Genomic DNA, 255,698 nt, shown 5'->3' on the forward strand with positions numbered 1-255,698 from the left:
TGTCTTCTAGTCAGTGTCAAGGCTTATTGTCACTAGATTCCTAGTGATCTGCAGCTTAATGGAAGTGAGCCTGATCCTTACATAAGAAAAGAGGCAGAGATCTGGATGGGAGTAAGGAGTGGTAAGTAGCCCGGGCTGGGCCAGGAGCACTGTCAAAGAACGGCCAAGTATCTACGTGGGCTGGGATGGACCACGTGCCTTGGGTGAGCCACCAGTGGTCTGGGCTGCTGGAACGTATGGAAAAATTCAAGGTCTGGGTTGCCTTCAAAGACATAATCTTTTCCTTTAGGGGTCCAGGTCCCATCACCCCAATGTACATATGTACATAGATATGTATTGTTTACATATATAAACTCCCTTTCAGATTTTGTGTGTGTGTGTGAGGGTGTTTTTATGATGTTTCTATAAATAATGAAAACTTGTGAATTCTGATCAGAGCAATGACCAAGCACAACTCCTGACAATTCATGATGAAACATGCTGCCCACCTCCAGATAGAGAAGTGATGGACTCCAGGCAAATCGAGACTTTTTTTAAGAAGTTACAGGCATATGGAGGGTGGCAAGAGGGGACTAGATTGCCACATTCCATTCAGAAACAATGACAAAGTTTATTTGATCATGGTTCATCAGTTAATGATTCTTCTAGAACTAGAAGGGGAAAGGGAAGGTGAAAATAACAGAAGAGTAGGGAGTAAAGTGAAACACAGCTTTCCTAATATGTAGGTAGTCTAATCCTGATAACTGCTGCTGTTTGTCCTTCATTCTCAAAGAGGACCATCAGGGAAGTAATGTCATGACATGCAAGTAAATTGGATTTGAGTGAGGGAGGGCTGTGCAGAATCACCTGCCGCACTTTCACCTCCAGGGCCATCTGGATCCAGTGGCCAGATAGAGATCAAGACTACTGGAAATGGCCCAAGATGCAGTGGGAAACCTTGACCTTTTCAAGCTAAAGTCTTTTACAGGCTTCAGTTTGACTGATGTAATGCCTATTCAGTGATTAAGGCTTAATAAGAAATAAGGCAAAGAATGGCCTCTTTAAAAAAAAGAAAAAAAAAAGAGAGATCTGGAAGTAGAAGACCCCCATGATTTCTGGTCAAAATAGAAACAATTGCTATTTACTTTCATTCTGAGCCAATCAGGTCCCAAACAATGACAAAGTAGGACTTGGCTGGGACCTATTATTGTCCAATCAAGGAAAGCTGAAGTGATTTGGGGTTAAGGCTGGTCTTTAAGAGAAAAAAAACTTCTAGAGATTAAAAATTTTACATTTCCTTTGGGCATAGCACCAGCAGGTAAGGGTGCCATACCCAATGTGGAAAGGAAGGAAGGAAGGCTCTTTTCCAGCTCTCATCAGTGATGCCACGACATGCAAGTGAATTGGATTTGAGTGAGGGAGGGCTGTGCAAAGTCACCAGCCTCACTTTCCCTTCTAGGGCCATCTGGGTCCATTGACCATATAGCGATCAGGATAATTGGAGATGACCTAGGATGCAGTGAGAAACCTTGGCTTTTTCAAAGATGATAGGAATCCTTAGAATGAACTTCCCTCATCAAGAAATGCATGATCAGAGGTAGATAATATCTTGAGAATGTTACACAGGAGCACATGGGGTTATTTCTGAACCCATTCCTTCTAGTTAGAGGAGTTGGGTTTCTAGCAGTAGGCATAATATATCATACTTAGAGAATGGAAGGGAAAAGGCAAAAAGTGGCCCATAATCCTACTAGACAGGCCAGTACAAAGAGGTGGTGACTCCAACAAGAATCTTCCCAAGATTTTAAAACAACCATTTTACAGGAGATATCTCTTATCCTTTAAGATGGCAATGGAAAAGCTCACCTACTTTCCATGGGAAAACGTATGAATAATAAAAAGTAATTTTCAAAAATATCATAGAATGGAATTCCCTTTATCAATACACTTTACAGAAAGTTGAAAGTAGTCATTGGATACCTGTGTACAAATATGTTTTTTATCTGTGTTGAATTTGTCTCCAATTTAGATTCTAAACTCCTAACATACAGGAAGGTGGTACAGTGGATAATGTACTGGACCCAGAGTTTGGAAGACTCATTTTCCTGAGTTCAAATCTGGCCTCAGACATTAGCTAGCTGTGTGAGCTTGGCAAATCACTTACCCTGTTGGCCTTGGTTTCCTCATCTGTAAAATGAGCTGGAGAAGAAAATGCCAAACCATCTGAGTCTCTTTGCCAAGAAATCCCCAAATGGGATCATGAAGAGTTGGACACAACTGAAAAATGACCAAACATCAACATTGCCAGTACAATAAGATACACATAACAGGAAACCAGTATTTGTCTTCTAGTACATGGAACAAGACAATAAATGAAACAGATGACAAAAGATTTCATATGCAGATATCGAAGCTTTAATAGCTTAAAAGTATCAAGTTGAATTCAAAACATATGGACAGCTATTCTTAAGGAAACAAGCATTTATTAAGCACCTACTGTGTGTCAAACATGTAGTAAGTGCTTTAAAAATATTTCATTTGAGCTTCACAACAACCCTAAGAGGTAAATTATTATCCCCATTTTACAGTTAAGAAAACTGAGGCTGATGGAGAGTGACTTACCCCTGAGTCCCATTGCTAGTGTGTGAGATCCAGTTTGAACTCAGGTCTTCTCAATGCAGACTCATCACTATATCCATTTTACTACCTAGCTACCTTCACCATTAATTGGTAAAGACTAGGGATCACCCAGGTACTAGAGTATGAAATAATTCAAATAATTTTTGCGCTGGAAAGAACTTTGCAAATAATATTTCTAGGTCCTTCATTTTCCAGATGAGACAATTAGAGTTCAGGGAGGTTGAAGGTCATAAAATAGTAAAACCAGGACTAGAAACTCATATCTCCTGACTTTCCATCTTCTTTCCACTATGTTATGTACTATCTGTGTATTAAGTAAGTATCCTTTCTGAATATGAGATGAAAATTCCACATCTTGTACTATTATACCTGGATGATCTGGGATTTTTGTCAATTAAGGGTTAAGTAAACTAGCTGGTGAAATGGATATAGTGCTAAACCTGGAGTCAGGACAGATCTAAGTTTGAATCTGCTCTCAGACATTTCCACACAAACTTACCATCTCCCATAAGGGCCTGAGATGGATCTCTTCTCTTATCTCTATTTTGTGGTCATGTGTGTTCTTTATAATTTTACAATATTCACTTTTGTTCTGTGGTAGTTGTTCTTCCATTTTGTTTTAATCACTGTAGATTTTTTCTTGGTTCTGTTTATTTTATTCATTTCGTATAATTCTTCCCAAATATCTTTATATTCATCATGTTTGTCAGTTGTGGCCTTCCAAATGGAATATTGAAGTTTGGAGGAGAGGAAAGATGTGAGGAGTGTGGGCAAGACAAGTTTTGTTTTGGACCTGTTTGATTTGAGATGCCAATGGGACGTTCAACTGGAGATGTTCTGAAGGTAGTTGCTCATGTGGGTCTAGAATTCAGAAGAAAGATTTGGGCTACACCTAAAGATTTAGGGCTCATCCGAATAGAGATGTTCAATTACAAAATCCATGAAGCTGATAAAATCACTAAGGGAGGATACAGTAAGATAAAGAAAAAAAGAGCCCTGGCAGTTCACCCACAGTGTGACATGGATGTTGACACAGCAAAAGAGAATGAGAAAGGAACTGTCAGATAGATATGAGAGGAACCAGATGAGAGCAGGGTCAACATGGTTAAGGAAGAGATTTGTTCAGAAAGGGATTTGTCACAAGACAAATAGAGGTCAAGAAGGGAAGGTCATAATAAGGAATGATGAATATGAAGAATTTAAAATATAAAACTTGTTTAAAATTGAGCAACATGAATAATTCAGACCCAAAAGAACAATATACATAGCCACTACAGTCACTTAAATAAAGGCAAACTTAACTGGCAAACTTTAACCTTGGTACTGCCTTGTTCAAGTTAAAGCCCCATGATTCTAACAATGAGCAGGAAATGACAAAACTGTGAGGTTATATATACAGTTTTATTAGGGTAAACAGTCATGTCACTTTGTTTAACTTTGGGAGGTAGGTGTTTTTCCAGTGTCTGTTTATGTTGATCAGCTATTGTATCCATAAAGATGGGTTGTGTTTGACCATTATATCAAGATGATGATATGACTTGCAGTTGACTGATGAATGAGGGAGAGCTGTGCAAGGTCACCAACCTCACTTTCTTCTCCTGAGCCATCTGGGTTCAGTGACCTGATATTCATTAGGACAACTGGAAATGACCCAGGATGCAGTGTGAGACCCTTGCCATTTTAGGCTAAGGCCTTATCACATTCTCACTTTGAGAGAGATACACCCATTCAGTGAATAGGCTTCTTTAAGTAGTTACTCAAGGGATGGCCACTTTAATCAATTAAAAAAAAAATAAACTGGGAGGGGGAAACCCTCAGGGTTCCTGGGTAAAACAGAAACAGTTACTATTTAGTAATTACTAAAATACTAAAGACAAAAGAGGTAAATTCAAGGTAGGGGAGCAAGTGGGAGGATTTATCCGAAGAAGATGTGCAAAGATTCAAATATTTTTGGCTCAGAAGTACCTACTACCCTTGACTGTCAATGTGTTGAATGGGAAAACAATTGCGAGTTTTCATCAGTCATGACAGATATGTATTCCACCCATAGGACATTGACCATAGGACATGCAGTGCCTTACAGCAACATATAAATCAATAAAAACTGCTGAAATTGAGCCAGTTCTAAGACTAAAAACAGACTGCAAGACAAGAGGCTGAAGGCAGTATTATATACAATTGAAACAGCCTGGAAAATTTTGTGAATATGATTTCCTTTGCTGGAATTCAGCCCAGTTTATCAGAGTCAAAGATACCAAGCAAGTCAAAAAGGTCAGGACCCCAGGTTTGAATGTCAGCTTTACCCGAAATTGTTTCCCCAGGCAAAGCATACTATAGATGTCTAATTTCCCCACATAAAAGGTACAGGTTTTGATGCAAATGAAAATTTACTTCAGCTTTTGAGATTAATTACAAGCACACCCAATGCCTGGGGCCTTTGGGGCATGGATTCAAAAATATAAGTGCTGTACCGCAATTAAATTAAATGCAGCAGTTAGACGCTCCTATTAAAAAAAATTGGGAAAAGAAAAAGTCAAAATACTGTGCTTGCTTAGAAAGGCAGAGAAATATAATATTCTGCCCTGAAGGTCAATCCACTCAGACTCTTTTTGGACTGGAAGGGGGAACAAATCCCAGAGGGAAGAACCTTCGGTGGAAAATACTTTATTTCTATTTCAAGAAGATCAAATCAACAGAGTCTTTTTTTAGGAGCATTTCATCATTCTATGTCTAATAAAGTTCATTTGAACTATCTGAACTGCACTTGTGAGCAAACGGGAGTTTTTTGCAAAGTGCTGAGCAGCATCTTGGCAGTTATTTAAGATAATAGCTTTAGAGCTGGGTAAGATAGAGGGGCCATCTAATCCAAAGCCCTCATTTTGCAGACAAGGTTAAGTGACTTGCCATTTTCAGATTCAGTTCTTTTACCTATAAAATAATAGTGAACTAAATGGAACAACTAGCACTTAGGATATCTAACACATTAAGATAAACTCAAATTCTGTGATTCCTTAATTATTCATTTGTATATGTGATAATTCACCCATTCATTACTTGCATTTGTTCTATGTGATCAAGGTCAATCTAAGAATGATCAGTTACTCTGTGACCAGCACTGTAGGATCAGCAGATCATAAATTGAGAACTCCAAGGGACTTTAAAGGGCATCTAATTCCCCCATTTTAAAGATAATGAAACTGAGGCTTAAAATGATGAAACTGAGATTAAGAGACTCATCCAAAGTCACAGAGTTATTAAGTTACAAAGCTATGAAAGGTGCTATAGAAAATACTATAGAAAACTGCCATGGACCCATGTGGTTTCTATCGCTATCAGTCAAACTGAGCTTAAGGAAATAAGGGTAGGAGAAAAGAAGGAAGAAAGGAAGTATGAAGGGTGTTCTGGAGGTGTTTACAATCCAACTCCAAGATAGGGGAGACACCAAGACAGCAGCAGCAGCAGCAGCAACAATAGGATTCTACTTATTCTCAAGTTCTGATGAGACACACGATTACTTGGCTATTTTAATGGGGGCAGCTAGGTGGCACAGTGGATAATTGCTGGGCCTATGTAACAGTAAGCACCCTGACATGCACAGGGGGGCCTGCTATCACAGGTTCTTTGGTCTGCTTTTCTAAAAGGAAAGGCAACTTTTGAGGGGTTAACAATCTCCTTTAATCAAGCACATGTATCATTTACTTAGTTCAGGAAGTCATCTACAGATCCAACTGTCTGACCCGTAGTTGCCAGAAAGGAAAGCACCAACATCTGGGTTTTCAAGGTTGGAGGTGGGGGGGAGGGAGGCTCAGTTAGTAACTTCCCAGAGTCTTATCTGGCATACAAAGCTTCTTCCAAAAACTAAGCCCCAAAGTTAAATCTCAACTCAGAGTATTTATACCCTTTTATAGAGCCATAGGGCATCCCAACCCTTGAGAACCAATGCTTCATTAACAAAAGATGTGGGCTTTCCTATAGATCTTCTCTAATCAAACTCCTTTTAATGGGCAGGCCTATTAATGGGTGGGGAAGATCTTTAAATCACATTAACAAATATACTGTTTCTAGTTAAAGAAACTCTTGTTTCTGTACTTTATTCCTAATAAAGACTCTTGGTTGATAAAGGCAAGATTCAGTCAGAGGCACTTGATTATACTAAAACAAAAACAGCAAAAGATCCTACCTTGTTTGCCCTTATAGCCTCGAGTCAGGAAGATCCATCTTCTCCAGTTCAAATCTAGCCTCAGATCCTTACTAGCTGTGTGACCCTGGGCAAGTCACTCAACCCTGTTGGCCTCAGTTTCCTCATCTATAAGGTGTGTGTTCGTTCTGTGTTGCTGAAGAAGACCATGCCATCAGAGAAATAATGACATGACTTGAACTTGACTTTTGTTTTGAGTGAGGAAGGGCTATGCAGGTCACTAGCCTCACTTCTCCAGAGCCATCTGAATCCAGTGACCAGATATTCATCATGATGACTGGAGGTGACCCAGGATGAGGCAATTGGGGTTAAGTGACTTGCCCAAGGTCACACAGCTAGGGAGTATCAAGTATCTGAGGTGAGATTTGAACTCCAGTCCTCCTGACTCTTGCACTGGTACTCTATCCACTGCACCACCTAGCTGTTCCTCATCTATAAAATGAGCTAGAAAAGGAAATGGTAAACCTCTTCAGTATCTCTGCCAAGAAAATTACAAATGGGGTCACTGAAGGTCAAAACACAATTGAAAATGATTGAACAACCAACCAAAGCTCAATGATATTGACCCTCCCTCCAACAACTCAGTATTGTAAATTCTCCCTTGTGGAAAGTAAGAAAGTTCTGTTTTCCATATTCCTAAGTGATAAGTGTTGTGACCTAGCATGGACAAGTTAGAGGTTAGAAACTAATGCACGGACCCAAGGAGCTGTGTGACAAAGGGCCTATCAGAGAGGAGAACGTGGAGTCACATGACCAGGGGACAGTATAAGAAACCCTATCTTTCTGAATGTGTTATAGTCCTCCTGTAACCTTACTGGGGAGGCTACCCGTCCATTCAGGGGGAGTGGACGTAAAGATTAATAAAGGCTTTCCTGATTTCACAACAGGTATTGTCCTTTGTTTAAGGTGAGCATGTTTTTCACTGCTGGTGGCTTGTTAGGCTTATTGCCAGCAATTCTTGGGGGCTCATCCAGGATCTTTAGTATCAGAAAGGTTAGAATGGAATATTGTTTCTGGGGGATGGGAGCACACCCATTGATTTTTCAGTGGCCCAGACACCCACTGGCACGGTTTCCCTCTTCTGACTGCTAACTTCTCCGGGACTGTTTGGAATTGTTGTGAACTCAGGAATGCAGGTAAAATAGGGGATTGAATGACCTAGAGGCAGTGTAAGACAGGGACCTGAGCAAGGGCAGGAAAATTGGTGGCTAAGTACTGCTTTGTCCACCTGGGATCTTAGGCAAAACCAGTCCTTGGGGACCTTCCGAGCATAAGTCCTAAGATGGGAAGTGAGTGTTCTTAAGATAATGGTACCAGGGAGGTGATGGATAATCCTCTGGGTGTTCCTTCAGAACCCCTTCTGAAGGAAAGCTGGCTATATTCTTTCACTTGTTTGCTGTTCTGGAGAGGGAGAGCAGCAGAGAGAAAGAAGGGGAAGGGAGAATCTAAATTCTGGGAAGGATCCTTTTGAAATTGACTTGGAATCAGTCAGAGTAAAATGACATGAATAGTTGAAGACCAATCTAATATTAGTTTATTTCCTAAAAAGAGAGGAACTGTATTGCTCTATCCTGTGTATGCCTGTGTGTTTGTGAAGTGTTTTGTTAAATTGTAAATACAGACATCCAGAGTAGCAAGGGCTGGAACTAGACTTTCCCTTGGAATTCTGCTATCTCTTAATCTCCCCCTCACCTTTCCCTCCCTGATTACAGCAGCCTCAGAGGAGTAAGTGGGCTGGAGAGAAAAGATGTTTTATTGTTTGGCTTGATCTGTTGCATAAATGTTATTAATAGAGAGTTTGAAAACTTTGAAAATTGGTAAAAAAAAAAAAATCTTTCTTTCTGCATTCTAAACTCTGACCAGGTTATGAAAGTGAAAAGAAAGATTTTGCTCTTTGCAGAGTATTCAGCTTAAAAAAAATGTGGCTCTTTTGAAAGTTAAATTGTGAGACTCTTAGCCTCTAAGATTTCTTTTTAAGGAACAAGGAAGCTGGAAGAGGTGGTGAATATTTGATTCATTTGAAATATAAAAAGAAGGGGAGGATATGGGTAGGATGGTGGAGTATCCATGTGCTCAGACCTTGTATTCCCTTCTCCCTCCCCCATCCCACTTAAGAAAATGTTTAGCCTAATTGAGAAACCAATAGACAAAGTTATGGAAGGTTATTGGATTTAAAAATTATTTACTACGATTTGTAATTATTACTATTAGTTACTAAGCTCTCAAGCCTTTTGCTTGGAAGTCACACCTTGTCAGTATTATTTAGGCCTTTTGCCTGGGCAAGGAGGATCTTTAATTAATCTGATTCAAACTTTTTTTTAATCTGGGAAGGTCTTTCCCCCTCAGCTAGGGGAGTGGCAGACCATTCTCTACCTTACCTAAAGAAGGATCTCTTTTGTAATGGAAATTAGCAGAGTAAAAGACTGACAGTCTGGAGTGAAGCTGAGTTTTGATTTAATGAGATCTAAAAAGCTAAAGTATGTACTTTATGTTTAAGTAAATATATCTGATGCCAAACTGTGTGAGTAAAATTGCAAATTCACTTTAGAATTTCAGCTATTTCTTTTAGAAGCATTATCTGGCTCAGACTACATGGACAAGGGGAGGTTACCCCCTCCCAGTCTGAGTTATTTGGGAAAGCTCCTGGTCTGGTGGGCCTTGGAGGGGAGAGAGGAGCTGGAAGATGGCATTTCAGCTCTTTAAGGAAGTAGAGTAAAAAAGAGATTATGGGCAGTTATAAATGAAGTTTTCTTTTAAGTAGCAAGAGTATTTAAAAAAGAAGAGGGCTAAAATATTTATCATTAGTGATTATAAATCCAGATTTGATAAAGTTTCAAGTTAAAATCTGTCCTAAAGGAATAACAAAGCAGTGTCTGAGAATTCTCTTCCTATCAGAATTCAGCAGAAAAATATATTGTTATTCAGCATTTATGATTGTAAAGTGCTTAACACAAGGATGAATATAAGGATGGGTATATTTTAGATGCAACATTAATCTAATATAATTGTTACACAATTTTTAAATTTGGAGTTTGCTATATGTATAGATTGGGTTTTGAAAGGATGTGATAGAAATTTGGTAATTTGAAACTTTTTGGTTATAAATAAGCAGTGAAAATCCTGACGTTCACTATATAATGGTAGAGTTAACTTTTTTGCTTTGTTTAAACTAGAATGAGAATCCAGTGCAGACAGTTATGGTTAAGATGTGGAGGAACTGGATAATCTGAATAATGGGATCGAGAGATTTGGAAAGATGAATAAGGGTTTTGATTGAAGATATAAAAGTCAGATAAGAAGGTTTGAATAGTTCTGGATGGGTCAGTTTCAGATGGTTTCAGTAAATAGTGAGGGTGTGAGAAAATATTTTAAGAAAACAGAAAAATCATGTAACTTGATTTGATAATTAATAACTCAGAAAAATTTGAGCTGACTTTATCTGATCAGATGATAGAGTGTGCCCATGTGGTATTAAGGAGATGAATTACTGTGCAAGGTGATGTGGAAATGCATTCAGCTGAATGGGTTAATGGCTTATTTTAAGTTTTAAGTAAACTTATATAGTTTAAATTTTTATGTAAATCTAAATGTGGTTGTATTAGGAATTGCCTTGTTAAATTGATGAATTAGTTTAAAAAGCTATTATGAATTCTGTGTAGGAGTTTCTGTGTTGCAGAATTCCTCTTGAGAAAATGAGTATCCCTGGGGAAAAAAATACATATATTTTTATAGATGGGTGTGATTTTCAAGACTGTTCCATCTAAGGATGTATTAAATATGTTAAAAAAATTATTTGTGCTGTTAAGAGGGAAGTTTTAACTAAAATTGGTTTTGCTATGAATCAGGCACTTACAAAAGTATGTTTGTAAGAGGATGCTTATGGGCAAATGTGAAAAGGCCTTGGTTTTAGATCTTGTAATTTTTTTCAATTAGGTTCATGAGGATTTTGTGATAAATTGTAAATTGTTCTTAAAAGAGGAAGATATTTGTTGTATGAAATGTTTTGTAAAATCTTTTGTATGACTTTTGAAAGACCTACCAAATTTATATTTGTAAGATAATTTGTTATAATAACTTCAGGTTTTATGGGGGAGTTGGAAGATAAGGGACAAGATAAGAGAGACCAAGAATTTTATGGCTTCAGTAAGCTTTGTGATAATTTTAAGACAAAAAGCCTCCTGGCCCCATCCCCCTTTCCTTTTGAAGCCCAGTCATTACTGAAAGATTTCATAAAATCTCATCTGAACTGGAGATGCTCAGAGAAGAGATGTTAATTATTTCCTGTTGTCAAAGGAGAGGAGTGGCTTCAGCCCCACCCAGGGTCCCTTAAGACTTGAAGACTGTAAAATGATCATCCAAGTGATGTGGCCTCTTACTTTGTTAAAGTTGTAATCTCTTATGTAAAGTGTAAACTGTTTGTATCTGGAGTTCCTAAACTAAGAATTTGTTTAGGTGATAAATAATCTCTAGTGATTGACTTTTAGGACAAATATAAGATTTAAGATGTAAGTGCTGGTAAAATTTTTGATTAGTGAAACCTGCTATCTAATATAAAACCCTCTGGACTATTACTTATTGTCATACTACTCAGAGAGGAATGTGGCTGTTACAGGCAGCCTCAGGGGACAATCCTGTCTTCAGCCTGGGATGGAATCTTTCTGACTCAGTTTCCCCACTGTGTTCCTTTGAAAAGGAATGTTTTCCCACTTGACTGTTTCTGAGTCTGGTTATAAAGTGGAGATGATATCTAATTAAGTTCTTGCTTTTTATCTTCATGGCATGTTTCTATAATCAAAGCAGATAGTTTAAGATGTACTCACAATGCAAGTAATGGAATCTTGCTGTTTTCAATTATTTGGGTAAATGGGTACTCTGGTATGGTCTTGTGAAAGATAAAATCCCTGAAATAGAACATTTTTTTCTGAATTTTATGGCAATGATTAGGCAAAGAAAAGGAAACCAAAATATAGATGTGATGTTGTATCATTATTCCATAGAATAAGACTGGGATTTAAAATTGACTGTAATTGTATGGAATTGTTGAGGTTAGGGTTGCTTCATTTAAACAGAACCCAGCATGTTAACTATTTGGGGGGGGGGGGGCTTCTGAAGAAGCCAATTTTTCAGCTAAAGGTCAGAGTTTGTTATCTTATCTACAGAGGGACTAAGGAAGGAGTTCCTTGGGCATAGTGATAGGGAAAACCTCATGGGCCTCAGGACAGCCAGTTCACATGGGGAAAGCCAAGGAGTTTTCAAGGTGAGGTTTTCCAGGGCCCTTTTAGACAAATAGGACTAAAACTCCTTTGGGGTAAGAGACAAAGGTCCCAACTTGGAATAAAATCTTTACATGTTACAAAGACCAATTGGGTAAATACTGTTGACTGAATCAAGTTACTGAGACTAAATCAGAGACATCTTTAGTTTGGGGAAAAGAATTTTAGTGTCAGTTTCTTAGAGGCAGGTAACCTCTGGTAATATTTTGCATTGATATGAAAGTTAAATGTTTCTGTTTTGATTTGAATTCATTTCATGAACATAAGTTGAAGTTAGTGTTTGATGTTATCATATGTGTAGCTCATTCTTTTAGATTGAGCAGGGTTAGAAAGGTATAGAGAAGTTTGTGAAAGATATAAATCAGAGAAATAAATTAAAAATTTTAATGGTAAATTTGATTTTATGATTGTTATTTAATCAGGAACCTAGAACATGTATAGAAAGGCATGTAAGCTACTTAAGACTTGCTTCAAAAGCTGTTCCTTAGCCAATGTGAAGTTATAGTCATATCTGAAGCTGATTATTGGAGCTTGCTATTTTAAGATTTTATGGGATTATTAACTGACTGTTCTTCTGAGTCTAACTTTAGGTGTGGATAGCATGAAAGAATGTCTGAGCCATTGATTCATGATGCCAGTGAGCCTGTGAAATGCTGGTATGAACTGCAAAGAGGTGATCTTATGGGAAGGTTGGGAGAACAGCTATTCAGCCAGGGCTGAGGTAGGATTCTCCTGACTCAATTTCCCCACTGACACCTGGCAGATTTTAAGCCTGGCTGAATGCCAGTTGACAATCTACTCCTGCCTGGAATTGATATGAAGTTAGGAAGATGTTGTTTCCCTGAAATGTCCCTACTCTTAGTGGCAATTTCCTATAATCAAAAGTTTTGTAAGCATAATGCCAAATCTATTAAATAATAGATTGTTGGTAGGGGAACATCTGAGTTTAAGTCTAAAATTAAGCTATTAGGCTTAGGATTTTAGACCAACAACAATAAGTTAGGGTCCTTTAATTCTTAGTAATAGTATGGAAACAATCAGGTCAAAGACCTGTGAGGTTAGCACACATAGTTATGATTTTGTCTCTAATGATAAAAGAAAAATGATTTGTGGTCTGTATTGTAAATGCTTTAAAAGAAACATCACATGACCAGAAATTGGAATTGTTTTATGATGTGATATATACTGTTAAAAATGATCATTTATTGTATTTATGTAAGTACTGGGGCCTGTTATTGACTCCTTAGTGAAATCTCATCCTCCTGATATGGGAAATAGTGAATTAATGTAAAATGTAAAAATTGGGTTCTAATGTGAATTTCTTAAACATGACAATTGGCCAAAGTTCCAATTTTGATTTTGTAAGAATGATAAGTGTATAAAGCTTAAGAATGGTAATCTAAAAGTATTAAGGTCAGTTTTGTAGGAGAGTGGACATCTAGATTTCTACAAGAAGATAAAGTGAAGAAGATGGTGTGCTGAAGACAGCTTGAAGGGCCACCCAGACCAGAAAACTGCATCAGATGATGCTCCTCACCAGACTGCTGTATGAGATGGAACCTCTGAATGGACAATTCATTGATCTACCTTTGTATTTTGAATCTCTTTATTTGTACTTATGAAAGGACACTGCCCCATTGTAATTTGTCAATGTGTTGGTCAACTTTGCTCCCTTTCCATATTCATATAAAGGGGAGATAAATGAAGGGAAGAATTCATAGAATGTGAGGGGGTATTTATTGGATTTAGGTGTGGAAAGAGAAATTTTAGTAAAGAAAAAGGGGGGTTTCGTGGGAATTAAAAAGGTTCTGTTTTCTACATTCCTAGGTGATAAGGGTTGTGACCTAGCATAGACAGGTTAGAGGTAAGAAACTAAGGTGCTGGCCCAAGGAGCTGTGTGAGGAAAGGCCTATCAGAGAGGACAACATGGAATCATGTGGCCAGGGGACAGTATTGTGGGAGATCCACAGTTCAGAAAAATAAAAAACCCCATCTTTTTGAATGTGTTGTAACATCCCTCCACATCTCTTCCATCCTTCCCTTTCCCTCCACTCATAGAGCCACCATCCTACTTAAAGCCCTTCCCTCTCTTCGTAATTTGACTGACTTCAGTGTCTCCCCTTTACAATCCATCTTCTACACCTCTGCAAAATTGTCACACTGACCATGTCATCGTTCCTTTGCCCAAGAGACTTCATGGCTCCTTCTTGCATCTGGGATAAAATACAAACTCTTCTGTTTGCCATTTTAATGCCCTTTATAATCTGGCTCCAAGTAGTTTATCCAGGATGATTTCCTATTTCTCTCTCTACCTCCCCGTCTTCTGTCCTGCAATCTTTGTTCCAGCCACACCAGCCCACTTGCTGTTCCCACCTATCCCATTCCTGCTCCTAGCCCTTTGCCTTTGCCAGGCTCTCTTTCATGCCTGGGATGTTCTCCCTCCTTCCCTTCTTATCCTATAATCTTGACCTTCAAAGCAGAGCTCGCCTGTTTCAGTTTTTGATGGTCTTTTCTTTAATCAAATGTCATGGTATCTTTCTGAATCTTTTCATCATTCCTGGTTCTGAACATCTGGACATAGTCCTACTCCGGACATCCTAGTTTATCACTGTCTTAAAAAGATTGCCTCTAGGGTCAAATATAAATTATGTTGCTTGGTATTGAAAGACCTTTACAATCTTGGCTCTATCTTTTCACACTTATTTCACATGTACTCCCCTTAGCACACTGTAAACTGGTTCACCTACTGGGCTGTTTTCTATGCACAACATTCCATTTCTGTTCCTTTCTACAGGCTGTCCCCCACCCCCCCATACCTAGAATATACATTCTCCTTAATCTCAACTGCTTAGAATCCCTAATTTTCTTCAAGGCTTGAGAGCCACCTGCTCTATGAAACTTATTCTGATCTTCCCAAATGCTAGGAGTATCCCCTTTTTGTATTTGCTGATCCATGTATAATTTGTTCCCTCCCCCCACCCCCAAGTAGAATTAAAACTTCTTGAGGGTAGGGATTAATTTTTGGCTCTATCCCCAGCACTTAAAACACTTCCTAGCACACAGCAGGTGGCTAGGTGGCCTAGTGGATGGAGTGCTGGACCTGAATCTGGAATGGGAACGAAGTGAGATCAAATCCAGCTTCAGAGCCCAGCTGTGTGACTTTGGGCGGCCTCAGGAAAAGCACTCCAGCTTCAGGGAGGTAATCTTGCCCGCTTTCTTCCTCCTACTCAGTTCTGGCTAATCAAGAACACCAGACATGGGGGGACAAGACAGAAGACAGTCCCCAAACTACAGACGGGACAGAGCGGCCAGATGGGGAGAAGGCATAAAGCCCCGCTGAAAACAGCACATCTCTGCCGCGGCTCCCTCCGTGCGCGTCCACACACAGACACACATTTATACACGCTAGATTTTAATCTCAATCTGCATTAGGACCACGTTCCCCGTCAGCTTCTTCACTCTCTAGGCAGTCCGCTCCGCAGCAGACGGAGCCCCGATGTGTGCACGCCGTTTAGCCCGCCGGGGCCTCCGTTCTCCTCGGTAAGAGGAGGACTCCCGAAGGCCTCTGGGAGCTACGGGCTGGGGCCAGATGGGCCCAAATCGTGGTGAGCCCGAGCCCTCGGGCCGCTGTCACAGGTGCCGGAGACACCTGAGGGGCCCCGCCCCGCCCCGGCCAGGTGAGGACGAGGGCCGTGGCGGGGCTGGGCCGCCCTCCCGCCTCCCGCCTCCCAGCCCCCACCCCAGCACTCCTCCACAGGGGACGCTTCCCGAGGCGGCGGCTAGCCGCCCGGAACGGAAGTGCTTGAGCCTTTAGGACCCAGAGGGGAAACTTGGAGGAAGGACCAAGATGGAGGGGTCCAATCTGGCGCCGGCAGTTGCTGCTGGAGGCGAAAAGATTCGGGGTTCCGCGGTCCGCTCCGCAGAAGTGACCCCCCAGAAAATCCGGCAGTTGATAGACGAAGGAATCGCCCCCGAGGATGGAGGGTCGGACGCGTAAGTTTGTCCGGGCCGTGGGCAAGGGGTCAGGCTCCGGGGGTCCGGCCCGGGACGGAGGCCTGGATGAACGCAGGCCGGGAGGCCGCTTGTCGTCGTCGTCTTCCTCGGCCTTCGGCTGGTAGGGGGCGGGGCAGGGCGGGGGAGGAGGACCGCGATGTCTGCCCGGGAGAAGGAGGGTACGGGAGGCTGGGACCGCTCGGAGCCGTTAACGTTAGCGGAACGTGCCGGGCCCCCCACGGGCCGAGAGAGCGCGCGGGGCTGCGGCCTGGCGGGCCAGGAAAGCCGGGCGTCCGCCGCCTGGCCTGGGGGGGAGGGGAGCTGGGGAAAGTGTGTGTGTGTGTGCGTATGTACGTGTGCACGCACCTACACCCTTGTGGTCACCAAGCCCGAAGTGAAGCCTGGCCGGGCCTCCGGCCACTTAAGCAGGAAGGGTTGGGACTAGACTCAGAGCTGGGAAGGGCCTTAGAAACCTTTTACAGACGAGGAAACTGAGGCCCAGCGGGCCAAAGGGCTTGTCCGGAGCAGGATCTGAGGCCGAGATGGCAGTCCTAGGCCGGAGCATTGCCAAAAAATAACGAAAAAGCAAAGAAGGACCCGAGCATAACGACGTGCTTGCTGCGTGCCAGGCACAGCCATGCAGATGCTCTGATTTACCCTCAGGACAACCCTCGGAGGTGGGGGGAACGGGATGCCAAGAAAAGGGCTTCTCCAGCCTGCCGCAGAAAAGGCTCGGAGCCCCCCATTCAAAAGGAGGGCCTGGCTTTCCAGCCTTTGAGCTTGATGAGCCTTCCTGGGTGTTCCAGGATATTGAATTTCAGTTCCGTGCAGCCTGTGCTTATTCGGGGCTCTGCATAGGGCCTAACAATGCTAGGTTCCGGCCCTCAAGGAGCTTGGTGTGGGACTGTGGGAGTACAAGAGGTACGCAGGGCAGAAGAATTCACAGCACTCCAGAAAGAACGAGGGTGTCCGTGCTGCCCATCCCACCCCCACCCTCCCATTTTATGGGGGAGGAAATTGAGGCCCGGAGCCTGTGCCCTGCCCAGGTGCGCAGGAGGGGAGCATAGGCGGGACTGACCACCAGGTCTTGGAGTGCTCTGTCTACTGTGCACTCACACGATGCCTCCTGTTTCCTCCTCGGTAAAGTGGAGGTAATAGTGCCCTAGTTTCAGAGGCCCACAGTGGTAGTTAGAAGGAAACCAGAAAGAGCTGTATAACTGTGAGTTCTTTTTAGGCAGGGGCTTTTGGGAAGAGTGAGATATGAGTCCTTCTGGCCCCACTGCCATAGTTCTTACTGGACTGAGGTGTCTTTGTTTTGCTGTGATCCTATACTAAAAGAGTTTTCCTCAACTCCTAATCATCAGTGTAGGGACACCTGTCATCTCATTTCATTTTCAAGAGTGATATGGAAATACCCATGCCCTTGCACATCTTCTTAGACATTAGGGACTGGCTGTGATGTTTTCTCATTATTTTTCATGGAATCTCTTAAGGGTTTTTATTTTGTGATCATGAGTTTCTGGGGGAGATCAGTTACAATATAAAGTCTGTCATTGTGTGCCACAGCCTGGGTCAGTCTGCACTGCTGTAAGATTTTGTAGTCCTATTATTTGAAAACTTAGTTTTATATTTTTTATTACTGAACTGTAGAGTACTCACCTGAAGACTGGAGCACAAGATTCATTTATTCAGTGTATTTTACTAAGTATCTGCTGTGTGTGAAACATTGTAAAAACAAAGCATAAAATGTTTAATGAGGATATCTGAAAATAGATGTTGGGTTTCTGGACCATTGCTTAAAATCTGATAAGGATAAGCTCTTGGCCAAGGATGGAATGTACCTATTAAGGACTAGTAAAAATATATTTGCCTAGAATCTTGCAAGTCTAATCTAATAAGAACTTTAAATAGAAAAAGGAAGTGGAGAAGAAAACTTTATTTTTACCAAGCTAGTTACCATAGAAGCTATACTTTAGGAGTAATAGAAAGTCCATAAATACCCTGGAGATGAAAATCCCAGAGAGGACGTAGCAATAAAACCTGTAACCACAGATACACAACATGTACAAAGTATGGGCACTAAGCAAGAGACAGGGTGCCATCTAGGATAGGAAGAGGGTTAGAGATAGGAATATCTGGGTTCAGGTGTTGCCTCTATTCTAGATACGTGACTAGGACAAGTCATTTATCTTCTGGTTACCTCCAGGCAGCTCCCTAAGACTATAAGTTACAGACAAGTTGCTGGTCTTCCATAGTATAAAGAAGTTGCTTCCATTGATGAAATCAAAGCCTGGGCACTTTAAAAAAATAGGTGGGGAGTAATAAGCAAGGTAAACTAGAGATCCTAATACAAAGAGGCCGTTTGACCTCCTAAGTATCACTGAGACTTGGTGGGAAGGACTACTAAACTGGACTAGAGTGTGGGTCTGGAAACATTCTGGAAAGATACTGCATTCAAAAGAAACAAGACAGATTGGGGGGGGGGGGGGGGGTAGCAGACACTCAAGATGAGGAAATTCAAGAACCAGAGAGAGGGAGCACGTAGAGAAAGCTTGAGTGAAGAATAATAAGGGCAGGTACAAAATTATCGTGGACTTAGAGCTTGAAGAAACTAAGGGTCAGCTAAACTAAAACTAGTCAAAAGTTCATCATTTAAACGTTCTACAGATGAACTGAGATTTACAAGCCTGGTGAGCTTATATGAGGATATTATTATTATACGATATATTACTTGATGTAACGATAGAGGACTTCACTTGTCCATGTATAGGATCATAGATCCAAGGCTGGAAGTTGTTGGTCATTTAATCCAACCTCTTCATTTTATAAATAAAGAAACTAGGTCACCTAGAGCCAGAGCAGAGCAGCTAATGATTTCTTGACTTGCCTTAATGATAAATGTAACTTCATAAGGTGGAGAAAGCAATAAAGGGAATTGCTTTTCAGTATTTTATTCTTACCAGAAAGGAGAAACTGGTTGCTTGGAGAGAAATGATGGGAACCTTGGTGGGGCAGTGATGACTCCATCTCAGAATTTGTGATAGGGGAGAGGAAAGCCATGCATCATGTGATACCTCCCCTAAATAGCAAGCTTTACAGGATTCAGAAGAAAGATAGGTAGAATTTTGTGGCTCAGAATTGTATAGGGAAATGCATCCAAGAGAGATAGGAAGTTCTCAAGAATATAATTCTAAAAACATAGTGAAATAATTCCACTGCAGAAAAAAAGGGGAGTTGTCTGAAGAGAACAATATGAAATCACAAAGAACTTCCCTATCAACTTAGAGTTTTAAAAAGCTGTATGTAAGATGGAAGCCAAGGTAGATAGCAGAGAAGTGATGCTAAAATTCAGAATGAGCTGCATCTTGTTAGGTATACTAAAAAAAACCAAACTATAACGGAGGAACAAAGCACAGAAAAGACTACTGGGTAAGGTGGCTAGGACAGTAAAAATAGCTAATATTTTTATAGTACATGAACAGGTTACAATACAGATGTTACATCTGATCATCACAACCTCACAAGGTGGGTACTACAGATATTATTATCCCCTTTCTCTACTCCCTGTTGTATGGATAAGGAAACAGGTATTAGAGATAACTGAGTAATACTGAGTAACTTACTCAGGATCACACAGCTACTAAGTTACCAAGTATTGAAGCAGGCTTCAAATATAGGTGTCCTAACTCAAGGCTTCCCAGTCTTTCCACTCTGCTGTGCTGACAGGAATGCTAAACCACTGTGGTTTGATTTTGCTTCTGTTTTCTTTGTCAAGGACTAGAAAGGACAAAAAAAATTACTAACAGGGATTTGAAACCCAAAAGAAGGGGGGATATAGTAAAAGAGCACCTAACTGGTCATGCTTAGTTCATGTTACTTAAGACTGAATGCGCTGCATTCCAGGGTACTGCTGAGCTGTTGTCGATTGAACTTTGAAAAATCTTGGAGAGTAGGGGCAACCAGGTAGTACAGTGCAAAGGGCACTGGTCCTAAAATCAAGAGGACCTGAGTTCAAATCCAGCCTCAAGTCCCATAACTCCAATTGCCTCCAAAAAAGAAAAAAAAAATATGGAGAATGAAAACCATCATCATTGTCTTTGAGAAGGGCAAATGTCCCAATTTTCACAAAAGTTAGAATAGAGTCTGCAAGTAGTTGATCAGTAAGCTTGACATTTATTCCTGGCAGAATTCAAAAATGTCTTATTAAAAGGAGGGTTAGGGAATATCTAGGAAAAGAAGCAGTGATTTCAGATCTGATGTGGTTTCCTCAAGAGTAAGATATGTTAGCTTAAGCTGATTTTTTTTTTTTACAGTGTCAGTAAACTGGTAGATCAGGAGATTGCTGTAGATGTAGGCTACTTAAATTTTAGCAAAGCATTTGGCAGAGGAACTGTTTATCCCCTGGGTATCATATGTGTGCCTTTTCCCCTTTCCCCAGGGACAAAATCTCTCTTGCTATTCTTAAGGAAAAGAGGGGGAAATTTAGTGTTAGACCAGATAGTAATACAGGAAGGTAGATTGGTTGGAGGGCCAGATCCAAAAAGTAGTTATTAATAGTTCAATGTCATCTTGGAAGGAGGACACTGTGCTTAGTCATGTGCTGTTTAACATTTTATCAATATCTTGGATAAAACCTAGAAGGCTTGCTTGTCAGATTTACAGATGGTACATAGTTATTACATTCAACATGTGTTCATTTATTTTAAAAAATTTATGAACTTTAAAAATATCTTTATGAACTTAAGTGTAAGCATACAAAAAACAGAAAAGAATATTGTGTGTCAAGATGAACTTCTAATTTTAAACACTTTGAACAAACATTGATAAAGCACCTGCTTTATGCCAAGCATTATGTTAGATTCTAGAGATGAAAAGATGAAAATGAAACAGACCCCACTTTAAGGAGGCTGCATTCTTTTGGGGAGAAAACAACATGTACGTGTCTATTTAAATACATTCCAAACATCTTCCCACAGTGAAGATGGTTTGTTAACATGTTAAAACAGGGTTTCCAAAGAGCACAGCATAAAAATAGGGAAGAGTGGGATAAGGACATCAGAGACTGGTCCTTACAGGGATGGGTTTGAGGGAGAAGGAAATCAGCCAGTAAACATTTATTAAGTGCCTGCTATCTGTCAAGCATTATTCTAAGTGCTGGAGATACAAAGAAAGGCAGTCCCTCTTCTCTAGGCGCTCACAGTCTAGTGGGGGAGACAACATGCAAACAAGTGTGTACAAACAAGCTGTATATAGCATAAATTGAAAATAATTAACAGAGGAAAGACACTAGAATTAAAGGGAATCAGGAGAGACTTCCTGTTAAAGATAGGATTTTTGTGGGCTCTTAATGGAATCCAGGGCAATTAGGAGGTAGAAGTGAAGAGGATATGAGGGACAGTCAGCATAAAAAATGACCAGAGTCAGGAGATGGAGTGTCTTGTTCTAGGAACAGCCAGGAGGCCAGGGTCACTGGACTGAAGAGTACATAGAGTGGAGTAGAAGCTAGAACAAGGTTATCAAGTTTAGAAGGCCAAAGGATTTTATGTATGAACTGAGAGGTAATAAGTAATGACTGGAATTTGCTGTAACAGTAAGCACCCTGGCATACACAGGGGAGCCTGCTATCACAGGTTCTTTGGTCTGCTTTTCTAAAAGGAAAGGCAACTTTTGAGGGGTTAACAATCTCCTTTAATCAAGCACATATATCATTTACTTAGTTCAGGAAATCATCTATAGATCCAACTGTCTGACCATAGTTGCCAGAGAGGGAAGCACCAACATCTGGGTTTTCAAAGCTGGGGTGGGAGGGGGGGGGTGTTCCTTTAGCAGCTTCCCAGAGTCTCATCTGGCACGCAAATCTCCTTCCAAAAACTAAGCCCCAAAGTAAAACCTCACCTTCAGAGTATTTATACCTTCTTTAGAGCCACAGGGCATCCCAACCCTTGAGAACCAGTACCTCATTAACAAAAGGTGTGGGCCTTCCTACAGATCCTCCCTAATGAAACTTCCCTTAATGGGAGTGGAGTTGGCAAGACTTTATGTTATGCTAGTAGGTCAGATAACAGTGCTGGGGTCTTCTCCTGAGTCATCTGGGTCCAGTGGCTTGATATTCATCCGGATGATTAGAGATGGCCCAAGATGCAATGAGACCCTTGCCATTTTAGGCTAAGATCTTATCACATTCTCACTTTGAGTGAGTTATACCCATTCCATGAATAAGCCTCTTTAAGTAGTTAATCAAGGGATGGCCCCTTTAAAAAAAAAATCAAACTGGAATGGGAAGACCCTCAGGGTTCCTGGATAACATTCACTGTGTGCTAGATGAGCAGGGACCTGTTGTCCAATCTAAGAAATCTAGCCAGTAAACCCAAAGGAAAAAAGGCAGCTTTTGGCCATGGAAGTGTGCCTTCCCTTGGGTAGAGCACCCCAGGAGAGGAGAAGGGGAGGGGAGGGGAGGATACTCACTCACAGGTTGTATTTCACAGTTCTGGTTTAGAGACCTTAAGATACAATGGCAAGAAATGCAGTAAAACCTGGTAGTCTTGTGTCTCATCAGTATTAGAGTTGGTGACTCCTATCTCATCCAAGCAATGTGAGCAGTCAAGCAGTCTAGCTAAGTTCTGGGTGGTCTGGGATGGGGGATGGAGGTGCCCTTGGGGGTGGCAGCCATGTCCCTTAACCTCTTTGGACCTCAGTTTTCTCATCTGTAAAGTGAAGCTGGTAACTGTACTATCTTCCTCATTAGATTGTTGTGAGAAAGAACTCCAAACCATAAAATATATAAATATGAGTTATAAAAAATATGGCCTGGAGAGCTTTACTTTTTTTGTGCGTCTGAGGGATCCGTTTGACAGGCAGTCTGGTAAAGCCTTAAATGTGTAAACTAAAATATGTAGGATTACAAAGGAAATCAATTATGTTGAAATACAGTTATCAAAGAAAATTTTTTTAAGTTTTTAGATTCTAGGTTAAGACCCCCCCCATAGATAATAAGGAACACAAAGGTTTTTAATAGGAATGACATTATGAAAACTGTTTTTGGAAAATCACTCTGGTTTGGGGAGGGGGGTGTAGGATAGATTGAACATTAGAGAATTTAGAGATAGGAAGGAGGAATATTTTTACAGATATGTCCCTTTTTTTTTTTTTAGGAAGGATACATCTGTCTTGTCCCAGTCAGTTAATGGATCACCTCAAGCAGAACAAGCTCCTTTGGAATCTACAAGCAAAGAAGCCTTCTTTAACAGAGTAGAAACATTTACTATATCCTTTTAAGGATAGATATTCAGAGTGAGCTTTGGTGTTAAGAATTCTTCAGAAGCACCATATTCCTGTCCCCACCTCAATTTTATCTTTTTATGCTTAGAACAAAACCCACTGAAAATTGCCAAATATAGTCTTTTTTAGAAGTCTTATGTTTGTAATGTCAGTTCTACTTTACCTAGTCCAGAGACAGCCTTCTTCAGTAGCTTCTAGAGGTGCTTTAACAACACTTACCCACTCTAACACTCCTCTTCTTTGTGCCTAAGATTTGTGACATGGAATTTAAACCCATTTACTTTTTTCTCTTTCCTCAGTAGAAATGAAAAGTCCTTTGCCATCTGGGGGGTGGAATACCTTTGTATGATTTAAATCACTTTTAAGTCTCCATAGTTGTTTTCTTTTTTCTGGCTGAATAGTCTCAGTTTCTTTAAGCTTTATGTCTAAATTCTGTTTTCAAACCTTTTAGTCAGTTTTCCTGGTCTTATAATGCTTTTTGGTCTTCTTATATCCCTACTTGTTCTATTAAGAATTAACCACTTTTTCCCCTTTTGTTCTGATTCTTCTTTCACAACATGACTAATGTGGAAATATGTCTAACATGATTGTACATGTATAACCTATATCAGATTGTTTGCTATCTTGGGGAGAGGGGAGGGAAAGGAAGGAGTGAGAAAAATTTGGAACTCAAAATTTTACAAAAATAAATATTGAAAACTACATATGTAATTGGAAAAAATAAAATATTAAGGAAAAAAATAAAATAATACTGCTTACCATCAGGAAAAAAAGTTAGCCAGTGCCCTGGATAGTGGGAGGATTTATTCCCAGCATGTTTCAAGCCTATTATAGCATATATTAAAAGGGTCTCTGAGCAATTAATGGCTATAGGAATTCAGTGTTTATTGTTTTCATCTTTTTCTGAGTAATGGCATCTGTAGGTGTGTTATGGATTTTTGGAAGATTTATATGTATACATGTAATACATATGTATTATATATATGGAAGATGTATTATGTATTTTTTGGAAGATTTATGTACAGGGTGTCCCAAAAGTCTTAGTGCAGTTATAAGGTTAAATAGCTTTCATAAATTACACTAAAACTTTTGGGACACCCTGTATATCTTTTACTATTATTACCAGCATTACTATTATTTTTTATTAGTAATTATTAAAGCTTTAATAGCTTAAAATTACACTGTGACTTTTATGACACCCTGTATGTCTTTTTATGGCTCTACAGGTGCTGTTATTCAGATGGATACAAAAAAATGAATGTGGAGTCATTGTTGCTATTTATTGTTTTAGGATCTTTTTAATAAAAATTTATAGATTTTCCTAAGACACAGCAAAGAGAGTGTGGTGGCCAGAGGTTTGAAAACAGCATTCCTGTTTGTTATTTACCAGAAGCTCTTTTGAGACTTCCCAGTAGCAGATGCTGCTCGGTCAATTATAAGCTAAATATACGTGCCATTAATGTAACTGTCATTTTCCAGTACCTGTCCACCACCCACTTTGATTCTTCCTTAAAACAAAGAAGCCAAACCAACCAGTACACTGATCTTGTCTGACAGAGAGGGTCTCATTCTATGGTTATAACCTACCACTTTTCTCCAGAGAAAAGGAAGTCATCTTTCATCAGTCATCTGGAGTTAAGACTGCTCATTGTACTAATCTGAGTTCTCTTTTAGCAATGTGTACCTTTACAGAGTTGCGCTCGTTGTACATATTCTTCTGGTTCTGTTTACTTCCTTCTGCATAAGTTATGAAGCACAGTATCATTCCCCAACTGATGAGCCCCAACTTTGTTTACAGTTTTTTGTGTTCTTCAGTACATGAGACCTTTACTTTTGTCTTTGACCTCTTTGGGATATATGCCTGGTATTCATTGCTCTACCTACAATGTTGACTATTTCCGTCTTTTATCATCTTTATCAGTTTTAGATTTTTGGTAAACATTGGATTTATTTTTATTTCTTTTATTAGTAGTAATTTATAGCAGTCTTCCATATGGTTGTTGATAGGAAGGCTTTCTTCTGAAAACTATTCATATCCTTTGACCATTTATTTAGGGAATGATTGAGTCTTGGTCTTATCTATTTTTGTCACTTTCTTGTGTACCTTGGATGTCAGATTTTTACCAGAGATATTTGATATGAATTCCGCCCCCCCCCAATCAACAGTTCTCTTATTCTAGTTAAATTGATTTTGTTCATGTAAAAACTTTTTATATACTCAAAATGATCTTTTTTGGCCTTTCTTTGGTTATGAATTTTTATCCCAAGCCATGGATCCATTCTTTAGGCTTTTTTGAAAAATGTAATCTTTTATATTAAGACTGCTTTCTAGTTTTTTGATGATGCTTGTCAAATAGCAAGTCCTTATCCCAGTAGTTGGATTTTGTTTTTAATTTGGATTTTCTTGGATTTTGTTTTTAATTCTTTACCTTATTAATCTGTTTGTAGTACTTCCACTAAAGTCCTAATCCAGTGTCTTTTCATCTTTGATGATGGGAAGACTATGATAATGGAGCACAAACTCTGGCAGGGTCTTCCAAAGTGGAAAGACTTGGTGGCAAGTACAGACTTCGTGATGGACTGTTTATCTGTTATCTAAGAACAAGCCTAACAAAAGAATTGGAAATTGAGGGGATACCCATCAATTGGGGAATGACTGAACAAGTTGTGGTATATGAATGTAATGGAATACTTTTGTTCCATAAGAAAGGATGAGTAGGCAGATTTCAGAAAAACCTGGAAAGTCTTACATGAGCTGATGCAGAGTGAAGTGAGCCAGAATCAGGAGATCGTTGTACACATAAAAGTAGCAGTGTGTGATGACCAGGTTTGGCAGTCTTAGCTTTTCTCAGTAATACAATGATCCTAGACAATTTCAAAAGACTCATGTTGGCAAATGATACCCACATCCAGAGAAAAAAACTGATGGAATCTGAATGCAGATCAAAGGATACTATTTTCACTTTTTTTTGGTTTTTTTCCCATGGTTTTTTTCCCCTCCTTTTTTTTCTGTTCCTTCTTTTACAACATGACTAATGTGGAAATATGTTTTATATGATTGCATGTGTATAACCTATATCAGATTGTTTGCCATTTTGGGGAGGGAGGAAAGGAGGAAGAAAAATTTGGAACTCAAAATCTTTCAAAAAATAAATATTAGAAATTTTCTTACATGTAATTGGAAAAAATAAAATACTATTAAATTAAAAAAATAAAGAGTTGAATAAGCTATGAAAAAACTCAGCCTAGCTTAGTTTATAAAGGCTTATCACAAGATTGGATAAAGGGTGAATTTTTTTTAGCCACAACATAGGATACTTTCAAAGACTTTGCTGATCTGAATCAATGGAGGAAGTATAAACAATGATGAAATCACAGGTCATTAAAGTATTGATTGAAGGGTGAAATAATGTATTCACAGTGTTTTCCTTAACATAAAAACTCCTTGAAATGGGCAGGCAAACCCCATCAGCTATCTCCCCTGGTTTGTGCAAAGTATGGTTGGGTCACAGTTGAGTGTGACATGCTCAGGTGTTCGAGCTGTCAGGCTTTCCTGTGTGCCAGCCTGCAGCCAGCGTTTGACTTTGACAGATGTAAGTATAAAGTGAGCAAATGGCATTACTGTCTTCCATGTCTATTCACGTAGGGAGCTGATACTTCAATTCATATTCAATTCATCCAGTACTTCAATGATATTCTTCAAATAAACTCTTTTGAAGTGTTTGAAAACATCTGTTACTTCTCTTGGTTCATGACTGGATGCATTGATTATATGTAATTGTACTTAAGTCTGTAGATGTCACATTTTAATTTGTAACCACTATCCCTATTGGCCCGACTTTTTGGGGTATTTATATTAAAAGTAGTAGAGAATAGATAATATGTTTTTGCTTATGATTCTAAGGATTATTACTCTGGAGTGTTAATATGTTTTCTCTCCATGCCAGTGTATATCTTTAGCACTCTGATGATAATCTGACAAAGTCCTCATTTGTCTACCTATTTAGTAGGATCAGTGTATTCTGGAATATACTTGGGAGTATGTTATGAGTTTTTTCTTTCAGTTATTTGCAATTATTACTTGTGTGTATACTTTTAAGTACTCTTGAACATTAGATGCATATTTAAAGGTCTACAAGTATATTAAAATATTAATGAGGATTACACGTATCTTTGTATTGCTTTTGATTTTGATTTCAGATAATGAAAGATGTGCCGAGCTGAAGAAAGCTTTGTGTACTGCTCATGAGAAGTTCTGTTTTTGGCCAGATAGCCCTTGCCCAGGTACTTGTTCCTGAGATCACCACCTGCCATTTAGTTTGGGTCAGCATCTTCCTCATGTCATCACTTTTTCCTTCTAAAAGACTTATTTATTGAGTATTGCTTTAAATAGAAAGCATGGATGGAGACTCCTTCGATCCAGGCATCCTTGGAAGACTTCTGGCATGTCCAGGCAATTCTGCCTGCGCATTCCAGTCCCCCTACGTTGGGAGAAAAGAGGGTGTGGGGGTGACCAAAGAATTCTCTTTTGGGGGGAGGAAGTAGAAGTTCATTATCACACACACACACACACACACACACACACACACACACACAGCGAAAGGAAGAAGGGCAAAATGAAGAAAACAGCAGAGGTAACATGCTATAGGTAAAATACATGTAGTGTTAATTACTTTATTATAAAGATTTCTTCCTGCTGGTTTGACTGTTAAAGAAAATAGTTAATACAACAGAATTGTAGTAAAGTAAGCACTTGAATGTTTTTTTGTTCAGTGCCTTCAGTCTAATCTTTTGGTATTAATTTGGGGACTAAGTAAAGCTAACTAGTGCAGAAGGAACTCTTCTTTAAAAAATTAAGTGGTCAGTTAAGTGTGTAGTGTTTTTACATTCTCTCAACTTCCAGGTACGGGAAATATTCTATCAAGCCAGTTTCCACAGTCCAGCAAAATTTATTTCTGAAATGCAGAGCAGACGTTGTGGGGAGCTGTAACAGTATTCTTATCATCACTGGAATTGTATTTGTAACTTTCAGTGTCCCTGCTTGCCAAGAAAAAAAAAATCTCAGTGGGAACTGTCATTTTAACTCTTTTTTGATTATCTCTTCTTTCTGGAATCTTCAGATTCTGCATCCTCGTCCCCAAATGTGTTTTTATTTCTTGCTCTAATTGATACGGCAGTGTGGGTTCTATTCTGTTACTTCCTGGTTTTGCTGGCTCTTCAGAGGGGACAGACCATAGTAACCCACCAAGGCCTGTCAATATTTCTGCACATTTTGGGACATGAGTGCTTGTTTTAGGAATCAGTTTAAATGCCAGGATATCTGTAATGGGTAAGAAATAAATTTTCAAGCAACACATGATTTCTTTCCAAATTTATGAGTCATCTTACCAGTTTTTTGGGAGGTGGGGGATTTGTCTGGACCACTGATTTCATTTGTGAATGAAACTTCTGGTGAGCAAGTTTCCTTTACCAGTGCAGATAAAATCAGTGTCCTGCAATTTAGAGTCTTAAAGAGTTGCCTGACGCACTGAGAGGTTAAATGGCCAGCCCAAAGTTACACAGTCCGTGTCTATTAGGGGTGGAACTTGAACCCAGGTCTTCCTGACCCCAGGATCCACTGTTTATTGGGTAGCTCTGGCTCTTTTGTTTCTCACAATCAAGTAATATGTTTTTATTAAGTGCCTACTATATGCTAGGTTCTGAGAATATGAAGGAAAAAATGGACATTCTCTGCCCTTGAAGGAGTTTACATTTTAAGGAGGATAGGTGAGAGAGACAACATGAGTCTATGTCCAAAACACATAAAAAGCAAGTACAAGGTAACCCTGGTGGGTTGGAGGCTTTATAGCTGGGAAGACCAGGAAAAACCTGATACAGAAGGTGGTGCTTGATTTGAGTCCTGAAGGATAGTAGGGCTTTAAGAATGGGAGGGGAAAAAAATTGAGTAAACGCCAGGCATGGGAAGCAACTAAGTGTAAAGGGAGATGGAGAGTAAATAATAAGGCCAGTATGGCCAAACTACTACAGAGTTTGTGGAGAGGAGGAGGTGAAATATGTAATAAAGTTAGAAAGGTAAAATGGGGCCAGGATATGAAGAGTGCCATATGGAGGAGTTTAAATTCAGTCTTAGAGTGGATAGGGAGGTATGGTCAGACCTGGGCTTTAGGAAAATCTTGTTGTCTGTGTTTAGGATCGATTGGATTGGAGAGATATCATAATTAGTCCAGGGAAGAGATAATAAGGACTTAAAGTAGGGTGTTGGCTGTGTTTAAGTGGAGAGGAGGGTAGAAAAGCAAAATAGGTCACCTGATTAGCTATGTGGAATGAGGAGTTGAGGGTGATGTTATGAGGTTAAGTAACTGGAAGGATGGCAGAATAGGGAAGTTAGGAAAGGAGTGGATTTTACTGGGAACGATAATGAGTTATGTTTTGGACATGTGGAGTTTGAGGTGCTTATACAACTAATGCTTGTATATGAAATGTTGAATAGATGGTTGGTGATAGGGGGTGAATTCAGGAGAGAAAGGAGGTCTGGATATAGAGTTGTGGGAGTTACCCACTTAGAGATGAGTTCATCTAGGCCAATAAGATCACCAAATGAGACAGTGTAGGAAAAAAGGGTAAAGTGGGCCCAGGGCAGAGCCTTGGGGGAACACAGCCACAGCTAGGGGTTCTGACAAGAGTATGGGTTCAGTGTTGTGACAAGGTCAAAAGCCACACAGCAGAGGCTATTTTACCCTGTTTGGTTCCATCCCAAATTGTAGTCTATTTTACACTGTTTGTTAGTCTAGTTTCCCCACCAGGAACACGTCTCTACATAGCAGTTCAGTACACAGATATCTTTCACATATTGACCTGTGGATCATACTAACCCATTCACAATTTTAGTTAGTATTTTCATTTAGGCCCTCTAAATAATTTCCTTCCTTTCCTACCCCCTACCAGTCCAGTTATGTTCCAGATGTCATGTGAAAAAAAGTTCATGCTGAGCTCAAGAATGTGCTAGCTTTGAAAATTTGGTGTAAATTTTAGATGTCCTGGGAAACCTCATTTAGACACCAACTAACTGTAACAGCTGTTGATGAACTAAGTGATTTTAACAGCTCTTTTAGCCAGGCTTTCTTTACTGATTTTCCATTCCTTGAAATTGTAACCCATGGAGCCCACAAAATAGCCAGTGATATTAATGGGTGGAACTCCAAAGCTGTAACAGACACAGTTTGGGCTCACTCATTTTTAATTTGAGCACTACCTAGGAAGTGCTTTTAAGTGGCAGAATTGAAAAGATGCCTCTGCCCAAGAAAACAAAATCATCTCTAGCGGAGGTCTAAGCATGGTCAGCATTGTTGGTTGTGGAATCACACAACTAATAAGCAGCAAGGTGGTGCAGTGGTTAGTTTTGGGCCTGCAGCCAGAAGACCTGAGAACCAATCCAGCCTCAGATGCTTACTATTTGGGTGACCCTGAGCCAGTCGTTTAACCTGTTTCCCTCATTTCCTCAACTGTAAAATGAGAATAGTAATAGTACCTACCTGTTAGGGTTATTGAGAGGATCCAGTGAGATGATGGTTGTAAAGCACTTAACAAAGCGCCTCGCACGTAGTAGGTGCTATGTGAGTGATAGCTTTTATTATAACCCTTATCCGCTTATCAAACTTGTAAAGTGCAGCCCAACTTAATGAGAAGGGGCCAAAGGGGAATGGTTCCACTGATGGCCTTAGCCATAAAAAACAACCACACAGCCCTTGGGGACCGGGGGAAGAGTAAGAAGGAGGAAGCAGAAATACAATCAAAGCCAAATGGAACACTTCTAATCTTCACTCCCTCAGATCGCTTTGGAATTTTGTTATTGGATGAACCTGTTGCCCTTCTTAATGAGTTCTTAGATCGTTTTCAAAGCCTCTGTCACCTGGACCTCCAGCTGCCTTCCCTGAAACCTGATGACTTGAAAAATATGGTAAATTTTCCATTGTACCCACTTATTTCAGTCACTCATACCTAATACGTACTGCTTTGAGTTCTCTTTTTAATATAATGTATTTCAGCGAACAAATAACCAGTTTCTCTCCCCTTGCCACCATTTCTTTCCCTCCATTACTGGAAAAGAATAAGAAAAAACCCGTGTAATAGGTATACATAGTTTAGTCAAATATTCTTCCAGTGATCATGTACGAAAAGTGTGTCTCATTCTGAACCTGGGGCCATGGTCTCTTTCAGGAGGTGAATAGTGTGCTTCATCGTCAGTCCTCTTGAACTGAAGTTGGTCATTATATGGACCAGAGTTCTTTAAGTAAAGAGAGACATTTCATATTGTCAGCCAACCCACCTCTTTGTTGTCAGTCAAGACCTTTTTCAGTGGAATGTACCTGCAACAGGCTAGTCAGACATTTAATTAATTTTTCCCAACTTTGTACAATTGGGAAATATTTCATATTAAATAAAATAATTAAGTGATTTCTTGATTGCAAACTAAAACTACCTGGCACTAGTTAGCATCTTATTCTCTAGGACTATGATTTAGACCATGCTTTCCTTGTAGGCCCGTGAGGTAGATAGTGCAGAGTATTATTTTCTCCGTTTTATAGATGAAGAAACAGATTTAGAGACAAAATGACTTTCTAGTAATTGTCTGAACCAAGTCTTGAATCTCCAAGTCTTATAATTCGAAGTCCAGTGTGTTGTCCGCTGTACTACATTGCCTCTCTAGCTTACCTAACTTTAGAGTGAGCCATTTCCTACCTTTCTCCCTTAGATGCAAATCTAAAAGAGAGGTAAGAACCTCCTTCTTGAAAGGAAATCTTGAAATATTTTGACCCCTTTTAGTCCCTTTTGCCACTGTGTACTTCCTGTCCCTTCTGATCAACTCTTGTCATGCTATGTGAAGGTTAATTGCTGATCAGCCTCTCCACCAGATGCACCAAACTGTTAACCTCTGCAATTGGTATGGATTAGGGATATCCTTCTGTCCCTACCAGGGGAAGTGTTCTTTATCATTCATAGTAACAATTTAACATATGGCACAGTCTGTTCTTGTGGCAAAAACAGACCTGTTGCCCATTCCAGGACATGACTGGTTATTGATATTTGACAATGAAGTTTTATAGGTTTCAGAGAGAAGCCTATAATCAGTGATTTGAAAATTACTTAATATTGGAGAAAAAAGATATTGTCATTTTTTAATAATCTCATTTATATTGACATCTTTTTTTTAATAACTTTCCTCTTTAAATATTTCTCTACCCACAAACCATTCCTTGTAACAGATTTTTAAAAAGAGAGAAAAAAGCTCAGCAAAACCAATTACACATTAACTGTATCTGGCTTATATATACAGTATTCTACATCCATAGTCCCGCACCTCTGAAAAAAAGGGAATAGTGTCTTTTTCAGCTCTTCTGTGGGGCCAAGTTTGCTCAGTATAATTACGTTGTCATGTTTGTTAATCTACATTGCCACAAGCAACTTGGAAAACTGTCTCCTTGCTGATTGCCTCAGCCTCAGTTGTTTTGTTTGTTTTTTGCTTTGGTTCCTTTGCAGTGCCTGACTGAGGACAAAATCAGCCTTCTTTTACACCTGATTGAAGATGAACTTGAACACAGAAGTGATGGGGAAAAAGCTCCAGCCAAATTGGGTTCAGACATCCAAGTCCATGTCACTGCCTGTATTCTGGCTCTCTGTGGCTGGTCATGTAGGTTAGTGGGTAAACTTTAACTAGGATTATGAGGGGTAAAACACAAATACACATTCCTCATTTGGAGAATCAGTAATAGGGAAAAAGTGGTTTCTTACGAGAATCAAAGAGTACTGGAGTTGGAAGGGACCTGAGAGGTCATTTAATATAGCTGCCTTCCCAGTGAATACATACACCTATCTAAAATATCTCCATTAAGTGGCTGTCCTGCCTCTGCCTGACCATTTCAGTGGTAGGGAGCTCACTAACCCCATTAGGTGGTCTCTACTTTCTGCTCGCAATATTCCATAATTCTTAGACCATTGTTCTAAAATCTGATTCTGTGTAACATAAGAGGATAATTTATGATTACGAGCAAAGCCATGCAAACTGACCACAAGGTGATTTAGTTACATGTATGTTGAGTCATTAGTAGCAACACAGATATGAAAAAGACATGCCCCCTGTACTTAAGGAGCCATAGCCCAGTATGGAAGATGATGTGAACACGACTATCTGTAATGTAAAATGTGATCAGTGGAGCACAGAAGAGAGAGAACAGGGAAGATTTCAGTAAACACAAAGTAATCTATTACCACTTTTAGTAAATTGATCTGAGTTTTATGCTCTCAGGAAATGTTTTGCTGAAACAGTTATGAAACATAAATTGAGTGAATGCAGTATTTATTTGGGTTCATTCAGGTAGCACGAGGGGGAGATATCAGAACAAAGATGGAAAAGCAGGTTAGGGTCAAGTTGAATATGATTCAGCAAGTTGATCATGTTTTTCTTATATATAAGATAAGGATAATAGATGATATTTTAATAGCTCTTTAGGGTTTGCAAAATGCTTTAAAAACATTGTCTTATTTGATCCTCACTACAATCTTATGAGGTAGGTTCTCTTATTATCCCCATTTTATAGGTGAGAAACTGTGTCTGATAGAACTCAAGGGTTATATAGCTGGTAGCTGTGGCGGGTTTTGAACTTAGGTCTTCCTGACTGCAAGTTCAGTACTCTCTTATATTTTAGAGTGTGTACAGTGCCAAGCACTGTACTAGGGAACGTGGGCTTCATTCTGTAGTGATTCTGTAGTGTTTCTTGTGAACAAACTGAGAGAGAGGGTGCTGGCAATTAGTATAAAAACTGAAGCACAGAGAGCCTAAGTAGAAGAGCAGAATTCAGGAGCAAGGCCAGAGTGAGGACCCTAGAGTCCTGGCTCCTCCCATACTTTCATTTCGTTGCTTCTGTCTACTGCAGACAACACAGTAGCCAGCTGGCAATGTAACGTTCATCAGAGTCCCTTGTCTAATCTTAGTAAGGAACAAAATCAGTTTAATTGATAAAACGACCAAAGAAAATGCCAGCTGGAGTGCTCTGGGCTCCCGGGTTGCTGTTTCCATTGCAGCTGCTTAGCTGGCACAAACTCCCTTAGAGATGGGGAGATTGTCAGATCCAATCTTGACTTATTTAAAACATATTTTCTTTTGACTCCAAGGTTTTAAGGAAAGCTTTTACTTTGAAAGAAAATAGTTTTATGAGGGGCCAAAGAAGTAATATAAATTGCAAGACCTCCTTGAAAATAGACTACAGTAATGCTTCCCAAATTTTGTTTCAGAGACCCCTTGTGGTATCTGGCAAAAATCTGAGGCCCTCATTTCTGAATAGTTAACCTCTTTTATACTCAACATTCAGTGGAGTCCTTAGCCCCACAATAGCATCAACTCTCCTCTGCATTCTCTTGGAAAAGTCCTACACTCTTCTTTTCCTTCAGAATAGTCCTCTTGTTTTTCCTTCATTCTTTCGAATCATATATTCATCTATCTGTTTATATGTGTATGTATACATATATATATACACACATATATGTTTATATACGTGTATGTACATATATCCACAGATACATGTATAACATGTATACATACTTGCGTACACATATATGTATATAAATATATATACACCTACATACACACACAAATATATATATAAAATTTTAGGTTCTGGGGATCCTTATATCAGCTATAGTGATCCCTCAATTATCTTCTGGGTATTACTATTGAAAATATATGATCCTAATATAAAATTTAAGGTCTTAGCATTAGGGGTAGTTGGAATTATCCTTTTTGAGATCTCTGTGAGCTGAAGAAAGAGGAACTCAGTTCTCCACCATTCTAGAGATTTTTATTGGTTTTTAGCATAATTTAATAAAAATTTTGGATAGATACCCACTCCCCTCCAGATTAGTGGATTGTAAGTGTTATTCTTTCATACAATTTTCTTTTCTTCCATTTCCTATATTCAGTTCTTCCCTGGAGCCCGTGCAACTTTCTCTAATCACATGTTCACACTGTATGAGAAAGGTGGGACTTTGGGGCTTCCAGCAAATTGAGTCTGCCTTGGCTGATCTGGATGCTTCCTTTGGCCTGACAAGCACCCCTATTGCTGTGCCTGATGGGCGACCAGAGCGTTTTCCTTTGGCTTTAGTGTCTCCACGGAGAATGATGACACGTAGCCAGGATGCCACATTTTCCCCAGGCTCTGAGCAAGTATGAACTTTTATTGTTATGTTAACTCCTAGTCTTAAAGGATGGGTTAAAGAATTCAGTCATTTCAATATCAGAGATTTTCAGGGTGAGGGAGAAAACTTAAAGTCTCCTAAAATGGGTGGGCTTCATTCACCTCAGAATACCATATGGAATTCTTGTCTATCATTATTAAAAAGAAGCCAAATTTATAATTTTGTTTTGCACATCTTATGTTTCTTTGAAAAACTCAGTAGCTCTGACACACTGCTGAAAGAAATTCCACAAGATGAAAAAGAAGTAGTAATGAACTTGGTCCCATTTCTTTTGGAAAGATGAGCCATTCCCTATATCAGAGTCTTAATTTTTTTGTGTGTCATTCCTTTTCAGAATAATGTTTTTAAATGCATAAAATATAAAAGTCAAGGGATTATGAAGGAAACAATATTGAAATATAGTTAGCAGAATTTTTAAAAAATACAAGTTCATAGACCCTAAGGTAAGAACCCCTGCCGTAGATTAAGCCTGCTTTATCATTTTTGAAGATATTTTTTTTCTGTCCTCCCTTCAGCTGGAAAAGAGTCCAGGTCTCGTCATCTCTCGAACACGGAGCTGGGACTGCTCCAGTCCTATTGATCGCCTTGAGCCAGAGGCTGCCAGCCCCACCACCAGAAGTCGCCCAGTGACCCGAAGTATGGGACAAGGAGATAGCACTGGCTTGGAGGTGCCATCTAGCCCTCACCGAAGACCCAAGCGGGCACGCCTTTGTTCTTCTAGCAGTTCAGTAGGTCTATCAGAATTATTTGATGGTTGAAGTGTATACAGTGCTGAAGGATCTGTGCAGCCTTAGAATTAAACTTGCATCCATTCAGTATGCTTAGGGTCTGAACACAAGTAAGCTAGTAAGTGTACATTTTAGGATGGATTCTGCAGAAAGCTTCAAGGAAGGAACTAATTTGGAAGTTCAGTTGGAAGGGAGGGAGCAAATATTTCAGGCCATGTGTCAAGAAAGAAAGAATAGCTGTAGATTGAAAGGAGAGGAGAGAAAAGGACAATTGATAAGTAGAATTGGTTTATATCCAGCATAAAGAATGAGAGAGAATGGGGAAGATGAGGAAGGAGATATTGGAAAAATGTGAAGGAAGCAAAGGAGGAAACTACATTATGGCAGATAGGTGACTCAGGGTGTGAGTGCCAGCAACTGCCATCTTCTCTTGAAACTTTAATGCCTCTTTTCATTGATGTAGCATTCCCAGTCTCTGATACTATTTCTTTTTTTTTTTCCTCTCTTTCCCTAGGACACATCTACCAGAAGCATTTTTGACCCTGTTTCCCAGCACCGAGACTGGTGCCCATGGGTCAATAGCACACAGATGGAAGTAGCCAGAGAGGACAATGAGAACAAGTTAGATCTGTGCACACCAGCAGACCCAGGCTGGAAAGCTGTGCTGCACATCCTCTTGGCTCACAGACAGTCTAACGTGCCATCTGACACAGACTCACCGGTGAGAAACGTGGTTCTTGTCTATGTGTGCATGTGCATATATGGGTGCAGAATGGCAGACACGGTGCCTATAAATAGCCCTGGTGGGCCTCTAGCTTTCTTAAGCCGAGCTATGCCGTGTCTAGTTTCATCACGGGAAGAGAAGAAACTGATTGCATCTCTGTAATTTATGGAGTAGTCATCCATCAGGTTCCAGTTAATTCTCTATGTTCCCAACTGGAATTGCTAAGGGTTCAGAAAGAAGTACAGAAACAGATGAGCATCCAGCTGCTCAGGCCTCGTGTTGCAGAGCAGCTGCTCCTTCCATTATTTGCTGTCACTTGCAATTGAGACCCTGGTAGATTAGCTTAGTTGTTTAGAGCACTGTGCTATGATGTCAGGGTCATGAGTTCATTCCTCATATGGGACAGTTAACTTCTCCATGTTCCATGGTCACAGATTGCACCCTTATCCCCTGGAAACAAGTAGGAATAATTGAGCACAAATCCATTAGAAGCTGGAGGGGAAAAAACTCAAAATGCATACGATCTTTGTGTGTATATAGAAATTGAGAATTTTAGAATTTATAATAATAGCAGTTAAGAGACCTGGTTTCTCCTATTTCCAGCTCACTAACTAGTTTTCTACAAAGCAGATGATTATAAAGCCTGGAGTAAATGGTTTCTGACCTTTTCACAAAGGTCTCTGTAGAAAGGGCAAAATAATACTTTAACCAGCAGGTAGTATTTCCAGTAAGTGTTATAGGAAGACAAAACAATGCCATTAATACCCCAAACCAGAATTTATTGCAAGGTTATATGCATGTGGAGAGAGATGATGATACCGAAAGCTCAAGAATTTTAATAGTCCTTAATAAATCCATGAACAGTGTTCCTCTAGATTGAAATTGGATTATTGGAGTTTTCTCCAGAGATTTTTTTTTTTTTACAAAAATATTGCTATTTGTCTTTTTTGTCTATACTTGAATTGGAGGTCTTAAATATTTGTTCCAAATATTAAGTCATCTTAATGCCAAGCCATCTCAGCTTACTCTTGTCTGCTATCTTGTCCCCCAGAAAAATGGCCTACATTTTCAGTGAAGGGCTCTGTAGGAAATTTTTATTAAAACTATCCTTTTACTCTATATGAGAGAAAATGGTTTCATGGCTTTGCAACAAGTGGTAGTTACAGAAAGATAGATTCAAACTGTATGTACAGAAAATGTCCTGACAATGAGAGCTGTACAAGAGAGGAACAGATACTTTGGGGGTACTCTCACAAAAGGGCCTCCACAGAGGTTAGGAGGTCACTTGTCACCAGGATTGTGGGGGTTAGATGAAATAAATGGCCTCACTGAGGGCACTTCCTATTCTAAGATTCAGTTTCATTATTGGAAGACTATAGGATTTACAATTGAAAAGGCTATAGAAATATTCATTTTACAGAAGAGGAAAATGTAGCCCAGAGATGTTAGTGACATACCCAAGGTTACACAGGTGGCAAGTGGCAGAGCCAGGATTTGGGCACATATTCAGACTCTTAATTCCATTGTCCATTCCTCTACACCCCACTGCATTCCATTGTTTCAGTCTGTGTTCCTCCTTACTAAGCGCCTGGTTTCTACTGTGGTAACTGTCTTTCAGGCAAGCACTTAATGGACTGTTTGTTATGGGTAGCCTAAAGTCTTATTTTATAAATTGAATTCGGTTGACCTTAAGGGTCTGTAGCTTGTTAGATACTGCATATTGCTTATATTCTTCCTGAAGATCCCACAACATGTAATATAAGTGTTTTTCTCAATTTTCTGGATGACCATTTGTTGAGAATGTAGGGGACTCTTTTTCAGGTAGGGATTGCGCTAGATGACTTAAGGTCCTTTCTAAATCTGAAATTCTCAAGTACAGAAAAGGCCAAATATGAATCACTGACAGTGTTCTTTTAGTGGCATTGTTTTGTCTGCCTATGGAGCTGTTTCTGGACGTTTCAGACCATTTTGTTGGTGTGATCCAGGAACAATGGGATTCTTCTTGTTAGCTCTGTTGGCCTAAACATGATGCTCATAAAGATACAGCCACAGGTTTGACTCGGATCAATTCATTTTACTCCCTGGCCACAGATTATATAGCACTAACCTTGGTTAGCCATTTTGTGTAAGGCATGCCCTTATTCATGAGAAGGACTTGATCACTATATGTCTGTTCCTACTATTAGAAAAGAACAGCTCCCTAAGTATATGCCTAACCATGGCTGAGCACTGGTGTCATCTTTGTGGGTGCCTGAAAAGGCCCATGTAGAGTAGATGAGAGTGACTCACTGAGAAGGGAGATCGCTTCAGTGTCAGTGATGCTATAGGAGAGTTAAACATGCCCAGGCTTTCTGATTTCCCACCTGGCATTTTGTTTGCTCCCCTTGCTCCCTCCCAACCAAAAGTTGAGTCCTCGGCTTGGATACAGTATAACTTTTGTTTGTGAAAGGAATTCATTGGCTGTGTCACTCTTTGTCCCTATGGAAAGAACTAATCTCCATTATTCATCTTTTCATCCCATAGAGTCTCTCTGAGAAATCAAGGAAAGTATTCCGAATATTCCGGCAATGGGAGTCCATGTGCTCATCTTGAAAACATTCCATCCCCTTCATAAAGAGAAGCAGAAAGAGAAATATGGCCCCTGGACAAGAAAACCTGAACCTTTTTGGGGTCAGTGATGCTGACAGGGTTTTTTACAAGCTGGTTTAATCATAAGGGAAACCAACTGTTGTAAAAGGGAATAAATGTCACCCACATCCATCTGCCTGAACAGACCTCTATCCGAATGGTTGGAGAAGAGTAGGAGATGACAGTCTTAAAGGGGCCCTAGTTTGGTTAAAAAAAGGATTACCATCATAAGACTGTCCAGAACATCAAAGATATGCGTACTTCTTTAAGTGCCCAGTGTTGGGGAAGGGGGCCTGTGTTTAAATGGTTCTGAAATTCCAAAGGTTGTGAAAAAGTATTGGAAGTAATAAAGAATTTCGTTATGGTTTTTCTTACTTCTCTCTGCGTATCTTTTTCCTGGGTTGTGGCTTTTGTGTTAAGGAAATGTAGACTTGAGAGTTTGTCATCAGCTCCAGTTACAGTAACCATTGTGGTTTAGGTGTAGACTACATAGCCTGAAAACTACTGTTTTGTAGTTCCGTGAATAGAAAAAGATTTATAATCTGTTTTGGCCTTTTGGGAAATAGAGATCAGCTTGTAGACAAGATAACTGATCTTTGAGATGACACCAAGGGCTCTTGATATGTTATATTATCTGTGTGATTGTGTATAAGACACAATATCTTTCTGGGACTCATTTTTATCACCTGTAAAATGAGGGAATCAGACTAGAATGATATCTAGACCTCATTTCTGCTCTTCAAGCCTATTATCCTAGCTTCAGCCCTAAACCGTTACTTCAGTAAACTCCTTTTTTGATTCTATAAAAACTCTTGATTGGACTTTTCCAAGAGATAATATTGTAAAATTATGTTTTTACTGCTATTTTTTGTTTTTACATCACCTACATTCCCCAATGTTTTCTTCCCAGACAGCCATCTCTTATTATAAAGAATAAGAAAAGAGGAAAAAATTTCAAAACTAATAAATAGCATATTGAAAAAGTCTAACATATGCAGTGTTCCACTCCAAGAGCACCCATCTTTGCAAAGCAGGGGTCAATTTCACAGTTTTGCTAATACATTTCTTTTCAAAATTGAATACATTTTGGTTTGACACAACAGACACTAGCCAACAAACACCCAAACAACCCTGAAAAACTGTCCATTGCTTATTTTCAGAAGCTTTGTCTTTTAGTTTTGATAATATGGTACTAACATTGAAACCAAAGTTTTGTTGCTTCTCCATGCTGACTTTACTTACATTTTGTTTATTGTTCTTTTGGCTCTGCTTTCTTCACTCAGTATTATGCCAAGCCTCCCTGTGTTTCTCTGAATTTTTCATATTTATTGTTCCTTACAACACAGTACTACTGCCTTTATGTTTATACCTTAATTTGTTTAGGCATTCCCCAGTAGCAAAGCATAGATTTTTGTTTTTAGCCCTTTGTTACCATAAACAATGCTGCTTTTAGTATTTTTATACGTACACGTTCTTTTTCCCCACTGTCACTAACCCTGGATTATATTCCTAGCAGTAGATCTCTCCAAGAGTGTGAATATTCCATTAACTTCTTACACATTGTTTTCTAGAATATGAGCACTCCCTTTAGGTTTGTTCCTTGGAGAGTATAAATGCTAGTCTTTCTAAAAGGCCGCCTTTGCTATCCGCTCCCAAGAAACATGCTGTAGGAGCTGACATTCTCACGAATTCCTCCTTTTCATCGGTAGCAGCCAGTGTAGCATGTGTGGCAATCCCTCTCCCTGCTGCCTTCCTGTAAATTGATTTTCTGTTTCCTTTCCCTCTACATCCCAGGATGGCATCCTCTCAGAGAGTTTTAAAGCAGAAGGTCGTGGAATCCCTGCAGAACAAAGATGAGATTAGTAATATGGACTAACTAAAATGATAGTGCCATTGTATAGAGTCAAGGGGCTGAACAAACTATCATAGTAAAATCTGCTCAAAAAGCAGACCGGACACTATGCATAAGCATCCTGCAACCCCACAGGTGACAGTAATATCTAGAAAGGCTGCATTCACAGCCTCTTGTTCTGCTGGCTTTGCCCCCAGTAGATATGGACTTAGTTGATGCTACTTCCCTGTTAGGTAAGGGCCTCCGTTTAGTCAGCATACTTCTGGGGCTGCAGCCACAGAACCAGAACCAGCCTGATTAGGTGCCTTAGAGAGACAGCTTGTTTGCTTATTCCCTGACTTGTCCCGCCCCTTTCCATCTCAGCAAGGAAAAACAGCTGCTCCTGAAGCCACAACCAGCAAAAGATATATAAACACTTTCTTCACTTCATTTTTCCTTTCTATTTTTAGATTTCTTCATGCTCTGGGTTTTCCTTGGCTTGAGATCGCTGTTCTCTGGGTCACACAGCCCATGCATGCCTTTAGGAGTGTAGACTGTAATAGAAACTTTTTTGAAGAACTTTTATTCCATTTTTATCCCTTGACCCATTTTCTCCCCCTGTCTGTAGGTTGAAACTTTCATAACCAACTTAAAAAGACATTCAAAGTAAATAAATACAAAGTTAAAAACAAGATATTTTGGTGGGTAGGGCATTAGCAGTTGAGAGGGATCAGGAAAGGGTTTATGCAAAAGGTGATACTTGAGCTGCACCTTGAAGAAAGAGGACACTCTAAGGGGAGGTGAGGAAGGAGTGTATTCCAAGCCTATGGTCAATAACCAGTACAACGACATAGAAGATGTAGTGTTGTGGGAAGAACAGAGAGAAGGCTAGTTTGACTGGCTCACTGTGCAGGAGAGAAGGTAAGTTGGGGTAGGGTTATATTGGTTTTTAAAAGCTGGACAGTTGACATTTTATCCTTGAGCTAATAGGGAGCCACTGGAGATGACTGAGTAGGAGAGTCCCATAGGTCTGTGCTAAGGAAGATTAATGTGGTAACTGTAGGAATGAGTGGAGTATCGAAGGACTAGAGGTGGGGAGAACAATTAGGAAGCTATTGCAGTAATACAGCTAAGAGGTGATGAGGGCCTGAACCAAGTTGGTAGCTGTAGAAGTAGAGAAAAGGGTCAGATGAGAGACTGTGCAGGCAGAATAGCAAGATTTTGGAACTGATTCAGTCTATCATGTGGGATGAGAAGAGTGAGGGTTTGAGGATGCTATCAATAGCATGAATCTGGAATAGAATGATGATTATGCCTTTGACAGAAATAGGCAAGTTCAGAGGTGTCAGGAATTAGGGAAAAAGGTAGTAAGTTCAGTTTGGGCTGTGTTGAGTTAGAGATGTATCTACGACATCCATTTTGAAATACTTGGTAGGCAACTGGTAATGTGAGACTGAAGCTCAGGAGAGAGCCTGGGAGCTATAGATCTGAGTCATCTACATAGAGATGACATTTCAATGCTCTACATGTCCCTGCTGGTTGAGATAGCCATTTTTGCTGCTCAGTACATTTTTTTCCCACTTTGGTGGCCATAAGCCAAATGTCAAGAAGGTGAGGATCTGTCCAAGTCGCAGAAGCAAAACACTACACGGGAGAACTTGGCCTTTTATCTGTAGTACCAAAACACATATGATGTGGCGAAAAGAGCCCAGAACCTGGAAGTCCATAGGCAAGGCATATAATTGCTTTTACCTTCAATTTCCTAAACTATAAAATAGGAAGGGCAGCTAGGTGTTGCAGTGGATAGAGTGCCAGGCCTAGAGTTAAGAAAACCTGAATTCAAATCCAGCCTAGTTGTGTGACCCTGGGCAAGTCATTTAATCCTATTTGCCTCAGTTTCCTCATCTGTAAAATGAGTTGGAGAAGAAAATGCCAAAACCTCTCCAGTATCTTTGCCAAGAAAACCCCAGATGGAGTCACAGACTGAAAAATGACTGAAAAACAACTCTATTACCTAGCTCCCAGGGTTGTTGTGAGATTTGAGATAACATATGTAAAGCACTTTGCCAACTTTTAAGTGTCGTATAAATGCTAGCTGCAGAGGTAATAAGGGCCTGAATGAAGGCAATGGCCATGGGAGTTTCAACATGGAAAGAAGGGAATGGATGCTTTGGAGATGAAATCAACAGAATTGTCACTCTCTGCTTGGCACTATTCTAAGCACTAGAGATTCTGAGAAAGGCAGAATGGTCCCTACTCTCAAAGAGCTTGTGTTCTAAAGGGAGAGACAACCTGGAAATAGCTAGGTACTCTCAACATGCGTGCAGAATAGGTGGCAGATAAGGTCAGAGGTGAAGGCACTGTCATCTGGGGAAACTAGGAAGAGCCTTCTGAAGGGGGCTGCATTTAGGCTGAATCTTGAAGGAAGTCAGGAAAACAAGGAGATGGGGAGGAGGAAAGTTATTCTAGGCATAATGGACAACCTGTGCAGACCAGGAGATGGGAGATGGAGGCCAGTGTAGCTGGTTTTTAGAGTATAGTAAGGGAAGGAAAGTGGAAGGTAGGAAGGGACTGGATTGTGAAGGGCTTTAAATGCCCAACAAGGAGAAGAGGGGAAGGAAATGAGCATTCATATAAGCACCTACTATGTGCTAGGCAACATGCTAAGTCCTACAAACACTGACCCTCACAATATTGGGAGAGAAGTGCTGTTATTATCTCCATTTTTACAGTTAAATAAACTGAGGCAAACAGGTGAAGTGAGTGCCCCAGGGTCACATAGCTAGTGTTGGCGTTCAACTTCATGCCTCAAACAAGGGAGTTTATATTTGGTCCTGGAGCTAATAGCAGCCACTGGCATTGGTTGAGTAGGATGGCGTGTCAGATGTACACTTTAGGAAAACCACTTTGGCAGCCGAATGGATGATGGACTGCAGTGAGGAGAGACTTGAGGCAGGGAGACCAATTAAAGGACTATTGCAACCAACCATAATTCAAGAGGCCTGATGATGAAATGTATTACTCACCTCCTGATCGAGAGGTAATGGACTAAAGATTAAGAATAGGATCCATTACCATGTCTTAAGCCTCTCTCAGATAGTAAAGAATGAGCCCTAAAAAGACATTGCTTTGTGACGTATCCCCAAATTCAGCTTAATAAAATTTTCACTCATAAAACAAAAAAGAATAGGATCCATTTTCAGATACAACCATGGGGGAAATTGTTTTTTTCTTTTGACTATGCGTATTTGTTGCAAAGGATCTTTTTTTTTCTTCTTTTTTCCCTATTTGGAGGTTCAGATGGGTAAGATAGAGAAGGGGGAAGGGATAAGGTAGGTAGCCTGGAAAAAAAAAAAGGTTGTTGAAGCATTTTTTAAATGCACAGAAGAGAACAGAAGGCCAGAATCACAAATAAGCAGTACAACTTTAAAAGTTATATGTTGTATTTATTACATATTTACAAAGAAAAACAAACTAGATGTAATAGAGATCTCAGATCTCATTCACTTTCCCCTTTTTCTCTTCTACTATGCATATGGAAATGTTTGTTTTGTGTGGTATTGGTTAAATTGAGAATAAGAAATAAAACTAATTTTTCAAAAAGCTATTACCGTAGTTCAGGCAAAAGGTGATTAGGAATTGAGCTAGAGTGGTGGTTTTGTGAGTGGAAAAAAGGGTGTGCATATGTGTGTGTACATATATATATGTACACACACAGTTATATATGACATGAAGGTACAAATAAAATGTTTGGACACAGATTGGCTATGTGGAATAAGTGAGAGCAAGGAGTCAAGGATGATACTGAGGTCAGAGAGCCGATCACTTCTGTTTTAGATGTGCTTAATTTGAGATGTTGACGAGACAATCAAGCAGAGATTGCTAATAGGTAGTCAGGTCTATGGGCCTTGAATTTAGGAGAGGCATTAGGAATATATACATATTTATGTGTGTGCATGTGTATATGTGTACATATATGTATATACACATCTAGTTATGCATATATACTCATATGTAGGGAGATAATTGTGTTTGTATATATGTAGGAGTGAGGGAGAGATATATGTAGGGAGATACATGCATATATGTATATATTATGTATATGTATGTATATGTTAGATTATATAGATAGATCTATCTAATATTTATCCTACATATGCATATTATATATTATATCTATTTCCCTAATATCTCTCATAGGAGAAATATGGAACTATCTCCTCTATCTCACATACATGCATATACTATATGTCCCTAATATGTATGCATATACACAGATATGTATTTGTGTGTATATGTATGCATATATATGTAGAAGAGACAGGGAGAGAGATAGTAAGGAGATAAACATAGTATATATGTAGGAGAGACATTAGGGAAATAGACTATAGATGTAGAGAAATAGATAGATTTATATATCTATGTAGTTAGATACAGATCTATCTCCTTAATGTCTCTCTTACATATCTATGTGTGTGTGTATACACTATCTTCCTTACATGTATACATAAACACACATATGTGCGTATGTATATGTGTGTGTGTGTATGAATTGAACACATGGAAGCAGATTAAGATCTCCAGTGGAAGTTTTGAGATTAAAAAAGAAGACCCAGAACCTTGACCCTTGGGGGATAGACACCCCCACTTGGGGACAAGAGATGGATGTCAGTTAAGGTGAGAATGGCATCACTGAAGCCAACAGAAAGGAGAACATCCAGAAGGAAAGGCTGGTCCATAGTGGTGAAAGCTGAGGAGAGGTCAAGGAGAAGGTTTGGAAGGTCACTGTGGGAAGGTTTGTCATCGTAATGGAGAGAGCACAAGAGGGTTGGAATCAGAGGACCTGGGTTCAGATTCTACTTCTGCTACACAGTTGATCGCTGGGGGACCTTTGGAAAGATTTGCCTTTTTTTGATTTCCCAAGGCCATTTATACCTTAACAGCCCTATGATCCTGTCTCTTCCCTCACAGTGGTGGGGTGGGGGTAGGAGGATATTAGAAAAGAAAATTGTCTTGAGTTGTTTGATGCTGTCACTGTATCAGATGATTTTCATTTTCTTTGTCACATGGGAAGTTGCATGTGTGTGTGTGTGTGTGTGTATGTGTGTGTGTGTGTGTGTGTGTGTGTGTGTGTGTGTGTGTGTAGGGTTCTCTCCTCAGAAATGATTGTGATATTTGTCAATAAAAGGTACTCTTTAAAAAAAAAGTGAAAAAAATCCTATGATCTTACATATATGTAAGGATATATGAGGATGAAAAGTGACATTGGTATTGTGGGTCAATAAGAGAGTTGGAAAGGGGAGGGTAGTTGAATTACAGTGTTAGAGCTGGCAGAGACCTTGGAGATCAACTCAGCAGACATCCTCATCTTACAGAGAAGTGGAAACTGTGACCCAGAGAGAGATGAAATGACTTGCTGAAAGCACAAAGTCAGTCCCATCTCTCCTGGCTCCATGTGCAGAGCTCTTGTCCACACAGATCTGAACCAAGAGGGGAAAAGGGTAATCATGGCTTATGAATTTCCACAAATTCTCCTGTCCACCATTTGATTCTATGATCTTACTGTGCATGGTTGGTTGGAGTGATGCCTGGCGTTTGTCTTCTGAGTTGTATGGAAAGAAGGAGTAGGGGGAGGATTTGAAGGAACAGTACTGACTGGTTGGCTGGGTGGGTGCACCAACCCTTTGGACCATGATAATATAGCAAGAACTCTCATTTATACTCTGCCTCAAAGTGATAAGTGGGAAAAAGAAAGTGATAATGAGAGAGGGGGAGGAGGGGAAGACATTGACAAGAGTCTGCAATGGTATCTGGCATATGATGGACGGTCAATATATTTTTGACAAATGAAGGCTACGGTTCTGTTATAATGTTTGGTAAATAGTGATTAATGGACTGACAAAAGTTGCTTGAGCCCTTAACATCCCCATTTTCCATCCTCTAGACATTAAGTGTGTGTGTGTGTGTGTGTGCATGTGCGTGTGTGCGTGTGTGGCTGAGCACATGTTTCTTTCTGTCTTTCCTCTTTTTTCTCCTTATATGAGAGATGATCCGAGTCATTTTTACTGGTTGGATGAGAAAATATAGAGAACAGTGAGATTAAGAAATGGCAGTTAGAAAGTTGCCAAATAAAATCTGTGCTATCTCAATAAATGATATGTAATCACTTATTAGCCTATGATCTTTCTGACTTTCTTAGGTAGCAAGAATTAATTCTCTAATTTTTTTGATGGGCAGGGAAGTTTATTTGTCTGGATCACACAACAGTAATATATAACTAGTTATAGGTATATAATCCTAGGCATAGGACCCTATAACCTATCGTTCTCATACCTCAAACCTCCCCACTCCCACCATTTTAATTGAATTTCACCCCACAGTAGGACCTGGAATGTGAGCTAAGTCTTCTGGCGGTTAAGTGGAAATGGTCACTCCTACAGATACCAACCTTTTACATACTTTGATGCATCTATAGTTTCATGTTCTTGGGTACTCTTTCCACTGATGTAGACTTCAATTGCTCCATGTCTTAACCTACATGATTCTTATCCAAATGTTTCCATAAATCATTCATGGAGTTTCCATCCAAAGTGCTCAAGGTCTTCTGTTTTGTTGTTAAATATCTCAATGGTACCAAAAGGGGTGTTCCTTGTGTTTCATTCTTGCTATGTGAAATTCCAGTATTAACTATTCTCATTGTTTTTCATTTTTGCCAGTTGTTGGGTATGAGATAAAATCTCAGTTTTGATTTATATCTCTGTTATTAGTAACTTAGAGACATCTTTCATTTCATTGTTAATAGTTTGCAATTCTTTTGAGAACTGTTTGTTTATATATTTAGACCACTCAGCACTGTGTGAGACACTAGAGATACAAAAACAAAATGGAAATTGTTCCTCAAGAAGCTTACATTCTATTGGGGGAGACAGTTTGCATATGTATGTGTATGTGTGTGTGTGTTGATATGTGTGTATCCATTTATATCTATAAACTAGATACAAGGTGATTTTTGATGGGGAAGGTACTAGCAGTTTGCTCAAAAAATTTCTCACTAGACCCCACCATCCCTTCTAACTATTATCCTATGTCTTGCCTCTTTTTCAAATCAAAAACAAAAAGCTGTTTACATTTGCTTCCATTTCCTTTTCTCTTGCCAACTTCTCAGGCTTCTGCTGTCTGGCTTCCAACCTCATCTCTCAAATAAAATTACTCTCTGCAAAGTTACTGGTGATCTTTTAATTGCCAAATATGATAACCTTTTCTTAATCCTCATCCTTCTTGACTTCTTTTTAGCATTCAACCCTGTGAATCACCTGATCTCCCCGGATATTCTCACCCCTGGGTTTTTATAACATTGGTCTCTCTGATTTTCTCCTACTTGCATGGCTCATTCCTTCTGTCTTCTTTGCTGGCTCATCATCCATGTCATATTTTCTAACTGCAAGTGTAGTACAAGGCTTTGACAAAGGTGGTAGTCTTTCTACACTCTCTCACTTTGGGACCTTTGAGTTACCATGGGTTTAATGATCACATCTATGCAAAAGATTCCCAGATCTCCATATCCTCTCCTAGTCTTTTTTCTCAAATTCAGTCCTGGATCACCAACTGCATATTGAACATTTCAAACTAGATGACCCATCAGCATCTAAAACTCAACATGCTCAGAGTAAAATGGTTAGCTTTCTGCCCCCTCAACCCCTAATCTACTTCTGAATTTCCCTATTTGGTTTTTTTTAATGAAAAAGATATTGATATCTTTTGTTTCTATTTTACCTACATTTCACCATATATTCCTGGCCCTAGTCCTTCTAAACTCAGAGCCATTCCATAGAACAAAGGAAAAAAAAGAAAAACAGGCAAAACTAAAACTGTGGCATTATCTGCAGTCTTCCATGCCCATGTTGCTTGACCTCTGCAAACAGAGGGGCATGGAGGTGGTTCTCTGATCTTCCCAATTTCTTTCAAGGACACCATTACCTTTCTAATCACTCAGATCTGAAACTTAACTATTATCTGCTTCTCACCTTCACTCAATTCACATATCTAATTGGTCACCAAATCTTTGTCATTTTCAGTGAACAAAATGCTGGGTCTGAAGACAGGAAAACCTAAGTTCAACTCTAACCTGTCTGTGTGCCCCCTGGCATGTTACTTAACTTCTGCTTACCTCCATTTTCTTATCTGTAAAATGGGGATAATAACAGCGCCTAATCCGAGGGTTGTTGTGAAGATCAAATGAAAACATATTTGTAAAAGTGCCTAGTCCCTGGCCCATAGTAGGCACTTAATACACGTTTATTTCCTTCCTTTCTTCCTTCCTTTATACCTCTACAACATCTCTAATATCCATTCCCTTCTTTGTACTCACATATGTACCATATTCATTCAGTCCTTCATCTCTTCCCTCGCATCTTATAATAGCCACCTAATTGATCTCCTTGCCTCAAGTCTTTCACCACTTCAATCCATCCTTCTCACAGATTTAAGTGATTTTCTGTAACCTAAAGCAAAGATCTGATCATGTCAATCCCCTACTGAATAAACTTCAAAGACTCCTTTTAGGATCAAATTTACATTCTTCTCTTTGACTTTTAAAGCACTTTACAAATTTGCACTAATCGATCTTTTTTTTAATGAATTTAATTTTTCAATGAACAAAAACCTATTTTTCTCTCCCATCTCCCCTTCTGCCGCAATTAAAAAAAAATTAAGAAAGAAAAAGAAAATGCTTGTAAGAAATATGTATAGTCAAGCAAAACAAATTCCTGCATTGTCCAAAAAATATATGTCTCATTCTGCATTTTGAGTCCATCACCTTTCTGTCAAGAGGTGAGTACCATGTATCATTGGTGCCCTGGAACTGGGGCTGATTATTGCACTGATCATCTTTCGTGTTTGTCTTTACAGTGCTGTTGTGGTGGTGGTACTGGTATAAATCTTTCTGTTCACTTGACTCTGAGTCAGTTTATACAAGTCTTCTCAGGTTTCTCTGACATTTCCCTTTTCATTATTTCTTACATCACCATAATATTCCATTACATTCATGTACTGTAATTTGTTTAGTCATTCCCCAACTGATGGGCATTCCCTTGGTTTCCAGTTCTTTGCTCACTGGAAAAGAGTTGCTATGATTTCTTTGTACAAATGGGTCCATTTTCCCTTCCTTTGATCTTTTTGAGATATAATGATTTTTCTCTGTGAAAAGGTGGGCACAATTTAGGGACATTGTGGGCAGAGGTCCAAATTACTTTCCAGAATGTCTAGGCCAATTCCAAGTTCCACTCCTCACTCTGTTTTTCTAGCCTCGTTGTTTACATTGTTCCCCTTCCCACATCTTGCAATCCAGCCATATGGACCTTCTTGCTGCTCCTTACACACAATATGCCATCTCTCCTCCCCATGCCTTTGTACTGACTATCCCTCATGTTTGGAACACACTCACTCCATCCTCACCTTCATCTTTCAGAACACTGTGTTTCAATGGCTCATCTTTCTTGACTGGTCATTTTCCCAGTAACACAGTACATCTGGGCCCAGCTCCATTCATACTTCATTTTACTTTCCCCTGCTATGTCATCACCAGCCATCATGCCACCCAGACCAGTAACCATGTCCTGAAAGACTTAATCCTTTCCTTCCTAGAATTCCTAGTCTGGAGTCCCACTGTCTCCATTAATGGCTGCCTTAGTTGACCGTTATAAATAGGCTGTGTATCTCCTTGCCATTCATCATGGAATACCCTCTCAATGTGCCCCTTTAGTTCTGCTACTCTAATCAAATCAACTCTGCCATTGTTTCTGGAAAGGATGTGCCAATCTCCTATGGTCCCATTCACCATCCTTGTAACTTTACAAACCAAAATCTGACCATCCTTGCCCTTTATATGGTCTCCCATTTGTATAAAAGCTCTTTGAAAGCAGAAGCTGTTTTTAATTTTATATTTGTTCCTCAGGAGCTTAGCACAGTGTTTGGCACATAGTAAGCTTTTAATGCTTTTTTGTTCATTCACTCATTTAGAACTCAGCTCTGACACCATCTTTTACATTAAGCCTTTCTTGATCCCCTAAGTGCTAATGCCTTGACTCCAAAAATTACCTTTTGTACACACACACACATACACACACACACACACACAATATATATATATACATATATATATATACACACATACAATATAAATAAATATGTACATACATAGATATACATCAGCGTTTCAGAAGCCTGAGAATAAGTTGAGTCAAATCATTGTTCCCACTTTGAAAAAGGTAAAATTGTGAATTCAAGAAGGACCGTTCTGGAACTTTAGGGACCAGGTGCTAAATCCTGCACCACCCAGTCATACCATTAGAGGTCCTCTTTGTTCCATATACCTCTAGCCATCTGAGTATTTATTTGCCTGAATGCCCTGTGAGACTTCTGAAGTCTAAACCACTCCCCATCAACCTCCCCACCATCAACTGGCAACTCAAAGGCCAGCAAAGTGTCTCCATCAGCTCCAAGATCCGCTACATGCTTTTGTTCTCTAGTTGTTAAAGGCCTTGTTCCCGATTAAACTGAAAGTTCCTTGAAGGCAGGCCTGGGCCACATAAATGTTGGATGACGAAACTAGAAAGATGCTCCCAAACCTTAAAATTCAGGATATGGGTCTTGATCGCTCATCTATCAGCAAAATATTTTTTGAGCATGCATCCTCAACATATTTATATTTATTACATATTATGTTTATAGATTACATATATTAGATATTGTTTATAGATTATATACACGTAGCTTATAGATTTCTAGATTATATACATATTGTAACTAACATTATAGATTACATACATACTACTAGGAATTATGTATGCTATGAAACTCAGACAAAAATATAGATAAAAAAGATGAGTTAAAGTGAAATAATATTAACCCTAGAATCAATGAATAGGGAATCACTGCAATTTATTGATTAGAGAAATGTGACATGGGAGAAAGGAAGGAAATAAACATTTGTATAGCACCAACTGTGTTAAGTGCTATACAAATATCTTATTTGATCCTCACAACTGCTCTGGGAAATATATACTATTATTATCCGCATTTTACAGTTGAGAAAACTGAGGCAGACAGAGATTAAAGTGATTTGCCCAGAGTCACACAGTTACTGAGGTCATATTTAAATTCAGGTCTTCCTAACTCCAGGCCCAGCATTCTATTCACTGCACCAACTAGCTGCTATAGTCAGACCTGTGCTTTAAAAATATCATTTTGTGGAGGATGAATTAGCTAGGGGAGACCAATTAGGAGGTTATTCCAATAGTCTAGGGGAAAGGCAATGTGGCCTATGTGAGTGGTGGCTGTGTGATTAGGGGAGGAATGTGAAAAGTCATAATAGAAGCTGAAGTGACAAGATAATTAGATAACTGCTGAAAGAGAGGGGAGGCAAGGATAACACTATTGAGGTGATCCAAAGAACAGCCCAAACAAATTCTGGAGAAGGATGGATTTTTAGGGAAAGATCATAAGATTGACATCCATCTACGCCTGCTAATCCTGTGTGATTCATTGGGAAGGAAGGTGCGACTCTTACTTAGTCTCCACTGTCAGGGAGTACACAGTTCACTAAGAGAATCCTGCTATAGTCACAGAGTGATCTGTGGCTAAGCTGGGGGTTTTGAGGTAGAAATGTTGACTGCTGGTTCAATTCAGGGATGCCTGTTAGGTAATAAATTCCCTGAAGGGCCAAGACCAAGAACAGAATGAGAAAGGTGAAAAGCTCACACAGCCACAGACCATCAGAGGGAGGGAGGTAATGGATGGTGGTAATCGGTTGTAATATCTTGGGAAGGGTGAGATGCAGCCTATCTTCCCACTGTTCCATTGGTTATACGTTGGGGTCATGCTGTGACCTAATGGGGCTGCAGAGGTGACATTTTGGAAACCATTGTTGAGTATCAATGACTGATCTAGAAGATAATAGGAATAGATTGCCACCACTGCCAGATACTCCAGGCTGGGTCATCTTGGGGCCAAGCTACAAAACAGGACATTTTTAGCCCCACCTCTGAGGATGAGTATGTAGAAGGCTGAGACTTGGGTGGAGGCTAGTCTGGTAGTGACCCCTTTTCATTTGAGCATACCAAAGCCCTTGACTAATGCTAATTAACTGACTCAGAGCAGTTTTAGGAGGGAGAGGTCATTATATTCATTGAGTAGAATAGGGAAACTAAGGCACAGAGTGGAGAAGCAGCTTGGCCCCACTGAGTCAGTGGCATCAGGCCCTAAGATCTAATTGTTGTGTCCAAATCTTTATTAAGATCTTGCCCTCATTATCATCATAAGACTTTTTTTTTCTGACTCTGGAGACTGCCCAGTTAAGGAGGCATTTCCCAATTCCAGAAAGGCATTTGAAGGTTGGGATAAGGCAGTTGCTTGAAGGAAAGCAAGGCTAATTAGAAGCCCCCCAGGCTGCAATGTTCTACCCCTAACACACCATATGCCTATGGATAAATCTCTTCTCTGTGATCCTAAAGTTTTATGGCTTATAGAGTGTTTTAGATCTCTTGGGGAAAGGGGTTTCAGGCTACTAGATAAGCATTTATGTAGCACCTACTATATATTAGACATGATACTAAGAGGTTTTTTTGCAAATATTATCTCATTTGATAAGAAGGCACCTTAGTTTCTTTCTGCAACAAGCTTCAGGACAAATTTCTGAACTGACAGAAAGAGACAATCTCCACTTCCACCCCTAACATGCCCGATCCTTGGAAAGATACCAACTTTGCTTTTCTCATTCTTTTTTCTTTGAATCAGGATCTGGCTGAGCTTGCCTAGCCAGGGTTCTCACTTTGCCATTCCCCAAGGCCAAGAACCCATGTCTGTGGTGGTGTGCCTTATTAACCAATACTTAGCATTGCAATGAAGTTGATTCCTCTTTAACCTTGGCTTCAGAGACATCAGGAAACACCTTAGGCAACTGGACACAGACCAAGCTAACCACATTCCTGACAGTCTCCTTGGACAGTGGCCCCAATGAGCAAGGGCAGGGCCCACCCTTTGAGGTATGACAGTATCAGGACAGGAAAGCTAATTATAGTCATTATCCAGCTGAGGTGAGAAAACTGGCTTGTTTGTCCAGCATAGTTCTCCTGAATCACCCTAAACCCTCCAACCAGCTGGAGCTTGAGCTGGACAAGCAGGCTGAGAGTTGACAGCTGGGTATGTGGAATACATTCTGACTTCTGCACCTGGTTAGTCCCTACTCTGCCCAGTTGTTTTCTTGCCTGAAAAATGAATCAGCATAGCAGAGCCCTGAACTTGATATAGCTGGTCCAATATCAGGACAAGTAGACACAAGTGCCCTGAGGTAAACACTTTGGGGCAAGGAAATAAGGACAGCTGTGTTCTCTGAGTCTGAGGAGCACCAGATTAATAGACTATTAGAGCTCCAGCCAAGAAGCAGTGATTGGAATAAGGAACAGCACACATCACCACCCATCTTTCCTTTTTCTTCCTCCACCATTTTTTTTTCATTCTTTATCAGGATCCCACATTTCTGAAGTCATTGGGAAGTCTAGATTCTAATCCCACTGACTTACAACTGTTTTTCTTTTTGCAAAATGGAAAGAAAATCCTTGCTCTTTCTCTGATATATTGGAGTAAGAGGGAAACAAGTATAGACAAAGGCTAAAGAGCCACAGGAAAAGATAAAAAGAGTTGAAATGAATTGAGGGGGAAGGAACTGTAGAGACATTGAGGGTCTCCAAAAAGAAACTAAGAGAAAATACTTGGAGATGAAGTGGGTGTTCATCAGTTGGGAAATGAATGGAAAAAAATCAACAGCAAACTATGATGCCTGAATATGATAGAATATTATTGTGTAGTAAGAATGATGACTATGAGGAAATTCATAGTCATAGAGAAACAATTGTGAAAGAGAAGCATGGGAAGATTTGTATGAACGGATGAAGCTTGAAATAAGCAGGACCAAAAGAACAACATACATGATGACCACTATAATGATAACAAGAAGGAAACAAAATTCTGAATAAATGAAAAATTAGTGGTGACCCTGGAGAAGAGATGATGCAGCATGCCTTCCTCCCCCATGACAGAGAGGTGGGGGCTCCTTAGGGAAGAATATTACCTACGTTGTCAGGTGTGGTCACCGTTTTTCTTTGTTACAAGGGAGGATTCAATCTGGAATATGAGGAGGGTTTGTTTTCTCCCAGAGATGAATATGACATAACAACAGAAGATTTCAATTTTTTTTTTAAAGAGACATTAGAGCTCAAGATAGCCTGCCTACCAGATCCCTAACTAGGAAATTTTTTTGGGGGGAGACAATCCATGTTAAATGACTTTCTCCAAGTTACACAGTAAGTGTCTGAAGCCAGATCTGAACTCAGGTCCTCCTGACTTCAGGGCAGTGTTCTATCCATTGTACCAACTGGCTGTCCCATAACTAGAAATTTTTGAGCATAGGACAAGCACTAGAAACCTTGACTGGGGTGAGCTCTGTGAAAAATGCCTTTAGTTATACGGGGACAGAAGGTAAGAGGGGAGGAGCCAGACTACCAACCTCTTGCGCAAAACCAGAACTCTAAGTCATAAGGTGGAGAAGCTGCCACTGAGTGAGAGGAGAAGGGTGAGGAAAGGAGGAAAAACTCCCCCTACTACTGAAAAACTACAGGAGCTCCAACTGAGAATTACTACTGATGAAATTTGCTTTTTAGAGCTGACTCTCACAACAGGGATCTGGAAATTTGTCTAAGATATAACTAATATAGAGAAAAAGAAACATAAATGGCAAGGCCCAGAGCCAGGACATTAAATATGATGAGATACAGGGGTAAAAGTTTAAAAAAAAAATTAAGAGATGACAAACTTCCTGTCTAGGGTCCCAAGGGGTTAAGTGTATGGCTTCTTCCTGAAAGGAAGTGGAAAGAAGGAAAGAAAAAAAAGCATAATATCAACTGTTGTTCAAGAAGTTTAATTTCCAGTGGGCGTAGGAGGGACATAAAGGGAATTACATTTGACTGCGTCTGCTGCTGTACCATCCCAGTCTCCCTGTGGCAGGGCAAGGACACAAGTCAACTTCCTCAGATAATTAGAGGTGGTGGCCGTGGCAACCTCCAACACACCATAAGTGCCCCAATAAAAGCGTTGGCACACCTGCTGCCACCCACTGTCCCACAGGCACTCTCTCAGTTTGGCAGCAATGTGGTATGGAGGATGGAACAGCCCTGAAGGTGTGGGAGAAGAAATGGGTGAGGAGGAAAACTTTGTGGTAGCAGTGATCATTAGCACATTAGCTTAGCCTCATGATGTGTAGCTTTCCAATTAGTCTGTCATGTTAGCAGGGAAGAACCATTGGCTTCATGGACCTTGACTGGGACCAACCCCAATTAATACATCATTACACAATCTTAACCCCACCCTATGATTTCAAATGTCTATATGTCAATGCAGGGAGTATGTATGATAAATGAAGTGATCTCAAAATGTTCATTCAAAGAGATAACTACAGTTTTATAGGTAGTAGGGATAATTAGTGGGATGGGAGTCAAGACTGAATACAAAGAAAGGACATCCCCCCCAAAAAATAATAGAAGCACTATGGTTTCACAGAAAGAGCATTTACCTCAAAGAGGTCAAAGAAAGAGGAATAAGATCCATATTTACAAATATATTTATAGCAGCTCTTTTTGTTATAACAAAGAACTAGAAATAAAGGAGATGCCCATCTATTGGAAAATGGCTGAACCAATTATGGCATATGGATATAATGGAATATTGTACCCCAAGAAATTACTTGGGAGATGGTTCTAGAGAAACCTGGGAAGACTTGTATGAGCTGTTCCAGAATGAAATGAGCAACACTTCATTGTTGATATATTTAACAAATATCAACAAACATAAACATTCTCTTATCTGAAGACCAAAATTTTTTTTAAAAGATCATATATAACACTGAATTTCTGTTACATATGACTTATTTTTCTAGATATATATTAAAATTAGGTTGATAATTTCAATATTGTCTTGAATCCAAAGTATAGAATGAGATACATTTTTAAACATGGCAAATGTGTGGATTGATTTTGCTTGATTATACTTATTTGTTAGAAGAATTGTGTTTTTCTTTTTATGTGGTAAAGGAAAGATTTAGATGGGGAAAGAGGATCCAGAGATAGTATTGTGAAGGAGGAGGAGGAGGGGGAGGACAAAGGAGGGAGGGAGAGCAGGAGCAGGAGGAGAAAGAAAAAAGAATTCTTGAAGATTTTTTTTTTAATGCAGAGAAAACAATATGGAGTAAGTTTAGAGAGAAAGGTAGAAAAGCAAGATGACGCTGAAAATAACATTAAATTTATTATGTGCTTTTAAAGAAAAAGCAAGCAGTATATAATAGAGATTTTTGGTTTCACATAGATTTTGTTTTTTCTGTTTTGTATATGACAATGTTCTTAACTGATTTGGTATTCTTAATACATGGAATTAAAGAAATAAAAATTTAGGAAGAAGAAGGAAAACTGAACAAATCAAGTTAAGAGACCTAGGCTGTAGTTCTGGTTCTGTCACTGAATAGCTGTATGATATTGGTCAAATGTTTCCTCATTTGCAAAATTAGGGGTTTGGAGTAGATATTCTTTTTTCTAATAAGGCTTTTTAAAAATGCTTTTTGGGGGGTGGAGCCAAGCTGGTGGAGTAGAAAGATGCACATACTCTAGCTTTTCCCCCATAGCCCATAAAATACCTGTAAAAAATGACTCTCAACAAATTCTAGAGCAGCAACAGAATGACAGAGTGAAAGAGATTTCCAGCCAAAGGTAACCTGGAGGGCTGACAGGAAAGGTCTATCACACAGACAAAGAGCAGAGCCCAGCCTTGGTCACACGATACCAGGAGGAACAGGACTGGAACAGGTCTCTGGGGCAGAATTCCCAGAAGCAACAGAGGGTCTCAGATCCCTCAACCCACAAGCGCCAAAGAAAGCTTCAAAAGTCAGTGAGAGGGCTTTCCCAACTGGGCAAGAGGGGAGCATGGTGCCCCCCTACACTGGCCCCAGGCAGTGGCGGCTGTAGCAGTGGCAGCAGCTGCAGTGTCCATCTGTAAAGCACTTTGCTTAAAGCCACCGGGGGAATGAGCAGCTGCTCTGAACCTCAGCCCTGAGCATGGTTCTGGGGTGAGGAGGAGCACTAGGACCCTTTTCTTGACAAAGAATTCAGAAGTCAAGTAACTGACTGGGAAAATGCCCCAAAAAGGGGAAAAAAATAAGACCATAGAAGGTTACTTTCTTGGTGAACAGGTATTTCCTTTCGTCTTTTCAGATGAGGAAGAACAATGCATACTGTCAGAGGAAGTCAAGACTTCTGCATCCAGTACCTCCAAAATAAATATGCAATGGTCTCAGGCCATGGAAGAGCTTGAAAAGTGAGTCAACAGCTTGCTAATAGAGACCCAAAAAAATGCTGAAGAAAATAACACTTTTAAAAATAGGCTAACAATTGGAAAAAGAGGTCCAAAAAGCCAATGAGGAGAAGAAGGCTTTAAAAAGCAGAATTAGCCAAATGGAAAAGGAGGTTCAAAAGCTCACTGAAGAAAATAGTTCTTTAAAAATGAGAGTGGAGCAGATGGAAGCTAATGACTTTCTGAGAAACCAAGAAATTACAAAACAAAACCAAAAGAATGAATAAATAGAAGATAGTGTGAAATATCTCATTGGAAAAACAACTTCCCTGGAAAATAGATCCAGGAGAGACAATTTAAAAATTATGGGACTACATGAAAGCCATGATCAAAAGAAGAGCCTAGACATCATCTTTCATGAAATTATCAAGGAAAACTGCCCTAATATTCTAGAACCAGAGGGCAAAATAAATATTGAAAGAATCCACTGATCACCTCCTGAAGGAGACCTGAAAAGAGAAACTCCTAGAAATATTGTAGCCAAATTTCAGAGTTCCCAGGTCAAGGAGAAAATATTACAAGCAGCCAGAAAGAAACAATTCAAGTATTGTGGAAATACAATCAGGATAACACAGGATCTGGCAGCTTCAACATTAAGGGATTGAAGGGCTTGGAATAGGATATTTCAGAAGTCAAAGGAACTGGAATTAAAACCAAGAATCACCTACCCAGCAAAACTGAGTGTAATACTTCAGGGGAAAAAATGTTCATTCAATGATATAGAGGACTTTCAAGCATTCTTGATGAAAAGACCACAACTGAAGAGAAAATTTGGCTTTCAAACACAAGAATCAAGAGAAGCATGAAAATGTAAACAGAAAAGAGAAATCATAAAAGACTTTCTAAAGCTGAACTGTTTACATTGCTACATGGAAAGATAATATTTGTAACTCTTGAGACTTTTCTCAGTATTTGGGTAGGTGGAGGGATTATACACACACACATATACACACACACACATACACACACATATAGATAAAAAGCACAGGTTGAGTTGAATCAGAAAGGATGATATGTATAAAAAATAAAATTAAGGGGTGAGAGAGGAATATATTAGGAGGAGAAAGGGAGAAATGGAATGGGGCAAATTATCACTCATAAAAGAGATAAGAAAAATCTTTTTCAATAGAGGAGAAAAGGGAAGAGGTGAGAGGGGAAAGGTGAAGCTTACTCTCTTCACATATGGCTTAAGGAGGAAATAACATGCTCACTCAGTTTGGCATGAAGATCTATCTTACACTACAGGAAAGTAAGGGAGAAGGGGACAAGTGAGGTGAGGGGGATGATAGAAGGGAGGGCAAATGGGAGAAGGGAGTAATTAGAAGTAAACACTTTTGGGGAGGGACAAGGTCAAATGAGAGAATAGAATAAATGGGGGACAGGGTAGGATGGAGGGCAATATAGTTAGTCTTACATAACACGACTATTATGGAAATCTTTTGCAAAATGACACATATATAGCTGGCATTGAATTGCTAGCCTTTTCAGTGGGGATGGGTGGGGAGGGAGGAAGGGAGAGAAGTTGGAATTCAAAGTATTAGAAATGAATGTTGAGAATTGTTATTGCATATAACTGGGAAATAAGAAATACAGGTAATAAAGTATAGAAATCTATCTTGCCCTATAAGAAAAGAGAGAAGATGGGGATAAGGGAAGAGTGGGGTGTGATAGAAAGGAGGGCACATTGAGGGAAGGGGTAATCAGAATGCAAGGTGTTATGGGGTGGGGGAAGGGGAAAGATGGGGAGAAAAATTGGAACTCAAAATTTTGTGGAAATGAATGTTGAAATCTAAAAATAAATAAATGAAGCTAAACATAAAAAAATGCTTTTTTTGTTTTTATATCACAGTCATTTTGAGACACATGCTTCCACCCCACACCCCACACCCCAATGAGCCTTCCTTTGTAACAAAAAAAAATAGTTGAGCAAAACCAACTGACTCGGTGACCTTGACTGGTTGTTTACGCAACATCCCATACTGGTAGTACCCCACCTTTTTACAGAAAGGAAAGAGGTACTTACTTTCTCATCTTTTCTCGGGGATAGGGAAGGAGAAGATTGGTCATAATAATTACCCAATGTCAACAGATTGGCAAAGATAGCAGAATAGTATAATGAAAGCTGTCATAGAGGTTGTGAGAAGACAAATAAGATAATGTATGAATTGAGGGAGTTGTGAAGAATCCATGCATTCTAGAAAGAAATTTGGAATCAAATCTAGTAAAATCATCAAGCTGTGCATAACTTTAATCCAGTGATAGCACTCAAAGGCATATATCCTGAAGAGATCAAAGAAAGGACACAAAAAATATGCACAAAAATATTTATAGCAGCACTTTTTGTTGTAGCAAAGAACTCAAAAACAAAGTAGGTACTCATCAGTTGAGAATGAAATTATGATCAAATTATAGTTGAATGGAAGGGGGACATCATTGTGCTATATAAAAATAAGAAATGATGAAATGGATAGTTTCAGAGAAACTCAAGATGAACTGATGCAGAGTGAAGTGATCAGAACCAGGACAATAATGTATATAACAACAACATAGTAAAGGAAAGGAATTCTAAAAGACTTAAGAACCACAATCAATACAATGACCAATCATCACTCATGAAGAATGATGATTAAATGTACTCTCCACTTCTTGACAGAGTGTTAAAGGACTAGAGGTGCCAAATCAGAAATTAATTGTCAGACATTATAATACATGGATTTCTTTTATTGGACTCTACTTATTTGTTAGAGGAGAAGGCATTTTTTAGCAAGAGAATTATTAAAGACAGTGATTATCCAAAAAGATAAGAAAACAAAGAGTATTAGTTTAAAAATGAACATTTAAAAAAATAAATGGAAAGTAGCATAGGGAAATTTAGAAGGGAACATAAACAAACAGGGCAATATTGAAATTATCAACCTAATATTAACATATGCCTAGAAAAACAGGTCATATGTAACAGAAATTCAGTGTTATATGCGATCTTTTTAAAATATTTTTGACCTTTCTTCAGATAAGAGAATGTTTATGTTGGTTGATATTTATCAAATTCATAATGATAATTTTAAAATAAAATGTTTTTTTAATTACTCATCTTTTGGTTTCTTTTTAGTTAAACTAGATTATCTTGAAGGTATCTTCCAGTCCTAAAATCTTGTGAGACTAAGATCTGGTAGAAAAGATAACAGAATAACTTTGTATATGAACATATACATCTATATGTTAATCTCCAAACTTGAGAGCAGAAAGCATACATTCATTCATTCAGCATCGTAAATTAACATACATACAGAACATTGCCCTTGGTTTTGGAGGGGTGCAGGGTTTAGGATAAAACATAGTCCTGTCCTCCTGGAGCTTAGTAATAGAGGAACATGATGCATTTGCAAATAATTTTTTATACAATATTACCTGATAAATACATTAGAAATGTTGTTGTTATTGAGTCATTTTAAGTCCTGTCAGACTTTTCATGATGCTATTTGGGGTTTTCTTGGCAGGAATACTGGAGGGATTTGCCATTTCCTTCTCCAGCTCATTTTAAGATGAGGAAACTGAGGCAAACAGGGTTAAGTGACTTGCCCAGGGTCACACAGCTAATAAATGTCTGAGGTCAGATTTGAACTCAGGTCTTCCTGACTCCAGGTCCAATGCTCTATTCGCTGTACCATCTAGCTACTCATTTAGCAGTGTAAGCAAATATTAAAAATATAAATAGCTAAGGTTGGTTACTCTCATATAAATTCTCACCCATATGTAAGTAAATATAAATGATGATAGTTGTCCCTTCATGTACTGATACATATAACAATAGTAGGAGGTAGCTATCAAGGACAATGGAGTATGGAGTCCATTTCACTGGAATATCTGTAAAGATCCAAAAGGATCCATTTAAGAGGTGGAGCCAAGAAAAGGCAGCAGCTCTCCTGAGCTCTCCCCAAAACCCCTCCGAACACCTTTAAATAATGCCATAAAACAATTCCTGGAGCAGCAGAGCCCACAACTTTTGAGGAGGAACAGGGTGAAAGGAGACAATAGAATAAACAGGGGCAGAGGGAGATAGGATGGAGGGAAATACATTTAGTAATTGTAACTGTGAAAAAACTTTGAAGCATATTTCTCTGATAAAGGTTTCATTTCTCAAATATATAGAGAACTGAGTCAAATTTATAAAACTAGGAGGCATTCCTTAATTGATGAATGATCAAGAGATAGGAATAGTTTTCAGATGAAGTAATCAAAGCTATCTATAGACATATGAGAAGGTACTCTAAATTACTATTGATTGGAGGAATACAAATTTTAACAATTCTGAGGTAATCCCTCATACCTATTAGATTGACTAATAGGATGAAAACAGAGAATGACAAAAGTTGGAGGGAATGTGGGAAAAATGAGACATTAATGCATTGTTGGTGGAGTTGTGAGCTGATTAAACCATTCTTTGGAGCAATTTGGAGCTATGCCCAAAGGGCTATAGAACCATGCATAACCTTTAACCTAGCAGTGCCACTTCTAAGTCTATATCCAAAAAACTAAAGGGAAAAGGACTTATATGTATGGAAATATTTACAGCAGCTTTTGTCTGCTGGGCCATCAATTGGGGAATGGCTGAACAAATTTTGCTATTTGATTGTGATGGAATACTATTGTGCTATAAAAAAAGATGAGCAGAATAGTCTCAGAAAACCCTGGAAAGACTTACAAAAGGATCCATATAGTATTCATAGTAATTACCACTACAATCTCCTTTCCAGGTCTTTGGCTCATAAATTGATTATACTCTGTCTAGGGGCTTTTGATTCACTTAGGTGATCAATCTATTTCTGTTTAAAATCTCTCTTGCATAATAAGTTTGACCTGTATGAAAAAGGAAAAGGTAGTTTTTTGCAAACAATGCCCATAGCAGATCACATGTTTAGAATGACACAGTTGACTGAAAGATGTGACAAGATCCCACTACCTTTATTTTCTATTGACTATAAAAAACACACACTTGATTTGGCATATTAAAATGCCACTTAAAAGGATCTCTTTTCACAAAGTGTCCCTTATGCATACAGGTAGCTAGGGCCTAGAGTCAAGAAGACTTATCTTTCTGAGTTCAAATCTAGCCTCAGATACTAGCTGTGTGACCCTGGGCCAGACACTTAATCCTTTTTGCCTCAGTTTCCTCATCTGTAAAATGAGCTGGAGAAGGAAATGGCAAACCACTCCAGTATCTCTGCCAAGAAAACCCCAAATGGGGTCACTACTGAAAAACAACTCAAACAATGTTTCTTAAAAGAGAGGTTCACAAAGATAACTTTATTCAGTGTTCTTCAAATCATGAATGTATGAGTATATGTGTGAATACACATATGCAAAAGAAGAAGGCATCATACAGACAAATGTTCACCAAAGGAGTATGCCCTATCAAATGAAGAAGGTCCATTACAGGATTCCCTATACATGATGAGGTCATCTGGATGAAACTATATGCAGATGACGTTCTAGTGACCACATCAAGCCCTAGAACATTACCAAGTCTCCTAAATGAGATCTATAATAATTTTTTTGCTATTTATTATTTTTTTAAACAAACTTTTAAAATTAATTTTTAAAAGATTAGAACAATAAAAAATCGTTCCTTTTTAAATAAAATTATTTTTTCAAAGATCCATCTTCTCTTCCACATTACCCCTCCCGCAAGTGAGAAAGCAAGAAAAAGCAAAACCCATATTACAAGCATGTATAGTCAAGCAAAACACTTCTCCATTGGCTATTTCCCCTCTCTGTCCACCAGCCCCCCCCAAAAAAGTCTCAGTCTGCACTCTGAATGGTACATCACCACTCTATCAGATGGGTAGCATGTCTCATGATAAGTCTTTTGGAATTATAATTAGTCATTTTGTTGATCAGAGTTCCTAAGTTTTTCAGAATTGTTTGTCTTTATAATATTGTTATTATTGTATAAACTATTCCTCTGATTGTTCATATTTTTGATCTTATCATCATCCACAAGTGTATCACCTCCATAATCCATAACTCTGGAATTCCTCTATCTCATCATAGAGACCATCCTTCTATCTCTCCCTCTGTTCCCAGCTCTTCTAATCTATTATCTGTTCTCACTACAGTCTTCAGGTGGTTCAGAACCTCCTTTCTCTCCCAGACCATCACTCCTCTTGTGGTCTCTAGCCCCTAATCACTGAATGGGTCTGCACCTCAGACAAACTGAGACCTGGGAAAACCCTTAGCTTAAAATAGCCAAGGTCTTCCACAGCATCTGGAGTCATCATCAGTCATCCTGACCTATGTCTTTCCACTGGATTCTGATGATTCTGGAGGAGAGAGTGAGGCTGATGACTTTGTACAGCCCTGCCTCACTTAAATCCAGTTCACTTCCAAGACTAGCTATCACCCTTCTGATGTCATTGGTCCTCTTCAAGAACATAGGATCAGCAATCACACTGTTGTGGCCTTATTTTTATTTTTTTCCCTTCAAAGTCTCAACTCCTTAGTTAAATAGTTCCACTTTAACGACTACCTTTGAATGGCTCACCCCCATTGTCCTATCTATTGAAAACTGGGGAAAAAGGGATCAAAGGGGACAAACACAGTTCATCCCTTTGTAAACCTCAGCCTTGATGACTCTCACCATCTGCCTACTCCCCTGCACTGAACTCCACTAGAAGAAGTAATACAACAGTGCTGGCCTGGTCCACTACAAATTCATGTTATCCAGTCAGCACTGGTCCCTCACTGAGGGTCACCAGTCCTTTACTCTACCCTGATGGACCATCACACTTTCCACAGTGATTATTTTCTTCTTTTCTCAAACCACCTAAACCATTACTTTCCCTTCCCTTCCCGTAGAGGGACCTGACCTCATATTTCACTGAAAAAAGTGAGGCCATCCCTCAAAAGTTCTCTTTTCTTCCCAATCTCACACTTCCAAGCATTTCAGCATCACTTCCCATTCTCTTGTCTTTTGCTCAGTTCTTTTGGGTGAGGTGACCCTTCTCCAAGCCAATTTGTGCTTTATTTATACCCTAAATGCCATTCTGATGGGATCTATTTGTGCCCTCAATCTCATCCCCTCTGATCTTCCCTAAGATCGAGTCTCTTTTGAGTTTTCAGTCTCTATCCATCTTCTTAGCCTTTAGACATGCCTGGCTCTCCTCCATCCTGAAAAAACAAAAAACACAACCCTCTACTTAACCCTACCATCTTCCCCAGCTAGGGGTCTATAACTCTTTTCAGTTTTACAGCCAATTTCCTTGAAAAAATTTGAAAAGCTTGAAAAAAATCTTCCTATTTCTACTTTCTCACCTCCCACTCACTTCTACCAGAGGTGAGCTGAAGCCAGCTCTGACCAGGAAGTCAGTTGTTACAGTTGTCAGAGTTAGCGTTTACACCTCAGCAATAAGCAAATGCAAGTGAGGGCTTTATTTATCGTTCTGCTTGGTTTTGTCTGGACTTAAGAAGTTGTGGAGAAAGTGTTAATAAATCAGGTTAAACTTAAAAGCACATCCTGCATACATTTTTCCCCCTAAAAGTTGGTTATTAATCATTTACCTGAATATCACTCTCTAAACCCCTTGCAATTTGACTTCCCTCCTTACCATGGGACTAAAATAGCTATCTCCAAGGGCAGCAATCCTCCCTTCCTCCCTTTCTGTCTCTGTCTCTTCCTCCCCCTCTCTGTCTACCTCTCCCCTTTACCTTCCCCTCCCCCTCAATACCTCTCTCTCTCTCTCTCTCTCTTTCTCTTTCTCTCTCTCTCCTCCTCTTCCTCCTCCTCCCTTCCCCTCCCCCTCCAATCCAGTTCTCTCTTGGAAGCATATGACACAATCGTTCACTTTATCTTAAAATATTCTCTCCTTTCTGAAGTTTTGTGACACTGCTCTATCATGGTTCTCTTCTACACTGTCCAACTAATTCTTCTTAGTCCCCTTTGTCAAGTTATCATCTATACCCTGCCCTCTATGTTTTAATGAACCACAGTCCTCCTTTTCTTTCTTAGTGATCTTATCAGCTCCCAGGGCATCACCCTCATGACATAATCGTCTTCTTAAAGAACAAAGGGCAAGCAACAACATGTATTCAGACATCATGTCAATGCAGATGACTACAAAATCTACATGTCCAGTCCTAATTACTCTCCTTTGCTCCAGCCTCCTGTCTCCAAATTCTTGTTGAACCTCTCTATCTGGATCTCCCCTAGACATCTCAAATTCAATATGTCCAAAATGAGATTCATTTTCTTTTTTACTTCACCACCTCAACTTCTCTACTTGTTTTGGAAATACTACCATTCTTTTAACCATATAGGTTTCAAACCTAGCATGCCACCCCTATTATTACAACTTCTTAACCATGTCAGAACTTCACCATTTTTTGCCTGGGTAATTGAAATAGCTTCTTGACTGGTTCATGGAGTCTTGCTCCTCTCCAATTCATCCCACCACATAGCTACCAAATTGATATTCCTGAAGCATTAGCGTGAACCATGGTACGCATTGGTCAAGAAGTTTCATTGATGAGTAATTAATTTGGTTGAGGTTTGCAGTGTATGTCACTTTCAATTGCATCTTGAGAATCTTTTCTTTTCAGAACCCATTATTTCATTCTCTTCTGTGTTTTCTGGTGGGTGCAGAATAGTCTTGTGTTCTTTGTACTTTCTTTTTTTATTTGAAGAACTTTCTTTCCTGATTACTTGCAAATTTGTTGTTTGTCACTGAAATTGTTGAATTTAACCAGTGGGCCTTGGAGTTTTCAGCATAGGTTGTTGTTGTTTTCTGGAGGTGATTTATGGATTCTTTTGATTGACATTTTGCTTTCTATGTTCAGAAGGTCTAGGCAGCTTTCTTGTATTTGTTTCATTGTAGTATTCAGGTTCTTCGAGTTGTTACATTCTTCTGGGAAACCTATAATCATTAAATTGTCTCAGCATATCCTGTCTTCAAAATGGATATGTTTTGCTTGTATTGAAATGATGAGATTTTTTTTGTTTAAACATTATTGCTTTTTGCCTTTCTTCTTCCAGATTGTCATTCACTTTGTAGATATTTATATTCCGAATCAGCTGTTCTTTCTTTTGTTCCATGGAGAAATTCACCATTGTGGATTCAGGTTTTTTTCTGTAATAATTTTTCTGCAAATTTTTTCTGCTATGCAAGCCATAAATTCTGCTTTCACAATTCTTTATTTCTCCCTTGAAACATTTGGACAACCATGGCCTTCACTGCCTGGAAGGTCAGATAGGTTAGATTTCACAAGAGCTCTTCAGTAACTTTAAGATTAACTTTTATACAGAAATTTGACAGAACATATAATCACAAATGTACAAACTCACTCCTCCAATATATGGGAGGTATAATTCCCTTTCCCCCTTGTACCACCTTAGTCCCTGGGAAGGGGAAGGGTTAAGATTAAGTTCATAGCTTAGTTTGGTTCCTATAGAGCACAATCCCAGTTTCAAGTCCCAAACTGGCTTTGGGTTCAAGGCCCAGGCACCCTGATTGTCTGGACTTCCTCACTGAACTATCTGGCTGCACCATCCAGCCTGTAATTCTTGTACCAAGGTCGTCACCATTATTGAAATTTCTATAGAACTTTAATCTGAGGATAAACAGAAACAAGCACTCCCAGGCCCATTTCTCAGAGCTGGGGTATAAGAGAGGAAGCAGGGGAGGATATTCCTTTCTCACTGATTCAGTTCATGGCATCTTTGCTGTAGATAAACTGCAATTTTACCTTCTGGGTGAAACTGATAATAAATAAGGGTGACAGAAAGGATTGAAGGGATCAGTGAACTTGGACTGGGGAAAAAAATACTGTATTAACTTATCTGTGAATATTTTGTATCTGTGTACAAACAGGGGTTCTCAACCTGGGTTCCATGATATCAAGACTTCATGAACTTGAAAGAGAAAAAAATTCATCTTTGTTTTTAACTCACTTTCAACTGAAATTTAGCTTTTCTTTCAGGCAGAGTTGGGAGAGATAGCTAACAAATTGAAAAGCATAATCCCAGAAAATTCAAATGAACTAGAGCATTGTGTTAGATAAAATACAATGAAATTGAATAGTGATAAATATGATAGTAGTGATAAATGTGAAAAATAATAGTGACAAATATCTTATGCCTGAATTGTTTTTTTAAAAAATTGACTTTATAAGTACAAGTTAGAGGAGGCATGGTTAGACAGTAGCTTTTGTTCAAATAATCTGGAGGATTTAGTGGACAAGCTAAATTGAACTACAAGTGTTCAGCCACATATGACAGACAAAAGTCTAATGAGGCCTTGGGTCACACTAAGAGAGGCATATGTTCCAGAAATAAGGAGGTGATAGTCTAGAAGGACCTTGCCTTAATCAGATCACATCTGGAAATACTATGTTTAGTCCTTGATGCCACAGTTTAGGAAGGCATTGATAACTTTGAGAGTGTCCAAGAGAGGACACATTTAATCAGAATGATGAAATTCTACTTTGAGACAATGCTGTATAGAAAGGCATCTGTTTCAGAAACTGGGGATATTTAGCCTAGAAAAAAGAAGATTTGGGGGATTTGGGAGAGGTATGTTCAGGTAACTAAAGGTTTATTAAGAAGGATTATATTTCTTCTGTTTGGCTCTACAGAGTAAAACAATTAACAATAGGTGGAAGTTATGAAAAGGCAAATTTAAGCCTTAGAAAAACTTTCTAATCATTAGACCCAACTAAAAGTGGAATGAACTGCCTCTGCAAGTATTGGGCTCCTCCTTACTGAAGGTCATCAAGCACAGGTGGGATGACCACTTGTTGGGCAGGTTTTGATGGGGATTCTTTTTCGGGCATGGGTTGGCCTAGATGACTTTTGAGGTCATGTTTTTCCTTTTTTCTTTTTCTTATTTTAAACTTAACCAATACCAAATAAGATCAGCATATCCATATAGAGAATAGGACAGAAAGAAAAGGTTGTATGTGAAACTGGGAATCTATATGGTGAATAGCTTGCTTTTCTTTTTAAGTATATAATAAATTCATTGTTATTTTCAAAGCTGTCCTATTCAAAGCTAGTCTGTTCTTTTCTCTGTATTTTTTTAAAAATGCTTTAATGATCTTCTTTTCTTACTTTTCTTTTCCCTTCTTATTTTGGTACCCCTGTCCCTTGTGGCTTTTTGTGTACTCTGAATTCTCTTTTTAACTCTGAAATTCTGTGATTCTGTGAAACATAAAACATTCAGGACCATAGAATTTAAAGCTGGAAGGACACTTAGGAATCATCATGCCCACTCCCCTTTCATTTTACTAATGAGGAAACTGCAGCTCAGAGAGAATAAGTGACTTGCCCACAGACACACAGGTCTAACCCAGGTCATCTGACTTGAAATTTAGTGTTTTTTACACTATACCATGCTGGAGGACTAGAGTTTGGGGTGAAGAGAGAAGGGGTGTTAGACTCTAAAATTTTTTCCGTAACTTTGCTTAGTCATGTCTTCCCCCACCCCCACTCCTTTCTTTCTCATCTTTCTCCTCCTTTCCCCTTCCCTCCCTCCCTTTTCTCCTCTTCTCTCCTCTCTTCTCCTCTCCTTTTGCCCACTCCCTCAATTTCAGACTGACTACCTATAAAGTAGGTCCAATGTCACCTGAGTCACAGAAAAATCCAGTTAAGAATGTTTGCCTGGCAACACTGTACAAGTGCCCTGCATGAGTCATCACTGGGAATAGGAACTGAGTCTAGCTACTGCCATTACTATGTCAATAAGAACAGGAAACACTGGGTGAACTGGATTAGGGATGTCACCTCAAGGTGACGGGTCAGCTCCAAGTAGAGGCACACCAGATAGTCCCATCAAGCAAACATTCTTTTTCTAGTAGCCACAGTGCCTTGGACTTTACCCTCTGGACTAGAGTTTATGCAGCCTAAATGAGAGACAGGTAAGAAGGGTTATGTATGGTCTTCAGGCCCTATGCTTTGAAATTCAAATTTTTTATCCCAGATCTTGCTTTCATTGTAACTAAGTATATATGCTTCTTTCTGTTCACTTGCTTCAGTTGTGTCCGTCTCTTTGTGACCTCCATTTGGAGTTTTCTTGGCAGAGATACTGGAATGGTTTGCCATTTCCTTCTCCAGCTCATTTTACAGATGAGGAAACTGAGGCAAACAGGATTAAGTGATTTGCCCAGGGTGTCACAGCTGGTAAAGTGTCTTAGGCAGGATTTGAACTTCAAGAAGATGAGTCTTTCTGACTCCAAGTCCAGCACTGTATCCACTGAGATGCCTGTACAACTGACTATATCTCTCCCGTGTGTGTGTGTGTGTGTGTGTGTGTGTGTGTGTGTGTGTGTGTATGATATCTCCTCGTCCTTTCCTCTAGGACTCTCTCCATCCTTGCTTGCTATCTCTGTTCCCATGCCATTAGTCTAGCAAAGACCAGATAGAGAGTGTCTTCCTAGGATGATCAAAGATAGAGTTGATGATCTTATTCCAAGTACCATTTCCTACCAATAGATTCTCAACCTTTTCCCCCTTCCCCCAGTAGAATGGGAGCTCCTTGAAAATAAGGACTATTTCATTTTAGTCTTTGGGTACCCAGCACAGTGCCTGGTACATAGAAGACCTTAATAAATGCTTGTTGTGTGGAATTGAATATGGTGAGTCTATTCTTGTGCTCCATGAAATTCTTTTTTTTTTTTAACTAAACAAGGGTCCACAAGACAAAAAAAAAATTAATGCAAATTTTGTCTGAAGATGTAGAAATTAATATTTGATAGCTTGGGGAATTTGAATGCCTTGTAGATATAAGATACTTCTCCCCTTACCTCCCTTCCATCACCAAAACCCTAATTGTGTCATTCTTAACATCATTTCCACATCATTTAACATCATTTTCACACACAGGGTTTCCCACCTTCAAGTCAAGTCAGCAAGCATTTTTAAGCACCTAGTATGTGCCAAGCACAAAGAAAGTTTCCTTCCCACCGCCAAAATACCTCAATCGTCCCTGCTCTGAAGATCATAGATCAAATTAGGAGAGACAACATGCAAACAACTATGTACAAACAAGATATATAAAGGATAAGTTGGAAATGCTCAACAGAAAGAAGGCACCAGAATTAAGGGGAATCAGGAAAGGCTTCTTATAGAAGGTGGGATTTTGGCTAAGACTTGAAGAAATCCAAGGGAGCTAGGGGAGAGAGAGAGAGATGAGAAGGGAATTTCAGGCAGGTGGTGGGGGCAGCTTGTGAAGAATAACAAGGAGACCCAGATGGAAGAGTATACAGAAGGAGATAAGGTATAAGGAAGACTGGAAATGTCGGAAGGAGTCAGGTTATAAAGGACTGAAAGCCAAAAAGAGGATTTTATATACAGGAATGCCTGGAGTTTTCTGAATGGGGGGGCACAACATGATCAGACTCTCAGTTTTGGAAAATCAGTTTGACACCTGAAGGCAGTAGAGAGACATGGCAGAGAGATCAGCCAGGAGGCTCTAATTATCCTCTTCCCCTTTCAATTCAGCCTATATTCGAATTACAGTAAAAGTGCTAGTAATTCACCAAGTGTACCCATTTGGGGTAGGCCTCCTAAGACGCCTTAATTTTACTTAAAAGTAAACACAAGCTTCCTCCTGTGAGTTTCCTTTTCACATCTTTCACCTTACCTGACCATTTATTTCTACATACCCACATCCTACTCTGTAAGCCAAGAAAGGCTACTTTCTATTTGCTATTGATTTTAAGTATGGTTTTACTTAAGCCAGTGTACCTGCTTTTTTTCAAGTCTCCTTCCTGCGTTCCTATAGTTCTTCATAACAATGTTCTCTAACGGAAACTAAATTGTGGATCAATAGAATATTGAAGTTCCATCACAGTCTATTCAATCCTCTACAATCTAAGCTTTCCGACTCTTAGGGTAGGACCAGGAATTGAAAAGGAGAGAAAGAGAAGCTGGTGTTGGAAAAAGAAGGATATAAAGAAAAGGAAGGAGAGAGGGGGAAATCTCAGAATTCTAGAGTGAGAAGAGACTTCAGCACCTAGCTAATCCCTTCACAGACAAAAAAAGATTTTCCATTACAACCTACCTGGCAAATACTCATATAGCCACTGCTTGAAGAGTTAGAACGAAAGAGGTGTCATTTGTTAAATTTATAGATTTTAAGACTAGCTATGGTAAAGGGAGTTCATTACACCAATGAAATTGAGAATCTAGTCTTCATCCTTATTACAGAGATTTTAAGGACCTTTGGTAGTAAGTTTTGTAGCCTGGCAAAAATTTATCCCAGACCAAGCAAACACTACTCTGTGATATCTTTAAAAATCTAACTTCTCAGAGAGATGAGGAAATTCACCTTCTTCCTTTTTGTAGAGAAATAAGGGACTGTGGTTTGAAATGTTGCATATTCTGTCAGACTGTGTTAGTTGGGTTTGCTTAATTGTTTTTCTTTGTTTCAAGAGAAAGCTCACTGTGGAGGAAGGAGGAAGTTCATATTCAGCAATTACTGTGTAAAACTAAAAAGTATCAATAAAACAAACAGAAAAAATCCACCTCTTCCAGGAATCCTGTACTCATCAGCACAAATCATCTCAGGGCATCTTTACTATTGAATAAGATAATTGACCTGCACTTTGAAAAATGTGTCATTTATACAATCTGTATTTTAAAATCTCTGTTAATTTATCTTGTATTTTCCTTACTCCACAGCAAACTCTTTTTTTTAAGTTTTAAACGTTCATTTTTGTAAAATTCTGAATTCCAAAATTTTCTCTTCCCTTCCTCTCCTCTTCTCCCCTAAGCCAGCAAGCAATCTAATATAGGTTATACGTGTACAATTATGTCAAACATATTTCCATGTTAGTCATGTTGTGAAAGAAGAATCAGAACAAAAGGGAAAAACCACAAGAAAGAAAAAACCAAAACCAAACAAACAAAAATGATCTGTATTCATACTCCGTAGTTCTCTCTCTGGATGTGGATAGAATTTTCCATCATGAGTCTTTTAGAATTGTCTTAGATCATTGTATTGCTGAGAAGAGTTAAGTTTGTCATGGTTAATCATCGAACAGCATTGCTGTTACTGTGTACGATGTTCTGGTTCTGCTTACTTCACTCAGCCTCAGTTCATATAAGTCTTTCCAGGTTTTTCTGAAGTCTTCCTGTTCATTTCTTAAAGCACAATAATATTCCACTACATGCATATATCACAACATGTTCAGTTTATAGGCAATTTATAGGCATCTCCTCAATTTCCAATTCCTTGCTACCACAAAAATATATATTTATAGCAGTTCTTTTTGTGGTGGCAAGGAATTGGAAATTGAAGTTCCTTCCCCTTTTTAACGATCTCTTTGGGATCCACTGCAAACTCTTGGAGTTTAGGATTACAGGATTACAAGCCTTAAGGGGCTTTGCAGACCTTCATTTTCTAAAAAAAAAAACAAAACAATTTTATTTTACTTTCATGAAAATTGCAGTTCTTTCACTTCCATTGCTCTTCTCCCCAACTGAAAAGCAAGAAAAAACAAAATTCCTGTAACAAACATGTATAGTTAAGCAAAACAAATTCCTCCATCGGACATGTCCAAAAAATAAACATGTCTCAGTCTGTACTCTGAGTCCATCATCTCTCCATCAGGAGATGAGTAGAATGTTTCATCACAACTTTTTGGCAATTGTGGCTAGTCATGTATTGATTGGAATTCCAGGCTTTCAAAAATAGTTGCCTTTACAATATTGTTGGTATTTTGTATAAGTGTTTTGCTGGTTCTGCTCATTTTACTCTGCATCAGTTCATTTAAGTCTTTCCAGGTTTCTCTGAAACCATCTCCTTAATAATTTCTTATAGCACAATAGTATTCCATTGCATTCATACATATCACACCTCATTCATTCATTCTCCAATCTATGGGCACCTCTCCTCCCAGTTTCCACTTCTCTGTCACCAAAAAAAGAGAGCTGAGATGAGCAATTTTTTCCACGTTGGTGCTTTTTTTTTTTTTGGTCTTTTTGGGATATAGACTTAGTAGTGGTATCACCAAGTCAAAGAGTATGCACCATTGAGTAACTTTGTGGATACAGTTCCAAATTGCTTTCCAGAATGGTGAGACTGATTCTCAATCCCACTGAAAGTGCATTAATGTTCTTATTTCTCCTCCAGAGTTTGACATTTTTTCCTTTGTGTCAATTTTGCCAACATGCTGGTATTAGGTGGTGCTCCCAAGTTGTTTTAATTTCTATTTCTCTATTTGTGATTTAGATATTTTTTCATATATCTTGGATTCCTCCCTCTGAAAACTGTCTATTCAAGTCCCTCATTTTTACAGAAGAAAAAACTTGACACTAAATTATAAATGCCCCATAAAATCTTTCATATGGTTATGTATCTGTGAGATCTGAACATATGGATAGGTGATGAATTCTGGCAGACCCTATCACTCCTTAATTAAATCTCACAAGCTATGGGGGGAAAGGGACACAAACATTGAACAGTCTGCTCTTTTCTTCAGCCTGACTCTTCTCTACTCTAGGCTGTGCATGCAACCTAGCTGGCTAAGCTACCCCATTGCTTTCTGGAAAGTTGTGTTTATCACCTTAGTAACAATCTAAGCAGTACCAGCTTGGGCCAGGGTTTGAAATGGTGGGGTGGGGGAGGGAAGGAGGGAAAGAGGAAGGGAGAGGGAGGGAGGGAGGGCAGGAGGGAGAGGGAGAGGGAGAGAGAGAGAGAGAGAGAGGCAAATGTGCAGCCTGACCCACAGCTTCTACTAATGTTTTAGTTGGCCCTTTGCAAAGGCAGGCATCCTATTTCAGAAGAGTTGGAAAGCCTGAGGGCTCCATCCCTTATCATTCTGAAACAGTATGGAAAGGTGGAACAAATTCTCACACCAGCATTGGCAGGAAATATAAGGGAGCATGGAATTTCAAGCTATCCAGTATTTTGGGGTTTGACTGACATGAATGGACCTCTTGGAAAATTTCCTTTTCCCTTCTAGACCAACAGAAACCTTGGTGACTCTCAAAGGATGGTGAAAGCTTATTTCTTTACTCCATCACAATATGATAGAATGCTTGTATTGGAGTTTTCTATTCTACATAGTCAGATTTTTGCCATCCTGTGTGTATAAGCTCAACTGTCAAAAGATATTTGCTTCATGATTACTGGTCTGCATTCCAGGCAGTTAAACTGCAAAGTGGTAGGTTTGGTAGGTGAAAATTTGTTTTAGAAATTTCTACCGAAGATTGATTAGCCTTCACTGAAGGGCAATTTCCATCATTTGGCAGATTTATGTCTATTTTCACCAGTGTTCTGGCTTCATTGTGTTAATAAAATATGTGGAAATAATACATATCTGGAATAACTGATATCCTTCCCGGAACCAGGAACCACGGTGGTGATCAGGGAAATGAACATCTTTAGCCCAAGTGACGATCTCAATCTAGTGTTATTCCATTCAAAGAGGGCATGAGGCCAAAGGAGTACTCCATGGTACAATCTACTCAGCATTTGTGACTCAAGAGCTGCCTCCCTGCTTCTAGAACCAGAGGAGAGGTTAGAAATGCAGTTGTAACTCCATAGCAGACTTTGTCCCCCTCTGCCTCTTTGCTTTAGTGAAATTTAATTCCCGAGATCTGTGAGAGTATAGGAGGAATGAATCAAAACCCAGCAAGATTGAAGAGAAAGGCATCTAATAACTAATAAATAATACTGATTTTTCTTAGTTTGCACCAAATAAATCTCCTAGTCTATATACCCTTCCCTGACTTAATTATTGAAGTGGTTGATAGAGGGAATGTGGTGGGTAGCAAACACTTGAACCATACTCAGGAATGCCATGGTCTCTGGTAAAAAATCATCACAAAGGCACGAGCTAAGTGCAAAGGAAGTAATGATGTCTGTACAATAATTGGAAATAGAGTTTCCTTGATCAGGAGGCGTATAGTAGAGACAAATAGCTCGCCAGGATTCTACATGAGTTTCCCTCATGTTATAAAGAAGATTTAAGAGTATTCAAGCCTTGCTGCATGTATTTATTCAAGACCTGCTAAGGAGAGAAAATTCGCTGATTGATTAAGCATTTCTTAAGCAATTAACCTGCAAGTATACATATATCAATCAATAGATATATATCAATAAATCAATATATACCAACCAATCAACAGATACTGAGTAAACTAATACCTATCATGTGTCAGGTGCTGTGACTGGAGGTATTGATGATATAAAAAATAAAATGAAGTCAACCTGTCCCCTGTCCTCACAGTCTAAAGGAGGAGACTGCAGGTAAACAACTACGTATGCACAAGGTAGACACAAGATAATAATCAACAGATGGAGGGCATTAGCCACAAGGGAGCTATGGAAAGACTTTTTGTAGAAAGTGGGATTTTAGCTGAGACTTCATCTATAGGGGACTCAGAACCACTGAAGTGAACTCTTCATTTTCCTCTGTTTGGTTTTGACTCCAAGAAATGTACCGTCTGGCAGCCTCTCCTACCATCGCCCACCACCTTCAGCTTCCTTCTGTTTTCTTCTCCCCTTAGATTATAAACTCCTGGAAGGTAGGGACCATCTCTTTTTATTTGTATCCCCAGTACTTAGCACAATGCCTGACACATAGCTGGTCTTGCTTATTAACTGACTGACTCACTGAAGAAAGCCAGAGAAATTAGGACAACAAAAAGTTCCAAGCATGGGGATGTATGGAAAGAAACTGGCAAGAATTTCCAGGGGATGAGATGTAGATGGGTTGTCAGCATTATTGAAGAAAGTATTCACTTTGTTTAATCCCAGATCCAAGTACATACAGCTGTAATAGTCTCCTAATTGTCTCCTAACATCTAGTCCAGGGGTGGGGAGACTGCGACCTTGAGGCCATGTGCAGCCCTCTAGGTCCTCAAGTGTGGTCCTTTGACTGAATCCAAACTTCATGGAACAAATCCCCTTAATAAAAGGATTTATTCTGTAAAACTTGGACTCAGTCAAAAGGTAGCACCCAAAGACCTAGAAGGCCACACGTGACCCAGCTTTCCCATCCCTGATCTAGCCTCTCCTCCTTCTAACTCATCCTTCACATTGCTTCCAAATTGATATTCCTGAATCACAGGTCTGGACCTATCACTCCCTGACTGAAGAAGCTTCATTGGCTACTTATTGCGTATATGATAAAATACCAGCTCCTTTGTTTATCATTTAAAGACCTTCACAAGCTACTTTAGTCAATCTTTTCAGGTTGATTACACATTACCAGGAGCTCTGCTATAGCCAAGCTGGTCCATCTCCTTTTCCATGCCTGACATTCCTTACCTGAAATGTACTTTCTTTTCCTCTGCCTTTTGGAATCTCTAGCTCTCTTGAAGGGTTAGCTCAATTGCTACCTGCTGGAAGTTTTCTTTAGGAGGCAAAGAATTTTCCTTCCTTTAAAACTGGGCAAGAGGTAGCCACAGACAGGGAGTACCTCAGAGCAGTGTTATGGGATGAAGGTAGGAGCAGCAAGCCAGTGTGGCCTTCCTCATTTCCCAAATGTGCTGGCCTCCTTTAGCCTTGGCAGAGGCCCACTCTTTGTTTTCCAACTGGCAGAGGCACATTTTGGACCCCAGAAGAGAACCCAGAGGAGATCAAGAGTCTCTCTCTTCGCTTCCATAGCCCAGAAGAGATGAGGGGTTTCCAAATGGGAAAAACAAATTGTGTTGGGTTCAGGAATCTGTTTGGATAATTGTTCAGTTTTCCTACAGATATCCTGATCCCTCTCCCTCTTTCTGTAACGGGAACCTGAGGTATGGGAACACAAGAACAATTTGTTTAGCAAGGCATTAAGAGAACCCAGAGGACCAGGCTTCCCAATCTAAAGCAGACTCCCTACAGACCATGCCTCCATCCCCTCCCCCTCCACAGTGAGAGGGAGTGGCAAGCACCCAGGTGAACTTCAAACAGCACCAGGGCCTGGAAGGGAATGCACAGGGCTGGGGCCACAAAAGGAGATAAACAACTCCTAGACTGAGGGACACCACGGCTGATCTGGGGAAACAGCCCAAAGCCTGAGAGACTCCGATGGTAGCAGAGGGAAATGAAGATAACTCTGCATTACAAACCCACAGTCTAGTTTAGGAACTCCAAGTAGATGTGGAAATCAGAAGGTCAATTGAGGAAATCATCTGGCTGATATAGATGTCCTCTGGCTGTGGTTAAGGCTGAGGATTGGATATGCCGTCTGAATGCTTGCTTACTGTTTACCAGCCTTGCTGAAAGTCATAGGCTTCTTGCACAACCGCCGTAATAGTGTTAGATTTTTCTTTAATTGTAGAATACAGAGGAGGGATTCTATGCTGAGTCATGGTAAACAAATTGAAGGAAGGGGCGGGGCAAGGCCGAGGGAGAGGTGAAGAACCTGTTTCCGATAAAAGGCAGTTTTATCTTAGCATTTGATATTTACTGAGTACCAGGGTTTCTCTTCAAGCAGTTCAGAAGTCAGGCAGGGCTGAGCAAAGCAGGCCAGACTTCAATCAAAGCAAACAGTCCATGCAGCTACCAAAGAACGTCACAAACCTTCCATGATAGAGCAGAACATTTCGTAGGTGTATGGAGAAGTGCAGTTATCCCTTCCAGATGGGGGAAGGAGGGGTGAGTTAGGGGGTGTGGTGCCCCCTCCTTCCCCCCATATCTGAAAAATCTGGGTCAAACTTTTTGACCCTCCCTTCGTACCAGAGAAGAAATCTGAATTTTTTTCTTTTATGGGGTGTTTACAGTACTTTATTGTAAAATTTGGGTTGGTAATACACAATGCTATTCATATATTTTATGCCTTTCTGAGTTTCTAAACCTTTTCTGTGTTGTCTGCTGGCCTTCATGTATCATCCACAAAACTCCCCAAAATTCCTCTTTAATTTCTTATGGAGATCCATGATATATCGAAGCAGCAATGAGGAAAATTGCAACATAGAAGGGATAACTGGGAAAATGCCAAGGAAAATGCAATAAGAATGTTGTGTTGTTGGGGTGAGGGGAAGTAGGAGTGATTTCCACTAGGGAGTGAGTATGTTTGTAGACTAGAAGACATCTAACTTCATGAGAGTCAGGCTTATTGATTACTTCAAAGACAGCAAGTTATAAATAATAAAGAATGGAAGGAAATACTTTTTGGGGACTGGTCTTTGAAAGTTCTGGAGGGGGTTCAGATTCTGTCTTGTTTTTCTTCAGGCCATCCTTTGGCATGTTTCCCTGTGATCTGCTGCCCTGTCTATTCCAAATAAACCCTACTAATCTCTAAAGGAATAGGGATTGTTTCTCATGTAGCTTCTCCCCCACCAAAAAAAAAAAAGGTAAGATTAAAAAAAGATGCAGAACTAGGTCACAGAATCTCATTCTTTGAAGTTATTGTAAATCAATGATACTCCAGTTTATTCAGTCCAATCAACACTTCACTGGAGCAAAAGGTATCAAGGATGATCTATCTACCTCCTGTTAGGGCAAAGGTAGGAATCATATATTTAGAATCAAATCTAGGTACATTCTGGCCCATCATGTTCAACTTCAGTGATCTGGGTAGAGATGGATTCCTTTGTCTAGTGGTCTGGGTAGAGATGAGTCAATTTGTCCAAGAATGTTGACTTGATCAAAGTCACATACCCCACCCCTCATTAGAACAAACCCATACAAGTTAGATGGTCCTCATTTTATCAGTGAGGAAACGATGGCCCAGTTAAATGAAGTGATTTACCTAAAGTCAAGAGATTTGAACCCAGGTCCTCTCTGTGACAAGTGAAAATTCCAAGAGATAAGTTTCTGGGTAATTAATAATCAATTTATTAAGTAGGCTAGCAAATAATAAATAAATTGAGGTCAGTGGTTCTCTCCTACCCAAAGACTGGGCATGGAGGTCATTGAATGTTTAAACACTTTTGAAAAAGAGAGTGTCCCTAAGGGTGAAATCAACTCCGATTGGTTAACAATGAGAGAATGAAGATTATAATGAGAAACGGACTTTTTCACCTAGATTTGATTCTCTTTACACTTTAATCAGAAATAAGCTCTCCTATTTGTGTAGGGTCCCACCCAAGATAGAGAAGAATGTCCCCAGTTAGGTCAATCTCATCATTAGCTTTGTCCTTCAGAAATTTCAAGGACTGGTCTCTGAATGAGGAAATAGAAAGGGAAAAAAACCTGGATCCCTCTACTAGTAATAACTCTTTAAAAATCGTTACCCTTCTCTCCAAGGCTACTTCAGAAAATCAGCTGACTAGGAGGTGGGCCTTTGGGACTTCCCTGTGTAAGGACTGAATATGCCCCTTGGCATCTCTTGAAGGAGGGGTTTCCTTGAAGTAGATCAATTCCTTATACATGAAAACACACACTAAAAAATCCTCAGACCAGGGTAGTGAAATGGGTGCTACTGTTTGAGTAAGATACAAAAAAAGAGGGGAATCTAATTTTCATTCAGAATAAGTGAATTATTAACATCAGTAGGAACAAATGTGTTAATTAATACAAAAATTAAGAAAAAAGTTTTTATAATTGTACTCTAATTTACGGTTATTTTTCCTATCTGTGCAAATGCACTTAAAATACAAATCATTACAACAATTATTATAATTTTACTTAGAAATACAATTTTTCATCCTGCTATCTCAAGTATGTGCAAATACACTGCATTAATTGGTGCAGATTGGTCTGTCCAAGTTCTCTTAAATGCTAGAAACTATAAGTATAGACATTATTGTTCTCTTATAGACATTGGTATTGGTGGCAGGTAAGTGATCTACTAGAGAGAGTACTAGACTTTTGGATTCAGGAAAACCTGAGTTCAAATCCAGACTTACTAGCTGCATGACGCTGGTCAAGTCACAACCTCCTCTAGTCTCAGTTTCATCATCTGAAAAATGGGAGTGTTAATAGCACTTACCTCTCAGGGTTGTTGTATCAAAGGAGGTAACATTTGTAAGGTGTTTTGCCTACTTTGAAGAGCTATGTAAATGATAGCTATTAATGTTAGTAATAGTAAGAGTAAGTGGTGGTGGTGATGGTGGTAGGGGGAACAGAAGGAGGAGTTTTGGTAGTGGGTAGCGGTGGTGTTAATAGTTGTTTAAGATTCCTATACACAGACACTTGTACAGAATCACAAAGCTATAGAGATTACATCATTATAGTAGAAAGACCACTGAACTTAAAGTCACTTGAAACCTGAATTTGAATCACATCTCTGATAGAGACCAGCTGTTTGACCATGCTCAAGCTCCAGAAAATTACATAAAATCTCTGAGCCTCAGTTTCCTTCATATGTAAAATGAGGGAATTAGACTTGATGACTTCTAAGGCCATTTCCAGTTCTAAATTTGTGACCTAAGTCTCCTGACATCTTTGAGTTTCAGTTACTTCATTTGTAAAATGAGGATAATGCCCTTAGTATCTTCATGACAAGATTACTTCAAGGGTCAGGTAAGACTAGAGAGCTGGAAGAGACCCCAGAGGCCATGTAGTACAACTTCCTCGTTTCATAGATGAGCTAACCAAGGCCCAAGGACCTTAGCTCTTACCAGTTCTGTCACTCTTAGCTTTTTATTCTGCTGCTACACTTTCTCCTATAAGATGTGAATCTTATTTATGAAGTTTAAAACACTATCTACACAATCTACTATTATCATTATTTTGATTCATAACAGTACTATTAAATTTAGGTATAGCTTGGCCTGGAAGCAGGGGGATAGACTTGGCAATCTCTAGAGGTCTCATTAAAGTGATGGTTAGCAAACTTCTAGAAAGGGAAGCGTTGATTACAAAGATCCAGTATGTCTTCAAGAATAGGTCATGTGAGACTAACATGATTTCCTTTTTTTTGGACAGGGTTTCTAAACTGATAGATGAAGGAGATGCTGTAGATAGAGTTGACCTAGATTTTAACAAAGCATTTGATAAAGTATCTCATTCCGTTCTTGTGGAGAAAATAGATAGAAGGGGATTGGTCAATAATATAAGTAGATAGGAGTCCTTCATCTGGGATCCATGAATACATATAAATATATAATTCATATATATTTAAATATATATTGTATGTATAACGTAATATATATTCTACATATATTATATTGTATATTATTACATAATGTATATATTTTAATAGCATTTGTTTCCTTTGTAATGTTATATATTTTACTTTATGCATTTAAAAACATTAGCCTGACAAGAGGTCCAATATTTTACCAGCCTGCTCAAGGGTTTCATGACATAAAAAAGGATAAGAGTCCCTGAATTAAATAAATTTAGAACTATGTGAATGGCCAGACTCACAGAATAGTTATTGCTGATTCAGTGTAGTAGGAGGTACCAAGTGGAGTCAATCAGTCAATAAGCATTTATTAAGCGCCTTTTATGTGTCAGGACCAAGCATCAGGGACACAAAAGGAGGCAAAAAGTCCTCACTCTCAAGGGTCTCACAATCGAATTGGGAAGATAACAAACAAACAAGTACGTAAAAATAAGATAAACATATACATTGTATAATTATATAAATAGGAAATCATTAACAGAGGGAAGGCACTAGAATTGAGGAGCTAGGAAAGGCTTCCTTTAGAAGATAGGACTTTAGGTGGAACTAAAGGAAGCAAGGGAAGGCATTAGGTCAAAATGAGGAGGGAGAGCATTCTAGGTATGGGGGACAGCTGGAGAAAATACCTAGAGCCAAGAGATGAGACGGCATCTTGTTCACAAGAACGACAAGAAGACCAGCACCCTAGGAATGTGTGACTTTTTATGGTTTAATGTTTTTTAGTTATTAATAACCTGGACAGAGAAATAGACGGCATACTTCTCATATTTGCAGATGACACCAAGCTGGGATGGAGTGCTGACATGATGGTAGACAGAGTCAGAATTAAAAAAAGATCTTGAGGGGGGTGAGAGAGGTGATTATTTTTCTATTATGTTAATAACCAAATATTAAATTAAGATTGAGGTTATTTCCTTTTTATTTCCTCATTCAGGGACCAGCCCTTGTAGGCTAGTCAGTCACTGAAGACAATGCTGATAGATGAGATTGTCCAAATGAGATTGTACATGCTCTGTGACCTTGGGCAAGACCCCACCCAAAGAGAAGACCTTACAAATAGAATCACATCTAGGGGAATTCTCACCTTTAGGAAATAAGCCCATGTCCTTGGAACCCTCCATTAGAATTTAGGGTGACCCAGCTCATAAAGGAGAAAACAAACTAGAGCGATCTGGGTAGAGATGGTTCCATTGTCTAGGTTGCTGAAAGCACCCAAGTCTCATGATCAAGTCACATGATCAAGTCACATGATCAAGTTCTCAGAAAGACTTTTAGCCCACCTCCTCATTAATATGTCCATTCCTTTATTAATGGTTCACCAGTCAGGGTTGATTTTCACTTGTCAAGGGCACCTCCTTTTTCAAAGGTATTTAGGCATTCAGGGATCTCCATGATTTTGTCTTTGGCTCCTGAGAGAGACCACTGATAATTAGATTATCAGCTAACCTAATAAATTGATTATTAATTAACCAGAAACTCTGTCTCTCAAGCTTTTCATTCATCTTAGGGTAGAACATCAACTGAATTTAAGATGAGATTCACTAGGGAAAAATTCAAAGTAATATATTTGGATTCAAAGAATCAGCTTCATAAGTACAGGATAGGGGAGACATAGCTCCACAGCAGGTTGTGAGACCTTTTAGTGGATTGTAAACTCAAAATGGCACAGTAGTGTGATGTAGCAACTACACTGCTGTAGCAAATAATGATGTTTCGATGTATTAAAATAAACGATTCCTCTGCATTTTACCCTGCTCAGGCCCTATTGGCAATATTGTGCTCAGTTCTGGGCACCACAGATTAAGAAGGATATTGATGTGCTGGAGAGTGTCCAGTGTCCAGAGGAAGGCAAACTGGATAGTGGAGTGCCTTGATTCTATGTCTTATGAGGACTGGTTGAAAAGCCTGGGGATGTTTAGACCAGAAAAGAGAAGACTGAGTTGGGACATAACTGATATTTGAAGACTTGTCATGAAGAAGAAGGCTTAGACTCAATTTGTTTGATCTCAGAAGGTAGAAACAGGAGAATGGGTAGAAGTTGCAGAAAAGTCAATTTAGGCTTGATCTCAGGAAAAGCTTCAATACCATTAGAGCTGTTTGAGAGTGTAATAGGCTGCCTCTGGAAATGGTGGGTTTCCCCTCACTTAAGGTCTTCCAGTCTTTGTCAGATCTTATAGTGGGGATTCCTTTCAGCCATGAGTTGGACTAGATAGTGTCTGAAGTCCTTTTCAACTCTCAAATTCTATGATTCTGTGATTCTTTTAGCCCAAAAATTCTAGGAGAAGGAAAAAAAAAATCCAGAGGACCCTGTTAAGTGGTGTGATCATACAAGCTCAATAGAAAATCAAGTAGCAGGGTGAATATAAATTTTAGCAAAGATTGAAAATATGACTTCATAATACTTTCCCTTGCTCATTCTGCTAATGCTAGCTGCTATCAGATATGCTGTAAAAAGGACATTGTTAAATTCTGGTAAAGGTATATGTGAAATGAGAGCTTTTTCTCAGCCTCTCCCTATGACTGGATTCTACCAATGTCATAAGAGAGAAGGAGCTGGGTCTGGTACTCAGAAAAGTCTGGATGGCTGACTGAACATAGAACCATCATCCAAAAATGTGGAATTGAAAGCAGCTTGTTTTTAACCAAGAAGAATGGTATTTGTAAACTGAATAAATCATGGTACAGTTTGATAACATTCCTAATCACTCCTCCTCCTTATGCATGGTCTCAGGACAGTCAGCTGAGGACACATTTCCTGAATCTGAATCCATGTGACCCTTGGAGTGAGTCCAAAGACTTGAATAATCTAAGGCTGCCCAATACCCTGGGGGTGTGGGGTGACTGAAAAGGACAGGAGAGCTGGTGATATTATAAAGGGGAAAAAGCCAGACCTTGGGAATTAAGAAATGAGGGGAGATGTGGAGAAATTTAGAACTGTAGTTTTGAATTTATAATCAGAAGGTCTGTTTCTCATATCTGTATTCTTTGCTCCCATAACTGGTCAAATTTATGCAAGCTACTTTCCACTGATGTGCCTCAGTTTCTTTGTCTGCAAAATTAACATCAAGATTTTGGCTACTTCATATTCAGGCCAGATGTTAGGAAGAATGAAATGAAACCTGGACACATCTTTTTAGCACCTCTGAGAAAGGTCCTTAGTTAAGGACAAGATATTTTAATTGTGTTAACACCGCTTTTATGAAATTCCATGGTATGGAGGCAACTTTGATTTCTAGAAGACTGTTCCAGAAGAAAATAGGTTATAGAAGGTCTTCACCAAGCTGGAAAGGGTTCAGATATTTGCGTAGTGATAGAATGAATGAATGAAGCATTTATTAAGCTCTTACTATGTGTGCAAAGTACTGTGCTGAGGATACAAAAATTGGTAATGCAGCTAGAAGAGGTCCTCTTGAAGAACTTGCCTTCTGATGGAGCAGATAACACATATGGAAAGTTTCAGCTGCAGTCATACAGAAAGGTCCCATGGTCCTTAGGCTGCAGAAGAATCTGCACTGATAAAATCATGTCAGTTTCTTACAATAGTGCCCAGGAGTCTGGTGGTGAAAACTTTCTTTTCTGAGTTTTCAATAGACGAGGCACCTTCAGGAGCCAGGCTCCATCTCTACAGAATTGCTTCCCAGGAAGACTGAGGACAGTGGGCTGGGAGCATTGTTATTTTTTTCTTTAGATTTTTCTTTAAAAAAAAATTAATATTTTATTTTCCCCCAATTACATATAAAAATAGTTTTTAACATTTTTTTAAACTTTTTGAGTTCTAAATTCTCTCCTTTCCACCCCTCCCCCACTGAGAAGGCAAGTAGTTTTACGTAGATTATACATGTGCAGTCATGCAAAACATATTTCCATGTTAGCCATTGTTATGAAAGAAAACACAGAACAAAAAAAAAAAACAGCCCAAGAAAAATAAAGAAAAAGTATGCTTCAAAATGCATTCAGACTCCATCAGTTCATTCTCTGGAGATGGATAGCATTTTTTCATCATAAATCCTTCAGAATTATCTTGAATCATGGTATTGCTGAGAATAGCTAAGTCATTCACAGTTGATCATCATACAATATTGCTGTTATTGTATACAATGGTTTCCTAGTTCTGCTCATTTAACTTTGCATCAGTTCATGTAAGTCTTTCCAGGTTTGTCTGAGAGCATCTGGGAACATTGTTATTCCAAAAGCTCTTGGGTCAGGGTCCTGGACTGTTTCCATCAGGGTCCAAGAGAAGATGGCCATCAAAGTGATGGTGGTTTGACTTTCTGGGAACGAACTACCTCCTGTCTTTCCCTCAGGGAGCCCTATTGCTTCAGCTAGACTGGTCCATCTGTCCAGTGATCAGACTGTATGTCCAAGGTCTGGCCTTTCTAGGTTTTGTAGCAGTAGTTGGAAGATCAGTCCACTCTTGTTCGATCATAGGAGCATAGATTTAGAGCTGGAAGGGACCTTAGAAGTCATCCATTTAAAACCCTCATTTTGCTAGGAAGGAGATGGTTCTATAGTTCCCCCTCAAAAAAAAAAAATCCCTTTTCTCGGTCACATTGGCTTGGCAGGGCAACTGTTTCCTTGCTTTCTTATTTACCTTTAGACTGCAACAGTCCCACAAACTGAGAGGTACAAGTGGGACTCCAGCATTTAACAAGAATCTCTCACTGTTATAAGGGACCTTGGCAACCAGGTAGGTCAACTCCACTTGAAGACACCTTTCTACAACATACCAGTTAAATGGTCACAATAACTCTGCTAACAAACTCCCAATGAGGGGGAATCACCCCATCTTTTGAGCTAATGACTTCCCTTTCTTTCTTTTTTTCTTCCTTTCTTTTTTATTTCTGAATTTAATAAACACCAACTAAAATAAACATTTTAAAATCCATTGGAGAACAGGAAAAGAAGATTACACATAAAATTGCAGATCTTAGGTTTCTTTTCTTTGCAACTATCTAACAAGTTCAACCTATAGCTTTCAAATCTGTCTTGTTTTTCAGTTGCTTCCTTCTGTTCTCTTCATTTTTAAGAAGACATGCCTCAGTGATGTTTTTGGGGATCTACCCTATTTCTAGCCTCCCTTTCCCTCTTATCCCCATTGGGAAAAGAAAGAAAGACAAAGCTCTTTCAGTGAATATGTGTAGTCAAATAAAACAAATTCCCATATTGATTGTGTCCAAAACCCTTCCACTTTTGAAAAACTATTTCCCTGCTTTCTTATGGATCTTTAGACTACAATGACTTCATAGACTAATAGGTACAGGTGGATCCCCAGCATTTAACAAGAATTACTGACATTCAGAGTTAGAAGGGACCTTTATATCAGTCCTCACATCAGGACTTCGAGTCCCTATATGTGAACTTCTGTTATATCTTTTTTTTTTTAAACATTTGACAAATATCCACCAACATGACCATTTTCACATGTGAAGAAGAAAATAAAAAGAGGGCAACTATAAAACCATGACTCTATTACATATAGCTTGGATTTTTAAGAGTATATATTAAATTTCACACTGTAGTACCAACACTGCTTTGCTTATACTATGTCCCTTTCGTTCTGTATATTACAAAAATATTTTCTTGATGCCCTTTTATTTCTTCCCTGTCTCTCTCACTAGTACCAACTCTCCTCTACATTTTCTTCCCTCTCCCCTCTGGGACACCACTTGACCTCTATTTCTTTCTCTTTTTTGTGACCACACTGATTTTTGTTATGCAGAAGAGAAAGTCATGAAGACCTTTCTTTTTCATTGGGGGATAGGGTAAGGAGGGGGAGACAATTACAGTTAAGTGACTTGCCCAGGATCACACAGCTAATAAGTGTCTGAAGCCAGATTTGAACTCGGGTTCTCCTGACTCCAGGGGTAGTGCTCTGTCCACTGTGCCACCCAGCTGCCCCCATGGAGGCCTTTTTCACACATCCTAGTGCGCAAAAAGATCTTTGAATACCTGATAAGAGTTGAGATTTGCCTGGTATAGACACTACTTCTATGGAAGAAGACTAGAACACTGGACTTTCTCTTCCTGGGCAATTCTTTTCCGTGTGACACAGACTATCTTGATCCTCACTGCCTGGCATGCCAGGTATGTTACATCTTATTTCATTTCCTATAAAAATCAGTTCCAGTTCTGAGTCCAAAACCCTCCTCAAGTTCCAGCCTGGACACACTCCTAGGCTTCATGGGGCTTCCCTTGATGGCACCTGATGGGCTGGTAGTACCATCCCGCCTGTAATCCTGACTCCAAGGTTGCCATAGCTCCCCCTTCTCTGGTTCCTAAAACTAAGGAGGAAAACCACATGGAACAGAAACAAACACCCCTAGGCCCATTTCTTGGAGAAGAGAGAGCAGAGGAAGGAAAGTTAAAGTCCTTTCCCCTTACTTTTTAGTTGCAGATAACAATTGTCCTGGGAGGAAGCTGAGCAGAAAAAAGTCAAGTCAAAAAAGGATAAATGGCTCAGTTTTGATAGTTTTAAAACCCAGGAAGTCAATCAAAGGAAGCTATCCCCATCCACGTGGTAGGAGACTCAGGGGGCTCCATGTTAGGTAAACAGGGTATACTCAAAAGGCTCCTTAAGTGCATTTCCATGTTAGTACTGGGCATGCCCAGAGAAGCCCACATGTTTACCCATATAGCCTTCTCCCTCTGTATCTACTTCTAACTTCATCCTGTTATAGCCATTTAACCCATGAATCATGCCCTACCTGATGTAGTACTCTATTGCCAGTATAGCAAGTGTAGGGTTCTAAGGTGCCACAAGGAGTTGGGTTTTCTTTTTCCTCTTGACATTGGCTTAAACCCCTACAGCTGTGTCCCCCATACCTCATCATTAGACACCAGTCAATAGCACCTGAGTTCCATTTAACCACTTAACATCAATTACCTTTTTAAAAGGAATATTTAATATGATCCAAGAAAATTCCAGAGCACTCAGGATGAAAAATGCTATCCATCTCTGAAATAAAAACTGATGAACTCAGAGTAAAATTGGAGTGTAATTTTTTACTTTATTTTTCTTGCCTTTTTTTCCTTCAACATGGCTAATATAGAAATTTTTTTGAATTATTTCATATGTATAATTGTTATATTGCTTACCTTCTCAATGGGTGGAAGAGGGGCAGGAGGGAAGGAGAGAATCTGGAACTCAAAATACAGAAAAGAGTTCAAAAATAAATAAATAATGAATTAGTAGAGGAAAAAACCTCTTCCAAAAATAAAACTAAAAAGGGATGTTTATTTTGAAGATATAGCAAGACAAAATACCAATGTTTTCTGATAGGTTTCCTATGTCTAATATCACAGGTAACCAAAGGAACATCTGGAGTTCTCATAATGAAGGGCCATAGAATATGCCAACTTTGCCTCCTAGAAGTCCAAGAGGGCTCCCAGGAGAAAGAGAGGATATGATTGATAACTATAATCAATCATGAAAATAGACAATTTAAAAATTTTGTTAAATTTATTCCATTTTCCATTCAGATGCATTTATAAATATTCTAGGGTTGATCTGGCTTAACTGGTTCTCATATAAAGCTTTTTTCAGATTCATCTCCCTCTTTTCTGCCCTCTACTCCTTTATGAAGTTGCCTTTAATTGCTTATAATGTGCTGCTATTCTCCTCTGTACTGTTTTGTGAGCGAGTCTGTACCCTTAACCTCTACTGTAGTTGGCCTGGCTGCCATGATGCTTTTCTTGGCAAAGAAATCAAATGTTTCCTTGCTGAGGCAGTTTGGGAACTCTTTGTTCTTTCCTTTGTGGCAATTGCTTTACATTAATTAAGCAGCCTGAGATATGTGTTGGAGTGGGTGGAAAAGGCCCTAACCTAGAGCCAGCACTATGCTGGAGGCATCTTGTACTAGCTCATGAGAACTGACTGTTAAATTTTCAGTGTGATCATTTATACTTTAGAAATAGGGAAATGCTACAAATAAGGTTTTGTTTATTGTTTTGTTGACTGTCAAGACTTAAGAAAATGATAGAATGTAAATAATAAAAGTTAAATTTTAAAATATGTCATGCAAATATTTCCCCCCTGGAAGAAGGCTGGTTGTTAAACATTTACCAGGCACCTCTGCTTAGATCTCATTCTTGGATTGTCCTGACCCAAAAGGGAGGTGATCATATTCTCTTATACCTCAGGTTCATTCTATACTCACTCTATCCTGTGAAAAATCTCTAAAACAAACCTTAGATATGTTTCATGTCTAGTGTCTTTTCTAAAATAGTTTAACAAAGTTCTTTCTAGAAAAGGTACTTGGTGTACAAGATAGGTACCACTCATAGGATAGCTATTTATTTCCTCTGTCAGAAAAGAAATATTTAAAACAAAATTATATCCCATCACCATCATTATAATGATGAGTATATAATATGATTATATATTATATGATTATACAGTAATGAAAGATAAACTCACTTCAGAGGATTGCTGAGAAGACATTTCACTTCTGCACTGTCCAAGCTATCCACAGGGTCCAGATCTACTGGACAGCTAATCATGGCTCTCCAAACCCTTCAGCATCAGGATGATCCTGTCTGTGGCCATTTTTACCAAAAATGTGATGTAGGTGCAGGAAACACCACCTGCTAGATAATTGATACCAACTCATGAACTCCCAACTTTTCAATCCTTAAGGTAGCTGCTGAAAATGTCTGTTTTTTCAGAAACTCTGGTTGATTATAATGGACCCAACTTTAGGAAAATAACACAAAGAAGAATGGTAAACCAGGGATTTGAGGTCTAGTCCTTTTTCTTGTACTATTGACCACATGGAAGTTGAGAAAGATATATTTGATTACTTAGTGTCTTGTCATACTCCATGGAATTATTAGTTTTGCCCAAGACCAAGGATAATGAACATTAAATATCAAACAATGAACCAGTACACGCTGAGAAAAAACAAAACAGAACTATTGATGGTAACATATATAGCAACTATATGATGGCAGCACCACATATTAGGAAATCATTATAGGTCAGAATCTCATAGGTCATTAAATCTGATCTCAGAGTGTGACTTTCAGAGCCTGATCAGACACTACTCTGCTCTTGGGACTTTTATTTATACCACTGGGCATGGTACACAGATTGATACTATAGGACAATTCCTATGTGTCTGTTATGAAGAAAGTTCTCAACTGAGGGTATTTCAGTCAGTAAACAATAAACATTTATTAAGTGCCTAATATGTGCTAGTCACTATGCCAAGGAATTACTAGAATCACTCAATTTCCATACAGGAGAAAAAAATCTTAGAATATAAGATTCTAAAAGGCAAAAGATGATGGTTTATAAAACCAAGAATAACTTATCTTTCAAGACTGAGTATAATCCTACAGAGAAAAAAAATGGATCTTTAATGGAACAGAGGATTTTCATGCATTCCTGATAAAAATGTCAGAGCTGAGTAAAAATTTTGAAATGCAAACATACGAGTCAAGAAGTTACTCAGGGGGTTCCACACTCCTAAAACTTGAACTCATAAGCTATGACCAGTAAATTTCCCTTTAATAGTCAGGAAGTAGATACAATTAACTTAAACCAAAGGCACTTATGGAGAATGCGTAAGAACAAAAGTCATAGGATATTTCCCCTATGAACTTGGTACTCTCTCTCAGAAATACACATAGTGTCAGCGGGAAAGAGTGGGTGCACACACAGAATAATACAAGATAGATCTTAGAGAACCCATGTAGCCAAGACAACTCACACTTCTGATGCACTTTCCCTTCTCAGTATCTTCTTATCAGCAAAGTGTCTCTTTGTGACCTGGACAGGTCATTTACTGGGGCTCACTGGGTCTATTTCTTTCAAAAGCTCAACTCCTGAGGCAGGGTTGACTTTCTTCTTGACTCATAGAGGTTATAGTCCTCAGAGATGTCTCTTCCTTCAATTCTTAGTGTACAACTAAGTGTACTACTACTACTTAGTGTAGTTTTTCTTTTCCTGGAAAAATAGTGTAAGAATAAAATGTCAAAACCATGAGGCTGGAAGTGGGGAGGGACAGAAAAATCCTCCCCCCACAAAGAGTACAGAAAAGATTCCCTCTCAAGAGCTGGTTTATTGTTCCATAACTGATTCTCTTCTCTGCTGCCAGGGATCAGTAGAGAATATTTTACTTTTTAGAGGATCCAGACAGTGACTAGTTGCCTTTTAATTCCATAAATTTTGATTACAAAACATTCATATTTTGTAAATGAGTAACAACGGAAAATCTTTAGTCTTCATTTAAGGCTTTACTGTCACTTTGTCTCTGTTATATTTCCTCTATTTTGTATGATTTGAAATAGACTTGGGGCAAATCAATTGATTAGAGATGTCTTGAACAACTCATCTCCTATCACAGAAAGTCCTGCATTCAAGAATGCTTTAATTTAATGTCAGCAAAAACTACATATAACAATCAATAAAATATGGACAAGCAGAATACAACCAAATAAAAAACAAGCCCACTTTGGTTGTAGAGACATCAGGGTGAAACAAATATCTTTAGAGTCTTTAAAGTGAGTAAATTCCTTGAAAAAGTCTAGAGTAGATGGTTTCCAATTTGGACACTTCCTATTGAATTTGTGGATTTATTTAATCCTTAGCTGTTCTTTAAAGACCTACCACTTCTTTAGAGTTATTACTCAACAGGTTGTTGGTTTTTTTTTTTTAATTCCTTCCAAACTTATTTTCTCCCCTTTATGAAGCTATTCTCTGGATAAGCAGTTCCATTGGTCAAGAAAACTGGCCTAAGAATATATTTCCCAGACTGCAATTGTTGCATGTCACAGGAGGTCAGACTGCTATTAGCTCACATGTCCAATTTTGTTGTTCCTGATAAGGGAAAACATCACTCATTCCAGCCTCTGCCTTGCTTGAACACACATATATGGACACTCCCAGGCTTCAGTGTTGTCTTATAGTAAATTATTGACATTCTAAATTGCTGAACCATTGGAAACCAAGGTGAAAGCTAACTTTTGTGTCTTGATTAAAAAAAATAAATCCCAGCAACTTCTGCTTCCATGGACTCAGCCATGTTACATAAAACTAGGATGTTTGTTCCATAAGTAATATATCTTCTCTATATGCCTCATTTCCTGCCACCTTGGGACGATGTTGTGGAAATGGGACCAATTGTGAATTCGGTCTGGTTTTAGGCAACTGAACAAACGCTTCCCTACTGAGAAAGACATCTGGACAGGACTCCCTGCCACAATCTGTGCCCCTGGGTTTACAGGAGTTAACACCTATGGGATTTTTGCCTTGTGCCCTATGCCTTCACTAATTTACTCAGTCATTATGTGACTCTGTATGCAAAGAACCTTTATTCAGTAGTTTTTCCTATATACCATGGTGAGCAAACTCCCAGTTCTAATTTGTTTCATCCCTGTGAATCCCTGTCTCCCTCTCCCTCTCCCTCCCTCCCTCCCTCCTCTCTCTCTCTCTCTCTCTCTCTCTCTCTCTCTCTCTCTCTCTCTCAACAATTGGGGTCAAGTGACTTGCCCAGGGTCATACAGCTAATAAGTGCCTGAAGCTATATTTGAACTTAGATTCTCGGGTATGGATAGGAATAGGGCTGTTGCTCTATCCACTGTGCCACCTAGCTGCCCCCCACCCATGGCTATGATTCTTAGTCACTGTCAGCGTTGGCAAAAAATCTCTTTAACCCTACTTGTTGTTGGTGTTGTTCTGTCCTTTGTTCTTGAAGAGGACTATGACATGAGGGAGGTGATGCTATGATGTGCAAGTGAATTGGATTTAAGTGAGGGAGGGCTGGGCAAAGTCACCAGCCTCACTTTCTCCTCCAGAGCCATCTGAGTCTGGTGGTAAGATGTAGATGAGGATGACTGGAGCTGGCCCTGGATGCAGTGGGAGACCTTTTAGCAGTGGACACCTCAAGGCCCTCTTTCTTCTCTATATGCTTTTTTCTCTCTGATGGTATTAGCTTCTGAGACTGCAATTATAATTTCTATGCAAATGAACCCCTACTCTTATAGATGCAACTTTAATGTCCCTTCAATCTAAGTACTCCATTCCTAATATTTACTGGATAATCTCACTTAGAGGTCTCATGGTCAATATGTTCAAAACAGACTTCCTTATTTTCTTCCTTATGTCCTCCTCTCCTTCAAACTTTCTCTTTTCTTTTGAAGGGATGATTATCCTTTCAGCCATCTTGGTCTGCAACTTTACAATAATTTTTGATTCTTCCCTCTCCCTTAACCACCAACTTTTCAATGGAAGAGATTGTCTTTTGCCTTTCTTCATAACCTAAGTGCTTTGCACAATGCCCAGTCTTGTAGATTCTGAACAATTTCTTGCATCTGTGCCCTTCTCTCAACTCCTACAAATATTATCTTAGGTTAGAGGTTTCTCACTTCTTGTCTGGACTATTGAAGTGGACTCAATTGGACTTCTTGATCCAGTCTTTCTCTTCTCCAATTTGTTATTTATATAACTGCCAGGTCAGACCTAAGAGCTAGGTCTGAGTTTGTCATTCACTGCTCAAAAATCTTTATTGGCCTCTTATTTCCCCTAAGATAAAATACAGTGTTCTCAGCCTGATCTTTACAATCCACCACAATCTGGCTTCTCCCTAACTTTCTGACATTTTATATTACTCTCTCCCCTTTACTTATCGTATCTTATGTTGACTGGCCAATGGAGGAGATCCAGGGCTTAGAACACACAGTAACCTCTGTCAGTGATAATACGCAAGGAGCCTTAGTGAGCCTGCTACCAGAATTCATGGTGGCACCCATTCCCCCCCCCACTTCCTCTACCTTCCTTCCCCATCCCTGCCCCCAACCAGCAAGTTTAGGTATTCTCTGGCTGATTCCTTTAGCTTTACAGCACTGTGATAAAAAGCCTTTTAATTGGTTGCTGAGCTTGAAATGCGTATGCAGACAAAAGGCTTGTCAAAATGCCTCTCTCTTCCCAGGGGGCCAGTGAGGCATCAACTGCTGTACTCCTCCGGGAGAGGAGAGCTGTAGCAGCAGTCTAGGTCTGCCACCTGCTTCCTGTGCCCTTATCTCCCCACCCAGCCACCATGTTACCATGAACCCACAGCGTCACTGTTTCTTCTGTTTCTGTTGTGTTTATTCTTCCCTGATCTTAGGTGAATGAGTAACAGACAGAACGAACAAGTTTATGACCAAAGGAACTTCAAAAGGTTGGAAGAACCAGCAGAGATACAACTATTGCTGGTAACAGAGTCTGCCAGTAGCTGCAGCAATCTAAACCAGTGAGGAGTCCAATCAGGAGCTAGTAAAGAAATTGAGCAACTGGTTTGACCCATTTTAGCAATGGGTAGACTTGGCAACCAAGATACTCTAGCAAGAGTGATTTGTCCATCATATATACCACACCCAGAAGTGAACTTGATGGGGACTCATTAGGGGGAGAAAAAAATACTCCTGGATCCAGAAAATATCTACTTTGGGGTAGGTAGGGTGTTGTGCTTTGGTCCTTATTAGGCTTCCTCAGTAAATATTCCTAATTGATGGTACAAAAATATTTATAGCAGTTCTTTTTGTGGTGGCCATCATTTGGGGAAAGGCTGAGCAAGTTGTGATATGTGAATATAATGGAATGCTGTTGTCTATAAGAAATGATGAGTAGACCAACTTCAGAAAAACTTGCAAAGATATATTGAATTGATGGTGAGTGAAGTGAGCAGAACTAGGAGAACACTGTGTACACAGTAACAGCAGCAGGGTTTGATGACTAATTTTTATAGACTTGGCTCTTAGCAGGGTGAGGATCTAAGACAATTCCAAAAGACTCCTAATGGATAATGCTATACACATTCAGAGAAAGAACTATAGAACCTAAATGCACATCAAAGAACATTATTACTATTTGCTCTTTCTCTCTCTTTTTGTGTGTTCTGTTTCTTCTTTTTCATGGTTCCTCCCATTGCTTCTAATTCTTCTTTACAACATGACTAATGTGACAATATGTTTAATATGAATGTATGTGTGTAGCCTATATCAGATGGCATATCATCTTGGGGAGCAGAGGGAAAGGAGGAGGAGAAAATTTAGAACTCAAAATCTTATGGAAGTGAATGTTGAAAACTGAAAATAAATTAATTAATTAAAAAAACTAATTGATGTAAATTTATTAGGGGGAAAGGAATAAGCATTTGTTAAGCACCTAGTATGTTCAGTGTTCAGTGCTAAGCATTTTATAAAATATTACCTTGTTTGATCTTCAGAACAACCTTATGAGGTAAATATTATTACCTCCATTTTACAGATGAGGAAACTGAGGCAAACAGAAGGTAAGCCACTTGTCCAAGTTTACCCAGCTAGTGTTTGAGGCCAGATTTAAATATGTCTTGCTGGTTCTAACAACCTCTATCCACTGTACTACCTAGTTGATACTGGGGAGATAATGAATTTAAATTATATTGGGGAGATAATTGGCCATTGAGAATGGAGGTACACACTTAATGGGTAGTCATGAACAACAGTATTAGAAAGAGAGCCCTAAACCCTCTGCATTATCACTAGACACCTGAGAGAAGAAGCAATGCTCCGAGCTCTAGGGACCCAAGCTGATGGCCTGAATGTGAATTGGAAGAATGGGCCCCAGGTTCTGTATTTCATCTGGATTAACCAGCTGTCCCTCAGAGTCAACATTCTATCTGTTTGTACAGATTAGTTCTCTCCAGCCTGGAATATGCTCTACTAACTTCTGCCTCTTGGAATTCCTGGGTTTTTTTTTTCAAGGCTGAGATCATGTACCATTTAATGATATTTCTTCCCCCCTTTCTTCTTCTAAAAATTATTATTTATTAATTTTTAACATTCATTTTAAACAATTTTAAGTTCTGAATTCTCTCCTTCCCTCTCATCCCTCCTCCATCCATAGAGAAGGCAAGAAATGTGATGTCAATTGTACATGTGAAATCATGCAAAATATATTTCCATATTATCCATGCTACAAAAGAAAAAAAAGCAAACACAAAAAAAGAAAGTGAAAAAGTTATGCTTTAATCTGCATTCAGACTCCTATGGTTCTTTCTCTGGAGGTACATGTCATTTTTCATCATAAGTCCTTCAGAATTTTCTTGGATCATTGCATTACTGAGAGTAACTAAGACATTCACAGTTGATTATCATACAATATTGCTATTACAGTGTTCTTCTGGTTCAGCTCATTTCACTTTGTATCAGTTCATGAAAATTTTACCAGGTTTTTCTGAAAACATCCTGCTTATTACTTCTTATAGCACAATTGTATTCTACAATGATCACATATCACAACTTATTTATCCATTTCCCAATTGATGGACATCCCCTCAATTTCTAATTCTTTGTCATGGCAAAAAGAGTTGCTATAAATATTTTTGTACATATAGGTCCTTTTCCTTTTCCTTTGATTTCTTTGGAGTCCAGACCTAGTAGTGCTATTGCTGGGTCAAAGGATATATACATTTTTATTACCCTTTGGGGATAATTCCTAATTGTTCCCCAGAATAGTTGGACTAGTTCATAACTCCACCAACAATACATTAGTGTCCCTATTTTTCCATATCCCCTCCACCTTTTGTCATTTTCCTCTTCTGTCGTATTAGCCAATCTGATAGATATAATGAGGTAACACAGAGTTGTTTTAATTTGCCTTCTGTAATCAATAGTAATTTAGAGCATTTTCATGTGACTATATATAGCTTTGAATTCTTTGTCTGAAAACTTCCTGTTCATATACTTTGACCATTTATCAATTGGGGAATAACTATTCCTATAGATTTAACTCAGTTCTCTATATATTTGAGAAATTAGGTCTTCATCAGAGAAACTTGCTGTAAAATTCCTCCCCTGCCCCAGTCTGTTTTCCTTCTACTCTTGGCTGCATTTGTTTGTACAAAAAATTTTTAATGTAATCAAAATTATCCATTTTATACCCCATAATGCTCTCTGTCTCTTGTTTGGTAATACATTCTTCCTTTATCCATGGATCTGACTGATACATTTTCCCATGCTCCTCTAATTTACTTATAATATCATCCTTTATGTCTAAATCATGTACCCATTTTGACATTATTTTCAGTTTATAGTGTGAGATATTGGTTTATATCTAGTTTCTGCCCAACTGCATTCCAATTTTCCCTGCAATTTTTGTCAAATAGTGAGCTCTTGTCCCCAAAGTTTGGATCTTTGGGTTTATCAGATATTAAATTACTATGGTCATTTACTACTGTGTATCATGTGGCTAATCGATTCTACTGATCTACCACTCTGTTTCTTAGCCAGTACTAGATTGTTTTCATGATTGCCATTTTGTAATACCATTTGAGATTTGGTACACCTGGGCCAACTTTCCTTCACATTTTTTTCATTGATTCTCTTGATTTTCTTGACCTTTTTCTTCTTCCAGATGAATTTTGTTATTCTTTTTTCTAGCCCTATAAAATAATTTTTTGGTAGTTTCATCGGTATGGCACTGAATAAGTAAATTAATTTAAGTAGAATTGTCATTTTTATTATCTTGGCTTGGCCTATCCACATGCAATTGATATTTCTCCAATTATTTATATCTGTTTTTATTTGTGTGAAAAGTGTTTTTTAATTGTGTTCATGTAGTTTTGTCTTGGCAGGTAGATTCCTAAGTATTTTATATTGTCTGCAGTTATTTTATTTTTTTCCAAATTTATTACTTGGTTTTCAATTTTCAACAATTACTTCCATAAATTCCAGATTTTCTCCTCTTCCCTCCCCAAGATGACATGCAATTTTATATGGGCTCTACACATATATTAAACACATCTTCACATTAGTCATGTTGCATAGAAGAATTAAAACAAATGGGAGAAACCATGAGAAAAACAAAGTAAAACAAAACTTAAAGAGAAAATGGTCATCCTGCAGTTATTTTCAATGGAATTTCTCTTTCTATCTCTTCTTGTGGGACTTTGTTGGTAATACATAGAAATGTTAATGATTTCTGTGAGTTCATTTTATATCTTATAACTTCGCTAAAGATGTTAATTATTTCGACTTGTTTTTTTAGTTGATTCTCTAAGCATACCATCATATCACCTACAAAGAATGATAGTTTTGTCCTCATGCCTCTTCTAATTCCTTCCACTTTTTCTTGTCCTATTGCTATAGCTAGCATTTTTAATACAACATTGAATAATAGTGGTGATAATGGCATCCTTGCTTCACTCTTGATCTTGTCGGAAAGGCTTCTAGATTATCCCTATTACAGATAATACTTGCTGATGGCTTTAGATAGATATTACTTATCATTTTAAAGAAAGTTCCATTTATTCCTTTGGTTTCTAGTGCTTTTAATAGGAATGAGTGTTGTATTTTTTCAAAAGATTTTTCTGCATCTATTGAGATAATCATATAATTTTGGTTTTTTTTTTAGTTGACATAGTAAATTATGCTAATAATTTTCCTAATATTGAACCAGCTCTGCTATTCCTGGCATAAGTTCCACCTACTCATAGTATAATATCTTTATGATATATTGCTATAATCTCCTTGATAGGATTTTACTTAAAATTTTTTCATAATATTCATTAGGGAAACTGGTCTATAGTTTTCTTTTTCTGCTTTTGCTGTTCCTAGTTTAGGTATCTTTCTTAAAGCTCTTTCCATCTTCATAACACTTAGTATTGAGTTATCTACTTATATCTATTATATCTATTGTGTCTCTACAGCAGAATATAAATTCTTTGAGGACAAGGTGCTGCTTGGTCTTTGTCTTCACATCCTTATCATTTAGCACAGAGATTTGCTTATTAAAAAAATGTTGTTGAAGTAAATTGGATGGTCATTTTGAACCAGTTTTTAATCAGTTTAGAAATCTATCTGGTTGAAATCAGGACTTTTAGGAGTCTCCATGGATATTATAAAAGTGGAAATGTAGTAGAGTAGAGAAGGTAGGATCTGGAAGATAGAATTGTCCAAAAAAGTAGTTGAAGGTGTCACCTAAAATGTACAAAACATATGAGGAGGGAGAAATTTCCAGTATGACATCCTATACCATGCAAGGAAAACCTCTTCTTCAACAACTAAGACTTTAGTAGAGTAAGGAATTCTCGGGTCACATGCTATTGGGTGTGGCAGAGATCTGAGCACACAGAAATCCTAACATTGTGATTTTGGTAGGCCATCATCTTTTGTAAAAGAACAGAAAAGTAAGCTGAGCCTGTTCTTGGGACTGCAATGATTAATGAGTCTCTTTAGAATTTTCTTGCCATGAGGCTAGGTTCAAGTTCTCTCATTCCTTTCTCCCTTTGCCACTGAACTTGACACAGTAGAACTTCTGATGGGCACATCTCAGTACTAGATCTGTCTTGGAACAGAACCAGCCTTCAAAGGTAGCAAATGAAAGGTTCTTTTTTTTCCCCAGCACTTACCAAACTACTTTTGCCAGATAGTCAGCTCCTAAGTATTAAAGAATCCTTGAAAGCATCTGATATGTGAGTGAATATTTCTAAGATTCATCCTCTCTCTTTTTTTCAAGTTTTCCTTTTAACTTGACTGTTCTTTCTATATATTCTAGGGGTTGCTTAGTGTCCAGGGGGTAAAAAGCAGTTCGTAAACCTTAAATCACTATAGAATGTGTACTATCACTACTATCACCATTTATCAAGGGAGAAAGCGACTTCCCACGGGGTCTTGACCCATAATCACTCCTCAGTGACTTTCCACTGTTTTCCAGGAACAGAATAGAGATGGGTGAACAGTTGTGGGAATATAAAGGTTCTCTTCCTCTTTAGTTTTATTCTTCTCAAAATTAAAGTGAAGAGCTAAAGACTTCTTCAAGGAAACCATTACTACCTTGGATTTTTCCCTGAAATCTGTTGTTTTCAGATCAAGGGTGAGGCAGTGTGCTGTAGTGGAAAGATCTGGGTCTGATGGGAATGGGATCTGAACTCCTAAAAGGAAAAGATCATGTCTTTGAGATCTGGACCCCAAAAAGGAAAAGCCCCTGGACTTTCCCACCCAGCCCAGATCCTTGGTGGTCACCTGGGGCATCTGGTCCCCCCCAGTCCACCTTGATTACTTAGTTAGTTTACTTGACACGCCTTAACCCCATCCTGGTCCCCTTTTTCTGTTGGCCCCAGACCGCTCTAGGCTCCTTGTCACTCTTAATCCCAATCTAGATCTTCTCACAGTCTTTCTGTATAGAAGTGTCCATCCTGTCCCTATGAAATGCTCAGATTCTTAAGATCTGACCCACAAATAACACACTCACTAGGAATCTTGCCCATCCCAACGGGTGTTTTAATAAACTCACTACTTGGACAGAAAGGAGGTTTGAGTGGGTTGAATTTTTTCAAGGCATATCTGTGCCCTTTGCCCTTGCATTTCAGGGTTTCCAAGACCCGTAGACTGCAACAGTTCTGAATTTGGCCTCTGGCATTTAGTAGTTGTCTGATGATGGACATGTTACTTAACCTCTCTCAGTAGGGTCAGTCTCCTCAGATGTATAAAGAGGATAATTAATAGCCTTAAAAATTAGCTCGTAGAGTTGTCGAGCAGGTCAAGAGAAAATGGATATTTTTATATTTTTGTAAGGAGGAATTTATCACAAAGGGATGAAATAGGTAACATTCTTTATTTCCCCCATTCCTTTTACCCTCATGGGCACTTTAAATTGTGTCTTGAGATCTTTTCTTCCTATGAATTTGTTGATATTAAGCTGGTAAGGGCAACTAGGTGGTGCAGTGGATAGAGCACCAGTGCAGGAGTCAGGAGGACCTGAGTTCAAATCTCACCTCAGACACTTGACACTCACTAGCTGTATGACCTTGGGCAAGTCACTTAACCTCAATTGTATCATCCTGGGCCGTCTCCAGTCATCCTGATGAATATCTGGTCACTGGATTCACATGGCTCTGGAGGAGAAGTGAGGCTGGTGACCTGCACAGCCCTCCCTAACTCAAAACAAAGTCAAGTGCTAGTCATGTCATTATTTCTCTGATGGCATGGTCTTCTTCGGCAACAAAGGATGAACACACATTAAGCTGGTCAAGTTTCATTTGAAACAGAATCCTTGTCTCTGAGGAGGACTCATCTAACAGGGTTTGTTTCCCTAGGTACTGATTGTATTTTGCATAGATTAACTCCTCTACCCTTTTAACACAGAAGAGGGAAACTGAGGCAGAGTCAAGTGATAGCACAAAGTTTGTTTATTGAAAGAGATAAGCACCAAGTCCTGCCTGATTCTCAGTGAAGTGGGTTAGCTGAGATCATGCTTTTCTATTCCATTCTTATCTCCTTCTAATAAGGTTCTCAAAGATGGGGAGACAAATTCTTTCACTGGGATATACTTTCATTTAAAGAGGCTTTCTGTGTATGTAGTAAAAGTCAAAATAAAAGCTAAGAATTCTTGTGCCTAGGGCAGATTGAGTTTGGGGAATGGGGAGTGGCATATTCAGAGCACAGTCCAACCATGGCAGAGTTGTACAAGGAAATGGGGCACCCTATTACCCCAAGAATCTGGTCTGTATCTCTACAGGGTTTGGGGAAAATGTGGGACTTGGAAGAGGATCAACATAGCAATGGGACTCTAGAGGAGGTGGCCTGGGAGTGATTGTGGTATATGGTAGGGTAGGCTGGTGGAGGCCTAAGATGGGAAGTATGTGTTCATCCTTCATTGACAAAGAAGACCATGCCATCAGAGAAATAATGACATGACTTGCACTTGACTTTGTTTTGAGTTAGGGAGGGCTGTGCAAGGTCACCAGCCTCACTTCTCCTCCAGAGCCATGTGAATCCAGTGACCAGATATTCATCAGGATGACTGGAGATGACCCAGGATGAGGCAACTGGGGTTAGGTGACTTGTCCAAGGTCACACAGCTAGTGAGTGTCAAGTGTCTGAGGTGAGATTTGAACTCAGGTCCTCCTGACTCCTGCGCTGGTGCTGTATCCACTGCACCACCTAGCTGCCCCAAGATGGGAAGTAGTGCTCGCCTCAAGGAGGAAATATACTCAACTAGGAAGGAAATATGCTGTGCCTTGGCTGCCCCATGCTAGTTACAGCTTTGGTTAAGAGTATTTAAAAATAACAGTTTACCTCTATTGAGAGAAGTTGAGAGAGCCAACCTCTATGAGACATGGGATGGTAGGAGTGTGCATGGTCAACTCCTGGATGAGAGAGCCCATATTACATGTTAAAGTTTAGGGTGGGGTTGGGATTAGAGAGCAAACAATAATTTCCTAATCTATCCGGTTGACCTCAAGTCCCTCATCCTCCTTCTATAATCAGTCTTTAGTGCTGCACTCAGTAAGTATAATGAAAAAATAGCAATATAACAGATATAAAATTCTTACCCTTTCCTACTAACAGGCCTAGGACCTTAACTAGGTAACCTGACTCCCCCCAAATGAGATCAAGCTTTCCTCACACTCCCCAACCAATGCCCTCAGAATAGAACTGTAGGCAAAAACCTCTACAACAAAGCTTGAGGTTCGTGTCATCTCCAGAGTCTCCCCCAAAAGAATTAGCAATGTCCCTTTTACTGGATGTAAAAAATAGATCAGTTATAGGATAGCTATTGATTTCCTCCATCATGGAAGAAATGTTTAAACTACAAACTTAAGAACACACATTGACAAATACTTAAAACATACAATAGCAACCAATTATTCCTAATGATACTTTCCTAAGAGGTTAGATACTTCAAGATTTGCTCACATTTCTTTCCACTTCAATCTCTACACAGCAACCAATATCCAACACCACCCCACATCCACCAATCAATTCTGTTGTCTTTCTATTCCTTCTATGATCAAATATAAATTTTTTAAAATTTAAAGTTCTTTACAACCTGTTCCTATTCCACCTTTCCAGCCCTACATCTCCTCCACAGAATATGTAGTCTGGTCAAACTGGTCCTCTCCCTCTTTCTTGCACATCACACACAACTTCTCATCTCCATGCCTTTAAACTATCTTCTTATGGGTAATGTACACACCCTTCTCACCCCACAATTTCTAGGAATCACTGCTTTCCTTCAAAACTCAGGTTAAGCATCATCACATTCTGCATGAGGCCTTTCTTTATCCTTCTGTTAGTGTGCCTCCTTTCAAAGGTTATTCTGTATCTGTTTTGTATCTGATTCTAAACATTTACATGTAAGTGTGTACAGCCATATTTTACTCCCCAAGAGAATATGCTCCTTGAGGTCAGATACTGATTTTATTTTTGTCCTTATATCTCCAGCCCCTAGCTAGTGCCTGCCACACAACAAGAACTTAATAAACCCTTGCTGGTTGATTCATGAGTCATTTCCTTCAAGGAACTTATCCCTCAAGGAGGATAAGACACCAGTATGGATAGATAACTCTAGTATACAATATTCCCTAAGTGATTTGGAGAGCTGCAAAGCAAAGTGCTATATGAGGTCCTGGGGGAAGACTATTATTGACTGGGAGGACTGGGCAGGCTTTTTGAATAAGGTAGTGTCTGCGCTTTGTTTTAAAGGGCAGGTAGGAGGTAAACAGGTGAAGATAGGGAAGGAGGAATCTCTAGATTTAGAGAAGAGCTTTAGCTCAGGTATAGAGGCATGACAATATGACTTGTATTCAGAGGTACAGTTATCCAGTTTGACTGCAATATAGCAGGCAAGAGATGAGGCTGGAAATGTAGAGGGGCCACTAAGTTGAGTGACTCTTCCAGACAGAGATGTAAAGTTTGAACTTCATTATGGAGGCAATATAGTGTTCCTGATGAATTTTAGAAGTGCAACATTTCTAGGTCTATGGATAAAAAAGATTATTCTGGTAGCGCTGTGAAGGATGAATTGGAGAGGCATAGTGTGGAAGCAAAATAAATACAAGGCAATTTTTTTGGTGGGTAGGCATCCGCAACTGGGGAGTCAGGAAAGGTCATATGTAGGAGGTCACATCTGAATTGAATTTTGAAGCTTGAATTCTAAGAGGCAGAAGTGAGGAGAATGTACATTATTTTATATACATCCTGTATATACTTATTTTGTTCAGACATATTTTATATATACCTATATGTGCATGTATTGTGTCCTCCTATAGAATATAAGATCCTTGAAGCCAGGGATGGTTTCATTTTTGTCTTTTTATCTTTATCTAGTATCTGCAACAGTGGCATGGTCAATCCACAAGCATCTATAAAATGTGTAATAAGTGCTAGGGATACAAAGAAATAGCAAAGTCCCTTCCTTCTAGGAGTTTATATTCTATTTTGGGAGAAAAGAGGTACATAAAGAGGTACATATAAGATACTAACAAAGAAGATACAAGGTAACCTGAAAGGGAAAAACAGCATAAGCTAAGAAAAGCCACTGGAAGAAGGTAGCATTTGAGCTGAATCTTGAAGGAAGCCATTCTTTCAAAATAATTGAACAAAGCTATAATAGGAGGCCTGATGTCTTCTCTTTTTCCATTTACACATTCTGCTTTTCTTCAATCAAACTTCATATGACATGCTGTCAAGCATTTCTGTCATCCTGGCTGCCCTCCTCAGGACACTCTCCAGCTGATTAATGTCCCTCCCCGTCTATTCCCATTACAACTCCCCCAAAGACAGGGACTTGGCTATTTCTTTGTATCCTCAGCACTTACTACACATTTTATAGATGCTTGTGGATTGATCATGCCACTGTTGCAAATGCTAGAGATAAAAAGACAAAAATGAAACCATCCCTGCCTTCAAGAAACTTACATTCTACAGGAGGACACAACATATTTACATATAGGCATATACAAAATATGTTTGTACAAAACAGGTATATACAAAATGTATACAAAATAAATACAAGGTAATCATTTTTGTTTGGGGAGGGAGGGCATAAGGCAACCAGGGGATCAGGAAAGGCCAATTGACAAGAGGTGACATCTGAATTGAACTTCGAATTTGAGTTTAAGAGGCAGAAATGAGAAGAATATATATTCTAGTCATGGGGACAGCTTGGCATTGTAGGAAATGAAATCTCATATATAGGAACTGTAAAAAAGTCAGTTTGACAGGGCCAAAGAATAATGTAGCACATGTTTCTTTAGACTTGGCTAAGTTGGACAAGGCCAGTTGGAGATGAAAAGAATTACAATGGTGTTAATTAAGGAGAAGCAACAGCCCTACAGTTATGTGCTGGCTTTCATGCTTTTAGCTGGTTGTCACTAAACATTTATCAAGCTACCAAATGTTCCAGAGACTGTGCTGTTAAGTACAAAGGAAGGCAAAAGACAGTCCTGGCTCTCAAGGAGCTCAGTCTAGTGGAGGAGATAGCATGAAAAGAACTACGTATAAACAAGATATAGATATCCGACACATTGGCGATCACCAGCACAAGGAAGACACTAGCAAAGCACTTATTAAACCTCTGTTGAATACTACTATTGCAAAACCAATAACTTTTCAAAGTAGGAGCAGAATGTAGACAGTCTGTTGCTGTGAGAGCCCTCTTTATTTTATGAGGCTATATGCACACATGCCTATATGTACATATGTTTATGTATACACATATATATGTATATTCACATACACAGGCACAAAACTGTGTAGATGTATATTTACACAATACACGTTTATACATGTAGATGTGTATTTTCCATTTATACAACACACTTTTCCTAGACCCAATCCATACTTTACATACATATGTGCACATGTATACTTACATGCATGCACTTTACATAATATATGCATGTATATTTAAATCTATGCAGTATGTATTTTACATGTGCATCTGTAACACATACACATATCTCTTTGCAAATCTTAAAGCAGTATACCAATATTAGATGTTTTTCTGCTAATGATTGCCCCACTGGCCAAATTCCAAGAGAGGTTAACCTCAAATTACTTTTGCTTATAGAGCCCTGGAAATTAACAAGCAGACTATATATGAAGCATTCTCAACTCTTCAAAATAGACAACCAAATAAAAACTAAAGCTATCATTAGCGTTGTCATTATAATTAACTATTGTTGTTGTTAAGATGATGACGACAGGAGTGGTTGGAGGGGTGGGGAGGGAAAGGGAGGAGGAGGAAGAGGAGGAGGAGGAAAAGGCCCGTGGAACTGGAAGGCAAGCCAGGGTAAAAAGCGGAACTACAACTCCCAAAAGGCCCTAGGAAATTGCGCGCCGCCGCGGTGACCCTCCCCTTTCGGTGGCCGAGCCGGGGCCCCGCCCCTTGGGTGACGTCACTGAGAGGTGACGTCACGGCGCTCAGAGCGAGGCTTCGGTAGAGAAGCAGCCGCCGGAGCTGGAGTCGCCGCTGGTGGCGGAGGCTGCGAGAGAGCGAGCCAGGGAGGGAGGGGGGGAAGCGGAGCGGAGCGCGGAGCAGCGCGGCGCTGCGCGGAGAGACCGAAGCCGGGACCGGAGCCAGGGCCGGGGCAGCAGCTGCGGAGCCGACGACCCCAGAGAGACAGAGCCGGGAAGCCCGGGGCGCTCCCCCAGCCCCCCCAGCCGTACGGTGCCTGGTGTCTCCCCCCGCCTCCCCTCCCGGGGGGAGGAGGAAGAGGCGGCGGCGGCGGACCGGACCTCGGGGTGTCGCCGCCCCCACAGGAGGAGCCGGGCCGGCCGCGGGCTCCACAGCGCCGGGGCCCGGGGCCCGTGACAGACGGGCCTAGGAAGGGAAGAGGCGGCGGCGGCGCAGGCGACACCATGTCATCCCCCAGCCCGGGCAAGAGGCGGATGGACACGGACGTGGTCAAGCTGTATCCTTCGTGGCCGTGGGGGGGGGGGAGCTGTCTGCGTGTGCGTCTGTGTGTAGTGGTCCGGGGGACGTGGGGTGGTGACGCCTACCGCCCCCCCCTCCCCCGGCCTTCCCTCCCCGGGACCCCCCCAGGGCCCTGGGGCACTGCCCCCCCATCCGTGACTCCCCTCCCCCCTGCCCGGGGCTCGTCCTCAGCACCTCCCAGTCCCTTTCATCGCCTCCATTAACTGCAGCCCCTCCAAATTCGCGTTGCTCCCCCTCTCCTGCACCCCCTCCGTAGCCATGATCTCACCTCTACAGTTTTTAAACCTCCGAAGACCGGCTTTTTCTCGTGGGACTAGGTGGGCTTTTTGCTTATTTCCCCCAGCTACTTAAGCCCACCCTACAGGTCTTCCCTCTCTTCTCTCTCAGCTGTATAATTTAGGGACCCTAGGTGGGAATATCCCAGGATAGTTCCTTTCTCTTTTCAGTAAAGTCCCCCCCCAATCCCTACCCAGAGTATTGGTAAGCTAGGGCGACCAAATAGCCCCTTTCCTTCTTTATTCCCACTTATTTGCTGTATTAGTAGGAAGAGGCAAGCAGGACTCAGTTCTATCCAGTGTCCTCTAACTCCCCCCCCCCAATTAGAAATCACCCTTTACATACTTGTCAGGCACCCCTTCTCGGTTTCAGCTTTGCTGCCTGCTTCTGACAAAGCATACCTTATAGACTAAGTCCTGTAAAGAGAGGGACCTCTGTGACTGTAGCCAAACACCCTCCTCTGCCAGTATATGTGACACTGAGAAGAGAGAATGGGGAGCACTTACCCCCCAAAACCCCACTGCTCACTACAGGGAAACCCCTCAACAGCATGAGATTAGGGTTTTGAGGAATACCTGCCCCTTTCTTCTCAAATAATAACCTTCTTTACACTCTCCTCTAATACACTTGATCTATATTATTGGGGGTGACAGTGGAGAGATTGGATTGTATTTGGGAAGAATACTGCAGACCGGGCTTTTGTAGTGGTGGTTGGTTATTATTATTTACTTAATGACTTCAGCCACAGAGAAATTCCCGAAGGTTCCCGGGACAAATCCAGGGTTTTGTATTGTTTTTTTTTTGTTTTTTTTAAAGGGTGATTTAGAGGTTGTGGGGGATGGAGGAAACGAGCCAAGCGACCTGTCCCTGGGGGAAAATGGGGGTAAAATGTAGTTGAAAAGTCCAGTTTACCTTCTTTTCCCTCCCCTCCCCACCTCTCCTCCTCTTCCCCCCTGTTGCAGGGTTTTGTTTATATAACAAGTAGTTTGGCTGGATTCTCCTGAAGAATTCTTTCATTTATTTATTTATTTATTCATTACTATTTTTGATTGGATGATTTATCTCTTTTGTAAAGGGTGGGTAATACTATTGAATATTCAGTCAAACAAACTTGACAGAGTTTTAAAGTAGTATTAAAATTTTTGGTTTGCAGGTGGGGGATGGGTAGATGTTTGTCAAATTCAGAGATTATTCTTAATGTTTTTAGAAACAAGAAGGTGGCTTTCCCTACCCCACCCTGGAGAACTTGCTAGGGATTAGCTGCTGGAGATATTGAAGTTTGGGCCTGAGTTTTTATTTTTTGGGGAATGTGTGAGAGATAAGACAAAGAGAAAGGCGTATGTATGAACGAATGAAATTGTTTCTAGGGAAAAGGTAAACCAAGACGTTGTTTTATGTACTGTTCCTTAGGTAAGGTTGAGTGTGTGTAATGGATAATAGCAGTTGTGTTAGTGGCTTTTCATAAGACTGTAGCAAAACTTGTAACTGTGGATATGTGTGTATTTAGACAAAGCAGCTTCAGATTCTAGTCTTGTTTAGAAAATAGGAAATGACACTGATTGTGGCAGAACCTGAGTTATTTTTATCCTGGATTTAGTGTTACTGTCAAACCAATGCAAATTTTCAGCTAGTGTTTCATTTATTCCAGGGGAAAGAACTCTAGCTGTTATTTTAAACAATATCATATTCTTCAAATATATACATATGTGTTTTTAAAAGGTTGAGAATAAGGGGTGAGGCCCAACTTGACCTGAGCCCTTCCCAAGACTGCTCCTTTTGTTCACTTAGTTGTGGCATCTAGAAAGATTACCGCATTTAGGAGTAGGGGCATCTGTGGAGGGGAGGTGGTAGAGACAAAGAAGGGCAGGGTGATTTTTTTTCCCCTAAGTGGCTTTATTTCGTAGCTTATTTTTAGTACATGATGAAGAAAGACAAAGATACATTGGCTTCCTGTTCATTCCCCACCTTCACTCTTCTGACAAAAGAAAGCAGAGGTGCTTTTAAATCACAGGTCTCTTGTATAATAGTCCTGGGGATTTAAAAGCAAGGGATTGTCTTTGCTACGTGTTTGTTTTCTCCTCCTAACATAAACGTCATGATTGAGAAGTTTATATTTTTCAGATGCCTTTGTAGGTTTTCCTCCTTGTCTTTTTGCGTGTTTTGTGGCCTGCTTTCTCTGATTAAATGAGATCAGTAGGCCTGAATTGAGCCATCACTTTTTGAATATAACTAATGTACTCATATATTTAGCTGACATAAAATAAGCCCTGTACTAAAATAAGTGAAATGATGTGGAAAGGAAAGAGAGGGTGTTGAAAATAAGACAGTGAGTGAGGAAGTAGAAAAAATAGATCTGAAGGAATGTACGTGCTTGTTACTCCCACTGGCCCTTAATTTCTTGGGTTTATGCTTTCTACCATTTTCTTAGCAATCTCTTGTTTCAGCCCATTTTTGGATGTGTTCTGGGCGTAATTATGCCACCAGGATTTACAGCCTGGCAGGGAACCTATACACTACTAAAGTGACAGGGTGTGGGGGTAGGGAGAGAAGAGGATGGACGTGTAACTCATGCCCCTGCTTTCCATGGCTTGGACAGGTTCATCAGAGACAGTGGCCTCTATTAGTTGAAGTCAGTGATCTTTCTTTTGTGACTGGGTTGTTGGTAGGAGGAGGTCAGACTTCCAAGTTATTTGAGGAGTGAATGTTTTGCACCGATGCACTGAAATAATTTGCTGGTTGATTATGTTCTGAAACTCTGACTCATTCATTGTTTCTCTACTGGTTGTTGTGCAAACCTTCTTCTATAGCCTAAAACCAATTTAAATTGCTTCTTAGCACTGTGGGGATGTTGTCCTGTCCTAGCACTTGCCTTCGCCTACTAGGAGTGCCTTTGAGTGTGTGAAGGTGGGAAGAGGAAGGGCGCTTTATCCAGTCAGCCCAGTGGAGGCTTTTCTGGGTCAGAACTGGAGCGTTGCTTTTTAAATTTCAGTTTTAAATCTAGCTGATTATTTTGATTATACTGGAAGTCGTGCTCTTTGGTACTTAAACCTACGATTTGCGCTTAAGAAATAACCTGTTAAATTTTCCCCTGGTGGAGGAACAAATTGCTCGGATTACACCAAGGTCCCTTGACCGTCTGAGTTTTTTCACTGTCCTACCCTGTTGCACAGTCTTTCTGATCCTTTTATCTGTGAACCAGAGGCCCCAGCTAAATGCCGGAGCTGCTTGTTTTGGGGAAGCGTCTGCAGGCGAAAGGCCGCAGGCACAGCTCCCCTTGGCTCATTGGCTGTTCTGTTACTACCCGGAAACTGAGCAGTGGGCGGAGCTGCCCAAACAGCTGATAGAGTGTGACCAGAGTGTGTTTGTATACAAAAGAGAGGGGGTTGGGGGAGCCTAGAGAAGGACTTAAAAAACATAAAACTGGAGAATCAGAAGTCAGTAAGTAATCGCTAGAATAAAGAATACTTGTAAGGAATAGGTAAGTGGGCATCTCATATGTCACAGTATTTGTACTTTAGGTGAATATATTCAGAAAGTTTGTGAGTTATCAGATTACAGGATCATAGATCTAGAATTGGAAGAGGAACTCCAGAGGCCATTGAATCCAACCTCCTTCATTTTACCAACGGGAAATTGAGGCTCCAGGGAGGTTAAGTGACATGTTTAAAGTCACACAGAGAGTAGATGTCAAAGGATTATTTGAACCCAAGGCCTTTGACTCCAGAGCTGGAGCTCTTTTCTGATAGTAGTTTGTGGGGAGTTATGAAGTATTTTATGTAGGGATTTCTCTTGGCATAACTAAAGGTGATTAGAAACAAAATTTTTGTGGCAATTTTGAGAGCAGACTCTTTTCTCTTCCTGAGGGAATGTAGTGACTTAAGCAGAATACATGACTTGAAATATATTTAGCTGACTATATGCAGAGGCAGCATAATCAAAGCATAGTAGACATTTAACTTCCCTTGCCAGGCTTCAAATTGGTTTCAGAAAAGGGACTGTTGCTGCTGTAGAGTTGTAGAACAAATTCGTTAGTATGGTCACAATAAAAACTTTTTAGGATCTACATGCATCCCTCCCCCCTCCCCCCAAATGGAACTGTTAGTTCATTGGTACAAGGGACTCCAAATGAATAAAAGGAAGGAACCAGCATTTATTAAGCACTTACTGTGTGGGGCACTGTACTCGTAATAAGCGCTTTTCAAATATTATCTCATTTGATGTTCACAACAACTTTTGAAGGTAGATGCTGTAATTATCCCCAGTTTACAGTTGAAGAAACTTGGGCAGACAGAAAGAAGTTAAGTATCTTGACCAGTGTCAGAGGCAAGACTTATAAGACCTAGAAGGTCTTCAGAGCTAGCAGTGCAGCTGCTTATAATACTTGAAGGTTTTATAGATCTTTCTTATCTCATAGCATGTGAGTAATGCAGATGAAAATCTTTGTAGAAAGAACATACATTGTATTGTGATGTGATAAAGGAAGTAAGATCGTCAAAATTACATCTTGAATAATTTTTATTTTAAATTTGATAATTTAAAAAGTGGTAAGAATGTTAGTAATTTCTGAGTGTCAGTATTATAAATGAACATGTTTACTGTGGCATTGTTTTGACTTAAAGGCAAATATGAAATGAAAATTGCAACGATTTTCCTTGAAAACACCACCTTAAAAAACTTTGTTGTTTTGCCATTACTCTTTTGTTTTCACCCTTAATTTAGTTGTTTGGTTACTTTAGTTACATTTCATTTTGCACTTGAAGAGTAGACAATTCTGTAATCTTTTAACCAGCTCAAGTATCAATCGGGAACCTGTGGTTTGGCTTCCATTTCCTGTGGTCTCAGTTTTATTGAGATGGTGGGATAGAAGTTGGAACAGTTTTATGTTCTTCACTCTTCTAGCTGAAACTAAAAGATTTGGTAACTTGTAATGTTCTGAGTTTGTCTTTTAAGCCTAGATTTTGGGGACAAAAATAACATGCTGGTAGTTATCTTGGTTAAACAGGGACCCACATGAGTAAGCATTCACAGCTTTAGGCCATCTGATTCCTACAGTTCTAGTAAGTTACACCCATGTCTAAAAATTCAACTTTCAGGAAAAAAATTGCTGCAGATGTGAACCATAAAAACTAACCTGTTGTATGTGCTATTAATATTCTGGTTTATGTACTATATTGGTCATCTTGTGATTGTGTATTTTGTGCAAAAATACTGAACCATGTTTTCAGTTTATTTTAGTATCTTTTTAGTTGACTAGAATTTCTGATTGCTGGAAACATTGAATTTTGGGCTTGAATAAAGAGGTAATGTTTTTTCGTGCAAATTTCCCTGTAGTCTGCACTTAGATGAAAACAAGTTATAAAAATATTTAGTACCTCCAGTGTGTGTTCTAGTTGATATCCTTTTAGACTGATTGACTTATTGTTTAGTTACCACACTAACAAATAGACTGGAAACTCATTCTGAAATGTTGCAGTGACTAAGAAAGAGAATTGGATCTGGAAAAAGATTTGAGTTCAAATCATTTTTACCTTTCTAGTTCTTGGTTTGTTAATCTGTAAAATGAAGGGCTTAGAATAAATATTCTTTATGGTTCCTTTCTGTGTTAAATCATGATCTTGTTCTGCTGAACTTTTATCAGTACCAGTGTTCCCTGTGTGCAATGGTAATAGTGATGAAGATCAATAAATTGGGACAGTGTCTAATATATTGTTGGTCTAAATACCCCAAATGTAGAAAGGTAGATCTCTGGTGAAATCGAAGAGTAAATGTGGGAACCTGAATTTAATTTTCACAGATTGGATTCCATATTTGATTCACAGGTGAAATTCTGGTTGTCATTAAGCTGTCATTGCTTTAATTTGTAACCATTTAATACTTACGGAAAAGCATGGCTCCAAAGCAGTGATTACCTTGTTAGTTCCATATTTCTTTTTGGTATCCTCTGCCAAAGTACTGTCTATGTTTATTTTAAAAACTAAGGTGGGTGTTTAAAATTTGGAGCCTTTTTGGACCATTTTTATTAATCAGAAGCACAATAAAATCAGAATCAAATTACTTTTTAAAAAAAGTTTATTCTATTTTACCTTTTTTGCAATTAATAAACATTGCTTTTCTCTTTCTCTTCCCTTCCCCCCATTACTTTTACATTTCATAAATCGCATTGTTTTTATATTTACCAGGGAGGGAACTTAGATTTACATATCTTTCTGAAAAGGTAAATAGTGTTTTAGTTGTTTTGGTTGTCCACATTGTTAATATAGTGTTTATTGATCTTATCTATTTGTCTGTATCTATATGCATGTGTAAAATTTAGATTTAGATAGCATTTTCAGTCAGGCACTGAGCAGTTTAAAATTTTTCCCCACTATTCCTGTGGGAGGCAGTTCTATCCTTTGATTTTTCTTGCCCTTGATTCTGCCTTCCCTTTTCCTTCCTATTTCCCCTTCTTTATCTTTCCCATCCCTTTTCCTTTTCTTCCATTATGTTTTCTTCATGGGTTGAGAAGAACTGAAGTGAGATGAAATAACATTGTTAGTACAGAACAGATGAGTGCCAGGACAGAAACAGACTGGAGGAATTAGAAGGGAGATATGTTAATAGCTTCCAGTGCCAGTTTTCACCTTTTTCTTCCATGTGTAATTCACCCTTGTGTAGTGTCAGGGCTTTTAAAAATATATTCCTGGTATCTTATGAGTTGATAGGTTAGTAGACATTGATATTTAGTGATGAAGACAGGTACCAAGTCTAATTATTAGCACAGTACTTTGTGGGTAGTAAACCTTTAATTAAGAGTTGTTGAATTAATGTCATCTTATTTTCTGCTGTGTGTTATCAGTATACACCCCTGTTTATTTATAGATACATGAGTGTGACTTAAAATCTTGTTAATCTCTTGTTATTAGCCATGGGAAATCTTAGCTTGGTGAATTGGAGTGAGATACTCTTCCATGGCAGTTTTTGTTTGTGTCTAAGTGTAGACCTCGAGGTTGTAGCAGTAGTGTTCTTGGGAACTAAGACTTAGGAGTGTGTGCTTCAGAGATATGATTTGATCTACTTTTATAGTAATGGTTTTCTACTGGGACTCTCTTGAACAGAGCAAAAGATAATAGGTTCTGAAGTGCTACTTAATCTAACTACTGACTGCTGGCTCTAGTTTCTTCCTTTTCCTTATTTTCCCATGTGTGCCATGTGAAGAAGAGGAATTGGAGGACACTGTGTCCAGCATTTGACACTATCTTCTTAATTATTTGACCAACATAATAAAGATATGTTTCTCAGTTTACATGAAATCATATATGTGTGTGGGATAAAGTCATATACATTGTTTACTAGGCAGAAATCTCATCTTTCTAGGTTCACAGGATTGTATTTCCTTTATTAGTAAAATCTCTGATGAGCTGTTATAAAATAGAAACAAGTAACCAGGCATAGCTTTGGTCACCTCAGCACAGTTGTGCTCTCTGTGACTTTGTCTAAAAAATATCCAATGCCATGTAAGGTATTGAAAAGTTCAACTAAATTTGGTATTATGTGAAAAAAGTTACTGTTTAATTTTTTTTCAACTTGCAGCCACTTGACAACTTCTGAAAAGTAGACTAAAGGATTAGAGACTCAACATACCAGTAACCTTTATTTTCCATTATTGGGGCAGCTAGGTGGTGCAGTGGATAGAGCACCAGTACAGGAGTCAGGAGGACTTGACACTCACTAGCTGTGTGACCTTGGGCAAGTCACTTAACCCCAATTGCCTCATCCTGGGTCATTTCCAGTCATCCTGAGGAATATCAGGTCACTGGATTCAGATGGCTCTGGAGGAGAAGTGAGGCTGGTGACCTGCACAGCCCTGCCTCACTCAGAACAGAGTCAAGTGCAAGTCATGTCATTATTTTTCTGATGGCATGGTCTTATTCGGCAACTAAGGATGAACACAACAGTTTTCCATTGTCGTATTTTTCCATAGGATAGCTTTTATGAGCATTAGGTTTTCCTGTTTCAAATATTCAAATCAATTATTTGTCTTACTCTAAGGAAATTACTGGATTTAAGACCATTTTGCAAGTTGTAGAACCTATTCTTTGAATAAAGTAGAATATTCCATTGGTAAGATAGCCTAGGGTTTGAAATTTCAGCCTATTTTTTTCCCCACTGTAAAGAAGGGAACAAGTTTGTTGGCTTCCATTTTTTTTTTTTTGCAATAATAAATAACCATTAGCTTTATTTTACTTATATAATTTTTTTTGTTAACTTATTAATCCAAACCAAGCAGAAGAGTTGCTTCTAACATATCTTGAAAACCATCACATTTTGGATTTTAAAAGTGGATTGTATTTTCTAACGTATTGAAGGCAAGGCAGTCAGTGTAGGAAGAAGCTGCTTTTTTAAGTGACTGAGCACTTTCCTGCAAGAGGACTTTGGATCTTTGTTCTTTAAAATAATTTTAAATTTAAATTTTAAATAAGAAGACCTAAAACAGTTATCGGATGGGTGGAGCATTAGTAGGACTGTAGTAAAAATTTGATGTTCCTAACATTTGTTAACTTTATAATAGCTGAGTTAATAATTAATGTCGTTGCCGAAATTGGTTTTTCTTAAAGGAAAAAATTCTATTCCCCCCCCCCACCCCCATCCTTGTCCTGCCCCAAATTGGATCCTCTATGTTAAAGCACTAGTTTCTTAAGGAATAGAGGAAGGAGAGGAACTAGTTCTTTGTTTAATTGTCTGGATAGTTGTCCATTTTCTTGGCAGTAAAGAAAGGCAGCTGTTGAATGACATAACTTTGAATATCAAATGAGGACATATATTTGAGTATACGTATATTCAGTGAATCAATATTTACCCGAGTTTATAGTGAACGCTTTTTAAAAATTTTTGCTCTTTGCCTCTTGTAAATGTTGTTGGGTTAGAAGACATAAGCTCTTTCTTTTGAATTTGTGAGAGATTAGTTATACCTTTGTCCTTGTTATCTTTTCATAGCAATGTGTTTTATAATAGGTAACCTGATTATCATTTGGAAAGACTAATTGTTGCCTTTTCTCCCAAACTTAGTTTCTTTACAAATAGATAGAATGAGTATATTTTCAAATTTGTACTTGCTTCACTTACCCATTTATCTCTAGCGAATCTTAAGTGTTCCACTTCTTTGATGGTCCCTCTAAAGCCAAGCAGATAGGAAGAAGACAAGAATTTATATTGATAGAACTGGTCTTAGGTTGATAAAAATCTTTCTTTAAAGAGGAGTGGGATCTCAAGGGCTTTTGAGAATCTAATATTTATCTAAGACATTTTATTAAATGCCTCAGTGCTTTTCAGTCAAATAAAATTAAAAGTAGCATCAAATCGAATACTTCTTTGCCAGTTTGAAGTCCAAATTCTACTTCCTCAATCCTGAACTATTTTGCAAACTTTGTTGTAATGCTGCAAAACCTTTTTATATTCATGTTGTTCATGTAAAAAATTCAGGCTAGCCATTCTAATATTAAATAGTTAATGTATTAAATGATACCTGAGAAGTAATGAAAGCAATGGTAGTTATTTCTAGCCTATGATTTTGATTCTCTTGTCTTTTCTTTTGTGGTTGTAGAATTCAGGTTCTGAAGTATCTAATTGTTTGGGTTGGTTATATTTCTCTCCCACCTTTTCTTTGTTGAATTATACCTTAATCTTCATACAGAAGACTTCCTTTGTAACCAAAATTCACTCTTCACTCTATGTTTACCTCTGTAAGGGAAAGAGGAATAATCTCAGTTCGTACATATATTTAATAGGAATATTAAGAAGTTTTTGGTTTGCTGCCTTTAATAGCAACACATAAAGTCACAAGATGGCTTAGATCTTCCACAAGCATTCACGTTGCCTTCTGTTTTATTTATTCTCAGTTTTTTGGTAATATGACATTACTAAACTTTTGGATCTGAATCTCTTCAAGTTTAAAAATCAAAACATTAGTACCTATGATGATAAGTGTCATAAAGTCAGGATAGAGTAGTTAAAGTATTTGAATTGAATTCAGCAAAGATTTATTAAGTTCCTGCTACCTGCTGGGCATGAAAGATAAAAACCATCCCTGCTTTTAAGTAGTGTGCATTCTGCGGTTAAAACCAGCAGTTATATTGGCAAGTATTACACTAATAATAGCTAATATTTTGCAGTACTTTAAGGTATGCAAAGCACTTTACATATATTATCTTAAAACATAAGTGAAAAGGACAAAGGAGAGTTCTAGACATGAGAAGGAAAGACACTTTTATATAAAGATCTATGTGGGGGAATGAGGAAGGTTGCCTGGAGGACTCCTCAGCCTTGAAGGAGAAAGATAATACTTCCTAAAGGCAAGGATGAATTGGGACTTCATTCCAGGTATAAGGGTTAGACTTCGGGAATGTATTGGGGACTGGCATTCATGAGAGAGATTAGGGTCCTTTATGGTCCATTAAAGAGATAGGATACAGAAAAAAAAAGCTTTGAGTTCAGCAGTTAAGTGGTATCTGCTTTGTTTCTGGTTCTTTGCCACTACCAAAATGCCAGCCTTGATTGTTAAAGATATGATTATGAAGCAGCTATTTTCATGAATACTGAAAGTGTTGATATATTTGGTAATAGTATTGCTGATGGTCTTTTAAAGTCATAATTTGTAATGTCTTATGTTGGGGGGGGAGAGAGGTTGGTTAATTGCCACTCACTAAATATCTGTATTTGTCATTATGCTTGGTCCTGTTTGATATGTTAGAAGAACACTTTACATTTGTATGGCATTTTCACATTTTTTTCTCATTTACTCTTTTTTTTTTAACTTTTAACATTTATTTTCACAAAATTTTGGGTTACAAATTTTCTCCCCTTTTATCCCCCCCCGCCCAAACACCAAGCATTCTAATTGCCCCTATGACAAATCTGATCTCTTTTCTATCATCCCTCTCTGCCCTTGTCTCCATCTTCTCTTTTGTCCTGTAGGGCCAGATAGCCTTCTATACCCCTTTACCTGTATTTCTTATTTCCTAGTGGCCAGAACATTACTCGACACTAGCAACTATGCCTAAAGGGCTACAAAAATGTGCATACCTTTTGACCCAACATTAGCGCTTGTAGGACTGTATCCCCAAGAGATCATAAAAAATGGGAAAGGGTCCCACATGTACAAAAATATTTATAGCAGCTCTCTTTGTGGTGGCCAAAAACTGGAAATCAAGGGGATGCCCATCAATTGGGGAATGACTGAACAAGTTGTGGTATATGAATGTAATGGGATACTATTGCGCCATAAGAAATGATGAACAGGAAGACTTCAGAGAGACCTGGAAAGACTTGTACGATCTGATGCTGAGCTAGAGGAGCAGAACCAGGAGAACGTTGTACACAGTAACAACCACAGTGTGCGAGAAATTTTACTGGTAGACTTAGTACTTCATTGCAGTGCAAGGAGTTAAAAAATTTCCAGTGGATTCTTGAGGCAAAATGCCTTCTACATCCAGAGAAAGAACTATGAAATTCGATCGTGGAATAATGAAGCTGACTATTTTATTTTTTATTATGTTTTGTTTTGTTTTATGATTTCTCCCATTTTATTTATTTTTTATATTAATTTTATTTATTTTTAGTGTTCTACAATCTCTACCATATAATTTAGATTTTTTTTCCCCTACCTCTCCCCTCCATCCCTGAGACGGCATACAATTTTATATAGGATCTACACATATGTTCCTATTAAATACATTTTCAGTGTAATCATGCTGTGTAGAAGCATTATAATGTCTCCCATTCATTTTAATTCTTCTATGCAACATGACTAAGGTGAAGATATATTTAATGGGAATGTATATGTAGAAACTATATAAAATTGTATGCCAACTCAGGGAGAGAGTGGGGAGGTAAGGGGGAAGGAGGGGGATAGAGGGAAAAACTAAGATACATGGAAGTGATTATAGTACACTGAAAGCTAATAAAATAATTTAATTAAAAAAATAAAAGTGGCAAAGGCATAATTTTATTTCCTTCATATTACTCTGGGAATCATAGAATTTTAAAAGAGGAAGGAATCTTAGATTAAAAAACCTGCCACATGTAAATGCCTAGTTGATTTCTTGTAGGATTAATTAGATTAGGGGGAGGTATATATTCTTATCCCATGCTAAGTCCAATAAGAACTTATCTCTTGCCATATGAAAATTTTTATACAGTTTTCTAAGCATATATTTATCATTATATCATCTTATACTTTTGTGTCCCTGTATCTATTTTATTGAAACTATTGATGAAAATCCTACTTGGTCCAGAAAATAGAAAATTTCTACCAGGATAATGAGGTGTTGTGTATAAGTGAATTTTCTTAGTAACTGAAACTTTTTCAGACAACTCAAAAAAGCAACATTTTGATGAATGTATTTCTAAAATGTATTACACTTTTCCTTACTAGTTTAAACTATATAATTGATAGTTGAGACTATTGGATGTGTCCTATTTTGAAATTCTGCCAAATCTGATTTAAAATTTTTTATTGATATTTTTACATCATCTTCATTTTCAAATGTGCTACTCCTCCCCTCAGTGATCTATCCCTTGCAACAAAGAATAAAAAAGAGAAGAGAAAAAAAACCTCAGCAAAACTAACTGACAGATCAACTGAGATAATATTATACATCCAAGTGTTCCCCACCTTTTCAAAGAAGGTGCCTCTTTGCTCTTTTTGGAACAAACTTCATCATTATAATTACACATCATTTAGTTTTGACTTTCTGGATAATCACTAAATACAAGTGCAATTAATAAGCAAAATTAGATTTGTTTTTTCATTTGTTAGAAATGTATTCAGAGTATAAAAATGGGTATACCAAATTATAATGAGAATTTATGTAGCACTTTAAGGTTGCTGAAGCACTTTACAATTAATATCTCATTTGAGCTCCCACAGCAACCCTGGGACCTAGGTACTGTTAGTATATTTATTTTATAGTTGAGGAAATTGAGAGAGGTTAAGGGACTTGCCCAGTCCAAAACTGAATTTGAACTCAGGTCTTTCTGACTCCAAGTCCAGCATTCTCTCTCTACTTTGCCATCTCATTTATCTCTGAATTGCGAGAAACCCTCGTTTCCTATCTTCCATGCCATCCTCGGTTTTCTGGTTCCTTTATTTGGTGACACTCCTTCTCCCCCTCCCCCAGAAGGGCACCATTCTGGAGAAACTAAATATATCAGAGAAGCAGCAAACTTTATGGTGTAGTGGAAGGAACACTGGAGTCAAAGGACATGAGTGAATCTGTTGCTCCGTCTTGGATTATGGGGAAATCATTTGACATCTGGGACCCTTAAATGTATAATGAGTTTTTTTATCGGTAAACTCAAGAGAATCAACCAGATAATCTCAAAGGTTCCTTCCCTTCTAGCTTCAAATCTGTTGAACAGAGTTCTTGTTTACAGATGAATGTGAGGAAGTAATGTAGGTCAGAGGAATCTTAAGTTGGTATGCTTGCCAATCTGTGAACTCTGGTGGTGTCAGTCAGACCTTTGATCTTTAATACTACCACCTCGATTTACATAGTAGAAATCAGTAACAAGACATATGAGACCCACATGAGGCCCCCCTCCTAGAGCAAGTCCGGCCTTGTCTCTACAGCTTTATTGCCCCTTTCTTTTCATTGCCTGTGGGGGTTGGGTGTGCAGTCCTTCGTTGCTTTCCCTTTGCCCACGTCTGTGGCTGCTTCAGGGCTCCTGCTGATGTCTTCCTTGTCTGAAAGTCAGCATGGTGAGTGTAAGGAGCACTGAGACTTGAATCTGAGGCTGGGAAATTGGACCCTGCATCTTCTTCCTCCCAGTGTGTCTCACCTCATTGTCGATGGGCATCAACCTCTTCACTGGACTAAGTGAACTCCAGGATCCTTTCCTGTTTTAAGTCTTTGTTCCCACCAAGGATCTTTCTCACCTTTGAAAAGAAGAACTCTCAGGATCAAGCTGCTGCCCCAATGAGCAGGCTGTTCCATGCCCTCCTTTCCCATCCATTATTTCTATTGCATAGCCCGTTTCTTCGTTAACTCACTATTTTCAGTCCAAGGAAAGGCAGAAGACACTGACCCTGGACTCTCACCCTTCAAATAATCTCTGGTGCTTTCTTCCTATATGACCATGAACGCTTCACTGCTCCTTGGCTTCCTCCTCTGTAAAATGAGGTGGGGTTATTGGGATAGCTGTTCAGGTTTCCTTTAGCTGTCCAGACCACAAAGCTGTCTTCACCAAGCCTTACCTTTTCCTACTTTGCTAGAGGTAATCTCTTTGTTTTTTGAACCATCAACTTTTTGTACATTTTTTTAAAAACTGTATTTATTTTTAGTTTTCAGCATTCACTTTTCTAAGATTTTGAGTTCTAAATTTTTTCCTCCTCCCTCCCCCCTCCTTCCTCAACATGGCATGCAGTCTGATATAGGCTATACATTTACAATCATATTAAACATATTTCCACATTAGTCAGGTGTAAAAGAAGAATCAGAACAAAAGGGGAAAACCATAAGAAAAGAAAGAGAAAATAGTATATAAATATTTTTGTACATGTGGGTCTTCCCCCCTTTTTTATGATCTCTTTGGGATATAGACCTAGTAGTGGTATTGCTGTATCAAAGTGTGTGCACAGTTTTATAGCCCTTTGGGCATGGTTCCAAATTGCTCTCCAGAATTGTTGGATCAGTTTACAACTCTACCAACAATGCATTGGTGTTGTAGTTTTCGCACATCTTCTCTAGCATTTATCATCTTACTGTTTTGTTATGTTAGTCTATGTGATAGGTGTGATGTGGTACCTCAGAGTTGTTTTAATTTGCATTTGTCTAATCAGTAGTGGTTTAGAGCATTTTTTCATATGACTAAAGAAAACTTTAATTTCTTCATCTGAAAACTTCATATCCTTTGACCATTTATCAATTGGGGAATGACTTTATTCTTATAAATTTGGCTTTCTTTATGGCATGTTATGTGTTGTCTTGTATTATTATTTGCATATATATTTTTTCTCACTTTGATTAGATTTTAAGCTTCTTATGCATTCTTATCAAATATCTCATAGTGTCTGATTCATAGAATGTCTTGGGTGTACATAATAGGTCCTAATTTTGTTGAGTGAAGGATTTGGATTAGATAATTTCTAAAGTCTCTTCCAGCTCTAAATCTGTGATTTTATGAGGAGCCTAACAGAGTTCACATTTATTCTAGAAGCATCTTTTGTTTCATGGGATAGTGTAATTTATTTTGTTTATGGATGGGAAACTGAATTAATTAAACTTTGGTGGAATCCTAGAGTTGTTGGATTTGGGACCTGAGCCCAAATGGATTTAATTGGCCTGAGTTTCCTGCCCCTGGTTTGTAGAGCAGATTAACTGGGTTTTCATAAAGCTCATATGTAGTTTTTGGACTTAAAAAAATTTATATCTAGCTCAGGCATTAAAAAAAAAAAGCTCTCATTTTCTGGTAATTAGCCACCACTTTTATCTTAGCTGATAATGGACTTAGGTTTTGCTGTGTGTACGATATAGTTTACTTTTTTTGTACGTGTAGACAATCCATTTGACATAGAACCTATAAATGATAATACCTGTCTTGTAATTACAAAATACAATTGTCTTAAGCTTTAATAGATTTACTTTTAAATGCTATTTATAGGTAATTTTTGTCACAACAGCCTAATTTATCAGAGTTTAAGGATGTTATTAAAATTGTATTTAGTAAAGACTACCCAACTTTCAGTTTCTTCTCTTGTCAAATCAAGAGATGAATAGTTACAGAACTCATCAGGTTGCTTTTTAGCCATTGTAGTTCATTGAACGATTTACCAAGGTATCAAAATGTTTATCAGCTAGGTTATGAGCAACTAGGTGGTTCAGTGGACAGAATGCCAAGCTTGGAGTCAGGAAGATCTCAGTTCAAATAGGACCTCAGATACTTATTAGCCTGTGTCACTCTAGGCAAGTCACTTAACCCTGTTTGCCTCAGTGTCCTCATCTGTAAATTGAGTTGGAGAAGGAAATAACCATTCCAGTATTTCTGCCAAGAAAACCCCAAATATGAGTCATAAAGAGTTGGACATGACTGAATAAGAACAGCGATGTGGATAGAGGCAGAACCCAGACTGGCAAAAATCTTAGATCCTTAAAAGCAGAGATTGTTTCATTGTCTTTTTTTATATTCCCCAGTGACTGGCACAAAATAACTGATTTATTAGAGTTTGTTAATTAATATTATGTAATAGGATAATAATTGAGATGTGAAAGGAACCTTTTCTGTAGTCCAAAAATGGTCACTGCATGTTGAATAGAGTTTTGTGTCCTAGGAGAAATTTGGAAAAGAACACCTGAAATGAACGAATCTGAGCATAATCTGTCTTTCTCTTCAACTTTGTGTACGTGTGTGTCTCTGTCTGTCTTTGTGTGTCTTGTCTCTCTCTGCCTGTGTCTCTCTCTGTCTTACTCTTTCTCTCTTGTCTTTGACCCTGTTTCTCTCACATCTGACCCTTTATTGTAATAATGGAAGCGATCCAGATTTCCCAAAGCTATGTCAGCAGAGCACAAGTTATGGCAGGTGTTACCAAACCAAAAAGATTTAGCATATAGGTGACAGATTATGTCTGTCATCCCAGAATTGGCAGTCATGTTTGGAGGGGTATGTTACCAGGTGATATATATATATTTGCTACCACAGCTCATTAAAACATTTATACAGGAATTAGGAAGTTGCGAAACTAGTGTACTGACTTAGGTGAAGTATCTTATCTAAGTATTGAAATGAGTGACTCCTTTTCTGGCCAGCGTCCAAAGGAACCAAGAATAGCAAACGCAGTACATTGTTTTGGGTTAAGCATCTATTTTCAAGGCTTGTTATAAGCGAAAGCCTTTATATATTAACACATGAAGACATTTGAGCTTAGTATTCTTGATGTTAAATAAAAGATTTGTGGCATTCAAGCATTTATAAAATGTAAACATGCTTTCGTATTCAGATAACCAGAAATCAAGACAGAAAAAAGCTAGTTTAAAATTAGATTTGGGAATAGAAGTATAAATAGAAGCAGTCCAGAAATTCTTTCTGTTAGCTTTGTAGGTATCTGTGTATTTGGCCTTTATGACAGTTCTAATGCAGTGAAATTGGCTAATGTAGACTGACAAGGTGTACAGAAAAGAAATAGTGGACTTATAAAATACAAGCTGATTAAATCATCCTGATAAATTTAAAAATTGATTGCATATGAAATATATTAGGTTTTTAAACTTACGTTACAGACAAATCTCAAAATACAAATTTATCCCCATAAAACAGGCTATATGTGCGGTTCCTTATTGCTCTGGTTTTACATTGACTTAATTTTCCCTGCTAAGGCCTTTGCTTCCACTTATTAGCCATCTCTTAGTTGTTTCAAATGTTACATCTTTTGATATGTAGGTCCATCCATTGCTAATACAGGCATGTCATCAAAAATGTCAAAAATTTCTTTCTCTTATTAGTTCTCTTTCTATTTGTATTCCCAGATCCCTAGAGATTGAATTGAGTATGAAATTTCACTTCTGAAGATGACTTTAATCTCCACCTTGTGTCATTTTGTCCCCATCTGTTATTATTAGCACCGTTTAAGTTTTCTTATCCTATAGACCATTCAGTTTTTTTGCCTTATTCCATCTGTGTGTTTACTTGACTAAGGAGAAGTTGCCAACTTTCAGAATTATGAGCAAATTACAAGTAATTTAAACTCTGCAATAATTATATTTCCTTATTATAGAAGACGAATAATAGACTTCTGGCATAATTACACTGGGCAAAATTTTTAAAATCTGAATAGGCATCAAGTTGTGTTAAAGTTTCTGTGGTGTGACATGACAGCAATTCTTGTAAAATAACTTTTTTTTTTTTTTAGCACAGCAAGCTAATATCAGTTTGCATTTTATTTGGAAGGAAATAAAAGTAAGTAGGCTAGCAGTTACAAGCTAGCTCTTGCTACAGAATATGACGTACTAAATAGTGTTTTTAGTGAGGTAGTGAGTTGAATGTAACTCATAACAGACTCATTGTTAGAATATTTCATCAGCTACCTGTATCCCAAACAAGAATGTCTTAAGTTCTTTAACATGAATTTAGATTTCCAGGACAAAATGGAAGATAAATATTAATTTTGTTCATTGTACTTGACGTGTCTGCTTTTCCTGTTTAATCACATAGTTAATAGGAAAATAGTGAATCCTATTATTCTCTTTCAACACAAATGTATTACAGGCTTTGAGAGAAGTCTTATCCTGAAAAATGATGAAGAGTATTTGAAATCTTATTGACTAATTGTTTACTAGAGGTTTAGAAATGATAGATTTCAAATTTGCTTTTTCTGAGCCTTGGCCTTACTGGTATTTTATTCCAAGTGGTTTTGTGAGGATAGGAGTAATAGGGAAAGAAACTAAATCTTTTATTTATATGTATAAGAGATTTTGTAGTCTCTTAAAGAGATCTCTGAAATCAAGAGACTCAAATTCTGTGGCTAACTGACTTCTGCTAACTTCTTTACAAAAGGAAGATGATAGTACCATAATGTAGATTTCAAAGAGTATACAAATGCAAAATACACCCACACCTACACCCATGTTGGGTGCTTTGGGATGGTATGTTGGATGATTTTTAGTTAAACATAGAGTACATGGAGGTGGATTTTTAACTGCTGTAAGCCTGGAAGAATATAGAAAAGCAGATTTTTAAAAAGTTGATGGAATGAAGGATGAAGTGGAATGGGAAACTTAGATTGAAGGAGGATCAGAAAAAGGAGCCTAGGATTTGCCAGTAGGTTTGCCTTGCCAGAAAAAGAGGATAAAAGTAAGGGTGAAATTGGCAAGATATTGAAGAAATGGTCATTTGTTACTTGATGATAGACAATTGAGAATTGAAAATGACTTGTGATATTCTTAAATCTTCCTATCTAGCTAATCTTTCTTAAGCTGTGTCTCCTTTTAATTTGTCATTTGTCAAATCTAGGAAGTCTTCCAAAGGAGGTTGGATATCTGGAGCTTCAAAAAGAGCTTGCAGTAATGCAGGGCATGACTTATGAGGTTTCAATAGAGAATGGATTAATCCCTGAAATTTTTGCATTAGGATGATTAGGATAATAATATGAAGGTAATATTACCTCCTCAGATATGTACTTAATTAACTAATTTATAAGTGGTATCATTACTGTTTATAGAGTATAACAAAAAAAAAAAAGCCCAACAAAAACATTTAAATTTGGAAAGCCAACCATACCAGGCATATTGCTTGATATTTACTTACATGTGAGATGATTAGTAGGAACATGGGAAATGTATGCTAATATGCTATCATATGCTAATAAGAATTGTAGCTCTTTGCAAGTAAAACGATGCAAGGCTTTATAGCTCTCATCCCACAGATACATATGAAAATACAAATTTATATCCCCTAAAAGTTTTTTCCCTCCTTACTCTGACTTTCCATTGACCTATTTATTCCCCTGAGGCTCTTTCTTCCTTTCCTTAGCTACCTCTTAGGTTTGTAGGAACCATCATGAGTCCTAATAACTGGGTCCATCCATTACTGATTCAAATATGTAATAAGAAACATAAATTATAAACTTGTAGAGACTTGGCTGAAATAGCTTGTCTGAAAAAGATGTAGAGGTTTTAGGGTACTATCAGCCTAATATAGATGGCTAATGTTCTCTCAGGCTGGGTTAAGACCAACAGGGTGCAGGACCAAAATATTCTTCCCTTTTCAAACTATGTATGGAGTCTTATTTTCATTTCTGAGCACTGCTTTTTTAGGAGACTTTGATGAGCTAGAGAGTGGAGGAGAGCAGTCAGAATGGTGAAGATCACCTCATTAGGAGTGTTTAAAGGAAGTGTGGATGCTTTAGCTCATGATGATAATTTGGACTTGATGTAAGAAACTATCTCCTAATAATTAATGTTATCTCATGGCAGCTAGGTGACAATAGTGGATAGAATGCTGGGTCCGGAGTCAGGAAGACGACTCTTCCTGAATACAAATCTGGCCTCGGACACTTAACTTGCTATGTGACCCTGGCAAGTCACTTAACCTTGTTTGCCTCAGCTTCCTCATCTGTAAAATGAGCTGAAGAAGAATACAGTGTCTTTGCCAAGAAAGCCCCAAATGGGGTCACGGAGTCTAGTACAACTGAAACATCTGAATAACAATCAAAAGCTATGCAGAAGTATAATGGAGGAAGTACTGCATGATCGTTTTGCACCTAGGTTGGAGAGAGCTTTCATGTGCAGGTGTTGGTTGATATTGTGTTTGTGACCATGGATCTTTCAAGAAGCAGGGTTTCGTAGCTTAACTGTATTTAGCCGGTCATCTGAAGAAGGGAGTCTCCATAGAGGCTCTGTCAGAGAATCCCCCTTCTATTTGGACTTTGCACAGACATATCAGGAAGCATTTACTAAGTGCACAACTCTGTGCCAAGCCCTGTGCAGAGTGTTGGGGCCATTTGTGACAGTGATGAACACCTTTGGGGAGCACATGTCCCTCGGTCTCTGCTTCATAGTTAGCAGATTTTTGAGCAGTGTCACCTTGGGTTGCAATTGTCGTGGGATTTTGTGTGATTTTAACATTTAGGACATAACCTTACTGGAAGAAAACCTTTGTTAAGGCAACATTTTGCTCTACCAAGTAATTTCTTTTATTTATTTTTCAAAATAGGCAGAAACAGCAGAACCTTATACTCTGTAAGTTATGTGAGATTTAGATGCACTGAAAGTTCTTTCATATCTGGCATACTTAGACTGAGTAAATGGAATTGAAGGTTGATTCTTAGATTAAAAATTAAAATTAGCCATATTCTAGACTGCTAACTGCCATTTCTTAACATTTTCCCGCTCCTCCCTACTTCAGATTCTTTGTAGGTAGAAAAAAATGAAGTAACAATTTTTTTTTACAAGTTTCCTGGAATAAATCTTAATTTGTGCTCATTTGTAGGCTTTAACATAGAGATCTTAACTTTTTAGTTTCAGATGTACGTCTGACTGAACTGTGGCAGTAGAGTTACTTGTTAGTTAATGAAAACGTTTTGTTTTTGCTTTTTTTGAAAGAGAGAGCTAGGCCGATCAGATATTTTATTGATATTTTATTCCCCTCTGAATTAGGTGATGTATAAACATATATTCATGATGATATCTGATATTAATCCTATCCACCTAACAATACAGGATGTTTTATGTGTTATGTTTTGTCCATTTTTTCAATAACAATGAAATAGCAAACAGCTGTTGGTGCAGTTTTACACGTGGTGAAACTGAGGAATAGAGCCAATGAATTGCTTGTCTGTGGGTACACAGCAAGGAATGTAGTAGAGCCAAGCTTAGAATCTGAGTCTTGTGACTCTTAAGTATAATGTTGTTGTATGGTGTGGGTGCATCTGTTCACTTTACGTTCAAGGGGAGGGGAAACTTGATATTTCCCAAAGGTCTTGTTTCTATGCTTTGTTTTTCCTGTAGAGAATACATTTAGAAGCAACATGATAGAATCGAGCATAGGACAAGAATAAGTATCTACTTTTAGTTCTGCTAGAAAATTATGAATTTCCAGTTTAGGAATTATTCCTTCACCTTCAGATCTAATACTTTCCCCCTTTCCCTTAACAGTTCTGGTGAAAAAAAAGTGTAATAATCAAAAGCTGTATTGTACTACTGACTGTGAGTTTACATGATAAAGGTTATAGATAATTCTATTTTCATTTACTTTCAGTGTTTGAGATAAAGGAAATGATCTACTTGCTAGTACTGTTTTTCTTAGGTTATTCTGTGAACCCTGATCAGGGATTATAAAATGACCCAGCTTTCCTGCATAGTGTAAAAATCTATGTAGTAAATTTTTCTTAAAATAGTATAAGGAATCTAGTTTGGATTATTCATATTTTGCTGGCTGAAATTCAGCAAATGGTTCTTTTACTTTACAATATTGCATATATTTGGTTTCCTGTTTTTATGTTTCTAAAACTGGTGAAAAATTAAAAAAAGAAAGGTACATGATTTATATTTCTACCCTTAGTATTGAAATTTTGTGGATAAGGAAGAATAAAACCATGATTCAGTTTCATGGGGGCATTAATGCCAGGAAACTGAGAGATTTTTCTGTTCAGGTCAGCTGGTTATTTTAGCAGGAAGACAATCTTTTTTTATGCTTTAAACGTTTAAATATATGTCTTATAGTTTAAGAGAGCTATCCAAGTATATTCTCCACTGACATTTGATTTGGTGATGAAATATTGTTTTAGAAGGATGGCGTTTTTTTCATTTACAAACCCAGTTTTTAAGTGATGAATAATATGTTATTTTGTGGCAATACTTTTTGATGGGTAAGTTTGAAAGAAAAATAGTCTTCTCCGTCCTCCTTCTTGCAGTTATATTTCTTTTTCAGGCAAAGCCTATACAACTCTCCCTAGATATTTGCCATGCTGCAGGTTGCATACGTGTTTGTCTTATATTTTAAACAATAGAAATGAGTATACTTTTACACTAAAATTTTCAGTTAATTGGAATTCTTGGAATTGGGTTCTGGTTAATTGAATGTTTTTTCAATTAGAGATTATGCAGAATTCTTGGTTCTCGTTTTTAAGTCTTTCTTAGTATTTCATTCATTTCTTGCCTTCGTCAAGCACAATAAATATATTGAATCTTAATGAATTGTTGATATTAGTCAACAAGCGTTAAGTACCTGCTGTGTTCTGTTCGTTGATTGCTCATACTGTGCCGTAGTCATCATTTCTTATTAATGGTATACTTATAATACATATAGATGTTGTAGGATGTAAGGTTAAATTTTTAAAGCTCAGAATTCTCTGAATTGCTTTGTTGAAATAAAATGTTTTTGGCCATATTCTTGTTTCTGGTCAGAATTTTGCTTTATCTATGCATACTTTGTGTCAGAGTATCATTGTTTTCATTCATTCTTTTTGCCCTTTTGGGCAGAGAAAAACATTGTCCTTTTTTCTTCTGATTTAAATTGAGGTGTTAGTGACTATTATCACCAAAACATAACTAACCTTTAGCCTGGTACATAAGCCATTGGCTTATTATCTTCTCTTGTTTTGGCTGTGAGAGCAGTGAAGTTAACCAGTCTCTTCAACTAAATTCTTTGTTTTTTATTCAGTAGACAAAATAGGTACTTAACCTGTTCGTGCATGTTTTGATATTGTATGAATTTTTTTTTTCCCTGTAGCATTTCATTCTCTGGAGGAATTTTTCTTTCCCTTTAATAGCTATCCACTATCCATACCTCACCCACACTACCATCTTAGGAAACAAGCCAGTTAGAATCCTTTTAGAAACACTGAGTGTCTCTCGTTAATCACTTGGAGAGCTCAGGCCACTGTCGAATGATGTCCTTGGGGTTTCCTGCTGCCTCTAGTATTCTGGAGTTGTCAGGCTTTTAATGGGAACTGGCATTTTGCTATAAGACATTAAAAATGAGTACAGGCTTCACCTATTTTACAGAAACTTTTTTTAGAAACCTGAGTTGGAGAGCTAAAATATTTTTAGAATCTTAGAATTAATTATGATTGTGCTTATGCAACAATAAATTCTTGTTTATATATTTGATATTAGCAAATAGTTTAAGACTCATAAATCATTTTCTTTTCAGGTGAGTGTTCAGATACATTAATTGTAGTGCTAAAGGTTGTTTAACATTGTGAGTATTGAGTTATAGCTGAATAGATGTAATCAATTTTAGAAGTCCTAGATTTTGTGTATGTTGTACGTAAACCATGTAGTTCAAAGAATTTAACTGTTTTCCCTAGCAACTTGATATTTTTATACATACACATACCCCTTCAAGATTTTGAAAAAATAAAAGACATTCTATTACACTAGGAATTTAATCCAGGGAGTGCACTTATTGAGATAACCACACTTTTGGATTAGAAGAATTTAGTCAGAAGCTTGTGAACTCTCCTGTATGAAAACCCTGTAGTGTGGTAATCACTTGGCCCTTAACTTTTTTCTTCCACAAAAAATCCATTAAAATTTTAGAAAGGAGGTAGGGGGTGGTTGGAAGGGGGGGTGTAACAAAGGACCATGGATTGTATTGTTTGATTCTTGCCTTTTGCATATGTAATGCTTAACGCTTTAACAACAGGAGTCAGGCTGACTTTCTAAAACAACCAAAAATAGAATAATTTTGGATTTGTAGGAGCCAGCTGAGAATGAGCAAATCGAATATTTCTTTACAGGTAATTTGGTCATTACTTTGAGCATGTGTTTAGATTTAGTGGACAGGATGTTCTGTGTGTGTACTGTATAACCTTGAAACCTTGCATCTATTTCTATTTGCCCAGGATTGAAATTTAAAACAAGAAAAGCTTCCCTCCCCCTCAGCGTGCAAAGCAAGTGTCAAGCTGGCAGTGTTGAACTGCTAAACCTAGATTGTTGTAGGGTGCTTGTGAGATTGTCTCTGCCCCTAGAGCTTTTTGGCTATGGAATTTCTTTTTTATTTGATTTTGAGTTTGAACTTGGGTGATAAAGTGTAAGGGGATGAAAACATAAGAACAATAACCTCTGGGTGTGAACTTTCAGTAACAAGTGACTGAGAGGCTTGAGAAGAGGAAGTGTGTCAAGGTATTTCCTGTTGTCATTATTGCTTTTTAGTGGTAGATAAAGCTGAGGTGTTACAAATTGTGATGTAGTACTTTAAAAGGGTTATTTATTTATTTTTTTTACTTTTCTCCTGTTTCCATTAAACAGGATAGACTTACTCAATCTGTGCATTTTTATAAACAAATCTGAATTTTCTCCTGTTGTGTTTTTTTTTTAAGTTTGTTTTAGAATTATGGAAACAGAATTATGGAAAATCACAATTGGAAGGAATTTTTATTTTAGCTCACTTAGTCCAATCTGTATGTGTTAGTAGAATCTTTTTGGGGTGGGGTGGAGCGATAGAAATATATTTCCAAGTCCACAATTTGGCAGAAAATTCAAGAAACAAAATTTATTAGAAAATACACTGAAGTAACTTAAAAGTTAAAGTTAGCAGGTGTAGGAATATAATCCTTTTAACCCATACATCTTACTCAGGGTTTTCAGTATTTCTTCAGATTTATCATTAATAAATAAGACTAGTGTAAAGCAAATTGTAATTTGGGTATTTAAAATTTTTTTTTAAAATTTATTTCAAATTTCCTCAATTGTAGTTTGTTTGAATTGTAGTTGCTTTGTAACCTTACATAATGTTTATAGAAAAGCAAGTTTGGGGCTTTTTAACATTTTATGATCTTAAAAATTTGGGGGCTCTAGAGTATACTTGTTGGCAAGAAGGGGCTTTTGTAATAGGCACATCTGGAATCTCGAGTTCTCTCAACTAAGCCATCTTTTTGCTTGATTTCTGGGTTGGACGTAGGTAGGGGACAGGTTTTTATGAATAGCTAAACCTTGACATCTAAACAGATTTTCTTCCTTTCAAGATAGTCTAGAGTCCTGAAAATCAAATAGAAGTTCACTGCCACCAGACTAAAAGTTGTTTGAAATATATATATATGTGTGTGTGTGTGTGTGTGTGTACATATATATATATGTATATATATATATATGTACACACACATATAAGTAAATTTCAAGCAAGCCCAATGAGACTGAAGAAAACTTTTTTAATGAAGTTGGGATCATGTTTTCAATATCCTTTCACATTGATCATGTTCAGAAGCAGCATGTTATATTTTACTTCTATAAATCTTTATGATAGACTTGTAGAAAGCTTAGATTGTACCAATTCTAGAAACTTGGAATATGACCATTTGAGTAAAATCTTAAGACTATTAAACCTCTTAATATGTTCTGTTTTTGTCTTTGTGTACAGGGCTTGACATGTATTACAGGCTTGAATTGTGCTTGATATTCCATCCCCTCTCATCTTATTTTGCAGATTGTGACCTTATTCATCTCTGTGTTTAATCTTCAGACTCTCCCTCTCTACTGATTTCTTCATTTAATATTTGTGAAAAGTGCTTCTCATAGTGGCAGGCATATAGTAGGTACTATGTAAATGCTTATTCCTCTTCTCCCTTCCCTATCCTTAAAAAGACTTTATTAGACTGTACCATCTGTCAAGCTATTTTCCTTAATCTCTCCTACTTATATGTTTTTATCTAAACATCTTGAATAAGTTGTCTGCACTAGCTTCCTCAACTTTCTCTATGCTTGCTCCCTCTTCCATTTTTTATAATCTGTCTTCTGACCTCATCATCACCCAGTTGAAACTGCTTTCTCTGATCTCATATTTACCAGATCTGGTTTTTTCTTAGCCCTCATCCTTCTCAACCTATGTGCTGCAGTTGACACTGTTGGCTACCATCCCTTCCTCCCTGTTTTTTTGTTTTGTTTTGTTTTGAGGCAGTTGGAGTTAAGTGACTCACCTAGGGCGACACAGCTAGTTAAGTGTCAAGTGTCTGAGGCCACATTTGAACTCAGGTCTTCCTGACTCCAGGGTGCTGTATCCACTAGCTACTCCTCTTCCTCTTTTTTGTGATTTTTCCTCATAGGTTCCCAAAGTGGATGATGCTGCCCCTTGGGGTGGGGGGGCCTCGAATGATCCTGGAGGATGGAGGAGGAGGTTGAATAAAAATAAGGCAGTGGTGGCAGTGTAAGGAAAGAAGAGAAGAGAATAACATTTTGAAAACCTGCTTGTACATATTTCATCTGTTGTGTAACAGAATTAAAGTCATAGTGATTATATCATTTTCCAAATAAATACACCAAGTGTAAGTTATGCCTGATTAGTGGTCACATCCACTAACACGTCTTAAGAAGCAAGTGTTAGCAAGTGTCGCCATCATTGGGAAGTCCAGCATGGAACATGACCTTGTAGTGACTTGTTTACAATATGATAGTATACAGTTACATGATATTTTGTCATCAAAATTCCAGTGCAAGAAAAAACCCACAGATTTACAATAAATTAAAGATGAATTATTTTAAAAAATTTTTTATATATTTTTTGGAAATGATGTACATTAAAAAAAACACATTAAAGTGTTAAAGAAGGTAGATTTCCAGGGAATGCTGAGGAATTTTTTTTTGAAAAGGAGGTGATAGGCTAAGTTTGGGAACCTCTGCGTTATTTACTCCTTGTTTTACTACCTGGGTACCTACTCTTTGGTATTCTATTCTAGTTCATTATCCATATCGTGCCTACTAATTGTGGATGTTCTCTGGGGTTTTGTCCTATGCCCTCTACACCCTCTGCATTCTCTCTCTTGATAACCTCATCATCTCTTATGACTCTTAGATCTCCATACCTGGTCCCATGTCACCAGTTGCCTATTGGACATTTCAAACAATATCCTGGAGATATTTCAAACTCAGCATATTCGAAACTGAACTCATTACCTTTCCCCTAAAACCTTTAGCTCTTACTGTCAAAGTGCGACCATCCTTCTAGTCTCCAACTTTGTTATGTTTGGCATTGATTTTGACTCCTCGCTGTTCTTTATCTCCGTGCTTCCAACACTTAGCACAATGCTTGGCAGATGGTATGGTTTTTAAAAAATGCTTGTTGGCTCACTGACCTTACATATACATATCAGTTGCTATATCTTGCTTTCTTCATTCTCATCTTTTACATATAATCCTATGTTTTCATTCTCATAGCTACTGCTTAGTTCAGGCCTTTATCACCTCTTACTTTGATTATTGCAACTATCTCCTAATATGTCTTCTTGCCCCCAGTGTCTTATCGCTCAAGTTGTTTGTACATATTTCTACCAAAGTAATTCTCAGCACAGATTACTTGCTCAATCAACTGGTAGCTTTCTATTGCCTTTAGGATAAAACATAAACTCAATTTAGTTTTTAAAGCCTTTCACCATCTGGTCCTAATCTGTCTTTCCAGCCTCATTGGACATTAGTCCTTCTCCCACACTCTTTGATCAAACTAAACTGGCCTTCTTACTGTTCCTAACACACTGTACCCATCTCCATCTCGTTTGGTGCTCGGCATTCCACATGGCTAGTCAGTCCTTCCTTACTTCTTCTGTCCAAGAGTCACCCTTTTCTTTCCTCATTCATTTCCACTTGTCACTCTATCCTTAGTTTTGGCCCAGAATCACCTTTTTCCTTTAAGATGTTGCTCAAGTACCATCTTCAGTCTGAATGAAGCCTTTATTGATTTTCTGATCTAGTGTTCTCATTCCCAAACAACTTTGTATTCATTAGTATATCTTCTATTTACATTCAATATTTATCATACTTGTATCCCCTCATGAGTTTCGAAGCTCACTATGAGTAAGAATTCTTGTGCCTGGCTCATCAGTTCCTAATGAATGCTTGCTTATTGTTTGAATATTTAGTAGATTTATTTGAGCACATTTTACTTACAAATTTTTTTTTTACTAGTGAAACAGCATTAATATTTTTCATAAGAACATTATAGGTAGTCATCCCCTAGTTTATTATGCATGGGTTGACATTTCAGATTTCATTTGTTAGTTGTTTGGATCTCAGTCCCTTTTCCACATAGAAACTTTGTTATAAATGTTTAAATTCCCAGGTCCATACAATTATTTTGAGCCTGAAGTTTGGGAAGAAGATGACAGAGAAGAAAGGAGTTGTATAAAATTCACCCTAGGTGTATAACTTTAAAATGGACAGATTTTCCCTTTGATATTCCCATAAACTTCTTCTGCTCCTCTGCCTTTGGCGCTCCCAGTGTTCTTATTCTTATGCACCTGGAGTAACAATCCTTTGCCCCAGCTATATTTGTTCATTCAGAAGAATTGACCAGTAACTACATGTTTAAAAAAAAGTAGTTTGATTGGTTTGGTTCACATTGTGTGAATAATAACTTAGATTGATAGAGATTGACTTACCAAAGGCTTTCTTCACAGTGACTCTGAGGTAGTTAGCAAAAATATAATTAACCTCCTATTAAAAATGAGGAAATATGAGTTTCAGAATTTAAGTGATTTGTTCAAAGTCACCCAAATAGTAAATGTGAGAGCTAAGAGTCAAATTCCTATCTTCTGACTCACAAAGTCAGGTCTTTCTTTTTTTCCTTTTCTCCCTCAAGTTCCTCCATTTTAAACGCTTCTTTGGATAAAAAGAATTAAGCAAAAACATCCAATACAGATTTGATAGTATGAACAATATTCTGTTGTGGTCATTTCCCACTCCTCTGCTGTCAGGGAGGAAAGGAGGTATGTTACATTATCTCTCCACCCAGGACCTTGCTTAGTTTTTCAGTTCCTTTTGGTAATCTTTTCCAAATGTCTTTCCATAGCACCAAGAAACCACATCGAGTGATCATCTGTGGCTTCATGGTACCCCTCCCACCCTAAGGTACTTGATTTTTGAGAAGCTGCAGACCTAACCCCAAGGAATTTCTTTTGGGAGAATTCAAGATATGCTAACACAATGAACTGAGAAATTAAGGTAGATCAGAGGCTAGTTGCTGGAAAGTATCTTTTTGAAGCCTTGACTCTTCTTACTATACAGATTCTCAAGCTACTGCTTATATTTCATCTGAAAATAGTGCTTTTGTAAACTTTAAATAATAAAAAAATTGTTTAATTCAAGATTTTGCATTAAATTTGACAGCATAGCTTAACTAGCTGGAAAAGAAATGCATGTAAACTGATATTGTTCTGTTATTTGCAGATTCCTTTTTTTTCCAGACAGATATAATCCTTCTCAGCCTAGTTTGGTTACCTGTATTGTAAACTGTTTTCAAGTGAATCATATATACCTTTTGAACACCAACACTTTACATGTTTTTTCTTCTGTTTTCAAAAACCTATGGGAGATAAGCTGGAAAAACTAGACTTGTGTGCAAGGAAACACACAAATGCTTAGAAAAATTCTCATCTTTGGTGAAGCCGACTCCTTGAAAACGAAAAGAGCATTGGATTGGAAGTCATGAGACCCAGGTTCTTGACCCATCTCTGTAGCTGGGAAACTGGTAAAGACACAGTCTCTTTGGATTTCAGTTTCCATGTCCATAAAATGAGAGGATCAGACTAGATAATCTAGGAGGAAAACCACCTGTCATCTGAGATGTCATCACATAATTATGAATGTGATTTCATTTTATTTGAATGAAATATTTTGGCTGTTTTAGTCTCATTGTTCTCATGTTTCTCTTTGTTTTCATTATGTCAAGTGGCAAAAACACATAGGATCTCAAAAAACAAAATTTGACGGGACCATGGGTACACATTACAAATTGGAATAATAAAAAATCCCAAATCTACATCAAATTTGAAAATTTATAATAAAAATCATTGTATAAGGTTATATTATCATTCTCAAGGCAGGGCTCCTTCAAGGAAAAATTAAATTTATGAAACTAAACTTAAAGATAATTTTTGTGTTTCATATTTACCTCTAAATATTGACAGAAGTTTTTGCTTTCTTGGCATGTATATATGTAATTGCAGTTGAAACCCTTTCTTCCACAGCATCTAAAAGTTGTGAATGTAAAAGGAAAGGAGGTAATAAAGTCAAGGTTATATTTTGGTAAATATCTTTATCTCATGGAAACTTTGATATAGGTCATGATATGGGTAAATTAATGTTGCTTTATGAATTTAATCTAAAATAAATGAATTTTTTGAATTTGTTAAAAGTTTATATAAATTTATGGAGTCTACCTTTTCTTTGTCATCTGGAGAAATTAAACCATGGAAAAGAGTAGGGCTTTAGGGTTGATGCCAAGCATTGGCCTATTTAGTCCTTCAGTCCAAAGTCAACAGGCATTTATTAAATGCTTGCTAGTTCTGGGCTCTGTGCCAAGATGGGGGATAGCCCAGTTGAAGCAGTGGCACTGTGTGGGCCTTCTTTATATGTTTTTAGGAGGGGGGCACTGAGGCGAATGACTTGTTCTCCCTCTCTCCTCCTGACCTCTTCACCCCCCTGTATGCCTGAATGGCCAAATCAAAACTCAAATTCTCCTGACTCTCAGGCCAGCCTTTCATCTAGCAGCAGTTACTTGGCAAATGTATGTTGATTTGAATTGCTTTTATATCCCTTTCTTTCCTTCCTCTCATTGGATGGAGAGAGCATTATGTAGTCAGAGATGACTGAATAACACTAACAAAAGTACCTAGAAAAGCATCCAGTAGAAAGTTAGGTTTAACTGAGTCTTGAAGGAAGACAGAAAGTGGAGATGTCTGAGTAGGGAGAGTAAGCAATTCAGCCATCAAAAAAGAAGGAATGGAGTGTCTTTATAGGGACTAGAGGGGTGGCTGGGTTATAGAGTACATTTAAGAAAGTAAAGTATAAGAATGTTGAAATGATGGGAAGAGAGCAGGTTGTAAAGGGCTTTTAGAGCCAAAACAGGATTTTATATTTGTCCTACAGTCATTGGAGTTTATTGAGGGGGAACATGACTGAAGAGACTTGTGTCTTAGGAAAATAAGTTTGGCAGCTGAATGAAGGATTAATTGCAGTGGAGAGAGACTTCAGTTGGGAGACCAATTAGAAAGCTGTTTAAATAGTGATAGATGAGCAGTTAATAGGTGGTGAGAACCCTTCATCCCCTCTGTGGTGCCTATATGAGTAGAAAGGAGATTAAAAGATTATTATATTCTATTCCATACTTGACCGGCTCCCCAGCAAAGGGGAGGGAGGTGTCTTCCCATATCTTTTCTTTGGGGCCAAACCTGTTCCTTGTACCTTCGCAGCAGTCAGTTTCTTTCATATTGTTTTGTTCTTTTCTTTTATTTACCTCATATCGTTGCTTATTGATTTTCTAGTTCAGCTTATTTCTCTCCGTATCAGTTCTTATACTCTTCTGTGTTAAATTATTTACACATTTATATTTACATGCGTTTATGATCTCGCCTTCTCACTGAACAAAAGAAAGAAAGGAGAGATAATCTCATCATTGATATGCCTAGTTCAGCAGAACAAATTCCCACATTGGCCATGCCTAAAACTTTGGGTGGGAATGGGGGAGGTTCAGTGTTCTGGCCTCATGGTTTTATAACTGCATTGAGAAGAGAGTTTTAAAAGTTATCCATTTTTAATTTGCCTCAGTCTGCATCAGTTCATGAGGTCTTCCCACTTAATTCTGGCACTGCTCATAGTGTATTTTATGGGACAACAGTATTATTTCATTTTTTAAATATGCCATGATTTTTTTAGTCACTCCCCAATAAGGGGACAGCTCCTTAGTTTACAGGTTTGGTGATGATGGAAAGATCTTCTATAAATACTTTTGTACATGTAGGCCCTTCTTTCTTTTATTTCTTTGGAAATAGTTAAAGGTATATAGCTGGGTCAAAGAATATGCACAATCTGGTAAATTCTTGAGCATAGTTCTAAATTGCTTTTCAGAATAGCCAGACTAATTTTCAGTTCCACCAACAGTGTGCTAGTGTTTGCTCCTCCAACATTTATCATTTTCTGCTTTTGTCATGTTTGCCATTCTGATGGGCTTGTTTCTCTAGTGATTTAGAGTTATCCACAAGCAATAATACCTCAGTTATTTGTTTCTCTTTATTTTTATAATTCCATGTTTTATAGTTATGTATATCTTGGTAGATGGATTCCTAAATATTATCTCTTCCTTGTGAGTTTGTAGGTTGTATATTTAAATGCTGATCTTGTGGGTTTATTTTATATCTTGCAATTTTGCTGAAATTATGTATAAATTATTTTATTTAATTTTTAGTTGATAATCTAAATAAACCATTGTAATCTACATGTAGTGATTTCTTTTTTTTTTTGCTTATGCTTATTTCCTTATTTTTTTTATTGCCTTAGGTAGTGTTTCTAGTACTATAATAAATCGTAGTGGTGATAATGGACATTCTTGTTTTTTCCTTAATCTTGTTAGAAAGAACTCAAATTTATCCTTATCAAATAGAATGCTGGCTCTGCTTAACATACATGTCAGGGAAAAGGTCCATTTTTCCCCTGTTTTCTGGTATTTGTTTTCACGGAATTTGGTGTTCTATTTTGTCAGAACCTTTTTTTGGTATCTATTGATAGTCGTAGTTTTTGTGGTTTTTTTATATGGTTTTCCTAATTTTGAATAAACCTCTTCATTCTTGGTATAAAACCCAGTATGGGCATAGGGTATGATCTTTGTAATGTGTTACTTTGACCTCTTTGCTAATATTTTATTTTAAAATTTTATATTAAGGGTCACTAGCAGTATTGGTCAATAGTTTTCTTTCTCTTGACTCTTCCTTGACTGGGTGTCAAGATTATATTTATATCAAAGAAGGAATTTGGCAGAATGTCTGCTATTTTTTCCACATAGTTCTTGTATGTTTGAAATTAATTTCCAATATTTGATAGAATTTACTTGTGAATAATCCAGTTAGTGCTTTTTTCCTTTGAGATTCATTTATTAGACTTTATTTGACAGGTAATAGGAAGCCATTTTACGGTTTTTAATGAATATTATATGGATGCTTTTATGAAGATCAATTTATCCATTTGTGATGAATTTGACGGGACAAGTACTGGAAGCAGGTAGGTAATGTAGTGCCTACTCACCTGAATTACTGAAGTCTTTTCAGGTTTTGAACTCAAGAAGTTCAAAAAATGAATGATTCTTTAAGACTGTTTTGGAACTCAAGATCTTGGCTGAATAACATAAGCGTTAAGTAAGATACAGATATCCAAAGTGGGTGTGGGGTTGGGAGGGAAGGGAAAATGATTGCAGGATTCTGCAGATCACTAAATCAGTTACAGAGAATGCACTCTGTAAACTTAAGTGACTCCCAGTTTTTTCCAAGATCAGATAGAAAATCTTTCTGGCTTTTAAAGCTTATTGTAGTCTGGACCTATCCTGTTTTTCAGCTTTCTAACGCATTATTCTCCTCCATACGTTTTACGGTCTGGTCAAACTGACCTTGTTGCTGTTGTTCCTCATGAACAGCAGTTTGATCTTTTTACGTCTGTCTCCTCCATGGTTTTGTATTGGCTGTTTTCTGAGCCTGGAATTTACTCCCTTCTCACCTCCACCTCTTGAAAATCCTTTGTTTCCTTCAAGATTCAACTCCTGATGACTTTTCCTGATCTCTCTCCTCAACTGCTGCTGCCTCCCTTCTGGATTACTTTGTATCTATTACTTTGTATCTGTTTTGTATTTATTTAGTTTATCTACATGTGTGTTTCTCTTTTCTTATTTAAGTCCTTGGTTGGGGGGATGTTTTACTTTTGTCATTGTAGCGCCAACTTAATAAATATTTCTTGATTAATTTAAGTGCCTGACCTCTTGGAATCAATTTGGCATAATCAGTAAAAGTGGGCATTAATTACTTAAAAAATTTGCATGCTTTGGGAAATTTACTAAGATAATAAGACCACTTTAAAATGCATTGATTTGTGTGTGTGTGTGTGTGTGTGTGTGTGTGTGTGTGTATGTGTCAGTGTCTGTGATTATCTTATTTTAACCCTTTCTCCTTCACTACTAGGGAAGCAGCTTTGTGTAATAGGACAAGTCACATAAGGCAGATGGCTTCTAAGGCCCTTCTGACTCTAAAGTGATGATTCTGTAAACCTTTCTTTTGAATTCCAGACTATCTGTAGGTGCCTTTGTTGTGGCTACTTCCCACTGCACACCTTCCTTCATTACTTAAACATCCATCTTAGGTTTTTAGTCTCTAGTCTGACTTTGGACATTTATGTTGGTGACTCATATGATGCTGTTATTTCATTTCATTGGACTTAATTCTGAGAGCCTTGGTACACATGGGTCCCCTATTGGTATGGTGGCTGCACCTTGAATCTTGTCATTGCTCTGTTCTACTTCCACAGTCTTAAACTTCGATGTTTGCTTCTTACCGCAGTCTACTCCATCCTTTTCCAGAGTCTGGCACCTATTGGATCTCTTTTCTCTGACCTCTGGTCCCTCTGCACCTTATCATTCTTTCAGTCTATCCTCCTGTCATGTTCTAGGTTTAGTGATCTTTCCAGTATACCGTGCTGCTTTTACTGGTTATGATTATGATGCAGAGAGGAAGAGGAGGGGAAGGATCACTTCTGAGAAACTCAGTGGGCCACAAATAGGATTTAGAGCTGAAAAAGTCTTTAGAGGCTAAGGTCCATTCCTTCACCTTAAGCCCATGTTATAGATGAGAGGTCTAGAGAATTTACAGGTAGTAAGAATCTTTGGACTCTTAAATCAGGGACTACGTTGTTGAAGAAATGTATAAATGAGGTGCTTTGTACTGTGATGGCCTTCACCAAGACAAGTTATTTGTTTGTAAAAGATTATAAAAGGCATTATTGTCACTCAAAATAAAAAGTACAGTGACTTTCGCCTTAACCCAGGAATCTCTCCAAAGAAAGACTTTTCAGCTTAAGAGTTTTAGCCACATTATCTTTGGTACTAGTTCTGGATCAAGATTGGTCATTAGATTTGTGGTCTGAAACTTTCTGCTGTACTCTTTACATATGTTTACATACGCTTATTTTTCTTGAAGTCCTCATGAGAAACCAGGTGAAATCTTACAGATTTCTTCTTTGTACCAGGGGAGCCATATTAAACAGATTTTGAAATAGCATTTTTTACCCCAGTATTCTTGTTTCCATTCTTTCCTGTCAAAATGTGAAATTTCTTTACTGAAAGTCAGCAACAAGAAAAACCTAACAAAAATACCCAAATAGGATAGGTGTATGTTCTTTTCATTGAAATGAATGATTATTAACTTAATAATTTTTATTAGCTGATTATTCATTGTTATATTTTTAGGGGATTATTTACTCAAAAAGCATTTTTGTGGTGTTCTTTATTTAGAAAACTAACATCCACAAATGGCTCAACTCATACAGTCTCAATAATTAGAACTGTAGTAATTTTGAACTGCTTTTAAAATATATAATCTCTGGGAGAATGAATGACCCTTAGGATATCCAGACCATTTTAGAAGGTCAACTTCTTTTTATCAATTTATTTTTCTAAGGATTCTTTACCAAACCAAAGTTCTGCCTGTTATTCAACTAGTATTATTTTATAGGGATTAGTTATTTCTAAAGCAGTTAATAATAAAGTGTGAAGTAAATATATGTATCTCCAGAGTTAGGCACGTTGCAAATAGCTTTTACAGTGAGTTGGTTTGGATGAATTAACTCAAAATAACTATATAGGTTAAAATAGTTTGGTAAACAGTATAGTTGGATATACTTCATACCATGTCATCAGTAGACATATTTAAAATGATTGTGACTGACTTGATGCCAACCTGTTGTTACTTTTTTCCCCCTCAAATAGGTATGTGTTGGTAACTGTAGCATTTGCTATTTTAAAAGTCTTTCTATTGGTATTTTCCTGGTAGTTATTCCATTCATGTCCATATTTATATTCAATTTCATATTAATTTTGCTTTAAAAGTCAGTAAAGACCCTTTAGGTCTTGGGATTAATGCTATAGAACTTTCTTACCAGTGGTAAGTGGGAATGGACAGGCTGAAATACATTGCAATTACATATCTTACTTCTGCTTATTTTCATTCAGTGACCATTTTCAGTGATCATTTTTCAAGTGCACCTCAGAAGATATTTAATATATGACCCAGAAGTTCATTTATTAGTTTTGTAAGATGATTGCATATTATATGTTCTTGAGTAAATGAAGTTAAGACGTTCATGCCTTATGAGGATTAAGGAAGAATTTAGAGGAGAGCCTCATTGTCAGGCTTTTGAACCTGGAATTCTAGAGTTTTTGACCCTTACAATTTCATTTGTGCTGTTGGAAGACATGTGTAAACATACACAGACTACATCTTTGGACAACTTGGCTGCAGGAAGGGGACAACAAGCTTAAATGTTGGGGAGAAGAGGCAATCAGTCTCAAATTTAGTTTACTGTAGAGGTACAAGGATTTAAGTACTAGAAAAGCAAGATGATTCATGTACTCAAAATGACAGTTTTGCAAGCCAGAAATTGAGGTCAATACTACAGAAGTTTGCTGTGTTAAATCTGAAGCAGTTGGTATTGGAACAGGCAATAGAAAACATTTCCCTTTGCTACCAGAGTGCTTAAGACTTGGCAAAGAATTTCTTTAGAAATGAGATGGGGGAGATCCCTGAAAGTTGACTTAAGTTTGTGAAGCTGAATAGAAGACAAGGAGTTAGGATTCTAAATTGAGTTTTGCTTCTTTGCAATAATTTAAAATTCGAAATAGTGTTATTCTTGTGAAGCTTATCTACAGCAAGTTTTTAATTCCAGACTGGTTTACCTTGGTACCTAGAACTTTCATGGGTCACCTCCTTTTACTCATCTAACCATGTGTTTAAGGAATGTAAATTTATTGTATGAGTGAAATATAAGCAATTTTGCCAAAGTCAGGTACTTATGATCTTCTTTAATAATGATTAATCAAGAATTGACTGGTTTTGGTGCGCTTGTAACTTGCAGCATTTCAAAATTCTATGAATGTTAAGATTCCTTTTATGGAGAAACTTAGATACAGTATTTATTACTAAATCTAATGTGACTTTGAACTTTGTAAGATTTCAAGACAAAAAAATGTGTGAATCTTTTCTTTCTCTCATCTGGAGAAATCAAGGCACGGAAAGCAGAATGGTTTTGACTAGGGGTGTTCTGCCCAAGGGTTCAATCTGGTTGTCTAATTTAGAACTCTCATAGAATCTTTGAATAAGGAAAAAAATGGATGATTTTATGGATTTTAAAGGGATGTGGTGCACAGTATGTTATTTATAATGGAGAAGGGATGAAATTGTTTTTTCCTTTTGTTCTTCCACCTTTTCCATCTTTTAACCTGGCCCAGCCTGCCTTTCTAGTCTTATTTCTTACTATTTCTCTTCAGGCTCTCTACCTTGCTGCCAAAGTCTCTAAATGTGATACTCTGTCTCCTGCCTACATGCTTGTTTTTCACTGGCATAAGCTTTGAGAATCCAGGTTTATTGGCATGACTTCCTGAGCTGTTGGAGAAGGACTCTAAGGAGAGTGAGGTTTTGTGTCAAATGCTCAGATGGATTGGTGATCTCATTTATTTGGGTGTTCCTTCTAGCTGTGCTATTTGTAGTTGATCGCTGTCTGCCCATCTGCTGTGACTGTGGTCTGTGTCTTCTCCTAAGTTTGAAGCAGGCCAGACACTCATACTGCTAGTGGTCTCCTGGGCTTTGTCCTGACCTTGTGATATTAGTGACACACTTTGGCTACCAACTTGTCATCCCTCCCCTCTGTCATATGACCTGCTTATTTTCTTTTCCTGTACATATTGTACATTTTCATACATAAAGTTGTTACACATTTTTTACTCCTCGTTTTCTTCTAGGTCCCTCCTTGGTCATATGTTGCATTTTGCTCATACATGCTTCTTCATTGTCCTTTGTGTAATGTTCATTTTTTGATTCTTTAAGACTGTTGAGTTCTTATGCCCAGAGGGCCATAAATTTCTGTATACCCTTTGACCCAGCAATATCATTACTATGTCTTTATCACAGAGAGACTTTATAAAGGACCCATTTGTACAAAATTATTTATAGCAGCTCATTCTGTGGAAGTTGAAGGGGTATGTATCAGTTGGGGAATGGCTGAACAAATGGTGATATATGAGTATTATGGAACACTATTATGCTCTAAGAAATGATAAGCAGTCTGGTTTTGAAAAACCTGAAAAGACTTACATAAATTAATGCAAAGTGTAGTGAGCAGAGCCAGGAGAACTTTGTACACACTAACAGCAATATTGATAATCAACTGTGAATGACTTAGGTCTTCTTAGTAATACAAGGATCCAAGACAATTCCAAAGGACTGACTTGTGGTGAAAAATTCTGTCCATCTCCACAGAGAGAACTGATGGGAGTCTAAATGCAGATTGAAGTACGATTTTTCACTTTATCTTTTTTCTTCCACAGTATGACCAATCTGGAAATATCTTCTGCATGATTACATACGTATAATCTATATCAAATTGCTTGCTTTCTCGGAGATGGGAGGTGGGGAGAGGGAGAGAGAATTTGAAACTCAAAATTTATTTAAGTAGAATTGTCATTTTTTATTATATTAGCTTGACCTACCCACGAGCAACTGATGTTTTTCCACTTACTTAGACTTGACTTTATTTGTGTGAAAAGTGTTTTGTAATTGTGTTCATATAGTCCCTGGGTTTGTTTTTTAGGTAGACTCCCAGATATTTTATAGTGTCTACCATAGCTTTAAATGGGATTTCTCTTTCTATCTCTTGCTGTTGGGCTTTGTTAGTAGTATATAGAAATACAGATGATTTATGTGAGTTTATTTTGTAACCTACAACTTCAAAATTTATTTTAAAAATGTTAAAAATTATTTTTAACATGTAATGGGAAATAAAATATAATGTCATTTTAAAAAAAGTACTCATAAAATAAATTGGAGAATTATATCATCATGAAAAGGTTAAAAAAAAGGTTTGCCTTCTGTGGCTTACAATGCAACAACACAAGCAAAATGTTGGTATTAAAAAGATGTGCTTCTATTTATGGGGGAATTAAGAAGTATTGAAATTTTCTGAGAGCAGTTCATAGTTCAATACATTTTTTCTGATCAACTCTGGGCCCAAATGATCCATCTAAATGCACATTATAAATAACCTTCATCCATTTGGTTTTTCCCTTGTGAATGGTTAGACCAAACTCTTTTGAGTGGCTATATATTTTTGTTTTATATGTTACTAAAATAGAAGAAACTGTCCAAATGACACTGAAAATAAACTGCTAATCGGGGTTACAAATGTGTAAGATAATAGACAGACTTTGAATAAAATTTTCATCCCATCTCTCTCGTCTAGTTTGAGTGCTGTTGATGAAAGTGAAACTAGATAGTTGTAGTTTCTAAATTTAGGACCATTAAATAGATGGCACTTTTGATTAAAGTGTAGAATAGGGATAGAAAACAGAATGAAGTATTCAGTTACCTCCTATTAATTACTGAAACTACCTTACTTTATATTTTAGGCACTTAATAGTTTTAACTGAGTTTTAAAAAGAGATGCTATCTTTGATATAGAAGAGCACCTTTTTTTTAGTACCTGAATTTTGAAAGCAGTTGTCAGTCAGTAAACATTTATTAAACATCGGCTGTGTGCCAGGCACTGTGCTAAGCACTGGGGATACAAATATGGAAAAAGAGTCCCTGCCGTCTAGGAAGAAAATACACAGAAGGAAGTGGAAAAGTGGGGGGGAGGGGCCCGGCTTAAGAGTATCATGGTTAGGTCTGAAAGATTGCAGCCTGGTGGGAAATGAAATGGCTTGGCTTCCTTCTTTCAGTGGAAATTTTGGAGCTCATTACTCTGCCCTCCGATCAGAGGGCCAAGGAATACTGATAAGGTATATGAGTACCAAGGCTGATTTGATGTGTCAGGATGATGAGGTTTCCCAGTAGAATGTTTAAAAAAAACCCAGGATATAATTGCTCTAGGACTTTCACAGTTCTATTCATTTGAAAAAGATGCAAAGTTTATTTTAGCATTTTAAGCTATAAATTCTATTCTGTTTTTACTTGAAAAATAAGAGTAATTTCCTTCTGAAAAGTTCAGTTGTCTTGTTCAGTGGACCATATTACTCCTGGTTTGCACACATTTTACAGTTAGTGTCTTTTTAAGTCTCTTTTGGTCTCATTTATATCAGTTGAACTTTTATATGAAATTATTGTAGTTATGTCTTTTTTTTTTTTTTTTTGGTCGATCCATATCCTGTTTTTTGACAACAGTAACTTGTATTAATAGGTTAGGTTGTTTTAATTCCATGCCATGTATTTTATTTTTATTCTTGTATGGTTTTGAAACATGGAATATTCTCAAGTATTGAAAGTATCAACCCAGAAGACAATGGCTGGATGCTCAGTGTGTTTGAGCAGGCTACAGTGTATTATATGTAGGAAATTGCAGAGGAGCAGAGTAAAAGGATGTCGTCAAATAAGGGAAAGAACAAAAGGTGAGAAAGGAAGGTAATGAAATATTTCTGTGTCATAATAAATGACAAAGAATTAAGAGACACTTGGAAAATTTAAATGATTCTGTGATGCACTGCAAAATAATCAAAACCAGGAAAATGTATAATAATTATGAAAACAGAATAGTAAAATTTCTGAATGTGGTATGATTACAGTGAACAACCTTGACTCTGTAAAAGAATTCTTCTTTGCAGAGGTGGGGGCAGTGGGTGTAGAATAGTACATTATACTGTCAGATGGGGTTGATGTATAGTCGTTGTTTTTGCTGAGTTGCTTTTTTTATCTTTTAAAATTTTTGTTAACAGGGATGTCTCACTGGGTAGGAACAGGGTGATGCATGTACTTTTAGAAGTGAAAGTGATGTAAAACTAAAAGAAATCAATAAAAATTTGGATAAAAAAGATATTGGTTGGTCATGAGGTGAGAGGGAATCATAACCAGTGGATATCCTGTGTGCTACATTGATTATGCTCAAAATGTCAAGAGAAGGTGAAGAAGTTGCTGTAATAGATGTTGGTTAGACCCTTTAGCAAACTTACTGGATACATGGACAAGCATTCTACTAGATGAGTAGATATGGGTGTTTTGTAATTAAAGATGCATATTACAAACCATATCCACATGTTTGGAGATAACACCCACATTGATGAGATCCCAGATCAATTTGAGTATTTTAAGTAGTTGGAATAATTCCAAGTGACACAGTGAACTTTTTTGCCTCCTTCAGTCATTTTAGTGGTTAGTCTGTTTTACAACTATAATGCCTTGTATCCTTTTTGTCAAAGGGGCAATAAGATCTTTTGGAAAGAGTAATGTTACCGCCAGTTATTATTATTATATATTGTTATTTTTGTTTAACTTTAATTTTGAAAGTCTTAATTTTACTTCAGTTTCTTCACCATTTCCTTATCTTATGGGAAAGTTGTTGCAATGTATACAGTACATTGATTATTTCTGAGAAATAGTTTATATAATTTAAAGTGCATAATTATAGCATTTGTTTAATGTTTCATTCTGAAAAAAACATAGTCAGCCTAACTGTTTTATTCCACAAACTGGGCCTTTCATCTCCTTCCTCCTTCCCTTGCGTGTTATCCCACATAATTGAAATGTATTCCTTCCTCATCTGCTCTTAGAAACCTTGGCTTCCTCAGGTACCATCACCTAAGTCAAGTCTGTCCTCAGTACCCCAGTATATACTCTCTCTTCTTGAATGATCTTGTATTTACTTATTTGTGTAAACTGTGACTCGTATTGGTGTAATGTAAGCTCCTAAGGTTAGGGACTCTTTTTCATTTTACCCTTATATGCTCTGTACCTAAGTGTGTTGTGTTTGGTATGTGTTTGAACAAATACTTTGTTGATTGACTTGAATTTCCCAGTAATTATTGTAGGAGTGGTATCTTTGTTGGGACTTAAACCCAGGTTTTCCTAGCTCTGAGGCATCTCTTGAGATGCCATACTATGTTAACCAATGAAATTTCAATTACCTCCCCTTTTAATCCCCAAAGGAAAAAATATCAAGAGTGATATTAGGGTGGTGACTGTAATTAAAAAGAAGGGGACAGGTGCCAAAGATTTTGTGAAAAATATAAGAGGTAAAAAGCTGGTGAAGATTTAAAGAAGGCAAAATTTGTGAATTCAGATGAGTGGAAGGTGGTAGTGCCTTTCTGCATAAGTTTGAAAGAAATGTGATTTGATGGGAAGGATAATATAGTGTGATCACTGAGGAAAATCACACTGCTTGTGTCTGCTCCTTCAGTACATTAATCCTGTTCTGTTCCCCCAAAATGGGGGAATAGAAAATGTAGGACTCTTTCTCACTGTTCGCTGCCCCAGAACTCACTGACCTTTGAAGGAGTGCCTGCTGCAACATTAAAGTGAGCTTCAGTACTGGGGTGGGTGTCTTGAGTTGTGTGTGAGAATTTTAGTTAGAATGTACCTGATGTCGGGATCCACTTGGCTCTGTAGGGGAAAGAAAGGGTGGGAGCTTGGCACTGTGAAGGAGCATCATAGCTGGGGAATATCAAAGAATGAGGATGGGTGTGGTCTCCCAATTTTGGACAGCAAATGATAGATTGATTATTTAGGGAGGGCTCTATGGGAAGGGTTTGATGTGATACATTTTCTCACAGGAATGGATTAATCATATACCTCTTGGGTCTCTTCATAGTTTCGACTTTGGAGACCACTGTACTCTACTGTTCTTATGCTCACATAGTCTGTGCTTTTAACAAATGTTTGTTTTATTGGATTAAATTCCATGAGGCATGGGGTTTCTGAGCTTTGGAGTTGATGGAGAAGCTGCTCTTTATGGTATTAGTTGGGAAAAGATAATTTATCATGTTTGTTAATAAATTTCCTTTCAGTAGTTATGATACCTTACATCACTCAGTAAACATTTCTTAATGGCCTGCTATGTATGTGCCAGGCACTGTGTTAAGGGTTGAGGATACAGAAAGAAGTCAAAGACAGCCCTTAACCTCAGTGAGCTCACAGTCTCATCTTTTTGTGTGGCAGAAGTTAATAATTTCAGAAAAACTATTTTTCCTAGAAACACTAGCATGAACTGATGCATAGTGAAGTCAACAGAACCAGAAGAAAGTTGTACACAGTAACAGCAGTATTGTTCAGTGAACTATGAATGACCTAACTATTCTCAGCAGTACAGTGACCCAAGACAATCCCAAAGGACTAATGATGAAGTAGACTTTCTGCCTCCAGGGAAAGAACTCATGTTGATTAGAATACAGACTCAACCATGTATTTTTCATTTTCATTTTTTTCCTTTTATTTGAGTCTTGTACAAAATGACTAGTATGGAAATATTTTACATAATTGCACATGTATAACCTGTATCTGATTGCTTACCCTCTCAGGGAGGGAAGAGGGAAGAAGAGAGGATGGAATAGAATTTGAAACTCAGAACTTTAAATAGAAAAGTCTAGTAAACCTTTAAAAAGAAAAAAGAACTGTTTTCTTTCCAGGTTTATTTTTTTTTAAAGGTACATTTATGTAATTTTTAGTGTCTCTTCATTGCCTAACTATATATATTTTTTATGACCAAGAGATGTTAGACAGTTTGTGATCTCTCTGTATGTGGGAGGAGGACAATCCATATTTTAATCAGTTGTGACATTAAAAATAAGAAACACAATTTTAAAAACTCATTTTAAATACTTGTTAATTTCATTCAGTTAAGAAATGGAACTATCTTTTTTGTTTAGTTATTTTCAGTTATTCCACTATTCATGGCCCCATTTGAGATTTTCTTGGCAAAGATACTGGAGTAGTTTGCTATTTCCTTCTCTAGCTCATTTTACAGATGAGGAAGCTGAGACAAACAGGGTGAAGTGACTTGCTCTGGCTCACGTAACTAGTAAGTATCAGAGACCAGATTTGAACTCAAGGAGATGAGTCTTCCTAACTCCAGGCCCAGGACTCCATCCATTGTGCCACCTAGCTGCCTCAGAACTCTTTAGCCACTTTTGTATAGCATAACTAAATAGAATATTATCTAGTTGATTTGAGATTTGAGATACATAATAATGCAATTGATCCAAAATAGTTCAGTTTTTCCTGCTGTCTTGATGTTGAATCAGATTGCTTGTAGTTATCCATTGAAGGCTTATGTAAAATCAAATCTGCTAAAAATTATTTTGTTTTATACAAACATTGGATTTTATCCATGAAACTTCTGTGAAAGGCATCTTGTCATATGAGGCAAAGGGATCCTCTTGGACTGAAAGTCAGATCTGAGTTTTTAGTCCTAACTCAGCCATTTACAGTGACCCTCAATATTCAATTCAATATACATTTATTAATTTCCTATTATGTTTAAAGCATTGTGGTAGTTGCTTGGAATATAAACACAAGAACCACCTAGTACCTGCTCTAAGGGAGCTTTATATTTTGCCAGGTGGCTATAACATCGATATAACAAAGGATATACAAAGTGTTAAAAAATAATTTTAAGTGTGTGATCTCATCAGTAGAGGGGATATCTTCAAGAGCTTTTTTTAAAAAATAAATTAATTTATTTGTTTTCAGTTTTCAACAATCACTTCTATAAGTCTTAAGTTTTCTCCCCTCTCCTTCCTCCCTACCCTCCTGAGATGGCAAGCAATCTTATATTGGTTCTACATGTGCATTCTTATTAAACACATTTTCACATTAGTCCTGTTGCATAGAAGAATTAAATGGAATGGGAGAAACCAAAACAAAACATAACATGAGAAAATATTCTGCTTCATTTTGTGTTCTGATTCCATAGTTCTTTCTCTGGATGTGGATGGTGTTTTTGCCTCGAGTCCTTTGGGAACGTTTTAAGTCCTTACATTGCTGTGAAGGGCTAAATCTATCAGAAACAGTTCTCGTACACTGTGGCTGTTACTGTATACAGTGTTCTTCTGGTTCTGCACTTTTCACTCAGCATCAGTTCATACAAGTCCTTCCAGGCCTCTCTGAAGTCCTCTGTTCATCATTTCTTATAGCACAATAGTATTCCATTACATTCGTATACCACAACTTGTTCAGCCATTCTCCAGTTGATGGACATCCCCTTGGTTTCCAGTTTTTGGCCACCACAAAGAGGGCTGCTATAAATATTTTTGTGGGTGTGGTACCTTTTTCCGTTTTTATGATCTCTTGGGGATACAGTCCTAAAAGCAGTATTGCTGGATCGGAGGGCATGCACATTTTTCAAGAGTTACAAATATTGTCTTTCCATGTAGGGATGTAAACAGTTCAACTTTAGTAAGTCCCTTATGACTTCTCTTTGCTGTTTACCTTTTCATGCTTCTCTTCATTCTTGTGTTTGAAAGTCAAATTTTCTTTTCAGCTCTGGTCTTTTCATCAAGAATGCTTGAAAGTCCTCTATTTCATTGAAAGACCATTTTTTCCCCTTAAATATTTTACTCAGTTTTGCTGGGTAGGTGATTCTTGGTTTTAGTCCTAATTCCTTTGACTTCTGGAATATCCTATTCCATGCCCTTCGATCCCTTAATGTAGAAGCTGCTAGATCTTGTGTTATCCTTGATTGTATTCCCACAATACTTGAATTGTTTCTCTCTAGCTGCTTGCAATATTTTCTCCTTGACCAGGGAACTCTGAAATTTGGCCACAATGTTCCTAGGAGTTTCTCTTTTTGGATCTCTTTCAGGAGGTGATCGGTGGATTCCTTGAATACTTATTTTGTCCTCTGGTTCTAGAATCTCAGGGCAGTTTTCCTTGATAATGTCATGAAAGATGATGTCTAGGCTCTTTTTTTGATCATGGTTTTCAGGTAGTCCCATAATTTTTAAATTGTCTCTCCTGGATCTATTTTCCAGGCCAGTTGTTTTTCCAATGAGATATTTCACATTATCTTCCATTTTTTCATTCTTTTGGTTTTGTGATTTCTTGGTTTCCCATAAAGTCATTAGCCTCCATCTGTTCCATTCTAATTTTGAAAGAACTATTTTCTTCAGTGAGCTTTTGAATCTCCTTTTCCATTTGGCTAATTCTGCTTTTGAAAGCATTTTTCTCTTCATTGGCTTTTTGAACCTCTTTTGCCAATTTAGTTAGCCTATTTTTCAAGGTGTTATTTTCTTCAGCATGTTTTTGGGTCTCCTTTAGCAAGGTGTTGACCGGCTTTTCATGCTTTTCTTGCATCTCTTTCATTTCTCTTCCCAGTTTTTCCTAAACCTCTCTAACTTGATTTTCAAAATCCTTTTTAAGCTCTTCCATGGCCTGAGCCCATGGTATATTTATTTTGGATGTGTGGGGTACAGAAGCCTTGATTTCTATGTCTTTTCCTGATGGTAAGCAGTGTTCTTCCTCATCAGAAAGGAAGGGAGGAGATATCTGTTCACCAAGAAAGTAGCCTTCTATGGTCTTATTTTTTTTCCCTTTTCTGGGCATTTTCCCAGTAGGTTACTTGACTTCTGAGTGTCCTCTCCATACCCACCTGGCTTCCAGATCCACCTAGCCTCTACCCAGCCAGCACTTGGGGTCTGAGATTCAAATGCTGCTTCCCAGCCTCAGGGCTTTGGGGGGGGGGCGGGGCTGCTATTCAGTGTGAGATTAAGTTCAGGTGCTCAGGTGGGGGCAGGGCCGCCTCATGGGCTCACTTCCCTCAGGGGGTTTATGCAGAGACCTTCAACAATGAATCTGAGCTCCTGCCTGCTCTGGGAGCCCCCATCCCTTCCCGAGGGGGCCTGAGTTATGGGGGCACCCCACTCTCCTCTCCCAACTGAAAAGCCCCTCTCACTGACCTTTGCCGCCTGTGGGTGGAGGGACCTGCTCGGCCACTGGAGATTCTGTCCCTGAAGCCTGCTCAGATCTGCTTCTCTCGGTGCCGTGGGCCAATCCAGGGCTGGGCTCTGCTCCAGGTCTGGTGTGGGAGGACTTTTTGGGTCAGTTTTTCACGTCTCTCTGGAACAGAAATCTCCTCTGCTCTGTTGTTGTGTGGCTTCTGCTGCTCCCAAATTTGTTGGGAGTTCTTCTTTATAGGTATTTTATAGGCTGTGGGTTTGGAGCTAGCATATGTATGTCTTTCTACTCCATCATCTTGGCTCCTCCCCAGGCATGCACATTTTTGTAGCCCTTTGGGCATTCTCCAGAATGGTGGATCAGCTCACAGCTCCTCCAACAGTGAATTAGTGTTCCAACTCTCCCACATCTTCTCCAACATTTTTCATCTTCCTGTTTAGTCATGTTAGCCAGTCTGATAGGTGTGATGTGGTACCTCAATTGTTTTGATTTTTCCAAACTTTTTGTAGTCATGAACCCTTTTAAAAAAATTATTAAACTCATAATAACAATCTATATAAAGGCTTAATTTCTTTATTCAAGCAAAATTAACAGTTTATTAAATTTTTGCAACACAAATCTTAATAAAAATAACAAGCCATAGATATTTACTATCAATTTTTATATTCATAATGTATAGATAGTCATAATATTCATAATAGTTCAGATTTTCTCAGAATATGGTATCACGGATGATGCAGCTCTTCTTAGTTCTTTTCATTCACTAATCATAGGCCAAAATTGGGATCTTAGAATCATGGATCTAAAACTGGAAGAAGATCCTGGAGGCTGGGCAGCCTAACCCTTTACTTTTAACTGATGAGGCAACTGAGGCACAGGGTGGTGAAGTCTTTTGCCCTGAGTGATGCAGGGAGTGAGTATTGTGTTTGTCTACGCCAAAATATGTTCTTTATCCATTCATATTTATAAATTCCCCAGTCTTTAAAATAAAATGGGAATTACTTCTGTGGATTGAACAAGTGATTAATACTTAGGTCTTTATTTAATTTGTAGAAAGGTATTTTTTAAAATTAAGAAAAATATTAAAATATTTTGTAACTTTACTGTCCATAACATTAACTTTTTATAAATGTAGTACTCTAGCTTTCTGCATCAGAATTAGGATTTAAAGACCTTGCATTGATTAAAAATAGAGGTTAAAAGAAAATCCACAAATAAGAGTTTCAGGAGGAAAATTTATTTACAAAACAAATTTGTTTCATCTTTATCCCTATGAAAAATGGCTTTCTTTAGTTTACATACCCTTCAGATTTTTTTGGTGACAGCCGGCGTGTTTTGCAGTGATTTAGATGTGTCCTATAGTTTGCCGTTGATTAACAACTTGAAAAAAATGTACGTATGATCATTTCTTCATACAAATGGTGTATAAAGCTTGCTGAATTTCCTGATTGTATTATGGGTCACATTTAAAACTTTTATTTTGTAGACCTGTGTTTCTTCCTAAGATAAATTGAGTTCCCATCAATACAGAGACCAATCTAACTCTCAGGTGACATCATTCCTTTTCCAATAAAAATTCCATCAAGTGTATTGAAATTTTTTCTTGACATGATATTGCTATCAGTAGGTTTGGAAAATAAATCCTCCCCTTAGTTTCATCAACATATCAAATATGTAATCATATAAGAAACTTTAAATTTTTCAGTTCATTCACTCTCAGTGCAAGATGATCAGATTTTACTTTCTCATTTAATTGATTGCAAAGTTCTTCAGGCATTTCTCATTTTCTGCAAGTGGTGCCATTCAAATCTGCTTTACATGTGTTTTTTTCCCCGTCTTCACTGACTAAAAGAGTATCTTCAACAGGTACCAAAATCTCTTATTTTGCAAACATAAAAACATTTTTATGTGATGCAAGCTGTCCTTTTCATGGACAGATAAAATTTTATGTTCATAATGTTAATGATGAACCTTGCCCTACTTGTATGTTGTTCCTTGAGAACTTGAATTGATAATCATGAAACTCCCACAATTAGGAAGACTTTTAAAAATGGAACTTACAAAAAAACCCTGAATAACAATTTAAAGTAAAAAGATTTTTATATTATTAATAAAATTAAACAAATATTTCATTTTTATCTGTTAATTTCCATTTTTGTGTACATTTTATGATGTATAGAATATATTCATACAGTGTTACATGCATATAATTTATTACTAAATACACACATTCATTCTGAGTGTTCACTCAAAAGTGTTGTACTACCAGGAGTACATGATCAAAAAATTTTGGAGATACTGTTAAGAACCCCTTCCCAGTATGGCCCCAGTCATACCTTTTCAGCCTCCTTTCATTTTATTCTGTTTCACAAATATTATGGTCAAGGTCACTCTGCTTATTTGCTATTTCACACCCAGACTTTGTGCTGCCTTGCACATAGGTAGTTGGTGCTTGTTGTTTACTCAGTAGTAAGTACAGCATACAAATTGAAATTGAAATTTTTGGTGAAGTCAGGACCTTTTAAAATTCTTTCAGTTGCATATAGTTTAAAGTGCATATTAAATTCAAAATGTTATTTCCAAAGCATTCTTGTCTGTCTCCCTCAAAATTTTCTTAGGTTAACTTTTGTGCAATTTTTAAAAATGCTACTTTGATATTTTCTTTTTTTGTCATTCCCTTTCTCTTCCCCCTTCTCTCCCCCCTTCTCTCCTCTTCTTTCTCTTTTCCATTTATTTTTTTCCTTTTCTTCATAACTCTCTTCCCCCCCCTTCATTCTTAATCATTGTGCTGACTCTCAGTGAAGAGGTTTTCAGATGGTGAGTACTGAATGCTACCTAACACATTGGATACAGAATTGTGATCTGAAAGGCCATATAAGGTGAAATTTAATGGACAGTATTCCATTTGGATTTAAAAAATCAATTGCACAAATGCAGACTTGGGAAAGCAAAATTAAACAATTTGTATGAAGATATTTTATATTTGTTTTTATGGCTGCTATAGTTGAAAAAGATTATCTCACAAAGGTACACAGATCAGAAGTAGTGGAAGAAGTGCATAGTTTATTTCTTAAAAAATTATGACTTTGTGGTTCTAGGCCTTTAGATTTAGAACTGGAGTAATCTTACACATCCTTTGGTCCATCTCTTGAATTTTATTTATTTTTAAGTGTTATTGACTGAAAACCACTTTTGATACTACTTACTCTTTGTCTGCCTCTCTAGAACCCTTCTAAAGAAGTGGCACAGTTAATCCTAAAAAGCTGGCAAATTGTCTTTGACAGTATATGCCTCATTCTGCACCTGTTATCCAGTGCCTCTTTGTGAAGAGAAGGGAGCTATATTTGATCATCAAGATTAGTTATTGCATTTATTTGAACTCCACAATTTTTGTGTTGATTTTTTTCTTTATACTATTGTGTTCATCGTATATATTGTTCCGTTGTGCTCATTGTATATATTGTGTTATTTATTCTGTATACTTCACTTTGAGTCTTCCCAGGTCTCTGAATTCATGTTTCTTGTTTCTTAGGGCAAAAATAATTCACTCCATTTATCCCAGTTTGTTTAATAGCTTCCAGTAAATTATTTGGTTCCATAGAAAGTTCTGCTTGAATGTTTTAGTATCTTTGAGACCTTTTAGCTTGTTTTTGACCACCTTAAGGTAGCCCAATAGTGATTTAAGTTAAGGGTCATGGACACTTCACTAACTTTTCTAGTGTAGGTCTGCATTGTCTTTAAAATGCCAAGCTTCCCTTTCCCTCCCCCAATTTGGAGATGAGGAAAAAAAGCCCAAAAAAGATAGGTGACTTGCCAAAAAGTTAAAAAGATACTAAGTGACAGGACTAGATACTTTAAGGCTAAATTCAGTCATCTTTTCACTGTGGATAGCAAGCTCCACGTGAGCCAAGGGTGTAAATTGTCTTAAAAACCCAATGCTTTCTTAAACTTGAACAAGGGAATTGATAGTCCCTTTGAAGTGGGCCACTAATCATTTAGATTCTTTGGTAGGTTCTGGGCATAAGGAGATGAAAAACAATGTAGGTTCTGCCCTGCAGGAGTTTATCATCCAATCACATTTACCCTACACATGTACCCTTCTGAGGTACTGAAGAGACTTGACTCCTTATACCATCATATTTCTTGGCTACAGATTTTTTTATGTGGTGGTATGGCTTTGTATTTCAAATATTCGATTTGAATATTTGAGCTTGTCTTTTTTCTTACCCATACTATCTCTGTAACCATGGACAAGTCACTTATTACCCAAAGTACTGCTCTAAGACTAGGAGTTGCTGACATGTTAATGTACAGTACAGTACCTACATGTACAGTACATTAATGTACAGTAATGGTGGAATTGGTCCAACCATTCTGGAAAGCAGTTTGAAACTATGCTTCCAAGGTCACTAAACTATACTTAGTATATACCCTTTGATCCAAAAGAAATAGCCTGTATTTGGAGAGAGGAAGAAGACTCATAGATATAGAAATACTTATAGCAGCTCTTTTTGTAGTGGCAAATTACTAGAAACTAAGAGGGTGCTCATCAGTTTGGGAATGGCTACGTACATTATAGGATATGAGTATAATGAAATACTGTTACCCCATAAGGGAGACTAGGCATAAAAAAGGGATGGGTTTAAAGAAACCTGGGAAGACTTCTATGAACTGATGTGATCAGAACTAGGAGAATACTTTGTATCATAACAGCATCATTGTTAAGGCATATAACTTTGAGAGATTTAAGAACTGTAATCAATGTAATGAGCAGCCCTGTTTCTAAAGAGTTGGTGATAAACTATGCTTCTCACCTTTGGACAATGGATTAAAGATACAGAATGATGTGCATTTCTGAACATGGACAATCTGGAGATTTGTTTTTCTTGACTTTGCATATTTGTCACAAGGGTTTTATTTTTCTTTTTAATTTGGGGGGAGGGTATGAGAAAAAAGAAAGCTTGTCAAATGAACAATAAAATACTGAATTGTAATTGGTAAAGGAAGTTTCTGATTTACTGTACTGTTGTGACAAAAAATTTCTTTTGTTTTATATTTATTACCTCAGAAAAGCTTCTTCTGAGTTTAACATATATTGTATTACCTTTTCCCTTATATTAATAACCATACTCCAAACTAATTGCTTGCCTTCATATATAAAAAAACTTAAGCTTATTGTAAATCAATGTTTGTCTTCGGTCCACTTACTTAATTGTATTTGATGACCCTTAATCACCGTCTCTTAGTAATTCTGTTGGAATCTTCACTTTTTATCTTTCTACTTCAAAGGTGCCTGTGATCAAGTGCCATATTCTAGGTGTGATCTCCCTAGTAGCATGGAAAGAAACTATCCTTTCCTGTTCACTTGTATAGAACTCAAAATAGCACCAGTCCTTCTTTTTGCATATCCCATTACACATCTGATTTATAGTCCATTTTTACTTCTGATCTCTTTGGCACTTGGTACTTTCCAGGATTGCTCTGTCATTTCAACTGAGTTTGGAATTATTTTCCAGTAGCAGTTTTTTTATTTTCTAACAAGTGGCAGCAGGGCATTTTGGCTTTGCTTTTAGGTTTTAGTCCATTTTATTATCTGTCCTCACTTTATTTTTTAAACCCCTTTCCAATTTCCAGTGAATATTTAAAATCATAATTGTCATTCAGAAAGATGCTAAGCTGAAAATAGATCAAATGGCTCCAGAAGTTTGCTACTTAAAATTGGGCCATTAGCTGCTTGTTATTATTCTTTATGGTTTTGAAATAGAGAATCAAGGTTGTATGAATCAGAATACAGTTAGATTGCTTTGTATACTGAGTTCTGTTGAGTTACTGGGCACAGATTGACATTCTTTGCATGGTACTAAACTGTATATTTGTAGTTTTCCATTTAAAATCTCTCCAATATTCTTGATCTTTGTTCCTTTGAGCACATATTTCCTTCCAAAAAACCTCATATTCCATTCTTGCATTTGCTTTTTCTTATTCCAGAATGGTATTTTCCTTAAGAAATATAATTCTTTGCCTGTTAATCTTTTTTCTTTCTGCTTTTTCTTGGTTTTTCTATCTGTTGACAATATTTTTATTTGTTTTTATTCTGTACTTAAACACTGAGAAAAAATTAGCATTTCTGTATCACAACAGAAAGGAAAAAATGTTTATATATGAATCCACAAATCTTGATTATATGCTGGTGGTTGGTTGTGGTCCTTAGTTCTCAAAGAGGACCAAAATGACATCACCATGATGAAGTCAAGATTCATTGTGTCAGTCTGTGGCTGATCAGACCAATACGAGCTCGGAATGCTCCACCTCAGATTAGACACATACTCCATGTGAACATTTGGGGTGGATATTCCAAATTTGCACATGCTACGTTTCCTTTGAGCTGTTTCAATTCTGTTCTGCCCATGGAGCACGGCACCCTTTCTGATGTGGGCACACCATGCTTGAGTAGTCAGCATCACACAATCAATTCCAAAGTTCTTCAGAGACACCTTGAGAGAGTCGTTGTATTGCCTCTTCTGACCACTGTGTGATCACCTGCCCTGTGTAAGTTCTCCATAAAATAGTATTTTCGGCAAACTTACATTTTGCATTCGAACAGCATGGCCAGCTGTCAGAGTTGTGCTTTCTGAAGCATAGTTTGAATGCTTGGCAATTTAGTTCGAGTAAGGACCTCAGTGTCTGGTACCTTATCTTGCCAGGTGATCTTCAGAATCTTCCTAAGACAGATCAAAAGGAAGTTATTCAGTTTCCTGGTTTGGTGCTGGTAGACTGTCCATGTTTCACAGGCATACAAGAAAGTCAGTACAATGACTGTGTAGACCTTCAGTTTGGTAGTCAGTCTAATGCCTCTTCTCTCCCATACTTTTCTTTCGGAGCCTCCTAAGCACTGAGCTAGCTCTGCCAGTGCGTGCTTCAACCTCATTGTCAATGTGTGCATCCCTGGAAAGTATACTACCAAGGTAAGTGAACTTATTTACAGCATTCAAAACTTTGCCATTTGTTGCAATTGATGGTTCCACGTAAGGATGGTGTAGTGGTGGCTGATGGAGCATGTTTTTTCTTGGTGGTGTTAGCCTCTTTGCTTGTCTATTTCCTTCTAAAATTACTTTGGTTATTTTCTGTGCATTTTCTCTTAAGTGCCTGGATTTTTTGACAACATTACCACTAGTGTTCTCCTTCCCCTGACCTCCATTCCCAGCATCAAAAAAAAGAGAAGCAAAATCCTTGTAGCATGTACACATAACTCAAGCAAAAACAGTCCACAAATTGGCCATTTCTAAAAATGCATGTATCTTCCTGCATTTGAGTCCATTGTCTCTTTGCCTGGAGGTGGTGGGAAGGAACTAGCTCTAATAGCACTATCTAATAGTCATCACGTATCTATGATACTGTTCTTAAGTCTTCGCAAATTTTTTTTAAACAATCTATAATAAATTTTCTTTTTGGTCACTTTACTTTGTATCAGTTTATGTAACATCCCAGGTTTTTAAAAAGCAGTGCCTTTCATAATTTCTTATGGAATGATAGCATTTTATGACATTCATATGCCCACATTTGTTAAAATTAGTAAGAATAAGAGCCATTTCCAAACTAATGGTCAAAGAATGTGAACAAGTAGTTTTCAAAGAAAGAAATCCAAGCAATCAGTAGCCATATGAAAAATTCACTAAATCACTAACAATTAGCAAAATGAAAATTTAAAGGAACTTTGAGATGCTGCCTCATAAACCTCCCTCTGCCCCCATTGGAAAAGATAATAAAAAAAGGAAAATAACAAATTTTGGAGAAGCTTAAGGAAAATTGGCACACTAATGCATGGGTTGTTTTAGCTGTTAATTCCTGAATGGTATAAGCATTCTAGAAAACAGTTTGGAATTATGCCAAAGTCACTAAACTGTATACCTTTTGAGCCTGTGATATTTCTGTGAATTAATTGCATGCATCATTTCTTAAGAGTACAATAATATTCCATTACATTCACATAGCACAATTTGTTCAACCATTCCTCAATCCATGGGATCTACTTTGTTTCTAATTCTTCGTTATCACAAAAAGTGCTGCTATAAATATTTTAATGTAGATGGGAACTCTCTTCTTATTAGTGGTTTCTTTGGGAGATAAGCCCAGTAATGGAGTCTCTGGTTAAAAAGGTATAGGTATTTAAATCACTTTTTTTTGCATAATTTCAAATTGTTTTTGCAAGATGGTTGTACCATTTTACAGCTCCACCAAAATGTAGTAGTGTGCCTAATACTACATATTCCACATTCCTTTCAGTATTGAGTACTGCCATTTTTTCCCCAATTTTTTAGGGTATGAGTTGAAACCTCAGGGTGGTTTTGATTTGCATTTCTTTTACAATTGGCAATTTAGATCATTCTTTCACGTGGTTGTGAATACTTAGCAATTCTTCCTTTGAGAACTGTTTGTTCCTATCCTTTGGCCACTTAATTGCTAGAGAATGACTGAATCTTATGTATTGTTTATATATCTTGTAGACATATCGTTGTTTTTGAAGATAATAATAGCAGCTAGTATTTATGTGGTGCTTACTATATTCTAGGTACTGTGCTACATGCTTCTTACAAATAATATCTCATTAGATCTTCACAATAACCCTGTGTGAGGTAGGTGCTAATACGATCCCCATTTTACAGATGAAGAAACTGAAACAAAGTTTAAAGGATTTAGCCAGGGCCACACGGTATCTGAGATTGAATTTGAACTGTCATTTTGAGTCTGGGCCCAGTGTCTTTCTAGCTGTCTCCAGAAAATTTGTTATGAAGGTTTTTTCCCCCCTCACATGACCACATCCCTTCTTATCCTAGGTGCATTAATTTTGCCCGTACAGAAACTTTTCAGTTTCTTGTAATCCAAGCTTCTGTTTTTTGTTTTGTAGTTTTTTCTATCTCATTGGCTTAAGAATACTTCTCCTAATGATACCTGTGAAAGTAATATGATCTGCTTTTTTATAGTATGATCTTTAATATTAATGTTATCTATCCATTTAGAATGTATTGTGGAATGTGCCTGTAAGATCTTGATTGCCCTGGAAATATAAATTAACTTTAGCAGTATTGTCATTTTTATTATATTGACCTGGACTACCTGTGAACATGGAACTGAATATTCCTCTAGCTGTTTAAGTTATTATTTATTTCTTCAAGGACTACTTTGTAATTGAATCTATAAAAGTCCTGTGTGCTTTTTGTGGGTCAGTCCCTAGATATTTTATGCATTTTGTAGGTATTTGCAATGGGATATCCCTTTCTGTTTTTCCTTCTTGGGTTTTGTTATTATTATATAGAAATGAATGTTTTTGAGAGTTTATTTTGTATCTGCAACTTTGCTGAAGCTATTTTCTCATTAGTATTTGCTGATTCCCTATAATTTTCCAAGTATACCATCAAATCATCAGCAAATATACATAGTTTTTTATCTCCACTTTACCTGTCTTCATCCCTTTAACTTCTTTTTCTTGTTTTCTTGGTATTGCTAGCTTTTCTAGAACTATACCAAATAATATATGGAAAGTGGGCATCCTTGCTTCAAATTAGATAAATTCTACTGTATCCCCATTGCATATATTGCTGGCCTTTGTTTTTAGATGGATAATTTTTTATAATGTTAACTGAAGGTCCCTTATGCCTTTATGTTGTAGAGATTTTAGCATAAAAATCTTTATGAAAGGCCTTTTCTGCATTTACTGAGCTGATCGTGTAATTTGGGATGTTTTGGTTTGTGGTATGTTTAATTATGTTGATTGTTTTCCTAATGTTTAACCATCATTGCATCTCTGGTATAAATTTGCAAGTAATTTCTTGGATAAATTGCTGTAATCTACTTGATAACATTTTGTTATGAGTCAGTATTCGTTGGTGATGTTGGCCTATAGTTTTCCATCTGGGTTTAATCTTTCTCCAGTTTAGACATTAGGACTATATTCTTGTAAAGAATTCTTGAGGGTGCTTTCTTAATTTTTGAAAATAACTTGCAAAGTATGAGTACTAATGTGTTTTTTCAAAACTTTGCTGTAATTCAGGGCCAAGAGGTTTTTTTCTTTGTTAGTTCCTTTGTAGCTGGATGTTATTTCCTTTCCAGAGATTGGATTAAGAACTCTAACTAGTGTTCTGATTGTTTGGAAATTTTATATTTTTGGAGGTGATTTCTCTATTTCTTTTGTGTTCTTAGTTTTGTTAGCATATAACTGTGCAAAATATGTTCTTATTTTTCTCTTTATTTCCTTTGGTTTTGTTGGGATATAACCTTGCTCATTTGCCTTTTTATTGATTTGATTTTCTGTTCTTTTTAATCAGATTTGCCAAAGGTTCATCAATTTTATTAGCATTTTCAAAGAACTAGCTTTTAGTTTTCCTTTCTGTTTTTATTTCTGGTTAATCTATTTCTCCTCTTATTTTATTATCTTTTTTGGTACCGATTTTAGGTTTGTTTTATTTGTTGATGCTCTTCTTTTTAAACATGAATATTTAGTTCATTAGTCTTCTCTTTTTCTACTTTGTTAATATGTGTTTGTGGAAATATGATTACCTCCCCTAAGGACTGCCTTAACTGCACCCCTGAAATTTGGTATATTATGTCTTTATTATCATTTTCTTTTACGTAATCATTATTGGTTTCTTTGATTTGTGATTTGACTCATTTAGTTTTTCATTGTTAAATCTTCATTTGGGTCTGCGTGTTTTTTTTTTTTATGGTCCTTGCATCAGTGTCTTAGTGCATCATGATCTGTGACTTGTTTCTGAGTTGCATTTTTAGATTAAACCACACTGTCTTGGTATTTGCAGCCTTTTTTTTTCTAGATGTGATCAGTGATTTCTTTCGATTGGTATTTCATTTTTTATGTTAACTGTTCATTAGTTCATTATGTTAATTCTGCCCCAAGAGAATTTTACAGGGACAGAACTTGGTCCTACGAGGATTCTGAGCCCTTTTCCTCCAGCTTAATGGAGTGCTTTGCAGACCCTTTCTTGAGCAGCTCTTTCACCTAGTGTCCTGGTCCAGTATCTCATCCAGCTTTCTCACTTCCTTGCTTCTCTAGTCTGGCATTGGCAATGCGATCGGGTTGATTTCTCTACTTTTGTTCTGGGAGGTGGGAGTATGGGGTATGGGGTTGAGTTCTATTTCAAGCTGAGACACATGTTCTGCCCTTTTTCTCTCTGATCTTTGGTTCTCCTGCAGAGAGATCTTTATAGCAGGACAAGATGCTGCTGCTGTTACACTTTCTGTTTCAGCCTTCAGCCAGAGTAAACTTCTGGGAATGACACACACTAGAAATTCTGGGGGGAGCATCTAGGGTATGGGATTGAGTTTTATTGAAAGCTTGTATACTTACTCTGGTAGCTTTGAATACTAATAACTTGCTGTGTGGTGGGGAATGGGGTGTGGTAAGTGAGCGCAGGGTAGGCGTCAGTTTGTGGGTTTCTTTGGGGAGAGAGAGTGGCACATAATTTCTCTTTTGGAGAGGTTGGAGAAGTCAAGGGTTACCAGAAAATGTCTTGTCCAGAAGCTTGTTGGTCACATGACCCAGGAGCCTTGGAGCTTCGTTTTCTCATCTGTGGAAGATTAAATCAGACTAATTTATCCCTCAGGTCCCTTCTACATCTGATGTTTAAGATGTCGTTTTACTTCATATTTTCGGTAATTTTCTGTAGATAGATTACAAGTTTTCAATATTTGTTAACTCATTAGTTCTTGCGAAGTAGTTTGTAAAGGAGTACGATGTATCTGTTCTGGTAGTAGTACAAAAGAAACTGTTTCCTCACCTAGAACCTTGTGGGTAGCACTTGTTAAACTCTTAGATGTGTTTAAGTAAAAACTGTAGGTTATTGTAGGTTACCCTTTTCCTTTAGAACCAACAACATGAGCCCTACAAATAGGTAGCTGGAAAAATGGGAAAAACTATCCCCAAGAGGTGACAAGTGTTGAGTGAGAAAACAAGTGGCTGTTTTACCTTGGAAAACATTTTTTTCTTTCTTCCTGTAGTAAAGAATGCTGTCTTAACCCTTTGATAAGATTTTGATGAAAATTGGATAAATTAAATTGTCTGTTACTAAACTATTAACACTGCAAACAGCGGCAAAGCAGCCAGCACCTGTTGGTATTAATAGCCAAGTACTGTATTCTACAAAATGTTCTGAATTGTGCTTTCAATTTTTATTAAAATTCTTGCTAACAGCCTGATTTTAAAATTTAACATGCTTTTCTTGCCCTTGCCATAAATTGGCCCATTTCTACTTTTTATTTGTTTCTGATTAAGCTAAATCTTTACTCTTCCATAACTTAATTTCAGTCATGTTAGGCAGTCCGTTAAGTTCAGGCCTATGCTATTGAAGTACTTGGTCATTTCCGTGGAATCTGCACATTGTGTGAAGGGGTTGTGGCCCCTTAATTGTAGGGTGTTCTTTAATGGATCTGACATTTTATGGGCAAATAGCATTCTTCCTTACAAGATTTCTGTGGTTACTTTAAGAGAAGCGCCTAATGGAGAGATGGATGCAGCTTGACAAGTGAAGTTACTCACCCATAGCTGTGCTGCCGAGTCAGGCAAAGAGGCTCCTCCATCTTGGAAGCACTTCTGAGATTGTAACTGGAATCTGGGGTCTTTGGCATTTGCTTTTGGGACTTTTGTGTGGAGTCCTCAGATTCACTTTCAAGAACTAGGTTGGCACAGAGTATGGCATTAAGTAGTTAGAAGGAATTGTCCCTTACCTGATGGATTTGCTTTTGTTTTTGAGCCTATCGAAAAAAGGTAGGGGAAAGAGAGTCATTAAATACTAAGAGTCTAAAGTTTTCTTCCAGTGCTGAAATAATCAGAATCCTTGCTAACAATCAGTCAGTCAAACGCTGATTGATTGATTGATTGATTCCTCTTAGCATTATTTGCATGCATATTCTTTCCTGAGGGAATATTCCTTGAAAGGAGGAACTATTTTGATTTCTGCCTTTGTGTCTCCGCTGCATTGTACGGTACCTCCCTGTGTGATAGATTTTTGTTAATAAAAGCCTGTTTGATTTTTTTTCCCTATAAGACTCATATTGAGGCACCTTATTTGAGAACGATCCTTTAGCATAGTTTCCTAAACTGATTTGGTCATTGGAGTTTGAAATGAGTCCTTTTGGTCGTTTTAAATGTTTATTAGTTTTGAGCTGGATGAATGACAAAAAAGGAAATTGACCTACAACTAGTCATTCATTATACATTTTTTGAAATTTGAATGCTTTCATACTAGGCATTGTTTGAAGGCAAGGTAAATGGAAAAAAGGGGGCTTTGTCTTATTGGAGAACTAAAGACTCAAGTGGGTGTTTGTGACACATTATGAAAGGGATTTTGGGAGACTGCTGAGAACGAAGAGACTTAAGTTTATTATAAATAGGTGTACCCACTTGTGAAAACCTGACATGACAATTCATAGCTACAAAGTGATAAAACATGAAATTACTGTTCTTATAAAATAATTGGCCCTAGGGTTACTTCAAATTCTGTGCATAGAAAATATGATCTCTTACAAAAGTTAGAAATAGTCTTGAATTTCCCAAAACTCTTGTATTTCCGGGACACCCAGAATTTAAAGTGTAATATAAAGTAAAATTTCCCTGCATATTTCTTCCTTTATTTCAGGCATTTTAGACATAATTTTTTTTTTGTGCAAGATGTAATGTAGTCTAAATGGCTTTGAAAGAAGTTTTTATTCTCTGAGAGGCGGCTGAGGGTACTGGAAAATTTAGTGTTTTAATTAAGTCCTTGAAATGTGTTAGATTTTCAGGGACCAAGATTTCAGGATAGCCTGTTTTCTAGGTCAGGTATTAAGATGTTCATTATGGATTTCTGAGCACTGTGGATATTGTTTCCATCTGGTGTCTAAAGCCTTTGTATTATTTTTTTTTCCAGTTTCTAAGAGTGAAAAAGTTTGAGCAGATGCCTGAATTGTACGCATAGTGGTTTATAGATCCTTAGCATGCACTTAGACTTTTAAGTGTGTGATCAAATCTACAGTGCTACTGGGTAATATTTTAAAATCATGATAATTTGTTAGTGCAAATAAAAGAAAATCAGGTAGTTTATTTTAGAAAAGAGGATTGTCAGTTTTCCTGCTGAATCCAGGATATAAATGGTGAAGAAAAACAAAATAAGCCTACTAATTGGACATAGCTTCAAATCTCTCCCCATTTCAATTCATATTCCAGTGAGTCAGCTAGCTAATTTGTTAAACGTCTGCTCTGTGCCAGGTACCACACCAAGGGTGGGAGCTACAAAGAAAGGCAAAAAAAATAAACAGTTCTTGCTTGATCTTAAGAAGCTCACAGTCACTTGAGGCTCCATTTTTCATTATTAGGCTTTTGCATTGGCTAAACCCCTTACTTAGAATGCATTTCCACCTCACCTCCACTTCCTCCTAATTACCCCTGAGTGAATAATTCCTTGAGGTGTTACAATTGTTTTACCTAGCACATATAATGAATGTTTTGTTGATTTGATTTCCACTAATGTGGGGTTGAGATTTACATTGATGGAAGGAGTAACCACATTGATAGAACAATTTTTTAAATATTGAAGAAATATTTTCTAGTAGTATTCCACTATAAGTAAGCAACTTAGTTTTGTGCAGTTACTGTACAAGATAGCTCCATTTTCTTTAATTGTAGAGCTTTATTATGGCATTTTTGATCAAATGACACTTAAATTGTTGGTGAAATTTGAGATCTTCACTTGTTGAATGTTTGTCCCCAGCTCTAGTTGTCATCTTTGTAGACAGGGGGTAAAACACTAATGGCCCCCCAGAGTAAGATGTGCTCCAAACTAAAGGAACTGTTAGAAAGTACTAAGATTGAAGTTAACATTAATTCATGTACCCCATGATGCCATAAGCTGTGAAAATTTACTTAAAGAATAACTTTTGGTTGTGTAGTTTGGTGTTGGGTTAAGATTTTTCCTCTGTTCCTTGTGTTTTCTTTGTCCTCAGAAAACAAGTTTTAATGTCTGTGAAAAATATTCCTTAAATTTGGGAATTGTGATATGTCAGCGTGTTGAACAGAGGAAGAGTAATTCTTGAACAAACACATTCAAAAGTGATTTTGCTTGGATTCTAGAAAAAGATATATTGAAGAGTAAGAATTTGTCAGTGTTTCTGTAGTATTTTAGAAAAAGAAAGAGGAATACTTTGACCAACAGACTTGAAATGGATATTTTGGCTAATGAGGCAGGAAGAATTTTCATTATAAATGATTAAATCAGCTTTGAAAGATAAAATGATCTACAGAATTTGGGAGATTTGGATTTCCTATCTTCTGATGTTGAAGTTGGGATTAACAATCTCTAATTATAGGTAATTGTTATTCATTTGTTTCTGTCATTTTTGACTCTTCGTGACCCCATTTTGAGTTTTCTTTGCAAAATTACTGGAGTGGTTTGCCATTTCCTTCTCTAGCTTCATTTTACAGATGAAGAAACAGAGGCAAGCAGTTGAATGACTTGTCCAGTCCCACAACCAATAAGTGTTTGAGGTTGGATTTGAACTCAAGTCTTCCTGACTCCAGGCCAGATGCCTTATTCATTGTACCATCTAGCTGCTCTAGACAATGACATCTTCCCCAAAGGTCAGGAGTTTAAACAGGATTTATTTACTGTGGAATTGAGTAGACAGTCTCCACCTTGCTATACAACTTGAGTTCAGTCTGAAATTGAAAGCAAACTTTTGTCATTTGCAAGCTTAAGTAATTGGAAAAGAAGATACATGAAAAGATTGATACAAATCTTCTCATATTTCTTTGAATTTTTCAGAATTATAATTCCTTTTGGCATAGTACTATTCTGTTACATTCATATGCCACAGCTTGTTTAGTACTATTCTGTTACATTCATATGCCACAGCTTGTTTAGTCATTCCCCATTTGTTGGGGATGGATTTTTTTCCTAGCTTTTTCTTACCTCAAGTAATACTACTGTGAACATTTTTTTTTTTTATGGGCCTCTTTTTTTCCTTTTTTTTAATGCAGAGTGAATTAACTAGTACCAGGAAAACAGTATACATAAATGACAGCAACATAGTAAATAGAGCACCAAAAACATGAGAACTGAAATTATGGTGACGGAGCTTGTCCCAGAGAAGAGATTAAAAAAACGCACCTCACTTCCTTTCAGAAGTAGGGGAATATGGGTGTGGAACATTACTTATATTGTCCAAGTTGATTTTCCTATGGTGATATTTTTCCCCTTATTCTTTCTTACAAGAGATAACTCTTTTTGAGTAAGAGGGGGGAGGAATACATTCAGAAATGAAGATACTGTAACAATAAATATGAATAAAAATTTTAAATAAAAAATTGCAGTTTTGTTCATTCCATAAAAAGAATACATCAGCCCTTTCACAATTGACATCCCTGTAATTCATAATAAAAAATTGATTAAAATTGATTGCTATGGCAAAATATGATTGTCACAATTTATTAGCTCTGATTTATAAGAGTGTTGCTTTGCTTCCACAGATTTGTAAACTGTAATGTCAGGGTCAATTAATTGCCTTTCACATTTCTTTTGAATCTAAACTCAAAATTTGATCTTCTAACAGACTGCTTCTCCTTCAGCTTTATATGGTTACTTAATTTTATAAGCTATTTATTTGGGATACTTTTAGCTCTATGCTGTGTTCATTTAAATCCTCACAACTTCCTAACTCAAGCAAGATAATAAGGTAGATGAGAACATATCTGTAGTAAATGGGATTTTGTTTTTGTACTAGTAGTTCCTCTTGTGGAAAACTCAGCAAAATTGATATAGGATCATTCTTTTTATATTTCCAGTTAATTATTAAGTTATGCTGTTTCTTGTAATGTCTCTCAGTTCAGTACTTTTCTTATCTATTCCCCCTGTCCTCACCCTAGAAAAAGAGTGGTGTATGTGGCTGTGTATCCATGCGGTGCCCTCCCTGCCTTAGATCTTTTTATCTGTTTAGGTAACTCACATGTACTAGTAAACCAGTGAGTCTTAACCCACCTGCCTTTTACTACAGTTAGTTCACTGCCACCAGTTATTATGCTGGCTGTATCCAGTGCAGTAGATAAATGCAAAAGTGTATGTGACTTACACATGTAAAAATTTCTGCAATGGTCTGGCAAAGTATAGTGCAACCATGAATGAGGAACCCTGGGGGTTTAGTCCTAGCTCTGCCACATAGACTCATTTTTCTGGGCCTTACTTCTCTCATGTGTAAGATCAGGAGTTGAAATAGATGATCTTAAGGTCAGTTCTAATCCTATGATTTATGCTTCTGCTTTCATATCTCCTTCCCAGGTAGTCTTCTTGCCTTTAGTCCCTTTCCTACTGTAATCCATCCTGTACATCTCTACTGAATTCTTGTAATAACATGCCTTTTATTGAATTATCCCCTACTCAAAACAGAATAAAATCCAAACTTTGTAACCTGACATTTCATGAACCTCTACAATTTGGTCACATCTACTGCTGTTGCTTTTCGATCTCCACTTCCTTCCCTGCCCTCTGTCTGCTCATACTCATCACAAGAAAGTTTCTTGAGACCCTCAAACCCCCTTTCACATGTTCTTCAACTTAGTTAGAAGAGAAAAGGGGAAACTCATTGCATTCATAATGGTCAAAGGGACATGAGCACTCAAGGAAAAACAATCTGTTAGAAATTTCGCTGACTGGTAACCCAAAACCATTCGGTTTAGGGAATTAAGAAACTAATATAGAGTTTAGGTGATATGAAAACAAAAATGATTTTGTTTTCCCTTAAAGAAAAATTTAAAAGTCAGTTTAAATTTCTAAAGTATAGCGTTAAAAATGATATCACATGGTATAGTATAGTGGGCAGCTAGGTGGTGCAGTGGATAGAATGTTGGGCTTGGAGTCAGGAAGACTCATTTTCTTTGGTTCAAATCTGGCTTCAGACACTTATTAATAGTGTGGCCCTAGGCAAGTCACTTAAGCCTATTTGCGTCAGTTTCCTCATCTGTAAAACAAGCTGGAGAAGGAATGGCAAAACACTCCAGTACTGCTGCCAAAAAAACCCCAGATGGGTCACAAAGAGTCAGATACAACTGAACAGTAACAGGATTAGGGGAAGCATTGATTCAACGAGAAACATAGCACAGTGGATAATGTGGGACTTGGAGTAAGGAAGACCTGTGTTTGAATGTCTGCCTCAGATGCTAATTGTATGACCCTGGACATCTTTAAAATAGGGATAACAATAGCATCTACTTCCCAGGGTGGCAAAGAGGCACTAAAACATTTGTTGAGTTGACATATGTAAAGCTCTTGGCAGTGATGATGAAATCAGTATATTGATATAATAATAGCTAACATTTATATAGCATCTACTGTGTGCCAAGCACTTCACAAATACTATCTCATTTGTTCTCTTAACAGTCCTGGGAGGTAGGTGCCCAAAATCATACTGCAACTTATTGACAGGATTGGGACCAGAATTTTCTTACTATGCCATGCTGCCTTTCAAGGAGCATATTTTATTAGCTCATATATTAAACTGTTTGTGGGGTTTGAAGAAGAAAATTCTCTAAAGGACTTCAGCTTTTCACTTGGATTTCAGTGAAGGCATAAATACTGGCAACCAATTACTGTTATGCCTCAGTTCATAGGACTCTTATAATAATGTATTTCCTGTTCTTACCATCTTCTCTTTTATAAGATTCATGTAACATTTCTGGTAAGACTTCCTGGCTTCTCTTGGAAATATTAGTGATAGTTCTTTCATGTAATACTAAACATGAATACTTTTCCTTAACCCTCGTTATCAGCATTGAAAGCAAACATGAAGTCACAATCCTAGGAGGACTCAATGAATTTGTAGTGAAGTTTTATGGACCACAAGGAAGTAAGTATATATCTTTTCTCAATATAATCCTGCCTTATACTAATTGACTTTCAGATAAAGCAAAAGCAATATACAAAGAGAATATTGGACAGATGGTACCTGTGATAATTGGGAACCAATTTAAATTGAACTACAGGGCCATTGTGGAATCTTATGCCATGTTTATATGCTCTTTTGTTCCATGATAATAGATTTTTTATAAATTCAGGTTTTTCATTCTATAATAGATTATTGGTGACTTCAAGTTTTATTATAGATTGCTGCATTCTCTTTGTGTGTGGTGGGAGGTATATGACCATGTCCTACTAGTGAGTGTTTTTTACTAAGGTCAGTAATTTTTACAGAATAAATGAATCTCTAAAACAATGAGATCTGTCTCTTGCAGATTTTCTTGTCATACGTCTTTTAACTAAAATCTTACTTTTACAGTTAATTAAATAGTAATACTAAAATTGATTCTGTATTCCTAAAGAAGCTAGTTGATTAATCAGCAAGGTATTACGTACTTAGATATCAGATATTGTATAAGATTCCAAGGGTAAAAAAAAATTATAAGTAAGATGATCTCTTTCCCCAAAGCAGCTTACATTCTATTAGGGAGATACAACATATTCACAGAGACATATTCACAATTTTTAAAAAAAGTGGTTTTGGTGTGGGACACTAGTAAGTGGGACAATCAGGAAAGGTGTTTTGAAGGAGGTGGCATTTGGACTGAGCCTAGAAGGGAGCTAGGGGTTTCAAAAAATATAGTTGAGTGGAGTGAACATTGCAGGCATGTGGGACAGCCCATGTAAAGGCGTGCAGGTTGAAGATGGAATATTATGTATGAGGGAATAACAAGTAGACATGGTTCAGCATAGAATTTCTGAAGGAGATTAATGCACAGTCAGTTCCTAAATATATCTTGGGGCTAAATTGTGAAAGGTCTTAAATATCAGTGGAATTTGCATTTTGTCATAGCTTCGATGGGATGAAGCTCCTAGAGCAAGGAAGTTACATGGTCAGAACTTCATTTTAGAAATGTCAGTTTGGTAGCTCTGTAGATCAGTTGGAGAAGGGAAAGACTGGATTCAAGGAGGCCACAGTGAAGAGGCTCTTGCTGTGGGGTAGATAGAGGAGACGATGACCTGCACTGAGGTGGTTGTGGTAGGAATTGAGAGAAGACACATGTAGAAGATGTTGAAGTAGAATCAAGGAAACTTGGTAGTTGATTATTGGGTGTGGGGGCGAAGAGAATGGTGAGTGAAAATGAATAGTTGAGCCTGGATTACCAAAAGAAATGCTGGTGTCTTGAATGAAATAAGGACTTTAGAAGAAGAGCTTGATTTTGGGGAAAGAAATGAGTTCAGTTTTGTTTCTGCTGAGTTTGAGATACCTATTGGGCATCCAGATGGAGATGTCAAACAGGTAGCTGGAAATGGAGGATTGGAGTTCAGTGGAGAGATGGGGACTGTATATAGGGATAGAACCATGGGAGCTGATAATAAAGAGCACTGTTGGTACACTTAATCCATAGGATGTAGGGCATATTTAGTACTGTAAGAAAGACCAACTAGCATTGGTCAGACAGGCAGAAGATACTTACAGCAGATCTGTTTGACAAAAAACCAGAGAGGTTAAAGTATGCAGAAGATGAGAAGATGATTAACAAGGAGTCATAGAATCTATAAATGACAATACCTGTCTTGTAATTATAAAACATAATTGTCTTAAGCTTAAAAAGTATTTTTTTTAAAAAGGAGATTTTTTGAGATGGAATAAGAATTTTAAAGTTTAACCTACAATCCTGACTTTTAAATTTTGTTGCAGTTATGTTTGATTTACATTTAAAAAACCAAACAAACATGTTGTAATATGCTTTTCTTTTACAGCACCATATGAAGGTGGAGTGTGGAAAGTTAGAGTGGATCTTCCTGATAAATACCCTTTCAAATCCCCATCTATAGGTATGCAATAATACAATTTTTTCTTTAAAGGTTTTTGAGCTCTTAAGGAAAGAAAAACATTTGAAAAGCCATAACTTGTAGAAGTTAATTTAGTCTAATAATAATTACCTGAGTGAATCTTTTTTGTCATTTTTACTTAATTAGTGACTTCCTATGTTTTTTGTAAAGGGGGGAGGGCATTTTAATGCATTGTTTGCTTTTTTAGGGTGACATGATTAAGGTTATATGTTTTCTCCTTTTTTTCCTTCCTAAGGCAGGTTAAGCAGTTTTGAAAGGAATATTTATAGAGTCCTTCTTTGAACAATAAATGCATTGATTAAATTTCAGTTAAAATGGCAAAATATAAAATTTAATATTTTGACATAGCATATTGTCAAAACTCTAATCTTGTAGGCCTGTAATTTCTGCATAGGAAGAACTTTTAAAGATTGTCTCTGTGGTCAGAGTACTTAGTAACATCAACACTCCTTCCATTTTGATTTTTTTCCCATTTTGAAGACTTGGGTTCAAATATCACCTCTGATACTTAATAGTTGTGTGGCCAGCGCCAAGTCATTTAATCTTTCTATGCCCCAGTTTTCCTCATTAGTAATATGAGGAGTTTGGATTCAGTGACTTCTTAAGGTTCCTTCCAGCTCTACATCTATGATCCTGTAATTCCTCTGATTTTTGTCTTTATCTGTTATGCTATTAACCTAACATTATTAAAGGAGTTGGGTATTATAATAAATAGTAGGTATTTAGGCTACCTGTATGTGACTGAAAGATGCGCCTTAAAGTATAGTATTTGGCTTGTAGAATGGTAGTAACTTTAGCTTTTTGACGGCTCTTCCTCATTAAATTGAAAAAAGTTTTTTTTTTTTTAAATTATAGAACACTAGAAGCACTTACAAAATAAGAATGACAAGAAAATAACATTCAAACACAATAAAACCATTCACTGAGGCGGAAAGGGAGGCTGCGGATCTGCGGATCTAGGCTAAAAGAGTCTAGGAACCACAGGAATTAACCAATATCATGAGATAATTGTATATGCAAGCTGATGCAAGATGTCATAGTTCAGAAAGGGTGGGTTCTCTAAGAAGTGGTGTTTCTCTAAAAGGTTTTGCTCCCCGGCAAAATGCCCCTGGACAAAAGTCTTAGTCTTGACCATCTGCCTCTGCTTCAGGCTTATGGCAAAGTCCCAAGCTCATAGCATTTTTATCTGAGGTAGATGGGAAACCAAGCAGATTCAGCATTCTCCCTTCTAATTTCTTCAGCCATCAAAAATATTCTTAATTAAAAGGCCAAGTAATTTGTTTTAAAGAACCTTTTGAAACACGTACATGAAATACACACACATACACACATTATGACTTGGAAACTCTCACTGCTAATTCAAAGAATAATTTAGTTCTTTAGTTGAATTTTCTCCAAGTTATTTCGAAAGCTCATACCTCTCACTAAATAAAAGGGAAACAGTGGTATAGATAAATGAATTGGTATTTTTCTTACTGCCCCAATTGCCTCTCAGTCTTAGTCATTAATCTGATGAAAAGCAAGGAAATCAAGTTTATGTGAAGAGTCCTAAAGCATAGGATTAGTTAAATTAAATTCAACTAAACAATTCAATACTTAGTAAGTACCTTTAATGTGCAAGGCCTAGTTTCTTGATGCAGTCAATCCTTCACTTTCCAGGGGGAAACAGTGGGAAAGTCAAAAAGGAGAAAGTTGATACATTGGACTAATAGGAAATAAGGGGTTATTTTTTCCCAACCACCAAAAAACTGTATGAAAAAATCTTTCATAGCCCTCAGCAGCTGCAGACATTCTGGCACAAAGTTTATCTAACACCTTTATTTTTTCACTAAGCCCCATCACTTACTTTGTGAGGTTGAGCTTACTGCCCAAAGGACTTGTACTAAGTTTTGTGGGCATATTTGCAATACAAAACTTTGAGGTTTAAAAGGTAAACAATGAAAATATGGGAGAAGCATGGAGAGCTATTTACCATGGTAGGGTGAATGACACCAAAGCATCTAGTAGGACACCAACCACTCCACAAATTTTCACACATTGTGCCTTTCCTTTTTTTTCCACTTCACATAGCCTGAATGTGCACAGTTTCCAACTCAAAAGTGAAAATGAGATTACTGATAAAATTGCAGACATGCTTGAAGTCAGGAAAGTTAAATGAACGAATGTTGAGGGTTGGCTGTACTTTTTGAATCATCTGATAGGCCTTTAAATGGTTCTTTTTTAATCCCTCAATCTGTACTGATATACAGCAGAGGGTGCAGAGAAAACTAACTACAATTCCTTTAGGTAATTTTTTAAAAAAACACAAATCAGTGAGCTCCGAATTCACATAAGGTCCCAATCCAGATGTCTATAAATCAGTTGTATTTTAATGTAGACCCCTTTATTGGGCTACATGGGCTCTTGTACATTGGTCTGGGAACCTATGAAGCATTTTAGACATTGTTTCGATGGGAAGGTTTGTATGGCAATAAGAGGAAACAGAAACTGAGGCAACATTTGTGCCCCCATTCCTGTAGTCAGAGAAGGCAACACTTATTTTCCTAGGAGAAGTCAGTCCCCAGCCTGGCACAAGTTGTCTTACATATGTGCAAAGGCCTGTCAGTCAGGTACCTTTTAATATCTCAAGGGATGCCTGCAATTTTTGCATTAAGGGAACAAATGAATAGAAGTTGAGCAAACCAACGCATACACATTCTGAATAGTGAGGTACTCAGCACCAAGGTGCCATTTTTAACCCTACCGAATCTAATCAAAGCCAGTTTGCTGTAGAGTTTTGGAGAGGCCGTTTGAAACAATGCTTTAGGTAATTCTTAACTTTTTGTGTTGAAAAGACCCTACCTTACTATGGAAATGAAGAAACAACAAAGAGGAAAATATTTAGGGCACCAGACATGAAAGGTAGTCGGGTTAACTCTGGGTCATGCATGGATGCATAGACAGATGAGTTACCACCTTCACTGTGGGTATTGCTCATTCTGTGGCTGCCTTTCTTCTGTCAACAGTACTTAACTGATTAGTCATCATGTGCTGATCGCTGTGTTGGGCCATGGTATAATCTTTTCCTTTGTAAATGAAAATAATCATAGCAGGGAGAATATTTTGAATTGTATGTTCTTCTGAGCTTTTTCTTTTTAAAGTTTTGGTGGGATATTTGTACACTCAGTCACACATTTTTGACTTAACATGTCAGGGGTATGTTTGTTGTCATGAAAGAGAGTCGCTTTGGGATTGAATTTGTGACTGTAGCCTTAGTAACATGTTTTAACTTTTGAGCATGTACAGAGAAATTCAGTGTTAATTCTCAAAAGATCTCATTGTGATGATGGATGAGTCATACAAAGAGAACAACTTCAATTAATGAGACTTCTTGTACCATCATGTGCTGGGAAGTTAGACTAATGTTAACTTGATTAGATGAACTTTGAGGTACCTTCCAGCTCTCTGTTTCTGTCTGTAATTCTATATGATCATGGAGTAATTTGAGGAATTTTCTCTAAGTGACTTTTTCCAAGTATTTACTAAAGCATTTGGTACCATCAGGACAATTCACAGAATTTTGAGAGGCTTGTGCTAGATACGTTAAATTGAGAATTAGAAATGTCAGGTATTACTGGGGAAATCTTACTTATCATGATGGATTTTAATTGGCTGCAGAGAGTTGAAAGATATTTCTAAATTAAAATTGAATCAGCAAATAAAGTGAAAACAGCAGCTATTCTTCAGCAGGCAGAGGGTTTTTGTGTTGAAATGACCATACCTTACTTTGGAAAGACCTAGATTTAGGTTTCTGAAGCAGTTTTAGTGTTTGTATTTCTAATGACTACAAAATCTAGACCTACTATACATACTGTTTCATCTGTAAACTATACTTAACATTAAACATAAAGCAAGATTGTCAACTAGGATGTTAGAGCTCAGTCCATCTTCTACCTATTCTGTAGCTAGTCAGTAATTTGGCTATATTTGCAGAGTGCATTGTATGTATGACAATTACAATATCAACTAGCTACTTTATGGTGAGCTGAAGCCTCACTGTCATTATTAGCAAAATAGAATTACAGTAGAGGCACATTGAAATAAAATTACAGGTGAAATAACATTAAATGGATTTCTGAAAAACAATAGCCGCAGATGACTAGGCTGGCATGCATCAGTCAGAAATAATGTCTTTTTTTTTTTTTTATCAAAGGTAGAGAAAAGAGTGTGAGGGTGTCTACAGATAAAGATTTAGTTTCACTAAGAGTACAGTTTTTATGTGCACACAGAGGTGCATCAGTCTTTTCAACTATACCCAACTACCCAGGGTAATTAATTTTGTGAAAACATGACATTGTATCTTAAGGATTCACCTGAAAAGCATTACATAATGATAATGTTGAAATTTTTCTTTTGCTTTTTAAATTATTTAGTATTCCCTCCCAGTTACATGTGAATATAATTTTTAACATTTGTGTTTAAAACTTTGAGTTCCAAATTCTCTCGCTTCTTCCCATTCCCCTTCATTGAGAAGGCAAGCAATTCGATACAGGTTATACATGTGTAGTCATGCCAAAAATTTCCGTGTTAGTCATGTTGTGAAAGAAAACAGAACAAAAAGAACACCTCAAGAAAAATAAAGTGAAAAAAAGTATGCTTCAATCTGTATTCAGATACCACCAGTTCTTTCTTTGGGCGTGGATAGCATTTTTTGTAATCAAGTCTTTCATATTTGTCTTGGATCATTGTATTGCTGAGAATAGGTAAGTCCTTCACAACTGATCATTTTACGATATTGCTGTTACTTTGTACGTAGTACTTTTCACTTTATATCAGCTCATGTAAGTCTTTTCAGATTTTTCTGAGAACATCCTCATCATTTCTTATAGCACAATAGTGTTGTATTATAATCACATACCACGATTTGTTCAGTCATTCCCCAGTTGATTGACATCCCCTCGGGTTCCAACTCCCTGCCACCAGAAAAGAGCTGCTATAAATATTTTTGTTCATATAGGTCCTTTACCTTTTTGTTTTTTATCTCTTTTTAGAGACCTAGTAGTGGTATTGCTAGGTCAAAGAGTATGCCTGATTTTATAGCCTTTTCGGGCATAGTTCCAAATTGATCTACAGAATGGTTGAATCAGTTCACAACTCCACCAATAGTGCGTTAATATCTCATTTTTTCCACTTCCCCTCCAATCGTTGTCATTTTCTTTTTCTGTCCTATTAGCCAATCAAATGCATATGAGGTAGTACCTCAGAATTGTTTTAATTTGCATTTCTCTAATCAGTGAGTTATGACTATAGATGACTATCTATATGTCTATATGACTATAGATAGCGTTGATTACATCATCTGAAAATTGTTTGCGTCTTTTGATCATTTATCCATTGGGAAATGGCTCTTTTTTATAAATTTGACTCAGTTCTTTGAGAAATTTGGCCTTTAAATATACTTTTTTACAATTTAGCTACAACTTAACTTTGCGGAACTGTGCGTTACTTCTTTTTATGTACTCTTTGGTTCAGCCAAACCGTTCTTCTTGCTGTTCTTCCCAAATGCCTGGAAAGTGTTCTCTTTTCACCTGTGCTCCTAAGAAGCCCTTGTTTCCTTCTAAGCTTGGTTTGAAGGTTACCCCATAGCATGAGGCCATGACAGGTGTCATTGCTCACTTCCTCAGATTAGTTTATGTTTATTTTGTCTAAACTTACAGTTAGACATGTTGTTCCCCAGAGAAAATGGAAGATTAAACAGAAAAGTTGGCATTTTATCATAGAGGTAATAGGAGGTAAAATCCAGTAGAAGGGATTGGTAATATTGACAGGATGAATTGGAGTGAGGAAAGACTTGAGGCAGGGAGACCCAATCAGTTTTTATAGTTGTCTAGGCAAGAGGTGAAGGAGAGAAGAGGAAGTAGGTAGAAATAATAGGATTTGGGCGTTGATTGGCTTTGTGGCCTGAGAGTGAGCAGCTGAGCTTCTAAAGCTTGGTGCCTAGAAGTCCTTGGCAGAAATAGGGAAGTTCAAAGAAGGGGAGAAAAAGTAATGAATGCCTTTGGAACATTCAATTTGAAGTGTCTAGTAGGCAACTGGAGACATGGGACTAAAGCCCAGGAAGAAGGCTAGGGCTCTATTTGTCTGTCTTTCTCAGATAGTTATCTAAGGATGATGGTAGAACTAATGAGAGGTGATGAGGTTACTGAGGGAAAGCACAGAAAAAAGAGAGTGAAGAACACACTTCAGGGTATACCCACAGTTAGGGGGCAAATTGTAGATCCTGGAATAGAAACTGAGAAGTAGTCGAAGAACTAAGAGTTAGGTCTTGAAAACTCAGAAAAGGGGTATCTAGGAGAAGGGTTCTCAAGAGCATCAGTGTCTGTAAAGGTAGAAAAAACCATCAGATGAAGAGCTTGTTTGTTATTGGGGAGAGGTTTTTTTTTTTAAAATATTGCTATATTGAAATTTTTAATCACCCTTATTTCCAAATACATTCTTTTTTGTGGTATTGTGGTAAACATAGAGGATTTAGCATTAGGACTTGAGTTTGAATTCTGTTTGCCACATTGTAGTCATATGGCCTCAGGCAAGTCACTAAACTTCTCCGGGCTTCGATTTCCTTTCTGTAAAATGAAAGTGTTGTACTAAATGACTTTTAAGGTCCCTTTCAGCTGTAAACCTGTGGTGATTCCTCCTCACTTCCGTCCTCAAAGATTTATTCTTTATAACAAATTAATTAGAGTATGGGAAAAAGCCCTTCAACAAGACTTAATCAGTTCATTATACTGAGTCTGACAGTTTATTCAGTGTACCACACCCTTTGCCCCACCTACTCTGCCAAGAAAGGAAGAAAGCTTTTTTTTTTCCTTCCTTCTTTCAGGCCAAGCTCAATCATTATAATTAAATAACATCCAGGTATTGGTTTGTTTTTTTGGTGTTGTTCTTTCCCTTTACATTTTTTGCATCTATTGTTTTCCTAATTGTGTTTACTTCATTTGCATCAGTTTATATGTCTTTTCCATGCTTTTCTTTATTATTCATATTCATAATTTCTTCTAGCACAATAATATTCTTTACATCCATATGTCATCTTTTCTTTCTCTGGTTGATGGGTATAAACTGTTGGCAATTCTTTACTATATAATAATTAATGCTATAAATTTTTAGAGTGTTTATGGTATCTTTCTTCCTATCTTTGACCGCCTTGGAATATATACCTAGCTGTGGGTTATTGATTATTTTGAAGAGAATAGTTTTACTTGAGTGATGGATGCCCTTTGGAAACCAGAATGTAAGAGATTGAGGAGTTGAGAATAAAGGAAATGGAAGTGATGAGAGTAGATACCTTTTTCTAGGAATTAGGACAGAAGCTTTAGAAAAATGGTAGTGTCAAGTAAAGGCTTTTTAAGGATAAGAGAGACTGGAATAGATTTGTAGACAATAGTTATGAGCTAGTAGATAGGGCAAAATGAAAAAGGGGTGTGTGTGAGAGAGAGAGACTGAGAATGACTAGGTGGATGATTGTGGGGATCAGTCTGCTTTAGATGTCGGGATGGGGGATCAAGTGTTCAAGTAGCGGGGAAGGGCCTTTCTTCATCCAAGACAGGAGTGAATGAGTAATGTCACAAACTTTCCGTTCATGGCCTCTTTTCTCAGGATGATGGTTAAGGGGGACTTGAGGGAAGAGAATTGTGCGGGGAATGATATGGAAAATCAAGGACCATAAAAGTATTGTCTTGCTCTGAAGTGAGGGCCTTGTTCAGATTAAATAACACAAATTTGTAGTAGAACCTCATCAGTACAGTTTTATGATCATATTTGAGTGTAGTATTGGTAGAAGTGAATGGTGGCAGTAATGTTACTCTTTTTAGCAGTTTACTAATTCACCCTTTCTTATTCTGTATATATTTTAGAGATTGTTAATACTTAATTTGCACTAAACCATAATGGCAGTAGATCTTTTGAAAATAGTTAAAAAAAAGACTTTTCTTTAAAAGAAAATTGTATGTGAGTTAGAATCAGTTCTGTAAGGTGACCCATTTTTAAGTAGTTTGCATTTAAAACCACAGCATAATTATTGTTAAATGAAGTATGTTTTAAAATAATTTGAAATATATCTGGAGCACTACAATAAACAGCATCTCCTTTTCTTTGAGAATAGCATATAGGCATGCAGTTGTAAATAAAAATAGGAAAATGTGTTAAACGAGCCCTTTTAGAGAATGTGGGAAACAATATACTACCTAAAATCAAGATGTAGCTTATAAATGACAATAAATCTTGTGAAATTGAACCTCTTTGGAAAGTTTGTTCATTTTGGAGCTCTTTTTTATGTACTTTTAGGATTGCCATACATTGGTTCTTCATAGTCCTCTCTTTGGAATATTTAAGCCTATATACAGAGATTTGTGTTTTGGGAATTTCATGATTTAAGTATAAAGTTATGTGTCTGACTTTATAAAGGAATCTAGCAAAACTTAAATTCCAAGTAAGAGAAGGTTGTATTGTTTAAAACTTTACATTGGGCATCCAAGCCTACTGTGGCTACTGATATCAGCCATAATTCATGTACTTCTGAAGCTCTCCTTTTGGCATTATCTTCAAATTTTCCTACACTTAAAATCATGAAATCTTAAGAGTTAGAAAGTATCTTAGGGGTTACCTGATCCAATTTCCACTGGATGCATGAATCCCTCCTATTTATAGCACTAAGTATGATATCAGTAACCAGTAAGCATCTGTTAAGGGCCTGCTCTGTGCCAGGTATTCTGGGGATCGAAATAAGAAAAAGATGATTCTGCCCTTAAAGAGCTTACAGTCTAATAGGGGACAACAGTACACCTACCAAAAGAAGCTGAAAAGAAGAGAATAGGGGCCAGATGGTACTCAGTGAATGAGGTATGATGTTTGTGGAGTTGCCAATTGCAGCAGCTAGCTGATAAAGCAGTTAACATGGCTTCATGAGGCTTCCTCTTGAAGACTCTTGTTATGAGCAATTCCTATTGAACGACAGCTAGTATTTATATGGGTTGGCAAAGTAAGCCTCATGGCCCTCGAGAGACATAAACTTTATAATTATCATTATCTCTGTTTTATAGATGAGGAAACTGCGATTGAGAGAGTGGGACTTGCTTATTGACACAACTAACATAAAAACTAACAGAAAAAGCTCACTTTCAGAGATGTACCTAAGGACTGTAGTTTAACTGGTGAGGTAGAGACTCAAATAATCTTCAGTCAATCTGGGTTTTCTTCAACCAACAGTAGTGATTAATTGAAAGAAAGATAACCTGTGTATAGAACTCCTCCTTCAAGTGTCCCAGATCACTTTGAGAGATTCAGAAAACAAAGAAGATCTGAGGTAATATAAAGTATACATTGGAAAAGACTTCACAGAAATAAAGGCCAGAATTATATCTTGCAAAAAACAAAGGTTGGAGTCAGTTGCATGAATACCTGACTTTAAAACATGTTTACATATGAATAATTGGTTGACAACTACCTTTTTTTCTCCCTTCTCCAATCTAAGGCTACTATGTTTTGGATTGACAGTGCTCTCCAGCAGCAGGGAACTTCATGACTCTTATCACTTTGATCACACCCCCTCACCACCTTGGACATTTTGTACACAGAACTCAAAGTTGGAAGGGACATCAGGCCATCCAGGCCAACTAGTACCTAAATGGAATCCCCTTTACAACATCCACTCGGGATCATCCAACCTTTGGACATCTTTGAAGATGTCTAATGAGGGGAATCCCACTATGTTCCTACATTATGAAATCACATTCATATTTTCCTCTGTTCTTTTGTGCATGAGCTCACTGTCAGTTCTGCTTCATTCTACACATAAGACATTTTTAATGCTGTATCCCCTTCTCTTCTGTTAGCTTTTCATTCCATTTTAGCCAAAATTAACCCTAATCAATAAGAACAGTACTGGTGTTTTGCATTTAACAAGGAAAAAGAAAATCATAATTTTTATGTTAAATTAGACCTGATAGAGAACCAGTGCTACCAGTCTCTAAAGCATTGAGCTTAATGATAAACACCAATTGAATGCCTAGTAGGTATAAAGTACTATGCTTAAAAAGTTCTTTTTAGTGTCTTCACAGACATTACTATGTATCTATCTCTCCATCCTCCATAAATTATACCCACCTTCTTACTTAAGCACCAGAAATTGGATGAGGGATGCTTTTTCCCCTTGTTTTATTTATTTAATGGTATTATAGAGTCTTTTGGTAGTTTTAATGAGTTTCATTTTGTTATCCATCCTAGTGGATTGCCACAAGACTCTTATTAATCTGGTTTGGCCTTTTTATCAGTAACTTGAATGACAGTAAAGGCATACTTAAAACATTTTCAGACTGACATGAAGTTGGGAGACCTAGCTAATACATTGGGGGACAGAAATGGGATCCAGAAGTATCCCAGGAAACTGTAATGGTAATCTAACAATTACCTGTGGGCTCAGAAAAATCAGCTACATAAATGCTGAGGAAAGGAGAGGTAGCCTAGTTCATGCGAATAATTTGGTGGTTTTGGTGGATTGTAAACTCACTATGGAGTATAATATGGCAGCCAAACATCTTGTTTGGTATTAGGCTGCGTTAATAAAAGTATAATATGGAGAGCAAGGAAAGTGTTTGTCCCACCATCCTTTACCCTGGTCAGGCCAAATCAGGAATGTCCAGTTTTGGGTGCTACAATTAAAAAGAAACATTGATAAACTGAAATTTGCTTAGAGAACAGGTAACAGGATGGAGAGTGGATTCAAAATTGTGTTATATAAGGATCATTTTGAAAGAAATAAGGGTTTATAACCTGGAAATAAAAGGCTTAATGAAAAGCAGGGTATTATGCCCTTCAAAAGGGTATCATGCAAAATTGAACTTCTTCTGGACCTGGTAGGCAATGAGTGGAAAGTCCAGGGGGACAAATTTTGGCTCAGCATAATAAAACACTTCTGGAAATTTAAAGCCATCCCCAAATAAATGGGTCACTTGGTGACCTAGGAATTTCCTATTCCTGGAAAACTTGATAGCCACTAGATATCAAAATTAGATATCCACTTATCTATGAAAGTGTTATAGAAAGGATTCATGCTTTTGAGTCGGGTTTGACTAGATGACCTTTAAGGTCCCTCCCTTTCAACTCTGAAATTCTATTCCATTTTTTATCATTAGTATACACAATACATAATTAATATTTTATGTGTTCTATATTTTAAATTACAGTTTATATTAAATAGGCTTTGATGGCCTAGGTTGGAAACTTACTATTCATTTAACAAACACTTTAGGTGGTTACTGTTGGTCAATAAACATGCATTTATTAAGCCGCCTCCTGTGTGGCCACTGTTCAAGAAGAAATTAACACAATTTCTACATATGTAAGTATATGTAGACGAGACAGAGTAATATTTGAAGGGGAAGTGCTAGAATCTCTGAGTGGTTGCCATGCTCAGGGTGGGCACCAGAAGATTCTCTATGTTTCTGCTTTATAAAAGTGAAGTGGCAGCAGTTAGTCACCTGTAGCCAAAGGTTAATCACTTGTACTTGTGCCCCAGTTAAGACAGTTGGTGACCCTATAAATATACATGCTGAACCCCTGTTGGGGGTGTTAAGCTTTATGGTGCAGATATACTTTGGAGGCAGAAGTCCTCAAAGCATTGGTGCTTAGGGTGAGAGTGAGTGACCTGTTGTGAATATACTCTGGCAGTTGCGTTACATTGGTGTTTCTCTATCAGGGCTCCTTTAAACCCATCACAGAAGAGAAGGACATCAGCAACTGGAGGAATCAGGAAAGGCCTCGTGTGGGTGACACTTGAGCCTAGTGTTAAAGGATGGAGATGGAGGTGATGAAGGAGTGACAGCATATTTAAAGAAATTATGTTAGGTGTTGGGGAAAATGTTTTACTTTGATTTATGTTTCATCTCATCAATATGAGTACTCTTTCAAGAAATTTAGATTTAGCCTATTCATCTTCATTTCCTATACAAGTTTTATCTTTTTCTCAGTAAGTATTAAGTTGAATGGAATTCCAAAGATCCTCCCAGCGGAGCCCACCTAAAATGCTTCAGGTTATTTAAATATAATGATGACAACCCTAATAATAATATATCGATGGCTAGGATTTATATGGTGCTTTAAAGTTTGCTAAGTACTTTACAAATATTATCTTATTTGATCCTCACAAAAATCCTAGAAGGTTAAATTCTATTTTAACAGGTTAGGAAACTGCAGGCATACAGCAATTTGGGACTTATCCAGGGTCACAGAGCTAACAAGTGGCCACTGCACTTGCAAGTAGAGGTTGGATTTGAATCTAGGTCTTCCTAACTCTAGTACCAGTATTTCATTCACTGTCCTAACTGGCTGCTTGGTATCCATATCATCCTGTATACCAGTGGTTGGCATGCCATGTCCTGTCTCATTCTTGCTACCTTGATCTATCTACCTTCTCAGTCATACGTTTCTTGGTGATGTCTTTTATGCCACTTCTCACATGCAAGTCACCATTCGATAATATAGTACATGTTACTTACATCTATCGGGTATCTTTCCACTGCCCTTTGTGTCTACAACAACTCTGATTCTTCCAAGGTTTGTGATGGTTTGTGATTCCTAGCCACATAGCATCTCTGAGGAAAATAGGAAGACAAATTAGACAGGGATTCAGACCTTAAGGAACTTGGAATATTTATCACATTGTAGCTATGGGGAAATGTGTTCTGAATTCCAAATAGACTTAAAAATGAAGTTTTGGAACACAGCTATCTGTGTGCTGCCTTATGTTGAATGTGAAACCTCAGTATATTTTGCTTTTGGATTGTCCATGTTGCTTTGTGGTTGTAGGACCTTCTCTTAATAATGAATCACTCCATGGCCACTGTATATTGAATATAACTTGATTTCTGCAAAGCTAAGTAAATAAGGGGAATGGTTCACACTAGGATCTCACAGTATAAAAGACTAATCCCAAAAGAGTAGAAGAAGCCATAAATTATTCTGCAATATAATAAATAACCTTAATAGCAGAAAACAATCAAAAAAATGGGAATAAAAAGTACACTTACTGTAAAGCTGAGTTTTAAATTATGAATGGGTTTTAAGGTAAAAAATTAACCCTAATGTGAGTTAAATACTAGGGAAATCTTTAAAATTAAGGTAGATATTAATCTGAATTTAGATGATGTATATTGGCCTCTTGAGGTAGTAAGAGAGATTGAGTGACCTTTCAAGGTTCCTCCCAAATGTGCAATTCTATAATCATCTCTGTTAGTGATAACTATATCTTCTGTCTTTATTTTATTTGGATAATCACAGTCACAGCTGCTTTTGTAGTCTTATCAGTGAATACAGAAAATGATGGTACCTTTGAAACAATATCTTTAGAATAGATTCTAATCACTTATGATATAAAATTTTGAATCTGGAATAGAAATCTTTTATGTTTGTCGGTGCAGTCAGAAATTACATGCCATCGTCTTTTTAGAATAGAGTTTTGTTTTGTGTGCCAACAAAGCCCACTGTAGCACTTAAAAAGCTTACTAACTTATCTGGTGTCTGCTCTGGATAAAACACTGATCAGAAAAACTCTAGCTGCTTCCTCAGGAACAGGAATACATGAATAAGCTATTCACTAAGCAAGCCTTGAGATATAGGCTAGTATTAGGGAGAACTGTGTCATTTAACGGATATGAAGTTTAGTTAGAAAATGAAGAACTTACTGACCTACTGCGTTTTCTAAAGAGTAGAGTCGTCATTCCTGCTCTCTGAGCCAAATGCCAGTACAATATAAAGAGTTCTGGAGATTTGGGACTATATTGAAAGCAAAACCAAACAAAAACCACCCCAAAATAGATTTTATTTTGTGATCAAAGAAGTCTTGTCTATTTTTAGTTACTTGACATCTCAATGTTATCTAGTTAGTAAACTTTATTGGTAATTTAATGGTTTTGGTTAATGGTTCATGGTGTAATAGAAGTTCGCATAGTCCATTATAAATTCTTACAACATTTTCTGCGAATTTTTTAGAGCAGCATCTTCTATCTGTCCTTAATCAGCTTATTTTTATTATACTATTGGTGTGCTTGTTTGAAAGCTTAAAGCAAATAATTTTAAGCCTAGCTTTTAAGTGTTCCTAGGAATGTTTAACTACAGGAATGGTTGTTTTAAGTAGAGATTGGACTATATGATCTCACATATCACCTTCAGCGTAATGACAGGTGAAATAACAAAGATGTTAGTTTGATTACCAGTGTTTGGCATTGTCTGGGTTGCACTGCTCCTCACTTAATGTTCCAGTCTTAGAGAGAAGTCCACAGAATGTTGAGTACATCACTCCTCTCTTTTTTTTTGAAGGTTTATGGGAAATGACAAGAATTACAGTGAATGAAATGTAGTTGGATTGTTCTCTTAAATGAATGGAGTGTCATTGATAAGATAAATCACAGCTCCATTGAAGTGTTGAGAAGAAATGTGAAGACTTAAAGAATTCTGGACTACTTACTTAAAGTCAGTTTAATCATCACTCTCACAAAATTTTTTTGTTTCCCAGTCCATAGTCTATTAAGTGTGTGATACTATTACGTCTAAAGAAAATGTACATACCTTAATTGAAAAATACTTTTCTGCAAAAAAATGGCAACCATCATCTGAGTCTTCAGTGAATCATAATCTTTTTGCCAGTGAAGGGTCTGCCTCCATGTTGAGGGCTGTGACTGCTCAGGATGGTAGCTGTTGAGGGTTAGGGTGCTGTAGCAACTTCTTGAAAAGAGACAGCAATGAAGTTTGCCACATTAATTGACTCTTCCTTTCATTTGAACACTTAGAGGCCATTGTAGGATTGTCAGTTGGTCTAATTTCAATATTATTATGTCTCAGGGAATAGGGAGTCCTGAAGAGAGGGAGAGATGAGGAATGACTGGTTGGTGGGGCAGTCAGAACATACACAATTTTATCTGTTAAATTTGCCATCTCATATGAGTGTGATTTATGGCTCCCCAAAACAGTTAAAATAATAAGTGTCAAAGGTCACTGATCACAGATACCTGTAACATAGAATAATAATGAAAAAGTTTGAATTATCATGAGAATGACCAAAATGTGACTCAGAGACACAGTATAAATGAATTCCGCTGGAAAAAAGTACTTGCTCAATACAAGATTGCCACAGACTAATTTGTAAGGGAAAAAGTACAACATCTGCAGTAAGAACAGTAATACAAAGCACAGCAGAACAAGGTATGCCTACATACCTACTTTTGCCAGAAGACTGTCCATTTCCTTCTTGAAATTGACTTGTGATTTTAATTTTGCCTTTGAATATGTCGTTTCATCACCCAATGTAGATTAATTCTTATTTTATGGTAGTGGGTATCCTTTAATTTATGAGTTGGTGTCAGTTTTTGACATTCTTTTTAAAATATCAGTAACACCAATTTTTATATATGTGTGTATGTATATATATATATATTTGGATTTAGTATCTCAGTGATAGTTATACTATATCCCGAAACTTCCTTTTCCTCCATTTCCAGATGACCTGAAATTCTTAAAGTAATCATGTTTAATTTTACTTTAGAAAGTAATATCCCAATTGCCTTGGGAAAACCATATATTCAGTGGTATAGTAGTTTTAAATCAAACCTCATGTTTCAATAAACAGATGGTTTGAAATCTAGAAAAGAAGTTAAAGATTAACTAGTATTAAGTTCTCTCATTTTAGAGTTATGGAAGTTGAGGCCCAGAGAGGTTAAACCTAACCCTTGCTCAGGGTTATACAATTAGTAGCAAAAGTAGAATTCCTATTTCCTGATACCCATCTAAGTGTTCATTCAGATGTCAAAACAAATCCTTTCTCAGTGAGTGCAGTAGTTGACTCTTCCTCTCCACTCCAACTCTTGACCTCATTCTAGGAGACTTTAAGGTAGTTGTTGATGTCACTTCAAAACACCATAACATCCCATTTCCTCAGTCTACTTAACTTGCATAACCTGCTCCACCTTAGTTATACACTAGGATGTTTATACTCTTGATCGTGCCACAGAGACTTGCTCTACTTCCATGTTCAAGAACTTTGAATTTCAGGTTAAGGGTTTTCCTAAGGTATATGAACTTCTTAAAAACCAATTTTGATAACTAGATTTCAGTATAATTTATTTTCTTTGTGATTCTATACATTTTATTTTATGCATTTAGAAACATTCTGAGAGGGCATCCGTGGGCATTGCCAGACTGCCAAAGGAAGTCCATGATACAAAAAAAGGTTAATCAATCCCTTTATTCCATCATTATCTTTTATCTTTTCATTTCTTCTCTATTTCTTTCTCCTCTTAGAACTACTTTCCCCTCTCACTGTGATGCTCAGTCAGTCTCTCTGTCCCTCAGTACTATATTGGGTCATCAATTCTCTACACACTCTTCTCTTTCCAAACTCAGCACCTTGATGAGCCAGTTCCATTTTACACTGTCTTCTACCTTCAAATCCCTTATTCCTTTGTCCTGTTACCAATCACACCTTGACAAACCCTAAGCCTAGATTACTCCCACAGTCTTTTCTCCTACTTTTGTGCTTTGAGAGGAAATTCTGAAACCATTCTGTTGGACCGTTGCAGATTAATGTTACATAATCTTCACAGGGCTCTCATGGCAATACAGCAATCCTGTTGTTCCTCCCTAACTGATTCTCTATACCACTCACCCCATCCTTTGTTTTGAACCACCTCTTCTCAAGTGTCCTATGTCACCCCTTTCTCCAAGTAAGAACCTGTCATAAAAAAAACTGAAGCCATTCGAAGAGAGTCCTTTCTTCTCTCTCCTCCTGTCATATACCCCTAACGTCACCTGCCACTATCTCCTCCACTCCAATCTCTGCTGAAGATATAGATCTTTTGTTCTCCTTGACAAAGCCAAACCTTCACTTGTACCATTAACCTTATAGTGTCTTGTTCTGTAGATTGCCCCCGTCATCGTCGTCCTTCTTATGATAATCTTTAGACTTTCCCAGTCTACAACTTCCTTTCTTGCTGCCTGCAAAAATGCCCCAGTCTCCCTGATCCTTAAAAAAATCTTTACTTCTTCACTTACTAAATTCCTTAAAAAAAAAAACCCCATCTACATTTGGTGCCTCTATTTCTTTTCTTCTCACTCTTCTAAACCCTGTGCCACATGACTTGATATTGTGATCCAACTATGATCTTTCTTAGAGTACACTGCATTTTATTCTATGGAGTATAAAAACCAGAATGTGTAATGTTCTTTAATTTACAAAAAAGGAGGATTAGTGAAAAACATTTACAAATCACTCAGCTTTTCAAAAAGTCATAACAACACACCACAGTAAATTTCAAAAGCTGGGTAAATATTAATTCCTATGCAGTAATAGCTAATACAGTATTCAGAGATGACTGGTAGATACTTAATGCAACTACTGTAAAGTTATTAACCTGTTGTAACATTACTAAATCAATCTCCTGTTTTCTTTTTCCTTGGAACTTCACTGTCCCTGCAGCATCATTTTGCCAAACATTTAATGAGCATACGTTTACTTGGTCTCCTATGTTAGTTAAAAGCTTTATAAACCTTGTAATTTTACTTCAGCCCGACTATTCTATTGAAACTGATTTCTTCAGAGTTATCAAGTTATGCTCTAGTTTAGACCCTCATTATCATTATCATCATCATAGTTTGTATTTATATAGCACTTTAAAATTTGTAAAGTACTTCACGCATTTCTCATTTTGTCACTACAACAATCCTGAGAGGTAAGTGATATTATTATCCTCATTTTACAGATGAGAAAACTGAGGCAGACAAGCAAAGTGACTTGCCCAAGGTTACACAGTTGATAAGTGTCTGAGATGTGGTTTAAATCTAGAGTCTCCTCATGTCTTACAAGGTGGTGCACACCTAATGTAATTCAGTTGAAACAGAGGACCAGCCTTTTGGAAGCCTGGCTTTTTTTTTTTAATGTAGAATATCTGTGGGTATTTAGTACCTAGTTAGCCTAGATTAATGGATTTGATCCTCCAAATGAGCTAGTTCTGTTTTGATCTGCACCCCTATATCTGGGTCAGAGTGTGAATGGATCACTATAAATTCAGTGGTTATGATAAATTAGTTATTTTCTTGTTCAGACCTGTGCTTCCATTGATATAGCAAAGTGAGAAAATCTTTACCAATATGGATCCCAACTGTTCTTAGATGTATGGTCTTAAAAAAGTTGCCTAGAGCACTGGACAATTGAGGGACTTGCTCAGTCACAGAGTCTATAGGTGTCAGAAGTAAAACATGAATGGTCATCCAGACTCCTTGATCCACTATACTGCACCACCTCTTGGGTTAGTAATAATATATAGAAAAGGCTATATTTATGCTAGAGATGGCACAAAAAGTCAATGGGGGCATATTCTTTTCTCTTTTTTGTTCTGGGCAAAATATTTGGTGGTGGTTACCTGTCCAGAAGCTGAAGGTTTCCTCCACAGTTCTTTCTCTTAAGTTAACTGTTTCAAGGAGTCTGTGGTAACTTTAGTACCATATCCTTTTTATGCAAACCTGTATTTAGGCCACTCTCTCTGTATTTCATTTCTAGTACAATCATAGAGTTGTAATTCATTCCCCTTCTGGATGTACTTTTGATATTCTAGACTTTACCACTTTGACTCAGCTGCCTTCTCACCCTAGTGCTTTCCTCAGTACCTGGGGTCTTCTCACTGTAGCATGCCCTTTGCTATTCTGGTCCCCTTCTCCATTGGTGAACTCTTTCTGTGGTTCATTTTGAGGACAGGCCAAGGTTGACTATACTTCAGTCCTCTCCCTTCTGAGCTTCTGATTCTCCAAACTGCACCACCATGCCTTCCTGCGTGGGCCTTTAATATCTTCAGACTTGGCTACCTTTTCTTTCCTTCCCTCTCTTCCCCCATTACCTTTTCAGCTCCTTTTTTTTGTTATGTTTTGACTTCCCTCATTAGGGTATATGCTCCTTGAGGTGCATAGTAAACACTTCAGTGCTTCTTGTTTTGCTCCATCTTGTTTTTCTTTGTGGGTACATTAATGGTAAGATCCAAGAGAATACTCTTAGAATATTATTTTTCTGAAGGAAAGAGATTCAGTTACATCTGCCATTGGAACTGAGTTCTAAGGCAAAAGTAAAGTCTCGACTAAAATGTTTATGTAAATAGGGAAGAAAGCTTTCATCTTACCAATCAGCTAGTTTGATTCAGAATTATCTTCCATCGACAGTCTTGCTGTAGGGCAGTAATGCTTTCTTTATTCCAAATACAGGATGTCATTATAACTTACTGTTTTTATAGACTGAGACCTGAAAATGAGATTCTTTTGCTTATGCATTGCAAAAACAATAATTTTCTGATCTGTCTACAAATGACTAATTTTATTTCTGTATTACTAGGCTTAGTTTGTTTTTAGCATTTGATCTGATTATTGTAAAATGTGATTATTTTGAATTTCATAAGTCATTTGTCTGGTCTTCCCCTTTGCAATTCACCTCATTCTGAATGTAATTGCCATCTTTTAACATGTAAGTAATTAGTCCTTGTATTTTATCCAGTTTCACCATTAACAGATGTTCTCTATTCTTTAGACTACTTTACCCCTCAAATCAAATGAAACAAAAATTTAAGACTTAAAGCTTGTTTGTGCCATACCATCTATCTGTGAACCCAGTCTCTGAAGTTACTCAGAGCTCGTTGCTTTATACCAGATCTTCCCCTGGGATTAGGCATGAGGACGGGTTGAAATGTCTAACTTGTTTTTGCCATAACTTGGTATGTTTTTATTCACCTACTGTACCAATTTGCTAAAAACTTGTGAGTCAAGTGATTTTTCACCATAAGTGAAACAAATGTGTCAATTCAAAGAAACAGTTGAAACAAAACTGTAATAGTTTCCCAGTTTTTAAAAATCTTGTCCTTATATACTTATGTAATAACTAATCATTTACTTTTTTCTCTATTCAGCAGTTCTTTTTCATCATAGTCTACTCAGTCTTCACCCAAAACATGAGGGACAGAGGGGGTTTTAAAAATCAACTTCTCTTCTCTTCTTCTTCTTCCTTCTTCCTTCTTCCTTCTCCTCCTCCTTCCCAAAATAATTATTCCAAAAACTCTTAAGAAATTCTGGGTTTCAGCTATTTATTGAAAATACCATTATAAAATGCCTGGCAGGGAAGAAAATGTCACATCACAGAGATTTTAAGAAAGTGTACAGTTTCCATTTAGCTTACCTACATAAAAGTAGTTTTAAAAAATCATTCCTTCAAAACAGTTCCTGATAGCATGGAAATAAATGTTGGGAAAACTCCCTTGTTGCAAACTTACATAGTTAAGGAGGTGACAACAGTGCCAAAAGAAAAAGAAACACTCCAGGGGAAACATGTTCAGTCCTGAGTTACTGTCCTCTTCTTTCTTACTCTTCCCCCTTCATCCAAAAATTTCACTGCTGGTTGCTGTTATCCAAAAGAAAAATGCCAGATATGATGCTCATTGCTTGGTGAGAACAAATTAAAAGACAATTTTCTTCGTATTTGCTTTGGAGTTTTGTCATTTTGTTTAATATAATGAAAGAAGATAACTTTAACCCAGAAAGTATTTTTGGCAAGTGTTGACTTGTTCCTTATATCCCTTGTTATGACTTTCAGTTCTTGTTAGGATGCCTAGAAGTCTAAATGATTAGGTAAGCATATGTTTATTTCTCTATATTGTAGACAGTTTTAATTTTGTTGGTGTTGGGTTATATTTTTCTAGAAACTTTTAACAACTAAAGTAGTGCTTTCATAAAATTACAGATTTCTCAGTTCTGTACTCTTAAGTCTCCTATCAAGGCAGGGGAACCACCTTGGTGTCCTTCAAATCATTTTGAAGACTTGAGTATCCCAGCTATGAATAAGACTGACCCTTTGAGCAAAGTATGCACAGGAAAATGATAGTGTAAAGAAGAACTCTATTTCTCTTGTGATTGCTGTATTTATGGTTGAAATGTATACATTTGCATTATAGAATAACTACCATTTACTTACTAAAATGAGTTAGTCATTTTAATTCACTGAGCATACTCAGTGAATAATTGATGAGTGATAATTTTCCTGATACATTTAATTTTCTGGCTGTTGATGAGACCTGGCCTCCCTGGATGCCCTCTCTAGCACTGGGTTCACTTTCCCTCCTCTCCATTTCACCCTCTGCCCCCCCCCCCCCCCTTCCTCCTCCTCATTGGTTGTAGTTGGGAAATTAAATAATGCTTTGTCTCCATCCATATCTCCCACCTGACCAAGATATTGGTGGCTGTTGTCTATTCAATTCCTGGCTAGCTCCTGTCGACTCAATCTTCCTTGTGCTTTCTAGCACTTTCAGTCCTACCTTGAACTCGATGTTTGCTGTGGAAAGATTAGGATGCCCCCCACTCCAACTCCAGACTCTCCCTCTACCACCATCATTCAGTAACCTCTCCTTTGGGGTGCATTCCATTCATATTTATCACCTAGTTAAGTTATTCTGGCAGCTGTTGAATATTCACCTTTTGGACACTCTCCTTCCTTCCTCATTAGTTTGGTGTCTGCCTGATTTACAGCCTTCTCTTCCTCAACTCCTGCCCTCATATTAGGGAACTTCAACATACAAATTAATGTTGTCTCAAACATCCTAATCTTCCATTTCCTCAACTTACTCATTTCCCATGACCTCACCTCAGCTACAAATCACCTCAGATCCTGCCATCACCCACATTTATTCACCCACATTTATTCCTTCCATGTTCATGAACTCTAAAATTTCCCCTGATAGTCTAATGTCATTCCATTTCTACCTTTGCCATGTTTACAACTTCAAACCTTCTTCTTTGTGCTCATTGTGACCATCTATCCTCAGCTCCTCACTTCTTTCCCAGACCATCACCCTAACACTATACCGCCTCTCTTCCCCATCTTGACCTCTTGGTGAACCAGTTCAACTCTACACTGTCTTCTTCTCTTGAGCTCCTTGCTCTCTTCTCCTATTACTGTTGATACTGCCCTGCCAAACCTCAGCCTTCGATTACTCACACCATCTGCTGCCTTCACTCCTACTCGAGTGCTGCTTAATGAACTTAGAGAAAATCATTAGATTGTGCTGTCCAGTGCAGATTTATATTGCATAATCTCTCCTTGGCCCTCATGGAAGCAAGACAGTCCATTATACTTCTCCAATCAGTTCACTATCCCACTCACCACAGCAGCTCTTCCAGATCTTTTTATCCCTCCTCAAGCTGCCCATGGCTGCTACTCCCCCTGCCTCCTCAGCTGAGGAACTTGTCTCATATTTCACTGGCAAAAACAAGCATTTTTCTCAAGACCTCCTTCTTATTCCCTTCTGATTGCATATTCCAGATGCCTTTTGCCATCATTTCCTTCATCCCTATCTCACATGCACCAGTGATCCCATTCCATCCCATCTTCAGCAAATTGTCCACCTCTGTCTATCATCCCTACCCACCTTCTTTCATCTCTTCCTCTTTACTTGCTGCTTCCCTACTGCCTACAAACATCCCCATGTCTCCCTCTATCCTCAAAACCCCTCACTTGATCTGTCTGTCCCCTCTAGTTATCTTCCCCCATCTTTCTTTCCCTTTGTGACTAAACTGGAGAAGACCCTCTATTCCGTGCTTCCAATTCCTTTTGCTCTTTTCTTAACCCTTTGCAGTCTGACTTCCCACCTTATCATTCAATTGAAATTGCCTTCTCCAAAATTAGCAGTGCTGTCTTAATTGCCAAACCTAATGGCTGCTTTTCAATCCTCATAGTTCTCTGAAGCCTTTGACACTGTTGATCATGCTCTTATCCTTGATGCTCTCTTCTCTCTAGGTTTCTGTGACATTGCTCTCTCCTGATTTTTTTTTTCCTTTGTTGGATCTTCATCCAACATCATCCAGATCATGACCACTCACATGTTTGTGGGTGCTGTATATAGTGCTCTCTCCTGGGCCTCTTCTCTTCTCCCTCTTTACTATTTCACTTGATAATCAGCACCAATTGATTTTCAATTGCCATCTCTATCCTAATGCTTCTTAGATTTACTTATCTGTCTCAAACTTCTGTCTTAACCTCTAGACATCTTGAACTGACTATTGGACATCTGGAACTAGATGCCCTGTAGAAATCTTAATGTCAGCATGTCTACAACTGAACTCATTATCTTTCTCCCAAAACCCTCCACTCTTTAAGTGATTTGAAAATAGGTCTTCCTGACTCCAGGCCTGTCTTCTGTGCCACCTAGATGCTGAACTTCCCGGTTCTTGTTGAGGGTACCACCTCTTCCCAGTCATCCAGGTTCTCCACTCTTGGCTCCTTATTCTCTCTCACTTTCTAAATCCACTCTGTTTCTAAATTCCGTTGATTTTTGCTTTTATAATATCTCTCTATACACTTGTCTCTCCTCTGACACTACAGGTAGCCTAGTGCAGGCTCTTATTACCTCTCACCTGGATTATTGTCTTAGCCTCCTGTTGGTCTCCTTGCCTCAAGTCTTCCCATATTCTAGTCCATCTTCCACTCAGCTGTCAAAGTAACCTTCCTAATCATGTCCAACCCTGCCATCCACCCTCCCCTCTTTCATTAAATTCTAGTGGATTCCTGTCACTTCCAGGATCAAATATAAAGATCAAGTATAAATCCCTCAGTTTGGTTTTCAAAGCTCTTAACCTGTCCCTCTCTTACCTTTCCAGTTTGTTATACCTTAATATTTCCCCTCCCAACTGCCTGCCCATCAGTAGTACTCTGCTGTCTAATGGCACCGACATCCTGTCTGTTCTTCAAACAACATGCTCCATCTCCTAGCACTGGGTGTTTTCATGGAGGTTCTCTTCCATGTCTGGAGTTCTCTACCTCCTCATTCTTGCCTTCTTGCTTCATTTAAGGCCCAGCTAAATTCCCACTTCTATTAGAATCCTTCCCTAATTCTCCCTTAATGCCAGTCCCTTCCTTCTCTTATCTATCTTCAATTTATCACGTGTGTGTGTGTGTGTGTGTGTGTGTGTGTGTGTACACAGATAAATAGTTGTGTTTATATAGTCACCTCATTAGACTCTGTTCTCATTGAGAGAAGGAACTGTCTTTTGTCTTTCTTTATATTCCCAATACTTATCACTGTACCTGACACATAGTAGATCCTTAATGATACTTATTGACTGACTTTACTCCTTAAAACATTTCTTTTTGAGTAACTGAAAGTACTTTCAATAGTCTAGGTAAAAGAAATTTTTTTAAAAATCTCATATCCATTAGTTTAAGCAAAATTGTCTATTAAATCTTGTCTTTTGAAAATGATTTCCTAGCGATTGCTAGTTAGATTTTAAAATTTCCCACATACTCATTCAGAAGTAACTCAGGCCCCAAGAGACAGTGTATCGTATGATGATTACAGGCTTGATCTTGGTTCTTCTGGGTTTGAATCCTGCCTTGGGTGCTTATTGCCTGGATAGATCCACCTGTCTATAGATTTGAATTAGTCACATTTGGACTACCTACTTCACAGGATTGCAGTGAGGAGCACTTTTTTAAACCTTTATGCAGTGCAGACATGAGGAGTAGTTACTGGAGGAAAGTCCATTGATAACCCATTACACTGCATAAGTAGTTTTGGAGAATCTGTGCTTTAAACTCTACCAAAATACAGTGTAGTTTAGGATTTGCCAAAACCTACTTAGCAAACCTGAGAGAAATTTGGATAAGAGGAAAAGTTTCTATTTATGTCTTCAAAGAAATAATAGTAGTATGCCATTTCTGGGTGACTGTAGTAACTCATTCCATTACTGTTTCCATTACTTCCATTACTGTTAAAATATTAGGAAAGATACAAGACCTGGCTTCTGCTCATGAGGCCAGCTTACTATCATCTAGCTTCTACAGCTTCTACAGAAACATTATACTGAGTCATGATGAGACCCTAGGGCTCCTTAGTTTTGATTCCTTGTTCCCTCCACTGTCAGATAGTGATTGCAGATTATTCAAAACATCTGATCTTAATTTTATATTAGATTTTTGAGTCAATTCAGTTTCTCTCAGAGGCATGCTGTAAACATTGTGTTTTCTGTTTATTGTGGAGTTTTGTTATTTTTCCCCTCTTTATTTAGGGGTCATTTCAGTCATTCCTTGGTTCAAATGTTTGGTTTTATTTTAACCCAAGAAGAATTGCAACAGACTTTTGATTTTTAGGACCAAGCTGAGAAGAATTTTGTGGGGAAAGTTTGCCAGGCTCAGATGCAAGACACTGATGAAAGAGAACAATTTTTAAATGCCTCTACTATTTTGAAAACTTGTGGGCAGTCCTTTTAAAAACATCTGTTTCCTGCAAATAAGATTTTGAAAGGCCCAGTACTCCTGTGGGAAATGGTTTCCTAAAATGGTGTTTTAAGTTGCTAACATTTCATTTCCTTTGATTGATCCAGGCCACCATCCAAAAATTTAGGTTTAGTAATTCCTTTGGTAAGGATACTTTTTTTCTCTCTTGGTCTAGGACAGGCATTCTTTTTAAAAAACATTTTTGTTTAAAGTTTTGAGTTCCAAATTCTGTTCCTCCCTCCCACCTTTCCCCTTCTCTGAGACAGTATGTGTAATTATGTAAAACATATTAGTCATTTTGTACAAGAAGACTTGAATAAAAGAAAAAAAAATTAAAGAAAGTGAAAATAGCATACTTCTGTATTCAAACATTATCAGTTCTTTTTCTTGAGGCAGAGAGGCATTCCTAACCTGGAGTCTACCAGATTTTCTGAGGGTCTGGAAGTATGGATGAGAAAAACAATATCTTTGTTTTTACTAGCCTGCAACTAAAACTTTAGCGTTTCCTTCAGTTATGAATGTAGGCAGCAAACCATTTTTCTGAGAAAGAGGTCTATAGGTTTTACTGGATTGCTAAAGCCAAGTACCAATGGCACAAAAGCCCCTTAATCTAGGTGAAATAATCTTAATTATCCTTCATTTGTGACTATTACACAGAGGAAAATATCTTTGAATTATCAGACTTTTGTTAAGCTAGTTGAATAAGTGATCTCATTGCTGATTTTTCATAGAATTGAACTGGCTACACTGTTAAAGCCCTATTTAGAAGTACTTAGGGGTAACGGTTGAGGTCATTTGTTGTTGTTCAGTTGTGTCCAACTCTTCATGACCCTGGGGACCAGACTGCCCATGAGAGTTTTCTTGGCAAAGATACTGAAGTCCTTTGCCATTTCCTTCTCCAGTGAATTAAGAGGTTAAGTGACTTAACCCTGGGTCATGCAGCTTTATGGCTGAGTGTCAAGTATCTGAGGTCAAATTTGAACTTGGATCTTCCTGACTTTAGAATGCCCAGTGTTACTTAAGTGCATCAGAGTTGTCAAACTAAGCATTAGGAGGTCTGAGTAGAGAGAGGACCATTTATCTTGGAAAATTGGTTGATAAGTATAGTGAGACCTTGAAATGACTCCGTAGCAATGGAGATCATGTATGTAAAGCAATTTATGTATCTTACAATACTATAAAGAATGGCTGTTATTATTAGTGTGTTATAGTCTCAAGTTAGTATGTATTCTTGATGGAATATTTAATGACTGGAATTTCTCTCTTTATTGTCTGAGTCTTCTCTCTCTGGTTTTATATAGTCAGTCAACATTAATTTATTACGAAATTACTATAGGGTGGGCGCTGTGCTAAGTTCTGAGCAAAGAACAACGAAAATGGCTGTTGCCCTTAAGCAATTATAAATTTGAATTGATGAGACATTGCATAACTGACTATACATAGAAGATACAGTCAATATAAGCAATCTGAAATTGAAACAGTTGAGGGACCAGGAAAGGTATACTGTAGAAAAGTGGGCTTTTGAACTGAGTCTTTAAAGAAGGCTTGTGGGCCAAAACATTTCAGGCTTGGGGGCAACCATTACCAAAGAAGGGAAAAAAATGACTGAGATGACATGTTTGATGAGCTCCAAGTAAGCCAGTGTAACTTGACTATAGACTGCTTGGAGGGATTAGTGAAAGGTAGAAAGGGGCCAGTTTATCAGAAAGTCCTACTTTATTCCCCTCCTTTTTTTAATCTTTATGGAGAAAAAAAAGGATACAAAGAGTTTTTAAATCTAGCAAAAGACTAGAGTCCTAATTCAGTAAATATCTCTTGTCCTTGTTAAGTAGAAGCATTTCCTTTTTTAGATATCTTCATTGATTATTGGATTGAAAGCTCCATTTGTTGTAGGAAATATATGAAAATTCTAGGTCACTTAAAAAAATGCACTGAATATTCAATAAGTATTTATTTTATTATTGACTAAGTCATCTTTGATTTTTTTTTTTACTTTGGGGATGAAATGGAAAAGTAATGAAAAGTTATTTAGTTAATATGGTGCTTTGTATATAAAGAATTTGAAGATATAGTGCCTCAGTCAGAAAGACCTGGGTCCAAATCCTGCTTCTGATATATACTGTCTTGTGTTAGCCAGGGCAAGTGTGCTATAAACAACTCTCTAATACTAAGTTTAAGAACTATTTCAGATTTGCATCGGTAGAAAGGTTACTCATGAAGAGTTACTTAGAGAAATGAACTCACTGTTGCCCCTTCTCATTTCCCCTTTCTCCCTAAAAAAAGGAATCAAGCACAGGAAAACAGCACAAATAGAAAGGAAATGAAGTTTAAGAATGAAAGGCAACCTTAGGGGATGTCCAAAAAGGGTAGATTGAAGTTACGTTGCATTGAAGGTGGAGGTAACGATTTTAAATTTTTGAAGGTGATGAACGTAGACGGATCCATTCAAAGAGAGCAGTATTCTAATCTAACATCACATTTGACATTAGGTCTTGATTTGCCTAAATATACCTTAAGTTGATCAGAACCAAAGACAAATCAGCTGAGGAAATATAAGACTAGTTTTAGTTGAGTAAGAAGTCTCTTTTGTACTCTTTCTGTACTCTTTCAGAATATTGTGTTTGGTTCTGAGCACCATATTTTAGGGAAGACATTGACAAGTTGGACAGTGTGTCAAGAGGATAGCAGTCAGAATGCCAGAGTTACAAAAGACTGCCATGCAAAGATCAATTAGTGGAACTAGGGCTACTTACTTAAGCTGGAGAAGAGAAGATTTACTAGGAAGGGAATGATGTGATAGCTGTCTGGAAATCCTTGAAGAGCTGTCCCATGGAAAACAGATTAGATTTATTCTACTTCTGACTCCCTGTCCTGCCACTAGGAACAATTGGTGGAAGTTTCAGAGAGGCACATTCTGACCTTTCAGGGTCTTTGCAACTTGGCTCCAGGAATACCTTTTCAGACTTTTCCACTTCGTACTCTCTGTTCCTGCCAAACTTGCCTACTTGGTATTCCCTGAACCCAGCATTACATTTTTACTTCCATGCCTGCAATGCCCTCCTTCTTCTGCCTCTTACACTCCCTAGCTTCCTTCGATACTGAACTAACTTCCCATAGGATATGGGAAGAAGTCTTTCCCGATCCCATTAGTTGTTAATCATCTAAATTATCACTTCTCAAATTGTCTTAGTATTTCCTTTATATAGATGCTGTATCTTACTGAGTAGAATGTTAGGTCCTTGGAGGCAAGAAGTATTGTTTTTTTCTTTTAGTTCTGAGTATTTAGCCCTGTGTACTATATATAGTAGGCACTTAATAATTGGTGGTTGGATTTAGTTAGATTAAGAACTTAATAATAAATCAGTTAACTCCAAGTATAGTGGTTTGTTTCAGGAGATAGTTGAGTTTGCTCTTGATGGAGGTCTTTAGAAGACTGGGTGAACACTTGTCCTGAACAGTGTAAGGTGGGGGAAGGGCACCCTGTTTAGGTCTGAGATGGACCAGATGGGCTTTGAGGATTTTACTAAGCTCCCATATTGTCCTTCTCTGTTGCATGCTTGTTAGTCCAGGAGAACATGATAGTACTGATCGGTACCAGATCGAGTTATTCCCAAACTGAGTAGAAAAAAATTAACTTTTGGAGCCCCTTCTCAAGACCCTGTAGTTTTTTTCAAACATAGATTTCCAGAAATGAGCGTAAAGGAGGTGAAGGATGTTGTTTAGTTCAGTGAGTCATTGTCCTTGTAAACGCCTAAAACTCCTACATTTAACTGGCTGTTGAGAGGTTTGTGAAGCCTGCCCCCTGTGTGTCTGCGTAATGTCAGAAGGATCTCCAGAAGTTATTATATTCAAACCTTTGTTGTTCAGTACTAACAGTGCTAAACATTCAATGTTTAGTATTATTTTCTTGAAGGAAAGCTTTAATTTAAAAAACAAAACAACTTTGTTTAAAGGCATTTGTATGTAGGAAACATCAGTTCTCCCTTCAAACGTATACTGGCTTGCAAAATTGTATAATGTGTTTCTGTAATTAGAGCTATCTTAATAATTTTTTGTAATAACAAACTTTAGTTTTAAAAATAATTTTTGTGTATATTATCACATTTATTTTGAAGTGTTGAAATTATTTGAGAGAGCTCATCTGAAATCTACAAATTGTTCTTTGGGTATTTTTTGCTACTAATTAACATTTCTTTTTACAGGATTCATGAATAAAATTTTCCATCCCAACATTGATGAAGCGTAAGTAAAAATTTCAAGTAGTTTAATTAAAACTTTAGTAGGAAGCACTTCTAATTAGAGAACTTCACTTTCTGTTCTACAAAAAAAAAAACAATTTGGAATTGTTACTTGTGGAAGTTTGATACTGTAAAGGAGTTTGTTGTAAGACCACCGTCTATTCTATTTATATATGACACTGTCTAATTCTATTTACTTATACCTAATATTGACAGTAGTGTACCTCACCTCATTCTCTTTGCATAAGTACATTGTCAGAGTTCTCTTTATGCCTTATTTGTACCCCTATTTCCAGGTTCAACCCTCAAAAAAATATCCTTCAGCTCACACTCAGTTCACCAGTTCTCTTTGGCAGTTAAATTAGCTTTTTTCATCATGAGACCTTCGGGACTGTATTGAATCGTTATATTGATCAGAGTAGCTGAGTAACTAAGTTCACAGTTGATCATTGTTCAGTATATATACGTATTTCAAAAACCTATTAATGAAAACAAATGTAATTATAAATGGTTACAGTTGAATCTCACTTATTGTCATTTAAACAAATATAGATGTGCTTTTTCGTCATTTTAATTGTGACGTAGTGACCTTAAAACTCAGTAGGATTGTTCTGTGGTCTACATCTACATCATTTTTGAGTGAATCTAATTATGAGCATCTCAGCATTGTTTTTCTGTCATAAAAATTTGCCCAAATTGATGTGATTATTTTATAAAATGATCAGTTACATAATCATGTTTCATTTTTTATGAGAAATAAAAATTGCCAGACCCAGGAGACTAAATTTCTTAAAATGCCACTCTTTCTATCTTTTTCAGGTCAGGAACTGTGTGTCTAGATGTAATTAATCAAACTTGGACAGCTCTGTATGGTGAGTTTTTTAGTGACTTATTTCTGAATAGGTGAGGAGATACTGCTTAAAGAATGTTAATTTGGTTTCTGTTTCTTCATTTTATTTAACTTTTTGTTGGGAATTGTATGCCCATTTTGTATATTTGGTAGGAAAATTTGTTCATTAAAGATTATCTGCCCTTAACTAAAGTGCAGAAGTTCTAAGGTAGTAATGTGATAAAAAGTATTTATGTGTAAGGTCTGTATGTATATAAAAACATGGTTTATGTGAATTGATGTATACCTTTTTAGTCTTAAGGAATCTCCTTTTAAACCTGAAAAATTCTCTTAGGGAAATATGTATTTGAAAACAGGTTATATTTTTGGGGTAAAGATCTTCTGTTCCACATTGCACCAAACCAACCTTGTCTGGTTCTTTTTTAGGGTAAGTGATAGAGAAGAGAACACTGAATTTAACAAACATTTGTAAGATACCTACTTCAGGCTAGGTGCTAAAAATATAAAGACAAAAGCCAAACAACACCTGCCTCCAAGGAACTTTTATTTTACAGATTATAGTGCTAATTTTTCATCTCTCCTAAATCAAGAGATATTTATTTAGTGCTTACACACAAGGTGATTATGCTAACCAGTTGGAGGAATAGAAGGAAAAAGGAAATGTGTCCTGTTCTTAAGGAATCTTATTGCAGAGAGGAAACCAAAAAAAGTTAACTCAAAGTATAGGGGTAACGTTTCATTACAGAGTTCAAAGAAAAAATACATTGTTATTTTGGGATAGAAAGGATTCTATTTGAAAAAGGGTCTGGGTGTTTGTTTTTATTTTTGTTTTGTTTTGTTTTACATTAAAGATACCTTATCTTTATCCAAAAGTAGTTTACTGCTGCCTCAACATGGTGTCCTGGTTTTTTAGGCTGAAGTATTGGTAAAGAATCAAAGAGGGAATGCTAATTAGTGCCAGCTCTTGGTCTTATCTTGGTTTTTTCCTAGGCCTGCCTGCCATTCAACAACTGGTTTCCTAACTTTACTTACTTTAAGAAATCTGAGGGGAAGTATGACTTACGGGGATTGGGGGTGGGGAACGACACAGCAAAGAACTCACATTTTGAAGGTCATTAAACTGTCTTCTAAAGATGGGAAGTTTTGGTCCTACATGCATGGCAAACTCCCTGGAGTATCTAATATGATGGTGTTTTCTTAAATTGCATTTGCAGGATATTTAAGATCAGATTCTACAGGCTGACTGAATAAAATAGAGACTTCCTTAGATTTTTATTTAACTTTCATGAAAAGTTTTTTGTTTGCTAATTCAAGGCACCCCAACCCAGATTTTAAAGAAAAGGGAAGGCTGGAGTGATGAAAATGATAGCATATTTTTAGTACTTTATGAAGTATTCTACAAGTGACAACAAATTAAGCTACATTTATTGTATAGTAAGCAAAGTATAAATTTAAGCATTATGTAGTTGACATGAGTTATCAATGTTTCATTGTGTTTGGACCTTTAAGTACAAGATTATGGGATACACAAATATAATCATGAGAAGCTATTTTGAAGATTGAACACAATTTTTAAAATTGTCTACTACTCAGAAAACTGAGCATAGGGTTCTCAAAAAATAACTAAATTAGATGCCTGGGAAGAAGGCCCTTTTCAGCTCCAAATCTATGATCCTATGTTGTTTCTTCATTTTTTTAATTTAAAAGCTTACAGACTTAATAATTATCAACAAGACAATCAAATAAACCTACTGAATAAAAAACAAAGTCTTACATAAGATACTTAGTTTTTACCAAGTAGAACCAAATTAATTAACAAGCAATAATACTTTGATACCTATGTGGAGGAACTTTCATCTTCTTAATATGATTATTTTCTTCCCATGGTACTGATTGTGATCTACCCTTACTTTTTCATTGTTTGACTTTTCTTTACACCTTATTGTGATCCATTTTCTGAATGAGGGCATTTGCAAAAAATTTTTTCCAGTCTTTCATATAATTTCAAAATCTATAATAAAAAGATTGTCATAAATGTTTAGTTTTCTTTTACTTTGTACATTTCCTGTAGCAGACTTTACTCAGACATCTTAGTTCAAAAGACAAAGTACATAATTTGACATTACCAACCTATAGGAAAACATTGACCTGTAGACTTAAATACTCAACTAGAAAATGAAATTTTCTTTTCATTGAAGTTCTCACATTTCTGTACAGATTGTTTTTTTTTTTAAATTTTGAGGGAGATGGTCATAAAATTGTAATCACAATTTTTCCCAAGATCCATAAGCATCTAGAGCAGATCTAAAACATATCTATCCCTCACCAATGAATTTTTACATGAATGTTTTCTATAATCAGTTTTTTAGGGGAAGGAATCCAGATCTCAAGAATCCGTGTCATATTAAGGAATTTGTTGAAACTTAAATACAGAAGTCTAGTAGAATCACATGATTTTAGCTGTTGTAAACTTGCCTGTGTACTCTACCTTTTGGTTGCCTTTCCACTTTAGAATAATGATCAGGGTCTAATAACTTTGTTGAAACTGTTGCTATGTGCAAAATCCGTTAACATTATTCTTCTAAGTTCCATAAATTTCTTAAGTCAAGTGACAGTCAGTGAGTATTAAGTACCTATTTTGTGCCTGTCTCCTCTCACAAGCTACATGAAGTTCACCTAATGTCATTTGACCATGTCTGATTTGCTAAATTACTGTCATAGACTTTAGTGAGTTAGAAGATGAAGCAGTTTATTTTTCTGGACAGTTGGGTCATACACATTATCTCATTAGGCAGTACTCAGGTATTCACCTGCATATTTCCATTTTGTTGATGTAAAAATTCAGAGACAGAAAATGTTTTGCCTTGGGAATACAGGAAATCAATGATTGGTGAAGAAGTAGATAATAATGGACAGCTCAGGAACTTTGTGATTAAGGAAGGGGAAGAGTTTGATTTGCCCTTTGATAATTTTTATATCAGTGAAAGGTTGCTTGGGACATTGAAAATTGAAGTGGTTTGCCCGTGGTCACACAGTGTTATGTGACAGAGGTGGGCAGTAAGAGGAGGCAGAAGCGTTCTTGAACCCAAGCCTTCTTGAATCCCAGACTAGTACAGCTTGTCCCTGTGCTGTTTGCTAATGCTTCTGTGACGTGGCTTTTTTTTTTTTAAGTTTTTTAAGCCTTAAATATAATTTCACCTTTTTTATGAATTGGAAGAAGTTACCTTAGTTTCATTCTTACACAGCTTAGGGGAAACATCTTAAGCAATCATTCAAATATTGGCCCAACGGCTGCACTTTTTTAAAACTTCTCTGTTTACATTGTTTCTATCTTTTTATGCCAAACGGAAGAAGTTTTTTGTCTGCATGGATGATTGATTGGTCAACAATTATTGTTTGAATAGGGTTGAGAAGTCAGTATTGATATCCACCACAAGTCTCACACTGGTCTTTGGAAGTGATTTCGTAACAAGTCTCTTAGACACTCTAGAGGCATAGCACTTTATTTCCAGGAGTATTCAAGAAATGTCAGTTGTGGTAGATAAAAAGAAAACAAATGTGCTGAGACTGTTGGATTTGATAATAACCTTTAATTAACCTTCATTCCATGATCCACCCTTCAACATATAACATATCTAAATGCTAGGAAATCTTCAGACGATATTGGTATAGGGCCCCAAAAGTTAATCAGCTACAGACAACCTATCTTCCTTGGGATTTAGAACTTACTTGGAATTCAGTAGTGATGCCCCTTTCATGATGGTCTGCATTAGGGCTTCGGATAAATGTTCTATCTTGTGAAGTTCACAACGTAGACAAGGTTCTAGCACTAAACAGCTTCTGTCTCAAAGCTGGTGCTGCAGAATCAGCAACTAATTTACTGTTTCCTTTGAGAACTTGACTGAGAGGTAGTTTTCATTTTGGCCTCTGGATGGTTCCAACATGAGCAGCTAGGTGGTACAGTGGATAGATTTGGGCCTGGAATCAGAAAGACCTGGGATATGGCCTTTGACACATACAAGCTGTGTGACCCTGGGCAAGTCATTTAACTGTTTACCCCAGTTTCCTCATCTTGTAAAGTGATCTAGAGAAGGAAATGGCAAACCACTCCAATATCTCTGCCAAGAAAATCCCAAATGGCATCAAAAAGAGTTGGACATGGCTGAAAAACACCTGAACAACAACAAAGTTCCAGCATGTCTTACAGCTTAATTTATGGATTTACATTCCAGTTTTATTTCCTTTCTAAAATCTAGGATTCATCTTGTGGTGAACAGTGGCCTCCCATGTTCTTGGGCACTTAACCTTGGAGTCAGTATGGAGTTACATATTGAACAGTTCTTACTGTTCAAATATTATAGAACACTCTTAAGTTGTTGTTCAGTGATTAAAAGCTTGATGCTGAATTTAAGTGTGAGCTACAAAAAATACCAGAATAGCTGGTTACTTATTAACTGCCCTTATTTATAGAAGGTTAATAACAAATCTTGTAGTTGTGATGATGGCAGTTGTAGAGGTAAGAAGGGTCATACCAGGTTTGTACTTAAACAAGAAGACCTCAAATGAACATTTAGGAAATGAAAGAAATAATTTTATGATTTAAATGACAACATTCTTCTCCTTTGAAACCCATACTCTGAGGATCTACAGCCATGTTAAGAGTTATAAGGAAGGACCACATAAAATTTGAGAAAGAATTTACTTCCTTCAAATTTACTTGAATAATTGCATCGTTTCTTTAGTATTCTGCAGTTTGTTAGCTGTAGGGGATTTTTCACATTAAAAACCCCCAGCATGTTTCTGGGGTTTAAGGAACAATATTATTTGATGAATAGGTCAGAATCTTTAAAATGGTTTCTCTTAAATGACCAAATAGTATGCTCCTGGTTTGCTGCTTTAAAAATGTACTTGCTCCACTAAAAATATTTTAGCATCCTATGCTTTTGATAATTGTCCTTTTCTCCAACTACAAAGTTGCCTGCCTTTGGCTTATGGACCTTTTAAATTATTATTTTGGAGTAAATGTACCCAAGCATACAGAATTCTTTCAGTGGTTGTTTCAGTGCTTCATCAGATTAACCTTTCAGGTGCTTTGATCTTGGGTGTGGTTTGAGTATTTCTTGGTCTTCACTTCCACGCTAAAGGAGTTCTTCCTATTTTTAAAAGTCTAGTTAGTTCTGATGTTTCATTTTGCAACCCTTTATTAAACACCTGCCACGTAAAGCTTTGTGCTGAATGGGGAAATAGTTCCAATAAGACGTAACCCTTGTCCTCATGAAGCTTACCATCTGGTAAGGCACTAAAACACAGATTTCTATCATTTACAATATTATGTACTTAAGGAAAACGTTGCTAAATACTCTTAGGTCAGACTTCTAGGAAGAAGCAGTAGGCTTCTTTGAGGAGGGAGCGTTTGAGTTCGACTTTAAAGGAGTGTAGCATTTCAGTAGGAAGGAGGTATAGGATAAGAAAGGACATTCTAGGCAAAGGGAACGATGTGAGCAGAGGCAAAAAAATGGGAAATTTCTGGTATGTTCAGGGGAAAGCTTAGTCCAATTTGAATAGATTGTAGAGTTCATGGAGAGGAGAGGAAGTAAACTGAAAAATAGATTGTGAAAAGCCTTAAGTGCCCGGCAAAGCAGGTTGAATTGTGCTCCATGGGCAATAGGCAACAACTGAAGATTTCTAATCAGAGAAGTAACATGTCCAGATCTACGAAGAAGTTATTCTGGCAACAGTATATGAAGGATAAAGTGCAGGCAGGAAGAAAACTGTTGTGAAGCAGTTTTCAATAGTCCAGTTGTACTGAGGCCCTGTACTGAGAGGACAGCAGAGAAGAAGGTTTGGAGTTGAAATTGAGAGGACTTGGTAAGTGATTGCATATGAGAGATAGAATATGAAGAGTAAATGATATTCCCATAGTTTTTATTGTAGAAAAACAGATCAATTCCTGGCAAATCAGACAGAAAAAACTGAAATAAGAAGAGCAGGGTTGTCTTGGACAAGGTTAGCTGGAGATACTGATTCAAGGGAGATGGTCTGGAAACACTTGACACATAGGTGTAGCTCTTAGGAGAGAAGCATCATCTTCGTAGAGCCTCATAATTAAAGCTGTACCAGTGAGTGAAAGTATAGAGAAAGCAGGAAGGCCAAAGACAGAACCTTCCTTAGAGAACACCTGATTCGTTAGGGGGTCAAGGAAAGCTTGAATCCGCAAACACAGCACAGGTAAAGCACTTAGGAAAGGAGAACCAAGAAAACGTGGTATTCCTGAAATCAAGGGAAGGAAATTTATTTAGTAGGACAGGGTGGTGAAATAGTGTTAAGAGTTATAGGATTCTAGAATACTAAGTACTCAACAAAGATAATTGGGATTGGTGATTAGGAAGTGGTTGGTAACTTCTTGAGAAGGGGAGCTTCAGTCCAGCAGTGGCATTGGATGCCAGATTCCACGAATTTAAGAGAGTGGGTCCTGAGGAGGTTGGCCAATAAACATCTTTTTATGTGGCCACTGCTATGTTCCAGACACTGCTAAGCACTGAGGATACAGAAAGAGGTAAAAGACAGGCCCCGCTCTCAAAGTGCTCACAGTTTGATAGGGGAGATAATGCAGATAGTTAAATATAGGATAATTTTGAAGTAATCCACAGAGGGAGGGCATGAGAGTTCAGGGAAGCTGGAAAAGTTGCTGGAGAAGGTGGGATTTTGCCTGGAACTTGAAGAAGCCAGGAGGCAGAGATGAGGAAGGAAAACATTCCATATGGGGGAAGATAGCCAATGAAAATGCCCAAAGTTGGATGAATGGTTTATCTTAGAGGGGACAACAAGGAGGCCTATGTCACAGAATCACAGAGTATGTGTTGGGAGGTAAGGTGTAAGAAGACTGAAAAAGTAGGAAGGGACAAGTAATCAACTTTAAACTCCAAAGGATCTTATATTTGATCCTTGAAATATTTAGGATCTACTGGAGTTCATGGGTCACACATGCACTTTAGAATGATCACTTTCACAGCTGAAAGATAGACTGGAATGTCGAGAGACTTGTGGCAGTGAGACCAATTGTCACAGTACTTGAGGTGTGAAGCGAGGAAAGCCTGAATCTAGGTGGTGGAAATGTTGGAAAAGAGAAGGGGGCATATGTAAGAGATATGAAGGTAGCATTGACAGGACATGGCAACAGATTAGATATGAGAAATGAGAGTGAGGAGTGGAGAGTGACACCTAGATTGTAAGCCTAGGTGACTGAGTGGTACTCTCTCAGTAGTAATAGTGAAATAAAGAAAAGAAGAGATAAGTTCAGTTTGGAACATGTTTAATTGGTGAACTCTACATCAGGCCATCCCATTTAAAATGGCCAAAAGATAGTTGTAGATTCAAGACTGGAGGTTGCCAGAGAGCTTAGGGCTGGAAAAATAGATTTGAAAATCATCAGCATAGAGATAATAATTGAATCCATGGAGGTCACTAAGTGAAATAGTATAGAAGAAAAAGAAGAGGCCCAAGACAGAGCCGCCTAGGTTGTTGGACATGATGTGGATGAAGATTCAGCAAAAGAGACTGAGAATGAGTGGTCAGATAGGCAGGGGGGAATCATGACAGTGTCATGAAAACCTAGTGAAAAGAGTATATCGAGGAGTAGAGAGTTATTGGCAGTGTCAAGGGCTCCAGAGAGGACAAGAGGGAATGAAAGTAAAGAAAAGAGGTTATTAGTAACTTCAGAGAGGGCAGTTTCTTTTGAATGATGACGTGGGAAGCCAGATGCTAGAGCTTAAGAGAGTGAGTGGAAAGGAAGTGGAGGCACCCATTGTGTAACCTTCTCAAGAGTTTAGTTACAGAAGGGAGGGAAATATGGAACCATATCTGTTGGGGGTGGACAGATCAAGTGGGAGGTTGGGAGAGAAATGGACATGTAAGCAGCCAGTAGAAAGGGAGAGATTGCAAGAAAGTGAAAGACTGAGGAAGAGAGAGGAAGCACAGGGAGATACAGGGTAGAAATGGGATCCCTCATGTATGTATATTTGTTTGCCTTGGTATAAAGAAAGGCCCCTTCATTGTGTGAGTTAGGCAAGAATGAGAAGGTATTGAGTAACTTTTTCAAGAAATTTAGTACTGGAGGGCAGGGGATTTGAGATGGTAGCCATGGTATAGAAGAGGCAAAGGAAAGCTTTCCACCTAAGACTTCTCTGTTTGAGTTAGCCATATAATTGAGTTTCCTATTTAAGAGGTGGGTGATGCTGATATGAGAAGCATATCAGCAGTGGCAGGGCCTTGCACACTGCCATTTTGTAAATTAAGCAACAATAGAACAAGTTCTTTTGATAGCCAGTATCAGTTTATTTTACAACACAAAGCTCTATAGGGCAGCCTGCTTTAGAATGCAGAGAGATAAGGATGTTCCACGTTAAAGCCAGATTCAGTTCTGTTCAGAAAGTTACATATGATCTCAAACCATTTCTCTTTTCACATCTGCCTATCTTGGTCATACTATACACTTGGGTTTATTTTACAGGAGAAATTTTTCAGTTTCATCTGTTTACCAAGGCTTTTCACAAAAATATTTCCTCTCAGTTATAAACAGCTAAATGGCTAGTTTATTAATTACTTGAGTGCCTGATTACTTCTTTTCTCCTTTCACTGTTTTCTATACTCTTATTGCTCATAAGCACTAGGAATTGAGTAGAATAGAAAGGAGGTGAAAAACTAAATTTTGCATAATTTTGGTAAAAATAAAAATTTAAAGATTTACATTTGTTTTGTTCCAGCCTTAGAAAGTTGACTGCATGATTTTGTGCAGAGTAAATAATAAGTACTTTGAGTAAATAAATGAATTAAAATGTTATGGCTAGTCACATTACGAACTTGTTCCATATAATTCATTACCCAATTCATTTAGTTCATGTAACTAAACTACATTCACTTTTGTGATCTTGATTTTACTAAACATTGAAAAGATGAGTTTTTCCAATTCCTATCATAGAAAATATGATAATTGGATAGAGAGAGTACAGATAAATTAAATTATTGGCTAAAATGAGGTACTACTTCCCTCTTTCTCCACAGGTGCTAATGGGCCCCAGAGTGGTTAAGGGTTCAGCAATTGGAAGGCAAAATACATAAAACAATAACTAATCCCTAAATAATAGTGACTTATATACTTTATACCCATTAACATATTTTTTCTCCAACTCTTCTACCAAGCAATTGTTTAAATCTTGCTATTTAAAAAAGTAACTGTCATTATTCATGATTAACATCTGTTCATTTGCTCTTATCAAACTTTCAGCAACTCTGAATAGGATTGCAGACTAAAGCTAGGCCAAAATAAACTATCATCTATTGATAACATTTCTGTGAAATTAACTGTGCATTGAAATATTGCTCTGCCAGATCCAATATTGTTTTATGGTCATTTAAAAACATTAAGTAGGTTATGCCTTTGCTATTAGAAGGATGTTGGGTTGGTAAATTAACAATCCTTGTTTTAGATGATTAATCAAAAGCCTAGAGAGGTTAGTTGTCCATGGTCACAATACAAGTATCTGTCACATGTACTCTGGTCAGCCCTCATTCTATGGAGTACTGAGCACACAACTCAAGGTTGAGAGTGAGAGGCAGTTATGGGAAAAGAAGCAGAAGGGTAGTGGTGCTGAGTACCACCAGTATCAACCAGAATGGAGGCTATGTGTTTGAGAATTAGGCTGGCATCGATAGAATGCAGACAGATTATAATGCCCTTGAATACTAGGCCACAGAAGTTAACATTTGACAGTAAGTTGATGGTTGCTTCATTACATTCAAGCATCTACAGTTTTGATATTGTGAGTTTTTTCCAACTACAGCTACCATCATCCTCATCTCCCTACCCCCACATTCATCACAGTAGAGATGGTCTTCATGAATTGCTATGTTCTGAAAAACAAAAAGTGGCTTATTGTCCGGGCTTCTAATGATGATCCTTTCTGAATTTAGGCTGGTACATGGATGACAGATGTTCGTTCATTATATCTCTGTGGCTGTTTTTCCTCGTTCTTATAGGTGGGGTAGCATTGAACAATTTTTAAAGAGAACCCAGAGTCATCTCTATATATTCAGGAGGTGTCTGAGTAGGACTGACAATTAAAGATGATTAATCTGTTAGTGGTTTATAGGTTAAATTTGTGGGAAGGAGGAAAAAGGCTGGATTGAAGAATATATCTTGACCAAAGTATCAGATACTTCTACTTGAACCTTAACTAGAGCAATGGCCATGAAACATAGAGGGAAGGATGGCTAGAGAGAAGAAACTGGGATGCAAAATGACTGAAGTTTTGAGCCTAGGTGATTGGAGAATGCTGATCCCATTAATAGAAATAGGAAAGAGAAAATTGGGGGAAAATGAGTTGGTTTTAAAAATTATGAATTTCAGATGACTGGGTAGAAATTTGATGGACTGGTTTAGATTTGGTAATTATAGGTGTTGACGGTATAAGAATAGATCTCTGGAGTTAAAGAATGTTAAGATGAGACTTAAAATACAAATGCCCCTGGGTAACATTGAATTAAATTCATACTGAGATGCAAATGACTCATACCAACTTCCTAAGAAAGGGTTTAAAGTAGAGAGGACAAAACACTTAAGAGGCATTGAGTATTATAGAGAAATGGTATTAAGGGTGCTTGAGAGACTAAAGATAAAAAAACAGAGGACTGCAGAAAAGATGAGTACTTAACTGATCCCTACTACTGGTAGACATTTCGGCCTGCCACTAGAGTGACAGAATTATTTCCTGGACAGAAGTAGCTATTTGATATGATGGGATAATTTCCCCGTGTTAAAGTAATCTATTTTAGAAAGGTGTTGGGTGGTAGGGTAGTGAGCATCAGGGAATAAATAAATATAGTAGCTGAGATTCCTTCAGTCAGACCCTCAGATTGCCAGGTAGGTGAGGGCGGTAATAGTGACTGGCCTGTTGGAACTTTGCACTTCCTCATAATTTTCATTTGAAGATACCAACTTACTTTATAGACAGATGTCCTTTTTAACTGAAGGGAAATTGGGGTGCAAAAATGGAACAAGTAGGACTTCTTGTCATAAAGAAACGCCTGATTGATTGTTCTGTATATCAGCTTTTTTTTTTTTTTTAATTAAAATGAGTTACTTAGTGGAGTATGGGAGCTGGTAGATTTTTTTAAAAGATACATTCCAGTTAACACATTTTGATGAACATGTAGAACATGGGTAGTTGTGATTTTTGTTATTACTTTATCTTCCTGGAAATAAGATTATATTATTATTAATATTTTTAGTAGTAGTAGTAGTAATAGTAATATTTTAATCTAGCCCTTTGGTATAGTTTGAAAAGTACTTTACAGTAATTTTTATTACTGTAAAGGATAGCATATTATATTTCTCCTTTTACAGATGAGGAACTTGAGATGCAGAGAGGAAGAGACTTGCCCACAGTCACACATCAAGTCTTGGAAGACCTGGGATTAGCTTTGTGGGTTTTTTAAGTATGTGCATCCCAAAGAGCCAGGTTGCTTTGAACCACTTCCCCTTTGCTTAGATGTTTCTCATCTTTGACTCCCCTGCCTCCCACTCTCCCAAAGAGCCCTGTTACTTTGACCTACTATTCCCTTGCTGCAGATAATTCAGTATTTCTATCACCACTGATAAAAGTCACTTTGAGAATACCCAAAACAAGCCAACTTCCCTCTCATGCCATCCCTACCCCACATCCAAACACCACTTTCATCAATTCTTGCCTGCGTTCACTTTAATAATCTTTTACCTAGAGCCTGTCAACACTACAAGTTAGGGACAGGTGGTGGCCTGGGCAAAAATGAGAAGATGAAAGGGTTAAAGGGAGGGATTCAGAATTTGTATTGGACCTTGGAAGGGAAAGAGTAGCTTTGTGTCACTAATTCACATTCAAGTGGTGATTTAAAGACTGCCAAACACCTCAGCATAACACACTTCGAAGTTCAGGACTTTACAAACATCCCTGTTTTACAAATGAGGGAAACCATGGCTCACACTGTCACTCGTCCAAAGGTCACAGGGTTGGTTGTTGTCAGAAACATTCCAGCTGACCCTCCTGACTCCAATTCCAACATGTAACCATGCTGCCTTTCTGGCTCAGGCAGCTGATGGTTAGAGCAGTGGGCCTGGAGAGTTTAAATCCAGCTTCAGGTACTTACTAGCTGTGTCACTTAGCCAGGCAAATCACTTAACCTCTGTTTGCCTTGGTTTCCTCAGCTGTAAAATGGGAATAATAATAGCACCTACCTCCCAGGGTTGTGGGATCAAAGTACTTAGCACAGGGGCTGGCACTCATTAGTATTTTGCCTTCTTTTTATCTTGAGAGCTTAGCAAAATGATTGGCACATAGTAGGTGCTTGTTGCCCAAAAGATGGGATTAAATTGCTTTAAGAACAAGGGGGTAAAACATCTAAGAACCATTTGTTTAGGGGGTAAGAACAAAAGGGGGAAAGGGTGGGGAAGGACACAATATTAAGTGCATGCTCTATGCCAGGCAGTACATAGTCCCTGCCCTCTAAGAGCTCACAATGTAATCGTGAAGTCCACATGAAAACAATGGTATACTAACAAAATGCATATAGGACAGAGCTGGAGAGATCAGCAGAGGGAAGACACTAACACGGTTCTCCAAGAAAGACCAGTGAAATGGATGTTGGTGCTTTGTAGGGAATCTCTGGGTTTGAGATTTTTCTTACTGGAAATTCCTTGAGAACAGAAACCCTATCTTATTGTTTGCATTCCCCAGCCCACTTAGCAGAGCTTAGATAATATTTGTTCAATGAATAAATGGAATATAGCTGTAGTTGGCTAGTTTGTGCCCAGAACAGTTACAGATTTTGCCATGTTATAGCTATTATTCAGTCCGCGAAGCATGTAGGGACCAGTAATCTTTGGGCTACCTTTTGAGCATTAGAATAGGACAAATGAGAGCTATCAGTTTGTCTATCCTTTATCGTGAACTGGTATTTTGAAGACCTCTTTTAAAATTAGTTTAGCTTGGTAGTCTTATCCTTTGACTGTTGTCTACTAGCTACATGATCTTGAACAATAAGTCCTACCTCTGTTTCTCCATTGTACTGCTTTTCAAAGTGTTAAGGATTATAGTAAAGTGGTTGACATTTGGGGGCTTAAAAAAAGTTCTCCAGACACTAAGAATCAGTTTATTGTGACTGACCAAGATATGTGCCCACTTTAAAAAAAACAAAATAACCAAATATATTTAATCCTAGGATTTGTTTGACCACTTCTTGGATGGCAGTTGTGTGAGACATGTGAGGAGATAGAGAGATGCTATTCTTTCTTACTTGATTTCGCCCATCTTTTAAAAAGGCTTTGCTTGTTCCCTCTAAATATCTTGGCCCAGTGAATTGGTGTTCAGTAGCTGGTATCTTTACTTGCATCTGAGCTATGTAATTTTCTTTTTCTGCTCTGTATAGTTCATGTTTTACAGACATGACTCAGCACATCAGTGAAATGGAACAGGACAGGGTGTGCTGATACAGGAAGAAGGTAGAAGCAGGAAGGAAGAACTAAGAACTGAGGGTTTTTTTGCTTATTAGATACATTGCCTAGACAGAACCCCTATCAGTAACTTTAAAAACCATAAAAACTGTAGGGGCAGAGTTTGAATTCTTATCCTGTAATAGACTAAATTCTTGATTATGAAATGTCATCTCTGAGATATTTCTTTAACCCTGAAGCAATTTTGAATGTTTACTTAAATGACCGACTTACACTCTGAATTATTTTTAAAATGTGTGTGTATGTACATTCTGTTCCTTTGAGTAGCATTTGTGATAACATTTCAGCATGAAAAGCCTTAGGGTTCGCAGTAAGTCTGGATTCATCTGGGAAATGTTCTCATTTACTTTTACTGAGCTTCTTGAAAACACAAGATTGTAGGTTTAGAGCTAGAAGGGACTTTAAAGGTCATCTGGTCTGACTCCCTTAATTTACAGATGGTAATTGAAACATAAAGAGATGACATGACATTGTCACTGTCCCTTTTTGTAGGAGTAGAAGAGAGCCTTTGGATTTGGGTTTTCTGGCTCCAAAGCTCACACTCTTTTTACTCTGTGCCGCATGAGACCATTTGTACATGTATGAACAGTTCAACAGCAAATCTGCCTGAAATGTTTGTTAGAAATGATTTTCTGTACCATAAATTTCAAAGAAACTTTTTGGGGCATTTTTGGCCCAAAGTGTGTGGAAAAGGCATCCTGCCCACAGTGTATGGGAATTTAGTGTACACATTGAAGGAAGCCTTCACTGCCACTTGAGTTAGAGACACTGTTGTGAACTAACTTGTATTAGTATTCCCCACTGATAGTGAAGGGTCATTTATCCCACTTACTATGAATTAGCATGCACTTTATCCTTCTCTTTTGCTCTTGTAACCTGACCATTTCACTAGTCATTTGTATTTCTAGCAAAGGGCAAGTGAAGGGGAAAAAAAAAAAAAGAAAAAACCCTCAAATTTTATGAGTAGCAGATTTTGATATTGTCCTTGGGGCCCACTCCAACCTGCCAGTCTATAGATGAAACATACTTATAAAAAGGGCCTTTGCTTTTTCACTAAGTAAAAATAAACTGCCTTGGTAGAGGCAGTCATCAGTGAATCAATGCTAAGTCAGTAGCAGAATTATAGAATTAGAAGATACCCTGTAGGTCATCCAGTCTACTTGCCAGTTTTATGCTTGAAAACACTGAAGCTGTGAGGTAAAAATTGGCTGAATCACAGTCAGTGACTTATCAATGGTGTGTTCTATCATAGTGTAATTTTTGGAAGGTTCTTCAGTAGTGTATAGGTACTAATCGCAAATTTGTGTGTCGAGAGAGTCACGTGATTATTCTTGCTATAAAGCAGTGGTCTCCAAACTTTCTTGATCATTCACTCTATCCATAAAATATATTAAAGTACTCCCTCTGGTGTATATATATTTACTTATTTATAAATTCTATGTGTATACTCCTGTACTAGTAATTATGTTTGTTGTAAAATTTATACAAAACTCAGAAATCTCAAAAGATGAGATAAAGATGAAATAGCATTGGATCTCATAGGAAGCTTCTGTTCATGAGTAGGTGAGTGACGTGGTCAGACCTGAACTTTAAGAAAATTATTTTGACAGCTACCTGCGTGGATTGGAGAGGGAAGATTTTTGAGATACGGAGACCAATTAAAGGCTATTCTAATGTGGTCAATACAGGATACAAATGTGAGAGAAATTGTGGAGGTGGAAACCAAGATTTAACAAGTGATTGGCTCTGTGAGCTGTGGGAGAACTAGGAGCTGAAGGTGATACTGAGCTTTGAACCTCAATAGAAAGTTAGGATGAAGAGTGGGTTGGGAGGGGGGTGAGAAGATGCTGGAATGAGATCACATGCCGTTCATACCTGCTTGTCCTGTTGGACTCACCCAAAATAGACAGAGCAAAAGTAGAATTTTTAATCACTGATCACTGCCCTGGAACTCAAAACTACTCTTCTCACCTTCCCAAGGGCACCAGCCACAGCCACAAAGTGAGCAGGGATGGATATGCTTGGGAGTATGTATATGTTATTTTCCCAGTAAGAGCTGCCTATCACAGAAAGCAGATGCGATTCCATATGACTTTCTATGCTCTTACTGGTTCCATCTTCCTGCTGATGGATCATATATCCTGTGGAGTCAGCTCACATCCCCTGGCCCTCACTTGGAGACCACTGTTATATAGTTTTAGAGCTTCCTGATTTGTCTCAGTTTTACAGATTATGAGTTGTTTGGAGTAACTAACGGTAGCAGCTAATAGAAGAAAAATTAGAGATGAAACAATAAAACAAGTCAGTGGGAAAGTATTAATTTAGCAAAATCGCTTCTCTTGTATAAGGCCATGTGTACATGTAGTTTTAATCAATAAGTTGGCATCCAGTTTTCACATCTTACCAGTTATCTGGAATTTTGGGTTGTCTTCTTTACCCACATTTGTTCTGAAGGGGAAACACCTTCTACCCATTCAGATCCATCAGTATTCTCTAGCTTATAATTCACTGAAGTGACTTCTCCAGTATTTTGCAACCAGTATATATCACAACCAACTGGAACTTAAGCTGCAGGTCCAGCTGACTTGGGAGCCCATTACTTCCTCTTGATATTCGTAATAATTAGAGGATGATCCTACTGAGATTGGAAGCTGTTAGAAGATTGCATTCAGATACTATGTGCTAAGAGGTCTCAGTCTGGTACATTGGAACAGGGCTAGATTTGGAACCAGGGGAACTCATTCCAAGTCCTAGTTCTGTATGACCATGGCCACATCTCAGACTCCCAGGATCTTAGCTCTCTTCTAGAAAATAAAGGGGTTGGACTTGATGACCTCTTGATGACCTTTGATCTTATGAGCCTACAAAATTCCATTGAACTTCTTTAGTTAAACATAGTGCTTAAATGTTTATTTGGGGGTGAAATAAGAGATAAGGAAAGGTGATATAAAAGATTCCTATCTCAAGGAAACGGAAAGTAGCAATGATAGAGATTGTTAAGAAGAAAATGATGATTTATAGCAAATTATGTAGTATTCTAGTCAAATTGTTTCATGTTTGAAAATGGAGAACCAACTTGTAGAATGAATTAGTTATAGGGATTGTCTTTAACTTTAGGAACAAAACAAGACATAACTTACTATAAAACTTAAATTACACATGGGTGGCTCTTACAAGAGAAAAAATATTGATGTAATGGCTGTCTGGGGGTTAGATACTAAACAGGCACACGACAACTCCATCATTTGCAAAGCAAACTTAATGGTTATCTGGAAAAAAAATTGAAAAGTTATCATAAGTTTGTTTAGCAGCTAGGCAGGTAATAAGGAATATGATAAGTGAATTCTTGGAATGCATGTAATAAATGAAATTTAAATCTCTCTACTTCCTTGCTCCAATGCATGAAACGTGTACATCTCTAGATAAATGTTTAAGCACTTCTATTTGTGTTTTTGTAGATCTTACCAATATATTTGAGTCGTTCCTGCCCCAGTTGCTGGCCTATCCAAACCCCATAGATCCTCTAAATGGTGATGCTGCAGCCATGTACCTTCATCGACCAGAAGAATACAAACAGAAAATTAAAGGTGAGAGAATAAACAGTTTTGCCTGGAGCTCATAGGGTTTCATTGTCAGTGTACTGCTCTCCCTACTGTTCCCCAGTCTTAGAATGGGAAGTCTGGTGTAGGACAGGTATCAGCAACCTTCTTGGCAAGACAGACCACTCTTTTTTAGGACTGAACATTGCTCATGAATGTCATTGGCAGACCTAAAAGAAAGAAAAAAATAGAAACAGGAGAAAAAGAAGGGGAAAAAAATTGAGGCACACTCTGGTAGGTAGTGGATAGTATTCATCTCATTGTAAATTGGCTACCCCATCTTTGAATAGAGTATTGAGTCAGTGGCCTCAGTCCTCAACTCAGGTCCACTTGTCACTCAGGGCACCAGTTTGTCTGTCCTTAAAATTACCTTGATGTTTCAGAGGAAGAAAAATCAGGCTAGTATAGTGATAATGTTCAGTCCAGTGGGATCAGACATTTTAGCTTTGTCTCTCTCATTGTAATGACTTAGAAACAGTCAGAGCCTAGTGCAAAAGAGAACTCTGAGCTAGTGCAAAGTTCCTTATGGAACTTTGTGAGTACTTCAATAACTTTCTCTTTTCTACTCATAGCAATACTTGGCTCACATGGCTCAGTGAATAGATAAAGTGCTAATTCAGATTTGGCCTCAGACTCTCCCTAACTGTGTGATCCTGGGCCAAGGAAGGTGGTCTTCGGCTTCCTCAACTGTAAAATGAAATCAGTGATAGCACCTGCCTCCCAGGGCTGTTGGGAGAGTCAGACGAGATATTATCTGTGAAGAGCATTTTAGCATAGTACCTGGCACATAGTAGGCACTATATAAATGTGTATTCTTTTCCTTTTAAAATGTGCAGCATAACAGTGAGTACGCAAGTGGCTTTACTAGTTCCCCTGGATTAAAGTGGACTAGTTTATATTCATTTGTGCAAAAAGTCAGAAGTCTAGAATCCTCTTTTTCCTATTCTGTAATATTTGCCTGTTGAAGGCACATTAACTGTGATAAAATTAAAATTAGGTTTATGGAAACGTCACCAAAAAAGGAAGGGAATTCAGAGGAGCCACGAGAAGTCTCCAGTTTCTTCAGGTTAGGGCAGACTTCCCTTTGGTGACTGTCCAATTTAGCATAACTTGCTACCCACCTGCACAGCAATCCAGAACATCAGCTTCCTCAATAAATGCTGAGGCTTCTGGCCTCTTTGAAGTGCACCTGCAAAAGATTACAGTCAAAATTATTTAAACATGGTTTGTGTGTGAGTCTTTTCATGAAAACATAGGAGAAAAAAAATTGGAACATGTGTTGTCAGTCAGCTAAAGATGATTTCTTCTTTTAACATCCCAATTCCCCAAAGACTTGTAGTAGTCAGTTTCAGTGGCTTTGCACAAGTAGGAAATATAAACCCAGAAAAATTAGTTTGCTTAAAGTGGGACACTTGATAATTACTATACTTTTGATGCAGCTAAATATCTTTGAAGTATATGTAAAGCACTTTACCAACTTTAAAGCCTTGCACAGCAAAATGGATGTCAATTTCAAGATAGAGTTTTAAGACCAAATATTAAAATTTTGACCTAGAAGTATTTAATGTCAGGATTAGATTATTTTAGGTAGAGAAACTCATATTGAGAGAAAAAGATAGAGAAACTCCACATTGCAGTGGATTTCTGGTGTCTAGTCTTTACTGTAGAAAAAATTGAAACAGCTAATTTTGTACAAACAGATAAAGTAGCATAATTACAAAAGGAAAATAACTTGCATTTTCCATCTGGAGTAGCCAGATATCTCACCTACAGAATTGGTTACTTCCTCAAATGAGCATGTTGCAAATCACTTTTCTCATTCTGTCATTCTTGGTTGTCTGAAAAGATTGAGGCTACCAAATAGTAGCTTCCTTGCTTTCCCTCCTTTCCACCTCTAAATATCTCCATCTGACACATTGATGCTTAGGTTAATCTCTCCAAAATTCTATTTTGATCATGGCACTCTCCTAAAATGTTTTTAGTTTAGGTTCCCCTTTGCCTAAAGGATGAAATCCAAGTTCTTTTAACTAGCATTCCAGGTTTTTTACACCCTGGGACTAATCTACCATTCTTGGCTTCTCTCCTTTAAATCTCTACCCCTACGTGAAGCCTATTCACTGATTTGCTTATTTTTTCTCAAGAATGTCTTGTACTTCCTACCTCTATTGAAATACTCATCTTATCCCCCTTTTTGCCCTGTAAATTCTCAAATCCCACCTTTTAAAGAAAGCTTTCTTCATATAGCACCTGTATTCCTTACTTTGTTGTCTTGGAATATTTTTTTGTTTTTTAAGCCAGAAGAAAACCAGTTTTCTCTCCCTACTCTATTCCACCATTAGAAGAAAAAAGAAAAGAAAAAAGACTCTTAACAAACACACATATTTGAGCAAAACTAATTGTTCCATTGACCATGTCAAAAAAAAAAAATAGATCTCATTCTGTACCTTAAGGCCATCATCTCTCTGGAGGAGGGTAGGTGGCATGCTTGAGCACTGATCGCCTGGAATCATAGTTGGTCACCGTTGATCAGTTTTTATGACTTTTAGAGTCATTTCTTTTTACAATTAGAGCTGTTGTTTAAAACTTGTACTGTTATTAATTTATTAAGAATTTTTTTACCTGTGAACTTTTTAAGACTAGGGTCTAGGTCTTTTACTTTTTCTCAATAGTTCCTTACAATATAGTAAACATTAAGTAGATCATTGGGTTTTGTGGATGAAAGTACACGCAAGCAACCTTTAAGTGGTTTTGCAACCAATTGTTTTGTTCATTTTAAAATGCTCTCATTTCAGACCTTAAAAATACTACTAATGTCTTAACATTTATAATCACATGGTTAGTCATGATTTCTGAATTACCCTAGCTGACCACTGTCTGGTGTTTCCACCAACAGAAACATTTAGCATATATGTTGGTCTGTGGTAGAGACCAGGTTAGTTTTGAGAGAGGTAGATTTAAGGAGCTCTTGCAGCTGACCATTTACTTTCCCACTTACACATTTTATACCTCAGTTCTATGAAATATATGTGCCATATGTGGAAGATTGGTTGTAGACATTTCTAAGATTTCAACGTTTGTCTATTATTAGGCCATGGTTTTAATAACTATCTTGTATATTTCCCTTATTTTAAAGCAGAGAATTTGATATCATGCATTTCAATTCTAAGACTATTCTAAAGTTATATGAGAGTCTAAACCCTGAACTATGGAGCAGTGATTTCTTTGAAAGTCAGCAGAATTTGTTCCCATTTAGACAGGCATTTTGTTTCTTCTCCTTATCTAAAGGTAGAGCTAACAGCCCTAGTGTATTTGAAAGGCCTTCAGTTCTTTGGGTTGGCAGACCTTTCCTGCCATCATCTTTTGTGCTTATCCCCTAAAGACTCTTATAGAGGACAAAAAAAAGGAGGGGGTACAGGATAAGGAGAGAGGGCTCAAAACCCTTTTTTCCCACATGTGTCCTTTTATTTGTTAAGAACTACGCAGAAGAAAGTGTTTCACATGCATATATAAAATTATGGCTAAGGAGTTAAATTTTATCCATCTACATGGGAGGGATGAGACATTTAAAACCTCAGAATTTAATTTTGTTCCGTAGTCACCACCTTTTTAGAAAACCTTCAAAAGTTTACAGTATTCTTAGACAAGGTTTTAATGGAAAGAGCCCTAGATTTGGAGTCAAGGGACCTGGGTTCATATTCAGCATTTCTGTTTACTACCTATGTGATCTTAGGTGAGGCATTCAACTTCTCTAGACCTCAGTTTCTTCAAGCAGTTGAGTGAGATGTGAATCTTTTCATGATATGGGTAGATTATTGATTTGAAAATATTGTAAACTTAAGGTTTATAGGAATAATTTTTAATGGTTTAGTCAGTGGTTCTTCTAATCTTTCCAGATTTCAACCCAGGTTGAAAAAGCCTTATTCTTAGATAAATGATGGCTATTAAAGCCAGTAAGGGGTCACTGGTTTCTAGGCAGCCGGTGGCACAGTAGATATGGTGCTGGACTTGGAGTCAAGAAGACCTGCCTCAGTTTTGTCATCTGTGAAATGGGGATCATAACACCTGCCTCCCAAGATTATTGCAAGGTTCCCATGAAATACTACGTATGAACCACTTTTTAAAGTGCTCTATAAATACTAGCTATTGTTACTGGGGTTTTTTTTTCCCACATAGCAAGCAGTTTTTCCATGACCCTTTTTAACCAGATAGCTCTGGTACCTGACAGGCAAAGTCTATAGTTCAGTAACATTCCAAAGTCTATTCTCATAGTAAGAAGCTGGAGTTAACCTGTGATTACAAAATTGTAAAGCAGAATTATTGGGGGTTTTGGAGTCCATATATATACTAAATAAATGTTTGAGGCAAATATTTGTTTTCAGATAGAAACACAGGAAAAGTATGAGAGTACACATTAAACTCTTTCCTCCTCATCCCCACCTCCTGACTTCCTTGACTTATTCCACATCTTAGCTAAAATTCTACCTTCTGCAAGAATCCTTTCCCAGTCCTCCTTAGTCATATTGCCTTCCCTCTGAGATTCCCCCCAGTTTATCCTGTGTATATCTGTTTATACATAATTGTTTGCATCTTGTCTCCCCCTATAGACCGTGAACATGTTAAGAGGTTTTTGGGGGCTTTTTTGGCCTTTCTTTGCATCTTCAGTGCTTAACACAGTTCCTGGCACACTTAATAAATGCTAATTAACTGACTGTCCTTTACCTCCACTGCTAAAAAGCAAGACAAATTTTCAACTCTGACTTGAGTGGAATAAATAGGGTAGAGTGGAAGTTGAAGTCATCTATTAGCTACTAATATGAAACTGTTCACTAGTTTTAATGTTAGTGAGTTTGAATGGCCAAATTGGCCTACTTGCTTCCATGCCTGGAATATTCTTTGTGCTTACTTCTGATCCTCTTGGAATTGTTAGCTTCATTCCATGCAGAGCTCAGAGGCCTTTTCCTCTTCCTACTCAAAGCCTTTCCTGATCCCCTGAGTTGTCAGAACTTTCTCCTTTCCTCACATTTTCTTGTATTTCTGTGTGTCCCCATTGTAACCTGCAGTACGATATAAGATCCTCGAGAGCTATGGACTTTTGTTTTGTCTTTTTATTTCTAGCCACTTTTCCTAGCATAATGACCTGAGCACAGAGTGGTCCCTTAAATCTCATTGAGGAGAGTGTGTCAGCTTATCTCACCTTTCTTTCTCATCCCATTTCTTTTTCTCTGTCACTAACTACTGAAGAGTGTTAGGGATGAACCAGGAAAGGGATTCGTTGGGGAGACAGGCAAAGAACAAAAATGTAGAAATCCTTTCCACCTCCTCATTTTTTTAATCTAAGTCTGAATTTAGAGAAATGAAGCCATATCGTGAGCCAGGATATCAAGTAACTGCCATGAGCCAGGCTGTCAGTGTCAGACAGTGTAAGATCACAGAGTGTAGTCCTGGACCTCAAGGAGCTTACCTTTTACTGAGGAATCCAAGTTTTTGTGGGACATTAACCCTTGCAATTTCTTCTGCCTGCTAATGAAATGCCCTGTTTCCCAGAAGCACCCTTCTCTCCCCACCCCCCCGCCTGCATCATCTTTCCTTATTGGGAAAATCCTCCATTGTAAAATTGAGGTTGAGGTCATGTAACTGGACTTACCAAGTAAATCAACTAGACTGGAGTCTTGGCTAAAGACATGGGAAATGAACTGAAAGGATTTCTCACTGCTATATGTTTTCTGAATTTAGTTTTGATTTTCAGCTCCAGATTCTCCCTCACCCCGTTGAGAAATAAGCCCTCTATTTCTTAGCTGTTGGTCCTTCTCTTGTCTGCTCCTTTTCACTTCCTTTACTCAACTTCAGCAGCAGCAAACGACATTGAATATATGCTAGGTGCTAAGTGAGGGGTGCTGGCTCCTAAGTGTGTAAGCAGACTGAACCGGGCTGGAGAGGCCTTTAAAGAAGACTAGAATGCGTGACAAATTGGGTCCCTCTCTAGGAAGGACAGCACCATGAACAGGGAACAGTGAGTCGATTCATTGAGCTGGAGAGAATAATAATAGCTAATCTTCATATAGCTTTATTGTGTGCCAGGACGATGTGCTGAGTGCTTTACGCTTGTTGTCTCATTTGATCCTCACAACAATGAGAGGGAGGTGCTCTTTTTATCCCCATTTACAGATCAGGAAACTGAGGCAAACAGGTTAAGTGACTTGCCCAGGGTCCCACAACGGGTAAGTGTCTAAGGCTGAATTTGAACTCATAGCTTCCTGACTCCAAGCCAGTGCTCTCCCTTGCACTTCCACCAGATACCCAGAGAGTAGGGGCTGATGGGGATGAGGATAATGGGCAAGGCTGAATTGTGTCAGGTTCTCTGACCTCTTTCTTCCATCTCAAGATATTTGCCTTTTCTCCTCTCCAAGTACCTTGGACTCTGGACTCTAGACATGTTCAGTTATCTTGTCCTTGTTGGGTCTGTTAAGTGCTCCAAGATGCTGACAAGGGGATGGTGATGCTGTAGCCAGCCTTCCTAGCACTGAATCTGAAGGGGACCTTCCCCCAAAGGCCACCTAATCCAGTGTCCTGGCTCTGTTGACAAGGAGCCTGAGGACCCCATGAAGATCCTGAGAGAACAGGCACCAGACCTGGGACATGGGCAGGCTCCTCCCCATGACATCTCTCTGGTTCACTCTCTGCACCCTGAGTGTCTGAGGCAGAGCTCAGGTTCTGCTCCCACGCTTGCTCACTGTGCCTCCTGTCTCTTGTCCCCTCTGCAGAATACATTCAGAAATATGCAACAGAAGAAGCACTGAAGGAACAGGAAGAGGGCACTGGGGACAGCTCGTCGGAGAGTTCTATGTCTGACTTTTCGGAAGACGAGGCGCAAGACATGGAGTTGTAGTAGAAAAGGCTGCCTGCTTTTCAGAAAGACTATTATTTCCTAACCATGAGAAGCAGACTATAATATTCATATTTAAACAAAGCAATTTTTTTTATTACTAAACAAGGTTTTTATGAATAATAGCATTGATATATATATATTATATATCACCCTTTAGATCTTGATTTCTTGGTCATTTCTCAACCTGAGGTGCATAGCATATTCCCACATTCCATTTTGGTAGCAATATGCAGCCCGAATGCATGCATTCATAAGTCCATTTGGCCAAGTCAACTTGTACGCTACTGAGCTGTCAACGAAATAGCTGCTCTGATAGGTAGACGTGAGGACAAAACAGTACTGCTTCCTTTATTGGTGGTTCCAAAGAAACAAACCAAACCAACCAACCCTTGGACGTTAAGATAGACTAGAGCTTTTTTTAAGAGGAAAGACTAGGGGAGGGAGAAGGCCTGATGTAAGTGTGCTTAGAGAGCCAACAGCCCAGTAGCGGTGATGCTCCTTCCCATTCATGTTGACACCCTATTTTACATGGAGTGACTATAACCGAGTACAGGGAGCTATCTGGAGTATTTGACACTTAAAGGAAGGTTTTTTGACTTGGATTTTAAGTACTTTTTTTTATGTGGATTCCTGCCCTTCCAGCTACAGGGCCCTGCAACCACGGGTGTATTTGCTTTGGGGACCTTTTGAAATCCTTTTTCTGGACATGACTCATTTTCTTGGTCTGGATTCTGAGCTCCATCCCTTTTGTGGGCGAAGGGGGAAAAGGAGGGAAATGACATGGATAGTGCTTCAGTTCATTCAGAGCACATGCAAAATTAGACTCTATTTCTTTGCCAGTTTGAGACTGCTACCCTTGACTGAGAGCTTTAAACTTGCTCTTTCGTGCTTGAACTGTGTTTAGACATACATTGTAAATTGTACCTTCTTCTACCGAGAGAGGGTCTCATCATCAAAGCGAGTCATTATGCTAAGCATTAGACCTGGGAAGACTGGGCCAGTGGCCACGAAAACTTCAGCACTCTCATTTAATGTGTTGTCTTTTTTTTTTCCTTTTTCTGCCACCCCTTGGCAGCGGCTTGATTACCATCTGCTCCTGGGAGGGGAGAGAGGACATTGCAGACCCCAGCACACATTCAGAATTCTATCAGAAGACAGATTTGAGCAAATAAAGGTTATTCCACCCAAAGTGATTATACATGGAGAAAACTAGTGCAGCTTTCTTCAGATATAGTTGAAGGACTCTTCTGAAGGGAGACGGAGGGAAAGGGACAGGATGAAATATCTTCTGATGTAGTAGAACAGGTATTGAAGATGGATTTTTTTTTCCCCTGTCAATGTTAAGACGGAATTAGACATTTTAAAATTCCCGCCAATCAGATGTAAACTCAGCTAGCTACATGTCCAGAGGTTGCCTACAAAATTCCTTTCAGATCTTAATGTTGCCTGCTGTATTTTAGGGAGTTTTGTGAAGATGTTTAGACAGCCAGAAAAAAATTTAATTCCATTTTTTGGGAGGGGGGTGCAACCAGTAAGGACAGTAGCAGAATTAACCATTTTGAGACAGTTCAAAAACGAACGCTTTGAATGTCCCACAGGGCTCATTTGGTAGATTTAAAAGAAAATTTTTTTTCTGACAAGCATTTTTAAATTTAGAAGTACAATATTCCACAAGGTTTGAGTCAATGAGGTTGGAAGATAGCCTATCTTTTTTTTTTTTTAATTCAAAAAGCACAATCAATCTCTTTTCCTTTGAAAAATCTATATAAAGTACAACTTGCTTTAGCATGATTATTTTCCTAAATAAAAAGACATACAAAGAATTTATTTTACCTTAATTACGGGCATGACGCAAAAGGTTTTCTTTCCTTTTTATTTGCTTAAAATTTTAAAAAAAGTGCAGTTACGTAGGGTTGTGGTTAGGTTACCGTGCTGAAGTTCTCTATTTAGCATTTGTGGCTTGTTGGAAGGGTAGTATTAACTATTTAACCTGTAATGGTGTACTTTAACTCTTATCTAGCACGTTGTATTCTCATTACTTTGGGGGAGGGAGGGTATCTCTGCTGGCACGGTCTAACTTGCTTACCTGCTGAATTAGCAGTTTGCTTGTGCTATAACCTTTACTGTAGGTGCTATTTAGGGGTAGGCTTAAAGTGCTGGGGGTGGTGATTTCAGTTAAAATAATAAAAAATTGTATTTTTTCAATATTGTATAAACAATAGTGTTCTAATTACCTTAAATTTATTTCCAGGTAATTATTGTTTTTAATCTAGTTAACAACCAGGTTGCCAGTCCATAACCAGGTTTGGGGGCATGTGAACCAGTGTACATCTCGTCTCCATGACCAAGGCCCATTTCTTTAATTAAACAGACAAGCCAACAATTCCTTCTACTCTAAAGCACCAGCATCAGAGGTTTTTATAGTACAGGGTGCTCTCATAAGTGAGACTCATTCTGGAGACCGGAAGCCAATCTGAGCATTGCTTCATTGTGTGTGGTGTGTGTGTGTGTGTGTGTGTGTGTGCGCATGTGTGTACATAAGTGTGTCAGTGACTAGGTTTCTGTGTTAGCTTTCAGAGCCTCTTGCCATTGCTATACAAATTACATGGTGTCCTTTCAAGGCTGTACACATCCTTTCTGAGAGACTAGCTATGGATCTGTGCATGTTTTCTTGGCTCTAGATGGGACATTTTCTTTATGGAAACTGGTTTTCTGCATGTCAAAGAAGATTGCCTAATTAGCATTTCTTAATGCCCAATCTTTGCCCCTCTACTACAGCTGAGGCAAGTTTTGGTAGGTAATGAGGTCCATGGTTGGTCCCAAGTAATAGAGGGCTTTCTGTATTTCAAAGAAATCCAGTGCCTCCTCCCACCACCCCCCCTCCCAATATGGCTGGGAGAGTAAGCCAAAGTAGATTTTCCTACACTAATCAGCTCTGTCTTGGTCCAAACCTTACCTGGTTCCCCCTACTACTACTGAGACTAGTAACCAGTATCCCCAGGGAAGACTGGACACAGCTATTTAGGCAACTAGCAATGGCAATTTATTTTCCTTTTTCCTGTTCAGGTAGTACCTGTGTTTTCTGAACGCCTATCTTGTGGTTTTATAGCCCCATGCCATTCTCTGCCCCTGTTCCTACAACTGATCTTAAGCTCTGGCCAGATACCAGCAAGCAAAATAGTCTCAGCCTGGAAACATTCGATCCTTTCCATTGGCCCTCTGGATTCTTGAACACTGGAGCCTCATTTGAAGCTAGTGGGTAGTGGTTGATGACCTAGAAACAGGTACTTTGGCTCACGTCCTTGAGTGTCCCCCTCCCCACATCCCGCTTTGAGGTCACCGTCCAGTTTTACCCTGGCATCTCATACCTCGATGGATGGTCATCAGAAGGTGCCATAATCTCGTCATGAGCTAACAATCTTCTTTCTATTTCAGAAGAAACTTTTCTAATTGCCAACAGGTTGGTAGAAACTCAGAGGAGTGTTTAACTTCTGAAAGGGAGTTTGATGGGTGAGATAGCCACGGTTCAGGAATTGGCTTCTGGCTTGACTGAAATGGTCTGTGAACCTTTTAGAGTCTCAAGGACTCACCCGGTAAAGTTTTTTTAAAAAATCACTCAGAAAAGTAAGCAGGGTTTGTGTGGTGTGTGTGTGTGTGCGCGCGCGCATGTATGTATGTGTTTTTTAATCAGCACCCCCAAACCAGTTCCTTGAAATCAACTTAGTTCAGATTTATAGGAGGGCAGCAAGCACTTCCCTCAGTCTTAACCCATGTTCATTTTCCCTCTGGTCATGTGGAACATTCACAGAGAATTCTGGAAGGCAATGGATTTCTCACTGGAGTCCGAGTCTTGTGGAAGGATGTCTCAGGGGATGTGGAAATAATGAGCAGCTTTTAGCTATGTGAGGATTCTCCACCATCACTATATGCCACTCAAGAGGGCAGAGACCTACCTTTGGCCTTGCCTCAGTGGAGCAGGCCCTTCGGCAGGTCTGTAGGCATCATGAGAAATGGCCGTTATTTACTGACTGTATTTGGTACATATTGTGTGATACTTGAAGAGATGAAAGGGGCTTCCAAGCCCTTTATTGGAGACTAAGATTTTTATCTTTTTTTTCTCCTCTCCCCCTCCCTACCACCTTTTTTTCTTGCATTGTGATGATGTAGTGGGCACATCTGTCAACAGGACGAATGCCTCTTCTCAAAGACTATAACCTCTCAAATAGTTGTGTATAATGAAAGAACTGTAAACTTTTTTAAATAAAATGTATATACCTTGGCATTTGGCTGGACCTTGATCAATAAGCTCAGTTGATAAGCCCCTATGTTTTCTCTTAGGAACTGAACTCCAAAAGGCTGTCCTCATAAACGTGTTGAAGAGACGTTTCTGTGTATTTGAGTCTAGGTCTCAGCACATTTTTCTATTTCAAGTCTGGGGCAGGTGAATAGATTGGTCTGGGAGTGTGTGTGTGTGTGTGTGTTACAGTACGAGTTGTTAGTACTCAGTTAAAAAAAAACCCTATATCCTTTTTTCCATTAGACCTTTTCTAAAGTATAATGGCTTGACCCTCATACTAAATTTAATTCAGCTGGGCAGAGTGCCCGTTTCTTGATTTTAGCTCAGACCTTACTGAGAAGGTGAAACCTCCCAACCAAGCGACCATCTAGATTCTCAAGGGGCATGTAGCGGGTGCTCTGATCAGAAAATGGTCCCAGTCTATGTCAAGGGATGACTTCTTGACTGGAGGGACTTTGGGAAGATGGATAGATTAGATTTAAAAAGTCTGCTAAACTGAATTGTGTTCAGAGAGGCAGTCTTATTCTAATTCTAATTCTGCTTTAGACCTCGGCACTTGCCATCAGTCAACACTAGATGGCCTGTGAGCTACATTTAATATCTAAACAACATCTGGTGTGAATGGTTTCTTTGGACAGCAAGACCACTCTCTGTGCACTGCCTCCTTCCCACACACCAAAATTCCTGACTCACCTCCTTCATTCCTTCCACACGGTATTCTTTTTTTTCCTTTCTTCTTCCCCTAGTCCTTGATCCTTTTCTCCATTTTTGGTAGCTTTTTGTAGTTCCCTAAAAATTGTTGAGGCATTTGAGGGCCTCTTTTTAGTGAGCTGCTCAACAGCCTGCACACTCATGGAAAATAATGCCCACTCCCACTGTTAACTTCGGCTTTCCCTCAATGCCCAAGGGAGGAGAGAAGCGCATTCCTTGTAGATTTGAGTGGATCTTAGATCCAAGGCCCCCAGTTTCAGATGAAGGATGGAAATAAGCTTCAGGAAATAGCACTTATGAAGTCAAGTCACCAGGCGTTAAGCTTTGTGCCAGGCCGTGTGCTAAGTGATGGAGATGGAATGGAAGGTAAAGATCTGGCAGGGTAATGGAGGAGACAATGTACAAACAATAAGCAAACGAGAATATACTGAAGATCATCTTAGAGGTAAATGAAGGATTGTGAAAAACTTCTTGGAGAAAGTGAAACTTGAAGACTTGAAAGAAGTCAGGAGGTGGAAATGAGAGTTTCGGTCACAGGGGACAGCCAATGAAAATGCCCCAGGTGAGAGATGGGAGTGTTGTGTATGAGGAACAGTAAAGCAACCTGCTTCCAATGGGTTGTGGTGTCTGGATCTGAAATGAGTGCCTGTGGATTAATAATTATTGTATGTATGTATATAAAAAGTGCCCTTACATAATTGCTAGACCCTCCCCAAAATCTGGATGCTTTTTCGGTTGAAAAACAACAGAAGCAGACTTCGTGTTAAGCTTTTAGATTTGAAAGGGAAATTTAGAGGTCATAGAATCCTATTCTATAGGTGAAGATGCTGAGACCAAGGGGGCAGCTAGATGGTTCAGCAGACAATGCTGGGCCTAGAGTCAGGAAGACTCATCTCCGTGAGTTCAAATCCAGTCTCAGACGCTTGACCCTGTTTGCCTCAATTTCCTCATCTGTAAAATGACCACTCCAGTATCTGCCCAGGAAGCCCAAAAGGGCTCACAAAGTCAGACACAACTGAAAAATGACTAAACAAGAAAGCTGAGGCCCAGAAGTATTAAGTAACTTGCTCAAAGTCACACAAGTAGTAAGGATACTAAGTAGACTCAGGAACTGAATTTGAGTCACATGAATCCCAATCCTGGTCTCATTTTGCAGCATTACACTGCTTCACATCCCCTGTTGTAGACAGCGACTTTTAAAACTCTCTTGTGTATTCATTTGGGCTGAAATAATTTATAGTAATTTTGAAATAATTAATGGTGATATGCCTGTAGTCTCAGCAGTCCATTCATCTCTGGGATCACCAAAGTGCCATCCATCCCAATTGAAGCTTAGATGATTCTGGATAGAGAAATGGGCCTTGAGTCAGGAAAACCTGGGTCCCAAAGACCAATCTCAGCTTCTTTACTAGCTGTGTGATCATGAGCAAGACATGTAACCACTGCCTCAGTTTCCTCAACTATAAAATAGAGATAATAATAGCAACCTATGTCCCAAGATCAAATGTAATGATATTTATAAAGCACTTAGCGCAGGACTTGGCGATAATTGGTGATGAATGATCATTTCCTCCCTTCTTTCTTCCTCCCTCCCTCCCTTCTTTCTTCCTCTCTCCCTTCTTTCCTTCCTCTCAAGCCAGCAGGACCAGCAAATGATCCTCTCTAATACACAGAAAAGCAAGAGACCGTAGTATAATTTTGAGGACTGAGAGTTGTCTCCCTACTGCCAACCAGGCAAGGACCTATCTTTGCTTAAGTAGCTAAGAAAGGTTCTAAGACAGGCCTACCATGTACTGAACGCACTTGCCCAGTGGTGCATCCCAGAAAGGTACCCATCCTTTGTATACTAGATGCTTTGTGGAAATGCCACTGGCCCAGACCCTTCCCTCTTCCTCTTGTGGGTAGCAAAGGAATCAAGACAGGCTTTTCTCTCTCCTGTGGGCTGAGGAGTGACTTGTGTTGCTGTCAAGACCCTAGGAAAGTCATATAGCATCCTAGAGGGTAGATACTACATCCTGCATCTTGTTGGGCTAAGGACTGACATGGCAGAGGGCTACTTATGCTTCAGATGGGAACCCAAGAAAGACTTTCTGGACTCTGTTCTTTTTCCCTAGTATTTGTTTCCCCTATTGTTATAGCATAGACCTATCAGATGGATAATAGACAAGTAATTCCCCCAGCTGGGAACCTCAGATTTGACTTGATCTGGCAGATTCCACCATCTCTCTCATCTTCACTCTAGAGGGCAACGAACCCAACTTTGGGAGTCTGTTCCTATGTGACAAAGGCAGCTATTTCACAAACCACTCTGCTTGGGAGGCCCAGATGAAGTTCGTGCCTGGGGATATGTACTACAGGTATTATTATCACCATTTTATAGGTGAGGCTGCTGGAAATAAAAGGTTTGGGGGTCTTGAAATAAAAGATTAGGCTGAATGCAGAAAGGGCCTGTATTATTTTCTTTAAAGGTATGTAGCAACACTACCTACTCCATGCGTCCATAAGCAGAGTAATTACCTATTTGATGAGATTACTGGGAAGGCCTCCTACCTTGCCCCACTCCCTGACTAGTTGGCAGATGCTTATGATTCTGTGGTTAGATTTATCCCCTTGGTTTAAGATTTGTCCCCAGTCCAGTGCAAACATGGAAGAGCATGGGCTTTACCCTAAAGTAAGAATGAATTGATTGAGCAGGTCTGGATAGTGAGAAAGGGATGAGAATGGCAAGAGAGGACTTGGTAAAGGTCGGGAGAAAGAGGCAGAAATAGTATAATAGCCTGCATTTGTATAGCAGAAATAGTATAATAGCCTGCATTTGTATAGCAAAACACTTTACATACGTTATCTCCTGTGAACAGCGCAGCAACCATCCCCGTTTAATAGAAAACAAAAATAATAGAAAAAATTTAATAGATTTAATAAATTTAAATTTAATAGAAAACAGGTTCTATGAAGTTAAGTAACTTGTGATCACACTCCCCAGCAAGTTGGAGATTAGATTCCGTAGAAGGTCTCTCCCGGTTCTGAGTCTGCTTTGTAATATTACAGGGCTAGACATCCTCTGTACCATCCCACTCTGGACTTCCCCCTTTCCTTTACCTAGGTCCCAGACTGATCTTCCAAATACCCACTGCCCCGATGCTGACAATGCCCACTGTAGCCAGCAGGTGGCTCTCTTGCCTAGCTCCTTTGGTTTTACCCAGTCCCATCCCTCCTTGGTAAAGACTTTGCAGTTGGGAGAAAAAGAGGTAGTAGGATGAGGGGGTGAGTGTCAGACACTGGACTAAAGAACAAAGTGGAACCCCAGGGGGAAGGGACTGACTTCCTCTGCACATCCAGCACCCTGAAATATTGTATGCATCACAGACTCTTGGGTAAAATATTGGACCAAGCAAAGGGAGCTTGCCTCACTGGGGAAGTCATTTAGTTCAGTCGAGAGTATATATGAAGTACCTACTATGTGCCAGACAAATACCAAATAGTCTCTTCTGTCAAGGAACTTACATTCTCCTGAAAGGTAGGGGTGGGGAAGACGGCCTGTACACAGATAAATCCATAAATAATAAAATGCTATATACAATAATGACAGCAAAATAAAAATGATTCTGGTGGGGGGAGAATAAAAGTGATTCTGTCAACTGAGGAAATCAGGTCAATCTTCTCGTAGGAGGTGATGGCACTTGAGCCTTGAAGGGAGCTATGAATTCTGAGGATCAAAGAGAGGGGGGAGAATATTCCAGCACAGCCTGTGCAAAGGCAGGATGAGAAGCCCAGGAAGGTGCCTGGAAATGAAGAAGCAATGGCATTCATCAACAAATGCAGAATGGTAGCTATATGTAAGATTTTGTGCTAATGAGATAGCTAGGTGGTGCAGTGGATAAAGCATTCAGGGCCCGGAATCAGGAAGATCTGAGTTCAAATCCAGTTTCAGACACTTATTAGCTGTGTGACCCTGGGCAAGTCACTTAACCTTTGTTTGCCTCAGTTTCCTCAAATGTAGTAGCATCTACCTTCCAGAGTTGGTGTTGGACTCAAATGAGATAGTAAATGTAAAGTACTTAGCACAGTGCCTGGAATGTAGGAAACTCTCAACAAATGCCTGTTCCCTTCCCCTAATTCCAATGGGGACAAAGATACAAGATGTGAGTGGGACTGTTCTGAAACATGGGCAGAAATTCCCTGACTGGTTTCATCCCTTAGAGTATGCACAAATACCTCTTGCCTGCTTCCGATATAACTGTGGAAATGTTAGGGGGCTGGTTTTGTCCACAACTAGCTTGGGTGATGACAAAGTATTCTAATGAGCTGCCCATCTGGAAGAATCCATGGGATTCTTCTGAGGAAACTGAGTGTCCACACAAAAGATGTGATCCACCTTTGCTCCCCATCTCTCCGTTGCTGACCAGCTCCAGGTTTGCTCTGATCAGCTACGTGGGGAAAAAGTTGATTTCCTCCTACCTGACACCGAACAGTATGCCTCTGGCTTTTTTGTTTTTCTTTTCTGTTAATTCTTTCCTGCTCTTAGGTAAATGATTATTCAAGGATGAAAATGCCTCAGTGACCACTTGAATTATGGCCCGAGGCTCTGCCAGATGAGTTCACTGGAACTGGGATCTGTAGCCACAGGAATTGGAAAGTGAATAAACATCAACCTTAAGATGGACATGTTCAGAGGGAAGCCCTGTGGACAGTGCTAGACCTGGAGAGATTTCAGAGTGGGGCACCTGACCTTCCTAGCCAACCACAGCCAAGTCTGGCAAGCAGCTGGGAGACTTCTGGGGTCTTCCCCTTCTCCAGCACCAAACAGAAGGGGTAGGGAGAGAGTACTCCTTCTCTAAGCTCCCATGTGACCACTCTTATTCAGATCAACTCTTCTGAAGAAAGGAGTCATTTGTTTTCCTGCCGCCGTTGCCTACTGGGCACACTGCTGCTGATGGACATGTCTGTAATCTTCCTAGTATACTCCAACAGTTTGGATCATGTCTCTGATCTCCTTAAGAACCTTCTGGGGCTCTCCATTGCCTGCTGAATAAAACACAAGCTTCCAAAATATCATTCAACAACCACCACATTCAACTTCCAGCCCACCTTCCAGCCTTATTTTATATGACTCCCCTTCACTTACTCCATGTCATGGAAAAAGTAGACTGTCCTCTGTCCTCCAGGACTTTGTTCACACCATCTCCCTCACCTGCTAGCAAGTGCCCTGTGTCTCCATTGGTTGAAGTTCTTCCTTTCTACTTCAAGGTCCTTCAAGGTCACATGTCACCTCTTTTGTGATGCCTCTAGATCAGTGTGTCTCACGCTTTTTGGTTCCAGGACCCCTTTAGATTCTTCAAAATTACTGAGAACCCTTTCAAAGAGTTTTCATAGTCACTTGCACACACACATATACAGTTATCCCTTTCACATCAACATTTCCCCTATTTCAGTTTTGACATATCCATATAGTGTGGGTCAGCATAAGAAATTAAATGGGAATTTTTTAGGAATTTTGTGGAAGCCACAGACAACACAGAAGAAGTTTAGAAACTCAGAAATGCATGAAATATATGTATAGTAGTGTATAATATCAATATATTTTATCTTTTAATACCATAAATGTATACAATTTTTTTTAAGTTAAAATAAGTAACAAGTTAAAGTCTACAAAAGAATGCAAAACCAGCAGATAACACACAAAGGCTAGTATTGTTACTTAACATTGACCTACATATAACCTATGACCAAATACTTAACCAAAATTTTACATTAAGGTACTGTAAACACCCCATAAAAGAAAAAGAAAAAATTCAGACTTCTTCTCTAGTACAAAGGAAGGGCCAAAAAATTTTATGTGTATTCTCTAGATCGCTACCTCTATGATGCAGAAGGGATAACTATAACTATATAGATAGTATATACTGCATATATATATGTGTATATATGCATATACACATATACACACCATATTTAGAAATTAAAACATCTTAGTATTTTGATAAAATAGTTTTGACCTCAGAGACCCCTGAAAGGATCTCTAAAAGTCCCATGCATCTCTGGAACACACTTTGAGAATCACTGCTCCAGATAAATGTGATTCCTCCCTCCTCATAGTTCTCACAACATTTTGTCTACTCTCCTTTGCACTTGTAATGTTCTTTCTGTAGATCTTCTCTTCTGACAATTGTAAAATCTGTGACGTTAGGATCTTTGTTGGGTCTCAACACCTAGCACATTGTCTTGCACACGGTAAGTGATTGATAAATGTTTAATTGAATTGGGAGGGAGGAAATTTAGTATGAAGAGAGAAGAGGGCCTAGGAGTAAACCATAGTGGAACCTCATATTTAGAGAGTGGTAGAAGAGGGCATCTAGGGTTAGAGCACCAGCCTGGAAGTCAGGAGGGCCTTGGATACTTACTAGCTGTGTGACCCTGGGCAAGTCACTTAACCCCAATTGCCTCAAAAAGCAAAACAAAACAAAAAACCCTCCACCAGAGAAGTTACATATTGAGGGCCAAGAAAAGGCTCTCAATTGATTCTGGAAATAAAGATATGATTGGTGACCTTTGAAGATATTGAGCAGAAAGATCCATTATAGGGAACATGAAGGAGTGAATCATTATTGAGTAAACAGAGGCAGTGAGTGCAAACTGCCCTTTAGAAGAAATTCAGCAGTGAAGGGAAGGAGAGAAGTAAGACAATGGACAGAGTGGCAGCAGGGTCATGGGAAGGAGTTGGTCAACAAGCATTTATTACATACCTACTATGTGTCAGATACTATTTCTGGTGCTAAAAATATGAAGAGAAAATGAAAGATTAACTGCCCCTGAGGAGTTCACATTCTATCAGGGGAGAGGCATACATATGTAAATATATGCAAAATACATGTAAAATAAACACAAAGTAATTGTGGGGGGAAGGACAGGAAAGGGCTCATGTAGAAGGTGAACTTTAAGGAAACAAGGTCTTCACCCAAAAGGTGAAGGTGGAATATGAAATAGCATGGATGAGGAACAGCAAGGACAACAGCTTGGGTGAGTTGGAGAGTAAATGAAGACTCCATTTGGTGGTGTGGTGGATAAAGCACTGGGCTTGGAATCCAGAAAACTTGAGTTCAAATACTGCCTCAGGCGGGTACTAACTGTGTGACCCTGGGCAAATCACTTAACCTTGTTGACCTCTATTTCCTCCTCTGTAATATGAGCTGGAGAAGGAAATGACAAAGCACTGCAGTTGTTGGGGTTCATCCTTCCCCTTCCAGGAAGACCAATGGGGTAATGTCATGATTTGCACATGAATTGGATTTAAGTGAGGCAGAGTTGCACAAAGTCATCCACCTCTCTCTCTCTTCCTGAGTCATCCAAGTCCGGTATCTCTGCCAAGAAAAGCCCACTGGAGTCATGTAGAATTGGACACTACAGAACAACAACAGTGTGTAAGAAGGCTAATAATGCTTGCTTGATTGATGGGAAAAGTAGGTTGGAGCCAGGCTATGAAGTAGAAAAATATATTCATTTATAGACAAAGGGAAGGCAGCCAGTAGAGTGGGAAATAAATACATGGCGTGGCTCCTAACCTCAAAGAGAGGACAATCTAGTTGAGGAGACAAGATTTATAGGGTCTATGGTTGAAAAACAGTGCAAGATGAATAGTGTTCAATGGAGCTGAGGGGGACTGGAATGATGGCTGTAGATACAATGTGCTGAGAAGAGGGACATCACAGAACAGTGGTTTCCAGTCTTTTAAGATCTCTTGTCCCATCAGTAATATTGAGCATATATACTTATTTACTTATAAATTATGTACATGTACTACTCTACCTAATTGCCATGTATATTACAAAACTTATTCAAAAATAGAAGTTAAAAAGGATGAGATAAAGAAATAGCATTTGACCTGCTGGAGTTAATTCAGTAGGCGAATGACGTAGTCAGATCTGCATCCTAGGAAAAGGTCTTTAGCAGTTGATGGAAGATGGTTGGGAAAAAAGGGATTTGAAGAGTGGAGAGAGACTAGGAGGCTAAGCAAGAGATGATGAGGGGGCAGCTGGGTGGTGCAGTGGATAGAGCACTAGCCCTGGAGTCAGGAGAACCTAAGTTCAGATCTGATTTCTGATACTAACTAGCTGTGTGACCCTGGGCAAGTCACTTAATCCTGATTTAAAAAAAAAAAAGGTGATGAACTATAATAATGGCTGAATAGAAGGAAGAGGTGAGATTAAAAAGATGTGAAGGTAGGAAGGACAAGATTCTGAATGGATAGATGACACAGGTTGTGAACCTCTGATAAAAACAGAAAAGTTTGGATGAGGAGTGGGGCTGGGTGGGGGAGCGGGGTTGTGTGGTGATAGATAACACAAGATGCAGACTGGACCTCTGATTTCATTAGTATCGAGAACTCCCAAGTGAGGAAACTCCCTCCACCAATACAATCTTATCTGCAATTTAATACTGGCCACCTTAGTGCAAGTGTCAAACGCCTACACCACCCCCAAGTGAGGTAGAAGCAGATGAAAATGTAATTCCTATCTGATTTTAATGTGTTGATGTATTACTAAAAAAAGAAATCTATAAACAAGTGTGGTTTTCTAAGTTAAAACATGGCCCACAGAGTTCTTTACATAGAGTTTTAATGATCCTGTTTCATTTAGTTTGACACAACTGCCTTAGAGCATTGATAGGCTAAATGACCCTGGTCAGGGTCACAAAGTCAGTGTATTTCAGAGGCAGGAGCTGAACCCAGGTCTTCTTGGCTAGTTCTATCTATCTATCTATCCTGTTTATCTATGTCTGTCTTTCCATCTTTCTGTCTGTCTATCTATATTTCTGTCTGTCTGTTCATCTGTCTATCTGTGTATTTATCTGTCTTCTGTCTGTCCATCTGTCTATCTGTCCATCTATATTTCTGTCTGTTCATCTGCCCATCCATTCATCTATCCATCCATTCATCCATCCATCTATCTATCTATCTATCTATCTATCTATCTATCTATCTATCCATCCATCTTCTATCTGCTCCTTCACACTGCCATCTATGACTGTGATCACCACCACCCATTCATGCCTACTCATTCTGTGATTCATTCTGTTACCCTCTGTCCACGAAAAGGGGCAGGTAGAGCTCTTACTCATCATTGCCCAGGATCAAAAAGCGCTCCCTCCAAGGGGTGCCTACAGTCATGTGTAGGTGATTCGGGGTCATGGGGAAAGTATGTAGTATGTGTGTGTGTTGGAGAGGTGAGGGGGATCAGGGCATTGCAGGATTTTCCTCACTGTCGCCTACGCAGCTACTATTGTAAGTGGTAAGTAGTGGTCAGGTTTTAGCCACCAGGAGGGGCCAGCGTCTTGTTCAGAACTGGAAGGCATGAGGAGAAAAAGGGAGGAGACAGAGCCAGGGATCATTAAGGGATTGGATGAGGTGTGATTGTGTTGACCCCCATTTTGGAAAGCCTTGTCCGAGAGGACTAGAGCAGCCAGCCCCAGGAGGGCTTTCTGGAGGAGGTGGATTCAGAGAGATGGCAGGATTAAATAGAAAAAAGGAGAGGGGACAGAAGTAAAGGAATGAGCATAGGCCACTCCATGCCTTCTATCCCATACCTAAACTGTGAGGAGGGGGCTGAAGCCTGGCTCTCTGCTTAGCTGTCAACTGGAAGAATGTATGGAAGGAAAGGGCGAGCTCTGATAGAAGGGGACTGGCTTTCGCTGACATTCCGAGCTTAGCCAGCAGATGGCTGGAGGGAGCTGTAAATGTCCAAGACAGAAATTATCTCAGGAAATAGTGACTCATATTTCTCCTGTTGCAGGAACTATTGCTAGGCCCCAGATCCACCCACCCTCCTCCTTCAGCGAGCTGTCTAAGCCCTGGGCCTCTAGTGACCAGTCCCTGACATCTACCCATAGCACCGTATAACTGCATGCTTCTTCTGGGAACCATTGGATGTCCAAGGGATATCTGCATGGGAAAGTGAAGAGAGGAAGGGATTGATTTGGGGAGCAATCATGAAAATGAACAGAACTTGGGACTTGAATGGGACAGGGGGAGATCCCCCCTCTGGATTTAGAGTCAAGAGGACCTCCACCTGTGTGACCTTAGGCAAGTCACTTAACTGTGTGTGGCTTAGTTTTCTCATCTGTAAGACGAGGAGGTTGGACCAGATGACTGCTAGGGTCCCTCTGACCTTAAATCAATGAGCCTGTGATTCTGCAAACACTTCTGCCTCTGTGGTAGCTGCCCTTTTTTACTTGTCCTTTTATTTTTTATTCATTTCAAGACTCATTTAAGTGCCTATTATGTGCCAGGTCCTGTGCTAAACTCTTCTGATGCAAAGACAAAAATGAAGCAGCCCCTACCTGCAAGGAGCTTACATTCTACTGGGGAGAAACAACTGTGTGTCCAGATAAATAAATACAAAATAAATATCAAGGAAATTTGAGGAGGTGGGAGGGTGAAGAACTGACATACTGATAGGGGTGGGGAAGGTGCCATTTTTTCCTTGGCATGGTCCAGATCTGTGGCATCAAACTCAGAAATGGGGACCACTACACAGAACATAAGGATCCCTGTTGGTACATATTGACTTGGAAAAGCATATATTAACGTTACCTATGTTTTATTGTATTTTCATTTATTTTGACAAGTACTTCTATGTTTGACACTCTGGCCATTCCCAATCCTAGTGGTCCTCCTCAGGCTTATGTCCCTGAATGAGTTGAGGAAGAAAGCACTTCAAGAGAGAGTGAAGTATTGGGGTTGATAATGATGGAAGTCAAAGGAGAAAGGGTAGCAGAACAGGATGGAATGTGCTTTGGGGGCTCCCTGGAGAATAGGGGATGGGCTTTTCCAGGGAAGTGGAAGGGTAGCCAGAAAGGGGGGAGAAAGAGAGAGAGAGAGAGAGAAGGAGAGAGGGGGAGAGAGAGAAGGAGGGAGGGAGGAGAAAAGAGAGAGAGAGAGAGGAGAGTCAGGTACTAAATGCTAAGGATACAAAGAAAAAAATGGAAATAATGCCAATCTCAAATAGCTTATATGCTAATGGAGTTGACAACAAGAACATATCTAAATATTCATAGCATTGATGTATGTAGAATAAATATAAAGTAGGTAGGGTTAAGGTACAATGGAGAGAGTGCTAGCCCTGGAGTCAGGAAGACTCCTCTTCCTGAGTTCAAATCCAGCCTCAAATACTTACATTCCAGGCACAATGAGGGAATGGAAAGCACAGTCACAAAATAAATAGGTATGTGTGAAGAATCAAGAGAAGACCAATTTGATTGGATTGTAGTCTGTGGGGAGAGGAGTCATAAATAATGATGATGGAAAGATGGGTTGGGGTCAAGGTGTAAGGGGTGTAACAGAGAGCGATGCATGGGGGAGCACAAGCCAGAGATGCGTGTGTGCACAAAAGGCATATGCAGGTAAAATCTCTCTCTTGGTGGTTTGCAAGTGAAGAGGAGAAAAGAAGTGTTGTTGGAGACCATTAGTGTTCTTGTCAGTGGTAGGTGCTACTGTCATTCTTATCTCTCTGCCCAAGCCTCCATGTGGCCATGCCTAGCAGTGTATCAACCCAACAGCAGAGATGCCATGTCCTACTTGGCTATGGTGGCTATGCCACACCCAGAAGTGAACTTGAGAGAGGGGGATGTTTGTAGTAGCTACGTTAAGTTTGGATTCACTTTCCCCAGGTACTAAGGTGGTAGAGGAGAATGTTCTCATTTCAGGTGTTTTTATACTTCTCAATAAATATCTGTTTGTAAAAGATGATTATTGTAAATTACCTAATTGGTTTTGGGGGAATAACCACTGGTTAGATGCTATTAGGGAAATATTTACTGGTGAAGGTATGAAGAGAATTGGGGTTCATGAGCCAGAGTACCAGAGAAACAACTCCAGAATTACTCCTAGAACTTTGAGAGACGTTTTCTTGGGGCATGACTGGGAGAGTGTGGGTAGGGATAGCCATTCCAGAACCTGCCTGTGCCACAACAATGACTATAATATCAGAAGAGAAAACAACTGTGAAAAACTTACAGAACTGTGAATGGTGGATCAATCACCACTTCAGGAGACTGATGATGAAGCCTATTTGCCACCTCTTGGCCGAAGGAGACATACATTTTTAGACACAGTCAGTGGGAGGATTTGTTTTGCTTGATGTATTTGTTATAAGACAGGGCTATTATTTGGCAAAGACTAGAGAGAGATAGTGAGGGGAGGGAGTAATAGTAATAAAAAAGGAGGAAGAAAACCTTCAATGCATCACTAAAAGGTACTGAGAGGAGAGCAGAAGGAAGTTCAGAAGGGGATGCAAACGAGCCGAACAGCTTTGGAATGACCATATTAAATTTGAAATGTAATTGGAAAAAGTAGGGATGCCTGGAGGAGATTCACAGTTTCATGAACTTTTTCTCCTTTGCATTCAAAAATGTGTATATTTGTCAAGTTCATAATAATAAGGAAAAAATTAATAAAAGAAAATATCAAGTTATTTATGCCAAAAGTAAATGTTCAGTAAATGTTGTGGACAACAACTCAAGGTGGGGAGGGGAGATACTAGAGTCTGTGCCATTGGTGTACAGTCAGGCCAGGAGACAGTTCACTCTCCAGATAGTCTAGTGCTACTTCTCATGACATGGCCCACAACCTCTGACCTTCCAAATCCTTGAAAAGGAGTGGTAGAGGAGGCAAGAAGTAGGCTCGGCAGTGAAGAGAAAGTGTGTTCTGGCAGAGGGACACCATGGCATGGAGGCTTTCAGGTGGGTCTGGTTTGACCAAGAACAGAGCCACATCCAATATGCAGCGCTGAACAAAGGGTGGCTCTGGAGGCATGGAGTTAGGAAGGAATCATGCCTCTGGCACAAAACCCAGGTTGTCACACCCTAGTAATGTCTTTGGCTGTATAAACCAAGAATATCAGCATGGCAGATGGAAATAGGGTGAGGAATCTCCACAGTGCTGTACAAAATGGGACAAAGAGCCACAGTCTTAACTCTCAAGGAGCATTGTGTCTAACTGAAAACGGAGTTATGAACCAAGAACATTGAACCAGGGGCTGCAGGTTCCACCAGTTAGTAGATAAGTTATTATCTATAAAAGTAAATTATTAGTTATGATAGCAAATATGTAAATCATATAGTTATAATAGTAAATATACATTATTAGTTATAATAATGAATGTATAAATTATTAGTTATAATAGTTAAATATATAAATTATTAGTTATAATAGTAAATATATAAATTTTAATTATAATAGTAAATATATATTATTAGTTATGACAAATATAAAAATTATTAGTTATAATAGTAAATATAGAGTTTTTTGCACTATTCAGTGCACATTACTAAACGCTTATTGATTGATTTATATGAAAATTGGGGCAATTCTTCCTCTTCCATTCTCTTCATCTCAAAATTTCTTCACATCATCTCCTCCTGCTTTCCCTCAGCCTCTGAGATATGACCTGCCTCCTTGCCAAGGCCAGCCTCTTTATATGGACCCTTGATCCCACCCTTCCAGTCTTCTCTAGCAGATCGAATCCTCAGTCATGTCCTCTTTCCTCTCTCCAGTGTCAGCAGTGATCTTTTAATTGCCATATCTAATAACCTTTTCTGATTTTTCTCAACCTACCTGTTTCATTTGACACTGTTGACACTCCTGTCTTGCTGAGTATTCTCTCCTTTCTGAGTTTTCATCATACTACTCTCACCTGATTCTCCTCCTACCTCTCTGATGGTTCCTTCCCAATCTCCTTTGCTGGGTCATCATCCGTATCACATTAACTGTGTGTATTCCCTAAGATTTTATCCGGGGTCTTCTTTTCCCTCCACACTCGTTCTCTTGGTAACTTCATGGGTCTTGTGAGTTTCACCATCATGTCTATGCGCATAACTCACAAATCTATGTATCTAGCTGCCCCCATCCCCACCCCCAGATTCAGTTCCATATCATCAGTTGTCTATTGGATATTTCAAACTGAATGCATTGGAGACATCTTAAACCCAACATGTCCCAAACTTAACTCATTATATCTCCCCTCCCCCCACCCCAAGCTTTCCCTGTTTCCGAATTTCCCTGTTTTTATCAAAAGTACCACCAGGCTTCCAGTCTCTCTGGCTTATAAGCTCTGCATTATCCTGGTTTTTTCACTCTCCCTCATATCTCATACCTATACAGTCGCCAGATGTTTCCTTTCTAAGTCCATATTTCTCATATGCAGCCCCTTTTCTCCACTCGGACAGGAAACTCCCACCTAGACTATGGCAGCTGCCTCCTAATTATCTTCCTGCCTCAAGTCTCCCCCCACTCCAATCTATCCCACAAGCTACTGCCAAGGTAATTGTCCTTAAGCATACATCTGATCATGTGATTCCCCTATTCAATTGATTCCCTATTGTTTCAAGAGGGGCAGCTAGGTGGTGCAGTGAATAGAGCACCAGTACAGGAGTCAGGAGGACCTGAGTTCAAATCTCACCTCAGACACTTGACACTCACTAGCTGTGTGACCTTGGGCAAGTCACTTAACCCCAATTACCTCATCCTGGGTCATCTCTAGTTATCCTGATGAATATCTGGTCGCTGGATTCAGATGGCTCTGGAGGAGAAGTGAGGCTGGTGACCTGCACAGCCCTCCTTCACTCAAAACAAAGTCAAGTGCAAGTCATGTCATCATTTCTCTGATGGCATTGTCTTCTTCAGCAACAAAGGATGAACACACACACACACACACACACACACACACACACACACATTGTTTCAAGAAGGAAAAAATTTTTTTCTGCTCATCTTTGGAAGACCTTCACAACTTGTCCCCAAAGTGTCTTTCCAGCTCCACAGGACATTCTCTGATCCAAGTAAAGGAACTTTCTCTCTACTTCTCCCATAGGATGCTCGTCTCTAAGCCTTTGCATTGACTGTCTCATATGCCTGGAATGCTTTCCTTCCTCACCTATACCTCATAGAGGGATTCTCCTCTCAGATGCAACCCAGGCACCATCTTTTGCACAAAACCTTTCCTCACCCCCACCCCACAGCTGCTAATGCTGTCCCTCCAAAACTACTTGGTATGTAACTGTACACATATATGTTATATGTATGAATGTGCATCTGTATTTATTCACTTTGTGTTGTGTGTATAAATATGTATATTTATCCATCCATCCATCCATGCATGCATTCATCCATTCATTCATTTGTTCCTTTGTTTGTTTCTTGTTCAATTGTGTCTGACTTTTCATGACCCTGTGGACCAACTGTCCATGGGGTTTTCTTGGCAAGGATACTGGAGTGGTTTGTCATTTCCTTCTCCAGTTTTTATTCAGGCAAGGTTAGTTAAGTGACTTGCCCAGGGTCAGGCAGCTAGTAAGTGTCTGAGGTCAGATTTGCACTCTGGTTACACATATCCATGTATATATGTACACACACATACATATGCATACACATATATACATGTATATACCTATACACATATGTGTATATTTATGTACGTATCTGTTGTCTCCCCCATTAAAACATAAGCTTGGTTGTGAATAGGGATTTTTTCATTCTTTGTACATATATCCCCATCACCTCATACAATGTCTGGCATATGTAGGGACTTAATAAATCCTTAATTGATTGGTTGAGACAAATGTAATGGAGTATCATTGCACTGGAAGAAATTATGACTATGACAGATTCGGAAAAACCTGAGAAATCTTATAATACATTATATATCTTATTACATATAATATTTATAATATCTTATAAGATAAAGGTGAAATAGCAAACCAATTTCCACAGTGACCACAGTGCTGTAAATGAAAGCAACCTTGAAAGACTTCAGAACTGGGACCAGTGGAACGGCCGTGCCATAGCTTCAGAGGATTGATGATGAAGCAAGCGTCCCACGCCTAAGCAAAAATGGCGTGCCAGACTAGATGTGCACAAGGAGCTGTATGATTCCAGACACAGCCTATGTGTTGAATTGTTTTGCTTAACCCTAATTATTTTTGATAAAAGAGGGCTTCTAATTGGGTGTGTGTGTGTATTTGTGGGGAGGTAAAGGGAATATTCTATAAGAAGTGATAACAATGCAAAAAAAGGAGCAACAGTGTCAATTTAACATTAAAAGATACATAGTCAAGAGCAGTGAAAAGTTCACGAAGGAATGTAGAAGTGTAGGCTTTGTTACCACCACACTGAATTTAATGTTCTCTTTAAAGAACAATGCATGACAGAAGCTCACAGTTTCATATACCATGAGAAGGGGAAGAGGATTAGCATTTACACAGCACTACTATGTGCCAGGCACCATGCTAAGAATTTTATAATATTATCTTACTTGTCTCATAATAATCCTGGAATGTAGGTGCTATTGTTATCCCCATTTTACAGTTGAGGAAACTAAGGCAAACAGAGGTTAAGTGACTTGCCCAGGGTTACCCAGCTAGTAAAGTCTGAGGTTGGATTTGAACTCAGCTCTTCCTGACTCTAGCCTGAATCAGGGGTGGGGAACCTGCGTCCTTGAAAAAAAAATCCCTTTAGGATTTATTCTGTGAAGTTTGGATTCAGTCAAAGGGCTGCACTTGAAGACCGAGAGAGTCATATGTGGCTTTGAAGCCACAGGTTCCCCACCCCCCTGCATTTATCTAGTACATCATCATCTGCCACTTTTCTGTTATTTGTATATTGAAATACTCATGTTTGCAGATCATAATGAAAAGAAAACATTTAATAATATCTAGCATCCGCATAGCAATTTAAGATTTGCAAAGTGTTTATATGTGTTAGTCAATATGCATTTGTTAAGCATTTACTATACCTTGGAGGTATAAAAAGAGGCAAAAACCAATCCCTGCCTGCCCTCAAGAAGCTCATAATCTAATGAGGGAAACAACAACCAAACACAAGCTATATACAGGATAAATTAGAAAGAATTAAAATAGGGAAAGCGCTAGAATTAAAAGGTGTTAGGGAAAGGCTTCCTGTAGAAGGTGAGATTTTAGTCTTTTTTTAAAGGATGTTTTTACTTATTTCATTAGATATTTTCCAATTACATGTAAAAATTTTTTAACATTCATTTTTAAAAATTTTGAATTCTAAATTCTTTTCCTCCTTCCTTCCTTCTCCCCCACCCATTGAGAAGGCAAGCAAAATATCACATTATATACGTGAAGTCATGCAAAACATTTGCAGATTAGCCATGCTGCAAAGGAAACACACACACGTTTAGTTGAGTCTTGAAGGCAGTAGGGCAGCCAGTAGGCAGCGATGAGGAGGGAGAGCATTCCAGGCCTGGGGGACAGTCAGTGAAAACGCCCAGAGTCCATAGATGGAGTGTCTTGTTTGTGATGCTCACAACCCTGTGAAGTAGGTAACATCACTATTCACATTCTACCCATGAAGAAACTGAAGCTGAGAGAGGTTAACGGACTTGACCAGGGTCACACAACTAGTCAATGTCTGAAGCAGGATTTGAACTCAGATCTTCCTCACTCCAAGTCCAGCATTCTGTCTGCTGTACCCCTACCTCCACTCCCCAGCTCTTTTTTTTTTATAAGAGCAATCCAACTCCTGTCTGGCATTGGGTGCTACATGCCCCATTTAGAGAAAGTGCTGAGCTTTGAACTGAGCCCCTCTGTCTGATCTTTACCCTGAGACATAACCCCAAGAGAAGACTCAGATGGTAAGAGGAAGGGACTTTAGTTTATAGCCAGCAGACTATAGCAGGAGGAAGGCTGGGCAGGCTGCCTCTCACAAGGGGTCAAGGTAACTTCAACTCCTACTAAATTATTCAGCTGCTGCATCTTAGCTACATTAGCCAGGGGCGGGGGGGGGGGGGGTGGGGGGGGTGGGGGGGGGCTAGGCTGCTAGTGGAGGAGGAAGAGATGGGGAGTTGTTAGAACCGGGTGGGATAATGTCATGGGCCTTGGGGAGTCCCACCTACTCCTGATGGTTGCCATTGAGGCTGTGGAGGAGACTCTCTCTTGTTCCCCTATCAGTGTGTCCCCTCCTTCGCTTACTCATCCCCTCCTCTGTCCTTCCTCACCCTGGGAGTCTCTGGCTGATGGAATGAGGAAATGAATGAGTTCTGCATCTACAGAGATCTCTGGGTGGCTCTGCAGATATGGGGAGGGGGAACATGGAGGAGAAGGTGAAGAGTCATCATCCCCAGCTCCAGCCTGTTTGTCTGTCTGACCCATTCCCCCGGACGATCTCAGAAAAGCAGAACCCCTTCCCTGCTTCTACCTTGGGGGCATGAAGAAGCTGACAGAGAGATATTAGATTCAAGATGCAAAACAAGATGTATTTTTGAACAGGATCAGTGTGGGAATTTGTTTCTTTTTTTGACTAAACATACTTCCTCTAAGGGTTTTTTCCCCCAATGGTAAAGGTTGAGAAATAAGAGAGGGGAGAAATAAATGCTTGTTAGTAGAAAAAAAATTTTTTCATAAAAGGAGAGGAAGGGGGGTATAGGAGAAAGATTAGTATTCTGGCTAGATCCCTTTGGAGAGTAGTCTGAACAGGGTAGGGAGAGGCATTTTTATCCCAAGGCATCAGAGCAGACAAAAAGGGACTCTGTTTGGGGATCTTGTTCTTATATTGAGGGGACCTTAAACAGAACTGAGGTGTCAGTTTTGAAACCAGGGGTTCTACTGGGAGAGGTTCCACAGATAAGCCTTTTAGAGGAATGAGACATCCTAAAGGAGTCGAATGTCAAAGCTTAAGCAATTACAGATCCATTGTGTAAGAAATCCCAGGGATACTGACAGGGCAAGGTACAAAACAACTCTGAAACCTCCACGCAGGAGTGGCTTGTGCTGGTAGGATCTCCTTGACCAGCACAGAGAGCTACTGGCAGTCAGGCAGTAAGACTCACAAAAATGGTCATACCCTTTGGCCCGGCAGTCTCAATATTAATTAATAATTAATTAATATTAAAAATAAGGAGGTCACTGACTGGAAAAGCTATTCAGGAATGTCTGAGCACACAAATGTGATGGAATATATCACACCCTCAGACAGGATCAATTTGATGAATTCAAAGAAATATGTAAGAGAGACATGAAACGCTACAAAGTGAAGAAAATAAATCCAAAGAGATGAAATGCACACTGATTACAACCTTGTAACTAAAGACGATCATTTTTTTTCATTCCAGACCTGTGCTCTCATTGGCATAGGTCAGTGGTGTCAAATGTAAATAGAAACAGATCCCAAATGTGAATAGAAACAGCCGCACATTGACTTAGAAAATGACAAATTAACATTATCTATGTTGTATTGCATTTTTTATTAATTTTATTAATATTTTCGGGTTCCTTTTTAATCTGGTTCAGCCACTCTGGGGAGTTTTGTAGCCTGCGTGCATCCTGTGGCACCATAGTTTTACC

The 255,698-nt window shown here is 38.2% G+C and overlaps 2 protein-coding genes across 3 annotated transcripts; both read left to right on the forward strand.

The window, feature by feature from the left end:
* The first annotated feature begins 14,876 nt into the window (after positions 1 to 14,876).
* ZC3HC1 (zinc finger C3HC-type containing 1) lies at positions 14,877 to 40,064 on the forward strand. Its single transcript, XM_072652748.1, has 10 exons — positions 14,877 to 16,083; positions 23,235 to 23,346; positions 26,804 to 26,954; positions 27,562 to 27,645; positions 31,191 to 31,318; positions 32,899 to 33,053; positions 35,335 to 35,578; positions 36,126 to 36,338; positions 36,853 to 37,059; positions 39,586 to 40,064. The coding sequence occupies exons 1-10, from the start codon at positions 15,938 to 15,940 to the stop codon at positions 39,652 to 39,654; spliced, it is 1,509 nt and encodes a 502-aa protein (XP_072508849.1). The 5' UTR covers positions 14,877 to 15,937; the 3' UTR covers positions 39,655 to 40,064.
* A 68,073-nt stretch (positions 40,065 to 108,137) lies between these two features.
* UBE2H (ubiquitin conjugating enzyme E2 H) lies at positions 108,138 to 235,619 on the forward strand. Of its 2 annotated transcripts, none has more exons than XM_072652753.1 (7): positions 108,138 to 108,630; positions 174,863 to 174,939; positions 176,814 to 176,888; positions 206,427 to 206,466; positions 207,282 to 207,334; positions 224,314 to 224,442; positions 231,216 to 235,619. In XM_072652753.1, exons 1-7 carry the CDS (start codon positions 108,578 to 108,580, stop codon positions 231,338 to 231,340), a joined length of 552 nt encoding a protein of 183 aa, XP_072508854.1. In that variant the 5' UTR covers positions 108,138 to 108,577; the 3' UTR covers positions 231,341 to 235,619. The 2 variants fall into 2 exon arrangements, with proteins under 2 accessions (XP_072508854.1, XP_072508856.1); XM_072652755.1 differs by lacking the exon at positions 108,138 to 108,630 and adding an exon at positions 162,190 to 163,025.
* The last annotated feature ends 20,079 nt before the right edge of the window (positions 235,620 to 255,698 follow it).

The sequence above is a fragment of the Notamacropus eugenii genome, chromosome 3 (assembly GCF_028372415.1).
Source record: "Notamacropus eugenii isolate mMacEug1 chromosome 3, mMacEug1.pri_v2, whole genome shotgun sequence".
NCBI classification, from domain to species: domain Eukaryota; kingdom Metazoa; phylum Chordata; class Mammalia; order Diprotodontia; family Macropodidae; genus Notamacropus; species Notamacropus eugenii.

Excerpts from the sequence above, each read along its gene's own strand:
- ZC3HC1 (XM_072652748.1), top strand. The coding sequence starts at position 15,938 with ATGGAGGGGTCCAATCTGGCGCCGGCAGTTGCTGCTGGAGGCGAAAAG. Across the intron at positions 27,646-31,190 it reads GCCAGATAGCCCTTGCCCAG|ATCGCTTTGGAATTTTGTTA; the intron begins GTACTTGTTCCT and ends TCACTCCCTCAG. Across the intron at positions 31,319-32,898 it reads CTGATGACTTGAAAAATATG|TGCCTGACTGAGGACAAAAT; the intron begins GTAAATTTTCCA and ends GTTCCTTTGCAG.
- UBE2H (XM_072652753.1), top strand. The coding sequence starts at position 108,578 with ATGTCATCCCCCAGCCCGGGCAAGAGGCGGATGGACACGGACGTGGTC. Across the intron at positions 108,631-174,862 it reads GACACGGACGTGGTCAAGCT|CATTGAAAGCAAACATGAAG; the intron begins GTATCCTTCGTG and ends CCTCGTTATCAG. Across the intron at positions 174,940-176,813 it reads GTTTTATGGACCACAAGGAA|CACCATATGAAGGTGGAGTG; the intron begins GTAAGTATATAT and ends TTTCTTTTACAG.